Here is a 217060-nt window from a genome sequence, read left to right as displayed (position 1 = left end):
ACGGCTAAAACACATCACTTAAATTATACATATATATTATTGTTTATTTATTTATATATATATATAACGGCACGGAGTGTGTCGAACAACCCGAAAAATTATTGTCTCGATTATTATATATATATATATTAATTTATATTTTTCACATTTTTATATATATATATATACGTTGACCCTTTTTTAAAATACATATTGCGTTTAAAATTTTTTTTTACAATGTTTTTTTTTTTTTTTTATTATTATTATTGTTTTCAAAACGAATAAAAAAGGGATGGGTGTTACAAAAAAAAAAAAAAACCTAAGGACATTGGAAAAAAAAACGAAAAATAAAAACCGTCAAAATCGAGACGAAAGGTAGAAATAGTAGTAATAATAAAATAGTAGTAGTATTATGTAATAGTAATAGTATAGTAATATATAGTAGTTATTATTATTATATTATAATTATATTAGATAATAATAAAGCGGTATAGAAACGGTGACAATATATACACCATACACATATTTTATATTATTAATCATATATACTGTCGGTTTTGAGTAGATCTGTCGAATTTACTCTCTGTATGGTTTGCAGTACGAGAATCGATGATTCATGTGTTGGCTGTACGAACCCGAATGCGAGAACCGTTTCATACATTTGGAACACTGGAACGGTTTCTCACCGCTGTGCAGCCTCTTGTGCTCGGTCAGATGGTGTTTATGTTTAAACGCTTTTGGGCAAACGTCGCACTTGTGCGGTCTTTGATCTGCAACAATAAAATTATTGATCATTATGTATATTGCCTAAATAATATGTTTATTGCGATTTATGACTGTGGCAGCAGGTGCCTAAACATGCGATGTAGTAATATTGTACTCCTTATTACATGCAGCTTAGTAAAATTTATATAGTTCAAGGGGATGTATTTGTGGTCATAGGAGTTTCAGGCAATATGGAGGTTAATCCAAGTCTTGTAGAAAAGGGGTGGGTGTAATATGAATAGTTTAAAATCCACGCGTGTATTTACGTAGGGGAGAAATCATTAGTTCAACACCCTTACCACAACGCCGTTATTAGCATTGAAGTTAATTATTCTGATTTGAAGTTATAGACTAAAATTCTGCACATTTTTTATGGTTTTAATAAAAACAGTGTTGATTTTAATATTTCAAATTTCAAAATTAACAATAATAGACAATATTAGGTATATAACCTCACATTATCTTGAACATGACTTGATACATGTTGTATATAAAACAATTAGGTATGCATGAAATTTGAATGGCGCTACTATAGTGACGTCACTTAACGTTGGACTGCGATTATAATCACTTTGCTGTTATGATGGTATTGATTACAGCAAATAATTTAATAATAATATATCCCCTACAGACATTGATCTTACGGATAAAAATAAATTATTGAAAAATTAAAATCTAATTTAAATACAAACTGCACAAGGTTAGGGGCGTATTGCGGTATATTATTTATATTAAAGTAAAGGGTAAAAGAAAAATTGATAAATACAATTAATTAATCACACTATATAAACTTTGTAGCGTCTATGAAAAAAGAATTAATATAATATACCATATAGTTATAAAATCATAAATTATTAGACTTTAAAAATAACGATTACAATAATAGTTGTTTCATTGTTAGTTGATTACATCTGTCAGTTTTTTTCGTTAAACTTTGTATATAATGTATATTATATAATTGTTATAAATTCACTACAGCATACCTGGTACATCGGCAGATTCCACAGATGACGGCTTGGACTTTTTGCTGGGCGAACCAACCGCGGCCGCCATTGCGCCATTACTAGCAGTATTGTGGTTGTTGTTTTTGTTGTTGTTATTGTTGTTATTGTGCAGGACACCTGCCCCGCCACCGGTTGACACCGCGTCGTCAGGATCTTGGGATGTGCATCCCGAGTCTTCGGCTTCGTCCGTCATATCGCTCCAGTCTCCGTATTCCTATAAATTTCCAGGGAAAATAGAAATTGTTAGTAAATATAATTCAGTCACACATATAACGATGTCTAAATTTAGCGTAGACGATATGCGAGTACACCGCAAAACGAGTATTATTGCTACCGTAGCAGGCAATTTAATATTATATAGGATAACGTGTACCGTCTGAACGTTAATTAAGTTAACGAGGTAAAATTGAGTGCAATTACGAGAGGTGACATACTCGTACATGTGAATATATAGGTATATAATATATATAATATTAAAAAACGCGTCACGTCGTTAAATGATATACGTAGGTAGAAATATATAGTATACTACGCGTACAATCGTGTAGCAAACCGATCTAAACAACTTATGTACTCCGATCAATCACAAAAGTTTTTGTGGAAAATATTTAAAAAAAAACTGTAAATGAAAAATGTTCAGCAGTGTACCTATACGTATCGAACTGCAGATATAGCTATATAAATAGTATTTTAACTAAAAAGCGATCGTGTAACAATATCATACCGATATACATAGTTTTCGTGTGATTATATTATATAGGTGTATAGAATGGGAGTATAATATAGTTACAATAGGTGCTGAGAAGATTTGACGAAAAAATTTTTTCGCCTACATGGAATATGATTAGACGTAGTCTGTAGGCCTGGTAAGATACCGATTACCAATAAAGGTATTATAAAGCTATATTATTGAAGCCTATCACATAAAAACATGCGTTTAATGTGTATATCTATATATACTATTTATCGAGTATCGGTTTTTTCGAATATAAAGTAAAATCGATCGAATTCTGGTATAGTATTGTTCTAAAATATCCAAAAGAAATAAACCGTTTTCAAATTTCATATACTCTAGAAATTTATTATAATCAAATCACATTTACACAAATGTAAGATATATTTTATAGACACACCACATGATTTTTATTATTGATTTTATCATATCGGATATCGGTTCGCGGACGAAATAAAATATCGAATCGGATATCGATAATACCGGAAGTGATATCGCGGTACACCATTAAAACACTGTACCTATATATAATTGCATTATACATAATTGTAAATAGTACTCACTCTCTTCCACGAACGTTTCTCGGACGCAGGGCTCAAGCTGCCGTTGTGCCGGAGCGCGACGGCCGGTATTGGCGAATGGGACGCGGGATGGTGCAGGTGGGACGAAGGCGGCGGCGGGGGCGGTGCCGCGCAGGCAGGCGACGGCGGCGGGTACGCGCCTCCCAAAAACGTCTTGCGGCAATTCTGCTGCATCGGCTGCAACATGGACGCGGGCGGCGACGAACTGCAATCGTCCCGGTTGTTGGCGGTCCAACACTTGAACTGTATGGTACACTTGTTGGTCAGCGTAACGTTGCAGGAAATTACGGCCGTTGCCCTCGTCGCGGCGCGCGCCGTGACAGGTCGAGCGGCTGTTCGGCGCTCGGGACGGCTGCGGCGTGGGCGGCGGACGCGGGCGAGTTACGGCATGTGCACAGGCGGCCTCGCGCCGGTCACGGGCCCGTTGTTCTGGAACCACACCTGGACGGCGCGCGTTGAAGCCGATCCGGTCGCGATCCGGCTCAGTCCTCGCGCTTTGGCCGCGGGTTGGCCGCATAGCACTCCTTGAGCACGGCCAGCTGGTCGTCGGCTATCTGCGACCGGACGCGGATCTTGCGGCCGTCCTGGTCTACAGAGTCTTCCTCTTCGGTGGTACACGGCCTGTGCTCGTCGTCGGTGTAACAGTCGCTGCCCGCGTCGTAACCGTTGTTTATGTTGTTGTTGTTGATGGTCGTCTTGCAGGCCCCGGAACTGGCGGCCGCCGAGTATTCCGCTTTGACGCCCAGCCCTTCGGATCTGTGATGGTTCTGGTTGAGCATGTGGTGATGGTTGTTGTGATTGGGATACAAGTTGTAGCCGTGGTGATACGGCGGCGAATCGCTGGTCACGCTGGGGCAACCGCCCGACGAACCGCAAGACGGCGGTGGCTGGTTCTGTTGGTGGTGCAGGGCAGCCGCTGCGGCGGCCGCTGCGTTGGCCATCATCAGCTGTTTGGTTACCGCCGACACGTTGACCGTCTCCAAGAGTTTCTTGACTGCAGCGTCTGTTTCGCCAGCTGTATCTTCTTCGTCCGCACCACCGCCGTCTTCACATTCCTTCTTCACCACGCTCACCACGTCGATCACGTTGTCGTACTTGTCGTCGTCGTCATCGTCGGCCTCGTCCTCTTCGTTGAAGTCATCACCGCCACTCTCTTGTTCCTTGTGATCGTCGTCTGTCGTTTTATTCTTGTCGTCGCCGCTACAGCAATCGTCTTGCTGTTGTTTGTCGTGTTCGTGTTCTTGTTCTTGTTCCTGTTCCTGTTCCTGTTCTTGTTCTTGTTCTTGTGCTTGCTTGACCATTGCCGACTGCATCAACGATGGCTGCAGAAGATCGTGTATGTTGAACTTGCTCTGAGTGTTGAACAGTCCTGGGAAGTAGATGGCGGCCGCGGAGGCTTTCGGTTGTGTGTGATAGAATGACTGTTGTGTAAGCGATTGCACTTGTGTTGGGCTCGGTTGTACCACTTGCATGTCGTACTTGGGCGCTGAAGACGGCAACAGTGGCGAGAATGAATTGCCACCGGCACCAATACTGTTGTTGTTATGGTTGCTGCTGTTGTTGTTGTTGTTGTTAGGAGCTGGACGCTTACTTGGATAACCATTGTTCGGTTGATGGTGAGCGGCGTTCCGGTTGTTGGCTTGCGATCCACGGCCTCCCATTTTTAGATTTATGATCAGACACTTCTTGGAGGTCATGTGACTAGAATACGAACCGGAATGCGAGAATCGTTTTCCGCAGTTGGAGCACTCGAATGGTTTTTCTCCACTGTGGATGCGAATGTGTTCCTACGAAAACAAAATCCCAACAGTTTTTTAAACTCAAAAATCAAATAATACGACACACGGACATGTCTATAGATGAATTCAATCGTTTATATTGGAATTGTTATTATATGCAACCCAAATAAACGAGTTTTCGCGGCTCTTATACGCCAAGAAAATTAAAAATCAAATAAGATACGTATAAAAAAAAATACATAGATACTGGTACATTAGTATGTTCGTTATAAATAATAATATACAAAATATAAATGAGAGTATATAGTTACCTTGAGATGATGTTTAAACTTGAACGCTTTTTCGCATTCGGGACATTTGAATTTGCGCAGCACTGCGCTCTCATCGTGACTTATCATGTGCCTTTGGAGGCGGTAAACGTTGGCGAACGTTTTGTTGCACACCTTACAAGACTGCAGACGAGACAAAACAAAAAAAAACACGTGTGAGTTATTAAGAAGAGTAGCTATTATTTTATGAAGGTTCGCGGGACACACATCGTACGAGCTGCTTGGATATAAGTATATAACATACAAGGACAGGGTCGGGCTGCGTATAGGTAGACGAAAGAAAGAAAGACCATATAAATATGGAAAGAAAAAAGAGTGGCGCGTAAAATCTCACGACCAAAAAAATCTTCGTAGGAGTCCTAAAAATCCCATGCCCGGCGACGACGACGACGCCTTATTAAAAATAATAATCAAACGAAAAAAGCGCCGTTTAGAGAGAGACCGTCAACGTGCGGTTATAGTATAGACAAAAAAAAAACTAGGAGTATATTATTATTATATAGAATGAAATACGACGAACGTCGTAAAGGTATGACGTCAACAACGTGTCACCATGTGTTAGAACGTGTGGTGTGTATGTGTGTGTGTATATATAATATATATATATATATATTATAATGTAGTGTGTATACACATATATATTTGTGTATGTGTGTACACCGTGTTGTATAATACACAGGCACAGAGTGCATTGCAGTAATCGTGAGAAACCCTAATGGCGACAGGTTATACGAAAATCGTTATATAATTCCATGTGCCACCGCCACACCATGATAACATGACGATCGGTTAATTTAACTGCGCCTCGCACACATGTACACATAATATTAAATATACATGTATATAATAACAGTCGGCATCGTCTTTACCTCATCTCTCGTCCTCTCTCCCTTGCAGCCATTATCCCGTTGGTATACCTATATGTGAGACTGTACATATTTGGGATACTTATGGTCTGTATAATATAAACTTTTTTTTTATTAGGTGTAATATTATTATATTTCGGGTCACACACACACACACACACACAAGCGCGCGCCCGCATTTTCTGGCAACACCTCTTTTTTTATGTCTTTTATCAAACAGGCGGGAAAAAATATCCGACAAAATATAAAATAATAATTATTATCAGCTGAGGCAGACGTGACAACGCGACTATCAGTGAATGGACTGTATTATAAATATATTATAATATATTATATAGGTACCTAATGGTTCAAGCACGCACTGCGGGACACAACTTTATTTTATGCGTTGATAGTATTATACATTATAATATATACAACATACTTATTAATATTATCTCTCTATCGATAAGTTATACAGATAATAATAATGCACGACTGTATGTTATTATATCTATTTTTTTTTTTTTTTTTGTAAAGGCCATGTGGTCCTGCATGTGTTTTGCACTGCCGTGTGTAAAATATAATAATAATGAAATAATAATGTATATGGATATTATATATAGTATACGTTCGACTGGTACATTATAGCTGATATCCGGTGAAGCTGTGTCTCCGCCCCCAAACGAGCGATAATCCATTATACAAACGTGTCAAGCATATATGTACCTGCTATAGTATACGATTGCAACAACATTTATTGTTCACGGAAAATAAGGAGAGATCTATTGACTTTATAAGGGGTATAAGGGTAGGTATATATACCATATACATATACGTGATCATGTGGGTGATTCGTTTCGGATGGAAGGGAACGAAGAAGAAAAAAACGACCGTCATGGCGAGATTTTAATGGCCATCGTCGGTCTTCGTCGGGTAGGTACATGTATAAAATAAGTACCTACACATATTACATAATATGGTGATGGTGATGCCGACGAGAAGAAGGACATTTTTTCGTGGCCCGGCGCGCACGTCGATTCCCTTTGTGAACTATTTGGGTTTTAAGTATATATGCACGTTTCCACGAACGGCGGGAGGTAACAATAATATATATATTATACACGACAAGGGATCGGAGACCTACACATCTGGACGGACCCCGAAGAGTTGCATCCCGCAAGTATAGACTCGGCTTGGGGGTCGAGGGATGGGGTTTTTTTTGTTGAGATTATGTTGAGAATAACACCTTGCGGTGGATCCTCCCGTGCCAAGGTCGGATTTACTGCTGCATCAGCACCATCACATAATTATATTATTATTATTATTATTATTATTATTACTATGCTGCAAGACGCGCTGGTATTTTTCTTTTGACCCCCCAAAAATATTTTCTGTTCTTTTGTCCGAAAATATATTTTATACGAACTTACTCCAAAACCCGTCACCGGACCACACACACGCGCGATGGCCCCGAAAAACACGGAGAATGTGTTCAATTGTATGCGAGTCGGTCACACATATAATACTCGCACGCACGCGCACCGGATTTTAGGTGTGTTTATTTTATTTTTTGTATATATGTGCGTGTGTGAAGATATGTACGTTCTCAGAGACGGGTCGTTTAAAGTATATTATATTAAACATACACATACATTATATATATATATAAAGGTTATTCAGGCCCACAGTGCTACTTTCATGGCGTCCTATAGTCATCGCGCATGTATAGAGGTGTGCCAGGGCGAGGTCACTACGAGCGTATATGTATATATAAGATAAATAAATCATTCGGAATATAATGAAAATAAATAAATAAATAGTATACCTCCGCGGAGACCGACCAAACCATGCTGTAACTGCAGCATGTCGACTATAATATTCATTACACGCTTTTAAAAATGCTATTAAATCGTGGAAAAACGTTGTAGGTATATCTATATGTATACTATTATAGTACGTGCTATAACACGTGATATTTATCTGCAGCTTAATGCGACGCAGGGTGATTTAGAATTTTTTAAATTTTTTAATTCATTCAAGAGGATCGTGTTAATAATAATAATTATTAAATATAATTATATTATGCGTGTGTCTCATGTATAGTATAATTGTCGAGAACTGTATAATGTTATAAGCGCTTACCACTTGGGCATTGGGCGAGTGAAGTAGTTCATGTTTTTCAAGAAGGTCACGATTGCCAAAAGCAGCGTTGCACTGCAAGCACCCGTATTGACCAGTGATTGCAACTGTTGTTGAGGGTGGCGAAGGCGGCCGGGCTCGACATCCGCCGTCCAAGTGTTCCTTTAGCGATCCCAAGTCAAACGATTCCCGACAAAACGGGCAGTACTGTAAATGTTGCTGCTGCTGTTGTTGCTGGTGGTGTAAGTCTTGGTAGTCCTTGAGAAGACCCTCCAGACTCATCCCGGGTAATGGAACTGCGAGCAAAAAAAAAAAAAGTCAAAAATTAAAATAAATAAAAACCGACCGGAATACACAAACAAATAAATACGTTAAATCTATAGATACCGAACACCTATAATATAATAAAATACGCCTACACACGCTATTTATAACAATACGATGTAATATTATAATGTGCAATTGTATATTGCGGCCATTTGTGTGCGGTAAATTCGGTCAACGGGTGGTTGCAGGTATACGATATATAAAGTACCTGTTGTTCGTGAATACGCATTGTTCGCCGCGCCAATGACACGAGACGGCGCGAGTAAAGGGCGTGATGATCGCACCTGCCCAGTTGTTCGTGGGGGGTCTTGCGCGCAGGTAATGTTAACCTTCTAAACCAATCAGGTGTGTTCGTCCACCTATCTATTGTTATACACGTCGTCGTCCATCTTACAATTTATGTCATTATTTTCAAAGACGCATACATGTCTGTTTGGGGGAGAACGACGATAATAATAATTGTCGAATCACACTCTTATAAATCTATGAATCAGGTCTAATGATACAGCTACGTTCCGATTTGAAAACATTGGAAATTTATTTCTGTGAGGAGTCCGGACGACTATAATATTATTATCTATGTTTCTCGAAGTTTACAGTATAATATTACGCTGTGCAGTAGAGTATAATTATCTTTTATACACTGACTTTACAACAATTACATATTAATATGTATTATATTATATACATAGATATGAATGTATATAATTATTATAGGTACATTTAAACATATACATATATTAAATCATATTATTTGTACATAATACCCGAGACAACGAACTACATTATATATATATATAATATATATATATATATTATACCCATATAATATTTATAAAATATGATAGGTATATAAAAGCGTGTACTGCGGGTGGTTAATGTGTTTTAGGTTCGACCGGATGGAATCCGGTCACGGCGTTTTAACGATCTTTCGGAGATATATATATGTATATATACAAAAGTGTATATATTTATGATCATCGGGCTAAATCGTTCGCGGGTTTGTTGTATATTTTTCTGTTATACACGTGTAAAAATATACACACCATACGGCTGTATGAGTTAAATTCACGGTTTTAATATTAAATAGTTTTAATGTAAAGAAATGAAGTATATAGGTATAAGTACATATATACAGTACAGCTGATCAAATCAATCGGTGCATATGCAGTGTAATATTATACATATATATAATATATAGTCAGAAGTACGTTAAATATATTACTAACTATTAAATATATGTACGTATTTAATTTAATATGCCACAGCAGTGTATGAACGTTGTTTTCTCAACGCACACACACGCATATATATTTATATTATATAGTTCCTCGTACACGTTTATCGCGCGGCATCTGGCAAATCGTGTGATCCACAAATACACGTAATATAACACAACATACATATACCTATACCATTAGGTAATATTATTTTTATACCATTTTTATACCTACCCAATATGTGTATTTCATTAATTATTATGTTTGTATAACATATGTAGCTAAATTATTTACGCGTGTTCAATATAATGTCAATAACTATTCGTCAATTTAATATAAATGCATTTAATCGTATAGATGATATCTATATTTATAGGTCATATTACATATAGGTACGCACACAGTCATATGTTGCAGTCATGTACGTCAATCATTCGTACATATTACAATATACCTATTAGGTAATATGTGAATAATTTATATTACATTTAGGCACAATAAAGCAGTACAACTTATATATATAGACAGTCGTATATTTTGTGTGCAAAATAAGTTGAAATAAATAATTACAGGGAAATTCGTTAGAAAGCGTTACAGATAAAGGTCTATTCCATTTATATACCTAATATATTAAGTTTCTACACACATAATCTATATATTTCTCCTTACAATTTTTTATCATTAACGTTATTATTTTTTAAGTTTTACTTTTTTAATGTCCATACATATACATTCTTTTAATTTTATAATAAGTTTTTTAAAAATATTTCAATGATTAAAAATCGAATTTCGAACAAGTATAGTGACTTAATCAATACTCACTATTCATAATACTAAAATTAAAATTTGATGAGCGGAGTATATTAATTCAAATGTAGCATACTTTGCTACTCTACTTCGCTCATCTAAACTTTAAATACTTATAACTTATTGACTATATAGATTATGAGTTGTTCAAAATTTGATTTTCATATATTAAAATATACTCCCAAATATATTTTAAAGTAGAATATAAAATTAAAAATGTAGGTAGGTATATATTATTCTTCACAAAAATAAAGACATAAAATAGTAATTACTATAAGTTAAAAATGATGATAACAAATAAATTGTGAAAATTATTGTTATTTTTCATAAATTTTGTTTTACAATGGCATCATGTACAAATTATGTAAACTTTTTTTTTTTTTAAGTTAGAAATTTTATAAAATTATTGAATATTGTATTGGAATTAGTCAATATTAATGTTAAATTTTTATGTATAAACGCCGGTGAGGACAATATCTACATATTAAACAAATCATGAATTTTATCAGTTCAAAGAATTCGTAATTTTATATAACGATGATATTCCAAGGAACCACGTAAAAGTTTCTAGTTAAATCGCGCACAGAAAAATAAATTACGAAGGTCTTGCATGTACGCGGTTCATTATCGGTATTAGAATAAATTAACAATGTATAATTTATTTATTGTTTGTATACAGTATCATTATAATATATTATAGGTAAGTATCTAAGTATAAAATATGTTTATATAACAGCTAGTTATAACTATACATAATATGTTTTATATAAATATATATAGTTTAGTTATGGTTAGGTATATACTTAGAATAAATATACTATTTACTTTTGAGGGTTCAAATTTTTTAAGACATTATTTGTATTTATTATTATATTATGTAAGCACGCTACACCCAATTATATATAATCGCAGGGACTCGATTTCCAACAATATATAGTGCAGACGACAAAAATCATGTAATATATCGTTTTTCTACATTTATAATAGTATATATACTTATAGTGTTCATCAGAAAAATATTATTTTTAGTTTACTGCACATTACAATAAATAGTATTACACGCGCGAAGAATATATGTGTATATATAATATTGCGTGGAACTCGAGTGTTTTGCCAATATGTGTTTAAACCATTACTAAACAGTATCATTACTCGAGTAATTTTATTCTAAAAATGAAAACGTACAAATAGCTAAATTTATTTAAAAGTTTAATTTACTATTCGTTTTAAATATTTTCCACATTTAAATATCTACAGACTTTTGACGTTAATGATTCCAATAATACACACTACACCTAACTCAAAATATACCTATACTGTATATGTATGAATATTTGTATATATATTATACACGTGAACACTATAGCACTATATGAATATATGTATACTATGATGATGTAAATTAAATATATTTCCACCGGCAGTTTGCTGTTACAGCAGTCGGACGCACACGTTATATATATATATATATATATATATATAGCTATATAAGTACATATCTGTATATACGTTTACGTTTTTACGAGGTACAAGTTATAAGTATATAGTTTTAATTAAAAATATGTGCGTTCAAAGCGTATAAATTTAGATTACATGATTTACGAGGACGCGTCGGTGATTACAATTTTAGCGTCGTCGGATAAACGTCAACAAAACAATATTGAAAAATAAATGTATACATTAAAATAAATATAACATCAATATCGACAGTATATATATTGTATAAATACACCGATAAAAAAAAAAAAAAGAAATAATAAAAACTTGAATTTAATGACGATAGTACGTATATATAATATACAAACGACGCATCGCGCGCCATATATAGAGATACGCGTATTCTACGTAGAAAATGTAATAACAATTATAACATGTGATAATCTTTCATATAGTAATAACATAGGTATGTGAAATTTTCGGTACAATATTATTTATTATAAAACGATGTATAGTTGTATGATAACTTACGTGCATAGTTGCCGTAGGGAAAGGCGTTTTGGAATAGACCGATGACTTGCGCAGCTGTGTACATGACGACGAATTTTACGAGTACCAGGCTGAATAGCGCAATATAGGTAGTTGAAAGCGGACGAAAAAAAATTCCAAACAGACACGATGTTAAATTATATTTTTATACAAAAAATAATAAAATAAAATTAAAATAATAAACTCGACTGTGCACGGGCGCAGCTGCAGGAGTGTATACGGAATTATAAAGACGGTCAGGCTCGACGTCTACCCGACTACTGACTGCAATATTATATGTACGAAATACGTTCCGGTCCTGAGCGCGGTGCATAGGTATACAAAACGAAAAAAAGGAACGTGCGTACCGGACGGTCGGCAGGTACGAAATGATGATCCTAGGAGCGCAGTGCCGGCACACCGTGCGCACGCACACACACGCACACGCACCCGCACACGTACACAATACACGCACGATAGCGACCGGGTGGTTGTGTTATATATGTATATATAATATATAATATGTATTTTTCCCGTATCCTTCCCACCACCTCCTTTTATATTATAATATATATATAGTATCTCCGCCGCCCGACACTTGGTGATTGTGTGTGTGGGGGGTCGACTATCGACGGGGGGAACAGAGAGCCGAAAATCGATCGGTGGCCGTCGCCGCCGCCGTCGGTGCCTCGACAGAGATAATATATCTATCGTTATATATATATATATATATGGGTTAATGTGGGTGGTAGCGGGTGCACAGACGAGCTTTGGGAGCGATCTCGCGTCGTAGTCGTCGTCGTCAACGCCCGACTGAATTTTCTACAATTTAGGTGTATATATATTATAAGTGTGTACAACATATTATATCTGTATATATTACCACCGATGACGAGGAGTCGATGTACAGATATCGTGGAATAATATAATAATAATATATAGGTACTCGTGATTACATATCACTATACGTAGAGAAGAACTTTTCTACAGCACGCCTACTGCAGTATTCAGCAAGTGCGCTTATATTCGCCTAAATATAATTATAAATTGTGATATAGGTACGTGAGAAGTTCATGTTCGAGTTTTTCGATCGGCATTAAATAATAATAATAATAATAAAACAATTTCAACACCCGTTTAGTCGAGTATGGTTTCAGTATACACACGCGTTTATTATTGATATGACGTATGGTAAGTTTAAATAATAATAGTGCCAATTTTCTAGGGGCGGGGCTGCGATAAATAAACAAGGACGTGCGAGTTTTTTCGACGGCGTATGTAATACTATATATAAGCGGATTTTCGATTACGCTTGTGGAAGGGGTGTTGGAAAGGGGAAGCGAACACGACAGGAATGTATTCGCGCCGAGCGGTGCGCAGGTGTGCGCGTTGCGGCACCGCCGACACAGGTGGGCGTGTACAATGGAGCGCCCGCGTTCAGTGTCTACCTGCCCGCGGCGCCCAGGTGGGACGTTCCCGGGCCGCCTATTGGACGGCTCACCTGTGCCGAATACATTTTCGCCAGCGCGCGCGCAAAATACGCCACCGACGCGGTCGATGTGACGCCGCTGTTGCTGCACACGCACGCGAAATACATTTCATCATACCACACACACGCATTATAAATAAAAATATAATGTATAGTACACGATATATTATCGTATCGGATGTATCATACGTGCATGATACGCCCCGATTGCCATACCGCTGGTGATCGAACAATACCGCTCATCTCGAAGTCACGAGAGCGAATTTTTCGAATGATAGATGTGTAGGTACGTGAATGTATAAATACAGGGTATAAGCCAAAACTATAATTGTGGAAAAACTACGCGATAGTTCTTTCAAAACACAGTCTATATAATATCATTATCAATCGACGGTCGACGCCGTATATTCGATATGAATCATTATTTATAATTTTACAAGTTTATATTTATATACTTTGGAAACAATAAGCTAAATCGTAATAATTGCTTACAATGTAATATATTATCACAACACTATTCCCAAAAATTATGGTGCACGTCTATATGAATATAATCTAAAAATAACTGATAAAATCGATTTTAAATTCTGCAGAGCCGAGTGATATATAATTAATGTGAAAATTAAACAACGACGTGGGTATTTATTTTTATTATCTTGTATCGGAAGACACGTTTTATAATGGAAAAATGATTAGATTTCGTTGGTAAAACGTATCAGTAATTTTATAAATAATGAAAAAAAAAAAAAAATTACGAACACTTATTAAAAATATTATTTTATTATTGAAATAATCGTTTGATAACTATGGTTACCCGTTTCAGTTCAGAATTATTTTTTATAGGTAAGTATACACGATGATTCATTAAATTCATGCATTTTAAGTTTTAACACATCATTCCATACATTTCAGTAACTCAATCAATGACAAGGTACACTGGACACTTATTTATAGGTATATGTCTGTACCTATTTATATATTACAGTAGAGCAATTTAACTACACTTTCCCACTTTATGTATATCTATATATAGGTACAATACACCTACTTGTGAGATATTTAAGTTTCTTCACAAAGTGAATAATATATTATATTATAATATTATATTATAAACGGCGTTTTATTATATAATTTATGTGTATTGTTGACTGTCGTAGTCGACGTGGAGCGCGTGTGCGTATGTGAACAACGATAAATAATCGTTTCGCGCCAGCGGGTCAATTGAACGTCTCGGCCGCCGTTCCCGCATCAATTAACCTTTGCGGGCCGCACGGTTAATTGGCCAAGTCGTGCCATACGCATACACAAAGTACGCGCGTACACGTTATACATAGTTATACTCTATCATTATTAATATCAAACATTAGTTACTCCGCGCGAACGCATGTGTGTTTATGATAATCAGCGTTTTAAATTTCGTCGTAGCGACCGTACGTATACAACAATATTTATAGTCGGACCGAAGAAAGTCAAATATCAATTGACCTCCCCCGGTGGCAATGCAGCCGTATATATATATATATATGGAGAAAAAAAATGTACTATCTTCATGAAATACGCGCGCCGCCCGTATTATACGATATTTACATATTATTATTTTAAAGTACATTCGGGTACGTACGTGTATGTGTATCAGGGACCCTTTTTAATAAAAAGAAATAAAAATATTGAAAAACATTAGGGTCGACGCAGACCAATTGCGCGACAATTATTATTATTACACACGCGACAATCGCGAGTACGCATCGTAATATATTATTATATTACACTTAAAATATGAATCATAATATTAAATTATTTATACATAGGCATATCCACGGATAATACCATAATGGTATAATGATGATTCCACGGGGACTACCTGCAGTGTATATTTTTAGCAAGGATTTATTTTGATTCTTCAATTCGTAATTTTATTATACTTACGAGTATAATAGTTACTACTGTGCGTATTGTGTTTTAATAATAGATATTCTATATTTTGTAAGTTATGATATTTTTCAGTATACAATATCTTGTCTATAAATAGTATGAAAATATCTATATGACGACTTTATTGTTTATATTTTTCCTTTAGTTATTTTTAATTTTTTTAAATATAGGTACCATAATTTTTAATTTTTATGCCTACAATATTATATATTATATTTTTTAAATTATTAATGTGATTCTAATTAAATTCTTTAACTAATTCTAACTTCGAATTCTTGCTTTAAAAAATAAAATACATCTTTATATTCACTATACCTACCTACAAATGTTTTCTAGAATTCTAGATATGCCATGTGTATGATGTTACCAAAATTATAGATATACCTTTAACTGCAGTACCTACCTACTTATATGTTATACGAATGTGTTACGTATATCTATATATCTATATATACATGGTGTATAGCTTCTATTATAGAATACTAAATCCCTCATTAATCGTATTGTGTATCTATCTATTTATATATTTTATATTGTTTTAAGATTCGAATGTTAATTTTATGTTTTTGCTTGGTTAGAAAAATGTGGAAATCTTTGAAAATTGTTCTAAAAGATAAAACATAACGTTATAGTTACTTTCACATACTATATTATTTATAATGATAATTTGCATATAAAATAGTTCTATGTAAAAACGATAATGTTCAAAATAGTTAAAAACATTGAAAACAATAAACCACAACGTGCGCTAACTCATAATAATAATTATAAAATATCAATAAGTATATTACCTATCTACAGAAAAAAATAATTTGAGGTCAGTATAAGTATACAATTAAAAATTAAAATATGTATTTTTGTGGTTTTGGAGGACTAAAATACTGTAATATATAACACGGTCATATGATTTGATGGCCATAAACTATATATTGTATACAGTGGTATACTAAGATTAATATTAGTTGTTATACTATAGTTATTACTAAATAATACGCCATATGTCATACTGTATATAGTATAGAGATTACCTGAATAATATATTATCTAAATAAACACGCAATGATGGGAGTATGATGGGAGTATGATACATACATGTGTTTCCAAATTAAACCGACGACAAATGGTAAATTAGTACGATATAAAGTTAATATCGGTCATCAAATATAGTTGTTATAAAATTTATATATATATATATAATGGAATCATCTATGAGGCATAATGGGCATTATTATCATGGGTTTTGAACACATTTTTATTGTCCTAAAGGTTAATGCATCAATTATCAAGATAAAAAATCATCCTGCAGTAAATCGTATATATTTTATTGATCTATCAATCTATAATTTTCGAAACGTTACTACATATAGTAATACCATTATAATACCAGCCTACTATACTGAGTGATCAATACAAAATAAGACCCGAAAAATGGGAATTCACTCTCGAATAATAACGAGTCTCTGGTTAAATCCATCACTAAATCGTTCCGCATATTAGCATGCACTAATATTATGGTTGGTACTATACTATACCTATATAGTTATTACTATTATTACAGTAATAACTATACGTCTGTATACAGCAGGAGTCACTAATTAATATTTTTGAAGGGCCACGTTAGAAATCAGAAAATTTTTTGCGGGCCATCAAAATTTTAAGTACATATTTTTAATATATATAATGGGTATTATTTTAAAATTGGATGTAACGAGAACATAATATGTTATTATTCTTTGTCTATACGGGCCGGATAAAATTTGTTCGGGGGCCGCCATTTGGTGACCACTGCAGGTATACAGTATACATCATCGAAATATTTTGCGCGTGCGAATTATATACCATATATATATATATTATAATGTGTGTAGGTAAAAAATTTGTGAAGATCCGACGATGTCCGTGTAAACACACAACATTTAACGAAGCGTCCACAGTTTTCTGTTCGTGGTCTATATCGAACGCAATTTGTTTATAACTCGTACACTATAATATAAAATGTTAATAAAAGCATGTATTAGCGGCCGCGGCGTTTTTCAGAGGAAATAACACACAACAGCGTGTTTTATTTTTTTGTTTTAGGAGAAAAAAAAACAACCGTACCACACAATAATTGACCATTGTGCAAGAGAAATAATAATATTGTAATAATATAGAATAACAACAACGGAGCTCAATGGAATAATCCGATAGCCGCTAATATATACACGGTGGCGGTGGTCCGACCAAAAGGAAATCATCACGGGACGCGGGGTGCTACATGTACGGGCGGATGATATAGAGACACACAGTGACTATATATACAATATATACGTATAATAATATAATGTGTTATGTGTAACATAATTATAGTATAATATATACTGTTTACTCACAGAATTTGTATACACATAATAATATTGTAGATGTTAAAATGGAACATGCATTGAAAAAATAGGGTTTTTATGTGTGGTGTGTATGCGCACCTAAATAAGATCTATACGGCATAATATACTATATTATTATGTATACATAATCTTAGAAATCAGCTGATATATTATAATGTTATTTAGTCATATTTACGTTATCTAATTATAAGACGCAGTCATTGTTCTCCGTCACGTCGATTTATAATATATATATATTATATTATGTACGTATACTCCGACGGTGATTTTTTTTTTTTATCACAATATTTTATTTAAATGTACACATTTTCTATAATGTCGACAATAATTTTTAACGTGAGTATAATGTAAAATTTATCATAATATTTGGACCGCGTGTGTGGCGAAAAAGGGATGACGGCGTCCGATGCAGTTTGTTTATTGTATATAGATAAATGAGAACTCATGTTATAAGGATAATACCTCGCAGAAGAACTATATCGATAAGATTAAAACGTTGTGTTACATTTTAATAAGTACTACTATATGTATTCGAGATTTAATTAGGCCTATATCGCGTTTTAATAAGGTAAACGGGACACGATACAGTACCAGGCATTGTTATTTTTTTTTTCTTTCAGAGAAGACGAGAATATGCTATAAACTCATCATATGAACAGTTTATATATATATATATACATACGTATACATATAATTTTTAATATTCTGATTAAATTGATTAGGTCGTTTTTGCGATAAAGACATTGTCGTATTTAAAGAAAGGTCTCATAACCTTTTGATTGCGCGGGTGCTCTTTTACTATGTATAATGCATATATTTATATAAATATACGTGTACACTCAGAACTAAAGTATAAAATCGTTTATCTGTCATTATAATTTACCGACAATAAATATTATTTTTTAATTATTTAGTTGACGAATTTTTTCCTATACATAATCTATTAGTGATGGAATATGTAACATGTTATCGAAAAAAAGAAGATATTAATAACTAATACTATAAAACGATAAAATTTTATTTTTATTACTTCAGTATTTAAGTAAGAATTTAGGTAAATAATTTAACATAAATACACCAATTATAAAATACGAAAAATACACAAGTTACCTACGACAAATTAGCTTATTTTTATTATAATTTTTGTTATGTAAAATTTGTTTGGATATCATTTCATGTTGGACCTACTTATATATACATATAAATACTATTATACACTATTACACTTATTTTACATTTTTATATACACATACTTTTACGTTTCGGTACCTTATACCTACCACATTATAATAATATTATTATTTTAGAAAACGTCATTAATATACTAGAATAAACAAAAATATTATTGTTTTAACTATAGTTTTTGGAAGTAAGTATTACCTCAAACACCTAAACCGAAAAAAAATAATTATTGAAAAAAGTGTTTTTATAAAATACTACATAATATACTATATATATAGTATAAAATATGGTGCAGCCGCTTTAAAATACGTGTTTATATTAAAAATAGGATATCAATTGACACACACCAACACGTTTGATTTGTGCGATGTCCCGATGTCCGTGACAAATACATATTTTATTGCATGTTACGTAAAAAATATCAAAGGGGAGCAAACATCAAACGTGAAAAACGATAATTGTTTTATGTCCTTATTTGTTGATAAAAAGAATTATCTTTAGAATAAAACTTTTTATTAATACAATATAAATGTATTATATTATACATCATTGTTTTTTATAAACATTTTATTTTGTAAATGTTTATTATAGAATTTACCTATAAAGTAATGAGTAGATAGCAAATTAGAATAATATTAGATTCATATTTAATTATTACGATATGAAAATATGTTATACTGATTTTGAAAAGTGCAACATATTTTATTAAAATTAATTTAACAAAAAATATTTTTTTTTTTTTTAACATTCATTTAATTTGGTGGCTATAGATAGTCGTTAAATGTGTATTAGAAACAACTCTGCAAAATAATTCTATAATATAAAATCTTCAAAAACTTTGGATTTCCCATTCTGATTTCTTATTTATTAGATAACAGTATGCTCTATCGCGCTATAGATGGGGAATAAGCTTTTTTTATATTAAATAGGTATTATTTTATCAAACTCGTGATAAAAATAAACATCGAGTGTAAAATATATATATATATTCATGCGGTTGTACACAACTCGTAATATATTTAGAAGTTGAAATTTCATAATCTTTACACGGCGATTATGATTTATGATTTCATAATTCATAATAACAATAATAGTACATGCAATAATATACTTCTATTTTTGTATCCAAGTAACCAAGACATGTAGGTACAGGAAGATATAAACGATTATGGAATCGTTGTAAGAAATGAAATATAATTTTAAGAAAATTGAAATGCGATATAATTTCGATTATATAAAAAAAAAACTGCAGTGTCCGCGTGTACAAGGCCGTGCATGTATTTTAAGATGGTGAGACTAATCCCGAGTGTTAACGATGGCACAAGTGTATACAATAAGACGCACGATATACGTATCGCGAATACGAGGTAAAACAGTCGCTAGATTTTTTTTTTTTTTTTTTTTGTCCGCAAATAGATTAGGCATTAATCGGGCGAATACATATCAGGATAATATAGGCAGGCAAAGACTTGTAAGATTTCAAAAAAAATTATTTCAAAAAAATTTCAAAGAAATAAAGGTGGACAAGTACAATATTTAGCCATAAAAAAGGCAGGTAACCTATATAACCTCTACCTGTGTATCGCGAATAATATAATATGAAATCTCATAGCAGACTGCACATAATATAGTAATGACGCGTTATAATATTATATATTATTATATTATATTGTGCAGACTTACGATTGCAGCTCCACACGTTGGCCAAACACCACAGACGGTACGAGTAACTGCTGTCGAAAAGTGATCCGTTGGCCCCGCCGGTGGCCGCTGCAGCTGCGGCCGCGGCGGCGGCGGCTCCAGCGGAATACATGATCGGGTGCAGCGTGCGCGCGCGAGAGCGACAGATATAATAATGTTATGTGGACGCGATGGACGGACGCGAATTATTTATTTATTCTGGACAATAATATTGTGCGTTACGGGGCCGAGAGTCGACGTGCCGAACACGGTATAACGCGCGGGCGGCTCGGTCGGCGATGTGCAGATATAGTGGCGGACAGACGGACGCGAGTGCGACTGTTGCAGGAGCGGAGTCGTCGTCGGCTTGGCGTGACGGTTGCGTCCGGACTACTGCTGGTCGCGAGCGTCAAGCGCAAAGCATGGCGGCATACTGGCGGGCAAAATTCGACGAGCCCGCGACTACGCCCGCCGCCGCCGCCGCCGACGACGACGACGATCCGTGCCGCCGCACGCACGCGTCACCGGCGGCCGCCTGGCCCCGAGCCCCGCCGACCGACGCCGATCACTCTCTTTAAGCGCGCGGGCAGGCGGCGGTAGCGGTAAGTACGGCGCGCGGCGCTTTTGGGGCGGCCGCCTCCCATGTAACATCCCGGCCGCCGCCTCCGGTCCGCCGACGACGGATCTTCTACTTCTTCTTCTATTATTATTATTATTATTATTATTCTTCGTCTTCGTCTTCTCCGCTGCCGGCGGTGGCCGCCCGCAGACGCCAATAATAATAATTATAATTATTATTATCATCGTCGTCGTCGTCGTCGTTATCATCATTGTCGTCGTCTGCCGCGATCGTCATATTATTATCATTATTATTATTCGCGGGCGCGCGAGTTCTATAACAAGTGGCCCCGCGCGCGGACGGATTAAGACCGCTGACGTACGCGCGAAGGTCTCACGCGCAACGCGATTTTGGTTTTTGCTTCAGGTGTTTTTTTTTACCTGTACGCTTATATTTGGGTTTGTGTGACGTGTGCCGAACCCGAGCTCCGGTAAACGGTGCCAACTTTTATCTAAACGATCCGACGAATTGTACAAGTTGCAATGATGCATGTTAGTGGGCCAATTAGTCCGCGACAAGATTGCAGACCTTTTAACAGCTATATAAATGTATAAATTGTACGCACTATACAAATGTGTACATATAAATATGATACCAAATGAGCGACGTTGTTAATAATTACATTCGCTGAGTGTTAAAAAAACGGTAAAAACGTCGTAATGTTTATTTCGCGCCACGCATAGAAACAGGAGTTTTCGAGAAAACGAATCAAACGGTTTTTATTCTAAATACACGTATGCGTTAGAATTGTGAATACAAGAATATTATTCGGTAAACAAGCGAATTGACGTCATATTTACTATTTATGATGCCATCTTAAATTTAGGTACTCGTTAACGTTGCGTTTTAGATGATTTTTAATACAAAATGCACGCAAATAAAAACAACGCTGTTTTATATACTTCTATACGCTTATACATTTTATGCGAATAAAAAACATTATGACTAGACATTTTAATGCGTGAAAAAAGTTTAAATCAATCAACAGTCAACACACGTTCGTTATTTTAGTGAATAGGTAAAATAAACAGATATATGAATCAGAATAATCAATATTCTAAATATAAATATATTTATATAAGAGAATACCTAATGGATAATATAATGTTAATGAAAGATGACTCATAAAAACTACAGTTCTGATTTTTGATTATCTAGGTATTCGTAGAAAAACAGTATTGTAAAAAACATTCCAACGTCGACATATAGGTTGTATTTTTTTTAATGGGTACATTTTGTCATCATCACCGTAGTGATTAAATTTGATAAGATTATTACAATCAGAGGAACGATTGTTTTATTGTCATATACCCGATTCCCGTTCATATCGAATACCTATTATGTAGAATACAGTACAAATCACATACGAAAAATTAATTTTACTAAACGCTGTGAGTAATCTACGTCCAATTTATCGATAAGAATATTATATATATATGATCGTCTCAATTGCATCTCGTTTAGCAGGCGAACTATAGAGGTGCGTTTAAAAAATAAAAAATGCTTCATACTTTACATAATATCGCATGGATAATATTTTATACACATACATATATATACATTAAATGTCTATACGGTTTTTGTCCCTTAAGCGAGCAACCGCACAATTTAATGACGACAATCATAATAATAATAAATAAGTGTATATACCGTCGGCTTAGGTCAGGTTGCGGTGCAGACATTATAATATACGTATTATATTATAATAATATATATAAATATAAATATCATAATACTTTTACTGACACGCGTGCTGCAGGAGAGGAAACGCGGTGACTTTTTTCCTCCTAATATAATGTCGGCTAATGCAATTATATTAAAAACCTTCAACCGATATATATATATATATATATATATTATTTAATGTGTTATTGTACGAAAAGAAGACTCGCGTGCTAGTGTTTGTGTGTGTGTGGGTGTACAAGCGGGTGTGTGTATACGGGAAAAATCCCTTTTTACATATTATTATTTTGCGAGATCGTTGTCGTGAACCGCGGTATCTGTCGCGGTGATCTCTAGGACGATTTCACTCCGCGTATATGTATACGACACCGCCACAGTAATATACACGAAAGAGCGCGATCGAAGATAAAAACCGGATGTAAAAACTGTACGGCGTATATATGTATACATATATATATATATATACGCGCACAAATGCACGTACAATATACTGCACAATGGGCGCACACGACAATCATTCGGAAAATTGGACCTCTTTTATATGTGCAGTGTATGTACGTCGTATAAACATATATCTGTATATCTGTAAGTTAGGAGCACGGCGGCGATAGATATCTTTTTTGGTTTTCTTTTTTTCTTGTTCAAAGTCTATACATATATATATATATATTTGAAGAATGTAAAAAAATAAAGCCACCCCGTAGAATCTATTAAATTAATTATATTATTATCGTCCGGGATACTATGTATACTGGAATATATATATTTGATATACATCATACACTGGAGGACGATGCGATGACTTAGAATTTGAGCAAAAATAATTCCACTGTTACAAAATAATTTATATTATAGTTAAAATTATTTAAAACACAATATTATTGGTTTATACGCGAACATGCAGGTATGTTAAAAAAGGTTTAGTCGAAATTAATAGTAGTTACCACGTCATATCAGTAATATAATTGATTCATAATTAATTTTTTTTTAATTGGAAATTCAAAAATATTTCAATTAATAGTGTTACGTAGTGTAGTAGTTGTATAAAGTAAGTACATAAAATAATTTATAAAGATAGCGTGATGACGTGGTAATAGTGAATTTAAGTGTCCCACATATAAATGTAATAAACGAATATTTAAATTAGTACCTAAATAATTAATATGAATTATTAAAACGTTTTCGGTTATTTTTTTGAACTAATTTTCGATATCGTCTTTTGGATTTATTATAAAAAATGAATAATATCACTATATAAGAGACATTATCTCCTCCGCCATATCTAATAACAAAATATATTAGATAATATACATTTTTCCTAGTAGTTACACTGATAAATCTTTAATCGATGTCGGTATAGTGCGTCTATCGACAGTATCCGCTACGTATATTTTCGATTCGCGATAGCTACGGTATCAATTATAATGTCATCGACTTATAATGTCGCATAATAACGACGACCGCAGTGAAAAAAATCGTATCCCTTTGGCCATTTACTTCTCGTTAACGTACCCTAGCTATATACATAATGTGTGCGCATCTACCTATATAATATATTACATTTGTTATAATGTCCGTGGCGGCAGTGAACTTAAAAAAATACGACCGCGGCCAATAACCCTTCCTCTTTTCGGAGGGTCTCCTCGTCGTCTGCTCGTACGTACGATAATAATAATAATAATAATAATAATATATTATTATTTATACGTTTATATATATATACGGTTGTCCCCTCCTACCGTTTTGCATGCGTGCGTGAGTGCACGCGTGTGTGTCTATATAAACGATTAATCGTTTTGTCAACCGTAAAACAAAATTATGCCGGTGTCGCGCGAAGGGTCGGCGGCGTGGCGGGCGGAAAGTACGGACGGGGCGATGATTCATGCGCGCGTATAATAATACCGTTGCCGTCGCCGCTGCACCCTTCTTTCGGCGGGACAGGACGTACAGGAAACGTCGCCGTCGTCTCGTCATCGTCACTGACCCGGCCGCCACGAGGCGTAGTTTTTCTAACGGCGCGGCCGCGGCCGAGGTGAAAAGAACGAGCGAAGTGATTCGATGACGACGGATCTCTGGTCGAACAACCGTCGGAGACTCTCGAAAAGAGAGAGAGTGAGAGAGTGAGTGAGCAGCATTGAATGGCGACGGTAGTTAAAAGGGGTTGGCGGGGGCGGCGGCGCGATTAATTGTCGGAAAAGGTGCGCGTTATTAATCACGACGACGACGATGATGGAGGTGGCCGAGGCGGTGACAGTGCGGTGACGAGGAGCCGACGAACGAGCGCTCGTGAAAAAAGGATAATACTAAGGATAATAATTCCTTGTCGTCATACGGCAAACGGTACAACTGTCGTATATTATATGATATGTATAAAAGAAAACCGTGCGACGAAAAATCGACTGCGAAACGCGATGATGATTTCGTTGGTGATATTAATTCGACGCGGAGCGCGACGCAGGCGAACAACAAAAACCGTCTCTCTCACCTCGAGTCGACATTATATTATAATACGCGTAATAAATATTATTACTCGTCACCATTCATCATCCTCGGTCGCGACCGCAACAACAACAACAACAACAACAACAACAATAATAATGACGATATTATAATAATAATATTTCGAACCGTCGCACCGACGCCGCGACGTGTCGTGTAATAATATATACACAATTTTATTATTATTATTATTATTATTATTGTAAATTATAATATTCAAAACGACTCGAAGGAAAAACGGCAGTGGCTGCGCAGGCCGAGAGAGATGGTGCAGAATAGGTTTATATTCGCGTGAAAGGAAAACACCGCGAAATAAATGCAGATTAAAACGTATAGTGTACATAAAACACACGGTGTTATTATGAGGTGGAATCTGATGAACGGTGAGGTGGGAGGTATCGCCACCGGAAGTGGTTTTTGTTAATAAAAGATGGATATTTATGCGCCGAAACGCCGCTATATATGTATATAATATGTACGTATATACACGCGTGCCGTTTCGCGTCAGCCCGTTGCGAAGAAGGTTAGGTATATATACGATATAGTAATAATATTATACCACACAGATAAATGGTACGCGCGGAAACAATAATGTAAATAAAGGTCGAACCGAGTAGCGTGTATATATGTATATACTATATGTACCGTCATACCGCGTGCTTTTTGTTATGTATATAATATATATATATATATATATATATTACATGGGCAAAATAAACATTCGGCGGCAAAAACTTTGTTGTTTTATTACAGCCAGATTTATTACAATATATAATATATATATATATATTACATGCCAGATATCCAATTGTGCTGATATTATAATAATAATTATTATTATGTCTGCGCGAGACCTGATCTGCGAGAGCGTCTCTCTCCCTCGGGGATTTCAAGCCCTCGCGGATGAAGGTATACGTGTCCGCGATTTCCACTGGACTTTCTTTTAGTATGCCAAGCGCGCTGCAGCCTACCGATCGAGTCACTGCCGTGTATAAATGTATATTATTATATGATACAGTACAGCAGTAACAGCTCAGCCCTTTTTGAGACGCTTATACTCATATTCTAGAAAAAACTTATTTTTAGGTACAAAAGTCGACGACTATAAATTATTACTATATAGCAGCAAAAATTCTTAAATTTTTTTTCTAATGAAAAAGTAAATATATCGCGTAATTTTAAGATGAATCGTATAGGTTTATGTCATGCCAACTCGAAATAGCTACAAAACCGCGTACGTTTTTCTGTAGTTCATCGTCGAAAATGTAAATTGCCCGAGGTGGTATTCGTTTGAATTTAAAACAAACGATAACGAACTGCGTATAACATGGTAAAAATACATAATATACATTATACTTGCATATCTCGACCGCGGTTGAAATTAAATAAATCGCGTGAACAAAATTACAAAAACAAAAGCCTTCCAAAGCACTAATAACATGCACTTAAACATAAATACGTTTTTTTTTATACAATTTTTGATTGAAATTATATATTTCTCGTCACATTTTGATTTGTGAAACCCTTTGATCATATAGTTTTCTAGTGCAGCCATACAATTCTCAGTAAGATTTTATGTGCGGAAAATATATTTAAAAGAAATAAGAGAGCTGCAAGACATGCAATACGCAAAAAGTAGGGAAAAAATGAAAAGGAAACGAGCGTTTCATTTGGTTGTATTTTTTATTATTATTATTATTATTTTTTTGAATAGGTAAAACAAAGGCGTCAAAGCCATGGTTGAGATTTGGCGGACATCTCACAAAAGACACCTTGATTGCACAGCCCTCGGGTGATCGCGTCTCGGTATATACATATACATTTTTTTTAATCCCGTACTCCGCCTTTTGCCGCGTAAACGTTGCCATCGTCGGCGTATCCACGTTTATTAATTTTGCGAACATATAATAAAAGAAAAATATACGCGAGAAAAACAAGAATATCGGAGTGGAAAGGAGACGAAAACTAAACCACCTCGATCGATAAAATTAATAATTATAATAATATATACACTCTTTCGTTCGGTGTTCGCGCGGCGGCAGATGAACTGTTTTAATTTTTCGACTGGCGTGGTATGCAAATGTTGTATCAACGTGCCGTTGAGAAAATCCTTTGAATAAACCGAAGACCCCTTTTTACTTCTTACAATTATTCATTTACCTTTATTTATGTATATATATTTTACAAATATACAAAACGAACAAGATGGACGGTGTGTGCGATCGTTAAATTATAATATTGTGTAATAATAATAATATAATATGTATATATAGGGAGACGTGCCATCCTGGCAAGGAGATAAGGTGTGTTGGCCCATAGTCATTTCCGCGGCAAAAGACCATATTATGTATGATATATATGTATATAAATCTGATACAAGGCGGGCATCTCTTCTTAGGTTTTTTATTATTATTATTTTGCCCCGCACACAACGCGCGCTATGTTGTTTTTTCGATGACTCTCCTCTGCTGCAGCTCCCGCGTCTCATCGCTCCGTCGCGCGTGTACCTCCCCCGCCGTTACGACGTGTGTTGTATATCTGACCTAAAACAACGGTTTTTTTCCTGTTCCTGCTTTCTTCACCCGCGCCCGCTACCGCCGCCGCCAGGGGACGTTTGCCGATATACGCACAGATTCACGTCCCACGAGACTTTATAGCCCGTGGCCGTCACGTCTAACACGGTTATTTTTATCGTCCGATTTCACCAGCGGACCATTTTTCTTCATTTTATCTCAACGGACGTTCAATTTTGAACTTTGCTATTTTTTTTTTTTTTTTTTTTGTTTTCATCCGTTCCATTTTTATTTATGTGAACGGTCGCTGCTGTACACACGCACGCACTCACACAAAGACGCCACTGCAGTACGCTATCGGCTTTGCCGCTGCCATAACGGTTATACGACAATATACACGCGGCAGCGACGCTTTATAGCGTACCGCACAGTAAACCGTTTTCCCGGAGGCGTTAAAATCGTCGACATTCACCCTCCCCTCTTCCACCACTAACTGTACCACACGAATTACGCCAATGTCTTTTCCTGCGCCGAAGACACCCGGCAATTTCGTAACAATATGATATAGTGTTATATTTAATAGAAATTTTCACAGGATTTTGTTTTAGAATTCGACAAAACAGACATGCACAGTATGGAAACGAGGTGTTCGAGATCAATACATATTATAGAATAAAAGCGGTATAAGTTGAACCGAAAGAACAAGTAACGCATGATTGCATATAGCAAATTCATAGTAGTAATTATATACATAATACATAATATATAAAAAAAAGAGAAAAAATTTTGAACTTTTTTATAGTCACAATAGAGGAAAAAATATTTAAAAAAATATTAATAACTGCACGGTATATAAACATAGGTATTATATTTTTATATGTTATATATATTAATAGTCGACCAGGCTAAAAGAAGAAATCAGTGTGAGGAAATAAAGAGGAACCTTGATTATAAGTATAAAAGGTATTTATATATATATATTAAATACATAGCTCCTACACTCCACATACGTGATGTAACCATCAACCGTCATACATGTATATAATAGATATACTATACCCGAGAGCCGTATTGCGGGACACTAACAATGCCAGAGTAAAATAAATATACACACCACGTGATAGCAGCAGTAGCGAAGAGAGTTTTTAAAAGTGTCGTCTTTTCTGGGGTAAACAGCAGGTCCGAAAGAAAACTAAAGTGTTTTTACTTTTATACACTACCCGCCACCACCGCATCGCGCCCGCCGAAAAAGCCTCGACCGGACTCAGCGGCGACGGCGATGGCAGCAGCTTCTGTCCTGAAGCATACTGCGCCGCTATTGTTCCCCTCCGGAAAACACGGAATGTCAATATACCTTTTATTCTGTGTATACACCCCCACAGTCGCCGGCAAAACCACCGGGCCCGGAGACTTTATCAAAACAATATTTTCTTAATAAACAATATTTTTTTCTTTACTCTCATTGTATACATTATTATATACCCTTATTCTTTGGCTACCACCACCAAAAACGAAAACAAAAATGCAACCATCAGCGATGTCAAAAATTACATTGACATTTTTGTTTCTATACATGCGATAGTAACTGCCGTCAACGAAGGTTTGTTTTGTCAAAAACGTAATCTTTAAAATTTTAATTGCTATTGACTCACTGCGGTGTTTGATATTTTTCTTTTTTATTTTATTAACATATTAGTATATTTTAATTGAGTTTTCTTAAAAGAGATTACAACCAATGACTCAATAGCCAAAGCTGAAAATAGACTGTTAATCTAAAAGGTTGTGTGATCTACTTTCTTTGTTTAAAAAGAACCTTCCGTTAAAAAGTGCTGTAAATTTAAGTTCGTTATCGCGTATATATTACAAATTAATTAATCACAATATAAATGTAATGATAAATAAGAAAATAACTGTATAATGTATATGTATGCATAACAATAGGAACACGAAATACGACACGTAAAATAATGATAACGAGCATATAAAATAATGTTTATTAGAACAGCTACAAAGCTACAAAGACTGCGGATAACTAATTAATGACCGACTGTCATAATAATTATAGTTTATAATACAATATTATTTAACGATAACAAAAATATAACTGTTGGAGATAAACAATACATTTTTAAACGATATACCTATTTATTTTATTTGAAATATATAAATTATTAAGCTAAAGTTAAAAGCTGGTATCTAATAATTTTAAAATAAATATTCAAAAAGCTTTAAAATATCTTTCATAAATTGGATAATATCTATATCCATGTATAATTTAATTAAAAAAATAGCGCAACATGATAAATATTTGTATATTCAACGTGTTATTTAAAAATTAACTTGTTAATTAGACAAAGAACCTAATAAAAACTATTTAAATAAACAGAAAACATTCCTTCATGAATTAATTAAAATATTAAGAGTACCTATTCGATATTGTCTATAATATAATATACTAAAATCAAGCATATTACTTTATTTTCAAAAATAATTTATTTAACACTAAAATTCAAAAATATAATTCCAAAAAATCAATCTTGTAATACCATTCCTTGACTCCTGAAAAGTTCCTATGTCTTTCTTACCAATTAGTTTAAGGTCTTTAAACGTGATTCCAAAAGAATAACTAATTTGTTCAATTTATTTACACTTTAAATATACTCGTAAATTAAAAATTGACTTTACAAAAATCTTTACTTATATAGTTATAACTTATAGTTATTTCTAAATTTATATCACAACATTTATAAATTTAATATTATATTCAATTATTTTTAATCTGAAAAGTATTTTTTCGTGCTATTTTTATTATTATTATATTTTTATTTTTCTCTTTTCTTTATTTTTACTAAATATAAAATAAAATAAGTATTCTTATTTACAATACGAGATTCCACCTCAGTGTTAAGTAACTTCTAGTAATAATCTATTTGTAAAATATGTATATTGTATACCTATTTCTTCAACTAGAAGTATAAAATAAATATATATATTTATATAATTAATATAGTTTAAATATGGAAATATTAATTATTATTATTATTATATAACCCCGCACAATATATATATATATTGTATACTTAAATTTGTAACTTTTCACGAAAAAACAATAAACACTGTTTTTAGCAGCGTTGACTACGGAAACGCCCTTTTCACAATATTGTACCTATTATACATACTTTTATACGACGCTTTTACGAGAGCTTTCAAAATAAATCGTGCCTATAATAATATATATATATAACAATATATTTAACATAGAGATAACGATTGCAGTGGTGGCATTTATTTCACACGTATAACTGTCGCCCTTTAGTTTTTCATCAGGTGAACAGTTGGCGTTTCCTACAGCGGTGTACCGCTCCACACCAAGAACCACATCAGAAAGGTATATACCCAGTGGTGGTGTTGTTTTTAAGGTCCCCTTAAAAGAACAAGAAAATAGTGGAGGCGGTTGTATTATATGTGCGTGCAGCGGTGTGTAAACAGCTGTGTCAACAGTAGAATTTTCCGGAAACGGCAAATTAAGATAAAAATAAATTTTCCTCATTTCAGCGTCACTTATTAGATAAAACGACCACGGACCAAAAATAAAATTTGGAATTTCATAGTTTTCAATGCTTATCCGTCGATTCTATTATACATATTCAAATTAATTAGATATGAACATATTATTACGATATATTATACGAGTGTGTAGTAATTATTCTATCGGACGGTCCGGCAGTGCTTATGGTAGCAGAAAAACAAGCGAGGGTAGTAAATGAGGTTAAAAATGTGCTGCGATGGATTTACGGCAAATGTTGGAATAATATTTTTATATAATAGAATATGTGTATTGTGTATATGTATATATATATAAAGAGAAAGTGAATGAGAGACAAGCGAACTGTCCTGTGACAAACACATTGCCACTGTATTGCGGCGGCGGCGGCGGCAAAATGGGTGTAGTTTTTGGTGTGCGGCCTAGGCGGGGGCAGACACCGGTGTGTGTGTGGTGTAGTAATCATAACTCAGACCGCTACTGTAGGATAGCGAGCCGGTCTGCTTTTTGCCCGATGCCGTTATGTGATATGAAATATATCAGTAACAGATTTTTACACCCACTGGGACTCCATAAATTATGTGATGTATACACGTACAAAAAGCGGGCGGTCGCGTTGTTTTTTTCAGCAGCGGCGGAATGTGTGAAAAAAACACGAAAAAAGATTACCGGTGATGTTGGTATAGGAAAAAAATCCTTTTTTAATTTATATATAATTTTTTACACAACAGCAGCCGTGTGCTGCGTGAATACAAAATACAAATAATGATAATAAAAAAAAGTGTTTTGCCAGCGGTTTTTTTTTCGCATTTTTAACACCGGCAATAGTAGTCCCGGAGGACTGTTTGCAAAACAATTTAATAACATTTGTATTTTCCCCATCCGCTCACTCGCCACCACAAAACAATAGGAAGACGCGCGACGAGCGGCGTCGTCGTTTCCCACCGTTCGTAACTATAGGTAGGTCTACACAATATGAAACGTGGTACATAGAACTCGCGAAATATGCTTTTTTATATTTCGTAATAAATGAAATAAATCTCAACTTAATATAATATATTATGTATATATATTCCCTAGTTATTTGGTGTATGTTTATTTTTTTAATTTACGGAGTTCTTTTGTCGTAATTTATTTTTATTACATTTCAATCGCTGCAATATATATAAACATATATTATGTTTACCCTTCTCAGTAAAGAATTTTTCCCTATCGCACAACTCAATTATAATCTTAATAATAATAATTATTATTATTATTATATGACCCGCCGATATTAGGTACTGAACACACGCGCAAGACAGTCGATCGTTTCGGAAACGATTTTCCGGGAGCGGACTGATACCATCACCGAGGATATTTGATTAATTTTACCCTATTATTATTATTTTTTTAAAACTTTCAAGTAATACCTTGGAGCCAATGAAAATCACGTCTCATAGCTACTGAGGAATGTTGTACAATATTAATATTGCGCCCGCCCTCATCCACGCACCATCATATTCTCTTGCTGAAGGATTTTCTTTCAAATTAAAAAAAAAAAAGAGTATATACACTATCAGAAAATCTCGGGGCGCTGGCATGCCAAAGATACTTACGTGCGTATTTATTGTCAAACTTATTACAAAAACTACAGAATACAATATGATGTATTTTATATACATTATAAAATGGCGGTATACAGATGCATTGTAAATTATATAAAAAGAATATTTTCTTACAGTGTGATAAAACTGCATCAGAATGGTGTGTTTTTTTCAATTAAAATGTCCCGATTTTTATTTACCGAAATTAATTATTAATTTATTTTTCGTTCATTTTTAGTCCCATTGTTATTTACGATTATTTATCAACGGACATTTTTTTCAAAATAATATAATATACATTGTCGCTGCACATTTGGCTCTTCTGTCGAGACCACCATCATCACCGGCGCCACCACCGCGCCTCTGGATTCTCACGCGCGCGTTTGTGGATCTCAATTAGCGCGGAAAATTCAAATTTTTTTTCCTCGGTTCGTATAATAATTAACAGCCCCCCTCGCCGTCATTATGTTATTATTATAATGCCTACATGGGCAGCGCGATGACGGTACGATGGTCGTATATAGTTATTGTTGTGTCGTCGTCGTGTATATTATAACACTGTCGCCACGCCAATTATACACGGATCGGTGTGCATTCTGCGGGATTTTATTTCCGATCGTTAATACAATGTGTACGACGACAACGACGATGACGGTGAGCATATACACACGACTAAAAATATAATGATAATCATAATAATAATATACACTGTAGTAACAATAATAACAATAATAATAATAATAATAATAATCGGTGCGGGGGATGACGAAAAGTTCCTTCGGGGAATATTATTCACTGTACATTATACGCGGCGCATTTTCTCAAGCAGTTTTTAACTACACTCCGCGCTAGCTATACGTTATGTATATACTTATTATTAAAATGTATACATAACCATTACGCGTCATTTAATCGAATGGGCTAAATCCCGCGCGCGCCCCTCCGTCGACCGACAACGTAATTAATACGCGCGCGACATCAGCCGCCGCCGCCGTCGCGGGCCCACTTTTATTATTCGAATCCTCGAGTGCTGTATGGGGGTCGATTTTTACCGATTTTCACTGCGTATACAGTAAATATATACAAATACACATAATGTATAAATATATTATAGTAGTAATATAATATAGTGTACAGCAGTCGTTAAAAGTTATCACACTTATTTTCTCGTTGAAATTTTAGAATCGATAGACTTTCAATGCGCAGTAATATATACATATATATGTAGTTAATAAATCATATAATTTGTTGAATCTAACGCTTGTTAAGAGATTTTCAGTTTTTCATTCGATTGAACTATATTGCACCGTCGAATATTGATTACGAAAATTGTCGGTAACGGCCCAATACGTGACCTATAAATATACGTTTTTGGCCTACAACATAACAATATGTCAAAAACGTGAGACCTAAAGTTATACTTTAAATTAAACCTCATTGATATAAATTACTAACCAGTAATTTAATGATTTAATTCTATAAAGTTTAGAAGTGGTCAAAAAAGATAAACATCTCGTCCTTTTTTAATGACAGAAAGTTCTCTTGTATAGTTGAAAACAGTTACGTTTAATGGTAGGATATCCTCAACTATTACTTTAATTTTCGATAAAGTAGAGGAAAGGTGGAATATTTTTAAATAAATACTAATATTTTATATAATTTTTATATTTAAAAAATGTTTGTAAATAGTTTTTCTGTGTTGTGCATGTGATCTCTTGTTTTCACATACACTTATAAATATAAGAGCGGTTGACAGTTTTTTAAATGTATTCATTTTTATTTAGTAATGATAGTATTTGTCATTGTACAAAGTTGGAATTATTAATTCATTTCGCATTATTATAAAAACTGTATTTTTAGATTACGCTTTTTGATAATGAAAATGTTTATAACTTACTAAACTATTTCTAATTTATGTACTATATATGTATATTTTTTACGACTAATCTACATTTTAATAATTTTTACTAATAATTCCAATGTAGTAATTTAGTTTAATATACTTTACACAGTTGCAAATTGTATTGGTATTCAGGTAGATAGTGCAATAAAATAAAAATTGATTTGAATGTCGTATATAGGACCGTTACTAAATTACCAATATGTAATTTTTTTGTTTTGATTTAACACTACAGACTGAAGGACAACGAATTAAATCAACAATAAAATGTCACTTAACACGTCATTACTAGTATATAATATACATATCTAAATCAAAAATACTATACTACAGCTGCAGCAGTGCTGTGATATTCACGCAAATACTCTTAAACATAAGTATATTATTATACACATTAAAGCAATCGAATTTCAAACACCAACCGGCGAGACTTGCAAATCCAATATCTATACATAATACTACGGATATAGTACTAACTGCCGGTGGTTTCGAAACCGAGTTTTCATCGTTCTCATCTATTTATATATATATACGTGCTCAGCATCATTCCCTATCCGTATCGCCACGCATAACGCCAGCGACGTAAGCCTTTTAATAATCTCTTTTTTCCGAACCGATTTTCTTATTTTCTTTTATTGTTACGATTATGTCCGAACTTCTGGCCACAGTTTGAAGCGTACATATTATATTATTATATACCCTCCCGCGGCGGCAACCGTACCTATATATAATATACACAGCCGCGAATCCTGCGTAACCTTCGGCATACAAACGACGGTAAATTCGGACAATATATATATATGTGCACACATACACACGTTTTGGCGATAAAAACCGTCGTCGCGGTGGAACATGGGTATCTCTTCTATATGTATCAGAGCATGAGGAGGAGTAGGTGAAATTTTTTGCGAGACGAAAAACGCCGAATTTCTTAGACAAAAATACATACATATGTATACAACGCGTTTAGATATAGTACAATATCGTTTCGCGTATTTCATTGCCAATAAATAATTAAATCCGCTACAAGCTAAACCGTGTATAATAATATATTATACAGAATAATATCATACGTCATGCACGTACAAAAACTCATACCCTTGTGTATATGTTGTTTCCCTTTTATACACATCATATGTGTAAATAAATATTTCCTTCGGTTTATATGTGTACACGTATTTTACTATCTTTCGCAATATTATATCGTTTTTCTCTTATAACTGCCGCGACCGAGCTCGTGAGTGCTGTGTGTTCGCATTGGGTTGGGGTTCAGGTGTGCTGACCATTGCTGACCAAGCGTCCCTTCACGTACGTTCGACACATGTGTTACGCTCTTACCCGGGGCTCTTTTATTACATTTTTTTTTTACCGCCTGTCATCCCCTATATTTCCGCAACCACACGCCGTCGACGCCACCGCCGCTTTTCTCCTCCAGGCCAAGTCAATTAAGTCCCCGGGACGTGGTTGTCTTTTTTTTTTCCCCCGTTCCTTTTGTGCCGGGGCGTGGCCTTAGGTAAACCACACGACTGTGAAAAGCCCGAAGTAAATATAATATATATATATGTATAAATACACAGGAAAAAAAAAGAAATGTTTAAAAAAAATACCCACTTTATTACACGACAAACGAATTAAAAAGGCGGCGAACCATGACAGATGGCAAGGGAAAAGTTCATTTTTTCGCCCTTGCGGAATCAGGAATTGTTCTTTATTTTTTAATTTTTTCGGACTTAAAATATCGTGTCCGCCGGCCGCCATTCCACCGCAACGGTTTGTTTTTAAAAGCATTTTTGCAGTTATACTACACTACTTAAAACAAATAACAATTTCTTAGGGTACGTATATTTTTTATTTATTATTATTATTATTATTATTATTACTATTATTATCATATCTCTTTTATTACGCTGCATTTTTTTGGGCCGTCCCGACAACCACCGTTGCCGCCGTAGGAAAGGGGTGAATTTCATATGCATACGTGCTGGTCTGGTTGTAATTGTGGTTGGGGAATTTCCCAGGACCCATAAACGAGCGTTTTCGGTTTCAATTATCTCCTTATTTATTTTATTACCGTTCACGTATATATAAAGAGGTCGTTTTCAGACACTATAGTACCTTTATAATTTGCATACGCACCCTCTTAAAATGCCGTCGTCTCTGTTGTCACTAACGACAGTATTTTCCTTTTTTTTTCTACATACATCCGATTACGACCTAGTACACACGTACGCTATTATTTTATATTACAACAATAATTGCAATAACAGAATTATTGATAAAGATGAAATATTTAAACGTATTAAATAGTGCTGTCAAAAAATAATCATATCTATTTACATTTCAAGTATTTTAAATAAGTATTTAAAATGGTATATGAAGTATATTTTATTATAAATTATAATTAAATATACATTACACAATTATATGTATTACATTTATAATCGAACGTTGAATGCCTTGATACATGCGGTGTATAATTTAATTAAAATATGAAATGACTATATGTTTGGATTATTTATTTAAAAATAAATGATTATTGATAACAACATTATATTAGTATAATTAATGACAAAGATAGATTGTACAAAAATACACATATAGATAAATTATTGAGTGACAATTACCTATATTTTATAGATATTGTTATATATTAATTTATTCAAGGACTTTATTGAATAGAATTCATGTCAAACGTATATTAATTTCAATAAACATTAAATTGTAAATCATTTGTTGGTATATCGAAATTCATAAATGTCAACAAATAATATACAGATTTGTTAATTTGTGTACATATATTAGACATTAATATGATAAATTAAAAATAAAATATATTTTGTAAATATAAAAATTGAAAATTCTTATAGTAATTAGAATTATACTTCATTTTAATCGTGTATGTTATAATACATATTTGTAGTTATATATATTATATACTATCATCAATATTTAATTATATTGGAAACTATTAATATCGATTGAGTATTTAGAAGTAGGCATGAATACAAAATAATTATTTCTTTCTAATTATGAATATAAAGATAAGTGAATATATTTTATTTTGAGAATATTTTATTACAATTATTCACTACTTATCGTAAGATTTAAATTTTACAATAACCTTATAAAGTACCGCCTTATCAGTTTTCACGTTTATGTTGTTTAAATAGCCCAACATTATATACGGTTATTTGTATGACCTATATCTAATAAAATGTCGAATTATAATGATATTTCAGGAAAATCTACTACAATATTAGTTTGATTTTGATTAGGTTCGTTTTTAATTAAACAAACAATAATTGTATTTGATTTTACTCATAGTGTAAACACCGTAGAAAATAATTTAGTAAACGATCACTAGTATGAAAATATAAAGTGAAACATTGTGTTAAGCGTAATAAATAACAGTGTGTACTGTACACTGTATACACTGCATATTATTATAATGCCATGTCCGTTGTTTACGGTGGAATTATAATGAAATGTTCGCATTCGGTATTACGCACTATTACCTGCGAATATTTTGAAATGCGATCCGATGAATGAATAATAATAATTGCTCGTTCGCACAATATAGTACGCATATTTATATCAGTGCTGCAGTGTTTGGCGTTGAACAATAATGTGCGCGACTGTTCAATATAAAATCTGCGCTTACGATGAGTATATTATAATATCGTAACGAATAGGTTTCGAAAGACGAGTTTTATCTCGACAGCACAACCGGCAACGACGGAGAGTGCGCGTATCATATTATCAGCCGTACACGTCGTATAATAATATACGGCGTAACGGTGTGACGGGACGACGAAGTCGTACGAAAATGAATTCAATTATTAAAAAAAAAAAAAAAAAAAAAAAAAAAAAAGGACGAACGAAGACGAAGAAAAAGAGGAAGAAGACCGCGCGCGTATTTACATGTCATATATGCAGTTCTGTATACGCGCGTGTGCACGATAGTAATATTATATACACACCAAAAAGTCAAATAATATAATATATTTGCGAGGAGAAGGAAAAAAAAGTACGCGTACGGCATATACAGAGCGCATATGCGTATGTATAATAATGAATGCACACACACACACACACATTATATATATCTATGTTGTATATTCTTCTTTTGGTCGGCGTCCACCAATGAATCGTGTCGCGACGGCGCGATGGGTGTGTGTAGGTACCCGGGGGGCCACACACGCGCGGCGCGCACACACCCATACATCCGTACACACACACACACACACACACACACACACGCAAACGCAGAGTTAGAGTTAAGGGTAAAACGTCATTTGCATATCTTACATTTCTATTGTATCTCATCCGCTCGGAACACTATACACACGCGCGCGCACACGTATATTTATATTTATATATATATATACGAGTACGTGTGTGTATTATTGTATAGCGCGGTACGTGTGTACTGTGTATATTTTATACACACACACGTACGCACACGTGAATATATGAGTACGCGGGGGCAGTGGTGTGTGTGTGTGTGTGTGTGTGTGTGTGGTGTCGAGGTCATCGTCTATTTTCTTGCGGCTCGCCACCGCCCCAGCCGTACGCGCGCGTCGCACGGTGTTTTCGGCAGTTTTCCCGATTCGGGAAGAAGACTACGCGCGGCCCGGGCCGCAAAACTACAATGAAAAGGCGTGCACCGTCGAGAGACCGTCTCTCTGTTTTATAGCGTTTTGCCGGCTATACAGATATAGTGCGTATACGTACTATTATTGCACACGTATATAGTTATACGCGAGCGCGAGCGCGCGCGCGCCATTATATTATTATGCATAACTGTTTTCTGCCGCAGCCGATTGTCCGTTCACACACACAAACACATATATATATATATATACGCGCACACCCGCTCACACGTACAAACATATTATACGCAGAATATATACGTACCTAAGGAACATAAAAACCCCTTTTGGAATTCCTTTATTTTTCTCATCCCCTGCGGGCCCCTCCGCCGACTGCGCGCGCGAGGATATACGTATCTGTGTGTGTGTGTATAATAATATACCAAACGCTATATCGAAAAAATAAAAAACACCACGGAATTCGTCTCCACACTATGTGCAAGCGGCATATTATTTTCTCTCGGCGCACTATATTTAATATACATTATATTATATGCGTATTATTATATTATTATTACGTTCGTATATATACGCGCGTATATGGTGGCCGTACAAATTGTTTCGCTTAATTTAACATTTTCGATGTCGTTAATATTCTCCACTATACCAAGACACATCGCGTATATATACATGGCATTATATAGGTACCTTTATCTGTCTGAAAATCTCTCGTGTGTTCGGGTCATTAAGTGTGCCGGCGGTGATATAGGGATACAATGGTGTGCGTAGGACCCCCGAAATTGCAGAAGAAATCCTTGGACTTAATTTATTATGCAAATTTTCAACTGAGACCCCGAGAGGTATATATAGCATATAGTTCGTGTAACCCCCACGGGTAATCAATGACCCAGGGCTCAGACCTAACCTCTAATCCCTAATTGCTTCCTGGCCGGAACGACCTTTAGCGTGTCCTTTTTTTGCTAACCCACCCATTCGTTTTTTCTTTTTTTTTTTGTCCTCGATCTCACCGTGATCTAATTGGTTTCTCCCCATAGTCAAAGGCCATCGTATATTAATTACCAGACCGACGAATTCGATGGATGCTGGACAGTGGGGCAAGGGACTATATTTATATTGTGCTAGAGGAAGAACGGAAAAAAAAACGATTTTCCATCAGTATAGTTCAACCAATGTTAACGGTTAACGGTTAAGACCGATGGCTGTAGTAGACCAAAAAGTAGCGGTGTTTATAAAAAAGCTCCTCGAAGACATGAACCGATTTTTCTTCCTGCCTTTCTTTCGTTGTTGTTGGTTTCTTTTTCTTTATATATATATTATACTGGTGTCCTTATTTAAATCAGTGGTTAGGTTTCCGGAATTAATGGTCAGGAACGGAGGGCCGGAAGAGATAAAAAAAATATATATAAAGACAAAAGACAAAGTATAAAAAACAAAGTTTGCAAAATTTCCGCCCACTGGTAAAAAGTAATTAATTCGTACTTAGGGTGCTCGAGAAATTTTCTTTAATTAACTACAATTATAGATGGCAAGAAGCTTTTCCTTGATATTTAACAAAACCGAAAAACTTTTTCTTCTCTTTTTGCTATTCCTCTTCTTCGGGAAACTTTAATTCGCCGGTGTTATCGCGTATATACCTCCCCGAAATTAAGCTGGTCGCCGTTTGACAAATTACTTTTCATTCACCATCTGTACACCCTTTTTATAATTTTAATACGCATATTAATATATATATATATATATATATATTTATAATCAAGAGCATTTAAAAACGAAAATCAATTTTCTGAGCAAAAAGTTTTCACAACCCTTTCGCCGACCATTAATCCCGATTAACACTGATTAACTTTTAGACAACAAACGTCATTATATAATTATATAAACGTCTCACAGCCCGACGGATTCGTATTTTTGCCTTTTTTCCTTCCTTTCCATCGTATATTATATTATAGTTTCTTTATTTTTTTGATCTTCCTTTTTCATCCCCTCTATTACTTCCCTCCCAAAACTTCCTCCATGCATGGTATTCCCGTCACCACCGGTCGTGTCGTCTTTTTCAAAAGTTTATTATAAGCCGGCAATTAAAACGTCTCCGGGGGACCCAGCGAAAACGTGCGTGTAATGTGATAATGGTCTCATAAAAACCACTTTTTCTGTCCCAAGGTGTGCTCGCGCGCATGCGCTCGCGTATAAACCGACAATTTATTCGACCCACATAGAACTTAAAACAAGCGATAAGAAAACCGCAATACACTTAAATCACGAAAGAGGGTGGCGGTAGCGTAGACGAGTGGAGACGAGGAAACAGCGGCGGCAAAGACACCCGACGAATTTTAATTAAAATTGTCACGCCTGTGCTAGCCATATTTATTGGAGAAAATATCTCTCTTTCTCTTTGTATAATATATACTCGTATGTATCGTATACGCACAAAGTAAAACACACAAGTACACACAACCTCTGTAAGCAATAGTTTTGTTCCGATCCGATTTATCGGCTTATATAATATTTATGTGTATGCCTGTATATATATATTTATATTATATTGAGTGTAACACAGGAAACATGGTATCGCCACACTATCTAACCGCGTTAGAAACCGATGTCCTGTTTACGTGTTCACACGTTCCACACGTCCGTTATCATCATGAATTACATATATTATTATATACCCTCTGTCCAAAATTATGTGTGTGTTCTGTTTTTTTAACGTCTTATCAACGATTTTTGATGTCTAGCGTGGGACGTTCCTACACGGGTTTTGTTTTTATTTTATTTATTTTTTTTTTTGTCGTCAAAAGGGAAGTATTTTTCAAAACTCATCTGTGCAGAGAACTCGTGACTGCGTATTGTCCGGACTGCAGCAGTGTGGCAGAAGACAAAGACGACGGCAGAAAAAAAAACACGTGTCTAGATTTTTCATACAGCTATATAGTATAATACGTTTTGTATATAACATATTATACACTATCCAAGTCGTCTCCATTTGTAATTTTATGTCGTAACGTACAATCCGAATATTATTATTCTGTAAATTATTCATTATTTGGTCTTCGACACGCTCACACGGTGGTCATTTGACAAATTCACGACGTATTATTGCCATTCTACGAATATATTATATACGAAATGTTTTTCAAATTCTGATGAATAAAGAAAATATACATTCATGAATTAATATTATATTATGAATAAAATTTAAAATATTTTATAAGTAATAGGTCAATGTACCCAGGTACCCAAAACAAATAATGAGTAAGCATGATACACATTGTACATCAAGGTAATATATTACAGTTAACCATACACGAGACATTCTTTATTTGTTTAGTATGTGAATATTATGTGAAATAAATCTCCAATTTACTATAGTAGAAAAAGAATATCTAAAAACCAACTAGAACTGTAATGTATTAACAAAGTGCTGTGTAAAAAATCAGAATTATTTCTATAGTGAATAAGATATATAAGTAGGTATGTAACAGGTACGCGTGTGATCTAGTCATTCGTATAAAATTGTATATTATTTAATTTTACAACGAGTTTAATTCAATCGTTCTTTTTTATGTATACCAATATAAAAATAGATTAAATTATCGAAACAATTTTTGCAATGTATTCGAATTTGGTGTCGTCCGTTTCGAAGGCGACGGGTTAACTGAGATATTATTATATCATATAAAATTACCTACGACCTAATCGTTTTTTTTCTTTATAGTTTATACGAATCCAAGAATGTAATCGTCTGTTTTCGTGAAAAAAAAAATATCAAGGGCAGTGAATTTCTGATGAAAAAATATATGTATAACATAATGAACTTCACATTGTACGCGCGCGTGGTATGTAATATACAGTGCAGCGTTATTCTGTTAGTCGATCATAAATAAACATTTCACTCGGATAAATCAATTATGTTTTGGACATTTTTAATCGGTGTGTTGTTATTCTTATTACACATATTATACTGATTCATCGTTATTTCGGTGACGATAATATTATTAATGCGTGATATATATTGCGACCGTATATATATATATATATATATATAGATGTGTTGTAATAATCGAGCGCGCGCTCACACACTTGCATTAACCGGCACCTTTGTGCTAGTCCTGGAAACATTATACATTATACATATACTATAATACAATATTTAGGGTGTTACTGTGCGATGCCTATATAGAAAACAGAACGTCGTCGTACACTGCTACACTACAGTAATCTAATCGTGGAGAGCATATAATAAGCCTCAGCGTCCGGTCCGGGGAAAGATTGGACGATAAGGGATTTTGACGATGACACATGTATACAGGACGAATCACTGAAAACAATCATTCTATTTTCACCTTATTTAAAAATTTATTAAGGAATTCATTTAAATTTATATTTTTGAAATTTATTAGATCTATATTTTTGAAAAATTTGAAGTTTTTTTTTTTTTTTTTTGAAAAATTAGACGTTCTTTAATAAAAAAAGCCATATCTATTTATTGCTACGTCTATGTTTATTATAACATAATAGAATTATTATTCTTGGTACAAAAAGATAAATAAATTAAAAACTACTTAATTTAATTTTAATAGATACATCATTTAAAAAATTAAACTTTTCAATAATTTATTGGAAAAGATTAAATTATTATTATTTGAAAAAAATAAGTTGATATCACCAAAAGATACTCCTTATAAAAAGTATGAAAAATATGATTCTTAAGTATACTTAAAGGTTCTAAAAATCAGTAATTGAATTAATTATTAAAGAAAAAATTAGAGTAAATATGCTTTGTAAATCACTCTGTATATTATATAGTTATGTATTACCTACTTATTGCTTATACATATTCACTATACAGTATACGTAATATATTGTTATTATTATACATACAAATGTTCCTCCCACTGTGTTATTGTTATAAGTGCCGAATTTTTGTACAACTAAAAAGCAATATCAATGTACAATAGTTTAATATAAAAAGAATACAGTGTACATATATTATACGTACTGCCTTTGAATTTAAAACGATTCTACCTCGTCGAAAGATTATCCAGAAAAATCTCAATTAACTGCTATGCCACGGCGGAAATAAAATGAAAGTTTTATATACATTTCTCTCCCTTACGTCTTGTTGTGTTTCTGTTTTTTCTCTACCATTTATTTTTAATTTTCATCATCATTGTTATTATTCACTTTCTCTTTGCCGCTGTCAGGATTTTACCCCTTTTTGGCTACAGAGGTCAACAAAACATTGGCGAAACACTAAGTAGTAGAATTAATTCGGAATCTTGGACGGTCACCGCGTGTTTACGTTTGTCATTAATGTTTAAAAGTCGCGTGAGTCCTAGGATGTTGACGCAAGAGGGGGGGGGGAGTAGCGATGGTAGAGTGCAAAGAGCCCTTTCCCAAGTTTTAATCTATAAAGTGACCAAGTTAAGCAGCTTCTGTGGTCTCTTTCGATGGCGGCTCATGAAATCCTTTGGACGTCCGTGTTTGTGTTTCCGAATCGTACTTTAGCGTAGCAGCCTGACCGCTAGGGATAGGTGTGTATGCGTGTGAGTGTGTTTGTGCGTAAGTGTGTATAAAATCGTGTGCTGGACAAGAGCCTCGAAGATTAAACCCAAAAATAGGGCCAGCGGTAGTGGATATAGAAAAAAAAATAATACTGTCGCACGTGCATCTGTGGTGGTATACGGTAAGGATGAACACCGGTGGAAAGGGTAGTGGTGGTGGATACGCAGGCGACCAGCAGTCTGGGGAAACGAAATACGTGATAAGACAATATGCTAGACATAGTGACGACACCAAGTGCGTTTAGGGATAAAAAGGTGAGATGAAGCTATTGAAAACGTCTTCGGATTTTTGAAATCCCGTGATTTATGTCATGCATGAAACTATACACATTGTGTACGGGTCAAAGATGAAAAAACCGGTGTAATACTTACATATTATATTATTATTATTATTATTATTGTACACGCGCGTTATTTTCATAGACTAACCTATTATTAAGAAGGGTCCGGACTATACAACCTTTAGGTAATACTTTTCCTTTCTCTATTATATGTTTATTGTGCGTATTATATTATATTACATTATGTCTTTTCCTTTTTAGAAATCTTCGCAATACTATAGTCCATCGCCGCGCCGCCTTCGTGTCATATACCTACCTACAGACAATAATTCTAGATAATCCGGTACTCGCACTTCCTGTAATAATACATATTTATATACATATAGACGGTCTGTATGCGGTATATAACATGTACTTGGTTTTGTCAATGGACAATGATTGTTACGTAGGGTAGGTACCTACATATATATTCACACAATGATAGCACTCAAAACCAAAGTGAAACAATCATACTGAGGTGTTAAAATGTTAACTCAAATTATTTCAGTACGTTTAACAATTATTATTACTCCATAACATCGAAAAATAACTATTAAACTGGCAACTGGCATGCAGCGTAACGATTAATAGAAACAAAAAATTGTGGTAATATATTATATGATTACGTAAAAGCTACTAGATTGTTTTAGACTTTTAGAAGCATCATATTGTTGTATCTTATTATATTGTGTAGTAAGCGAATAGTGCGTAACCATAACCAATATCGGCAACGCTGCGCCGATTCCGTATGTTAGGAGCGACGACGAGGTTAATGAGTTTTATCGCAGGGACGGCGTAAAAACTTGGCGCGGAGAGTTCGAAGTGTAGTAAGCAAAAAAAACGGGTGGTGGTGAAGGAGTAGCGGAAGTGGTAGAGAGGTTAAGTGATAACGTGTTCCGGCGGATATTAGGGGATTGGATAGTTTGTTGACACATGGCGAGGGAGAGCTCAGAAACAACTTGAAGAAGCAATCAAGATTAATCGAACAAGCAATCCATCACGGAGGCGTCTGGACCAGGTTAAAACAAGATACGTTTTGAGAAGGGCTATATAGTGATGAGTCGAGAGTGCGGTGGCGGAGAGAAACGTTGTATATAGAGATGCGGCGGTCACCACCGCCCTTTATACGCACGCGTAGTTTATTTACGCTACCGACTTGCGTACACTTTAATATATATATATATGTACTGTTCGACGTCAAACGTCACAACACATAATCATGTAAAATGTACATAGTGCAATGACGGTCAGAAGAATTTGTAATAGTTGATGAATATGGTTTTATTTACATAATTTTTGTTTATAAATATATAGGTAATATTATAACTATACATAATAAATTGTAAAATATATTATTATAAATATTGAAAAATTAAGTCATTAAATAATACATTTTCCTCATATTCCTTACTATTTAACTGCTACTGACATAACTATTTAAAGGTGTATTTTGGCCAACATAGAATTACAACAGTACAATATTATAATATTATTATGGTTTTTAATATGTATATTATACGCGAATATATTTTATATATACACATATTATATATATGTGTGTGTGTGTGTTATTATACAATTTATAAAAATGATAACAATAATACATGATGTAAAAAGATACACCTAACTTTAAAATCGGTCATCAACGCACAAATACTGCGAAAACAAACTTAACGAGCATATAAACATGTAAATAGAACACATTTCTAATTAGTCATTTTGTTTTTGTTTTAATATACTATATGAGATTTTAAAAAATAAAACTCGTAAAAAATGGCAATAATATATAAAATATACGACTTCCTGTCAGTGACAAAGAAACACGTGTCCCCCACAGGCCACAATTACTATATATATAAATATAAATATTATTAATATTATAGTATGAACTTTTAATGGACTTATAGTCGAGGTATATTTAAATTTAATTTAACAGTTTCTGTTAAAAAATTTCCGTTTTGCCTGCAGCGATGTTATTATGTCTTAGTACAGCGTTACATTATTCATTTTGAAAATCGAAAATACGACGAACAATAATATTGATTAATCACATAATTATATAACTATTTAAAAAAAAATAAAAAAAAATACTGATAATATTGCAACAATATTTACTAATATTGCTTTAATAGATTGATGTAGGTACACAAAAAAAGGTATCGGTGTGGTGTTGTAATTGTATACGTTAGGCACGAAAACATTATGTACAATAATATTATGATGCTTGCGATGGCCGGAAACGGCTGTTTCGATAATCTCGGTTGGGTTTCGTTATTTGTATATATTGTACAATACGTTATGTATCATTCTAGCCTACAGTTAATGTTGAAAATGTATGCACTATTATTGTATGCACTATCGCAGGTTTATGCCAATTGTTATAGGGTTGGAGAAGAGGTTATTAGTTAATCGTTAACTCCTAGTATTTTAGTGTTAATTCATGATATCAATAAAAATAAATAAAAAAAATAAACTGTGAACATACGAGTAATTATAAAAATATTTTTTAATAATTTTATATTATTGCTTAATCATAAATTGAAAAAATAATTGTCCAGTAGGTGTAATCGCTTTACTACTTCACTGTTGAATATAAAAGTCAAGTGTTCCTCGTTAATAAGTAGGCCACTGTATAATGGATGCATTAAATTTGAATTAAATTACATCATAACAAGTATACAGTGAAAAACGATTTTGAGTAAAGACAAGAGAGTCAAAACTTTTAATAACCAAGGTTATCATACTTGAACAATTTTTTTTTAAATTTTTATATTTCTTTTCCACAATTATTTTGAAATACTTCAAATTTTATATATTGACCAATTAGATCTATTTACTACCAGAAACAATCTATTTACTACCAAAAGTAAATCTATTTTAATCTATTTTACTACCAAAAGTTGACGATCGGAGCATTTTTTCTACTTTTCCCAAATACAAAAAAATATTAAAAAAACACGCAACATTGTACTGACATTCTTTGCTCGGTTCAGGATTTAAAATTATATTTGATACGAAGAAATAAAATTCTACAACAGACATTTTCTAATGCTCCCTCCTAGAACTCTGTTTGCCCCCTCCGCCCGAACAATAGATCTGGCTACGGGCCTGTAATATCGTTACGTCCGATTTACTCGCATTTATAACGCGATGTTATTGCGATAAACATGTTTGGCGTCGGCCGCGTGATTTGTGCGGTTTTCGTGTCGTATGTTATATAAATACACAGTAGATATTTGTAAAAATCGCGCCCGACTGGCGATTTTGCGGGGAATTCGGCGCGCGCGCACTCTCGTTTAAAACTCGTTTTGTTATACGAACCGCTGCAACGGACAACCGGAGGTGGCGGTGGCAACAGACACGCGCGGACAAAACGCCGCGAAATTTATATTAAATTTATTCATCACATGCGTTATTATATATATTATTTGTTATTATCTCGGCGCGTTAGCCGTCATCGCACAATCACATATATACACTCGGCACCGTATTATATAATGTATATAATATGATAATAACACATTATAATATATGTATATATAATTATATATGATATCGTGTACACTAAATCAATCGGATCGGAACAATGTTCGGTGGTGTTTGTTTTACCATGTAGCGCGCGGGATTCGATTATTCCACAAAGGTTCTTGTTTGCGCCCGCCGCCTGAGCACCACCAATTTTGTGTCTGGTCCAATTGTTGTTTTCGCCCGGTTAATGTTTATTTACATTCTTGCACCAGTGTATAGCCCGCCCGAGCTCACAAAATATACGCGTCAATACCCCTCTTTCATTCCTAACTACTTCCTACCACCCAAAAAACCACCCCCGCTTCCATCGTCGAGACGGAGCATACGTATTATCGTGTCGCGTATATATTATATAATAATAATGCTCGCACATACAAATAATAATATTATATCGACGTTCATCGGGAAATCGATGTTTTTATCGCAATCAGGTACACAATAATAATATAATAGTACTATTGTACACACAACTTAACACTCGCAGAACAATACGCGTCGTATACGTATCGCATAATATTATGAACGAGAACGACGGCCGCACACATACACGCGCATACCTATTATATATAAAATATATATAATACTGCACACACCGCGCGTGATGGAAACTCAAACACTCGCCGCAGTTTGATTTCCAACCCTCTACTGCTGGGTCCTCGTAAACGTGTCCGGCGCGCGTGGTATATAATATACGGTATTAACGACCGGTCCACCGTCCCGTAATTTCGTATTTATAAATTTATACTCGTTCATATATTATACAGGACCTATGTCATATTATATTATATAATAATCTAATTATTTATTGAACAAATAAAACATGTCACGCCCGGGACCACGGCGCATCATATATAAAACACACGTTTTGAAAATCATTTTAGTCTCGGCGGCTCTATGTGGATATAATAATATGTATGTAAGAGATATACGCCAGTACTTATAAATTATTATTATATTATAACAGAACGATTAAAACGGCATAGTGTTTCCTATCGAAATCCTTTCTTGGAATTATTATCAGGGATTAGAGGAGTGAATTATTTTATTACGATACACGCATTTAATATATTTTGTATAAATAAGTAAATAAAAAAAAATTACTTACGAAATCAAAGATTCAGAGTGAAATGTTGTTCCCTTGAGAACACTAAATAGATGTGTTGTATGATATGCTTTTCACCGAATTTGATTCGTTTGCGTACACAAAAAATCATAGATTTTTAAGTGTCATTAGTAACAATCCTGACAAGACTTCAACAAAGGAAGGAGAAGGATTTAGTACTCTGGCACAAAAAACTTAACACGAAAAATGTTTTTCATCCTACTGCCAAAGATTGTCTAACCGTTATAATATATCTTATTTTTGTATATTTTATATTAATTGTCAAATTATATCTTCAAAAGAGGTCATAGCGATTTGATCCATCACCATTCTCAAAAACACAACTGCGTGTCAGTATTTTGTGAAAATATTTGATTAACTTATACTTTACTTTAAAGATAAAGTAATCGTTAAAAATGTACAGCACAAACGGTTACGATACCCTAATGTACACGAACAACATAATATAAAAAACATAAAAACTAAAATGCTTAATTAAACTTATAATTTTGATCATATAATTCTAAAATATTCTATGAATATTGTACGTATAAAATTCCATTTAAAAAATGTCTGTTCCGTTTCAAACGTGCAACGTCTGATAACTATTAGAACGTCGGCAAACTGTAGACTGTAGAGTAATAATCACAATATAATATGCACTGGATACTGCCACCCTAATGCCTTGTTATTATACAAACAAAGGTAGTTCAACCCAAGATAGGTACTATATTATATTATATTGGTACGCACAGTGCTTTTAAATGTTCTATATTATGTGTAGGTATATTAAATACAATTTATCATTTGATTTTACGTATTGTATAAACATTTACAGGTAAAAGTAGGTACGTCATTTAAGGTTGACGGTTATTTTTTTCTTCAAATCTATTGTTACACACTTTTAATTGTGTTAAAAAAAAAAAAAAATACGTATTCTTGAAAAACGTAAAAATTACGTGCCGACACTAAAGAATTCATTTCCGACATGTACATCTATCAATATACTATACACAAATATATTACGGTATATATTATAAAAAGCCCGGTTCAAAATGAAAATCATTCGTAATCCGTACTACTTTACCTGAGATCATAACAAAGTATTTTTCACGTTAATAATGACTAGTAATATTTAAAGGTATTTTAGTTGTTTATGGCTTAAATTTTTATAATTTTATATTAAATTCTGAAAAATCAATTTCGATTTGAACTCATTCGAAGCGGAAGCTATATGATGCAAATTCACATACATGAATTGTTCGAAAGCTTTTAAAGTGCATTGCAAACAATGATTGGCAAACTGTTGTTTTCTACAATTTATTGTCTTGGTGTACAGAATACAAAAATGAATAACGAATCAATATCACAACATTATAAACACATATACAGATTAAAGAACATTTAATCAAATATACTGCAACACAAAACGAATGTTTAATGATTTGTGCTATAATAATACGCACTCAGTTGTTTAAATTTTATGGTCCTCAACCACAGTATTCATTCATTCTGGTAAAATATACCTTTTATTATAATATTGTTGTTTTCTATACTGTAGAGTGTAACAGAAATAATTTGTGACACGAATTGAATTGGCGTGCAACGATGACAACTATATCGTTTGGCAGTTAAAAAGCGGAAGTGCAAAATAGCAATGGGCATATAAAACGCAAACGTGCGCTATATAGATTTATTTTATATTGACAGTTTAACGCATTACGGCTATACATATCCATTGTCTACCGTCTACGTATATATATTTATCTTCGCGGTTACCAACAAGTAAAACCCCATCGGTATTGGCACACTGTAGCGACTAATTATATAAACGGTGTAATCCCGTAAATGGACTCGACAGTAATGATATAATATAAATATTCAATTGCAGGCTGTTAATATTTTAATATAAGTTTTTCAACGAGCTTTTTTTTTTTTTTTCTAATTGACTCCGGGCCAATAAAAAAATTTAATTAGAAAAATGAGAATTTTACACGAATTTAATATAATAAAATATAATTACACTGCACTCACGCTCTTTAATCAGTATAAAATTGAATATGAAATACAAGTTAGAAACATCTTTTTGGACTGTTGATGTTCGACTAAATTACACACGATTTTCAGCGAATACTGTGAAGTAGGAATGTTGTTCAGTCTCCACACGGCGTAAATATATATATCACTCTATACATACTTACGTACATATATTATTATCTTGCAACGAGATCTATTCTATACACATATCGAACATAATAATAATAATAATAATGTAATAATATAATAAGAAAACGACTGTGACGGACAGAGAAGGAATATCTCTTTAGGTATAGATTTGTTTCCCGAGGAAATTGATACAAGTTTATTTCCATAAACTTTGAAACTAAATTACTACAATACTTGCGCGCGTGGCGTGTATAAAATATAACATGGAGGGTCGTGTACGCGTTGTGAAATATAATAATAGTGTGTATTTCGTAAGACACAAAACGATTGTGCAGTTGTTCTATATAATATACAGAAACAATATAAGCGTCGCGTATAGTAGTGTTATAATATATTATATTATATTTACAGAGTTAGTGCAATGTGTTTGACTTACGAACACTGTGTTCAGAGTGTAACTGCTTGAGTTAAATAATATATTGATTTGATGCTAATAATATTAAATGTACAATCGTATCTACATTTTTATAAGAGAAACGTACCATCGAACGGCGGTGTTTGCGGTGTTTAGAGATTGGCCATTTTTGATGTAAGAATTATATTATTGTATACGTACTCGTACCTTTACATATACACACAATAGTATATGACGATCAGACGATAACACGTATTTACGTCAATGGCTAGGTGACATATTATGTACAAGTATATATCAATGTACACGATATCGGACAATGACCATTCAAAGAATAAAGATTATCCCATCCGATATGTTATTATTATATAGCTGCGGTGTACCTGACATCATAACCTATTTTGTTAGTGGGCGCATAACGGATCGCGTCCTGCAGGATCTATAGGCACCACGCAGTCTGGCGATACTCCGTATAATATTATGTATACGCCCGTCTAGGACGTGTTCGGTACACACAGCTCAACAAATTAATGGTTTTTGGTTATGTCAGGTGCCCATTGTTGTTGCGCGCAAGCTAGGCTCCACGATGTCTGTGCAAGGTTTTGGGATAAAACGGATGTATACAAAATAAATAATCTTTCTTTATTATTTTTTCTATTGCTCTGGTTTGGGTCAAAAACGGATCGCTTCAATAATAATAATTATTATTATATTCACCGGCGGCAAGCCCGAAAAAAAGAAACACCCTGTAATTACGTGTATGAAGTCATTGAGTATATATAATAAATCCGGTTAAGTTCGTGCGGTTTTAACATGAATCGGATTTAGTGACCCAATAGATATTATCTTTCTGTTTTCAAAAAAAAAAAAAAAAAAATTGAAATCATACACAATGAATATGTATAGTAACACATGCCCACTTAATCTATACCTACGTGTTTTTAACGCTTTGACGAGATTTCCAGACTTGTTGGCGTGTTTGTTTTTTAAACTATATATTGACCTCACTCCCCTCTTTCTCTCTCTTACTCTCACCCTCTCTTATTTATACCTATATCATAATAAATTGTATGTATACACTCTAGGTATACTCGAACTCACATACACCACACGTGTATTGACAACGATATAAATAATGATGATGGAAAAATATATAGGGGTTAAAGCGGCAGCGGCGTTTAATCCGTGTATAGATTTTGAAATTCACACACGTCATTGCCATCGCTACCTCTGTCCCCACGCCCAACACTCGTCGGCGATTAATTGCTGTTAAGTTTATCCATATAATTTCGCCCTCGCAAATAGACACGTACCCCCACCCCTTACGTACTGAAACACACAAACACATACAAACCAACGAGAGTTCCTGCTGGGGCTTTATTTATTATCCCTCCAGTTTTATTAGGCCGACAAAATATCGTCCCCTGACGTTTATGAGTTTACGAGAGAAGAGTATACACGCATGTTTTTAGATAAAAAAATTTAACAGCCATAGTCGGTCGCGAGCGTAATAAACAACCTCCCCATGTATATAGTTAACGTTTAATTATTATTATATATTATACTCACGGATATGGAGACGACAACGACAACGACAACTACGACTTTCGGGGGTGTAATGACGATTTCGCTTTTATATCACATTAATAATGTATAGTCCGAAGAACATCTCTTGTGTGTGTTTGCTGAAATTATGATGTGTCTCTCGAGGCCAATTAGGCAAAGGCGTTATAATCACGCAGCAATATATACATAACATAATTATAGTTTTGACAAAAAAATAAAACAAAAAAATATATAGTTATGACATAATATTCATGCTTTATTTATTACGGTCAGTAAATAGTAATACTCTACGCACAATAACGTCACGCAATATTTTGCACATACGATTTCGAACTGCAGTAAGTCGTTATACATTATGTCAATTTTTCCGGATATTTTCTTTCTTATATATTGTGTATGTGCACTGACATACACACACACACACACACACACACACAAACATATATAAATGAGGATGTATATAGTTGAAGGTGACAAGTAATCAATGGGGACCAGTCATGATGGTACTATCTCGTTCGGATTACGCTTGGCGGCCGAAGGGAAGATGATATAATGACGAGAGGAAAGGTCAACGGGTAAAAATTATTATTAAAAGTCGGACGGAGTTAACTTCGGTTTTCATAATATGTCCGGGTTTCGGAAAAGGGTTGACAGGTCCTTCCTGTGCCCGGAGAAACCTCCCTCACACGCGTACACTTCGCAATATTGGAAATGAAAATGTTCTTCGTTTCGGTTACGTATGGGACGTGGTTAGCTGTGGCGGATGGTGGTAACAGTGGTGGTCACTTCGATTACTTAACGCGGCCGGCGTCTAACACTGAAATTGTTTGTGTATATTCTTTATATATTTGGATAAGTGTTTGTGAAAAATATCAAAATGTTTTTCTAACCTAATATACGTGCGCGTGAATATCGTTTAACTTGATTAAATATAATTCAATTTAAAACTGTCAAACATTTATAAAATATGAATTATGAATTTTAGATTTTGTAAAATAAAATATTTCATACCTGCTACTATCGTTGTTACTAATAGTATCTAAAATATAAAAAATCGATAAATTTGATCTGCTGTCTAATTATTCTAGTTGTATGTAATAAATGTGACAAATTTAAATAATTGTCCAGTGATACATCATTTTATGAAATTATTACTTATACATTACTGTATTTTGGGCTTAGCCCGTATTTAACAAAATAAAATATTGATTATATTGCTATCAAGTAATAGAATAAATGTTAAAATTTGAGCTCTAAATACTTATAAAAAATATGCATCTGTATTTTTAATATTTTTAAATCTACAAACATCGAGAATTTCAAATTAAATAAGTATATAAATAGGTTAAAATTAATCTAATTATTCAAAAAAAAAAAAACATTATTGTCTATACAATTACGTAATAATAGATCCAAGAAATTAAAAAAAACACTAATATCATTATAAAACCAATACATTTATCGTTCCGCTTAGAATCTAAGCTATATTGCTATTACAAGAAGTTTAATTACTGTTTTTGTCCCCTGAATTAGTTAGTATGATTATTAAATGAAGTAGTTGATAGTAAACATAATGAATTATAATATTTATTTTATATGGTAAGCTTATAGCAAAAGAAGCAATTAAGATTAACACATTAAGAATGTACTCATAATTTAAGGTTCTGTCAGAACCAGTTTTATTAGGTTTTTTTAAAATATTTATGGAATTTTCATTGATTTTAATAGTAAAATAATAAATATTTACATTTGATACATCTATTTGAATTTATTCTTTAGAATGACTTATTAATTTATTTAAGCAGTACAATAACTATGATATTATAAGATATGTATTATTGCTTATCATTGAAGATATTTTTGTGTACGAGTTATAGGATCTATCTGATAATAATATTATTTGACGATTTTATGATTGATTTAGGTACATAAGTTTTGCAAACTTATCTACAGATATAATATTAAATATGGCATAATTGCAACAGATTAAATAATCTGTGATAATGCACAATAAAATGGATAAGAAATGTTGAAAAATTAAATCATAAAAATAAACTTTAAATGTCTATTCAAATATTTAAAATAATATACAAATATTTATTGTACGCTGTAAGAAAAATCTCGTAAAATAAATATTTTTAATTAAATTTTAAATTCTGGTTAAATCTAGTGTATAATATAAACTATATATATAATATAAAAACATTATGTATAATAAATTTAAATATAATATTGTTTAATAATTTTATTGCGCTTGTTTTGATGATTTTTTTTTACCGATTCACAAGGTTATTCCGTCTTTTATGGTATTATCCACATGACTGGTTTTACATGACGAAAAATAAACAACTACAATCGAATAAAAAATCCACTGTAATACCGAAAATGATCTAATATTGCGATCCATTCATTTAATAATACAATATTTCCTCATTCGAGCAATATGCATGACGTACATTATACGAACTATAAAATAATACTAAAAATTCAAAACAAAACGGACTTTAATAGCTATATAAACACATTGTGTTTACATTGTGTATGTATAGGTATCATATGAAAATAAAAAGATAAATTTTTTTGATTGCGCAGCAAAAGTATCAAGCAATTGATATTAATACTATTAATAATTTCAGCTATCTCACTGATGAATATTCATTGCGTTGCTATTTACTTCTAATCAAATTTTTTTAATGATTTAACTATAAAAACAAAAAAAATTTTCTTAATATTTTCTTTTTTATGTGTGCTTTCATGAAGAGGTTAAAAGTCATAAGAGTCTTCAAATAAACTATTTAAACACTGCTAGGTAATCCTTGATTAGAATTTTAAAAAAAAGTGATTTTGTGGTCTTTTGATAAACTACTAATATTTAGTATTTATATATTGTGATAAATTTTAACAGAAATACACTTATAAATGTATGTCTAAAATATTATGTTCTCCGACAATTTTTTCCGACGAGCTGATTTTTGGAAATTATTATATTATTGTGTTGAAAGCTTGAACACGATGTAATCTATTAACAATTCGTGATATTTTAAAAATTAAAAAATTTTATTTTATAAATTAGTCCAGTTAACTGAGGAGTACCTGCATCTGGAAAAAAGTCTTTGTATATAGCAGCTATACGAGGATTGACGAACTTAAGATTTGCACGTGTTACGGCAAACGCAATTGTGTATCATATATACAAAGAATAAACTGGAACAAATCCCATGACAATTCCACACGCGTCTTCGATAAACTATTTATTGTACTTAATGAAAACGAATGGATATATAAATATGATTTAGATTTTTGTTAAAGACAGATTCGAACGATAGACTTAGTACGCACGTCGTAAAAATACGGAGAGGTTATAGAATAACGAATGACTCAATATGTTCAAAAGTTATATTTGTAGTATATCACAATTATTATTGTAGGCTTGTTGAGTTTTTGGTAAATACGAATTGAATGGACTGAAATAAATATATGTATCTACGATGATAAGAAAAAAAAAAATGCCCTCCGATGAGCTATCCATTTCACTTAACATACAACTACACAAATATATTATCAGTATACTTATAATACACGGCCATTAATTCTCATAACAAATTATAGATATTGTGCCACTCCAGTAACATATAGGTAGTTATAATAGAGATAAATATTTTAAAAATATTCATTGTTGTAAATAAATATCTGTATAAGAAAGTAATTATTTTACAACGCACCTAAATTTACCGCAGAGGCGACTGCAGATGTGTGACTGCGCTCGTGTAAAAATAACGTAGTCTCCAGTATTAATTCGAGCCAGACGGACGAGTAATATCATTAATTATCGTTTATATAGATCTATAATATCTATCTCGTGTATATACGTATACCTATATTTATACGTTTTTTTTTACACGCCAAGTGACGTGCGATTTTCGGCTGTTTAGAAACGCACGCGCTTATTTGTCTCGACGACGTCGTCCTCGTCGTTGACGCACATTATTACTGTTATACCGAATCTCTAGTGCTTAGTTGACGGACGGTTAGAACAAAATTGTCATTGTCTCTATGTGTACGCGATCGTTCTCTAGGTTTGGCACGTCGGCCGGAGAAGACCAGTGAGTGAGAGGGGGGGAGGGGAGAGACAGACAGACATATTCGAACAGAAAGTGTATAATACAACATTATGACGTATAATAATGGATATATGATATTGGATTGGTGTTTAAAAATGGCCTACGCTGTTGTGATGCGCTATAGATATAATAATTACAAAATGTGTGCTGGCGCGCTGTGGTGTGTATATTATATGTATATACAGTTTGCCGCAGTGGCAAAAGTGTCATCAGTTAATAACCTGTCACGACGACGATGACGACGATGAGATTTTTTTTTCGGGGCCGATTTGTCATCGGACGTGTTAATCCGCGTGGCTAGCGGGAACAGGAAAACTAAAAATACATACAACAGCGGCAGAAGATAAATACCTACTATACGTAAAGGAAAATGAAAAAAAATCGCTTTTCACTGGTGGAAGATAAGTGCGGTACGACGGACGGAATCTAACGGTGTGGAGAGACGCTATACATATTATATGATATACGCGCCGCTGTCTTGGGGGCAGACAAGAGGGCGAGGTGAAAAACGATTATTGTATCGCGTTAAGGTTTCACATATACCTATGTACATGTCCGTCGTGCTCACCGAATGCTTGCGCCTTGCACCAACTGCTGCGGTAGCCACGCGTTACCGTGCGTAAACGATCGACTTAGTCGGCGGTGGCGGCAGCGGCGGCGGCGTCCCGGCAAGCTCTATGTCGGCGTCTCGGTGACGCCAACGTCTGTTAACGTAGACCACCACCACCCTCCCGGCCGCGGACGCCCATTCCTCCACTCTTGAACGCCGCCGCCGCCCTCGACGTACACATAGTTCGAACCCCATATAGAGCGGCACTCTCGCTCTCCCCGTGCGCGCACACGCAACGCAGCAGTGAGCGCGAGCGCCCGCGGGGAGGCTGCACACAACGACTCACGCATTCACCTTGTGACAATACCCGACGAACGGAACGAACACACGCACCACATGTATACACACGGCGTATACACATATACTCGGTGTTCGGCGGGGGAGAGGTACGACGCCAAAACGATCCCACCGCCGCTGTCCCTGCGTATACATTTTACAAGTTTTCACATGATTTTTCCGGTTTTCCCGGGCCGTGAGCGCACTTCCCGGCGCCAAACACACGGCCGCCACTGCACCTCCCTCCCACCTGTCTGCACCGTCGACGCCAGGAACAGAAGAAAAACCAAAAGTCTATACGTTTACACACTGTACATAAACGTACTCTCTCTTTCTCTCACTCTATTATTCCGTCTCACTATCAAAGTGCGTGTATATGTATCTATATATATATATATATATATATATATATGTTTATGGATATGAATTATTCATGGAGGTAGCGATGAGACGAGATTTTTTTAGATTTTTTTTTTATACATAGAAATTCTAATGATTTTGCAATATGCATGCGATGTGTTTTTAAGAAGAAAACTGCTTCACTAACCACGGTTAAACACAACACTCGCATGTAACAGTTTAAAGAAACAACAATATAATATTATTACATACGTGCAATCTCAATTTTATTTCTAAAAATACGCCAGTCTTAGGTTTTGTTAAAATTAATATTTTAGACATTTTAAAGAATTGGAAGTTATGATAATGAAAATATATATCATAACTTTACATTTTCAAAAGTGCATTGTTAATATATTTATATAGTATACACATACATTTTTAACGTGATATATATTATAATATAGTATGAGCTTATATTATGATTATGCTATGTATAATAATGTGTTTTGTACATTTATTGATTTATTATTTTTTTTTGAAGTATATGTGCATTTTTTATTTATTATAAAATAATAATTATTTAAACATTAAAAACAAACACAGTGCAGGTTTTATTTATGTCATAATAAGCTCAACCGTTATCGTTGGAATGGATATCGTATAATAAAAACGTATTCTTTCAAATTTTTTTTTAATATTTTGACGTTTGATACAATTACGTATAAAATATTTATCGAAAATTTAAACAATATCAATATTACTTATTTGAATATTTCGCAATACGTAGATTATTAATTCATCCCTATAATGCTCCTTCACCCTCTTTATAAAAGACAAGATGGTCACAGATGTGAACATCACGGCCGGATGACTACCTGGCACCAATCAGTTTGGAAACCCCCTAACAAAGTAAGAAGGAATTTTCTTGGATGATTACCCATCCATTAACTATACCCATTTCAATAGGATGACAACTTTGATACTCCATAATATTATAATTATATCTATTCATTGCAGCGTTGACAGTGTAAAATAATATATTATTTAAATCTTTTAGAAATACGTATGAAATTATTATTATTATTAATAAATTTTTAATACTACAAAATTTGACAACTAATTAAAATTCTCCTGTATTTTTTAAATTATTTAAAGTTTTGAACAAGTTAGTAACAATCATTATAAAAAAACTGAGATATTAAGAACGAATAAAACATATTACAGTGACAGACGACAATAAATAGACGATGTCAAAAAAAAAAAAAGAGGGCAAGGCAAAGGAAACTGGCACTTTTGTTGTTACCGTCGCAATGTCGTTTCTCCAAGTAATTTGCTCGTAAGAGTTAAGTGGATTTTTGGATATCATGATTATTTTGGCAGAAATCCATCATCTTAAAACGATAAATTCACAAGAAAATCAAGTAAAAAATATACTTCACTACCACTATTACCTACAGCAACGACGAAATTCGTTATGAATATTTTTTCTCGGAATAGTTTTTTTTACACTGAAATACATATTACAAGTTACATCATAGCGTAAATCGTATTTTCATCGTTGGTGTTTCTCAAAATAATGTTACTTTACGACTTTTTTCGTTTTTAAAGAAAAAATTTAATCATTTTTATTAAAATATTTTTAATTTTTTAGTTTTTGAGAACACAAAGAAAATATGAGATAATAATAAAACAAACATAATTTATACAGCAGATAGCTATAGTTACTATCAAACAGTTAATACTTAAAATTAAGATTATTAGTTAGGAGTTTTAATTTATGGTTAACTAACCAACATAAACTCAAAGGTTAAAAATTTTAAATACATTTATATACAATTTAAGTATATTAATATAAATTGTATAGGTTATATTAAATTTATCAATATAAATCGTTACAAACTTAAAGACATAATGCATAAATATATGTAATAAAGGTTGTTAAAGTAAATTTAAAGTAATTTACCATATAAGGAATACGTGTATAAATAAGTAGATCATATAAATTTATATATATATAATATTTTATATAGGTATATGTTTATGTTGTATATGTGTGTGCGTGAATGTGTATAATAATGTAATGCACATAACAATTTACTTAAATTGACTTTTTAAATATAATTTATTGTTAAGAGTGTAGGTAAAAAAAATTATATATAAATGAAAAGTCGTCTAAAAGCTTTGGCGTAGCTAAATCGCAAAGCATTTGTCTCAATACACCACAAAGACGTGTGGGGGTGTGTCTCAAGTTAACTCGACTTTAATCACGACTTATGACCCGTTTACAATCAACGCGGATTTTCCGGGTACACTATCTAGTATATGTACACCTCTGTGTTTTTACCGAAAATCGAGTTTTCCATTCAGCTAGACAATTTGTCCCCTTAACAAAATAGAAGAAAAGAAAAAGGGAAAAAACAACTAGGGAGAAAAAGGAAAGGTTTTCCCGCAATTTATCACACAATTTACTTCTTTTTTCCACCTCTGCAGGGACATTTAAGTCGTATATCAAACCCGAGGTGCCCGCCTTCGGTACGATTAATACTTTTAGACCTCTTGAAATAAGGTTTGGACTTCGTCTCTTAGACGCCATGTACTTAACTGAGGTTTTTCACCATCTATGTTTTTTTTCGACTTTCCGCGCCCTTACCACTTTTACTACCACCACCACCACCACCAGCATCAACGCGATCTTTACCACTCATGTTCATCACCCATCCTGTCTGAAGAACCTACCCGTTCTTGTTTTAAATGCATTATCTACACAGTTGCGTCCTATCACCACTGATGAGCAACCCCATCAATCAATCCCATGATTCTCCTGATGCCCGCGTTAATTACTCATTCTGCACCTTTGAAAAACAAAAATTTTCCAGCCCTCAGTCTTAGATCCTTAGGGACAGTGTACTAATTAATGTGAACTTTCCCCATTTGGTAATATTCTTTGGGGTCACACAAAGAACTCAGAAATTATCCTCCAAATTCAAAAACAAACAAAGAAAATCATTTTTAACAATTACACGAAAATTAGTAATTGAATATTTAACTTAATAAAAACATACAAGATATTCAATTTTTTTTACGTATGAAGTAAACAGCATTATATTAAAATTTCATTAATGTGTGTACAAGATCATAGAAAAATGAATAATTATATTTTTTAAATAATAAAAATATATATTTTCTGTATGCAATTTAGTTTATATATACTACTTTAATTAAAAATAAATTGTTTAAACAAAAAAAGTAAATTTCTTTGTTAATAAATTTATGAATTATTTAAATGTTATCAATATAATATTATTTTAAAACAGTTAAATCATTTTAAAAACTTAATTAATTAATTTTAATTCTATAAAAATTTTGTTTAGAATGTGCTTTGCTAAGCAACTAAAATAATTATTGTCTTAACAATAATTATTTTTTAATAATAAATAAATAAATAAATATTCGATTTTAAATGATTTAATCATTACACATATATTAGTAATATATATTAGTATTATATATTAGTATTTAAGTGTGCCGGATAGAACTTTATATTATAATATAGCTTATTGATTATAATTTATAGAAGTTACTACTAAATATTGTACAAGTTATGTATGTAAGTCCCCAGGGGATTCCATACGCGTTCATAAAGGTGAAACAGGTTTTCAATATTTCCTTCTATCTGCATTCCTTGACCGAACTAACAGTATTTTAGGTGGAAACTCCACCTAAGGGCGGAGAAACATTCAAAGAAACTTAGGCGTCGAACAGCACAATCTCCTACAAGTTTAATTTCGTGTATCTAATAACCGAAATACCTTAATGCAGGAATCCCAGTTCGCTCTCTTACTCTGCATTACACACTTAATAGCCGTTGTACTTCAGAACTCTTGACCGTCTTTCACAATAAAGAAGGGGGAGAGATGTGCCCGAGGATCGTTTAATTTAATTAAACTGGACCCTTGAAAGGACTTGTTCTTGTGAGCCCTGAATTCCTGAAGAGGTTTCCGGGATAAAGGGGATTCATATTTTTTGTTAGTTTCCCCATCCCGCTACACCTAAACGCAATTTTGTATAATAATACTTTTTTTTTTAAATCCCGCAACGATAATTTCAATAATGAATGTACTTTAAAAAGATGCTTCATTGAAGTTTTAAAACGACTTAGTCAATCAGTCAAATTAGTCACATTTTCGTTTAATCAACACTACTGATTTGCTAAGTTATTATTATAATTTTTTTTTATTTCTATAAAAATAACATTAAATCTCTTCGAACTGTGTTTTCCCACGTAGAGATCTCCTATTTTACGCTTCTCTCGTAAGAATAATAATTATATTTCTTTTGTTTTGAAATTAGATTTGCCGGAGTGGAATTAATTAGACGGCCGCCGCTACCACCACTGCTGCACCCTTCCAATGTATTTTTCAAAACAACCCTTTCCTTGACCTTACCGCCCATGCCCGAAATCCGGCTCAACTTTCTGGGAAGCTCAATTAAGTCTTTCCGTAAATAAAACACGCCGTATTTCCATTTCTATTAAGTTTTCTCTTATTAAATATTCGAGATAATTTATCAACGCAACCCTCCTCCCCCTACTCATTTTACAGGAGCCCGCGAAATTAATTAACGATTGCTATATTTTGACTTTTAAATATAAAACTCGAACTACTGCTATGCACATCGCGAAATACTCAAACGTTCTAAAAAAATTGTTGGTCTCCTTATTTGTGTATACATATATTTCATTATTATTATTATTATTCACAACAATTCTAGTGTGGTGTGCAAAAGTAAATGACTCGTACATTTTCGGCGATGAATTATTCATAAATTGCTCAGTGCTCACCCTAGACAAAGGTAAAACGCAGACGAACCACAAGAATCTGGGTGAAATATTTCGTCACGAGAGATTCGATGGAAGAAAAGAGCAATGGTAGTGGTGGTAGTGGTGGTGATGATGACGATGATGATAGTGAAAAATAATAACGACCCCAGAAGAAAATCCGGACGACCAAAAGAAGAAATGGCCCATGACTTTCACCGAGGCTTAAAGACCCGGAATATTATTATTTACCCTGTGGAGCTTAATGTTTTTCCACTTCGTCCCTCGTAACGGAGATCCATTGTTAAGTACTCGAGGCGTGTCTCATAAAAAAAAAAATCACCCCGACAAGTGTAAAGATTTGTTTGACATGAGGAAGATCGCTATTTGTAACCGGTAAAAAAGCCACGCCAACCACGTTCACCGTGATCTTCTGTGTAGTCATTTAAAATTATTTTTTTTATCATCACACAAAAAAAAAATAATCTAAAAACGAATATAAAAATAATTTAATATTAACTTTCATAAAAAGAAAAAATATGTACATTAATATTTAAATGCAAATAAAAATATGTGTGTACAAATTGTAGAACAAAATGTAAATATTCTTGCTTATTATATACCAAGTTGAACCAATAAATACTATAGAAACACGTAGATTCATGAAGTGATTATCTTTAAATCTAATAATAATTTAATTATTACATGATTAACTTGTTTAATATGATACAGTTACGTATACCAATAACTAACCAAGAACGTAAATAATGTAAATAGAAATAGAAATATGCAAAATATTTGTAATTTTGGAAAATCACATGACGCTGTGAGAATATGAGGAACGTAAAGCAATCTGTTGTGGATTTCTGGAACCGTGAAGTGCTGTGCACATGCACAAGTATCATCCTGATTTTGGCTCGGTGGTGGTGGCCACGGTGGTAGCGGAAAATGTCTTTTGAAAAGCTCTCTTTGCCGGAAATGTAAACGCGACGCAAAGGACCACGTACACAAAAAGGTCGTCCGCCAACCAACCAACCCTTCGTCTTCTTATTCGTCTCCACACCACAGCGTGGTGGCCCGGAGGTATAAAGTTGTACGTACAGAGCCGAAAAGGCCACCGGGCATCCGTTACGCGTTCGTAAGACGGGCACTGCGGCGGTGGCGGAGGCAGAACGCGTATAAGGTTAACCGCAAACGGAAGTTTACGTCTTGGCGGCGGACGACAAGTTCTGTGCGTGTATGGATATAATGTATACGTGTATACGTGCGTAAATGTGTATGTGTTTGGGTGTGTGTGTACGAGTGGGTGTACGCGCGCGCCTTTTCCCGTTTGATTTACGGATTCAAGTTTAAATTGCGATTGTATTCCATTCCACCAAGACCGTATAGCCGCCGCCGGACCTTATACCCCCGTTCTCTCTCTATTGAGATGGACCGAGAGAATGAGAGGGGACACGTGCTTTGTTTTGGGAGACTGAGACTGAGACTAAGACTGAGACGACGACGACGACAACGTTAATGGTTTCGCCCGCTTCTCTCTGACCGACCTAAACTCTTGCAGTAGCTGCTCTACGTATACATACACACACACTCACTACTTCTGCCCACTCCGTCGCCACCACTCGTGGATCTTTATTTGAAACTTCGGTCCACCGCACGGTCCACCGGGTAGTAAACTGCAGAGATGGGGGCGCGCATGAGGTGGATGTCGACAACGACGACTTTTGGGTTAATTTGATAACGGCACATTAAAACTACATTTCCTGACCGACGGCTGGAAGAGACTGTGCGCATACTTCCTCTCCTGGCTGATGGTGGGATGCGGTTAAAGAGGGATACGAGGTGGGGAGTGCAAGGGTTTCCTTTGGTATAATATGCGACGACGACGATGTCGTGCACGCCCGAAGAGATTACAATAATTGAAAACGTGTATATAATACAGTTTACCGTATACATATATACATATGCAGAGAAGTTCTTACTACTTTACGGCCGGTCTTACCATTACAATATAATACCGTCGCGGTAGAGTATAAATTATACATAAATATATTATATATATTACATGCAACGGTGTAATAATCGTTAACCGATGTTCGCGTTCGCAGACTGTAATATTATAATAATATTACTATGACGTCATTTCTAGGCCGACTTCACAACCATGGCATTCCCCTCGTGATCTTTATTTATTTTATTTATAACGAATATAATATTAAGTTTTCTTTCACACCTCCCCAAAGATATTTATCTTATAACTTTAATTTATAATTAATTATAAGTTAGGTATATATAACATTTATTTTGTTCACATTACAAAAAGGACTCTTTTTATCACTCTTTAAATAACAATAAACGTTTCAATAATATTTAAATAAATATAATGAATTATCTTTAAACGATAATGTTTCAATATTAATTTAAATCATTAAACAAAATGTCTACCTATTTTACTTCTATTGACAATAACATTAGTTAGATAATAATATCATACAGCGATATCAATCATAACTTATTAAAAAACTACATACATTTTATATTATCATATGAATACATTACTAATAAATTATAACACCCATGTAATGACCAATTGAAAAAAAACTCACGTTTATCTATCTCCGAAGATTTGAATCAGAATTTGAAAAAATTCATTATTAAAGGAAATATGGAATACGGGAAATAACGAATTTATATACTTTGTGAATTGTCTGATTTACGAAAAATTCGATGCAACTATTTTAATTGAAGTTCACAAAATGTTTATAGATATTGAAATTATACAACATAATATTACGATAAAAAAAAAAAATGTACACAATTACATCCAATTATATTGAGTATATTTTATACGTTCTATCAATAATCGTCATACGCAACTATTTTAATTAAGTACTAGTTTACATGAACTGTCAATTCAATAAATAAAGAATATTAGTAAACACATAAACAATGAACAAAAATAATTCCATTTAATGGACATGAATTTATTGGAACGTATACTCTTTTATACCTGTTTATATTTGCATTAAATAATAGCAATATTCGAACTAGTATAATTTTAATAAATTGTAAATATGATGCATAATAATATGATGACTGATAATAGAGATATTAATAGTTATGGGTATGTACAATGATAAAAGTTTTTTGCATGTTATATTTGTAAAATATTGACACCAGTTTGACGTCGATTGAACGAGATAGTTTGTAAAACGTATGATATTACAGGAATTATTGAGTGCTTTTGAAATATACATGGTTTCTAACGCTAAGACGTCATAACTAAATATATTTTTGTTTCATTAAAAATGTGCGTGTAATAAAATCCAACGACTGCGTATAATATACATTAGGGAATTGAGGCCCCTAACAGGCACTGCTCCTATACGTATACGGAAGTTCCAGCACTGATTCGGATGTATAGCAGGAGCGTTGTATACTTAAGGTATGGACCCTCGTCGCCAGCGACCTTGTAATGGCGGTGTGTAAGAGGAGGCACGTAAAAATCGAAGAAATCATTAATAATAATAGGTAGGTTTTTGTCGTACACGCACGCGGCGGCCGTCGAGATTACATCTGTGTCCGATTTACGGAATTATTATTATATTTTCGCGTTCAGGATTCGCGGGCGGAGATTGAAAATAACCCGCTCCGGACATTTACGACGACGACTTCGCACACGCGACCGCGGCCGTATAATATATAATATTATTATCCTCCATTACCACCCCCACCGCACAGATTGGCATGTACGATGCACGCGGGGCGTTTGACCGCGTAACGCGCATAAAACACAAAGTACACGGTATTACGTTTCTGAGAAGTATTGCGCGTTGGAAGGTTACCAAACTGAAAAATAAAAACCACATGTACATCGTGGCACACAATATTATAATAATATAATAATAAAATATAAATGTACATGTACATGTATATCGTATGAGAATATTGGATCAGCTGCTTCCGTGCACGTTCGTGACCACGCGCTCGCGGTTATTAATAATAATAACTATTATTATTATTATTATTATTATTAAGCAATCGTGATGATAATTATGTTATTTCACAATATCATTATTTAGTGTTATGTTCAATCGTCCGTCGGTCTGCAATCTACGGATCGGCAACGACTGCAGGAGTGTAAGAAATAATAACGAAATAATAATATTATAAGACACAACGATTAACGATAATCAATGCGACGAGGACAACGACCACGATGACGCGGCGGGGAAGAAATTCGTAATTTTTCTGGAACAAAAGTCAATTAAAAACGTCCTCGGCGTAACGGCCGCCCGCGCGTCATCTCGATCTTACAACAACGGCATCAGCGGTGCGTGTATTATATTGTAGCCCGCGACTGTGTGCAGTGTGGTCGTGTGGTACATGAATATAATATATATATACATGTACACGGGGACGACGCCCGCCGCCGCGCGTGGAATAGCGTCAGAATTACTGAAGGCGCCGGACCGGCGGCGCACTTTGGCCTCAGCCGGATTACTTTTCTTTTCTTATTTATACATGTATATATATATATATATACACATCGCAGTTTTTTGTTACCCTTACATTTTCTTCTCTATACTCTTCACTTATTATTTTCTCTCCTTTCAAACGGAAAAAGGTTCTCTCGCTTTCCTCTTTATTTTCTTTTTCTTTTTCTTTTTTCTATCTTTTTTTTACTGTGTAAGAAACGCAAAAAGTATTATTCGGCGCATAAACTTGTTGGATTCGCACCCACATCCATACACACATACATACATACATCTAACAACAACAACATCACCAATGTATCCACAGCTATATATATATTTATATATATTACATTATATTTCGTGCTGGCCAACTTTTGATTAAAAACTTTCGGGATCTTTTTTTTTTATCGCCGTAAAATACGGACAGAAAAAAGAGCTGTCGTATATGCGGTCAACGAAAACGCCTTGAAAAAGTATTATTCCAGTGGGACGACCAGCGTTGTATAATATGGCATGGTAAGGTGTGTTACAACTTACGGAGTGAAGGGACTACGAATGTATAATGCAAATCGTACACTCAATTACAACCTATATGTAATAAAAACATACATATTTTCAGTCTGAAAAATAATATAGAGAGGTAAATGCATTGCATTTTTCAAACTATATGAACACCGATTATTTTTCTTCGAACGAATAATATATTTTATAATAATTGTATGCATATAAAATAAAAACTACCAATTTCATTAATATATATAATAGATTCCAACTTATGTATTATAGGTGAATACCTAGTAAATAAGTTAATTAGAATAATATTTTATTGAGAAATCACATTTTTGAGAAAACTGATTAATTTTAGTTTATTAAGTTCCAATAACAGAATTTTAGAATCATAATGTGCATAAATACAATAACAGCCAATATTTCAGTAATAATAAGCTCTATTCTAAATTAAAAAAATTAATAAAATAGAATAAACCGTACAACGAAAATTGTTTTAAAATAATGTATTTGAATAAGTGCTTGTTTCTTATAACATGTTTTTTAATACCACCTACTTAAATAAATTATTTCGTAACGACTATAACGACTAAAGCAGATTTTTTACGGCCAAATTTATTGCCCCTAATAGACGCGCACGACGGGATCATTAAAAAAATTATTTAATTACTAAAGTCATCATTGTCGGCATAACAACCAGTCAAGCTCAATTTGCTTGTTAAAATTTAAATGAATTACGGCCGACGAAGATGACGAAGAAAACGATTGCCGCTGAAGCGTATACGGCAGTGCACGGCGTCATGTCAAAACACGTTGAATGTAATATCAATCAAATGTAAGCATCATAACAATACTGATTCTGTAGGTCCATCGATATACAAATACCTACATAATCCGATTAATTAAAGGCTAGGAAAGACGTTTATTTTTCTTGAGATTCTTAGCTGTAGGTACAACAAATATTCGTAACGGATTTTGCGTCATCATATCAGCCACGCCTTTCCCCAAAACACATCATCGGTGATAGATAAACCCTATAGGCTTTAGTGCATGCATAACTATCTTTCGACCACCATGGTGAAATTTATATAATATAGCTGACTAATAATAGTGGATTTTCACGCAGAAGAAGAGCATTTGGCACGATCACAAAAACCGTAAAAAAAAATCAGCGAACGTTTTGCTGTACCTTATTAGAGCAGTGGGAGAAAAATCATAGTGGATATGGAGAGCAAAAAGATAGAGACGGAAAGACTTGCCAGAATGTCCTCCTATTAAGGATCGCTCATAAATCTCTGACGGGCTAGCCGCGCACTATTCTACATAATACCGTCACCGTACTGGACGTGAAATATTCAAATATATAACCAGTTACGATATATCACACATATACTGCACGATATCCGTATAATGTATACTATTATATGTACTGCCATATAATATGTGGTACTTGCAGGATAGAGTACATGATAAATATATATATATATATATATATATATATATGTATGTATCATATGTGAACATCCCGCGCTGATACTGCAGCACATATATAATCACTCAATCTTAACTGCAAATGGAATATAGGCACGCCATTCTATTACAACCATTTGTTTAACGTTTTTATCGTCGTCTACTACTGCGTGCAGCTGTATAATAATAATGTACGTTGTGTCTTCGGCGCGCTCAAAATTATTGGCCCGGTCATGCCAAAAACCGGAACGACATTATTGTTCCGATGAGGAGGGATAGGCGAAGGCGATAAAGGCGCGACGCGAGTTAAGAAAAAAAAGATACGCCTACCCATCGAGTGTTTGGCGTTTGGCAAAGGCTGACGCGACGACGACCGTTGTGTTATCACAGCTATATGCAGCAGTAGCAGTGGCGGCCGGACTCGTTCGGACCAATAAAAATGATTTACTAAATCGCGGGACGAACGACCAGAATAATATGCATTCTCTTGGCAGCACTCTCTTGATGCGGAAACTCGACTAAAAGCCCCGCCGTGACGAGAGATCTTAAAAATTAATTTTTTCCCGTTCAAAATATATTATATATAAAGCGATCATCGTAAATTTGACTTTCCACAACATGCGCATACATACATATATTATAGGTGTACATATATGATCGTAATGTACATTACATAACCTAACCTCGCGACAATGACGATTATAACGGAAGAAAGGTCTTATCTGCCGATTCACCTCCGGTTACCGTTCCTTGTCTATTTTATATATATATATACCATAGAATAGTGTGATGTTCGCGAGGAATGATCGTTAAGCGAACACGGAAGCCGACAGACCCTTACGCGGGGTATATATACTCACAAATATATACACAAGTGTTCCGCCTTGATTGTTTCGGTTGAGATTGACCAGCCCCCCCCCCTATCGTATCACGAAAATCGACAACGCTGATAGAGGTGTACGGCGGTGGTGTTAATGATCCTATTTTACACGCTCTCACCTAACCCACGAGAAACGTTTACGCGACTACCGTTTCGATGTCCTTATCCGATAACGGCGTAGAGGGATGGTGAAGTGATGACCGCAACAACAGGACCCGAAAATGGTTTCGATCGCGCACCGTGTGTAACGAATGTGTCCCCGGAGACATGGCGTACGCGAAGGTTCGAGTCCGCACCGCGGAGAGATTTTGATTAAAAGTATGTGCGACGGAGGAGTATACAGTATACTCGTATAAACGGAGTATGATGTATAAAAATCTCCCAGCCCGCCGCCGCTGCCGTTTATATATATATATACATTCGCTCAAAGAGAAAATTAAATAATAAAAAGAAAGCGATACTGCGAAAATGTTTAGCGGCAGGCGATTCTCGGAGTTTGCGTCCGTAAAAGAAAAAAGAGCGTATTTTTACTTATTTCTCTAGCGCTTATACATTTTTTTTTTTTTTTTTATTATCGGCAATAAAAGTGTGTCGGACGCGATAATCCTGCAGGAGAAGTCGAATCGCCGTGCGGTCGCGCGTTTATTTTTATTACGTCATCTTTGTCATTGGGGCCTAATGGAAAATTGGGCGTGGTTGGTTTTTTTCCCGATGGTATATCATATAATACATAATATAATAATATCTTGTATAATATACAACGACGATGACAATAATCATAATAATAACAACAACAACAACAACAACGGGCGCGCAGTATACGACGCCAAAGGCGATACTACGGTTAGGGGTGGATCCACCGCTGCCGAGTATACTCGCGCGAGCGGAGTTATATATATTTTATAGTTGTTCACCTCAGTTTGAGAGGAGATAATAATATATAACATAATATTTTAATCTCATGACAATTATTATATTTTTCGAAACGAATGATTATTAGATTGTTTTTATTAAGTCACGTAAATAAAATTAATTATGTGCGCAGCTATTAATATATCAACTATATGTTCCCATAAATATGTACGTGCGTTTTATTAGTTATATACAATAGTAGTTATGACTCTTACGATAGGTTAAACCTTCACGATATGTACACATACTATCGATTAAAATTTGACGATATAGTCTTTTACGATCAAAAGAGAATGTATTATTTTTACTAATTTCTACACCAATTTTGTCGACACATAAACTTTAAATATACATTCAAGAAACTCTAGGAAGATTTCGTCAAGAGACCAGAGAGAGTTTTTGAGTGGTTTTGATAAAACAAAATAAAAAACGTTAATCACTCCGGAACTGTGTTGCCCTTTGTCCTTCGAAACGTCTAAGTACTTCAGTCATTTTATTAATCGCTGCTCATTTAAACGTCGACTTTTAATTAGCCGTAAACTTCGGATAAAATGATCCACCTATACAGAGTATATAAGAAACAGAGAACACCCGCCCGGGTCTTAAACTTTCTGAAGTATACACTTTGAATTCTGGAGATAATAATTCACTTGGAGAGCACTGACTTTTCCAGGGGGATAAAGAGGTTAAAAAACCTTTCACCCGCCACTTAATTGCCATGCATTAATATCGAAAGGAGTTTTTTGGAACTATAATTTATAAATTATACGGAATTATTAAACGGTAAAAGCGCAGTTCCTTACCTTTGTCACAGTCCTTGATCACCGTCTCCCCTTCGTCATCGTCTTTAACAGCAGCTGTGCCGTCGTCTTCGTCATTTACCGTCATGTCCTCTTCATCATCTCTACTCGTACAGTCTTCGTTTGCTGACTATAAAAATCAAAAACAACGTTTAGTTTTGAACAATACGATTCAACATTTTAACAGGTGAATAATAATGGTGTTTTCTTTATAACAACTTGTATGCACATAATTCTAACTGGCAATGATGAAACAAAATACGTATATTTTAGCTAACAGATAGGTAATATTAAGAGGACGCCATACCCGCATGTATTTCTCCGTTTAATAAGTACGTAACATAGCAAATTTACGCTCAATAAATCACGTTTAGTTCCGTTAGTTTAAAAATTAGAATGAATCGACCTATTATGAAACTATTATCTGAAATTATTATCTGTGTTCGTGGGTTGGTTTTTTACAATTATTATTCAGTTTTTAAGTGAGTTATGAGCATTTTTAATTTGCGTTATATTATATACATGTAACTTGTTAAAAAATAAAACAATTGTAAAAAATCTACATACGATCACAGGTAATTTTCTTACCTTTAAGTTTCGTAATAAATTGATTCACTCTAATTTTTAAACTAACGGAATTACCTAAACATGACCTGCTCAGCGTAAATTTACTATGTTACGTATATTTGTAAAACAAAGACAACACATGTAGGTATGGCTTCTTCTTAATAATTTTAAATTAATATTTAATTCATGATACGGATATTAACAAATATATCTTGTTTAATTTGTGGAAATTCGCATATAAACCTAATATGCACCTATATGATAAAACTACTTAAACGAAAACTGTTGAGAATAAATGTATCGTTAATTTACACTAAACATTCTATTTCAATTTATTTGAGTATAATAAATATATATTTTATTACTGTTTACTTATTTAAGAACATTATATTACTTAGGGTCTTTAAGAGGGTTAGGGTGTAATTTCCTGGTTCTTAATAGAAATATTAACTTTACGAGTAGAGTGTAAATATTTAAATGTTTACAGTTGTGTTTTTAAAAACTATAGTATTTCACAAAACTAGATTAATTCACGCCAATAATTATATTTGAGTGTTAACGTTAGATTAGGTTCATTTTCACGACTTGAGGAAAATATGTACTTATTTAATAAATAAATAAAAAGCTAATAAATACTGAATTCTTAAAATGTATGATATCATCTATAAATGCTAAATTATAACTAAATTATTCGTGTATATTGTAAATCATATTATTATATACATAATTTATATAACTATACACACAACTAACTATAATTACTTATATATTACACAAGTATATATTTTTGTAACGAAAATATAATTTATTATGTGCTAAAAACTCTTATATACACCAATTATCAAACATTTATTAGAAGTTATTCAAAATATTTTTTAAATTTTACCGTAGAAGAATCTTTAGTATCCTCAGCCGTTTGACGATTATCGATGAGCTGTCGTTTGGTATTAGTACCCGCCGATAGCAGTGGCTGATGGTTGTGATTAGTGTCCGGATTGATAATGATTTCGTCATCTTGTTCCACACACAAAGTCATATCCTGTTGGCGGTCTACAATGTCACAGTCTGCGCTTTCCACTAAAGAAAAATAATGAGAAAAATTGCGTAAGTATATATATATATATATAATATATCATGTGTATATCGTGTATATATATTATATGGAGAAGAGCATAGAAAAACGAAAAGAAAAACTAATCTTTAATCATCTCGAAACACTTTTATAGGTTATTACTCGAAAACGGTTCAGATAAATAGCTCCGATACCCAGTTAGAGGGGTGGCGGTACATTGGCGGCGGACGCAATAAAAAGGAAAAGCGAAATCGTCGTTCAGTATAGTCGTCGTCGTTGTCGTCGTGCTTTAACTATACACTACGGACATAAATCATATTTTAAATTAGTAACGGAGACGAATGGAGAGGGACGGGAATTTATGAGCCTTTTCATCGCGAGGTCCACCTTGGACGTATATTCATTCCTCCTCACCCCCCAGATAGCTGCCGACTGGAGCGGCCCGAAAAACTCTTTTGGTACATTAAGTTAAGTGACCCTCACCGCGACGACTGCTATAATACTATACTGTACACAGGGCTCGTCCGTCGTTTTGGCGACGATATTTCATACACTTTAGTGTGTTTCCTCGTTATAAATATATATATTTATGTTGCGCGTCCACGAAACGACATATTATGTTACGGCGAGAAGAGGGGCACATTTATCGACGAGCTGCTGGGTAGTTGCACAGTGCGTATATAACCTTATCACCGTATATACATATAATATTGCATATATTGTGTACACTGTAGTACTGTACACATTGTATACACTGCGACTGCAGTATATACACCCTCCGGCTATATGTTTGCACCGTCAATATTACTGCGCGTCGTTGCTCGACGCTCACCATATACTAAATAATGCAGTATAATATTATTATATAATATAGGTACCACTTTGATTGTTTTCGACTCTATATGGCTTTTTTGTTCGTTTTATAATATATGTATTATTATTATTACTATTATTTCACTGCACTGTGCAGCGAAGGCAAATGTCGTCGTTTCGTGCGCGACATGTGCCGCTGATGAGCATAGTAATTAAGTCCAGTAGGTATTGAAAGGGTTCCCCTTTATTCCGCGCGCGCTCTCCCGCGAGCGTAGTTCGAAACGGCGGCCGTGGAAATCGAAGAGCGGGGTGGGGGGGACTCCCGTCGAATTAGCAATCATGTCAATCCATCCGAAACCAATCAACCCCATGCGCTGTTGTTTTTCTACTCCACCCGCGCGCGCACACACGCGCACTAATGACACTGCACGACACGCCAGATGGCTTCCCCTCTGGTTTGCACTCCACCTACACCACCCCCGCGATACAGCTACTCATCATCATCTGGCGACCGTTTTTATCTAAACGCAATCCATATCGTACGAGCCCGATACCTTACAGAAGGTCACCTTTAGGCTACGACTGCTGGCAGCTAGATTGACACGACGACCGCACGTGACCCAACATGAATACTATACGATATCGCAGTGTCACAGATATAATAAAACAACTTTTTCTGCATGTTTTGTGTGTATGTAACGTAATACTATATGGTATTATTATTGTATACACACTAGGAGGTGACAACGATGGAAATGGTAAGGGATGGGAAAGAATTGAAAAAACGAATTCAAAAATAAAAAAGTTCCCGATTTGACATAATTTGACGCGATTTCCGTACACGCTCAAAAGTTATTCTGCAGAGTATTTGACATTAGGTTGGCATTGTGTGCGAGTTAGATTTGGACACGAATTTATAATAATATATAAATAATATAATAAATATACATATGTAACAGAGTTGTATATATTATATATGTATGTGCTACAATGACGTATAAGGCAGGCGTGATTTTCGACTGGGCAATGGGGTAAGAGAGGGTCGACTGCGAAAACTTTCCTTTAGAATATAATATATAAATACAAAACAGTGGTTGAACGGGGGGAGTTGGTACATCGTTTGTTGTGTTGTATTTTTTTTTTTTTTTTTTTGGTTTTACGCCCTCTACGCCGATCGAACAGTGCGTATATTATATACGTACGTATGATATGCAGTATACGCTAAAATAAAATAGTAAAAAGAACAATGCGCTCGACGTACATGCATAACACAATATATCATCTCATTTATAAATACGTATATATATATATCTACCTCTACGTGTAAAAATCCGAATTTCGACGACGGACAATGGCCAGTCTGGTATTATAAATATTATTGTTTTGGGTATATGTACATTGTATACTTAAAATGCATATTATATAATGTATATATATGTATACGTTTGGGAAAATATATAGTTGTCGTAAAACTATACATAATACCGACTGTTCCTCGTCTGTACGATGGAAAAATAAAATAATGTGTGACGCTACTCGCTAATCGGACAGGATGAGTGTATACAAAAAAAAAAAAAAAAGAATAAAAACGGAGCACAAATTAAGTCTCTTTCTACTATCCCCTCATCCCCCATCTAAAAACCGATGAAAAATCGTTCCGCCGGGTCAAAACACGCGTGTACAATAACGTATAACGTCCGTCCGTTCATCCACCGTCGTTGGTTTCGGTTTTTTTTCAAAATTTATTCGTTCACTGCCGCGCTGCAAACATCGCATATATTATATAAATAATTACACGTGATATTTACGTGCACGAGCTTGTTGTTGTAATAATATTATTGTGTTACTGTACATAGTTGTGCGTATACGTGTACCGTATATAATGATGATAATAAATTTTAAATAAAAAAACCGCACCCTTTATGTTTAGATGAACGTTTTGTGACGATATCGCCGGCACGCCGTAAAAAGTTTGAAACGCGGACAAAAATTAAAACGAATACGTGTGGAGAATGTGTAAACTGCGGTAATATAGATTTGAATTATCGCGATTGGTTAATACGCCGCTCTACCGTCACTTGCGAATGCTACATACTGTGTTTAAAATATATATAACAAGTGAATATAAATTGTAGCTCGACGAATGGCTAAAATTGTAAAATTGCACTCCATAATTGTGTAAATTACTGTAGACAGGAAGTGAAAATTGTGCACAAGAGATCATTAACACTAATTGTATATTGTAAGATTAATATGTAAAAATTAAATATAAGTAGGTATAAGTACTGATTAACAGAATACATATAATCGCTTTAGCAAGCTATTTAGTATTTATTACTAAGAGAGTAAGTACTATGCTATGAGATGATATATTTCACTTTCCTTCAAAAAGTATTTGATTTGATAAACATATTATAATAATAAATTTAATAACTTAATACAAAATTATGTCATGGTGTATATATATATATAATTGTAATATTTTATCTGAATATTTTTTTAGTTATACATATATCTACGTAATAGTTTTGGTAGTCATTTAAAAACATTATTATTGATTATGAAAACTTATCATGATAATTAAATACGAGCTTGAAAATTGTATTAAAAGAAAAATTACATTTCAGTCCCTCCTCCTCCACAACATTATATTATTCCACTGATGTTTACACTAGTGCGTTATATTTATATAGGAGTACCTAAATAAGAAATAATATTATACACCGACTCCGGTATATTTAAACGTACAAACTGTACAAAGATAAACACTACCGAAATCGAAGTCGACTGTAGCAATGTAGAAGAAGGCAATTCAAAAAAAATTTTAGATATTTGTTTGGACTCCGTGCGTCTCGGTGTATTACACACTTACGAAACTCACACAGTATTATTATTATTATTATACCAATATAAATTATAGCGATAACAATAATAATTATTATTGTTATTATTATTATACGCATTTGTGGCGACGAAGGCGGAGTGCAATTCGCGATAAATCCTATATTTTTCTCTTTCTCATCTCGGCTCATGTGTATAAAACGGTGGGTGTACAACACTTATAATAATCGCCACAGACGGATTTAGGCTTTCAGCGGAATGAAAAGCGAATCGGCGAAAAATCGTGTGTGTAGGGGGGAAGGGGCGAGAGCGTGCATCATATCGGTAGAAAAGAAAAAATGTCACGTGGACCGATGGTGGTAATAATAACAATTTCGTGGGACGAATATAGTGTACGGAGAGAACTCGTCTTCGTGGCCTACATGTGGACGGGTGTATATAAACGAGGAGAACAAGCGTGCCGGCGCATCGGACCTAAAGATTTTCCTTGAACCAATATCGTTATTGCAGCTCACACGTTATTATCCATCGTTGCCACTCTACGCACATAATAATAATATATTATACTATATTATACACATATACACTTTAGAAATGGCTTACGAAAGAAAAACCAATTTGAGTTTGAACGCGCTAGCGTATATGGTCAGGTGCTTAGCGTCCGTGACGACATAATACGCTGTACAAGTGACATGGGATCCGGAATTTAATAATATAGTATTTTTCATACATTTTATTATCATGTGGGCGATGACTGATGATGTCAATGAAATATTGAAATCATTACCCTCACGAAAGTCGTAAACAAGCTGACAGTGCCGTTTTACGATAGAGCTGCTTTTCATTACGCTAATACCTATATTATAATACATTTATATACATATAAATAAATTATGAACGTAATATTGGCTTTCCTAGATTAAAAAGATAATATGTATACTTTTGGTTTTTTTATTATTATTATTATTATTATTATTATTGTTATGCATCCTATACGTAATGCAAATTTATCGAAATTCTGTGATATATTATCAGTGACGGATCTATAAACTGAGCAAACTTTTTTGTTTTAAATATTATCACCATCATACATTATAAAAATATAATATTTTATAGCCATTGATATAAGACGTCTACAGTATTGAATAACTTTAAAATTAGGTATATACAAGATAAGCTAATCGAATTTTCCGAAACTCTCTGATTTGTTATTCAAGGTACTTAATAATTTATCCAGCAGGAGAACACTTAAATTTAATCAAATACTTAACATTTATAGCAATTAAGAGGGCTGTTTCAGCAACAGGAGGCGCGCCTTGAGGGAGAAGAATGAGCGGGGTATGTGTTTGTACATATATATAGGTGTACACAAAACTCCCGTCGTTTTTCCGTAACGTTCACTTGGCGTTAAGTATATACATACAACAGCAGCTACACGGTATATAACCGAGTTAATATCTCTACATATTTTGACTAACTATAGCTTAAAAATATTAATGCATTTATACTGGAGTTTCTACTTGCGAGTATTTAATTAATTTGAACTACGCATTATATTTTTCGGGCACGAGTCCGCCGTTGTATGGCCTCTGTACTTCTCGGTAAAAAATAGCAAGCACGGATTCCGTCAAGTCTTGAGAAATTCATTTTTCGAAAACAAGTTTATTGTCGACATTCCCCTTAAAATACTGCCTTAGTTCATATTTTAACGTCGGAAAACGGAATTATAATCATTTGTTACACGTGCGTACATGGCGCCAAGACTACAATTCCCTAATAACAATATTATAATTATAAATCAAGTAAGTGCATCTCGCATAGTGGCAAGAAATAGACAAGATTCAAAACTCAGACAAGAATAAAAAAAAAAAAACAGTGAATTCGATTTTGAAGGGCGACGACTGATTTTTCCACGAAGACGTTTTCAGTCCCACGTACTAAAACGACATAGGAGGAATCGGTGACGAGTGAAATCACTCGACGAGTATGGTCCGGTTTTGGAGGACACACGTCGTGCAGACGAAGGGCTGTGGGTGGGGATGGGTTTCCGGACGTATGTATATAATTCGCAGCGGGACGTACGGGGAAGAAACGAATAAAAATGTATTATTTTTCAAAAGGAACGCGTGGACGGATCGGTATCGTTGGGTCGGCCCCCGGTTCAATCCTGGGTGGCATCGGGGGGGGGGGCTGAAAGAGAAGAGTAGTGGTACGCGAGACACGCGTATATACGCGCGGCCGACAGGAGGTCGTTTTTAAGTGGATTACTGTTCCCGCCGACGACTCGGCCGGGGAAAAGCGAGCGTGCGATAATTTGACGGACGGCGTCGGGGATTATCCAGCGATGCGAAATATCCGGATGAAAAAAACGGCAGCGGCGGGAAAAGTCAAAAAGAGACCGCGCGCGTGCATTAACGTGATTAACAACAACAGCAGCGGTGGCGGGAAGAGAAAAACCTGCGCCAGACCAACTCCCCGCAGCCAACACTGCCTAGTCATATTTAAACGTACGTATATTATAATAATATACAATATACGAGAAATCGTATTCAGAATGCATTATATATATATATATACGGCGTGTATAGACGTAACGTTTTTACGGGAGAATAAATTGTGTGTACCATTTTTTACTTGTCAAATTTCCGATATTCCGGAGAATATATAATGTGTGCCCACCGTATATGCGTATATAATACAGATGCGTGCAGTGTACACTGTACATGTCATAATATATATCGCGCGGATACGATCATTTTATGACCGGGCGATGGTATGAGCATAATATATAACGATGACGGAGAAAAAGAAACAGGATTGAGATGGAGTGAGATAGAAAAAAATCTATTACCGAGCCACGTGGCCGCCGGGTGACGGAAATCCGATGAAAATCGAAGGTTAATTATCATAACAATGGAATTGTACGGCGATTCAGCTCCGGCACAAGGGCGTGTCATATTGTCATTGTGTATAATAGTAAGAAACGCGCACAAATATATATATATATATATAAATATAAGTATATTTATACACCGTAAGCGACGTGTGTCATTGTATGTGTGTGCTGTTCTTTTTTCGGGTGGAAACATCATATACATGTACTGTGACGGCGGTAACCAGGGAAAGGGCGGAAAAAGGTATGGATATATATATATTTATGTGTGTGTGTGTGTGAAATTCGGACGGGATGTGTCATCCGGGTACCGGAAACGCGCTGAAAGTCCTGCGGATTTTGGCTCGGGACAATATGCGCGTAGACCGAAGAAGAAAAAGAAAGCGTAGGGCCTTTTTTTTCTCCTTTATACATATATCGCACTTTCGCGCGCCCGTACTCACAAACTAACGCTCACAACACACAACTGGCCGGATACTACAATAACACTAGAGCTCCCACGACTAGCGTATGCACGTATATATACATTCAGGCAAAGGATTTCAAACACAATATATATGTATAATATAATAATAAGACCGACGACAATTGCAATGACGGATATAATATACGATTTTTTTGACCGTCTGTATATATATATCTCTGCGGATGCTCATTGTGCAGTGCTCTCGATTATTAGAAAGAAAAACTAGCAACGATCGGCAAAAACGGCATTAAATTTATGAAGCTAATCCTTATTTTTTTTTTTCGAAATCCGTCGTCACCGTTGTTATAATATTATTATTATTATTATGGTATCATACTTTATATCAGACAGCACGCGAGTGCGTATCGAGAAACGATGCGAAAAGTGAAAATATATGTAATATGTATATATTGTGACAAACGGAAAAAGGCAAAAAATACATATTATGGTAATACGAAACGAGAGCGTCGACGGTACGCTGCATATAGTCAGGCTGGGACGAAGAAATAATAAATCGACGAGATCTTCGCCGCGCGCACACATTCAACCGTGAGATATTGAAACGAGTATAATTTCTATCGCTCCGTCTCCCCTCGACTACCTCTGCGCCTAAACTCCGTTCGCCCCACGTTCGCTGTTTTCCGTAAATTATTTTAATAATATCAAATGTAGCGTGCGCGCGTATACTCCTTTCGGAAGTCGTTGGGACGTGAATAAATTCGTAAAAGAGGAAGTTAACGCCGTTTTATAGTACCGTTATTATTATTATTATTATTATTATTAGCTGCACTTTGTGCGCCGTTGATGTTTATACGTGGGTTTGAAGATATAGGAGAAGGACGGGCGTAATTTTTTTCAAAAAAAAAATTGTCTTGCACAAGAGGTAGGCACCACCCACACACTATGTAATACATACATATATGTATATGTATATCATAGCGTGTGCAATGTACGCTACTCGAGTACGTGCGTATAATATAAGTCTATACACTATATTATATACACTATCAAAACGACGCACCGCGGGAGGAGGGCAAAAATCCGAATTTTATTACTCCGTCGACGGCGATGAAGGCGGGTTATTCTTTTCTTTTTTTTTTTTTTTAATGTTCGGCACTCGAGAAAACAAATCGTTTCGGATTCCGGAAAAGTGCCCTTTTAACCGGGGACCGGATGAGTAATGATGTCTAGGAGGGACAAAAACGCGCTATAGGTCGTGTATATGCGCGCGGACGAGTTGTGTTTTTTTCTCTTCCTTAGTTTCTTTTTTTTAAGCGAACGAAATAATAATGTGCATATACGAAGAAAGAATACAATTTTCTAGAGCATTACACCTGTCCGTCAACGGGAAGGACAGCTATATATATATATATATATATTGTATATATATCGTGAATAAATGGTGCGGTGCTCGCATTAAACTTGCTTTTTGTATATGCTAATGAACTATTCGTGCACGTATATACACAGTGGCTACAACATATACAGACTACGCGAACACGTGTAAACGAAAATCAGTCAGCGAAAAATATATACGACAAAACGACAACGACGCGTTATACATATTATATATGCTAACATTGCTAACTCATAATATATTGAATAGTTCGCATGTACTTATATATTATGTTTTTCAAGCGTATGAACGTAGAACGGCGTATAATACACACACACACACACACTTAGTATTTTGTATCTGCATACAAAAGGGGTTCTAGTCAATAACTCATAATAGGCCAACACCCTTATCTCAAACTACCATATTTATGCAAACAATATATATTATTTACTAAATGCTACAGATTTCTACAAATATTTTGTAATTTGTTTCATACTTTGTATTATTAAAAATAACTTCACTAAATAAGAGTATTTAATCCTATATATCCACCTCACGAGTTATGTTTAAATATTAAGCATAAACTCTTATACTCTGCTAAAACAAAATGTGACATACATATTTAACTTATTTAGTAGCTCTTTTAAGTAATAGTTATAAACAAATTCCTCAAACAAAAACCGATAGGTATTAATAAGTAGCTCAAAAACCCAAAATTTTTTTATTTTTTTTATTCATCTATTATGCAATGTTTATGACAAGATAAGAAATAAAAATCTATTATAACATGGAAATAACTACATCGCCAACCTGTCGCGGGACATGTGATGATATTATAGAAGTCAGTGTTTTCAGTTATTACTCTACCGGACACATCCCGAAATTATTACAAAGAAGAGTTATTTATTATAATAATAATAATATATACGATTGTATTTAATATTATTACTAGTATTACGCGTGTATGATAATTTTGCACGTTATCTGCATACGGTTCGCGGCGGCTTCCTGTCTGCCGCCCACGACGACGTCATCTCTTCTATAGTTATAGTACTATACATCTATACAACACACGCGTGCGACAACCGGTATGCGATTACCCGCCCGATGCACAGGTCCAAATCACACACGTAAGTCGCCGTGTGTCGACGGACGACTGTCACACGTGCGGACAGTATAATATTATAAATTATAATGTATGGTAGGCGTTGGTTTGATGGTATACATACATAATATATAACGAATATAATAAATAGCGGCGGTGCGATAATATGTGTACAATATCGTAACATATTGTATAATGTATCAGCATTATAATATAATATGATACAGTCATACAGACACAAAGTAGGAAATTCGTGCATTGCAGTGAAAATTATCGTTTTAAAGCACAAAGGTTTCCTGTATTTTGCTGAACATCATAATATTATTTTATTGAATCCCATCAAATTATTATAAAAATGTTCACAGTTCCGTTATAATAAAAAAATCTGACAGTGTTTTTTTTTCTTTAATATTTTTGAAACGAGTTTAATTTTAATCGTTATAAATCAAATTATAATTAATTTTCGTTAAGGAAATTTTAGTCACATTTTACATTTATTTTATTTTATAATAAATTGTTTATAGCAGACCGTATTTAACTCCGTATAATAATATTATGTTGACTGATTACAGTGATTTAAATTATTGATTTGTGATATAATAATAAATAAATTGTTAAACTATTGGTTAAAAATTCGTGTATACTTCACCCGCTTTGCTTTGATTTTCGTACATTACAATTTATAATGTATGATCGATTTTCTATATTTTTCCCGTAACGTAATATGATATAATATCAAATTGTACACCGGTGGTGATTCTACGACATCGGTGCACGGTCGGGTGCGGTCGAGCTCGAATTAGATTAAACATATACACATTATGATATTATAATTATATTAAATCCACACGTTAACCGAGTCGTATGATAATATTATATAATAGTATAACGAGGACAAGACTACAGAGGTGTATTAATTAATTATTATACACGTCGCCGCCGCTATAATAATACAACGTATAATGTATATACACGTATGGTGCGCATACGGAAACGCGTGATATACGCGATGAGCACAACATACCTAATATTCACGTGTGCATTATAATAAATATATATATATATGTGTGTACACCTATTATTCACGTGTACGTTATACATAAAGATATATATTATATTATATGCACGCCAACTGTCCCGTCCCGTTTGCGACCCTCTTGTTGCGTGCAGTTGTCGCCGCCGCAAAGGATTATAACACGTCGCCGGTCGGGTGTACCCTAAAAGTCACCATCGTCGTTGTTGTTATTATTATTATATATTATATCTCATCATAAATGTGTGCTTGATGCAATGATAGTTGTAATACTCGTACCATGATGTGACGTTGCTGCCGCCGTGTTAAACGTTTTAATGAATTTTTTTCTTAACACGCACGTGCTTGTGTTAATCAAAAAATCTTGTTTGCGCGAATGCAGGCGATAAGACGACAATCTATTATAACTACTTATAAATTATCCGGAATAATCACATTGCATGTATGCATTGATTACAGATGTTAATTGATCCATGATTTTTATTTTTATTATAGGTACCTCTACGACAAATAATATTATTACTTATCGTAGCATGAAAGCCGCTTTATAACTAATCGTGAATTCGTGACCCAATTTTATTATTTTTATAAAGATATACGATGCATCATGCACGCACGTAGCTCTAACACTCGTTCACCGCATTCATAGATATATATAATATATATATAAATAAACAATTTGATACGAATCAGTTTACCGTTAATTCTTAATGTTATACTTGCCGAAAACGTGGGTCAAAACAACCCTGATTTAAAGGGTCGTGCATCGGGAATTCAGATAATGCCTTTTGTTGAGGGGCTGATCAATTGTAATTTATCAGCGGTGGTAAATAAATTTTATACTCATGAAAAGTGTACATTTCGATATTCGATATTCTCAATCAAACATTTTAATTGGATTTAGTTTTAACTACAAACGTTATATCATATTAAATCCAAAATAAATTATATAACCTATACAGAATAGTAAATGATACCTAACAGTTAACACAACACGACACTTTAACAGTAATGATATTTATGTATATAATACAACTATTTTAAAAATATGTTTCTATTAAATACATAAGTATTATAATAATTCCATAAACAGTTATTTTTACTGTAGCGTAAATATATATATATATATATTTTAATCATAACTTGATGCCAAACCAAAGACTTAAATTTAAAAACCAATCAAATATTGTGACAACTTTAGTCATTCGATCGAAACGGTTACTATGTATATAGATTTCTTTATGTTATACAATTAAAGTCATAGAATTTTAGGGAACTAAACAAATAGGTTTCCTCCTATTTTTATCTCAAAACTTTTAAAAGTGTATAAAGTAGAAAGACTTTCGACGGCAAGGTTACTCGAGAAGAACCAGAAACAATGAAAAAGAGAATACTTCTCTATCCTAACATATTATAAACTATAGAATGAAGTTACCATCAAAAGTCATATTTGTAAAAAATAACCAACAACAGGAGTCAGTCGATTAACATAAATTTCATAAGCTAATGTATGTATATAAAATGCCAATAACGTGGTGAAATACAACGGTATTCAATTCATTTTGTATACATATTATACGAGTACACAAAGTAGGAAAACAAAAAAAAGAAGAATATATACAAGAGAGTAATTTAAAATCAACAAATAAAAAAATCAATCGAATCCCTGGAACTATATAAGCTCGCAGTAGGTAATTATTCAAAAAGAATAAACAATACGTTTTGAAGTTAAATTTTATTTTAGTATTATTAAAAACTAGAAAACGTTTTCTAACAGACGACGCGACTCCCTCTCTTTTATGTAATATTATAACGGTTTATTGTTATATTCCCTCCTCTCGATAAGCTTTCTTTTTTTTTTTTTTATTCGCCGCTCCAATAAGTTTATATCAATCTCCACGGTCGTCATCGTCATCCTATCCATTAGCAAAGCACACAATATTGAATAATAATATAATAACAACAATAATATTAAAAATATAAAATGTAAAAATGTAAAATTGCACACCGCGAACTCGTGATGGTGACGAGTCAGTAACATACCCTTTTCAATGTTTATCGTACCGTGTACAAATTATACGGCAGAGGTATTACGTAGTCATCCGTGGGGGAAACTTTAAGAGGGCGGCACGGGAACGTCGTCCTTGTTGTTTTCTTACATTAACCACCGTGTCACTGCCGATGACATCTCTACTAATGGAATATAACGATTTAGTCTTTGTCGCGAGTACTTATTTTTAGATTTTTATTTTTTTTTCGTTGTTATTTTTTACTATATACGTGTACTGCACTGACTCCATATTGAGTACGAGGGGGCAGAGATAGACGTACATGAGTATGTGCTTGGAATAAATACACGGTAAAAAATTACATCCAAAGAAACATAATAATTTGACGGTATTTATTATATAAATATGAAACAGTGTGAGTGAACGGGGTCGCGGCGCCGCGATTGTGGGTGACTGGGTAATTAAGAGCTGGTGTAATTAGACCGTTAAAAGTTACACGTTTATAGGATATTATATTGTTTTACGAAAATATTCAATTAAAATCCGGACGAGGAGATTTGGATCTCACACGCATCTGACACAGCTCCTACTGCCGCCCGACGTCCGGTACAGTAGTAGTGTATAGCGCTATCGCACTAGTACTATAGTGGTATAGTGAGAGCCAGAAATATTAAAATAATTAAGAAATACGGAGAGAGAATAGAACAGCAGAGACAGAGTAAGTAGAGGGAGATTTCAAAAACCCCTAAAGAAAAGTTTTCTCAAAAGGGAAATTATTATTAATATTTCGGAATCGAAAACCGTGTACTTTTCATCCGGAATATAATAATTATAAAGTTTTTCGACCGTGGCCGGAATGTAACCAGCTTGCGCGTCCTAAAAACGAATGATTTTGTCCATTTTGTTCTTCGAGCAATTAGTGTGTGTGTTAAAGAGAGAGAGAGAGTGAGAATGTGTGTGCGTATATGTTTGTAAACGTAAAGATGTGGAAAACTTTAGTTTTACTCGGCATGAGATTTTACGATATTCTCACATAGTTTTTTTTTTAATGCCTCTCCCCTCTTTTACACTCTTCACTATCACCTCTTTGCACTCGTAATAATTATTTATTACATTCATCACGCCCGCGTTTAACATACATATATACGCGTCACACGAACACACACTTACGCGCACGCGTATGACTATTTGGAATGTGCATATATGACATGTGTATTATATATATATCTATATATATATATGGCCTACATAATGAAACTGTGGTAAAAAAAAAAATGACATACGATATAAATGACAAAGACGAGTGTAGGTATAAATGATATTTATGTGCACACAATTATTGCTCAATTAGATAAAAATACATTTTAAAGATTACCTATGGTGATGCATATAATAAAACAAATTAAGTAACTATACATCTACGTCATCACATAAATCAAATTGAATTAAATTCTATAAAGAAATTTTTCTCGTTCTTTCCGGTCGATTTCAAACCAATAAAAAGGGGATAGAAAAAGTTCAAATTTTAAATCCAAGTTTCTTCGGTGAAAAAAACGTTATATTAAATTTTCCAGTCTCGTACAATTATTTCAGTATATATATGCTCTTTGTTCAGATGATTATATATTAAATATCAAAAATAAAGTTTTATGTAAATGGAGAAACTTTGGGTCTATTTATTAAATACAACGCCATCAAAATGTCAATGTGATTCAAACCATTGTCAATTCACAAAGTCGTGAAAATGTTTTATTTTAATATATATCTTAAGAAATAAATTATTTTTTAGTAAGCATTTATAAACTACAAAAAATATTAATTATAAATATATGGATTTATATACATAATAATATATTGTTTACTTCATTTCTTTTGTAGATAAATACACAATATTTCTTTGAGAAAAAATCTACTTAAAGTTATTTGTTTTTATTTTGTTTACTATTTAACTTTATTATTTTCATTCATAGCAGTATGCAGTATCGTAAATAATGTATAATAGACAGTAGAGATACCTAGTATCTACTATTCTAGATTTTAAAGATACATACAAAAATATTTCCCATTATAATTTGATTTAAGCTACGGTAACAAATACTAATTGAAAGTCAAAGATCAATTTTAATTTGAAAGCAATGCCATAACTAAAATATTCTCACATTTTAATATTTCATAAATTAATTTAGCTTTAGTAAAAAAATTATAATTTAGAATATATATATTCAATTTTAATATAATATTAAGTATAAGTATCGTTTCAAATCAATAAATTACAAACTTCAATTTAATAATTAAATTATTGTTTATGTATCATTTTGTCTTTTTACAGGTAATACCTATACATCGTATTATATTAATAACACTAAAATTAAAAAAGAACTATTGAGAGAAATGACATTTCGTAGAAATAAAAAACCAGGTAATTATAGAACATTGAGAAAATTACTCTGTTTATTTTTACATGTAATACCAAAACAGTTGATGAGTACATGGTATTTTGGTAAAGATCCAACCAAACGTTAAAATAATTTAAGAAAATACAATATTATCTATGTCGATTGGAGACCAACAAAAATACAGAATCAACATTACGATAACGTCACACACATTAAACCATATAAAACATGAGTTTTTACATTTATTAAAAATGAACCTTTTCTAGCACTATAGGATACATAAATTTCTGTTTAACAAAAAGTCTTTTTATATATATTTTAAGTGAAGTTTGAAATATGAAAAAAACAATATAATTTAACAGAACATATAATGTAGTTGAAATTATTATATTTAAGCAAGGCAAATATAATACTTTTCAATAAATTATTTGAACATTTCTTTAAAATCTAAATAATTGGTTTTTTACCATTCAAGATAAACAAAATATAAAATAAATGTTGATGATCAAAATTATAATAATATTAATGTATGAACAACGACCGTGGTGTATATTGTATATTATGTAGGTACATCACATGTTGCAATACATATTTTTACTATTTTTAAACTTCGTTATTTCTCGTACTTATAAGTTATAAAGATATATTATTACACTTTTTCAATGTCAATTAATAACATTCCGTCCCCGTAAAACGCGAATAGAACTTGCAGATATATTTAATATGTTGATACACTAAACGACGCGCCTCATTATAATAAGCATTAAACAATTCATAATTAATTCATGCTGTGACCTACATTGTGATACTCTTTTATTTTGCATTTCACCTTTATAACTCTAGTGGATGAATGCGCACGTGTAATAAAAAAAACTCATCCAGTGGTAGATTGGGGTGTGGTTTACCGCGTTCGCGTCACCTGACTCAGGTGAAAACACCTGCGCGAAGACGCCTCTCGTCGCCCACGCCCGGCCAATAGTGACGTGAAGGGGTTGAGTCTATTCACACCCACACACTATATAATATTTGCTACTGCATATATATTGATACCATAAATATTTAAAGATAAAATAATAAATATTAAGGTTCCTCACCCTGTGTCATAATATTATACGACGCGGCTCATCACGTGTGTATGTAAAACGCCATGGAATTTGAGTCCATTTTATATGTACATGCATAGAAGAGCAATATCGTTGTATATATGTGACGATACTATGATATACATATACATTATACTACAACCCGCGGAGAAATTTGAATATTATGTGAGAGAGACCGTGCAGTGCAAACGACTTCGTTGTATAACGACAATATTGTTTGACCCTTTGGGCCGTGTACAATTATTCAATTATTTAGTCTACTCGAACGGGAGCGAGCTGCAGAGGACGAGCTTGCACGCGATAGTTTTTCTTCCTTATATACGCCACCACCGTCATCGTACACATATTATTGTTATTATTATTATATAATACGTTATCCCATTATGTAAATGTGGTTGTATATAATATAATATACGGCGGGATCACATGGCGTAATAATAACCAGCCAGTCTACGATGGTTGAGTGGGGGTGGATGTATGTTGAGAAAGAATTGACTTATTTTTCTACTCTTCCACGCGCGCACGTCTTTCCAATAATAAAAGGGTCGTTTTGGCGTGTGGCCTTTCGCGGTCGCTCTTATAATATACGCGAACAACGCACGCATGCATCGCGGAGAGGACAATGAATTGCCGTTTAAACCTCAAAATGATCAGGGTTTCGGAGCTTATACACACACATACGAAAATACATATATGTAACACACAGGCAATTAATTCGCGTATAGAGATAAAAACACAATTTACCCAACCAGGATTCCCGAGGGTATTTAAAAACGTTTGGTCTGTATATATGTTAACGCCGACAATAGTGCTAGCGTACGGCGGCGACGGCGGTGACGACTACGGCGACGGCGGAATGAGGCCTCACTCCTATGTAGTGTATAATATGTATACTGTATATTGTATACATACTATATAGTATAATGTATATCTGTTATATACGTATATTATACGTATATCGGAGAGTAGTTCGGTAGCAGTGATATATGTATACGTTCGTCTTGTAAATTGGACGATCAGGCAACGGTTCCGTCGTTTGGATCGTAAAAACCCGGACGTATCAATAGGTCGATCTTGTTTTATAGGCATTCGAACAGAAACCAGAAATTGGCCGACTCTATTGAATTACTTTTGCTTTTCCTTCTCCGCCTTCGACGATTTTTTTTTTTTTTTTTTTTTTTAGATTAACCAGATCAGATAGTGATGGTGAACTATTCTATGCAAGAGAACTTTTCATGATAATTATGGTTTTGCTTGGTTTAAGAATAAAACCCCTGTGCTATTGCTATCATATAAACCAAATGTCTGAAAAGTTTCGGACTCTTTGTTTTTTTCCCTTCTCTTTTAATTTAGTTATTTTACGAATTTCCAAAGGAAAACTAACGACTACTCTCAGAGGCAAATGTTGACAATTTGTCTCTTATATATATTATTTTCACAGGTCATTCATTCAAAATTGAAAAACTTAATTTTTATGAGTCCACACTAATAATTCATGTTTTATATGTTGATAAATAGGATGTGCGTTGGTAAAAGAAAATAAATCAATTTTGTCATTTCTCGATAATAATACGCTAAATCTTGAAGAAAAAATGTTTTACCTACATTGTTTTATAATTCAAATATTTAATTCTTATACTTTTTTACTTTAAACATTATTTGTAAAAATTTAAAAATCCATTATAATAAATCTAAAAACGTCTAAACGTTTTTTTAGTCATAATTTTGACTTGTTCTCTATTTTACGTGCACGTTAACTGACCAATTACTACATTTAAGTTGTACGTACATTTATAAACATAAATATATTGAGTTGCATTTAGTAATTATCAAACAAATAATATGCAATATAAGATTAGCTATATTTATGTATCATAAATTTTTACAGTATAAATATTGTCAATAAACTATAAAATACATTAAGCATAATATATATATAGATATTAACCAATAATACTCAGTTGTGATACCATAAAGAAAAGAAGATACCAATAAATAGTAATTTTAAATAGTAAATATCAATACGGTATATAATATATAATTATTATTAATGCATATATTGTATATTATACATAGTATATTTAACCATGTACAAATAAAAGTTGTATTATTAATTATAGTTACACATATTGTAGTAACACAGTCTTTAATTTAATAATTGCAAAGTTAGAATACATAGAAAAGTTTTTTTGTATAATATTAATATTATAAACAACTATTTCAAAATTACACGAGGTGACATTTTTGATTTAATTCTAAATATTTATATGAGGACTCATACGTGGAAAATCAAAAGAATTGCAGAAATACGTCATATGCAATTTTTGATTATATACCTGTATAATATATAAATGCGTTATATACTTATATATTATTAACAATTATTAAGTTTGACCTAAAAACGAACACTTGTAAAAATAAATTAAAAACCTGTCTTACAGAAATACTTATTGATCCAACCACATAATGGTCTTTTATAAAAATTGCTACTTGTTATAGATTATTTACGATAATAATGAGCAAGGTATTTTAGAAACTTGAAACAAAATACAAAATATCTTATTGACCTAGTTAAATTTTTATTTAAAATTGGTGTTCAATTTTAGAAAAAAAATCAACTATATTTAACTATATTGTAGTATAATATTTTAATATTTAACTGTAAATTTACTGTCTTAAAAATCTATAACAGACATTTTATTTTACTTTTGAGGTTTATAGATTTAAATATAAATAATTTTAAATTGTAATAAAAATTTACTTTTTTGATTTTTTTTAAGTTGATACTTTATTAACTCAATGATTATTTTAAAGATCTAAGTACAGTATATTTCACGATGAACTGACAATTGCAATAATTTTTGTTTTATTGAAATTTTCAACGTTTTTTTTTTAATTTAAATTGTCGTCTGCGCAACATTTAAAATATTTTTCGATTTTTTTTTTAACATTTTGGATGCAAGATTAAAAAATTAAAAATTTTCTGTTTGATATTTAAAAAAATCAAGATAGACATTTTGTAGATCCGATTTTTAGAAAAGTTTTGGTGACAAAACTTTTACTAAGGTTGAGTCAATCAATTATAAACAATTTTTAAAGTTTGCTTAAATTCAAATTTATTTTTTATTTATTACTGTTACAGCGATTATCAATTATCCAGAAAATCTATTTGAAATAATATAAAACTATATAAACTTTAAAAAATCGTGGAAAATAAACGGCTAACATGTTTTAAAAACCATATCAACAAAATAACTACTTTGATTTTTTTTAAATATCAAATAAAAAAATGTTTAATTTCTTATTCTTGTATACAAAATTTTAAAAATAAATTGAAAAATTAATTTAAATGTAAAGCATATACTAATGATAATTAAAAAAAAAAAAAAAAATGAAAATGTTCAATAGAACAAAAGTTATTGCAATTGTCAGTTCACCGTGAAACACCTCGTAGGTAGGTACCTATATATTACAAATTAATTTTTTTTATAAATTTGAATGAAATTGATATTTAATAAAAAATTTAATGTAATCATTAAAAATTATTTATTTTGAAACTACAATTTATCTTACGATACTTTATAAAATGCAAATTAAACATTTAATCTGGAATATGTAGTTATAGTTTTTATTAATTAAGCTATTCAATATTAAATAATTAAACCTTTTTAATTTTTTTAAATAAATATTGTGAAATAATTTTCAAATTTAATATATTTTATTTGTAAATGAATCATTAGATTGTAATAAACTAATGCATTTTTAACAAATATATTAATCTTTTAAAATATAATCAATTAGTATAGAAACCCTACTGTTATAGATATAAATATACAGATTTCCGACCGAGTAACATATATACAATAACTATTGCGGCTTGAATGTGTGGATTAAATGACGCCACTCTCCGCCAAATCGTTTTAGTGTAACCAAACAGTAGTAACCTCATCTGCGTTTTATTGAGTACCCAAAATACATATACACATATACTTTATAATTTTTACTTTTTTTTTAAATAATAAAATATAATGCCAAAGTTTATCGCAGGCATGGACGATCCTTATAACGATCTCCTGGATTAATATTAATCATCAATTAAAAAAATATATACAATCGACGTCAGAAATAATAAAAAAGGCTAAATACAGGCTATTAATTGGATGGAGATTAAATAAGCCCTCTGGTTTTGACTGTTGAAAATATTATTCCCGACAGATATCTCTCCGCGTTTGATTTGTTTAGGTAATTTTTTCAAATGAAGACATATATCTTTCACCTCTTCAAAACATTAAAAACAAAAACCCTATTCCAAACGATTTTTTGCATCTGTCTCAATCTTTCCCCTTTTTATTAGATTTCTAAATGAAATTGTAAGTGGCTCTGAGCATTTAATGAAAAAAAAAAGAGAGAAAGAACGACAGAAAACAGGTGGTGAAATGTTCACAGACAGAAACAAAATACACACACAGACACTTCCTCTATGGTAAAAACTACCCTTAGAGATTGGGTGCCAAGTGTTGCCTGTTTCAAGAATGAAACCGAGGATGCTACTAATTACTCTCTTGACCTAAAAGGGAGGTTTAGGGGGAAGGGTTATTTCTGGAGCCCAGAGTTTTACTTTGATAGGAAATTAATGACCGCAGAAACCGAGAAAAAAATATTTCGCTCAATAGGTTATAACAAAAACCTTTCATAGTTTCATAGCTATGAAAGCTAAACTGCCAAGCGTCAGTTTTTGAAAATGAAAGTAAAGATATTAACTGTGGCTAAAATCATATCATGTTTAACAGTGACTTATATATATATATATATATATTGATCAATAATATTTAACTACTTTTTTAATAACCATTAAATACAGAATAAAATCTACCGAAATATTTATATATTTGTTTCATAATAAATTTAAATTTGTACTTTACCGTTAAATATCGTAACACCAGATTCTGTTGTTTTTGAGTATGACTTGAACTCGTATATAAAAGGTCATAATTCTAATATGAATCAACATATTATACGTACCTGCAACAATAGACACATTCATGAGTAATTAATTTAAAGTCAAGTAGCGAGCGGGCTACACACAATGTGATTTTGATTAATGTAGAATTTCTTAAGCAGACGATACAACGTGTCACGGACTGTTCACCTAGACGCGATTAATAACGTGGTGACAAAAGAGAAGACGGACTAAAACACATGTACACACATCGTTGTTGGTGCGGACGACATAGAAAAACAATACAATAACATATCATACAGAAATACGTAGATATAATGTGTGCGTTATATATATACACGCACACGTGTATATTTATACATTTTATTAACGTATTTTTTATACCCACCACAATATACAATACGACGCAATAATTTTCTTTTTTTTTAACAATTGGAGTGAAAAAACAAACAAGAAGTATCGGTGGTTTATTTTTGACTACCCAAATCCCCCGGGGTAGACATTAGACGCCACTTAATACCTATCTAGTCACCCCTTGTAGTACGTATAAACGCCAGCGGAATCATCAATTTATCATGTCTTAGTAAATTAATGAATAATAATAAAACACGACAAAAACAATAGGCCGCACGAAGGGTGGAAAAACAAGACAAGAGGAGGTTTTCTTAGTTTTCCAAAAGCGTCGAAGGGGTGGGATTTTCTGACGCGAAAACGAATTCTCCGTCTTTCTAGTCCGCTGCCGCACAACTACGTAGTCATACAACAATGGAAAAGACACGGTTAAGTAACACACGGTACGTTGAGCTTTAATCCTGAACCCGGTATTGTAAAAATAAAATTAAGAGCTGCATTCCTGACGCCTTCTTAAGTTTTTCATTAAAGATGGCCGTTTTCCTTTTGTGTGTGTGACCGGGGGGATTATACCTCCCCCCTCTATTCTCCATCCAACCAATACTATATATACATTGCTGTATACCGGTTAAAGACATCTCACTCACTCTATCTCCACCTTCCTTTCTGTGTACCGCAAAAGCCTCTCTCTGGCCCGGAGAACCGTAACATTTATTCCGGCAGGCCTAAATAATCCCCAGAGGCAAAAATGTTCTTTTAATTCTCCCTCCCTACTCCGCTACCCAAACACTATATACTCTGGTTCACGTTATGTCACACGCTACGGTGTGTGTACCACCGCACGTTGAAGATCACTTAAACCTTCCCGCTACGGATAAGCCCCCAATAATTAATACTAACCCTTAAAATAAGAAGAGCAAATAAGGTTAATAATTGAACTTAAGAATACAACTGGAAAGCATTCGTCTTATAATACATTGTATACTTTTGTGTTTCACTATTAAATTCTCAAGATGACCATTTCGGAACATTCGAGCAGATGGATTTTAAACAAAGTAAGCAAACCCTAATTACTGCTATACAACACAGAAACGACACATTAACTGCTAACAAATAAATCAAATATTTTCTCTTATGGTTTTCTTTTTCTTATATTATAACAATACGATGTGGAAACATAATTGGCCATTTGGACATACGATACAAAACCATTACTGTTCTAATTTATATAATAATGATTATTATTTGTAATACTATCTTTATTACCATAGTGTAAACTTTGAAAAATATATATAGTTATATACTTACTATATATAGGTACACTGTTACAATAAGCCATTTAATTACTATACTTATTTAAAATATTCAATACATGTAATGTCTCTTTTCAGGTATATAATCAACTATCTAAATATACGCAATTAAACATGTAGTTATATATAAATTGGAGTGTTGAATATTTTTATTAGCTCATTTGATTAAATTAATCTGCTTAAAATGTTTTAATTAATTTTAAGTCGAAATTCGTTATTAAAATATTGATTAAATTGTATATAAACCTAATTATATTTCTGATATCATGATAGTTAGTTTTCTATTGTCTATATCTGATGTATTGATGCAATAAATATTACAGAAAAGATTTGTATAATGATTATTGACTGTATCATTTTAAGCTATTAATCTAAGGATTTAATTGATTTTAAACAGTTATTAATAATTAATATGAATATAGACTTAATTGTTGTTATTATTGCTTTGATTTTTACAATAATTAATACTATTATTTGACTAATATTTTGATATAGCTTTGCTAGCTCATTTAATAAATCCAACCACCACCAACTCATTGACAGATTAGGTTGTATTGAAGATTCTCTACTTTGCACTATTGTATAATCAAATTATATACCTAAATATTGTTGGATATTTAAAAAATAATTATATTTCATTATAGACAATAAAACAAATACTCAAATACTTAAGCAATGAGGTGAAACTTAAATTCATTTAAATAATAGAAATGACAGATATATTGATATATAATACAATAAGTAATAACTCACTACAATAATAAATTATATTTTTATGTAATTAAATCTAAAACATATTATTACTGTAATAAAACATGACCAATTAAATAAAAAAGAATACAAAATAGTTAAGTTATAAACTTTAAAAACTAAATTTGCATTTTACCTTTTAAAACAACTATCCGGTTTATAATGATTGATTATATATTGTACATAAAATACGGAGCTCAGGCGATTGATTTTCAAACCCATTACTTAACACTATATAATTATAATTAGAATAAAATAATTACATTTTTTGGTTAATATAACATTTTAAACATCATTATTTTAGGTTGGCATATGTCCAACAGGCCCATTAGAATAACGTCGCAAAGAAAATAAGTAATAACACTTATTTTGTTACGTTAACTCGTTACAATACTAACTTTAAATTACAAACGATATTTGGAAAACAGTTTAACAAGTTAACAAATCTTTCAAAGATTTTAATAGTGTGTAAAAAAACAATTCACTAGCTATACAATAGCCAATAGGTATATAAATGGTATAATAATTACTTTTGGCATACAATTATTTTATAACTACTTAGATAAATAGTACTTTATAAATCATAAATATATAATAATATTAACTATAACGTATACTTAATACTCATAAAAAAATGACGTTAATATACATTATATAGTATTTATATAACTTTTATGGGTAAGTTTTTAAAAATATTTTAATTTACTTTGTTTTAACTATAATAACTAATTTATAACAAATAAAACTGGTTAAAATTATATATATAAAAAAAACATCGTTTTAATAATATAATACCTATTGAAAACCATGTAAGATAATTCATTGTAAAAAGCACATAATAATAAATACTTATGAATAGTAATCACTGTAATTATACACTGTATTTTAGTATTTTATTGATATAATATAATAAATCATTCAACACCATATTATCATATTGAATCATTAAATTTATTTTTATATAATTTTATGAAGTAAAATTATAGTTTTAAATAAACTAACAATACGTATTAGACAAAATTATATACACTAAAAATTGAAATACCTTAAGTTAGGAATAATAAATAATATAACAAATATATTATAATATTTAGTCTCAAATGCGGTTTTAGTTATCACATCAAATAACATATTTCCAAAAATTTTATACATTTTTAAATCATATTGAAATTATATTGACATATGTAGGTATATATATTATATCATCGATTTCATACGTCTCGTAAAATGTACAAAGGATTGTTACTTTGGTTTCGTGTTTTTTAATAAAGATAATTGAATCCTCTTCCGCCCCACCCGATAACAGAAATACTTTATTACAAGAACAATGTAAAAGAAAGACCAACCAAACCGACGCCGTAGTACTCACGAAAAGCAATGGTAATATTGGCAAACGCGGTAGTATTTGGTTGTATCTTTAGGGATGGGGGATTCATCGGATTAAGGAAATCTGCCAATTGTAATTTAATGAAATTGAAACGACTTGAAAACAAGTACATGTACGTTATGTATATTATATATACTTCTACAATATAAATTCAACGATAAAGTCCGTTAAATATCAACTGCCACGTGTCCCCCATGTATTTATCAGTAACAATGCGGTATCGTTTTTATTTGATTAAACTCAACATCAAAATTTGAGTGCACAAAAACCATGGTTTCAACGAATACAAAATGTTAAAAGTTTTACGATAATAATACACTTCTCCCATGGAGACGCCAATAACAGCGCGCATTGCGAGTTCGCGTAGGATTAAAAGCGAAGTGAAAATAAATATTTTCCTTTTGCCTCCAGATTTAATAATAATCCAAAGGAAAAACTTCTTTTTTTCCCATCCCGTCCCAGTTTTTGTTTCATATACGAGTAGTCTTTTATAAAGAGCAGGTCTTATTATTGTTATTATTTCTGGTACTTATATAAACTCCCGATGGAATTCATTAGCCGCAACAATAATAAACGGAAATCTGAACCTGAAGAAATTGACGATAAAACTGCTGTGCGCGGCGATACGTACTTTGAGTTCGAGTACATGAAGGGGAAAGAAAATAAGGTCAATACACAGATTTTAATTAATCGAGCTTGTAAGAATACCTACAAACAATAGAAAAAAAATCATTTAATTTACAGCTTGTATATAAATGTATAATATATTATATATATTTATGTACGAGTACTAGAGTTATTACTGTAAATTTGTAATTTTAACATTTGATATTAATTATTTTATTAAACAATAAACTAGTATATTCTTTCTTAAATACCTTAGAATATTTAATTTTCTTCATATTTAGTTTGTCTACACGTGAGTGTGCAGTACATATTAAAATTTTTAAATTTCAAGAACACTTTATTGATGTCGAGTTAAATTGTTTAAATATAATATGATATGAATTTAATACAATAATATTATTATATATAATGATACTTAAAATAATAAAACTAAAAAAATGTTAACTATAATTTATAAACACTACCCCAATGTATAATAACTAATAATATATAATCACTAATTAGTAATTAGTATAACTATTCACTATTGTTAATCTTGATCAATACCACTACGGTCTACAACCAATGTGACCTACAAGTATAGTTTTGAACTACTGTTATATAATATGTTATACATTACACACAATACTTTTGGTAGTTCGATTAGGGTTCCACCGTCACTATTGTAACAATAGGTCGCACAATCACATATTGTTAAGTGAATCTCGAGACTTTTACTGAACGAAGTATAGTCTTAGAGAAGGGTGGGCACACTTGGTTATATTATGGGCTCGAACTGAACAAATCGCCCTCTCACGTGTGCAGAATGTGGAGAGGTATGGAGTAATTTTAGAAGGTAAAACAAACATTGAACACTTGAACAAACGACGAAATGAGACGTTACAAAAATTATACAAAAATAGCTGGTGTATAATGTGAAAATTAATGTATTTTTTAAAAGATCAGAATCGTAACCAATCCAACCATAACGGATTGACATGGTCGCATAAATTCAGTAAGCTTAAAGCGCATCAACCCAAAAGGAAGTTCAATGACAAGTACTCAATGTAATCCGGGCCACTTTATAAAAGACCGTATATACGATAATTTATATATATAAACCTCCGTGCACGCAACGAAGTCCCTATAAAGGTTGAAGAAATCTGCCAGCCACTGTACCACCATATAGGAGCCCTATTTTAACGCGGAACAGTATTTACGATTTTAACAGGTCGAGAAACGATAGATAGGGAGAGAGTAAAACGATTTCGCGGTTTCCACATTTCGAGCCCTCGCCATACTCTCTCACTCTCATCTCAGCTACCGCCACCACTGTAGCCACCACCGTCACCAACCAGAACCGTATAAAGTAAGTGTCCGATTTAAATTGAAACTTTTACCCGAATTAATGGGACCAAATTTAACAATCCTAATTCACCTAGACGCCTTATAACCCTTATAAATCCCTTATACCCTTTGATAATTCGTTTTGTATTTAATTGTCGGGCCCAATGCGGAGAGAATGATATATATATATATATATATATATAGAGAGAGAGAGAGAGAGAGAAAATAAAAAAGCGTTTTAAAGAATGATTATTTAGTTGCTTCGACCCACCAACTATACATAGCGTATATTATTTAATTGAATGCGGTTATTCGTATCGTTTGATTAATTTATTTTAACCCGTGTTAATTGTTAATTGTCTAATAACAAATTTTGCTTCATTATATAAAATCGTTAAATTTTCAGTTCGATAAAGGTATATTGTTTATAAATAAAGGGAGACGAACACTCTTGTTAAGATATCCGAGTCCTATATATGAAACAAAGACTTTTTGTTGAATACAATCGAAGATTTTATAATAGTTGGCAGTTTAGTCGCAAAGAAAGGATCAAAAAAGGAAAACTTTTCCACTTTATCGACATGTCTAAAGTAGGGAGCTATAGTCAATGGTCCATACAAAAAGGAGTACCTTCTCATGCTCTACATTTTTCTCCAATAATCAATGGTCAATAAAAAAGGATAAACAACAAATTTTCAGAACGTTTATACATACGAATACAACAATAATTATTATTTCTATTAAACACACAAAAATTAGTTGAAATAAGTGATTATTTTATTAATATATTTACATATAATATTTATTGTTTATCGATTTTTAATATTAAAAAGATATTAAAAATAATTTAAATAAAATAATAAAATAAAATATAAAATACGTTAGTTCAAAATTATAAACTTGCATAGATTTATCCATAACCAGATTCGCAGTATTGTGATATGATTAGATAACATACGAAAATACAATATAATAAATATACCTATAACTACTCGTATATATACTATACAGTAATTAATAAGTAATAATATAAATAGTTACACGTTATTAATATTTATCAACAAGTTTACGTTAAAATAATTTTTAAATAATAAATAAAATCACTAAAATGAATGTGTTAAATTTAAATTTGATGATAATTCATTGCATGTGGAAAACGATTCTTAGCAGAGGGTATATTATTAGCCTATATTCCTAAAATTATTTTGTAATTAATTTATAATACTAGTAATTTATTTCCGTGTTAATAATGTAATAGGTTGAATATATTTTTTTCAAAAAATCATGGTATATTGCTTTATAAATATATTATCATATTTTTTGATTAATTTTCTTCAATACTATATAGCTGGTTTCGAAAATACCATTTTATGTATTGTATAAATAATAATAATATACGTAATGGTAAAAAATTTAAAATCTTTATTTCAAAATAGGTACCTACCTAGGACAAAATAACTAAAACCATGAAGAAAAAAATCGTTATTACTTGTTTAAAATATGAATATATCCAATTTTATGAAAATTGTATTATGTATTTTTAAATATATATATATATTTTAATTTCAAAATAATGTGCATAATTTTGTGTTTTCTATAAATAGCTCACAATATTGTAGAAATTATACCTCATATCAAGAAAAATCAACTATAAATATTAATTAATGAAAATTTCAAGTATTCATCATTTCATATATTCCAAGGATATTTGTTTAATTCAACAAAAAAAACGTAAATATTCTGAATTTTCCCAATAATTTAAAATAAATTTTCAATTTTTGAATCACCAAAGTATCAAAATGTTAATTTGCATTTCACAATCTGGAACCATAAATTAATGATTGAAGCATTTTTTTTCTAATGAAATACATGATGATAAGTTATCAATAAAAACAAAAAAAAAATACACGAAACATTTTTAAGCTAATAAATTAAACAAAATTATTATTCTCAGATGGTGAATGAAGAATTTTATTCTTCAAAATTATATTAGGGATATCAAAAACACTATATCCTGATTCGAGCTAAATTCATTTAATACTTGAAAGTCAAAACGCGTATATACTGCATACATCAATCGTTTAAATGTATTGGCCAGCAAAGCAGACTATGGTGTCGTAATTGAACATAAATAAAATTTCTCTTTGGCATCTATGTATATGAACGACAATAATAAAGGAAAAACACATTGAACTACAAAATGGTTCTGATTTTTTAGACTCGTCGTTTGAATTTACATTGATGGCAGTAAAAGTCGACAGTAAAAATAAAAAAAAAACCAAATAACGAAAATAATATGTGTTAACTGTCTCCAAATAAAGGTGAGAGAAAAAGAGCGTATATTGTCGTTATTACTATTATTATACAAGACCCTCTAAACAGTGTAAACCCTCTGCGCCTGACAATCATCAATACACTGTATACAATATATATTAGGTATATAAATACCAGTAAAAACGGTACACGTCTAGCTGGTTTTATGAGACACAGTGTGTCGGCACTGTCTGCACTATTTTTCCAATTCGATTCGCCCGAAGACCCCGCCATAATAATATGCGCGTCTACGGCGCCCGCGCTTGTCTGTGTGTGTGTGTTATATATGTGCGCTCGAGGTGTGTATAAGATCCAATAACGTCAAACGGCAAAGATTTAAACCCCTGTGTGTTTGAGTATGCGCGTGTATGTGGGTGTAGTTCGCCATCGACATGTATAAGCAAAACACCTCGGGCCTGAAAATCGAATGGAATTCGAATAAAAACGTTAAATGTCTCCTGCGAACAAGTGACACACATGCACACGTGGCCGTCGCCAACGCCTCGTGCAAAGGAAAAAAACAATAAAAATTCTGATCCCGATTTATTCCATGTCGTACACATACATACGCACCCGTATATATAAGAACACCGTTTTCGTTGAAATTGAACTATTTTTGTTTTTCACGCTCCCTTCTCTCCAATAGCAGCCTTTCTCCTTCACCGCCTACGCGCCTTTTTCCAAGGTACCGTTATTGTTGTGTGCGTGTACGCGTGATTTTTACGACGACAGCGACAAATTAACGACCCCCGACAAACAAACATAAACCTTATATAACCACCTCTACCTCCGCTTCCTGTAATCAGGTATTTTGTATTCACTTCTGAAAACTTCATATTTCTAAAAGCCCTCTCGTAACTCAATTCTATCCGGCGACACGAGATTTTTATTTTTTATAAGTTTGTATTCATTTTTTTTTTTTTTTTTATAAAAGGAAAAAAATATACATAATCTCGCGGATTATCTTAATGTCGGCGGCTACGTCGACTGTAAACTTTACGACGTATATTAAGACCACCGCCGACGCCACTCTCCTCGGTTTTCACCCTCACCTAATAATATGTACGTGTAGACACATAAAAAAGAGTCCGACAAAGGCACGTGTTCGACTCTAACACCCTTTAAAACAAAATAAAAACCACCTGAAAACGTTGAAATATAATTGCGTATATAGCAGGATAAACACTTACAGTTATAAGTATGAGTAGACGAATTAAAGAGTAAAAATATGAACAGCGAAAAGAATTAAGGTAAGTACTTCTTTTTGTTTAAAAATGTTACAGCTTATTCCTTATAATTTTTCTAAATTACCAACAAGTCAATAAGTTTGAGAATGCATATAATTTATATATATATAATAATTATATATATACTAAGTAAATTATTTTAATCGTTATTTTATGTTTCTAGTTCAATATCCAACAAATATACACGTTTATAAAAAAAAAATGAAAACAGCTTATAACAGTTAAAAGATGTTTCAATAAATGACATTTTATCTATATATATATCTTTTTTAAATTAATAATAAACTCGTTGTCAACAGTTAAATTAATACCACTATTGCCGTGCATTACGTTGTTATTATTTTCACTGCAATGAAAATTAACGTTTAATCGATTAATATAAAGTAGGGAAAAGCCGGGAGTTTATTTTATTATGCAAGCAAAACGAGTTCTCCTGAGCAATATTGTAGTTTTTTTTAAACATCATTAATTTATTTTACTAGGAAATACGGACACGTTATACATCGAATTTATAATCACAATTAAAATGGTTGTGCAAAAAAGGAATTTTATTACTTATATAATGAAAATCGTTGTATTTATTTCTGTTTTACCGCCACCAACATCCGTGGTTTTAATATACGTCCTGGACCATTATTATGACGGTATCCCAATAACAATAATTTTCGGTACGCTTTTCCTAAGTCATTTTTTTTATTATTATTATTAGGAACAAAAATAATCTACCTTACGCAAACATATGCTGCAGCTATTATATATACTCCATATATGGACATTACAGAAATATTTTTCATTTTTTATAACGATCCCCATATATATAATCCTTTAAATACCTAACATTATTGACTTCGATAATGACCAAAGTTCACTTTTTCAATGCAATACGATATTTTGAGAGATTAAGGATAATCTGGAAATTTTATTTGAAGTACATAACGAGCATTACTTATTAAGCTAATGCATAAAAATTATATATTATATAAATTAAAAATATAAAGATAATAAATTACAGTTGTTATTTGTTTAATGAAAATATAATTTATATTTATAATATATTTAACTAATTGTTTTACTGTAAATGTTGAAATATATAAGCAAGGTTTTACGTGAATACAACATATTTAATTGGAGTTATTGAAATTATCAGTAGAAAACTTATATGCAAAACTTTTCGATATGCTTACTAACTTGTTATAGACAACAAAACATACAATTACAAACGTAAAACAAAATTATTGTAGGTTCACATTTTTTTTAAATTATGTTTTTACTTTTAAACCTGTTCGAAGCAAAAACAATAGAAATTCTATATCATTTTTACAAGTGATATTTTTTTATATTTTTTACTGATATAGAGTAAATACGAACTGTTGGGGGTCCCATTAAAACTGAGTAGAGTAATAAATTGAAAGTTTGTCGTTATAATTTCCTATTCTCCATTACTTTCGTTGGTCTTATGATGTCTAGAGTCTGGACGCACAGGCCGATAAAACGTGGTGAAATAAAAAAAACCCTAAAAAAGTTAAAATAAAAAATAAACAACAAATAAGTAAATAAAAAACATGAAAAAAATAGTAAATTAAATTTTACTCGTGATAAAAAGGGTAAAAATGAAATTTTGTATGTTGATGCGAAGTTCACAAAATTGTCTAGATCGAATTCAACTAGTATAAAAAACGAAACGAAAATATTTTCTCAAAAATATAATATTATATTGTATATTATACCTATGTCTTAAATATTTTTACATGACAAACATTACCAAATTTAGAGAAAGCTCCACTTGGAAACTGAAAAATATTTAAGTATAATTTGTTTTAAAAAATGAATAAGGGATAAGAGTACCTACATAATATACAAAATGTTAATTTTTTTATAATTTGATAAAAATAAAATGTATTAACACCAATAGTTATATGAAAGCTAAAAACAAATACCCAGATGGTTTTATTGTTAGTTCATAATTTATTATACAAATGTGTATACTGTTATTTTTTTAAACTCTTTTAACCGTTAAATAATTAAACGATTTTATACAAATATTTTGTTACTTATTATTGTTGGCTTAAAATATTACAATAATCTAATCTATATAAACACATCTAAGCAATTTCGAAATCGGGCTAAAAGATAATATAAATATGCGTAATATTGATGTTTAAGAACAGCATAAATCTTATGCTTGCGGGGGGACACATAATATGTAGTAGCTATGTGTAATACATATCTGTTATAAAGTAGTGGAGACCATATCCATGGGCCACACAATTTTTGTTGAACATAAATGTATAGAAAAGGAAAATTGATCACTTTTATAAAAAAATCTCCTTAAAAACGAAAGTTTTATGTCGGATTTAGACACAATAATAATATAGCAATATTATTATTTGTAAGTACCTCATTAAGATGTAAGTTGCTTGGAATGGATTAACACGAATAAAAAGTTATTTAAAAATAGCATTCTTCTCTCGGTAGCATATATATTTAATATTATGTATCTGATCGTATAATAATATAAGTATAAAAGTTTTTTCTAGTGCAAACAATACAAATTTAATTTTTATAGCGTTTTATTACTCTCCCCCTCTAACCTCCCCCTCTACCACCTTCAAACATTTAAAAATACTGGCTACGCCACCGCGTACCTATATATATAACACTTCAAGATGAAAGTGTTATGACTGTAGTTTGGGGCTTACATATAATAAGTGCGCTCAAACCGGTAGACTGCGACCGACTCGGGTGCTGCAGTCCACCGATTGAATTGCGGCTGGCAATCCTGGCATAATATTATTATAACACGTATTATACACGTTTCAATCGTAGTACACCGGAAAAACGAACCGCGTAGACGTCTGCGCGCTATACGGATTCGGGGCGGCGGCGTAGTCGGACATTCGGCGGGTCACGCGTTATAGCACCTCAACGCCGTATAATATAATATTATGTAATATTATATTATATTATATTATATTATATTATATTATATTACGTTATGTGCGCCTGACGGACGCGTTAGCGGGCGCCGCGCTGCCGGTGCGAGGGCGTCATGCGGTTCACATAATGAAACGCTATGTGCGGCGATAACACCCAACAGCCAGTGGTCTCCGAGCGGGCATAGGTGATCGGAGGGCAGGTGCGACGGGGTAAACGGTGTGCGCGACACGCGGCACGCTGCGCGCCCGTGGCGGCGGGCGGCCCCGCCGCGAACAGTGGTCGTTTTATTAAAGTAAATTGACAGAAATTGTGTATACGTTTGTGTAAAGCGTACACGCGTAGAGTGTGCAGCGCGCGTACTTGTACACGCAACTCGGCCGTTATACCGCTATAATATTATGATATGTGGCGCGGCGGGAAGAGGTGCTGCGCTGCAGCGGAAGAGACCCGGAACAGGAGACGCTGCAGTGATGACGGCGAGATCAATTATTATCGCTATTGCGCCCCAACCTGAACGCCGCGTGTTCACTATAGACGACGTATAGTTCTCTCCACGGTTTTATTGTAATATACCAAGCACGCGGTCATCGGCCCAACTATACGATTCTGCCGAGGGTTGAGGGGTCAGCCACCGCGTAGGAACGCGTCTTTGTGGTTTTACGAATTTTTGTTCGATTGCACCGCGCCCGCCTGTAACTGTTCTAAATTATAATTACCTGCAGTGTGTATGTTATGAACGTCGCGGTCGGTGACAAGAACCGCGCAGACAATCGAAGAAAACCGATGTTTTTTATATGAAAAGAGTTCGAAAAATATCCACGAAAGAAAGAAAAAACATTGCTGTGACGTCGAATACACCCAGCATTTGGGGGGCGCCAAAACGTAAGAACACTGTGCGAACTACATTCTTAGCGAACGGCTGTACGAAATTTATCGCTGAAACGGCGTAAAAATTTATTGTATAACACAAAAAATAAATAAAAATTATGTACCAGGATGGCTAACCCACAAATACTCATAACGGCAGAAGTGACAATATCGAATCTAATATACCTATAGTAAAAATATCGACCAATATAACAATAACGACACTATAACATAAACCGATCGGTTAGTTTCGATATATTATTATCTTTTGCAGAATGGACGTTATTTACTGCGAATAAGCTCGCTGGCAAGAAATTATTAATATTATGTAGTAAAATGTGTACGTAAAAAGTGTACATATATGGGGAAATATAAAATACATACGTACCTTTATCATACCATCGGTAAAGCTAAAAACATAATAATATGAAATTTTACGTTACATAGATCATAACTTTCAATTTTCTGTTAATATTAAAATATTATTAATTAAAAATTTGCATCAAAAACTATACCACCAAAACTCGCTATGCGATTATACATTATGTTATATGAATTCAGATAGTTCGCGTGCGTATTTAATAAAATGTTACGTTTTATCACATACCTACCAAAACAAAATTACTGTTAATATTATTCCTAAAATTATTATTATTAAAGTTGGAAAAAGGTCATTAAGCGAGCGTACTAATCTCCTGGTTTCTATGTTTATATTTTATTTTATTAATTTTCATGTCTTTTAATCAGTGGATTATAACGATATAAATATTAATTTACAATTTATGAAAATTAATGTCACATATTTACATAATATCATATGTTTATACAACAGAGTAAAAACATACATATGAGACATAATAAAGGTATAGGTATATATTTCATAATTTAATTAATTCTATTATATTTATAATAATAACATAAAATCATAAATGCGTTAATTACCAAATAATATATTCGTAATATTTTTGTATTGAGTATTGATGCATGAAAAAATCAAGGTTTATAATATGTAATAATATATATTTAAAATTTGTCTCGAAACTGTCAAAGTGAAGTTTTATTGAAATTTCTTAAAATATTTAATAATTTTAAATTGTGTTTGTTAAATTGTTTATTATATGACTATCAATTTCGATTTTCTATATTTCTATGTTATAATAATATACCTAAGTAGTTTACGGTTTATTTTTAGTTATTATTATTTTAATTATAAATGGGGATTAATAATTTGGTTATGACTTACTTACAATTTGATCATGAAAAAAAATTTAAATATTAATAATAAATGTTACTAGTTTACTTCAAAACGAATTAATAATTACTATTGGACAGAGGAACAATCCCGACGAATACAATAGAAACATAAATAGGTATTCTGTACATACATAAATAGTATGTACAAAATGTAAAACAGTTTTATTATTATTAATTTATTACGTTTAATGGCAGATTATAAACAATTGAACATTTGGACCACACATACATCTATTCTTAAACGTTTCTATTAGTAAATACTTAAACCAATTAAATCTATTTGTTAAACATTAGGCATATTTCTCCGTTAGCTATTTTAGTAACTATATTATTAAAATCTATAATATTATTGGTTCAAAATAAATGCCTAATTAAATCATGAATAATATCTGTTTAGGTTAAATAACTTAAATTATGAATACAAAAATATTTTTTTTAAAGCAAGACAAATTAACAGATAATATATTATATAATATTAAAATTTAATTAAATATCAGATTTTAGCATTTTAATTTTGTATATTATCCAAATTCTGTCTAAAACATATTCTTAACATATTCAAAATAAATGACGCACTGAATTATGAATGTATACAATTCGAGATTTCTAAGAATAAGGCCAATAGTTCAGAATTTATTTTACGGATTACAACTACTGCATTCGTCATTTTTTGGCACTGGTGTGTATTAGTGCTAAAATCAATAAAAATAGTTTTAATAATTGAACATACATATTTTTCACACTATACTCTAAAATTTACGACCTAGGGATAATGTTGATTTTTAACGAAGCCACACATTCCAAAAGCTGACTAGGCTCAATATATAAATGACCCCACGTGTGGGATATCGTCTCTCGTTTTACCTGCTACACATATCCGGTGTATTAAAATGATTACGGTCTTCGTTGGAACGGATTAAGGGGTATAACATAATATTCATCACGGCTGTCGGATAATATTTCGACAAGTCCCACAAATCCCTTTCAGGTAGACAAACACCGACCCACTATACATAGTGTCCAGTCACCCAAAACCCAGCTAATGACTCGTGACAGTATACAACGATAATCACTACAAACATTATTTAATAACACTCGGGATTAATAATACTACATCTACATGAAGTTTTTAAAAAACACGTACAAGCAATATATAGATACACAAACTATATTATATATATATATATCCATGATCGACCATAATTTATAAATGTATTACAATGTAATAATACATGTATAATACAAAATAAGGAAGTAAAAAGTCATTTAAAAAAAAAAAATAGTTGCATCGTCAACCCTCTTTGTTTTTTGGTTCAGTTGACTTAAGTTTGATCTTTTTCTTGTTATTTAGTAAGTGAAACAAGTTGTATATAACAACATTTAAATTTTTGTTTTTTTGTCCCTCTTCTAAGTAACCAACCGTAAAAAACATTGCTTTAACATATTTAAAGTACTTAACTCGTAATAAAATCATACTTATTTTTGATGAAATAAAGGTACACGTTCTGAGGTTTTACAACGACTATTATACATATTTTTAAAAATTCAACAACATACCGTATAAATAAATTATCGATTATCTGCAGATGAAACAATTATTCTAACATAAATTATTTTTATATTTTATATAAATTATAATCATACAGATACAGTAAATATATTTCTGATATTATCTTTAACTGTAGCTATTTATTATACCACGCTGCATAAGAAATGTATTAATTTCATAGTTTACTAAAATTTAATGAACCAATCATAGGTCATTAAACAATAGTTAAAAAAATCTTTAACTCATTATATTGATCCATTAAATAATTAGCTATTGTTCATGCACCCGGCATAAGTGTTTTTTTTGTTTTAGATATAGTCAAATGAACATATTTAGTGTTTTGTCATTGTTAAGAAATTAGTTATTATTACTGAAAATAACATGTTCTATATTTTATCAATACTGTATAATATAAATGATCTTTTATTTTAGTCTTTTTTCAAAACTTCAAGGGCCTTACCGACAATCCTATATACTTAGCGCTATCTAGTGTTGGTAACAATAGTAAAAATATCCCGTTGATGGGACAGACCAGAGGGCGATTTTAGTTACGCGCACACTCAATAAACTAGATGGCGTTGTAAATTCCATCAAGAATACTGTTTGGCATTTAAAAAAAGTAACACGACCCTCTATCTCTTCGCTACACAACACCGTACTTATGGTGCATTAAAAACTGTAAACGTTTTTAGTATTGCAGGGAATACAAAAATCCGTTTTTGTTTACACACGTATTTTGGGAACGATGGAAGTACATTGCTGCTGCTGCAGCAGCCACACCGTCAAAAAAGATCCATTTGCATTATATATGTAGTCCGGCAATCAGTGTGTAAAAACTACCCCTTTGTAATCGACTACGCACACACATCCGTTATTAGTTTCACGATTCGGATAGGTTACAAAACAAAGAACGGATCGAGCAAACATGTGCCTATAACGCCTGGGGCTAAATTATACAGCCCCCAGTTATGGATTTTAAAGGGCTGCACGAGTTCTCAAGCTACATTATTGTGTGTAGGTAGTTCTGCAAGGTACACACACACACACGTGGAGAGAATTAGCTTGATGACCACGTCACCTTTGTTGACATTGGGTGATATCGTTTCTAAATAGGGTCCACAAATTGACAATTCTCCCTCTTGCCGAGTCACAACGATATTTTGGGTCTAAATCAATTTTCAAACGTACATTATACAATAACGTTCACACATTCATATTGTAACATCGTGTAATATAAAACTAACCATGACTGCATAATATATCATATATATAATATCATATTATCAATTGTATATACATTGTTTTAGTACATATGTCATATAAATATTATAATATGCAAATATTTATGGCAAAATTATAAAGCTTTTGGAATTTTAATATTTTAAATAGTTATTTAAACTACTGACTCAATGGCTCATGTTAAAAAAAATCATAAGTATAAGTTATTAAACTTAACTCGTAAATAACTAATAATTCAATACGTTTTAATATCTATACATTATAATTTAATAAAGAAATTCATAAAAACAATTTCCTGTTTAGCAATAACAATTATTCAGAATATTATACAACAACTATAAGACCACAAAGAAAAATTGTAGGTGACTATTATACTAAAATAACTGTGTAACGGAAATAACATGTTAAAAAGTGATATAATTAATACCTATGTACTCAGACAAACATACCGACATCGGTGACATCGTTATTTCAATTAGCTCAATATAAACCTGCAGCTAAATTAAAGCGAAAGTGAAATATACACTTAATTGTCATTGCGAGTTAAAACATATATATATATATATATATATATATATATAGTATATAGTTTATACCATGATTTAGACGACTTATTTCTTTCATAAAATATACAAATCAAAAATTACAAGTTTCATTCTAATATTTAGAATTTAAATATTAGAACGAAACTAAATTTTAGATGCATATGCATGGTACTATAATATATATATATATATATATATATATATATATATATATATATATATATTATATATACATAATTATCAACTATCGAGAAAATATCAACTGACTAATAAATTGAATTTGTTTCGTCATCAACCAATTAGGCGTTTATACTGTACTACTGTATTGGTTAATTAATACCTATGTATTATATCGGATCAAATTTATATCTTAAAAATTTAAATAAGTTCAAATTATATTATTTATATAGTAACTTAACTCTATGATATTATTACATTACCTATTTAATTATGATAACTGCTGTTTAAAAGTATTTTTTATTTCAAAGATCTATATTACGAGTATATTATATACAAGCGTGTACCGCATGAATGTACCAGGTACCTAGAATATACATATTAACATATTATACATTTATACTACTTTACAAATTTACTTAGAATTAAATTTAAACATGCGCCATGCGTATTGCACTTCGAGTCTTTTCGCAAAATAAAGGTCAATACGAATAAATTAAAATTATAAAACTAACGTTGTTATTTTTATTCGAACTCCCCTCGGAACTGTTTACCATCTACCCTTTATAACTGTATCTATATTCATTCTCCAATAAAATTATCTGCCCGAACCGAAACATAATCTACTTTATATTCCCTTACGCAAACGCAAACTCTTCTCGCACAAAATTAACATAAGAGCTCATTAGATATCTGAAATCGTCCCTCGTCGCGTATGAATCGTTCCATAGTGATTAAAAACTATATATTACTCGTGATATACTGCACCACCCACTAACATCCCTAATCCATAGACGGATACATCGTAACGCAATAATAAAGATGCAGATAACAAAGGAGTCTTTAAACTATTATCCGTCCCAAAAATTAAATCAACAGCGTTTTATCAATTTAATTAGAATCTTAATAGCAAATTGTCACGATCACAGGATCTTATCATCATCTTAGAATTACCTAATATAGTTATTTAGGTACAATATATCATAAATACGTACTTATCTATTCGATAAGCTTAAAATTAAGGCACTATGTAGGTATACATACATTATACATACACTACTAAAATGCTCTCCCTTCTCTTAAACATTAGTCAAGAGTGGCATTTAAATAATCGTAATTATTATTATATTATAATTAATTAGAACTGATTAAAATTTAAAATACTAAATCACAATGTTTTTGTTAGATTATAATATTATATTGTTAATTTATATTCAACACCTTTCTTAATTTTTCAAATTACTACAGATATTTAATTATTTGAAAAAAATATTATAATAAATTTAAAAATATAAGTAATTACAATTTGTATTGAAGTTTATAAAAATTGTCTCTAAATAAAATACTATAGATAAAAGTATCTATAATGTACATATTAAATTCAAATAAAAAGTTTAACTACTCAATCTTATATTAATATAAAATAAGATTATTTTATCTTTTCACAGCCAAATTAATCTAATAAGTAAATAATAATACAAGTTAAATTCCGGTAAGTATGCCTGCATTTGATATTGCAATTTTCAAATAGCAATTTATGTGATAACTCATTAAATTTAGACTACCTAAAATATTAATTCTATAATTCATCAACTATTTCAATAAATACGTTCCGATAATCCTATGATTTCAAAGCATGACTTTTAAAAGAATAGGTACAACATAAATACAGATAACCGATCGACTGCATAAACTATAGTACTTTTATGTATGTATCATTCGATTATAGTGTATTGCAGAACATGGATTTATATGATTTCATACATGGTATCTATATCACAGAAACCGTGGTAACGTCGTGTTTTTATTTTTTACCCTTTTGTATCCGTACTTTTACCCACACCCGCAAGATAATTGAATCTACACTGTTGGCTACTAATAGTACTAATGTTTATTGTAATGTCGCAGCAGATCAAATGCATGAGTATACGTCTGTGTACCTAAACCGTCTTTAGTTATTGAATCAATATTAACAATACAATCATTTAACCTTGAATTTTACAAGCTATATTTTTTATATAATTGCATATTGGTATATTGTCACGATAGTAAATACCATCATATTTAGTAAATAACGGTCGCAAAGTCGTAACTGCAGACTGTATAATTATACAAATAAGTTATAAATAATACGTACATAGGTAGGTCATAAGTATATGTATATTAATACATAATTATATAAATAATCGTATAAGTAACTGATGTCAAGTGCATCTTACCTCAATACACGACACCATAATCACCAAGGAACACAATCGAAACGTTTGGCCAAGCCGCAAGTCCGGTCAGTATAACATAAAAATTAACAAAATGTCATTGCACTCACAGCACTCCATTATTTTTATAATATTATCCATGTACACACTTGCCACTCGTGGACGACGACATGGAAACGATCCGATCAAGAAAAGACCGTGCAAGAAACCGAGACGAAGAAAACAAAGAGCGTTTTCCTAAGACTGACTAACACAAAATACCGCGGTTACCGTATGAATACAAATATATTATCGTCAATAAAACAGACGGCGGATCGCCAGGAGTTTATATATACAGAACTTCTTTGTTGTATTTCGGCGACCGGCGCGCGCATCTGCGTAAACTGAAAAGTTGCGGCTGAAACTGGTATCCGAATATTTTCTATCGAGGACTACTATACATGCTGTGCTCAGATTGTATGTCATATGTTATTATTTTATTATCTTATTCTGTTTACTTTAATATTATAGACGTTTTTGCAAATCCCCCGGAGGAATGACACGATATAACATGGTAATATATGTATTATTTATTTGAATACCGCGGTCACCGAAAATAACTCAGGGCCCAGCGACCGTTCGTGGTTGTAATGGCGTCTAAATTTAAAAGCGATTGGACCTTTCATCCGGACCGTTATAATAAGGCTGAACGGTGTTTGTTACACGCGCGCGCTGCAATAACGGTTATCGCCACGTGTTGACGCGTCGAATCGCCCAATAAAAACCAGTGACTGACGGCGACGAAGGTTTTAAATTAAAATTTTACGCTCGTCACGCAGTACAGAAAAATTTTATACGTCGAGTTCTGTATTATATTACGCTCTGAGACAGTTCGAACCTTCACAAAAACACGCGTGTTGTACACACAACTGCACTGTGTATAATATTATAATAGCCGCCTCCGCAGAAGAACAGGTCGATTCGCGCGTCCCGCACACAAATAATAATAAAAATTTAATAATAATAAATCCCTTGCCCGCCCCGCTTCGGCGTAAGAATAATAATAATAATAATCATAATAATATATAATGTACTCGACGACGACAGAATGGTCGGAGGCGGCGGCCGTTGTTGGCAGTAGGTGAACGTGAAATGAGCAAACGAAACTACACCGTACTATATAGTAAATCATGTTATTATTATTTTTATTATTATTCATAATATATACCGCTAATAATGTCCGCGGCGAAGTCACGTATAACCACTACCGAACGCACTCACTTCGCGCGTCGCTCTTTTCCACTCGCGTCAAACCGCGCGCGATTTTTTTTTTTTTTTTTAAACACAATTCCCCCCTCCCCTCATACTCCTCTTCGTCCGTTCGTTTTTTCTTAATACCGTCGTCGCAGCAGAGCAGTAGGTATGCGTCAACGTGTGCGGCGGGCGACCGGGTGAACCCGCCAAGGCCAATACAAATATTACTGATTGACCGACCGTGGCGACGAGAGATGATTATTATCATTACGGTTACGATTTAATATCGCTCGCAGAAAAACTCGAAATAAAAACATTCGAGAGCCGTAACTGAGGTGTCGGGCTTCGACTTTCGAGGTGTTCCGGTGTATGACACGGCGGTGCACGCGCGCGTGGGACGATAATATTATGTGGAACGACGCGGCCGAGTAGAATTCGTGTAGTGTTATAGTAGGTACCTAAATATCATGCACGTATGATATTATTAAGGTTTTTATTACGATCGTTATAACACACAACTGCGACGACGGCGGTGATGATGATGATGATGATGATGATGATGGTTATGATGATGACGGTGACGATGATGCGGGAGTTCCAATTAGTTCGATTAAAAAATAACAATAATAACACCGTCACGCACACCCGACGTATATATATATATATATAAATGTCATAATTATTATACGTTCCACGAAAACGTTATTGACAGTAATAAATCGTATTGGGCTACGCGTGGTAAACGATAACTCGACAAATAGTTCATACACAGTTTCCAACACGCGTTATCGAATTTGTTGGAAATCTGCGTTCGTCATGATATGTTATAATAAATTTATATTATATAAAACGAACGTGTGTGTGTATGCTTGTACAGTGTACCTACCGTGTATGCTGTAGTAGATTTACGTATTTCAATATATGTTTAATATACGATATGATATGCACGAGAGGCGAACGAAAAAAAGGGACAGTAAGCAACGATATTAGGTTATTCGTTGAACGTAAATAAAACCATAAAACATCTGTAAAAACACCAGATACTGACACGAAACGGCCGAGATGTGCCGTACAATAATAATAAAATGGATGTAAAAAAATTAGATGCCTACACATAAAAAAACAACGAGCATACGTTGAGTGTAACGAACACGGGATTTTAACACGCAATTTTTATATACAAATAAACGATGAAACCTTGAAACATAACTCTCTGTGTTGTTTGATTAGTAATTACCGTCAAAAATTGTCTATAGTAATTATAAAATAAAACATCAAAACGTAATCGTTTTAGGCATCCTACTATAGAATGTGAATATAATCCACTTAGTTCAATTTTAATTGGATACGACTATTGATAATTTTAATCTCATATTTCTTGACATTTTAAAATTTAAGGTAGTATAAAAAAAGCCATATCCGACGAAAAATATCATATACAATATACATACCTACCTATAGAAGGTACAGATATAAGGTATATAATATTAGGTATACATAAGTACATAATATTTATAAATTGGTTAAATTTGTATGAAATAGAACAAGTCAATTAAAACTTTCAAATGATTTAAAGATCAAGGGAAGTTTCTCAATTTTTCATACAATTATATAGTATATAATAACATATGTTAAATTTTATTTAACGATGAAATATGTAAGTACCTATAGGTAGTATATATAAATAATATATACAACCTGAAGTAACAATATATTTTAAAAAGAATATATTTTTACTTTTTACCCATTTTTGATTCCAGTGAATAATTTAACTAGATTTTATAAATTCATGAAAGGAATAAGGTTAAAACGACAACGTTTTTATTCACGTGTAAATAGTATGGAAATAATACTTATATATGCTGTAGTACTATAGGAAGTGAACAATCGAAAATTTAAAACATTTAATGTATAACTGTAATTTTTTTACTTAAAACCATACAGAAAAGTACGTTTAAAGCAATAGCTGAATTATATAACAAAGAGTTTTTGATTACAATAAAAAAATTGACGCGGGGAATATGAGAAACGACCAATAAAGTGTAATATGACATATTTCCTTTAATCTTCAGCCCTACAATTTTGTATATACGCGTCATGGAATAAAAATATATAATGTATATTGTATGTAACTGTATATAGCTTGTAGAGAGTCGATGAGCAGAAATGTTTTACCTTAATAACTTGAGTGTGACTTGCTAATTTAATATAAATATAGAGGTACTCTGCTAGCTAGCATATGCTATTAGGTATACTTACTGCTGCATCAAGGTACACATATTATTATCATTACCGCGCAAATTGTCGTATCGCGTATGTTCCTACGTCCTACGAAATAACTACCTATATCCTATTATGATACCATAAGTATATGGCAAGACAAGTATAAAGATGACCGCGTAAAAGTTTTCGACGATACGTCGCCGTACCGCTTAATCCATCCGCACACTACGACGCCGACGCGCGTACATTTACGTCGCTATCGTTTACGCAGTTGACAGCCACTGAAGTAGTTGTAAATAGAGAAAAAGGGAGATGGAAAATTTGAAAGAGAGAGAAAAAAAGATAAAGAGTGTGTGTGGGAAAGACGACAAGTAAGATATACACACTTATTATATATATATATATATATGTAGTAAATACGCGAGAGGAGCGTAGCAAAAGCCGAATATATGTATAATTTAATTGGGAAGTCGGCTACACGTCAAGTCGGTTTTATAATTATCGAGGTCGTTTATTATAAAAACTCGGATGAAAAAAAAACACGTTAAGAAATCGTGGTAATGGCCGAACTGACGGCGGCGACGAAGAGATTCAAGTGGTGCGTGTCACTCAACAGCGACCGTGGAAGGGGCGGGGAGGGGTCACGTCGTCCTATATTGCCAGGTTTCCGCCAATTATCCCTCGAGGGGCCAATGGTCGTCAAAATGCGACCGTTCGCAGGTAAAAGCGGTAAAGGCGGTGGCCGAGTGCCGTTTTGGGCTCCCTGCAGCGGCAGACCGACCGCCGTTAATTACCACGCCGCCGCTACCGCCGCCGGTAAAACATTGATGTAGCTATGTATGAACTATATTATTATTATTATTATTATTATTATATATACGGAGGAGATGCGCACCTACGTGTATTTTTTCCCCGACAGTTTTTGTGGGGCCCACCGCCATGGTTATATATATACATACATAACACGTATAAACGTATAATACGTACGTGTGGCCTGCACGTTTGAGCTGACGTTCCTCTCTTCACCGAAATCTATTTAAAAACGACGACGCGCCGCGCACACGGTTTTTAGGTAAACAGGAGATGATGATACTACAGGCGTACACTGCGAGATAGTGTGTATAATATTTAGAGGACCGGACCTGCGATGCATGTGTGTTTATGTATGTGTGTGTGTGCGTGCGTGTGATGGAATCCAATATACTATTTTTATATGAAGTTTATTGTTTTTCCCCTCTGCCGCTCGGTTGGACCATGGCATAGACGAGAGTAATTGTGTGTGTGTGTGTGTGTGTGTGCGCGCGTGTGTATATGTGTAAAATAGAGAGAGAGAGAGAGTGAAAGAGGGAGAGAAAGAGAATGTGTGAGCGAGAGAGCAAGCCGAACAACGGAGACTCGAGTAGGTAGAGTAAAAAATACATATATATATATATATATACATAATAGGTACAATATACGTTTGGATAGGCGATAATACTAAAATATATACCTACGACTATATTATGTACTTGTATAATTAGTTCAGCATTTATTGATAATAAGCGAATTGTAAGCCAGGCCCTGCGTATTTGACATTGAACCCGAATGATGATATTTAATACAATATAGGTACCTCCTATATAGACTGTAATATTAACGGCAACGAGAGCGCGCGCGATGAGCATCGAAATATCACGATGAACGTCGAAGTATTACGACGAACATCGTAATGTATTACGACGACAAACATCGAAAAGCAAACGCTTATCCTAATGGCTAATAGGATAATTTAGATTCCATGTACTTATATTGTTAGGTAATAATGCGCTGAAGAACGCCAACGACGATGGGTCGGTACAGGTGTCGGCCATTATCATTCGTTTTGTAACCAATCGTCGGGACACCCACCTCTATCTCACCTGGCAGGACGCCCACCGTGTCCGCCACCGCTGCCACCACCGCCGCCGCACAGTCGAGTCGTAACCTCATTTCCGTTAAAATGCACTTACGACGATGGCAGACACTCATACAGAAGAAAAGGAACTAACTTCTTGCCCCCCCCCCCCCGAAACAGCGTCATATAATAAAGCGTCGCCGTTTATCATAGTGCGGTCGTCGACGCGGTAGCTTTACAGGCGGTGGTGTCGTTCGACTACCGGACGGGCGTACGAGGGGGACACATACATCGTTAAGTAGCCATGTAGATAAGAGAGACTGCGGAGGTGGCATAATAATAATAATATATAATACAATAATAATAATAATCGTAAAAATAAATACCTAACCTTACCAACCCCCTTCGTTTAAACCAACCGACATATATAAGTGCATTCACCTATTTTGTATCTTTATAGATGCATTATGACGCTTGCTGCGTACTGTGAAAACTAATCGAATTTATCAAATAAAAGGATTAATGACTCCTCGTCTATATTTAAAAAAATATTTTTATGAAAAATATTATTAACATTTTAATTATAAGGTATACTCTCTTTTTGGGAATCAAAAATTTAAAAAAAATGTAAAGTAATATTCGACACGGCGATAAATCAATCTCGGATTATAATATACATTATATGAACATTAAAATACTATCACCATAATATTATATACATAAAAGTTGTTTATTAATCTCCTATATAATGAAAAAAATCAATCTTAAAATAGGTACCTACCTATAATGTTAGTGCGATAACGTATATTATTACCTTTATGATTTTGCAGTCCTATTATAGAAGAACAAAAATTAAAATTATTTTTACTTAAACTAAAATTACAAATACCTGAAAATACTAAAATTTACTTCAGCAGTAAAAGTTGAACCAGACAAGAAATATTTTTTTTATTATACAAGCATGTGTTTAAGTGTTGTGTCAACTATATAAATATACATGTGCCATTGTACCGCGTAACAACTAGAAAAAAGAACTCTTAAACGGGTATGATGGGGAGCAAGGGCGAGGAATGCTAAAGCAGTGGAGAGAAAAACAATTAAAAAAATAAATGTCCAGGGGGTGAGCACCCCTCAAACAACGCCTCGGTTAGGCATAGCTGGTATGGTCGGTTGAACTGATAGTATTGATCAAATACCAACTATTTAAACGATGGAAATTTAATATAATTTTTTAAGCTTTGATATGAAAGAGAAGTGCACTGAAGTTGATTTAAAAAGTTAAATACGACAATCCATCCTTTAAAATATCAAAACAAATATTTTTTAAATTATGATTATTAAAAACATAAATGATAGTAAGTTGTGAAATTATTCATGGATTTTTTTCTCAATATCTAACATATTATATTTATTTGCTCAGTTATCATAAAATAACATTTCTATATTTATAATATTTCAATATATAAAGTCAAAAATAATTTAATAATTGATACATTGTTAATAATTCCTTATGCTTATAAAATAATATAAATGCTATAATACTATATATTATAAAAGCTATAGATTTTCTATAACATTAAAATGACAAGCGCGGCGACCATTATCGGTGCATAATTGAAATTGAGTATAGTTATATGAATGTTTCTTTCTTATTAAAAAGTTGTATGTAGAGGTGTAGCCATACATATAAGACATAAATAATAAATAATATATGACCTTATAAAATTAAGTTTATATTAATCTCAAAAAAAACCTATTCTTTGTTAAATATTATTTGAACCGTTCATATGTTTGTATATGTGTATGCGTGGGCATATTTGAAAAATTCATATATTTTTGCATTCTGAGCTAAGCAGAAAAAAATTGTATATAAAAAACTAAATTATGTCTATATATCAATGGGATATATACATTTTATACGCATACTCTATGGCGCCAGAACACCAAAAAAAAAAAGGTGTGATACGCTATTTAATAATTATAATACCCTGCACCTATCAAAAGTGTACGTGAAACTAAATATCAATAGTAGTGTTAAATTAAATATAGATACGTCTATTATACTTTTTTAGCGTATTTGGCATCATTGGAAACTGGACTATATATACCTATAATACTAATTATATTAGTACTAACTATATATTAGTAACAGTAATTATCATCCTATAAGATATTATAGCTGTTATATTCATTAAATGTAGCAATACAGGTAAAACAAAACATCAACTATACAGCTCACGTGCAATTAATCAGTTATATTACTATTTATAATCTATATATTATACATTTATTTGTGGACAGTCGAATATTGAACTTAATAGAAATGTTAAATAGGTAGGTACTTACGCAAAAAATCATTTTCCAGTAAGAGAAACTAACAGGTGTATTTTTATCAAACATGTATGAGTTAATTTGTTCTTACAAAGAAAAACACCCGAGAAACTCGATGCGGAACGAACATTGTTTTACATGAAATCGTATTACACACTTGCTTTGTTTTAACAAAACATATCCCAACTATTTCGTGTAAATACATCCAAGCAAAACGATTTAATGACATATATAAATAAAATTTTGTAGTTTGTGAGGAAAAATCGAGTTAATCGTTATAATTTAAACCCAAAATTTGTGCATTAATGAAATAATATTAACTATAGGTTAGGATAATTTAATTTAAAACAAATAATAATTATATTATCCATGTACATATTGTATTTGTACTACTACACAATTCATTTTGTATGGCCAATAACAGTATAGTTAATAAAATACGAGTATAACGTGTTACTATGTGTATGCGGTAGTACATTTTATATAACTTATATTTATACACCTTTTTGTCTATATAAACAATGAAACGTAAATCACACATAAGGCTGGGTTATATAATAACTGTTTAGTAGTTTTTAAAAGTGTGATATTATTAAAAAATATTTAACTATTTTTTTTTTATCAAGCGGATAACTGCAATGGTTACAATTTCACTGGAGCCAACATGTGTATATAGAGGTACATTATGTTTCATTAGTTAAAATTTTCAAACGTCAATAACTTTTATTTTTTTTTGTTATTCTACGGTGCTGGTAGAAAATAATAACTAATATGTCACAATAATGTTATGATTTATCTAATTTTTTTATTTTAAAATTAAGTGTTTGGTCATTAAGCGTATCTTTTATTAAGCTCGTCTTAATAATTTAAAACGTCATTAAACAAGATGTATTATTATAGTTGAAAAATAATATTATTTATCTGAATTAGAATGTTGCTAAAAAAATGGCAAACGATTCAAAAACATATGAGTCAAAATTCAGAGACTGTGAAAATTTAGTTTTAAATTATCAATTATAGTATAGCGTAATTGAAAAAAAAAATTGGCATTAGCGTGCATGTTTCACTTTGTCAGCCGTCAAGTTTCAAAATAATTCAGAAAATGTTTCCAACGAGCATAATAATTATTGCATTTACGGTTAAAAGTTTACAAGACGCGCCTGGCCGGTAAACGGATCTTTTTATAAACTTCTCGTATAATGGCCATCTATTTCCGTTGGCACTGAGACGTAGAATAATCTCCGGGGTATATGATTAATTAGCGTATAAAGACCTGTCGCGTGCGCAATTTCGATTATTGTACTCCGCCGCGCTGCAGCAGTCCCTTACATCCTATATGTGCCCGTATTTTAATGACCACTATACGAATGTATATATATATTATTTTTTTTGCGTTTCGTTTTACGCCCGGATCGCGAAATGTTTTATTTTCTTCGTGCCGCCAGTAGTATAGTTTTTACGATGCCTTTCGGACGCACCATACACCTATATTCACCGGGTTGGCGTAAATTCTATTTTCGTAACGGATCGTTAAAAAAACGCATACACAGAGCACTTTAAAAAAAAAAAATGTTTTCGTGTCTATAGTTTAGTACAGCTTATATTATAATATGCTAATACTACTAATATTACTTTTGCTCTTTTTCGCCGGTATTTAAAATCAAAGGAGTGCTTAGCATGTTACATATGCGCTAGATGATGAGAGCGCTGACCGGAGGTCGGGCAGAACACGCGTGTATAATAAAGTGAATAAGAGAAACGCGTAATAGAGAATTGCAAGAGAGGGAGAATTCAAGTGTGTATAGGAACAGAACAGACATGTATACGCACGTATATATACACACACACATACATTATATACAATCTACGTATACGATAGAGCACAAGTCGACAGATGGTTTATCCGAAAGGTAAATTACCGACTGGCTTTGTATGGGGTGAGGATTCGGGAAACGGGGTTAACGATCAGCCCGACATCAACAATACAAAACCTCTATCGGTTATACAACTACAACGATTAGCATATTATACCGTATAAAAGATAATATATGCAAACACTACCTTGTTTAAAAAACACCGTAAAACGTTTGACGAATTAAAAAAATTTTGAATAAAAAATAAATAAATAAACAGCCGGCGATTAGTATTCGTGTAAAAGAAAACTTTATATAATATAATATATTTTATTAGATATATTATAATGTTTCTCGTTCAATGAACGATAAAATACTTATACTTAATATACATATCAACTACAATGAAATGTTTGGATACAATAATATATATATTATCGGAATAACCTATAACCTTTATAAGAACAATATTAATAATTATGAGTTCATGCATATAATATGTTAATACGATAAAATATTCTTATATACCTGGGTATTGTTTGTATTATGACGAAATTGCTTATGCTTGATTTTTTGTTAACTTACCTGAAAAAAATAAATAATTTTATAAGTATTAACAAAATAATATCTTATGTTTTTATGGTAAAAATTAAAAAAAATAATAATATAAAATATTTCATTAGTATTGAAAGGTATTATACAAAACAATACATATATTTCAGATTGACTTGGTATTAGATTACACGTTTAATACTCGTATAGTTCAGAATGTTCAGATTAAGAGCTTAAAAAAGAATGTAAGTAGTTTAATAGTAGGTAATTTAGATTTTTACTTAGAATATTTCAGCGTAGGTACTGTTATTTGTTTTCTCTCTCTGACTTACATACATTATTGCGAACTTGCGTTTAGAAAAAACTAATATTGTGTTCTCAGCTTTAATGCTAAAACGAATATCTAATTTACATTGAAGAACATTATTTGTGTTTTTTAAGTTCAATTTTAGCTTTTTTACTATATTTAAATTACCTACCTCATAACATGCACTTCATAGATTTAAATACCGTAAAACATCAAACATACAAACACAGTTAATGTTCTTTGAACTTTAAGTTTTCAAATAATTTGTCAATTCATTCTAATACAAAATACAACAACATCATATTGGCTCTACTAAACGTATATATTTGACATATTGCGTATAGGGCCAGAGAGAAGAAAAAAGAAAATAACAAATAGACAATAGCGCACTGACAATATATCTCTTAATTTCCACCTTTTACTCGAAATAACTAAAACATTAAACATGTTGCAATTTTTAAAAAAAATTTAAATTATTATACAATTCTAAAACTTAAATAAATTTGCATTTGGCTTAATTCATGCACAGGTCTGGTCTATACTCTATTCACTATCATGCGGTAACATGCCGGACGACAGTTAATTTGCAATATGTCAAATACAATTTCCCTTTGCATGTCTTCATTAAATAATATGATTCTAATTAATTTGCATAATATCTCAGTAGAAATAAAAATTATGAGAAGAGATGTATTACAATGAACCTAATGTCGGGTGAGATTTTTAACTACGCCCATTTTCAAGTTTACTTTTCTCGTTATTCGTAACATGGCATTTTCTACGTGTTTTACGATCCGGAAAATTTAGTTAATTAATTCATGGAAAAAATCGTCTGTACTCTAAGACGATGTGGTCGGGCAACTGGCCAATGTTATATCTTTTACGTATGATAAACAAAATATAAAAAAAAAAAATTTAATGTCCTGCAGTTCAAAATTATATTTGTCCGGATAAATGCCGTTAATTTTATTATATACATAGGTTTAACGTGTATTATAAACAATAACGCGTCGAAAATATCGTCCGCAACAGCAATTTAAATACAAATCGTCGCGCATTTCGATGAAACAATTATGAAATATTGTGGAACACGCCAATTTGCCATTATAAATTCATAACTACGTGAAATATACGATGTATAATATATTATTATTATAATGATATGCGTATAATGTTTATATATATATACGTTCCTAGTGCGTACACCTCCAATACATACATTATTACATTTACTTTCGGTCGAACAAATAACCGTTTTTTATACGGTGGATATATTACACGTGTGAATTTTATACTGCGAGTGCATATAATATAAATTGTACATATAGGTACATGGTATAACACACACGCCGCGTTTAGTTAGAATGTAATTAATGGACGATAAATTATTGCGCGCGAGGGTTTATTAGCGCTGATATCTACGGTGCAACGTGATTGTACGGGAGACTATAGGTACCTCTTATTACGTGCTGCAAATACGCGGTACAAACGACATTCGCACATCATATAATCTCATTCATTTGCGATACAAACATTTTTAAGCTATTAAATGTTTTGTAAAATATGTGATTATATGTTTATATACATAAACATTCATACAAAGTATACGTTTCAAGTATATACATTGTCGTGAATTAGTATGTAAATAAACTCGATTGTTTTTTTTTTCAAATGACGTTTATTATTTATGTGGTTCTTCCGCAAGGTCTGAAAGTATTAATCACTACAGCGTACGTTAAAGTTTTGAATTTCAATTAAATTTAATCGTAATCGTAACTATGTTGGTAAGTTCTTTATGTGCGAGACAAATATTATACATAACATATAAATAAGATCCTATATATAGCTGTTATTCTTGATGCATCCTTATTTATTTTTAATTAAAAAATTATTAATATTTTTATTTTTAATATTGTGTAAAATGTATTCGTAGTTATGTATATCATTACAAGTGTAAGGGTCAGACAAAATGAGTATGCATTTAAAATACATATATTTTTTATGTTTTAAGTACCTATTACTGAAATTATATTTTAATTAATATTGACAATATCTTGTATTTTTAATTTTAAACATGCCGATATTTTTTTAACGAAATATTAAACACATTTGTTCAACTATTTAAATGTGTACAACTATACATATACTCATCTCTAATATTAATCCCGGGTCAGGAAACATTGTTCATTCAGCGTAGTTGGTACTTTTTACGATTTTATATTTTATATTGAAATATTTAATTCCGTACACTAATAATGATATATTTACTCTCTCATTGCAATTCCACGTCGGCTTTATAGATCCTACGTATACTCGATGGATGAAAGTTACTTTGATGACTCGAAAATCAAATATTTTGCTTATTATATTGCTTAGTGTTTACCTACCTACGAGTACACTTAAATTCGTATTATTATTTGATGTTTCGCGAATAGATCGTGAATAGTTTACAATGTTTACATCATCATTAGCTGTATTGTATTATAGTATTGTTTATAATAGATTTTATATCGTCGCCGCGGGACAGTTTTGTTACACATAAATACGTCTGTCGGACGTTTCAAATACACCTATACTTCCGAAATAAATGTCTTAATTTTTTTTGTTTCGTACAGCGAACAGTTGACGCGACTACTTTTGCCCGACCCTGCGCACATTCCGCACACACACGATATGCAAACACGGTGGCGCGTGCGGTAGGTCGCCGTCGCATCGACTCCGCTGCAGTAGCAACATCCGTCAGCGGCATCAGCAGTTAGACTTTGTATGTTCGGTACCCGGACGCGGCCGGTATAATGTACCAGGCCGGTCGGCTCGGCGGCGCGCACAGATTTCTCACGGCGCGGTAACTCCGGTAGCGCGGGGAGTGCACAACTCGCGCGCGCGTGTATATATATATATATATATATATACGAACGCGTATATTTATATTTAGGTACGCGGCGCGGCGACGGCGGGCCTATATCGCCTCGGGGGTAAGTTTTCGATGGGGTGCAGCACGTATATACGCGTCACGTATACGTGTATATAATATATATATATATATGTGTGTATATGTGCGTATATAACGCTCGTGCTATAATATACAGCGGCGGCGGCGGCGGCGGCGGTAGCGGTAAAGCATTGAAGGAGTTACCCCGCGCGCGCGGCGAGTGGTGAGCCGCCCGCGAGTATATAGTGTGACAGCCGCACAATGGGTACTTGTTATTGCAACGGTTCCCGCGCGAGCGGGCGGCGAACAAAACGCACGTAGGCGAAAAAAATAAAAATCGTAGTGTGGAAAAAAAAAAGGGGGCGGCACGCGCGCGCGTCTAATCCACCGCGTCCGATGCGATACACACGCGGCCGTGGCGCGTATAATATATTATAATATAATGTATGTTGTACGTAAAGCGCGCGCGGTCGAAGAGAAGTCCGCCGATATGTTTATATATATATATATACACATCCGTGTGTTCACGGTATATACGTACATCGTGTATGTGTGTATATATATATATATATATATATATGATTTTATAATAATTTATTTCGTCCCCTAACGGCCGCGGAGCTGTTTTGTTGTCCAACCCCTATATATGCTCGTATTGTTATGTGGACGCCCTATATATGTATTATATATGATAATTATTAAAAGCTCTCCCCGGCCCCGTGCGGGCCGCCACCGCCGACACCCAGTCACCTGAGACGCGCCGAATGTTACTTTTATCGAAACCTTAATCCGGATTATTATTATGCAATTTAACAGCGATTCATGTATTATTATTACTATTATTATTATGCGTGTGCGGTGCACATGGTGGCGGTGGCGAGCGAGTGTGCGATGCGTATGTGTTGTATATGTATACCGTCGCTCCAGATGACGGACGCGCGGCAGAGGCGCCCGCGAGGATGAAGAATGTTATGAGGGGAAACGAGCGCGCGGGGAAATCGATCGGGAAAACGACGAAAAATTTTTATTTTCCGTTTACGTCTCTTTTTTTCCATTCTTTCTTTCTTTCGTTCTTTCTTTCTATCTTTTTTGCTCCGTTCTCCACTAGATCCACGATCTCTCCCCTCCCCTCCCCCCCGCAACACCGCCACCCTAACAAACACTGTATATAACGTCATAAATCTCGCGTTTTGGCGCCACCGTATACTTTCCTCTCGTCCCAGCCGCGCGGATCGTCGTCGCCACCGCTGCCACCGTCGCCGACGAGAATACTTCCTATCCCGTCTGCAGTAATTTTTTTTCTCGGATTTTCCGTTGTTACCGGCTCGTAAAACAATAAAAAAACCACGCGGCGTACCGCCATTTAAGTCGACTTCTGTCTGTATATACACGTTCAGTATATGTTTATATACATATATATATATATATATATATAGGTATACATCCACGTATATCTCGGGTGCGCACTTTGCACTGCAAATATACGCGATGGACGACATCGCCAAAAGCATAAAGTCAAAACTCCTCCACTCTCGATAACGACACTTGGCTTTTCACGTGGTACAACGCAGCCACAAGTGAAAGATTGAATTTGTCGTTGAATATACAATTTAAAACAGTGACTTTTAAGTTTTAACTAAATTTATTTTTAAAACAACATTATATTTTCTATAAATCATATTTATTTTGTGCATACAATATGCTTTAGAGTACGATATATTCTTTCGAAATGAAAAGTCTTCAGAAGATTTTTCAAACTCGAAAGAACGATGACATTTTTTATTTTAACTATATTATATTTTATAATACAAGGTAACACGTAATATTTCGACACGTTATAGATTCATACATATTATATATTCTCCTTTAATTTTTATTTTTCAATAATGTATAAATATTCACATCTATCGAATTCGAATATAAAATGGAAGCAGCCAATACACGGATATACTTTAAACGATTTCTTCGATGTATTAAATCTCGTTCAAAAATGTATTCGTATTTATTAATATTTATTATTAATGTTGTGTTAAAACCATATATTATCAAAGAACAATTATGAAAACAATTTCGAATTTATTTTTCCATATTTTTGATTTTTTCTTAAAGTATTGTAACATACCTATGACAATTTCTATAATTTTTTTAATTTAACTTATTGAAGATTTGTTGTACTCTAAAAATCACACTTTATATGGGAAATTATAATGGTTGCTGACTGACACTTTTCGACATATTTTGACCAAATTAATTAAGCAACCGTAATATCTACCGAACACTGATCGTACAAATTTTAAAAACAGTCGTTTACATTAATACAAATTTAGTACTAAATTATGATGTAGTTAAATTTATGAATATATAGATTTCAATAATTGGTGGGGTTAAAATTACATTACCTCAATCCGACCCAATATTTTTTTAATAACTGGAAAACTAATAGAATACACATTTTTAAAAAATTCGCACAAATTCATAAGAATTAGGTACATAAGTACTAAATATTTGTTAAGAAAATTTTCAAAAATTCTAAATGGATGATGGGATAGTGGTTATGTACGTAACACACATTCAGAAGTCTCTAGGTACTCTCTAGACCTAACTATTATTTACAATTCAATATTATTTAATTGTACATAATAATATGAATATGCAAGGTTATTCAAAATGATTCATCTGATTTCAAATGCTTATATATTTTTGGTTTTTAGGTTTAGAGTGACACATGATACATTAAATAAAAGAATAATATTTCAAATTTATGTAATGGTATCAGTGAATATTCTATGTGGCTTCCCTTGGTCATATGAACAAAACCTAGTCGAAACTCTAATTAATTCTATACATGTCTGCAGTCGTAATTGATTGCGCTAATTTTTATCTTCTTTTTGGCTTGATGATAATAGCAATGGTATGTATGTAGTAACCTTAATACATCTTTAAAATACATAGTCGCATGGCGTAAGATCAAGTAACCCAGGAAACCAGGAGTAAAAAATCGAATGATTCCTTTTGAATAATCCTGTAATATTATGTAGCGTTCGTTCGTATTTACAGATTTTTAAAATCAAAGCCGACTATCAAAATTAATAAAAAGAAATAATCTACTTTAAATTATGAAAAGTTATACATAAGTACCACGAATACATATTTACTACTAACAAGCAAACATCATTCATAGAGTATATAAAACATAATATATTGTTTTAGTTAACTATTGACTATCTAGAAGGTGCAATATGTTACTATGTCGGCTGCTCTTGAAGACGACACAGTATCGCTTGAAGTCAACAATGAGTATCAATAATAATAATTTATTATATCATCCAGGCACATATATAGGGTTTACCGACCCCTCACGTCATCGGATATGTTTTCAAATGTTTCATTTCGACGTGGTAACGTAAAATTAATTCAAAAAAAAAAAGTATACTTATGATACATTGCTATACAAATTATTATTAGTATACTAGTATACAATAATAACTTTTGGTATTTCGAAATAATTTAGTGTATAAAATAAGAACATGTATACGCATATATAAAATATTCAAGCTTATAGTTATATTTTCATTGAATAAAACTAAAATATAATATTGAAGTACCTTAAACGTAAATATAACACAAAAATAAATACTTTTAAATTAAAAACTGTATATACTTTTTTACTTTTTTTAAACTATTATGAATTTCGGATTTGATAATTCTAAAACTAATCATATATATTATATTATAATTTATAATAAAAATTCAAAAAAAAACCAGAATTAATTCAGAATATATTTAATTTATGTTTATTATTAAACCCCATAAAATGAGAATGTTACTTCAACAAATCTATGTGAAAAAAATAGTCCTATTAAAAAATGTAATAACGATATTATTTATAATACATAAAATTAAACTGTAATTTGATTAATCAAATATAATTTATTCAATTCATTCATGTCTTATAATAGGTACCTTCATAATTTTATTCTATGCATGAAATTAAGAAAGATAAACGTTTTAAAAATTATAGAAAATAAAGGTAGGTACTCTTTCTAATGTGTTTTTGCGTAATCGATCAAGTCACTTATATCCGCATACACAAGAACTAAATTATTTTAATTAAATTCTACTAATATTTATCTTATGAAATCCAATCACAAATAATCAGTTATACAAAATAAATTCCTAATTATAACATTAGAATGTTAGATAATATGAAAAATATTTTTTACTTCTTATAAAAATATGTATATTTATAATACAAATGTGTATATGCATTTGTATTACATGTTTAAACTTAATGAAAAATAAAGTATAAAAAGCTAAGTATACAAAAAATTTCAATTTAAATTATTTAGCATCGGGCATCATAACTTATTAATTTTATATTAAAAGTTGGCTAGGTACTTATTTTATATTATTAAAATAATAATAATAACTCGTCACCAAGTTCTTCGTCTTAAAACCGAATGTAGGATATAAAAAACCAAAAAAAAAAAATAATAAAATAACCCATGTAGGTGACGAAATGCGAGGTGACGAGATAAATTATTATATTATGAAACGCGCTTGTAAAAAAATATAGTCATTCGATGCCAAAAATTCAGGTGAAAAATTACACTCAGTCGAAATATTCCTGTCCACGAGTCATTTAAAAATAAACGTAAATAATCTCTATTTCAGATCCAGCATTATTTTATTTTTTATATAAAACTAATAAACGATACGAGCACAAAACAAAAACAGCATAATGTGTCATCGTGAATGAGATTATTATATGTGAAGCTCCCCTATGAAGATTAATATTTTGTAAGCCCGCATGGGTGTGTAATGAGATCGGGCCCGCATTGCGTCTCTTTATAATATTGTATTAAGTAACTTCAGGTGAAAAAAATTTAATCTCAGTGTTAAAATTAAGTATAATAAAACCCTAGTGGTACGTTAATAGCGTTTTCATTAAACTCGCTTAATTGGGACCACAAGGTAAATTATATGAGCCATAAGGGAAATTAATAACATTAATTTTTATTGTAGCTAATGAATTTATGACAAAGTTAAAAAATATTCTGTATATAGTATAAAATATAAATCTAATTATAATTATAAAAACAATGTAAAATAATACCCGTAATATTTTGTTAGGTATTAATAAAATTTACTTTCAACAAAATATATTTTAACACATTTTCACAGTTCATAAACTTCTTCTTAAAAATTATACATTTTCAAATGTATAATTTAATTATGTACACAATATAAAAAATAATTACAGTACCAAAGAATAATTGTAGTAAAAGACAATATTTGACTAGGTAACTAAAATGTTTTTGTCAAAATGTAGGCAGATAATGGGAAAATGCTACGTGTACAAAGGAAAAAATACATTAAGGTAAAATTCCTTAAGTGATATTTAAAAATGTTAACAGTGAATAACAGTAGTCTTTAATCAATAATAGAGGCTCAATTGGATTACCTGGTGTGCATTATTTTTTCTGCTCTAAAAAACTGGAAAAGATTTTCAAAAACCTGGTGAATTTCCCAACAGTAGTTGTTCCGTGATTTATTTACGGGTATATTTCCAGCTAGCCATTTCCCTCGGCTTTCCGCAAAAGGCGACTATTAATCTCTAGACGGTTTTTTCCCTCTTTCCTCGACCTCCTACACCATTGCCATCGTCGTCATCGCGATGTTAAAAAAAAACTTTTGTGTCCCAGTACAAGTATTGTTACTTAGAGTCTCTTTTGTGGTAAACACAAAACTGATGAGTTCTTATTATTCGAAAATGTTCGATACTCGAAACAGCTCTCTAAATTATCACGGTCTTACAGAACAGTGAGCAAGGCCCATCAAAGGTGCGAGTCGTTCACTTTAAATCACTCTGACCCAGCTATCACGAATAAAGATGGGGAGGTGAAAAAATTGAAAAAAAACTAATGACTATTATTATGCATAAAATTAACACTCTTATGACGTTTATACGTATTGTATGGTTATTTATACGTAATATTAATGTGTGGGCATCGGCGGGGTCGAGACGCTTTCCTCGCGATTAATACGCCTTGTCAGTCGTCCGGTGCAACCTCAATTTGTCAAAAGTTGAAATATTCTCGACGGATCTCTGATACGTGCTCTCAAAGTAGTAAACCAAAATGCGAGTAGTTCATTAAAACGTCAAAGAAAAATATAAGCATATTATTTTCTAATTCTTCTAGAGTAAATTATCGTTATAATATGTTTTATACTACTTTAATAAAAAATCATATTTGTCACGAGAAATGTTATAAAGTATACTGGTAATGAGATTAAAAGTTTTAATAATAATTAATAACGAAGGCGTAATAATTAAAATTCATTTGATTGATTTCAATGTTATAAAATATAATTTATTAACAGACTTGTGACTTGGAAGAATAAAGCAATATTTAAATTGAATAAAATTTGATGTTTTATATAGAGTAATTTAACAAGCATGCTCACCATAATTTTTTTCATTTTATAATGAATTTAATAAAATTCTGATTTTTGACATTTTTAAGTTTACCTGAAGACCATATTTTCAAATTCTCAATGATTTTTATTCTTCGTAGGGAATGTCTTATGGCGATACAAACATTTGTTTTTTAAATGAGAACCTTTTTACTATAAATTATTAAGTGGATAATGTTTTTTGAAAATATCGATATACCTTTTTTAAACTTTAATCGAACAGTTTTTTAGTAATTAAAATGTTTATAATCACGGATAATATAGTCTTTAAGAATACTTTTACAAAAATATAAAATATATGTCATATTAAATCTAATATTTATTATACTTAGACTATCAATTAATATTTATTTTGTTGTAATAGAACATATTATTATTATACAGGTATTAGCTAATAATTTACAATAAAAATCTAAAGTCATCGTTTGAAAAACAAAATATTTTAGTTCTATAGTTAATATTAGTTTTTAAGTTGAACAAAAGTCTCAAGAATTTTAAAATATGGTCATTATAAGAATACTTAAAAATTTAAAAATTCATATTTTGAATAACTGCAATATTGAATACTAAAAGGTAGTGAGCATGCTTTGTAAATCACTCGTTAATACACTTATATAATTATTGTTATAAATGTTTTATAAATTATTAAGTAGGTATTTTATAAAATATTTTAGACTACCAAGTTACTATTGATATGCTAAACGGTATTATTAATATCTTATATAATTGACACAATTTTTTAAAAATAATTTATTTTGTACACTACAGATATTTACTATCAATAATCATGAACTTACAGCAGATCGAAATAAATAAGGTCGTGTATTGAATTATACTTGAACCATAATGCACACTGCACTAGCTATTATACATTTCTTTTTGTACGGTTCATAATTATTATCATCGAACAATGCCACACTAATATAAAGTTCTAGTATGTACTTTTATAACTGTGGCACTTCAAAATTGTCTCGAAGGTACATTTATACATATATAGTTCAATAAAATATGAGAATTTTCCGCCGTTAAATATGTAATTTTGAAAATAACAGTGTAGATATCTACATCATTTATAGAGAAATTAACATTTCGAAAAACTTTAGAATTTCTTTAAAAATAATTAATATATATATATTTAAAATAAATTGATTCAAGAAACAAAATAATATTATGTCAATAATAATGAGTATAAATGAAAGATACAATAAAATGTTTTATAAAACATGATTTCTATTTAAAAATATGTACTAACGTACCATGGCGAATAAAAAGTATAAAAACTCAATCGAATTATGTTTTAAAAGAAAAAACAGTAAAAGATATAAAATTATATCTAATAATTAAATATCTGTCGTCGCCAACAGCGGTTTTCATTTAATTTCATATTAATTTCTAGTAGTATACCTACAATTGAATAAGTAAAATAATTTTAATTTTAATAGGTGTGGTGTATGTATAATATATATATATATTAATACATTATTATAATATTTACGACAATTCGTAACCATATGTGTTCTAAACGTGCAGTCAATTTTGTGTAAAAGCAGCATTAGACCACCTCCTATCGATGTATTTATAGGTTACAAATAGAGGCTGAAGTTAAGCAGTTTACGATCCAGGTGTGTCCGAATATCGGTATATTTTCGCCTCAACTCGGGATTACTCAACACGTATACGAATAACTTGTTTGGTAATTTTTATACCTATATATATATATATTTATATACGTATAAGCTAGTACAATAATTGGCCCTGTGGTGTGCGCTGTATATGCAACACGTACCGCATGCGTCGGGTCCATTGGGTATCCGGGATTTATTTTTAGACCGCCTTAAAAACCACCACATGGGAACACCTGAAAATCTGTTATACGAGATACCGCCAGATCCACATCCTGTACGCTGCAGTTTCACCTTCCCCACCAATACACGATGCAACCCCGTGATGAAATATAATTTTACTGTTAGTCATTATTATTATTAAATATTATATTCACCTACAGAATCAAACGTACCAACTACCAACACGCGTACCCGATATACACATTGTATTATTTCAATATTAACTAAAAAATATATGTACCTTAGTAGTATTAAGAATACATAAAGAATAATAACTTAAATCCTAACCTAACTTAATAAATAATAATTAATGATAGTAATTTTAAAAATAAAATAAAACAGTTACTAGTTTTAATAACCCTTACTAATAAAATCTTCCAGTTATTAACTTTTTTTTAAAAAAAGTTTTGGATTACATTTTAATTTTCAATAAAAAAACATTATAAATATATAATTTTATACTTAAAGTTTTGATTTTATGAATAAATAAATGTTTTTATTTTCTTGAATATTTTATTTAATCACGATTATTTTTCAAGTTACACTACAAAATTTACTTCGTACACTTCACCACTATATATTAGATTAACATTCAGTGATGTTGGCATTTGGTGTTTAAACGTTCCGTGATGATCCAAAACAATTTTGTTTACGTTTCATCGCAACTGATTGTATATATACATATATATAGACATACCTAATAAACGTACACTTGAAACCCCTCGAGATGACAAAAACGATTATAATACGTTTCTTTGTATATATTTAAACCAGCTGGAATACTTTTGTTGTTTCATTTGAAATTTTATGTTTGTGTAAAGGTAATATTTTATTAAGAATATTCATTTTCTTTGATACATTATAAACTTATACAAATGTTTATATCCGGCTTGTATATTCACATTTTATTTTGTATTCTTACTAACAATTACACACATTTACTTCAAACGACAAACTATACATACGCTATAAACAATAGGTAGGTACGTTTCAAACTACATAAACATATAAATTAAAACTATAGTTATTGTAAAGTAGATAAAAATTAAACTTTGTAAGTATTCAATTAATAACCCTTCATAATTTATTTCGGATAAAAAAAAGTGTAATTCTAGTTACTGTAATAAATAAGATAATAAGTACAACTTAATTATGATAAAAACACAACGATATTAATTTTACGATTCTTTCTTTAAGTCGGGTATTTTAAATAAAATTTTAATTAATTTAACAACTTTTCAAAACTATGACAGAATTTATTCCAAAACTCAAAGATGCGTTTAACATTAAAACTAATTAGTATAAGCGTCAAGCGTAATAATAATAATAATTATTATTATTATTAATGGATATATTTTTATGTCATAACCAGCAACGCCAAAACGGTTAACATTTCGATTTGATTAAACATAGAAAAGATATCAAAAATTAAATACTGCTGGTTGGGAATAATATTTTTATTTTTTTTTTTTTGTCACCTTATAATATAATAGATACACCTAAACACAGCCATGTATGGATATATTTAACACCCAGCTAAACGATTCAAAACGTTCAATAATACTGTGCGATGACTGCAGCAGACTCGCTCATACTCTGTCCCTCTCAATTCTCTCACTCACTCTCTCTCTCACTCTTACACTCGTTCTCTCTCACCCTCTCTCTTACTCTTCCTCATTCTCGCCGTTACCATACTACCGGTCGCCTGCCGTCGTACCGGTCACGTACACATGTTGTCGATGTGTGTGCAACTGTTTTATAATACATATATTATATATATATAGATATAAACGCATTACCCCGCAGTAAAGCCGAGTGAATAGCAGACGGCGCCTCAGGATCGGCTGTGAAGGGGAAAACAGAAGTAGGGGTGGGGACGTTAGTGAAAAGGAGTGGGCGACACAGGCAGCAGTGGCGGTGTTTACCTGGCGGCTGTAATACCTTTCCCGACGCCGGAGCGTCGGAAGCCGATAGCGTGGGCGGCGGCGGGTAGCCTTCAAGGGGGCGCCGTACAGGTCGAATCGATACTGAGGCCGGACCTTACCGGTGTGCGTGTATATATGGAGGGAGGACACACGGCCGCCCGCCTCAGGTGTGCCCGTGAATTCATCATCGCCGCCACCACCGCCACCACCACACAGCCAATGCGCCGCCATTACGACGTCGACGACCCTCGAAATCATTACGGATGCTGCGAACCGAATTTGGTCGAGGATTTAGGTATCTGTAGTGGTATAATATGTATAATATTTTCAGCAGAAAATAATTTAGTACCTACGTTTGACATTTTCTTTAGAGATTATTTTTTTCGAAATATAATATGTAATATACCTTTCATCGATAGCGTCAATAATAAGTGCATTATAATAATTAATATTTTATGTACAGTTTCATAACACGATATATATATAATTATAATTACAAAAGCTACGTATATCATAAATTATCGATATGAATAACTCACCGCTGCTGATTGTTTCGTGTAAACTAAGTATCCAAATAGAAAAATTAAAACATTTTTTTTTTTTTAATTATCACCTGAAATTATGTATCTTTTGACTAGCTGTATAAGAAACTTTAGAAGTGTAATTTAGTCTAACAAATTACTATCATAATATATAGGCATTGCGTGTTAGCTTATAAACTATATGGTCTTCAAAATTCAAATGCAAGTATATATGAGTAAATAGTCTGATTAATACCGTTTTTACCCTATTATAACCCAGTAATTTAGTTCTATTATTGAATACAGTACCTATTCATACAAACTAAAAAATAAATAATAATTTAAGCCATTAAGGCACTGAAAGGTTAATTATAAACGCACACATAAATCATTTAAAATCCTACAAATTTAAACAAAATATAAATCAGCGAATATTATTCAAATATATGAAGGATAAAATTGTGTTATCTTCTCGAACAAACAAACGTTAAAGAAACGACATTTTCTTTATAAAGAGTAAATAAGACCTAAATGTGTTATGAACAATTTATTCACAAAATAGTAAATACACAAAAGAAACTTAAAGAGTTTTTAATATAAAAAGTTTGACTGTTTATGTTCATAATACATTACATAGTTTATATATACGCATAAAACTGTTAATTGACGATTCTTTAAATTGAGAACATAAAATTTGAGTAACTTTTAGTACAGTTATTTTTGAATTTTCATAAAAAACTTTATTAAATACAAATAATAAGTTGTTATTTATTTATGGATTTATTATTTTATTTTGGCATAGAACTATGATAATGTTCTATGATATAATGGGCAAACGGTCCAAATTTATGAATACTTAACTATTTTATTTTATTGTACGAATAAACAAAAATAACTTAACCGGCAAGTGACAATATATTTTTATTTAATAGCGACATAACATATTTATTTATTATTTATAACTTCTGTAGTATAGTGATTACAATAAATTAAAAATGTTCAGTAATTTAAAGTTATAGGTAGGTATGAATCAACATCAAGGATAACTACATTTTATTAAGTATATAATAGTATGATTAAATATTTAGCTACCTATATTTACGTATACTAAATGATGAAAAAATATAATATCAAAAACAATTAATAGAAGCAAATAGACACACTTAAAATATGTTATGTTTCATTTCATTTTTATAATTTTACTGACGATTTTCAATGAAAAATTTATGTAAAATTTGTAATTGTTTTATACGATAGTTTTTCAATTTTGAAGCTCTTGAATTTCAAAAAACTAAATATTTTCTGAGAAAATTTGAATCATTACAATATTTTAATACCAACATTTTATTTACTGTAACTCAAAATCTAAAAAAGAATAAAAATATTTCTTGAAGATTGTCAGATATAAAACAGATGTTCAAATAAAATCGAATACAAGCGGCATGTTAAAAAAAATACAAATAAAACTATGATTAAACATGCTGCCTATAAGTATTCACGTGTTTTTCATTCGTAGTAACATAATGATATATTATATTAGGTCACTTATATTTAAATCTCTCCTATAATAATGTTATTATTATTCATTTTTTTGTTTCTGTGCCCACGATGTCCACGTGAATGTTGCTGGACTATGGGCCAACATTCAAAATGAATGAAATAAAATAAACAACAATTCTCGCGAGTATAATATAGTTAGTAAAATTATGTATACAATTCATCATTAAAACAAACTTTAGTCTTTACACATAGTATATTATGTATAATTGAGAAAGTATAAAGTATTTTTTTAATCTTTTATTAATGTATAATGTATATGTTATGTTAATAACTCAAAATCAAATATCTTTTTTCTCATACTATATAAATATACATAACTACTTAAAATTAATACAATTTTATGTAAAACATATTTTCGAACATTATTAAAGAAAACGTTTTTCTCAAAATTTCATTCTAAACATAATTTACGCCAATGAAATTAAATTTAAATTGACTAATATAACGTATAAAAAATAAATAAATTTTTTGAGTAGGTAGTTAATTAATTTAAATTTTTATACTTTGATCAAATTAACCGGAAGTCTAAATCACTTCGTATACCTTTTTGATAAAACTTGAAACATCCGTGTGTAAAGTTGTTCATCACCGATGCATCAAAAAAACGTTAGAACCTGACTTTTCATAATTTGACTAATAAGCGTAATAAAGGATATATTTCAATGTTCGTGGAACTCTGCCAAAAGTGTTTAAAAAAAATCTTAAAAATCATTTTAAAGTATACAAAGACGTTCGTTGAAAATCCTTCACCACGAACAACGGTTGGAAAATTAATCCTACGGACATTAAGGCAACGGCGATCCAATGTGTAATTTAACATAATATAATATTTTAATAAATACTAAATTATTATCATAGTTCCACTGCGTTACACTTTCGAGTTTCAAAAACCGGTGCAGTATTAAACCGTAAGATTAGTTAATCGTAGAAAGAATTTCCGCAATTACGCGTTTAAAACAGAGACAGCTCAGGCGATGGCCCCTTCCGCTGACTATCGCTCGCGCCCCCCCACCACAACCGGCCAAATCGAATATTATTTTTAGCGTATACATAATATACGTCCTCTCACCATACACACACACACACACACATGGTCGACACCGTCTAATAAAATATATCGCGTGGTAATTAATAGAAGGCGTCACACGTGAAGGATTTAACCTGTCCGCTACACGGGACGTCACTTATAAAACAGGCACTCAGACACCGGCCACCGCGCCGGGCGAGGGGGTCTATTAAAACCACGCAATCGGCAGTGGGCAAGAGCAGGGGGATTAAAACCGCGCTATTTTCCACATGCATCAGAGTACGAGAGAGAATATTATTAAGAGAAAAAAACCGCACGTGCGTCTATTTATAATTACATATACACATATAACGAGATTTACCGTCGGGTCTGTCTTTTTAGGTGAAAAAATAAAAATATTCATGATCAGCAGGACGCGCCAGAGGAAAAAGAAATCCAACCTCGGTGAACACGTTTTTTTTTAATTGACATTTTAGTAGGTAGGTGATGTTAAAAAGGTTTAAAACAATTAAGTATACAATATTTTCATCCTCGAATACCATCTACATCTATAGAGTGACTTTTAATAAAAGCATTTATCTTATTTCATAATAAATTTAACAAACAAAAAAAATAAATAAACATAAGAAAAGTGTAAATTTAAACTCAATCAATCATATAAGTAATAAAAAAAAAAAAAAAAATAGTAATAAAATTTAATTTCAACATTTTGAATTGTAATTTTTTAACAAATCGGTTAGTCGTTATAGTTAATATACGAACCAAAACATCAATATAATATAAATAATTTAAAAATAATACTTTTTAATCAACAAATGTTACCTTTTAAGTCGGAAAAGTAATTTGTCAAAATTGAAAAGTTAATACTAACAAAAAATACTATTTATCTTATAAGCCCCTGGTTGTTTTTATGCTGTAGACAAAATTTACGTAAAATATATTTATTTACGCAATATTTGTGAAACGGTTATCTGTCTAATTTTTAGTTGCTTACTTATTTATTTCTTCAACATTTATTTTATATAACTTATTGATCGTGTATTTTCTCACATAAAGCTCACAATGAATATGTTACAATTTGTTACATAGAAATTAGTTCAATAGATATAATATTTTATGTTATCGTTAGTATGTTAGTATCTAAATAACATTTTGACTGAAATCAGTCCATAGCTTTTAAGTAAAATAAATAAACATCGTTCTAAACATTAACAATATATCCCGTTGAAAATCGTTTATAGCATTAATACGGTTACGTGGTTTCGCGCATAATACCTACATAGATACATTACTCCTGCAGACATCCACATAAAGTATAACACATTAACACCTACTATTTAAATACCAAAGCCTATAAAATAGGGTGCAGACTGCAGAGCTCCAGCTTTATAGAGTTCTAAAAGCTGAATTCGGAATTTTAAACATTTTATCGTCACCGCGGCGTGTTGTGTCCGTCTGTGTAAAAATGACCATTATACACACCTATACTAGAGAAACGTCGTGAAAAATTTCCCAACGCAAGCTTTTCCCGGTGCAGCGTATATTATATGCAGTGGAAACGGAGTCGGGGTGTCTTAACAAGTAACAAGGTGATTTACCCGGTGAAGGGGATGGGGGGGGGGGGGGGTGGAATAGATTTGCCGAAATCGAGGCGATCTTATGTTTAATCGATTCGATACATCGTGCGAATGTTTGTCGCGCTGTACGCTCGTACACGACTCAATAAGGGTTCGGCGGCGTGGGCGTCGGTAGTAGGTACATAAAGAAATGCAAAAAAATACAATAATATATATACGCAATACGCATAATACATATTGTCTGAAGGTGCACGGGAAGCCACCACCACCACCGCCACCACCGGCTCCTAACGTGTCGTATCGATTTTTGACAAATCCAAATCTCATTATCATATTATACGCGCGTACGTGTGCCACACGCCGTGCACAAAATATATACACCGTACAAGTCGACGAGGCGGCGACACGAGGAGGGGGTGCAGGACGGACGACGGTTTTTGGCCGACACAACCCTTCGGCATTATACATAGATATTATAATATTGTATTATTGTTATGCGTGTGCGGGGACGGGGTGTCGGTACAACGACAACAGTTATTGCTGTACATTATACACGCCGGCTGGACCCATTGTGCGCGCGTGCGGCGGGGGAGCCGCGCGCCGCTTTCGGCCGGTCGGACGACGGCACACCTGGACAATTGTCACCCGACGACGACGACTACACCGCGGCGGCTACGGCCGCTGCGACGACTACGACTACGACGACGTCACCGCCACACGTGTGACACACTGCTGCCACCGCCCGCCGGACTCCCCCGAAAACGCGACCGGGGGCCCTGGTGACAATGGCACACCACGCTGGGGTGGACTTTACAATAAATTACGCGTCACCCTTCTCGTCCCACACACACACACACACACACACACACACACACACTGTGTACGTGCGTGTTTATGTGTGTACAGTCCTGCTCACTTACTCACTCTCTCTCCGTCGCTCTCGCGCGAACGATATTATATTATTATTATTATTATTATTATTATCATACACACTCGCACGCTCGCTGCTGTTACTGCAGAGCCTGCAACTGAACCGCTTTGTGTATGTAAATCTGTCCGTCGGGTCCGCGCGAGCGTTATTTTTATTTATAATTTTTTTTTTTTCCCCCCCCCCCTTATACGACAGTGCACGCACCTAATCGCAAAGCGAAACCGTCGAGACGTAAAATGAATGAACGAGCAGGAGGAGAAGAAAAAAGTCACTAATTATCAACGGAGTCGAATCATCGACGTATATGCGCGTGTATTATAATACAATGTATTAATAATAATAATAATAATAGTAACAATGTGCTATACGCGCGGCTTGTCTTTGCATAATAATAATAATAGTACGATACCGTTGCAGCAGAAAACATGCAGCAGACATCGTCAAACATTCGAGCACCTTTTTATAAATTTAACAAAATATCTCGAGTGAGATATTGTTATAAACTTATAACAATAATATTATAATATGGTCGTTCGCACCACCATAAATCAAATGCGACGCGTGGTGATTGATATACGAGTGAAAATCTTGTACCTATTTATTTTTTTCTCTTTCATACTCGTAACTGAACAGATTAAAACTGAATAGATGCTTATGTAGTATATTATGTTCCTAAACAGATAAAAGTAAAAAAATACGTGTCGCTTAAAATAAATTTCAATATGTCTATTTTATTGTATTATACAATAGAATCGAGATCTCAAGAACACAAATATAAATTTAGTTCATAAACTTTTATAACATCTCGAATAATTTATTTTAAAGTACCGGTTGCTAAAAAATTTGTTGGAATACACTTTAAACTTTTACATAAATATGACTACGTAAATAATAATAATACTCCACTTTATTTATGAGTTTAAGGGTTTTTATTTAAGTTTTATGAAGAAAAAAATGTATACTTAAAAATAATAGTTTTACTATTTATTTTTAATACTATGTATAGTAGAAAAATAACTGAATAAAAACTAATAATTATTTAAGGTAATGTATATATGTTAGTATATTCCTCATTACTTATCACTTATTATTTATTATAATAATTGAAATTTATTATATTTCTCGACATTTTTCAATATTATATACTTGATACTAGAACATAATTTGTTAAATTATACTATGTATAGCTTTCTCCGAACGAAATAAAACATTTGTTTAAGTTTACAAGTAAAATGTTTTTCGACATTATGGATTTCATTACACGCGTGACTCTACATCCGTTAGGTGTGTTAAGAATAAATGTTTATGTTTAAGAATTTTTTTTAATTTGTTTGATGTCTTAACTCTCCGCTTTTAAGTTCTAAGGCGTATGTATAACAAGAAAAATAATATGTACGGGTATTAAGTCGTATAATCATCATAAAAAATGTTTTTCATATTATCTTCGAGATGGCAGACGTCTAGATTTCGCGTATTTCAAGATACTCTCTGAGGCTTAGAGTACAGGTAAAAAAAAAAATAAGAAAAGAAGGGGTCGTCGTACCGGCGCCCGACAAATGTCGAGATCAATAAAACCCACATTAAAAACTATATCTATATACCTATATATACTTATACACGTGTACCGCACGGAATGGTTCCTTCAACTGAACACCAATGACACCGACCCGTTTCTTCTTCTTTTTTATTCACTCACCTGCTCACATATGCGGAACCATGACGACGGTGTAATGTACGTATGTTTTTTGAATTAGTAACATCATTAAAATAAATAAACAATGTTATAACCCATTTCAATTTAATGAAAATTTGATAGCACCAAAAAATATTTATTATGAAATTTGGGCATTTTATTTAAAAATACCCAAATCTAAGTTACACACTTCAATCATAACAAATTATAACTGTATACTAATAGTATAAAATATATAATCATATTATTATGGGCCGTCGTTTACTAGGCTTTAATATTAAAATGACTCGACAAAATATATCCACATTAATAGCAATTTTAGTAAAAATTAATTGTTTGTATCAATTCGAAATGTACCTATACAAAAAAAAAAAAAAAAAAACGAGTTAAAATCCTAAAAACATTTTCGATCAGTTTCAATCATTATGTCAATACATCGTTTAGCAACCTTAACCGTGTAAATTTACAAACTGTGTGTGGTCAATTACAAGCTGAAGTCAGCGTTTACCAAAAAGAGTTTCATTACAGAATCAAAAAAAAAAAAAACTTATTTATTAAACAGTTAATTTACAATAAATTCATTAAAAAAAAAATGATTTTTATTTAGTATAAGTACCGTTACTAAAAAAATATGATAAATGGTTAATTTTAATCATAATTAATACGTAAAATAATGAAGTAAAAAAGTATAATAAGGTAGTTAAATTGCATACAAAACATGACTTTAATTTTGTAAGACTTTTATACAAATTTAAACTAAATTATCAGCACTCAATGAGCAATAAATAAAAGATATATTAAACAATTATAAAACGATAACAATTATAAAAATTAAAAATATATTAAAGCTTTTTAAAATACATTATACTACGTACGATCATCAAAATGTTCATTATTTTCATGATTTTGTAAGCGAAAACATTCATATACACACACACATAATTAAATATAAAAGACGCATTTAGCTTTGTTAATGATCCATAATGGCCAAAAAAAAAAAAAAACAAAGGGATATACGTCGTCTTCGTTCTTAATACCCAGTTCGAAGATCATGAGGAAAAGAGTAATCCGAACGAAAAATGTGTTTCTTCAGAAAACAAGGGAAAACGTGCATATTAATAATAGCAATGGCAGGTGGCCTGTATACCCATTAAGTGGCCGTATGTCAGTCTGTCACTCAACGGCTCTTTTGAGAAGGCGCCGGTCGCGGTGCGTATGTGCGAGTGTGTTTTTTCTTCTGTAGTGAAATTGTTCACGGAGCGCCAGGTTGGGCGGCAACAAAAATAACTCGACCGACTATCGATCATTGCTCGGAGGTGTCGAGAGAAATTAACAAAAATCTTCGACCCCATCCAAATTCTCATCGCACATTTTGATATATACATTATACATTCATGTGGTGAGAGGGGGGGGGGAGGAGTCATTTATCACGATTTCGGTGACAATAATAATTATCTGACTCGTCATCGTTATTATCACATACCACGAAGATAGAACGAAGGTTAAGAAATTCATTTTGTTCCTCTGAACATGAAGATGTACATCTGCAGAGTAAAATTATACAAATGCGTTGAAAAAAGTGAAAACAATTCCAACTCAAAATAATATCACAAATTAACTTTTTATTAATTCATTCAATTAGTAAATTATTTTATTTTCACAAACATACATCTCGGATAAGAAATTAGAAATAAATATGTATTTATTAATTACGCATTTTTTTTAAAGAAAAAAAATATCAGTTTTTTGAATGATCAATAACTTATCTAGTTTTATTTTTTAAAGATAAATTTTTTCCTAAAATCGCGTTTTACTATTTTAATTTCTCGGAAGATTATTTAGATTATATATTATCTATGTCTTTATTAATAATAAAGAACGTGGAAAATAAGTAGCTAAAAGAACAATGACAATTAAAGCAATAATTTCAGGTTGTTAATACAAGTTTAAATTATTTCCAACGATTACATATAAACAAATAATTTAAAAAGAAAAAAGTAAACCAAACAGGTATATTATTAATACGTGGGAAAATACTTACGAAAGTATAAAAACCATCAGAGATCAACAAGTTTATTACATACGCTTGAAAACGTTTTCACAACTTACAGTCACAAAAAAAAAAAAAGAAAGAAAATACGAATACATTGACAATTTGTATACGGTCGTTTAATATCATTGTACCTACTTATTGTTTTTTATACAATACCTACGTCCTACATCATATATATTACGTACACGTTACGCGTATTAAACCGTTTATGTTGAATTAATTCTTTAATAACATAATACAATGTATTTCTATGCACTGCATATATTTCACCTGATTTATAATTTTATAATTATATAATTTTACATTCTGAGTAATATTTTACGACAGCATATACATAATATAATATTTAATCATTGTATAATTAATATTCGTAATTTTATCTTTTTACTCATTAACCTGCAACTAAAACTATTCATAATTTTCGTTTGTTAATTTATTTTAAATATTTTAATATAAGATTGCGTTTAATGTTTGTAAAATTAATATGTTACATAACTCAACGTTAAACGTAATTAGGTGTATTGTTTAATATTATATCAAATTGCATATAACTCTTTTAGTTAAATTTATTTTAGGGCATCTGTACTGACTACAGCTAAAAATATTAAACAAAAAACAAAGTGTCTATGTTAAGCAAATTCAACTACAGACAAGTCTTTACAGTCAATAGTATATTTTGTTCAAAGTTATAGATAAAAATACAAACGTATTTTAAATAGATATGTATTGATATATAGAAACTGACAATACTATATTATACTATTTATAGCTAAACAGAAGTAGTTCTGTAAAGTTATTACTTATAAGACCGGATTCTCGTGCAATTTCAACTTTGTACTATATAAAATCGCTTTAGAAATGAGTAGATTAAATTAAACAAAGTTTTATTTTGCACGAAATTGCACATTTAGAAGATTTTGAATTAAAATGCACATTTAAAACTATATTTTACCAAAATGCACGTTTTTGCACAATTGCCTAGTTATTACAGGTATCATAGAGATTATTCATATTTTTGTAATTTTATCAAAATTTTGATTTTAAATATGATTTAATACCTATATTTAACAAAGATATATCAACCATAAAATCAATAGGGTGATTAGGTATTAAATTATAGTAGGTATACAATCTACCAGTCACGGAAAAAACTTGAGATTTTTTCACTCGCAGAAAAAACTTAGAAAAGTACACGATAATATATTTTAATAAATGTTTATAAATAAGATTAAATTGTAAATGCTATATACAATTATTGGTATACATACATTATACACAAATTTTATAATTTAAAATAAATAGTAATGAAAATATAATTGTAAGTACCTATACTTTTACTCTTCAATTCCTAATAAACCAAAAATTTAGTTTTGCACGGTTTTCGGGTGTTTTCTGCATAAAAATATTGTCTCAAAAAATTAGTGTTATTATTTACTACCTATATTACAATATGCTTATTTTTCAATTGAATTATTAACAAGCCACGATAAACACACATAATGTTTACGAGGATGACAGTACGTATATTAAATTATAGTGTTATTTGTTTTCATTCACGTTAAATTTATTACGAAAAATGACGTAATTATCTGAAATGACACTTGGGAGTTCGATAGTTGTTTTTTCGTTCTCTTTAATTATTTTTATTATTATTATTATTATTATTTTTTTTTTTGTCGAAAAGCTAGTCGGGCATTCCGAGAAAGGTATACGGCTTCGCGGCCCCGCAGAAGGATCGTAGGAGTGCGTCGCAGCACAAGGCTGATCAGGCAGTAATTCGATTCCCGAGCGATTTCAAAAGCCACGTAGACAATCAAGGTGAGGGCTATGTACGTTTTTTTCAACAAACCGTCATGTATCAGGTGTGTTTTGTCTAAAAGATTCTCACATACCCACGTAAACGGTTCCTTAAACAAAAAGAAAAAAAATCGTATTGTTTTGTTTTTTTCCTCGGTGTTTATTTTATCAGGCAGGTTGATAATAAGAAACAAACACAGGTACAATAATTATTTAATACACTAAAAGACAAAGATTTAAAGAAATAAAATAAACCAACGCCTGTATTCTTCTAGTATGATATATACATACATATATATTTAATATTATAACTACTACTAAGTCGAGTTTGATCGATCCAAATGACCGGTCGGCGGTCTTGGTTCATTGTTTATGCGACAGTTATATACAAACTTGGAATATTGTATATTTATATAGATTTTTAAATTAACAATGTAAACACGAAAAAAATGTCTATAGTTTTGTGCAATTCGCGTTAAATTTACTCATCAAACATTTACATAAATTATTTTCGATTTATTTTGCGTAGACGAGTAATAAATTGAATTAAATATATTGCGAGAGTAGACAGAATGGTTGAAGATTAACAAATGACTAAGATAAGTTATATCATTGTGGCCCAAATGCCAAAACCATATAACGCTCTTAAGATAATATTTTCGAAATGGTCGATTATTATATACGGTAGCTTAAGTCGACTTTTTCTCACTAAATAAAATACAAAAATCAATAATAGACTTAATTGAGATGAGCTAACAGTTTATTTATTCAAAAACTTATCGATTACCTAGCTATTAATCTATATGGTTTGATGAAAAATACCTAATGAAAAATGAAATAATTTCAAAATCGTTTTCTTTAAAATATCATCTAATATTCAATTTTCAATTTTTTTTAGTGCTACTTTTGCTACTTTTTTGCTTAATTTTTACATCTGAAATAAAAAAAAAATAAAATATAATTACATACAAAATAAATATCTACTCGTTTAACGCCTTCCCTGAAAACAACATTTTTGTTTTTAAAATGTATAATTTTTTTTCTAATTGAACTATTTTTATAATCCTTACATAATATATATTATAGCTATCTCACGCTAACAACAACAATATAATTAAAAAACATAATTGTATCATAAACATTAAGAGAAAAATATGAGCAATATAGAAACAACTATTGAACTATGTAAATAGTTCTTTAAAATTCAAAAATTTTAACTGTATAATATACTTAAGTGAAAATCCAATTCAATAGAAAATTTAGATTCATATCCAAATAATATATCGCCAAAAAATATTAAAAATAATTAACAAAAATGTATAAAAGTCAAGTTCAATTGTTTATATTTAATTATTAAAATTACTTTTTAATTTCATATCAAAGAGTTGAATTGATTTTACATTTACACTTAGACACTATAACAATGCTTATCGTATAACATTAGAAATGATAACATTTACTTCAACAATTACAATAATTTCAACCTTTATTCTGACTACAGGCACTATTGAACATTAATATTATTATTGTTTTATCATAATGTATACCTTGAACAAACGAATAGCATATTGAACGAAAAACAAAATTAAAATTAAATATGCAAATTCAATATGTACAGAGTACATTATTCCTAACACTTATTACTCATAGATAATAATTATAAATAAATATAATTTCATAAATCCTAATTTATTTTTATACATATTTATTAGCAATGTAATCCAGTATGCATAGTAAATTGTATTAGGCACTTTTTCATTTCTTACAATAATAGATCGAATAGTGCAGTAGATATGTATCTATTGCACATAATTAAAAAATCAATTGCACACAAACATTTTAGAGATTTGTCTATATTGATGAATTTTCGTTCAATCTATTTGTTAAAATTAAGAAATAGGTCAACCATCAGATAAAATATTTTACGCTTTGTTTCTATTCTTATAGTCCGCGTACAGCATAGGTATGTATGAAAGTGTACAAACGGAGTTTCATAATAAATGTGCGCATTTTTTTTCTTGTGATCATTACAATATATTTTTTTTAAATGTATGCAGTTGCACATATTAAAATAATAACAATTTATAAATAACAACACCTGGTCGGACGGACAATGGCAAATGGGTCGACCAGAATCGCCAACTAATCACGAACTCTTGTTGAATCGAGACAGAGCAATAATTTTGTGCGTACAAATAATGTAGATAAGTCACATAGTATTAAATTATTAATTGTTATTATTGTAATAATAATAATAATTTTTATAAAACATTTTCTCCAGATTGTGATGGTCTAAAACCTCTTAGGTGTTATGTATAATTAGGTGTACGCTACAAAAAAAAAAAAAAACCGCGTCACCTGCTGCCACCACAAAAGCCGTGTCATCGGATCTGACCAATTCCCCGTGCGGTGTAACTGATAAGCGGTTTTCTATCGTTTCTACTTTCTTGTTTTCGACTGCGGTGAACGGCGGCGTCCATCCATCTTATACAATGTCGAAACGTGTTGTTAAATATTTTACGCGCCGTTTCGTAAAATTATTACATTGGATTATAAAAGCCGGCGGCGGTGTACTCTTCTCGGTGCAGCCGGAAAGTTTGGCCCAAAAGTTTTGACGTAAAATAATAATGTTAAAAACAACTTTCGCAAATTATTGCAGAAACTTTCCGTATTTCCATTAAGATACGATAAAGACTACCTACCTCTAGCTGGCGTGATAGCGACGGCGCTGGTGGTCGGCTGGTTATTCGTATCGTTGATAATCAAGTTTTCCTTCCGTATATTAATATATATATATATACGTCAACCCATGTGCATTGCCCACCAGACAAGCGATGGCTTACCACAATTGAATGGCAAGTGGCAACTACTGTTCTACGTTACGTAGGTCAGAAATCTAACGAAACCTGATAATGATAGTACTAATAACTGTATCATAGTACTTTACTGATAACTATCGGAAGATAGTAGGAAAATAGACATTCGTAAGATTGTAAAATATCCATAATGCGTAAAAGTCTGTGCTTGCATAATCGACTTTTTACAACAAAAGATTTAATCAGTAAAAAAATTAATTATTAAGTAATTTTTAATTAAGATTTTTGATTTTATTAAAGAGCAAAAAAATTTTAAAGAAATTATTAAATTAAGTAGTTTTATGATAATCTCGACAGCATATCTATGTACACACTTTATGTTATATTGGGAATTGACTTTCTTTTATTTTCCACTTGAAAATTGTGAAGTTTCTTACTTTGAATTTTTTTTTTTATTTATTTTACTTCATGATAAAATATATACTTATTACATGTTTTTTATGACAACAAATTTGACTACTTCTTAAGCCTTAAATATACTTAAACATTTTGAAAACTAGGTATAGGCACTTTTAAATACACATAATACTAATATATATATACATAACGTTCGATAAAAAATCAAAATTAAATCCGAATAAAATCCTAGTTTTTAATTGTTGAATAACAATTTATATTAAATTAGTAACTAGTATATTATAGGTTTTTTTAAGCTAAACAATTTTTTTTTTTTTTTATCACTTCTAATTAATGCGTGTTATTGCTTATTAGTTATTACCTATTGCTATTCTTCTTTAAGTTGTTTTAGCAATATTTATAATATTTTTTTTTGTATCATGAATTATAATAATACTACAGTTTGAAATGTTTTATAAATTCCAACTAATTTTAACTTAAAGTTAAACAGGTATATATGTATACATGAATATTATTGAGCTACTGTAAATTTGCCACCAATAAATGATTATAATTTTATAATTACTGATTTTCATCGATTTCACTGATAAAATCAAATAAATGAATTACAAATTACATAAATTTATGAACATTTTTGATAGTACCTACCTCTTAATCGTGTTATAGTCATTCGAATATAAACAAAACGTAAAATCATATCTCAACACATATTGTACCTATAATATGTATAAAGGTATTTCTAATCAGCTAATTTATATTTACTTTCAGCTTTAATCAACTATACATATAACCTTTAGACAGTTAATTCTAATTGTACATTACCTATTAATCTGTGCAGGTATTACTACGCATATAAGTAAATTCCAGTCCTTGCACACGAACATAACTCATAATCTTCTCTTATATTCTCATTAAAATATAAATTAGTGTAATCATTGTAATCCATTCATAATAATATTAATACGTAACTGATATTTTTGTTAGTCAGTAATTTTACATTTGTCACGTGTAACATACCTCATCTGAATGTCCTATCAGAATTCTTATATGATAATTATTCATTTAAAAAATTGTATAATAACTTTTATAGGTAATAATTATAATATTATATAGAATAATTTATTATATTCGATTTATTATAATATATAACTCGCTTTAATAAGGAAACCAAATTATCAAAATTGTAGTTTTATTTTTCTTGTCTTTTTTTTTTAATAGGTACCAATTTTTGGGGCCAAGATAACATATTAACATCGAATGAATTTATATTAAGTCATTAATTCATTATCAATCGGATTACAGCTATAGATTTTCAAACGACGTACTATATATTGTAATAATACGTAAGATTAAACTACGCATGTCGCATCAATTATTATTATTTTTTTTTATTACAATTACTGCAATCATACAAAAAAACAAATCGATTTATTGATTTAAAAATATAATTTAGATTATATGAATACAAAATAACTACCCATCGGTCATCATAATCTTGTCATATTTGATTCCGCGTATATCGTAAAACCATAATAAATACCACTTTATCGTGGAGAAGATATAGATTTTTTTTACATGAAGTTTTATAGATATAAATATATATACTATATATTATACCTTTAACAACAAAAATAAATTAAACCAATTGTAACAATTACGTTATTTCAAAGACATAGAATAAAACAACCTGTTTGAAAATAACTACAATATAGAACATATTTTTTTATATACATTTGTGTTAAAAGGTGAAAGATTTTTCGATCTAAAAGGGAACCGGAGTTGATTTTATACATTTAACATGAAATTTTAACGCTATTTTGAATTAAATAATTTTTCAACGCCAACTCTTTAATTTTTACGGTGTTCTCTTGACTCGAAACACTCGGCCGGAAAAATCTCAAATTATCGTGTTTTATCGCAAAATCCTTTATATAAATATAAGATTATGTATAGTAAAAGTACCGAGCAGTAGCAACAGCCACCGTAGTCATCCGGAACCGTCATTGTCATTTTCTCCGGAGGATCTAGATTTGGATAGGGTGTTTAGGGTCAGGGGAGCGAAGAACAAGGGGAAGTATACAAGACGTACCGTCGTTCGGAAATCGTATTGTTCCAAGCCAAATTCGACACGGACCGCCTGGAATGTCCGCTATTTTTAAATAAGCAAAATGCATATATATGCATATATATACACGCGTGCAAGCCACACGCTGTTTTCTTCGCCTCCCTTCGTCTCCTACCCACAAGTTAATAAGGACCACGAACGTCGTCGAATTGATTTTGGTCTAATTTAACGGCGGAGTAAAATATAAAAATAAAACCTAGTGATTTAAAGGTGTCATTGGCCCGCGCCCAAAATCGTGTATGTTACACACACAAAATGGGAAATTCTCAGTCCGGAAACGATATATCCAATAAAACACAGGCTAGACATTTTACACACGGCTATATGTCGACTATTATTTCAAGATTCTAATTAGAAGAAATAATGATAATCATAGTTCTGTATTTTTTGACATACACATAAACATAATTTATCGTAGATACATATAAGTTACACATTTCTATAGATGAATATAACTAATATGAGCATCGTGACAATAATACACTCAAACTCACAATACTATCTAAATAAAAATGTTTATAATGTTATAATATTTATTTGTTTATTATCTAAAATATAATTCGCAGTTAGAAATAAAACCAATACTCAAAAAAAAAACATTAAATTTTGTCAAATTATCTTGCGCCTTGAATATGCTTAATTTTTCCAAACGATTTTTTCAATTAATTTTAAACGATAAAATTATTAAATAAAGTACGAATTATACAGTTTATATAAGAGCATGTTTAGTTCTTAAAATTGTTTATAGTTTGACTACTTAAACTTATATAGTGGACTTAAAGTTTTATTTTTATAGTCGTTAAAATATTATCTCTGAGTAATGATTAGTAATGATTAATAATACACGCCTACTTATAATACACACACAATTAATATTTTCATTAATTGTTTCGTAATAATTTGTATTTAGTAATTACATCATAAGCAATAAAAAAACTTGAAAGTATTTACATTTTAAAAACCCTTTAACATACTTATAAATAATAAAGAAAAAATATTTATTTTTAATAAAGCAAACTAATAACTTACAAGTTAAATTTTCTCAAATATTTTATTTAGTAAAAATATATATCAATATTCTTGTTAAAAACTAGTTAAAATATCACGTAATTATACCATCAATACAAAACTCTAGTTAATCAAGTTAATCAGTAATTGTAATTATAGCAATAATCAATTCAATATAAATTGTACGAACATTTGTCTCCGAAGACATATATTTCAATGTTTACAGGTAGGGTATGTGTGCGGTAAGACATGATAATTATATAGATGACCAATTATAATAAGTTTTTTCAAAACCAATTACGTCTTTATATTCATAATAATAATTCGTTCATAGACTCGAATTGTTTGTTAATATTATATAGATCTCATAGACGCCTAAGTCCTAAGATATCACTTTATCAAATCCTTGTGATTTACGAGACATTTACGACCACATAATATAACTTGTTACTTGTATATTAAATATTATATTACATACGTGATTATTGTGATGTGATTCACTGATGCGACTATCATCGTAATCATCGTCGTGCCTCAATCGAGGTTATCGGTGACCTGACGGCGAGATGTTTATGTGTGTGCGTTTGTAGTATATAATATATCTGTATTATAATAAGGTACGCGATTGGTAATTAATAATTATCAAAAATAAAAGTTGTCAACCATATACACACCACATCAATTAACACGGATGAACTTATTATTTATTAGTACGCACAGATAAACTTGCTCTACGACCCGAACAACGATAAGATACGATTCAGTGTCCACGTGCAAACACGAATTAAATATTATAACGTTTATTATTTTTATTATTATTATTATATTGTTCATAAAAATACCGACCGTAGGACGATGAGCGAGAGGTGTATAGCAGTTATTGTGAACGACGGGGAAAAAGAAAAGAACGCACATAATAAATAATATAATAATATAAAAGAATCAGGTGAGGCTATCTCGGGGGACCGTGAACTCTCTCACCGTATCCCAATATACGACACGCCGCACTCCTCCATAACCACCGACGGTCCCCTCTACACGTATATCTCACAAGTCGGGTCTCTGGTTTTTACCTCTTGCCGACCGTCGTCAACACGAGCTCTCGTAAAAATCGACACGTACAAAACAAAACCATTTATTATTTTTATATAATATACACTAGCGCGCGCACGCTCACACACTCACATACACGCACATTGGTGTCACACATTATATGCGCACTATATAGCTGCGTTTGACAGCGGTGTGTGAGTACTATATATAATATATATATATATATATGTAACACGCGTATGTGTCGCGAGCATACAGAGTGTATTTGGAAGTATTTCAGGTGAAATATTACATTAGTGTTTGCTCTCTCTCGTTTGCCTCTCCCAGGGACCACAGCATATATACCCGCCTCAGCATCGACATCGACTTATTATTATTTGCGTCTATTGACAGTTTAACCCCACTCGCCGCCAGCGTCACGGCTGCAGTCTGGTGCGTATAATATAGGTACACATTACATATTATACGGTGTAGGTCGTTGTCATCATTCATGCCTTAAGTATAACTAATAACATACATGATATACATATATATATATATATGTTGTCGTAAAATTAAAAATAAATCTATTATATACTTAACGACAAAACGGGCAACGGGCTCTCGATTTTTTTTTTTTTTTTTTTTAAAGACGATCACGTGAGTATCTATGAGCAGTAAAATCAATTATATTTAATCTACAAATAATGCAATACGTTTCGCAAATGTGAAGTATAAATACGGTTAAAAAAAAAACGTATTGTTTCAATTGATCCTGTAAATTGGTGCGACCGAGATGTATACAAATATAATACACTGCGACAGTAGAGTAGGGGCAGTAATAATGAAAAATAATACAATATTTTAGACCCACCTGGCATAAAAACATGTACACGAAAAGAAACTGGCCGGATGCACTAAATCAATCAAGGCACTCAAGTGTATGACGTCACGCACGTCTCCATCCTCCACCGCGTGCGAAGCACCAATGAGTATACAGCGATCGCAGTGACTGAAGTGTATTTTATTTTAGTAAAGGATTTTGAAGAACATAATAATATATGTAAGTATATGATATGTAGAATGTATACAATATACATACTTACTATATTCCCACAAACATATTATACACACACGTTATATACATATACATATTAATTAACAATATTTCTTACAAAAAGTGTATGGTGCGTAACGGATTTTCTAAATACCTATTCGAAGTACTCTTGACAAGTAACTAAATACTTCTACAATTAATTAATCCGATAGAGATTAAAGTTTATAATCACTAAAAACGATAAGTTGAAAGAACCAAAAGTTTAAACATAGAAGTTCGGTTCTGAATTTAAAATTGTTTTAACATAAATAGTATCGACGAACATGATATTATATTAACTATTATAATAAATTATCCAACAAAACTAACAATCCTAGCAAGAGACAACTAAAACTTTATTTTATTTCAATGGTATACTTTAATAAATTTTTATCAAAGCTACAAGCCTTAAATATTGCTTTTATAAAATGTTACTATTTAACTAAAAATGTATAAAATTCAATATAAACAAATATCAAATTTATTATTTCTAAAAGCACTTAAAACAATTAAATATAAATTAAAACATTTTCAAGTGAAATTAATTATTTATGTTTTAATTTTAATTATTAATTATTAAATGTTAGAATCATACAAAAAACCTTACACCAACATAACCGTGAAAATAATAAACTTTCATTCTACAAACTTCGAAACTTACAAGTAAATACGTCAAAAGCAATAATTTTTCATTTCACAAAATTAAACTTAATTTATAATATACATTTTTAAAATGTCTATAATTCATTATTGTTTATATTTATTCATATAATATTATATTCTAGCAAAATTAAATATAAATTTTCTAAAGTATTTATATTTTGAAATTTTACATATACGTACCAAAAATTAAGACATTTGTTTTCTTTACTTTACACACATCACACATATAATATAATACATTAAATATACCAATAAAATATTTTTTTTTATTAATAATAAAATTGAATTAAAAATATATTTTACAAAATGAAGTAATAAAAAATAAAAAATTAGAACTCATAATTATTTAAGTATTTTTTCTATAGTGATTCTATTGGCATATTGCTTATACTCAAAAAACGTATTTGCCATACAAATTTATTGTTAAGAATGCATTTTTGGCTTCTATATCATTCTCCTATATATATTTGTAAATGTTTTGGAAACACAAATACGTGTATTTACTGTTTATTAATCCAAGGGATGGAATCAAAAGGGTAATATGAACCCCTTTTTACAAGCAATACAATAAATAAGTTTTTATAAAAATTTACTTAATTTAAAACTTGAACTAAATATTTATACTCAAATTTATCAAAATAATGCAAAATTAATTTAAGTAACACACTTTTGTACAATTTAAATGTTAAAATTTAAATTGTAAAATAAATAAACTAAGAACTATTTAATATTTATTCAATTAAATGTAACTTTGGTACTGATACTTATCTGATACCTAATTTCTATAAATATTTAATATTTTTACATGAATAAGGATCAATTTATACCTACACATTATGTATACTTTTCCACTTTTCCTTCTTTTTAATAACTACATATAATTATTTATTTTACTTTTACTTAACATATTATTATGTAACTATACTACATTACTTTTATCTGCCTGAAAGTATTTTCATCAATATATATCTCTATTCTACAAATACTACAATATTCTTGTTTTTGAATTTTCCTAGTCTATACTAAAAAGGTATAATAGCAAATCGTTTTCAAATATTCAACCATGGATACACTTAAGTCACAAACAATTTTATTGAAATGATAAAATATTTTAAATTTTTAAATCGCTAACAAGAAGTATATAAAACGATTATCCGCCGGAAACACAACCCACAAGTAACAAGACTATAGGTGTAATGCAAGTTGTTTGCTATTAAGATTATTTATATAACCACACATCACGTATTTGCATAATACATACGAACACATAACTTAAGATGCGATAATGTACCAATTTAATTGACTGTACGGTCTCGTACTATTTTGTTTATGTTATAAGCCGACGGCAACGACCGTTGGAACCCGAATCTCACCTGGCCTAAAAGCCGTTCAGGTTTATCGCTACCGGTTAGGTTCATAATATAAAAAGCGCGCGTGCGCCAGCTATTATAGCCTACCAACGCCGGTTGCACGCGTTGACGACCCTTTTCTTTCTTTTTGTTATTTCCCCCGGACGATATTTAAAAACGGATTCGCCCCGAAGCTGTCGATAATCCACCGCTTTAAAAATGACCCTTGATACAAATTCTATTCCTCCCCAACCCCCTCTGCCATGTCGAAAACAGGGGGAGGAAATAGTCGGGGCTTGTGTTATTGTAAGGTTTACAATAGTATAACGAAAAAAAAACAAGTATTTTCATTTCACCTGGTGCGGAGGGCGCGTGGCAAAAATCTGTGGACCCACAGACGAAGGTATAGGGAGGGTTGACGTCCCCCGGATGATTAATTTCGCACGGTTGATCATCGTGGATGCACAAGCTAAATTAAACGTCACCCCCTTGGCCCTAGTGATATTGGACAAATTTACATCGAAACATAATTTGTATTATGACGTGTTGCTTTTACGAAACCCGATAAGAAATTAAAAAATTAAATAACTTTTGTCTCAAATAATTTGAGATTTTCTGATGGTGAGAAAATATAATTGTTTAAATTATTTTAATTATATTATGTATACGCAATATTTTACTATAATATTTATAAATTTTAACATTTAAACATACTTATTCATAACAATTAAATAGTAAATTAAAACAATTTTTGTATGATTGTAGAATTTTTAATCAACTTTTTAAAAATATTTTAAAACTGAAACGGGTAAAGATGAATAAATATAAATGATTTTAATAGAATACAATAAATAATTTAAAAAAATTTACTAATAATATTAAGAATACATATATTCAATATCATGCTTCATAACTATTAATTAAGAATGGTCAACAATACGTATAAGAAGAAGAATTAAATCGATTAGGTTAATATTATTATTATTATTATATTATTCTAAAGTAAATATTATGAACTTTGTGTCTATATTGTATGTTTATTATATGTACCTACCTAATATTGAACAAAAAAATATATTTTATTACATTTGAATTTTTGAATTTTTTTTAATTATCTAACACAATAAACGATTTTTAGCATATATTTAAATATTTACTGTATAATTCTTCAATACAAATTTAACATAAGTAATTAAATATTATTAATTATTGAATATAAAAAATGATAACTTTAATAATTAGTGCCTACAAATCACAAATATATGGAACAACATTTTGTTATTCTAAAATTATAAGTTCACAGATGTAATCAGATCAGTTTATGATTAAACAATCAATAATGATGCAGTGACGTGTGTATTTACGGGGATAGATAAAACAGATAAATCTGTCCTCGTGCATAATCTCTGTACGGCATGTTAAATGTATATAAAAACAATGTATTTAAAAATTTACTGGTAAAAAATGTGATCAGATATTTTATAGTTGCATTAAAAATTCTTAACTCATATAACTTATAGTAAATTGTAGTTATATTATAATTATATATACCTATCTATTTAATACGCGACGCTACTATCATATAACATATATCTTATGACCTTAAAATATTGTTTTCGTAGTATTTCAAATGTTAATACCAATAATTAAAATTTACAATTATGTCGTTAATATGTATATCCGTATACCATATAACATACATAAAAACTCAAACCAGATAAATTGATTAGTATTGTGATTTTATAGAACTAAACATCATAAAAAACATCTAAAAAGTTGTAGAAAAATATAATAAGACGTAAATACTTACAATTATATACTTATAAATAATAAATAAAAATGAATAAGAAAAGCTATAGGTATGCTATTGTGTTACATATTTTAACTTTGAGATTAGTATAAATCGTATAGTATAAAATATAGATAAATAGATGAAAAATTAAACTCTCGATGAACTACACTTACAGATAATTAAAGGAAATACACCATTATATACAAATAACTATAAAAACATACAACGAAGATCCAATATATATGTATATATTCGTTTAACACGGAATATTATATATTATGTATTACTTATCATATTATATCATACTATCTTATTAGAGTAAAAAATAAAACAAAAAATTATGTTGATATATTCTGTTTAATGTTTATGTATGACTACTGTATAATGTCACATATGTATATAATTTTAATAATGCCGAAACGATTAAATTTAATTATATATAATATTATATCACGTTGACTGCCATGCGGCAGCCGGCGGTCGCATCGCTATCTTTCTTACAAAGCCACGTTCTATTTTCGATGTTATTCCATAATTATACATTGGGATATTTATAGAACAAATAATCGAAAAAAAATAATTCCGATATTATTATCTTTGTTATGTCTATCTGCATAAGAATATGATATTTAAAGTGTATGGTAGCCGGCGATCGCATGGCGTTGTCATTATAATATAATTATTAGTCAGTTGCCATATGACCGCCGGCGGTCCTATATAATAAAATTTTGTGTGATTTTTTATTGTAATTTTATTTTTAATTATGGCGTCACGTCCAAAGAGACTTAAAGTTAATGACGATACAGTACGTCAATTATTAGATACTGATGATAGTGGAAGTTCATTAAGTGATTTTGATGACACAGATGAAGACCAAACCTACAACCCAATTATAACTTCTGATTCAGATGAACAAAGTGAAACCAGCGATACCGAACATTCACAAGACACAATATTACCGGTTTTAAATCCTAGTGTTCAAATTTGGTCCAATGTAACAGGTAATAATCAAAAACAGCTAGTTTTTAATGGTTTTCCGGGATTAAAAGTTAATATATCAGCTAGTGCTACTGTTTGGGACTGTTTTAATTTATTTTTTACTGATGACATAATTGAACTTATTGTTATTGAAACGAACAGAAATGCGGAACAGTTTTTATCAAATAATAGAATTTCCAAGTCTAGTAGGTTTACAAAATGGGTTCCTACAGATTCAATAGAAATTAAATTATTTTCTGGTTTATTAATATGGATGGGACTCGTTCAAATGCCAAATTTAGGTAGTTACTGGAGCACCAAACTTAGATATAAAAACAATGTGGCACAAAAAACGATGTCTAGAAATCGCTTCGAATTACTTCTAAGATTTTGGCATTTTTCAGACAATAAAAAAGCCCCTGAAGGTGATCGTATTTATAAAATACGTAATATAATCGATAAAATTGTAAATCGTTTTCAAGATGTAATGGAACCAGACGAGTTATTGGCCGTCGATGAGACTATGGTACCTTTTCGTGGCAGATTATTATTTAGACAATATATACCGGGAAAAGCCCATAAGTACGGTGTAAAATTGTTTAAACTTTGCGGAACAAATGGTTATACTTATAAGGTTCAAGTTTATGCTGGAAAGAGTCAAGTGGATGGAAAGGGATTGGGTTGTAGAGTTGTTCTAGATCTAAGTAGAAGATATTTAAACATGGGACGTACAATGGTAACGGATAATTTTTATACTTCAATTACACTTGCAAACGAACTTTTAACTAATGATACACACCTAGTTGGAACTCTGCGATCAAATAGAGTAAAATTACCTGAAATAACAAAAAAAAAAGTTAAATCCCGGGGAAATAATCGGAAAGGAAAATTCAGATGGTATTATTGTTGCGAAATGGCGTGATAAAAGGGATGTAACAATGTTGTCGACCAAACATAATATTGATATGATTGACACAGGAAAAAAGAACAAAAAAAAAAGAATCGATAGTTAAGCCTAAAATAATTGTCGACTACAACTCCGGAAAAGCGGGAATTGATCTATCCGATCAACTGTCTAGCTATAGTACAGCTGTTCGTAAGTCTATACGTTGGTACCATAAGGTGGCAACAGAAATATTGTTTGGAACTGCTATGGTAAATGCTTTAATTGTTTACAATACAATTAATTCTGATAAAAAAATGAAGATAACACAATTTCGTGAAACATTAGTTGATACAATACTTGGATTAGACAATCAAGGACCACAAGAAGTTCAACAAGCAAGAGTTAACAGCAAACACATATTCCAAGAAACAACAGAAAAATGTAGTAGAAATAGAAAAATCAGAAAGAGATGTTTCCACTGTTATCAAAGTAGAACGGTAATAGTTGGATCGAAACAGGCATCGAAGGAAGTAAAAAAGATCACTACATTCTGCGCACCATGTAAATCTTACACATGTATAAGTTGTTTCAATCTACATCACACAGGCTAAGGATTTTCATTATTTTTTACATATATTATTTATAAATACGTCTCGATATTTATGTTTTGTATTAAATTTATAATTTGTATTATGTTTATATTTAAGAATTGAAGTTGGAAACATATTATTTGAATAAAAAAAGTGATTGAATTTTTTTTTTATGCTTATTGTAGTGATATTTTACGTATATTAATAAGTGTATATAAAATAATCGGTTTGCGACGAATAATATATCACTATACGTGAAATTTTCTCCTCTACGCCATCATTTAAACATTATCTTCATAACTTTGACGCCACGAAAAATATTCCCCTTTACAAATAAGTGTGTTTATGGCAGCCCGCGGTCATATGGCGTATAAATAATACAAAGGTGCGACCACCGGCGTCCGTAAAAATACTGTTGTATGCTAGTAGTTTGCGGACGCCGGCGGCCGCATGGCAGTCAACGTGATATTTATGTATACAGATAGAAATCTGTACTGGTCGAGTTAATATATAGCTATTTTTATTTTAACTCATTTTAATTTAATAAAATTATTTAAAAAATTTAAAAAATGTATAAAATACGTTTTTTGAATTTATTTATTATTCTTACTGTTTTAATTTGATAAATTATCTAATTAATCGAGTATGAGAGAGTAAAAAATATTAAATTTAAAAAAAAGTTATCAACTTTATTCACATATAAGCACATACACACACAGTAAATATTGTTTACAAAGCATAAGTGTATATTTTAATATATAGACTATAATATTAATATATACCAACTGTAATCTTACTACGTATAATAAAATACTATATTCAGTAATCATGATATATGTGTGGTTATAACTTATAAGGTGGCTAAATTAAAAAACCGGTTTAGTTTTTATTTTAGTGTCGCTTCAAATAATAATGAAAAAATTAAAAAGCACCATAGCCAGGGGGATACCATAGGGGATGCTGATCTAATTTCAAGCTTTAAAAAAATAAACCGTTATGAATCAGCAACACTCATTGTCGTTACAATCCTAAATGTATATAACACCCTTAAAATCGCAAATGTCATTTGTTATATTATATGATATAGTAGGGTGAACAGAAAAAAAACAGGTGAACCCTTGGGGGTAAGAGGGTGACGTCACACGTGGGTGGTGGCGGTGGCAGCCATGTTGCCCGGTAGTACAGTAGCACGTGCCAGCGGCGACCGTGTGACCGCCCTCGCGGCGTCAAAGAGGGTTAAAAAACACAATGGCTCCAAAAATCTTCGACAGATCTACCGTGATCTACATAAAATTATTTGGAACACATTGCCTGATCAACTATTGAAGGATCGACGAAATGCGAAAAATCCTATGACTAAAGAATTATACAAGTCAAAAAACTTACCATTTTTCCGCTGAGGTTTCGCCTGTTTCCTCCTTCCTCTGGACGGAGACAAAAGTTCTGCGGGCCTGTTCTGATCCTCTGTTAATGATTCCATTTCTCATTGAAACGGTCGTACCATCCACGACAGCGGGTCCCATCAATTTCCTATGGCCGCCGGTTGAATATACGCGCCGCACTAAGGGTGGTGTGTATGTGTATATAGGTATAATATAATATGTATGGTATAATATATAATATATTGAAAACGATTTATATAAATTAAGTTGATCAGATTTTTTCGTACAAAAGGTTGAATAATAATTGTATAAACGGCGGTTTAATATATAATATGTGTGTGTTTGTTATTTAAGATAATGTAGAAAAATAATACGATAAAAACGAGAAGCGCACTTTTGATGAGGTATTTTGTGTCGAAGGATCAAAAGTGGTACGGGTTCGGGTGTCCGAGGGGAATTTAGAGGGGAGGGAAAGGGTTATGTCCGACTGGGAAAAAAATGTCGCACGGTTGAGGTGTCGTCGGACCGCGAACGGGCCGCCGGGATGAAAGACGGGCGAAAAGACGTGAAGGAGGAAGAATAGAAGAAGAGCATAGTACGCGCGGAGAGCGGGTGAAAAGTGCGCGGCGCGGACGTCAAACCACCGGCATTGCTAGTCCGGACTGCTGATATTGCCGCTCTGCCGCCGTGGACGCGCGCGCCGTTTCCAGGGGGACCGTCTGAGTGCAGCACACGGCGTACACACGTTGCGTTGTGCAGTGGTGCTGTTCCCGCGTGCCTGCCGTCGACCGGCGGGGGCGAGGGGAGACGACGACGACGATGCGTCGAGACGGCTGGTCGTCGGCGGCGGCAGAACGGCAATTTATTGTGAACGGTGAATCAGTGATCGCACCGCGGCGTGGGGGTAAGTGGGCGTGTTGTAATCCTTTCACACGATAAAATTGATCTCCGCCGTAACTGATGTCACATTACCCTAGATTCGCACTGCGAACAGTGACGGGTTCCGATGGTTTTTCTGTTTTTTTTTTTTTTTTTTATTTCATATATTTTTATATTTTGATTATATTTATGTTTATTGTTGTACATATTTAGTTGTCGTTTAATTTGCCCGAGGTGACGAAATATCTATTATTCAGCCATTACATACCTATTGCCGCGAAAGCTAAAATTAATACGGACACTGCATCGCATCACATATCTCATTAATCGTAACGCGTACGGTTCTCAAAATAAAACTTATAATACAACGCATCCCATCCCAACAATCGTCAAACATTATCAGCATAAAAATTTTAAAACAGTCGATGATGATGGGAAACATCTAAAATTGCCTCAAGAATCGTAACGTTCCATAAAAAGTCCCAATCAAACAGATGAATTAAAATTTCATGATTTTTTTGTCGTTTTAATTATTATTAGGTACTTATGAGTATTAGTATTTTTAAGCGAACATCAGTAAGTAGGTCCATCATTATATTCAATATTTATAATTTCAAACCAATTATAAAAATAATTGAATTCAATCTTAATAAGAAGTAGATAATAATGTAGTCTATTAGACAGCAGTGTTGTGATATATTTACCAGTAAAAATATTCAATTACTTTTTTTTAAGTATCGGATTCTTTTAAAATACTTTAACATGAAGTATTTTTATGATATTTTAAATACTTTATTTTGTTTAAATACTTTTGAATTTTTTTTTTTTTAATTTAGTAAGATAATATTATTTCCCACTCCAATAAAGATTTTATTTAGTGTGGTTACATCGACTATGGCAAAAAGAACCAACATGACTTCGACATCACGTCGAGTGTTATTGCTGGATAGCTATACTCTCCTCGTGATTTCACAGTCAACTTGTACTTTTCCGCTCATATGCTTATTGTAACTACTATTACAGATTGTATATATTCAAATAAATGTAAAAAAAAACATGACTTTGAAAATATCATGTTTCTGAATTGTAACACACAATTCAATACCTAAATAAGTATAAGCTATCATATTATACGACATATACTATAATATACTATAGTACCTATACTGTGTTGTGTTGATAAACTATAAAATAATAACCGAATTTATTCTTTACAACAGCACTAAATAATAAGCTTAATTAACAAACTAAGATTTTTTTTACATTTTTTTCAATCAACTTTATAGGATTATCTTCTTAAAATATCAGATATGCTGTACGTTTTAACATTTATGCAAATTATTTCAGATACATTATGAATATAATAGTGCATAAAATAGATGGCCTACATACTTACCCTCCTAAATACGTACTTATATACAGTATATATAAATATATCTAATTAATATTATTATCATTTAAATTTATAAAACATAATTGAAAATAATTATAAGTAAGATAACAGTAAAACAATAAATATTAAATAAGTAAATAGTTGTAATAATAAACTTTTATATTTTAACTCAAAACTAGTAACATAAAACAATACAACCTATATTATTTATACGCTTAATGTATTATACTATGTGTATATGTACTTATAAATAAAATTATAATCACGATACGCGAATAAAGTATTACAATAATATGTATATCATAAACATAGTATTGAAGTTGTATAAACTTTAATGATTTGTAATAGGTACCTGAGAATTTTATTCTATAGTTATTCAGAGAGAAGTTAGTTATACTTATTAATTATTAAAACACACACACTAATGCTATAATTATAAATATATATATTTAGTTAATATATTGGGTAGGTAATGTACACTATAATTAATAAAAAAGTTGCAGTGCTAAAGGATTGCTTAAAGAAAATAAGAAAACACATATTTGTGACATCTAAGTTCCAGCGAAGAAAGAAATTTAATCCAATATCCATTAAGTATTTTCATAATTTTTTTCCTCGTCAATGTTACACATCTAAAGTGGATTTTTAATTATATAACAGGTTAACACCGGTAACAGATATTTTAAATTTGAACTGTCAGAGTAAGTGAATGATTCTGTATATAACGAAAATCATCCTCAATATAAATACCTTTTTTATACCTCTTATCAATATGTTCCTAATTATATTTATGCGTATTATATAATAGAATAATAAATTTTAAAAAATCAACTTTAAATTCAGTTTTAGAATTAGTAGAAAACCAACCAATGTGTTTGTATTAAAACAGTTAAAAAAGTGTAAAAAACATAAATTTTAAAATATAGCTAATTTTTTTTTTTATTTGGGTATGAGGAGAAAAAACATACTGATGTTTAATCTCTAGTTATTCTACATATTGAATACCAAAAAAAAATGTAATATAATAATGAATTATTCATATAAAAATTTTGTATATATAGACTATTTATTTTAACATTCAAATAATTATCCAACAGTGTTTTTTTTTTTTTTTTGTTAATAAAAAGAAATAATATAGATTATATAGGTATCTAACCTACTATTAACCTACTATTAACCTACCTACCTATTATTCTAGCACCTATTCTTATATCATTATACATTGCATTATATAATGTCTTTAAATTTACTTTACAATAAATATAAAAATATTTTTAAATGCACTACAAGATATTTACGCCGAATTTTAATTAATCATTATAAATCATTATAACGCTTTGTAGGTCTATCTCGTGAGGAGATGAAACATTGGGACGATACGAATAGCGTACCAACTAAGGTAAATGAATCTTTTTGATTGCAATACTTTAATACCTACAATTAATATTCATTATTCAATATTCATATGTGGTTCTTAAGTAATATTGTCAAATAAAATTTACATAGGTGCATAATTTACAATTAAATGTACAAAAAATCAAAATTAAATAATTATACACATAAACATATAGCAACATAGATGCAATAATAATAGTACATAATATCTAATAAGTCATATTATATTAATGACTATTACTAATCAAAAATAATATCGGTTTTAAACCATTGCTAGACTTTTAGTGATTCAATTTTTTTCTTCGAGTTTTTCGTTATGTACCTATATATTTTAATATTGTAACCACTAAGCATATTCACAAAAATTAAAATGTATCTATAAAATAAGAAATTAATTTGGAAAATATATTTGATAATTCAACTAAATACACAATTCGTATGTATACAAAAGGTGATGAAGGGATGGTTACTAGTCACCCCATATTTTTATACCAACATTAATTTGCCATAAACTGCGGTACATTCAATACGAAATACACAAAACGCCATATTTTATACTTGTTTATTTTTTTCGGAATGAATTCGCGGGTACATATCGTATAATATTATATGTATACCTAGAGACTAAAATCTATAGGTAGCAACAATATATATTTCTAAAATCAGTAAAATCACTCGAGTATATACTTAAGTCAATAAAAGACCTGAAAACATTGTTATTAGAAAATCACAATATTCTCGCGTAACCCGATAAAAAAATAAAAATTGAGACAAGTTATATGATATTGTAGATGTACATACTGTGGATTATACAAACGGGCTCAATATTTTAAAATATTGTATTATATATTATCTCGTATTTTGTTCGCTTAACTTTCATCAACCTCCGTGACCTTGAAGAGACTCTGGATGTCTACTGCCAAGTTACTCAACAGCGAGTTATGTCAAACAGTCATTCTACCAAACTGTTGAGATTTTATTTATCACAATATATAGAACAGATCGAACGAATAGAAGACTCAATCTCTAGAAAATCGGATATGGGGAAAATTATCTATTCTTGATACAATGATATCTATAAAAAATGATTGAACAGGAAATCAGCCAGTCATTAAATTAAAAAAGACTAAAAGATTCTTAAATATGTTTTATTTTGTACCTACTTATATTTTTTAAAGGATTTTTTGTGTATTATACACAATAAATATAAAGACAAAAATGATAAAAATAAAGGTTTCAGTATCAAGATTCATATACAAAATAAATTTTTTAATTTGCATTTTAAAAATTATTTTATCAGAGTAATAATTGCATATTCGTGGTAACAGATGCATATGACTATTAACTAACGTGAAACTGCATTTTGACTAATCCCAGATGTCAAATGTACTCGAACCGACATTGATATAATAGGAAATGTTACGACGAGATTCTAGGAAACACATTTTAAAAATCTGCAAGCTATGAATATTGATCAATTTTAATAATTTAAGCTTTATGGGTATATGGTATTTGTAAATAATCGAGGACCTCTTTTTTGCAGCGTACAGGAAGGCAACTATTAACCAATGCTTAAATTGAAAATGAACTCTACGGACGAAGTCTCTCTTTTTTTTTTAAAAATATTTTCATAAGTGTATCTTTTTTAGTTATATCTTAATAAATAAGACATTTAAATATTCTGATATGCACTTGACGCACTTTATTTTACAGTTTTGCATCTCCCTTTTAGTATTTTCCCAATTTAAGCACTGCTATTAGTTGTCTTTATTTTGTATTTAAAATAAATGGTAGCGACAAGCTGAGATATTGAGTATAGTATGGGTGAACAGACTTAATTTTTGTCGGCTTAAAATAAAAACATTAAAACGCTGGTAAAATGCTATTTAAAATAGTAGTTGAATATTCAAGCAAAAATAATTACAACTTAAATATTAACAGAGAAATTATTATTATTATGGATTTTTTCTGATAATAATAATTATTTCCATATAAATTATTTATAAAATTATACAACAGTTAAATACTTTTTTTCTCATGTTTGAATCGACGACGTCGTGGGAACCCTTCTCGTATTACTTCCACGATGCCGTCAAAATATATTATTTACTACGTACCAATATGAATACATAAGTATATGACTACACTGACTTACACCTGGATAAACTGCCTACCACTAATATTGTAAGTTATAAATTATTATTTAATTATATGTATAATAATTATTATAATATATTTCTATTGTCAATATTTAAAACAATAATAATTCGAAAAAAAATCTCAACAGCTTTTCTTGTGGAGTCAGGTTAAACATAATGTTATCTATACCATTTATTTTAGAATAAATACTTATATACATACAATATATTATTTTAAAACCAATGTCTAAAGGTACATTAATAGATAGTTGTAAACCAATTAGTTAAAATATCAACTTTACCGTCATTTTAACTGACATCATAATCGAAACTCCACTAATTGTATTATTAAAATGTAGGTACATTATTTACATTATTATTTTGATAATTACTTGAACTCCTTGATCTACCTCCTTTTTCTAGACCTCCTCGATTAATGATCATCTGTTCAAGTTTTGATTATTTAAACAATAGTTTTCATCTGTTCTATTTTACTTACAATAAAATTATGATTAACATTTTAATTTTTATTGAACTTAAATCATGGTCTTTTATACTGAAACGTTGTTACTAGTATAGTTTTTATTTCTATACTAACTAGTTATATACACATATAGATATATCTCATTTTGTCAATAATTTCGTTTATTTTGTTAGTTAATAGGTACCTTCTTAATTATATTATTTATTATTATAATTTTATTACATTAGGTATAGAAATACTGTTTTTCATGAACAGTGTAGCCACGTCTTATTGTTCAATTGTATTATATTTTCGATTCATTAGGCACCATGGTTAATTTTTCCAAGCTTAATAAATACACGCAAACGGCTAATACTGGTGCTAGAAAATATATAATATATATATATATATTATTTTTCCATCTTTAATTTTAATTTGTCAATGGAAAAATAATTATAATCATTAAATAGTTTTAATTAAATAATTCAAAATACATTATTAAAGTAATTGGTACGACAATGATATGTACAGTCGACTGCAGTTATAATGTTGATTTTGAATCCACGCTTTATACTTTGACTATAGCATTCTTCTTGTTTTGGTATTTTCTTTTACCATTCATTAACAACTATTTAGGGTCGATCACCTTTGTCTTACACCTCCATAAAGCTCTGTCCCACTACAGGGGCGTGTTTACAAAGGAAGGAGGATATATTGGGAATAAATCCCCCCTTGAATTTTTTCTTATTGATATAGATATAATATTGTTTTGTATATTTGTGAATTTATGATGATACAAGATAATATTACAGAAATACAAAATAAAATTATAGAAATTACTACACTTTATAATGATATAGTATAGAATATTGATAAATAAAACATTTGAAAATGTTATGGACAATGCTTATAAGTCATAACCATAGTCCATACATTGCTAAGTGTTAAATAAAATTGAAAACGTTTCATATCATAATATATCGTCAAATATCATTATTTTCAATAGGTAACCATTAACCATCTGGCTGTAACCGCAATAACCATGCTCAGTGATGCTCCTAATAATAAGCGTTACGGATTGCTATTTGAAAGCAAAAACTTATGGATCTGTAGTAATGGATAAACATTATACAATACATATTTGAATATTCAACGACTCGTTTTGTACTTTCATGTTATGATGCATCAAAGATTCAAAACGTATTGTCATTTGTAACGGGCGATGGCATGTACTATAATAATTAATAGGTATGTAAATTATAAATTTTAACAAATAGATATTGTAATACCTATACCTAATTATAATATACAAAATATAATATCTAGTAGATATAAATATGTATTTTTGTTTAACGTTTTAAATAATACTAATAATATAACAGAGTAGGTATACAAGATACATCACAATTAAACTAAAACACTAAAATACTATAGTTATATAAGTTATTTTTATTGTTTATTATTGCATTACCTACTTTATTTTTATCTCAGCTTAACTCACTAATCACTTTAGTCATAAAATGCACTTGCGACTAATGCACTAGGTACTCGGACGGTTGTCATTAAATTATGGTTTCCTATCTATGTTTAAGGTTCGACTGTTCGAAGCTAACCATTCAAGACAAACTTTTATTGTGATTTTTGTCTAAATTTAAAAAGTAACTGGTTTCGTGATTTTATTATTATTATTTATGTGTACATTGTATAAAGTAGTTCATAAATAAACTAGCTAGTAAAGTAGTAACATTCTACTTAACAGTTAATATATTTACTCTACATAGATACTTTCATTTATCAATATTTTTTGTTAAAAGAAAACAGTTTTATAAATACATGCGAGTATTCGCTGATTATAATATAACCCTCGTCATTTAAAAAAAAAACAGTGGTGATTATGATGAATTTATAAATCCCTCGAGGAAATTATATATTTGCCAAAGTTGGTATATCGTATATCCCCCTTTGACAAAATCCTTAGCCATCACTATTTCCACACTAGATACTTAATTACTAACACCACATACCTACTTAGTAGGTACTTTCGTATTATTCTCTATTTCAGGGGTCCGGAACCTTTTTGTGTAAATGAACCATTTTTTCAAATAATTGCAAAATCATGATTTTAAAAGAGTCGATATGGCTTTTTTTTTAAAAAAAAAAACATATCATAGAACAAAAAATGACTAATTTATTTCACTAACTTCATCAAGAATTACCTATTGATAAACATTAATACCATTATAATATAAATTTTAAATTAAAAAAAAAAAAACTTTGTTTCATCAATACATTATAATTTATAACAATGTTATTATAATTTTTGATACAAATATGACATATTATTCAACTAGACACAATAACAAAAGAAAACAAAAACTTATCTATTTAATTAGCGTTCATTAATTTTTATTTTACATGTCTCGGTATTAATGCCCATACTTCAAAGAGCCGCTGGTTCCAGACCCCTGCTCTATTCTATTTTTCCGTCTATCTTTGATCTTCCTCTCCTTTTATACTTATACGTACCAACAATATACTTTTTTCTTCTTGTTTTTCTTTATCTCTCACTTTACAACTTATCAAAAAGCCTTACCACTATTTCAAAACCCCTCCACTATTTTCTATCTAGAGATACTTATATTCATCCTAATTTATTATATCCACCACATATGTAATTATTCCATATACGCCATTACTTATAATTTATTTATGCCTCTGTAACTATTACAGTTTAACAGTAACTTTGACACGGTACGCAACGGTCGTCAGTACAAAGTACAGACACCGCAGCGACCGGTCTTCACTATCACCACCACCAACACGGGTAAAAATCACGATATTGTCAACTCTCCCACTAACGCCGTAAAGGCCTAGGCGGGACGGGAAGACAAGTTGTGCGAGACGAGTACCGGTCCCCGCAACGATGATCACTTTTTCTTCCACACCCGAAGTTGTTACTATAACCATCGCCGATTTGCTTTTTGAACTAACACCACCGCCAGAACACTAGATAACTTCCGCACTATTATACGGCCAATACAGCGCAATATTATTATTATCATCATCATTATTATTGTAATCAGGGGCGTGCCCAGGATTTCTTTTTGAAGATGGTTTAATTTAACCTTAAAGTTTTAAAGTTAAACCTCAAACTTAGAACAATATATCATTCAAATAAATGTAAGTATATACTGTATTAATAAAAAAAAATTTAATTAAAATTAATAAATTAGTTACCTATAAAATAAAGTCTACGAATATAAAGTACGCAGAAATGTACTAAAGAGAATAAAACCCAAAGGTCGTCAAATATTGTATTATTTTTTATTAATTATTATATTATCTGATTTTCCCATAATATTATGTTAATGTATATTTTTTATTTTGTAAATATCATTAAGTTGAAAAAAATAAGCCAGTCAATTTTGGGGTGGTTTGAACCCCCAAAACCACCTCTTCGGCACGCCCCTGATTGTAATTGTGTAATTATTGTTATTGATTGTAATATAAATTAATCGTTAAAGTGACGCATTCGGTGGTTCTTCTATTTTATTTGTGTTGGTTTTAATTTGTTGGTACAAACAAATCCTCAACGACCGCCGAAGCCGCGTCAACTTTTCACCTTATATTATGCATAATGTTAATAATGCTTTAATAATTGCATTACTCCAGCTATTAGCTATTTTATATTTTACATATCAAATAGGTACCTAACAAGTTATAATCCTGCACCGGCTGCACCGCTATTATATTTTATCAATTCTGCATTTATTTCGCCACCAGGATATTTTTACTCTACGCTTTAAATTTCTTACTTATAACTCGAAAGTTTCCATACATATACATAGCAGGCTCTCGAAATACTCTTTCTATTCGTCTGTTATGTTTCTTGGTTTCATTTAAACAATATGTCAGTGTGACAGTGTCATTTCTATCTCTGATAATTTATAATTTTGGACAAAACTATTTATCCTACTAGTAAAGTTTTAAGTAGCTAGCACAGAGATACCTACCTTTTTTCTACATGGCCATATGTAAAGTAAGGTTAGACTAAGTTAAAATTCTTTGTTTTCTTCGTCTTCTCAACGTTTATCATTCAATACCTCATAAGTAATTAGGTTTATTGGATTTCAGTTTGCTAAATAATTTTTTTGTGTTTTCCATTTATGTTCATTAGTGTTGTATTTGTCTTATAACCATTACTCTTATCATCAAACAATTTTTGTTTCCTGCATTTGACTATAATATAATATTTTTCACTGCTTGGTTAAGGCATAACAACTTTTTTCTAAAGATTAAGAAATTTATTTTAATTTTCTGATCTTGATACATTATTGAAAAAGATGCTGTCATTAATGTCATTGTGATAACAGGCTAATACAAGATGTTTAATTATTACAAAAGTGAAAACTGTACTTTCATAAAAACAAAAATATGCTTGACAGTGTGATTGTAGCTGCCTATCACAAAAGTTATAGTGCAGCTAAATGGACTCTACACAAAAAATAACTAAAGCTTTTACAATCAGAATATTATTGTTTTATACCCTAATGGATATATCCAAATATAATATCATAAATCAAATTAGTTTAAAATAGCAAATTTTAAATAATTATTTTATTTATTAGTATAACAAATTTTATATGAATGGAATAAAAATAAATTTAATAATTGTAAAAATATAGTGTTAGTTGCCAATTTGCTATAATTTAAATTTCTGTCTATTCGAATATAAATGTTATTAAAGTAATTCAAAATAATTTTAAAACAAAACACATAGCATAATTCGTGTAAGGTTTAAGCAATTAAACTTTATAAAAAAAATGTTTATTTAAAAATATATTTATCCAATGAATATATAAATATAAAATATATAGAAAATATTAAAGAATCAATTAAGTATAAAATAATAACAGCAAACAACTTTGATTACAATGAGTTTAAACTATTGCAATTAATTAAGAATTTTTACTTATACTAAAAAAATATTAGATACCAACCTATTTTTTATATTTTGATACATTAAAAGTTGTATTTTTTTTTTTATATTAAAATTTAAAAATTAGTTATAGAGAAAACTTTAAAATTAAATTTTAATTTAGAATTTAAAACAAATCACTTTAAAAATAAAATCTAAATTAATTAACATACAAAATAATGTTTTTAGACAATATTAATAAAAGTTTAGGTAATTTAGTACTTAAAAATAGTAAATTAAGTAATGTAATTGTATAATATTTTTTATATAAAATAAAGTATATGAAAATAAAACAATTTCTTAAGATGCTCTCTTTAATTATTTCTTCAACAATAATAAGTATTTATTGAAGTAAAAATAATTAACATGAGATTTTAATAAGCTATACATGGAATGTAACATAACTTGTTGCAAAATAAGTTATGTTAATAAACTTTAAGGTTTATAAACTAAAATCTTAAAAAATAACAACGTGTTATAAAGAGTACTTCATGAAGAAAATTTCTCACATTACTAATATTAAAACTGCTTATTTATTTTACTAAATCAAAGAAAATATCAAATCAGTAACTTATTTATTTTTAGGATTCCATTTCATTCGTTGGGTATTTTTTTTTGGAGTTTGTTGATTTATCTGAGGTCTTATATCAAGTAATGAAGGTGTTTGTTGATTTTGAAATTGAGAATATTGTGACATAGAATTAAAATTTGGAAATGCAGGATTACCTATATTATGTCTACCATAATATCCTGTTGAAGAATCAGGTATATTTATCTGGTGTTGATGTGTATTATTATTAGTCAAGATATGTTGATATAACTGGTGGGTATATTGATTTATTTGAGATTGTGTTTGAACATTTCTAAGGTTTTCAAATGTCAAAGTATTAGAGTTATTAAAATATGTTGGTTCTTCAGCAGAAGAAATATTTAAAAACTTTGTCATTTTAAAATTCATTTCATTGATTGCTGCAGTTGTGTTTTGAAGGGTTTTATTTTGATGATTTCTTGAGGATTTATCATATGTTCTATTTGGTCCTTTATTTGCTTCAGGCATTTTGGGAAATACTTTACGACTATTTTGCAAATGTTTTAACTTACGGCTTCTAGTATTATGTTTAACAAAAACTTTTTCAACATCACTCTCATCATCTGATGAACCAGTTCCACTTTGATATGATGTATAATTTGATAACGAAGATTTAGCAGAAGAATCAATGATTAGCTTGGCTTTCAAAGATGAATCAACATCTTTTATTTGTAAGTTACAAGTTTCCATGATTTTAGTTAACATTTTTAAAAAGTACAACATATCATCAGGAGCAATGCTACTTGAATTTGTAGCCAATCTAATTTCATTACAAATAAGTTCTGCTAAGTGAAACTTCTTTGAACCAAATGATGAAAAAATGTTGCTATAACAAATAAAAATTAAATAATAAGAAAATCAGCAAACATTTACAAATTAATATTAAATGGAATCCAAAATTAAAATATTATAAAAGATATTTTTTATTTGCATTATAGATAATATATTTTTAACATAAAATACAGACATTTTATTAAGAAAATTTTTTTTAGTGAATAATTTATTAATTGTTAAAAATAAAATATATATAATACAATTAAAAATACTTAAAATTTTAAATATTATATTTACTTAAAATCAATAAATTAAAATAATTAAAAAAATTACCGTAATTATATAATTATTAGCAATTCCTGGTGTTTCTATCAACTTAATAAATTCTTCAACACCAGATCTTAAGTTGTTTGTGAATAATATCAAATACGAACACAATTGAGCTACAATTTTTGATTTATCAAGTCCATCATATTTAGGAATTAAATTAGTGAGAAAAGGAATGGGATCTTCTCCATTTTTTTGTTTTTTTACTATGAATCCTAAATCATTTCCTAATCTTGGTGTTCTATTTTTCCGTGATGGATATTCATGTTTAGTTTTAGTTGTTTTTGGTTTCTGTTTTTTAGACTAAATAAAAAAAATATATATATTTACCTAAAGTATTATATGAATATTATTTCTAAATATATCTTACAATATCTTCATAAGCTTCAACTGTTTTTTTGATAGCTTTTAAAACAGTAACATCATTTGGTGCCATTTCATAGGCTTTAGTCAAATATTGTTTTCCCAAATTAAAATCACGGACCATAATTGGAAGAGTCATTATTACTTTAGCACATTTAACTACCAAATGAGGATCTTTTGGTTCCATGCTTATTATAGCTCTAAAATAACAAAATAAATAATCATATTAAAAAATTAAAAGAAAACCAACAACCTCTTAAGTACTTTTATACTAGATATAAATGCAATTTTTAACTATCATGGAAATAAATAGTCTTCACTTATCAAATAGATATATTATATCAACATTAGTGTATAGGTGAATAATTATACATTCTATGATACTAAGTATAATTTATTATTTTACATACTTAATCATTTGAACAATTGTTTTATTTGCCTGCAGATTTTTTTCAATCCAAGATTTATCACGATTATTTTTATTATCATGATAATATCGAATTGCAGTATCTCTATCTAATATCATTCTATGGTAGTTGAAAACAGTATTATTTCCATCAGACAACATAATTGCATGCTGAATAGCATTTCTTTCATTTTCTGTTGGATTTGATTTATGAGAATATAAAAATTTCCTTTGCGCTGCCAAAGCAAGTGAATAAATATAAAACCACTGTGAAGTATTAGGATCTAAATCACATGCTTTTCTTGCACTGTCACAAGCTCTTTTAAAAATGTGAGAACTTCCACCATATTCAGTAAATACAGCTGCACGTATTGCATGTACAGTAGCTTTTGATTTAGAATCCATATTATCCAATAGTATAATGTCATCTAACAACTGAAAAATTAAGAATTTTAAAAATGATAGATGTACTGTGATAAAGATTGGTATGTTCATTTTGCATTAATACATATTTATTATATAACAGACTGATAGAAATATTAGTTAAAATTAAAATATATTCAATAAAATTTGCTTACAAATAGTTAAACCAGGAGTTTAAACCATATCATAAAGTACGGTTCTTAAATCAAACTCCATGAAAACTATTAAAACATAAATCTCAGCAAATTCTTTTGAAAATATTTTAAAAACTGAGACATAAACAGTAGAGCGTCAATTATCCGCATTAATCGGGACTGAGGGGGAATAATTGATTTATGTGAATAATTAAATAACATTAAAAATTTTAAAATATTGTTCATTATTCATATTTTTATTATTGATGTATCATTTAAAGTATAAATGAACGTAGTATTGATTGAAATTTTAAGATAATGCACAAACGTCAAACATATTATCTACATTAGAGTAAGCCAAAGTATATTATAAAATAATATTGTATGTTTTATTATATACATAATAACAAATGATAAAAATTAATTAAATTAAACTAAAAATAAATTTGTACAAAAATGTTGTAACTGATAATTGATGTTCTACTTTATTTTAATAATACTACATGCTTTAATATTTTAGACAAAATATAAAATATAACTACGACTTAAGAAATGATTATAATATATTACAAACATATAATAAAAAATAATAACAATGGCACACTAATATTACCATATGACACAGCTACACATAATTATAACTCATGCATGGAAAGATAAAACATCCAATTCTATATAGCAGGGATGGGCAACTCAAAGTTACTAAAGGGCCAATTTTTAGAAATTTAAAATATAGCGGGCCAGAACATAGAAAGCAAAAAAAAAAGTCATTCAAATTATATATTTTGAATAGCATTTATTTTGTATATAATGAAATAGGACATAGGTTAAAATTGTATACCTATACCTAATGCAATTTGAAAATGTAGCGCGGGCCAGATAAATAAGGTTAGCGAGTCACCAGTTGCCCACCACTGCTATATAGTATAGCGAGGAAATGCACTAATCAATTTACATATTACCAAGAAAATTTCTAGAGGTAAAAGAAAGAGAGTATAGAAATCTCTGAGTAACTTATTCAAATATGATTTACCAGAAGTTCAGAACTATAAAAAACACCTTTAAGACATTTAGCCTTTTAAATTATGTATTTAAGTCAGAAAATATTTAACGATTTATTAAATAATGAAATATTTCTGACTTGAATTATTTTTAAACTATGAACTACATCCTTTTCGATCAATAATTGTTTATAAGTATGTAGGGCATATTAAAATAGTACTAAGTGCATTTGTTCATATTAACAGCTTTAATCGTAAAGTTTTGTCAAATATTTTTTTTTTAATAGTGTATAAATTAACAGGGGTTTGTTGAAATTGGTGTTATAGAAAAGATTTTTAATTTTGAAGAACAAGAATTAATATTTTTATAATTCTAAAAAACAAAACTGAAAACAATCATAAAGGTTCAAACCCCTAGTTTCAACACTTGTTGCATAGTGCATAATATATTATAGTAAAACCTCAATTATCCAAACTAATTAGGACTACACTGAGTTCAGACAAGCAAAATTTTGAATAATATAAATTAAAAAAGTCAGTTTTTAAGAAACTGACTAATTATATACATAATATAAAAATAATATAGATGTCCAGTATACAATATTTATTGATAAACTAGTCACACATGAATGTCATTAAGATAAACATTATTATAATATGTATATGTACATATTATTGTGTACTAGGTTTCTATTATTATGTATTGAGTTACATGTTTGGATACGTGAATTGAAATAAAATAATGTTAGGATAACAGAGGGTTCATATAATGGAGGTTTGGATAATCAAGGTTCTACTGTATGTAGTTTTTCTATCAATATTGTTAAATAAAAATGGCTGTAAAGTAATATAAGAACAAAGTCTTGTATACAATTAAATTGTATGAAGTTGAACATATTTTAGAATTAATTATATTTTTTTTAAAGAATAATGTAATTTAACTTTACTGCCTATTTATTATTACAACATAATAAGAAATATATATATATATATTTAATAACAAATGAAAATTAATTATCAAAATTAAATATACATTCTTAATATAAAAAATGAAAAATAACATACCCATTTACACTCTCCAGTAAGATTTGTAGCAAATAACATATGAATAAAAGTTGCCTTTAAAACATATTGAAGACCAACATTAATAGATAAATAAAATTCATCAGTACCTTTATCTAGTTCTTCAAGCCATTTCCCAATTTCTAATATTTTCAATTGTCCTAATTCGGACTCATCTTTGTGAAAAAATTCATAACCAATAATTAAATTACCTACATACCTAAACACAAAGATCAAAATTAAATTTTTAAGTATAAACTAGTATTTTATTTATCATATTATATATATATATTTTTTTTCAATTGGGAATATTATTTATAGTTAATTGTATATTTATCATACCAACATACAAACCAAGCCTTAAACTAATTTATGTACATAATGCAAATAAAGAGTATAATTAGTAGAAGGTAAAATTTTGTTTCTAATATTATCTATTTACCTTTCAAATGTAAACTCGAATGAGGATATATCCAAGTTGTAATCTCCGTATTTATTTTGTATCAATAAAATTATATTTTTTTTGTTATTAGATTTTATATTCCACGTAAATAAACACTGAAGATTGTTGATTTTATTAGCAGTGTTGTTTTTATCAACATTTTTAACTGTTTCAAATTCTAGCTGGTTTTCTTCAGTATAACTAACTTCACTTTTAGAATCGTCAAAATCGTCAACTGAAGCACTATCATTAGAATATTCTTGATGAGTATCAGTAATAGGCACTGACTCGATATTATCAATATTATCTAATGACACAGAACAACTAATACCATTATCTAAAATTTCTTTTAAGTCAGTGTCAATTTCATTCAACGAAATAAGCATGTCTTTAACTTCTTCTTTAGTGATTAAAACTGGTTGACAATCTATAGGTTTCTTTTGAAGTTTTTTATCAGATTTATTAAAAAGCGATTTAAACATTGAAGAAAACATAATAAAACCTATACAAAACAAAAAGCATGTTTAGTTAAATATTATTCTTATACAAAATAATTGAATAATTTTGGTTGTTACTTACGATTGTAAAGGTATAACTATCAGCAGATTTAAATCGAATTTTCTCTTAAGCTATTATTTATAGAAGACAAGTTAAAATTCTCAATACTTGAACATTGGTAAATTTTCAAACATTTCTAAATTTAAATGAATAAAATACATGTAAGTATAACATATTATGAATTTACAGTATTTAAGAAATTTGGATGAGTTTTGATTAGTGATTACCTACCTACGTATTATAACAATAATTATAACTATAACTAATGATTAAATAATTATGAATATCGAATACAATATATTTTCGTGCCTTGCCATTCGTCAATCAAGAACCAATCAAGACCTATTTAAGAAGTAGTAAATACCTATTAATTATTTAATGGTGATAAAGTTCTCAATGTTCTCATTGATAATTGTAAATTCATTAAAAATGTAAATAAATAATTACTAATAAGTATCAAGTAATGGATTTATTCTATTAAGGTAATAAATTAAGCATCTACGGACGTCTAGTATAATGGCAAGGGCCAAAGGGCTTAATACAATCACAATGTACTTATAAATAATTTACACAATTTGTCTAAATACAACCGTTCTAATCACTCAGGATCTAAAATGATGATTTTTATTGTTTTTAAACGATTTTATATTTTATAATTAAACATATTTTATGTGTTTTATTTAATATATATATATATATTTAAAATTGAATAACCGTAGATACCTACTTTACGAAGAGTTCACTAAATATTTATGCTAATCTCTTAGATAAGATAGAATTCGTAGATTATACTGCAGAGGACGCGCACTGATGACTAAAATTGCAAATATGTTGTCATTATACATAAAAAAAATATAGTGAACTAGATATAGAATAGCTGTGCGAGTATAATTTGAATTTGGCTGATCACAAATCAGTAATCACTGATCAGAGATGAATGGAAAACACCAAGTGATCAAGTGAACGATTGGCAGTTTGCTGTGTTAGCAGTTAATAGTTATGCGCCATAGAATAATATTATCACAGAATAAATGAAATTTGAAATTTCATTTCATGATCAGCTATAGTGATATTATTCTGTGGTTTGCGCTATCTATTATTTGATAAGCGTACGGCGGACCGTGGCTTAAGTCATGCAGTGGACATTTTGTACTGTGATTTTAACTGATAATTGATAAAAAAAAAGAAGATATTAGATTATTCAAAACTTTAGTTTAACCACTTTAACCGACAAAATATTCTGTGCTTTAACCGTGCGCTGTCACCACTCACCAATATCACGATCTATTGTTAATCGCAATTCGCAATAGCCATAGCTTGTTGATATTTGAGAGTATGTACTATGTAAGTATTCAGTATTGTAAGTAATTATATAGTACCACAATAGTACACCACTACACTATTAATCGTTTTAAATCCACGAAGTTGAATTCGAAAATGTTTAAAAATGTGTATGTACCTAACCTGTAAACATTAGAAAAATAAAACAATTATTAGGTAATTACCTAATAATAATTATTAAATATTAATAACTAATGAAGCGGCACGCGGCACGCCAGCATTTATTCCTACTGCAGCAGATATCGTTAAGAAAAAGTGGTCTTCTAGTTAAAGGATTTTAGAATTAAATGCTAATCATGAGTAGGAAGAGTTTAAGGCGTTTGTCTTTAAAATAATACACTTTGGGGCAGACCTTTGGTTCTCCCAAAGCAAACGATATTTGACCGACCAAATCATGTGCCTATCAACTGACTCTGATTTTAGAAGGGCAGTATGAGATTAATCCAACCCATTCCTCTACAGATGTTCCTTAAAATATAGTCATTGACCTCATTTATTTGATTTTAGGTATTAACGCTGAAGTAATACTGGCTAGAACCACTTCAAGATGCAAGTCATTCAAAATCAAAATATTCTAAAAAATTAAAAATTAGTAATATTACCTATTGGTTATGATTTTAAGAATACTATAGATACATAAATAGATATAATTTTTTATTTTTTTTTAAGTACCTATTTGTAGTTTAAATGCGAGTGTAACTCAAATTTTGTATTTTTTTATTTCGCATAACTATTTAACAGTAATTTTGAAAACTTGATTTGTAAAAAAAAACATACATTATTTCATCAAAACTTTTATGTGATAAATCGATAAAAATATTAAATCATTATTACAATAATATAAGTACAAAATAAAATAAATTGAAAATAGATTTTCTGTTTACAAAACATTTAGATGATGTTATCCCAAAAAGCAAGATAGTAATAGTGTACAGCAAGTTAAAATATAGTCCATTATAATATTATGATTTAAAATATTTTCAGTTTACAAAGTATATCATAAAATAATAATTCAAAGTTAAAATACAATTGATATGCAACATAAAATAAACAAAATCCTTAAATAATTTATATATCTCAAAAAAACACTTATGAAAATAGATAAATCGATATTAATTATCTTAGTACATATATATAAATATAAGAACTAAAAATACATTTTATCACCAATTTTTTTTATTAGTTGGTCCAAATAAATCATTCAGTTTAATCCAAGCTTTAAACTCGTGTAGTCATGTGATAGTAATATCTACTTTTCCAAAGCCTCATCTTGCTGCTATAAATATTTGCAAGATGGGGATATCAAAGTTTGACAGATCTAGCAACATTGGCCAAAATCTAAGAAATTTCAGGCGGCATTGTGGTCTAATTTTCTAATTAACCTACCAGGGGTATACCAGATCAGTGTCATAACTCTACTGGGCATTCACTCAATACTAGATCTAGAAGACTTGATATGTAGAAATACACAAATAAGATGTATGATATCAAAGTAAAGATACAAACACTGGACTTCACTTGCTTATTTTCTTTAGTGTGCTTATTAATACCTGAAGATGTTTTATAATTATTTTTAATTTTTAATTTAACCAATTAATTTAACAATTTGTAAATTATTTTCTTACAGTGAAAAATATTGAACAATACTACAAAAGTAAACTTTTTTCGTAATTATTGTCATAACTGAATATACTTAAAATTATAGTAATAAAATGAAAAATAAAATAAAATAACTTAAAACTTAGTATTGAAACTGTTACAAACATAATTTTTTGATGAAAAACCATTGAATATTTTAATAAAAAAAAAAAATAATAACAAAAAACAGAAATAAGCTGAAACTATTATTTTTTAAAATTTGATTTAATAGAACTTGTTTTTGGCTTAGAATTTGAATCTTGTGGACCTTTTTGAGGTCTTAAACTGAGTAATTGTGGTATATTTGGAGAATTTTGAAGTAAATTTGATGATGATGGCAAGCTAAAATTTGCATGATTTTGATTAAAATAGCTATTAAGCTCACCAGATGATACATTAGGTGAATTAAAACGTGACTGTGTGGTAGCTAAAATGTTTTGATAAAACTGTTGGGTATAACGATGTATTTCTGAATTCTTTTCTAAACTTTTTCCCAAATTCTCCATAGTCAAAACTTTAGATTTACTGTCAAATCCATTACCATTTCCACCTTTGGAAGAATTTAAAACTTTCTCCATTTTAACTTTCATTTGATTCACATCATATGCTTTTGGACGTGGTTTATTATTTTCTGCTTTTTTTGATGTATTTTTATTTTTTTTAGGGTCGTCATCTGTAATTTTTGCCAATTTATTCGATTTAACACTGTTTGTAAATACTTTAGGACCTTTCTTTTGCAAGTGTTTTGCTTTATGTTTTTGTTTTGTAATATTTTTATCAATATTTTCACCATCTGAAAATTCAGTTTCACTTGGCACTGATGTACTTGAAAATTTAGATTTAACATTTAAATTAACAATGAGTTTGCTCTTCATGGACGAGTCAACATCTTTTATTTTTAGATTACATGTTTCCATGATTTTAGCTAACATTTTATAATAATACAGCATATCGTCAGGAGAAGTTCCATTTAAATTTGTAGCTAATCTAATTTCATTAGAAATAAGCTCTGATAAATTAAATCGCTTTGAACCAAATAATGAAGTATGTTTCTGAAACAAATAAAATACTAATAAGAAGTTATATAACCAAATAGGACCTTGCACCATACAAGTATTAGTCATACTGTAGGTTGAAGTAATTTTTCCAAAAATAAGTTGTGTATATTATAAAATAATAATTATAGTATAACATTATAACCGACTGTTATGTAGGGTAAGGTTGGCAATATCACCAACCTATACCTCCGACGCCGCACTGTTTGTGTGTGTGAGTAGTTTTGTTTTTTACTTATGTATTATGTTTTTAATATTCTTATGCAAAATAAAGTTTTCTTTTATATTTTTATGAGTTTGATTTATATTAACTAATAATGGGTCGGCGTAAAAGTAACGCCGCCTACAGTTAGAAAATTAAATTTGAAGTCAATACTTTTATACCATAGAATAGTATAAAAAGAATCTTGATATTAATAGCTTAAAATTAAACAAAATATTTTAATAATTAATGTAATAGAGAAATTTACTACAATAAATATTTTATAAATCATAAAAAAAAAAATAATATTTTATTTATTAAAATATATTCATAATAATATATCCAATTTTATTGAAATTTGAACTTCTTATGCTCACAAAAAATTTATGTGGTGTTACACTAACCTTTTTTTAAATTCTGGTAAAAAAAAAATATAAAGAATTGTATATTCAATTTTTAAGTCTTAAGTATTAAAATTATGAATTTCATAAATTTCTAACAAAAAATTAAATTACAAATATTTTTGAATTTTTGTACAAATTTGATATAATTTACTACTAGAAACCATCTCTAATGCTTCATGCTCAAAAAAGCATTTTTCATTACTACAATCAGAAGTTAAAATAAGTTAAATTAAAATAATTAATATTTTATTATTACATGATCAATTGATTTTTAATTAGTTATTAATAATAATAAAATATTTTAGATGAATAATTTCCTAATTATGTAGATAGAAAACCATATTTTACACAATGTCAAAATTACTTTATTTTTAAAAATATTTAAGAAAAATACTTACTGTAATTATATCATTATTAGTAGTTCCTGGTAATTCAATCAACTTATTAAACTCTTCGACACCAGATCTTAAGTTGTTTGTGAATAATATTGTATAAGAACATAGCTGAGCTATAATTTTTGACTTATCTAGTCCATCATATTTAGGAATTAAATTAGTGAGGTAAGGAATAGGATCTTCTCCATTTTTTTGTTTTTTTACTATAAATTCAAAATCAATTTCTAATTTTGATTTTTTTTTCTTCAACGGTGGTAGTTGATTTTGTTTTGTTTCGTTATTTCTAAGTTTCTGTGTTTTAGACTAAAAAACAAAATTATGACAAATAAAAAAATGTTATGAATATTATTTCTGAATATATCTTACAATATCTTTATAAGCTTGAACTGTGTTTTCAATTGCTCGTAAAACAGCTGCATCACTTGGTGCCATTTCAAAGGCTTTTGTTAAGTATTGTTTTGCTAAATTAAAATCACGAACCATAGTTGGAAGAGTCATTATTACTTTAGCACATTTAACTACCAAGAGAGGGTCTTTTGGATCCATATGTATTAAGGTTCTATAAAAAATTATAAAATTTTACTTATTAGTTATAATTATGATATTTAAAAATAAAGTTTAATGCTAGATTTAAAATTGTATTTTTCAAAGATGGACTTAAATATTTTTATGAATAATTATTTCATATTTTATTTTTATTATGAAGTAAATAATAGTTTCTATTTATAATTATACTATAAACAATAATGTTTAATGACAATACGCAAAAATCATTCAAATTAATAGAAAATACTTAAACTTAATTTTATAAATAATAAATCTTTATGAATTTACATACTCAATCATATTAATAATTTTTTTGTTGTCTTGAAAATTGTTTTTGTTCAAAAACTTATCATTTTTATTTTTATTGTTATGATAATTTCCAACTGTAGTTTCTCTAAATAGTACCATTTCATGGTATTTGAAAAGTGTATTTATTCCATTAAATAAAGTATTTGCTTGATTAATTGCATTAATTTCTTTTTCAGTTGGAATTGATCTATATGGTTGTAAGAATTGTCTTTGAGCTGCCAATGCAAGTGAATGAATATAAAACCAATAAGAAGTTTTGGGATCTAAATCACATGCTTTCTTTGCCATCTCACAAGCTTTTTTTAAATAGTTTAGATTTCCACCATATTCAATTAATACAGCTGCACGTATTGCATGTACAGATGCCCTTGATTTGGAATCCATTATGGAAAATAATACAATATCATCCAATAACTGAAAAAATATTAAAACAGATACTTTGGCTATTATGCGATCATATGTTAATTAAGTACATTTTTTCAAATTAAAATGTATAATATAGCAATTTTCAACCTCGTGGTTACCTAATTATTATATAGGGTCATAACCACATATTTCCTATTTATGATCATAAGAAAAATATTTTTAGATGTTACAAAAATATTGAATATTTTATTTGAGGGTTGTAATTGGAAAGGTTTAAGACCAATTTTATAGAGAATGAATATTTTTTTTTATAATTTAAACTTTATCAAATATTTAAATATTGTAATATTTTTAGTGTATTTTTTATTACATTATATAACTAGGAATCTACCAATAACATATTTTACCAATATCAAATACTTCAATATATGCTAATATAAATCGTAAGCCAATATTAAAACAAAACAATTACCAAAAATCAATATCAACTAATTATTAATTGCTGATAAACCTAAAAAACACATTTTTAATTATGCAGGTTTTTGTAAATATTTTAAAAAAAAGATTGTTTGTAAGAATCAGTTTTTTATTTGTATTTAAAAGCAATCTAAAGTAGATAAACTAATTAAATTATCAGCAACAATGAGTTTAATCTGAATAGTACAAGTCAGGAAAATTGAGTATTCCTTTTATATAATTAGGATGTAGAGGTTTATTTAAGATGTGCTAGAGCTGCGTTTCTCAAACTGTGGGTTGCAACCCATCGATAGGTCGTCAGTCAATTTTTTTGAATTATGCAGATTCCAAGAAATATATGATAAATTAATATTAAATATATTATTATGTTACATTGTTATTATTAAAAGTACATTTGTAAAAATATGTTGATTATAAACCTATACAATGATAAATATAATGATTTAAACTTAATAAAGTACCTAATTAAAAAATTTTGTTAAAAAAATTTAAATTATATTATATAATTATAACTATTATATTTTTAAATTATTAAATTTTTTTTTTTATATAAATTTAAAAATTTACACATTTTTTTTTTTTTTTTATCTAACTACTTTTTGAAAAATGAAAAAAAGTGAAACCATGTGGGCCGCGAAAGATTTTTCGGGGGAAATTTGAGTTGTGGTACTAAAAAGATTGAGAACTACTGTGCTAGAGAATATTTATTAACACTGAAGTAGCTTTTTCTAGATTGACTATATTTAAATAATTTTGATTAATTAATCCCTAATGGTTAATAGTTCTATATCATTTATTTTATACTATTGAATTATTATGAGTGGACAGGAGAGAGTAGAGATGAGTTTGAAAAATTTGAATGAAGTATTTTGCATGATTGAACAACAGTCCGTCTATCATTAGATTTTGAGATCACACAATTATAACAATTAAACTGTTTAACAAACACAGACAATATTGTTAATTTTAAGTTCAAATAGTTTGATAATAGGTTAATTCACAATTGTTAAAACTAACATAAAATCGTTTTGTTAAATGCAAAATTAATAGTTTTTAAATATGCAAGACAGACAACAGATGCAAATGTGGCATTAGGCCAAGTTAAACTATTTTTGTGTAGAAAGCATTATATTATACTAATTACAATTTATATAAAAAAAATTTTCATTCATAAACAAGAAGTGCTTCGTTTTATGTTCCTATTATAATATTTAATATAATATACATACTATAAAGTTTTAATTATTATAATGAAAATAAACAAATAATATCTAATTAAAATTAACAACTTACCCATTTACATTCTCCAGTGAGATTTGTAGCAAATAACATATGAATGAAGGTAGCCTTCATAACACGTTGAAGACCAATTTTAATAGATAAATAAAATTCATCAGTACCTTTATCTAATTCTTCGAGCCATTTCCCAATTTCCAATATTTTCATTTGAGCTAATTCAGGTTCACCATTATGAAATAATTCATAAGAAATAATTAAATTACCTATAAACCTAAAAATAACAATCATTATTACAAACATTTACATTATTTAACAATAGAACCAAATAAATTGTAATTCATAGTTTATACCAGGTATGTCCAACCCGTGGCCCGCATAGGTGTTCCAACCGGCCCGTGTAAAAAAAAAATTATTATTTACAAAAAATGTATTTTATTAAGTTTTTAAGAATATAAAATATTTTACAATTTTGAATTTTTATATAAAAAAAAATGTATTGGATTTTGGAATATTAATAAAAAAAAATTAGTGAGAAATTTGGGCTTGTTTTTCTTTAACCAATCTTTCAATGTTCGGAGTGAAATGTGTAACGCCAATTCTTAATAAGAAGTGTAAGTACAATAGATATACCTATGACTAGTTATATTTTATCGAAATGAACAAAAAAAAAAAACCCATGAAGCATATACGGCCCGCAGTACAAATATACATTTTGAATGTGGCCCGCCAGTTGAAAAAGGTTGGGCATGCCTGGTTTATACTGTTTATAGGCTACAATTATATAGAGAAACAGGTTTAACTCATCAATTTTATACTATAGACAATTTCCTGAATTTTATTGAATGATAGTTTAGTGAGTAATTTTGTATATTTTGAAATTAGTAATGGATGAATACAAAAATTATAATTAAAAAGTATACTGATTTTAAAGTGTCTAGCTGTTACATGTAAAATTACATTGTCATAAATTAAAAATGATTAATTAGTTAAAATAAAATTTGACTCGTAATAACTTATAATGCATACCTAGTATTTTATTTAAATTATTTATCAAAACTTACCTTACCTACCTTTCTAATGTAAATTCAGTTGAAGATATATTCAAGTTATATTCTCCATATTTATTCCGTATGTGTAAAATTAAATTTTTCTTGTTTTTTGACTTTACATTCCACGTAAATAAACATTGGAGACTATTTATTTGATTCATAGTTTTTTTTTTAGTGGGATCCTCAACTGTAACAATATCTATTTGGTTCTCTCCAATAGAGCTTACTTCACTTTTAGTATCATCAAAATTGTCAACTGAAGCATCGTCATTAAAATTTTCTGGATGATTATCAACAATAGACAATGACTCAATAGCATCAGTAACATCATCTTTTGTCACAGAACAATTATCATCATTATCATCATTATCTTTGATCTCATCTAATTCAGTTAGCATGTGTTCAACATCTTTTGAAATAATCTTAACTATTTCAGATTCCGCAGCAATAGATTTCTTCTTGATGCCAGATTTATTTAGAAGTGTTTTAAACATTGAAGCAAACATATTTATTGTTGAAAGAGAAAAACTTTTTAAAAACAAAGAAACTAGTTAGTAAAATAGTAGGTAATAATTAATAAATATCTTGTTAAAAATATTAGACTTTTGTTTTGATACTTACAACAATAAAATAACTAAAAGCAGTGCAAATAAAAATGTTTTCTAAACAAATGTAGCAAAGTAGTAATAGTTAAAACTTGTAACAGTTGTAAAACTTGTAACTAATAACTGTTATATTTGTCGCATTCGCGTATCAATGTTTAAACATTAACTAATAGTGATGGGCACAACCGAGTGAAAACTATCGAAGTATAGTTTAAACTATCTAATTACTCGGTTGTTTTATAAAACTATCGAGCTATCGAACTATCGAAAAACTATCGAACTATTGAAAAACTATCGAACTATTGAAAACTAATAAGTGAAAATTATCAAGTAAATTCGGTCGATAATACCGAAAAATCACTCGATTGTTTTTTTTTAACTCGATAGTCAAAACTAGTCGGTGTAAGACGTATGCAACTACCGAAAGAAACAATCGAGGTTTAAAAATATCTATTCAATCGAAAAATCACTCGGTTGTTTTACAAACTATCGATAGACTATCGATAGTCAAAACTAGTCGGTAGCGCCCATCACTATTAACTAAGTATCCTTAAAATAGTTCATGAAAGTAAACGATAAATTATTAAATTAATATTGTATTATTATCAGCTTAATTTAACGATAAGCCTAATAAAACTATAAAACCTATTGTAAAAATACTCGAGTCTCGAGTTGTAGAAATCGGAGTCCGATCGTCCAACGAGTTCACAGATAACAGTACCACCACCAAGGTATAGAAACAATATTATTGTTAATTGTTATGTTATTACGTAATTACTAATTAAGCAGTTTTTTGGTAATACAAGTAATACCACTACTGAAATTAAATGACAAATTTTTAATTAGTATGACCGGAAAAAAAAATAAAATATTATAATTATCTAAGTAAAATATCTACTCAATTTATTAAGTATTGACTATTAAGTAATTTATCATATTTTGAAAGTGTTTGAATTACAACGAAGATTATTCCAGTTTGTACATATATTTTATTATAATGTACCTAATCGTCCTAGTCATATTTTAATAATAACATCAATAAAATACCTATAGCTAGCTAATGACCAACCCATGGTGTATTTGACAATATTTTATAAACCTCATTATACTTTGAACAGTTTGAACCAACCATTAGTAGGTACCTATACTACTATAACTACTAACTGTTAGATACTCTATAAAACGTACAACACAAATTAACACGTAGATAATGCAATTCGTTTTCGAAATTCATAATGAGACCCAACGGCAATCTAGGTACCAATTTTCCTCTACTAATAATTCTCATGGCATATTGACATAATGAATAAAATTAAAACTGAAAAGAGTCAAAACTATTGAATTTGCATTTTGAGCATACAAAAAATATTTGAAATTGTATAAATGTTTTTATAAACATTTACACTGTATGCTAAAAAACTGAAATAATTAAAATTAAAGCAAAGTTTCAATAAATTCAAATATTAAATTTTGATTTCATATAATATCTTGTATTTCCTATTTAATTAAGTAATTTTATTTATGTATGAAATATTATTAACATGATTTTTTTAATTACTTCATACGAGTTAAATTTTTACATACATTTATTTAATATGTATATTCGAAAATAAATCGTCTGTTTTTTGAAATATAGTTTTATTCAAAATTCATCATTATGCTTTGCTGGGTAATCATTTTTATGCAACACAATTTGTTTCTTGTATCTTTGTTTTAATATTTGTATGTTTTATTTCTATTAGGTACCTAATTGTCTTAATTATAATAGTAGTTAGCAACTATATAGTATGTTATAGATTGCATTCTTTAAATTTAAAAAATATTATTCTCCTAAGCTAAAACTAAATTCACACGTAAACGCCGTAAACTATCCTATATTAAGATACAGGTAGGGGTTGAAAAAGAAGCTACAAATCTTATCAGAGTCTCAGGGAATCTATATTCTATATTGATATAAATTTTACTGAAAACTATCCAATAGTTTCTAAGTTTATAGAGTAGAAAAAAAACAACAATAATAGGTATACCTATATAATATATTATATTATATGTATATACTAAAAATGTTATGATAGATATATCTACCTATATAAAAAACTATACCATCTATAACTAGGTATTTAAGATATTTTATTATTTATTTATTTTTATTAAATCTATTTGCTAAGCCAAAAAGATAATATGGGAGGTCTCACTGAAGATTCTTGTAACTAAGGTTCATAAAATCGTATCTATTATACTAAAAAGTAGGTAATTTTTTAAGTTATAACTTATAATATTACAAAAATAATAGTAATTAATAAACTAAGAACTCAATTAGGTAATTAAACTAATTCTACTAATTTATAATTTAAGAATTTTTAATTAATGAAGTAGTTAATATATAAATACAGTAATAATTAAATTTATAAGATAAGAAATAACTTTACTGTGAAGTGTGAACTATCAACTATCGGTTTACACTTTACAATTTATTATCATATAAACATTAAATTATTATATTATAATGCAATATATTTATATGAATCTAAAATCTACTGTAGGTATATTTTTACAAGAAATTATTTTCATAGAAAATTTAATATTTTAATTCATTTGAAATATAAATTTAAGTATCTATAGTATAACCAACATATATTTTTTTTTTTTGTGTTTAATTTGTTTTATTATATAATCTGTAAATATATTATTTTTACAATAAGCACAAGTGTTGTTAGAAAAGAATAATAAAATAAAATAAAAATAAAAACCAATATATAAAGCATAGAAAAGAAATTAAAAAATAAGCCACTTTGCTATAGATATACTTGTAAATTGTTATTAGGTGTTAACTGATTTTTGTATTGTTGTGGGTATATAATTTTATTACATAAGTAAAAAATTTAAAAAAAAAATCTGATGTGAAGAAAACAGGTTGCCTATTACAAGTTATTTTCTTATTGAATATAATATATTACCTATTGTTGATACCGGCATGTCTTTATTATCAGTAGAAATATATTATTATTTACATTATCTGTGAGGTTGTGTACAATATAAATACGTTCGTTATAAAATAAAAACAACAAAATTCTTTAGAAAATATTAAATATGTATAAAAAAATGCAATTAAAGAAATATGCATTTTTTTTCTAAAACTGATAAAATATACAAAATATTCATTTAACATTTTTAATTTTTAAACTTATCATTGTTAGAATGGATTTCTAGCTTGGTCTAATACAAATCGAGATCATATAAAAAAAAAAATATACGACTCCTATAACTTTCGACTCTTTCAAGTCCTATTTATACCAGCTATACCTAGTTATGACTGTTTAATGTTTATACAAGTTTATGAGTATAGACTATAATATTATAAATTATGATAGATAACTAGTAACTACTAACTTCTATTGTCTATTATCATATCTATGATATAAAGTTGGTTGTATCGAATGGAGTAAGTTCAAGGTTATAGGTACATAATAGATATATTAGTAAATATCTATTGCAATTAACGAAGTGTACGGACGTATGTCGTATATGATACGTTGCTAGTCATCACGTCAGTACTCCATACTACGACAAATAAACATATAAACATATTTAGTAGGATATTTATTTTTTTGCCGTGGGCACTACTGTGTATTCTGTTTTTTAGTAACCAAGTAACAATTTACTAAAAAAAAAAATACTAAACACTCTATATTTCTATCTAATTTTCTATGTAGCTGTTGCAAATTTATGGAACTTCACATCACACAATAACTATACGTCTTATTTGTTATGAAATTTTATTGTGCATTGTGCATATGCTCATCTAACCGTTACAACGTTCATAATATCTCATGAAATATAATATAATATTTTATAAAATAATAGGTACTCATTCAAATCGCGTTAAATGTAAATATGGTTAATCCTGTTTTTACCGCATATACCACGGAAATCCTAGATTTCTAGAACGTCTAGACTGATTGTACAATTTTGGTGAGCCATGTAAATCGTAAGGTATGATTATTGTAATTTGTAAGGTACCTATGTCTTTCTAATGACCTTAATCAATTTAAATTTTAATGCATTAAATAATTTACACAGTTATGTAAATTATATTTGAATAGTAGGCAGATAATAATTGTAACGAATTAATTTTAATTTTATTTAAAAAAAATAGACTATTTGAATTAGCCTAATTCAATTAGGATGGTTTCCAAAATAAGTTGTGCATCCAAATCACTCGTGCCCAGATATCTTTTTAGATATCTAATATCACTTAACTATTTACATTTGTTAAAACTAAATTGTATGTGCCTTTTATGACTTTATATCTTAGTTACTAGGTATTTTATAATGTTTATCCCCTGAGTAAAAAAGTGATATTAAAATATAAAACATTCTTATAATAATTGTATTTATCTAATCGTTAAGTAATACATATTTATTGGTGTCAGAGTTATATCAAAGAGTATTTAATTAAAAATTTTAATAAACGTTATTTATTTCTTATATTTAAAGTTTCAAGTACCTAGGTACCTATTAAGATTTAAGTAGTTTAACTCGCGCATGATAAGCTTGTATTAAGATGTAAGCTCGGTAAATTTACCAATTATTTTTTACAGATAAATATTTTTTTACTGAAAACAATAAATATTTGACATTTAAATTAAACGTCTTAACGAGGTGAATATTTATAATTTATCAATATAATGGAATAGTTGATATATAAAACTTAAAACATTAATCGTTCAACATACGCCCACATAATTTTGTTTTGTTGTTTTTAATATTATAGATAATAGATACCTATAGCTAATAAATTTAATTTGATTAATTTACAATTTATTTTATAGGTACCTACATTTTTAATATTTAATTATATATAAAATAATTTAAAATATATACAAAAGTCAATAATACACTACTAGGTAAGTACCTTTACAAAGTCATTCATTAAATTTATAATATCATTTAACACCCTACTATCCAGTACCAATAAAAATAAGCGTTACAGAAATTATGTAAATTTATGAAAAAGAGGAAGGAGAAGTCCCTAGGGACATCCCCTATGGTGGCACAAAAATTATCAGAATTTACAGAATTTACGATAAATGTACATATATTTTTCTCGGTAAATACCAAATAAAAAATTACGTACATTTTACATCTCTACTCGTATACAGTATACCTAGGTACTTGTATGACGTGGCATGTAATATGTACGATGTACCTACCTATATACATACTTATTTTATAAAAATAAATGTAAAATGTTTATCGAGTAGGTAGGTATAGGTATTGATATACACCGTAATCAGCATATTATTTTACAATAAGAAAATATTATGTAATAAACTAATAAGTAATAATAATATATATTATGGTTTATTGCTTGAGGATATTTTGTAGTTAATACTTTTCCTTTGGACTTCAGTGTTCATTATATAAATGGATCACATATTTTAGTAAATATGTTGCGACATCATTAGTAAAATGCATTAAAATTTAAAAATTAAAAAACATTATTTTATAATTTATATTGTTATAACTATTATTTTAAATTACCTGTTTGTTTTATAACATAATGTACAATTGTCTGAAGAAAAAAAAAACACGTGAACGATACCATAAGCTCATAACTATAGACTATAGTAAATTAATATATATAAATTTATACACTACGTCTACTACTACTTATATATTATCTATACAAAAGGCTTTTTATCAAGATTCTAGGCACTCTAATTGGTACTTAGTGTACTTACTATACTTAATACGCTGAACACACCCATATACTTCCAAGTTTTAATAGTACCAATACTACCCAATATATTTACCAAATAATTTGTCTTTTTTCGATAAAAGTATGAAACATAGGTACATATAGATTACAACATAAATCTGATATGATACGTGATTTCCGCTGGAATAACTATACACAGTAGCAGCTCGTAAGTAAATGTTTAGAGGAGATTAAATTTGAATTCTATAACACAACTCTATACAACAACGAACAAGAAAAATCCTTTTATTGAAAAAATAGTTGTACTTAATACATTTTTAATGTTTAATGACATAATGATTTAAATTTAAAGAGTCTATTATTTGGTCTTTTTTCATTTTGAAAGTAACTATTAATATTTAAATGTCGAAAATAATAAATATCAGATAGTATAACAATTATTAAACAATGAATGTAAATTGTAATTAATTATGACTACGTACAACGACTAACAACGGGGCGGCGGCACGACAATTGTCATGAACCCAGTTTTAATAGCGTCTACAATATTAATATGCGGCTTATTCTCTCAGGCTCTTTTAGTCCAATTGGTCCAACCAGCCTTACACGCCATTGCCCATTACACGTTAAGATTGAAATCTAAAATTTTCGGGCGGCATTTTCACTATTAAAAAAATAATAATTTTTAATATTTTCAATATTAAAAAAACAAAGAAAACGATTTAATATATTTTCAATTCAAATAAAAATGTATCTATACATTTTTATTTTTAATTAATTGTTTACAAATAGCTGTTTTTTTTTTTGTTTTTAGAGGAGAAACAGTCTTAAAGTCTCCCCTAACGATATGTTAAAGTCCAACAATGTTACTTTTTTATGAACTTACTACGAATAATATCAATTTTAGTGAAAATAATATGATCGATAAATTTCTTACAGATAAAAAATATCATTTCGACAGAATCGATATCTAAGCCTTTTGGATAATTGAGTAACCTACAATGGGCGCATAACCAGGTGCATACTCAAACAAGTATATTTTACAAGTGCTAGTACCAGTTTACGCCAAAAGAGTACCTTTTCCGATTTTATCAATACTTACCTATTAGAATAGATGTCACGAACAAAACTATTTCTATGCTATTAAAAGCTGGAAATGCAGTAAGTTATTTGAAACACTTAGTATATTATAATATTAAAAAATAATGTATTATAAGGATAATCAAGCAATAATAATAACACATTGTGAGTTTGTCGAGTACCTACAACATTTAGAAAATACAATTTTTTTTTAACCTCTGTAATTATTGTACAACGTCAAACTATTAAAAAATAAATAAATAGAACATGTAACATGTATGGTATATTTTGGTATATTATATACATAATTAGTTGATATATTTTTTTAAATAATAGGATATACTTTTCACAAAATATACTTATATTTGTAGGCATATATTGATGTATTTGACAAACTTAAACTTTGATATTGGTGCACTCCAACAACTTTGATATTTTTTGCTTTAGAGCAAAAGATATACATTAACATAAAGAAACCTCTGAATAGTAGTTCACATTTTTTGTAATTACAAAGGTGACATTTAGTTTAGTATTATTTGCTGTAGATAATTTTAACTAATAATTATAAGTTTAAGTGCATTATATTATGTACACAAACAGTCAAATATTAGTTGAAGGAATATGGAATGAAACAAGTCTTCACAAGTAGTTAAAATTTAATAAACTGAATATACCAGAATTTTTTTTTTCTGAGATAGGTATTCATTCCTTACATATAATTAGATATTGAGATATTTACAGGGAGAGATATAACTTTGTTCCTCTATTGACCTCTTCTTTCTTTAGGTATATTTATATAATTATAGTTGTGGTTTTTTTTTTTTATTACCAATGGGTAATAAAATGCTGAGATATTTGAAAATTAATATTTTGAATTTTATCTTCTCCCTTAAAGAAGCCATTGATTGAAGTGTTTCCATTAATCGAAAATCGTATAGCCATGTTTATAAAATAAAAATTTTAGTAGAACAAAAGATTTTTTATGACTTATTAGTTTTAAAGAATTATTAGATTAGGCTGACTATGGAGAAATGTTTTTGACATATTAGCAATAAAGCTTAGTTTATTAATAAGATCTATTTTTATAAAGATGTTGACAAAACCAATTATGTAGTTTTTGCACTTTACGCAAAAAAAAAATGTTCAAAAAAAATTAATGCTATCACTGTAGAACTATATTTGAGGATGCATGATGTATATTAAGAAAAAATCCTTAAGACTAGCTACCAAAGAGTATAAGTGAAATGTACAACTTGATGTAGTTTCTAATCACATTTCACAATTTAGATTTTTTATTCTTGTTCATTGAATAAGTAAATCTGTATGCAATTTTGAAATAATATGTTATGATCCATCCAGATGATTTGTTCAAATAATTAAACATTTTCTAAAGATGTTAAAATTAAATATAATTTTAATTTAAAACTAATTGCATGTGTAATTATAAATTATGATGCCAAATTAATCATAGTCTCATTCTTGATAGTTGATACTCCATACATCAAATATTTTGATTACCTACTAGCATAACATTATGAATAATAATAGTCTTAAAAAAACTTAATTACAGAAAATAATTAAAATATTAAGTACCTATTAATTAATTTAAAACTCTAGACTTGACATAACTTCAGATAATAAATAAATTAATACATCATAACAATAAATCAAGTATTTTTATTTTTAAATAAGACAAAATATTAAATTATTTAGTAAATTGAGACTTACTTGTTTCTAATTTTTTAATCTCTTATGATTGGTACTCCATCCAGTATAACTAGTTTAGGAAGCTTTCTAATACAATCACTACGCCATATAGATTCGTCTAAACAATCATAGAGTGGATTTCCTAAGGAAATTGTAATTATTTATCATTATGTTTTTAAACAAAGATAATGTGTACAAATAAACTGATGTCATATTATTTAAGGATATAGCAAACATTATTTTTTCTATAGCTACCAACCTTAACATTAAATTAATAAAAACATGTATGCAATTAATATATAATACATGCTATTGTAACATATCACATATTAATTATTGATTGATAAGTGATGATATTCAAAACTAAATAAAAAAATATATATTTCCAATATTATATTAATTAAGTAATTTTAACAATACCATTATTTTTAATAAATGGTCTAAAATTCTTGATGAATAGTTGATAAATTATCCAATGTATAAGTTATTAAATTATAATAATACCCTTATAGTGTGTATTATATGCCTAATTCGAATAATATAGGTACATAACAATAAATTACCGACAAATAAAAAGTCTTTTAGACTTTCCATTTCTGCAAGCTTATTTACTTCCGCCCATTCTTTGACATTATTATTAGACATGTGTAAAACTTTAAGTTTACGCATTCCTAGAACACCTTTCATTTTTTCAATAAAGTTATAAGATATCCATAATTCTTCTAAAGTATCAGCCAATGGTTCTAGCCCAGTAAAAGCCTTAATGTAGTTTCTTCCCAGTGATAAAATTTTTAAATTTCTTAAAGCAGCAAGACCATTTATTTTTTCAATCATATTTGTACTTAATGATAATTTTCTATAAAAAAATATTAACATTTGCACCTTCAAATATATAATACTTAACAAACATTGTATTAATAATAAACACATACTCGCATTTAGTTAAAACTGATAAATTATTATCCATTTTTTCAATCGGTGGCCATTGAAATTGTAAACATATATTTGTAGCTTCACTTGCAGATTCTTTATTTTCATCTTCCCAATTTTTTATAGCATCCTTTATTGTAGTAGCTTTTAAATCCTATTAAATTAAATAATATTTAATTATAAATTTTAAGTGAATAATTGCTACTTTAATTATTATATACTTACTCCCATTTTTATTCAAAAAATAATCTTTCATTTTTAATCATATGTTAAAATAAATGAAATATATTAAGTTGCTATGGTTATGTACTTAGTTGTATTGTTGTATATATCACTAAATTATTGATCTAATAAACTTTTATAATTTTTAACTTACTGAAAACCAAAATATTGATAACTGTTTTATCGTTTTAGCATAATAATTTTAATGTCTATATGACATTATAATACTAAATTATACTTCAACACAATCAATTGGAAAATATATTTAAATTAAAATTTCAAATTGTTATTGATAATAGTTATTTTTAAATCTCTAATTGGAAATACTTAATATTAGTTTCATTACATTTAATCCTATTATGTTTAACAAAATTAATTAGTTGAAAAATATTTATACGACTGAATATTTAATAAAACCTGTTAAATACACAGATACAGAATGATTCTTTTATTGTGAATCATTCATTATTATAAAAACTATTAACATTTTCTTATGTTAATGTAGTTAAAATAAAACAACACTTTTAAAGAAAAAGAATTATATTTTTTAAAGTTTTTTATTTTTTTGAATAACATACACTTTTAAATTTCATAATTAGAAGTAAAATATCTCAATACCTAAAAATCAAAATTTGGACAAGTAGTTTGAGTTATAAGTATTTAAAGTTTAGGTAAGCAAAGTAAATGGTACAGGTATGACCCATAAAATATTGGCCTATTACTCCATTTGCCTAAACTTTAAATACTTTCAATTCTCATAAAATATTCATCCAAATTTTGAATGTTTTGTATTGAAATATTCTATGTCTGATAATGAAATTAAAAATGTAAATTGTTATTGAAAAAATTAAAAATTATAATAATAAAAAATATTAAAAATACACATATTTTTTTAAAAATGTTGTTTTATTTCAATTGTAAGTTATATAAAAGAACTACCCCGTGGTGTGTATATATATATACATAGAGGAAAAAAAATAAAAAAATAATGATGAAATAATAGTTTTATTTATTGAAACATATACATATTATAATTTAAAACAATAATGTGTAATGTATTTAAATCGATCGAATTAAAAAATTGGTAAAAGAAAGCTTAGCAAATATTATGGATAATTTTTTCTTAAAAATATAATAATATAGTAAAAAATTAGACACAAGAAACATAAACTCTATAACAATATTTTAAATATTGTATATGTATTCAGAAACAATTGTTGTATAACTAAAACTAATGGAAATATTTATAATTAATAGAAAAATAAAATAAAAATTAAAGAATATAAAATAAATGTAAAAACATTTCTTAGTTGTTATTTTAAACAATATTTCTGAATATATCATTTGAATTAGATGACCATTTTACTTTACCAGTATCTTTATCCAAATAAACTTGATTAGTAGCAAACAGTTTTAAAGCTTTTGGAAAAGCAATATGTTCAACCTTCTTAATTTTTTCAATGAGACTTTCTTCTGATTCATCTACACTTATATTCACACTTTCTTGTACTATAATTGCTCCAGTATCAATTTCTTCCTAAACATTATATTCAAAAATAAATTTAGATTACAAAAAAAAAAAAAAATAAACAAAAATATTTACTTCTACAAAATGGACTGTACAGCCAGTAACTCGTACACCGGATTCAATGGCTTGTTGTTGAGGACGAAGACCTTTAAATAAAGGTAAAAGTGATGGATGTATGTTTAAAAGACGACCTCTCCACTTGCTTACAAAGTTTTTTGTTAATACTCGCATAAAACCAGCTAAGCAAACAACATCTACTTGTGTTCGATCTAATGCCTTCAATATTTCATTTTCAAATTCTTCTCGTGATTTAAACTTAGTATGATCTATTTCCTAAATAAATCAAAATAAATATATGGCACTTGCAAAATATAATTTATTAATATATTACCAAAGCCAATATACCAGCACGTCTAGCTCGCTTAAGACCTTCAACCTCAGGTCTATTGGAGATTACTAAAACGATTTCAGACATCATAGATGGATCATCAGTAGTAGTATCAATCAATGACTAAATTTAAAAAAAAAAACAAATTACTGAGAATTGATTCTTGAATTTATTCAAGCATTATAAATAATTAATACTATTATATTTTACTTGTAAATTGGTTCCAGATCCTGATATAAGAACAGCTACACGCATTTTAGGATGCATCCTAGATGCCACATATGTCTGAATATGGGGACGCATTAGAGGCTCCATACGATTTGCAAATTTTTTCACTTCAACTGGTTGTTCGTCTACAAGTATTAATGAAAGTTCACACTTTGAGCTCTCTTTTTTCTAAATTATATATATGTATTGTTACACAGTCTACAAAAAGTTAATTATACTTTTTGATATATTATGTAAGCTGCTGGTGGGACTTACCAGACATTTTTTCATCAACTATGCCAACAACTTTACCATTAGTAGCAGATAGAACATCTTCAACGTGTTTCCTATCAATAATTAATATCATACCCAAGCCACAATTAAGTGTTCGCAACATTTCCGTTTCATTGATGCTACCTGTGCAATCAAATACATTTATTAAAATAAATTACTTAAAAATAGACAAAAATTAATATATAATAAGTATTAATTAAACCTGTTGCAGCTATCCAACCATAAACAGGCTGTATATTCCATTTTGTAGCATCTAAAACAACTTTTTTATTTTTTGGTAAGATACGCGGAATATTTTCTATTAAACCACCGCCAGTAATATGAGCCAATGCTTTAATATGGTTATTTCTTATTGAAGGTAATACACGTTCAACATAAATTACTGTAGGAGTTAAAAGTTCTTCACCTAAAAACATATTTCAATTTTTCAGATATTTAAAGCAAAAATACAATTATTGAAATATTGTAATAATTTTAATTTTTAAGTTAAAAAATAGTAATATATGTTTATGATATAATTAAAAATATTTAATAATTAAAAATTAACCATAAGTTTTCTTGTCCAAGCTAAAAGGGGCTTCATCTGTAAACTTATGACAACCCATGTCCATTATTTTACGAATTAAACTAAATCCATTAGCATGAACACCACTTGATTCTAAACCAATAACAACATCTCCAGAAACAATATCTTCAATACGAGGCAAGATCTTATTTCGCTCTACTGCTCCTACTGCAAAACCTGCCACATCATAGTCATTATTATGATAAAGGCCAGGCATTTCTGCTGTTTCTCCACCTAAAATTAAATGTTAATTAAATAATTTATTTACATGAATAAACTATAATAAATAAATACCTATAAGAGCACATCCAGATTGATGACAACCATCTACAATGCCTTTAACCACTTGAACAACAGCTCCTCCTTCCAGTCGACCAGTTGCATAATAATCAAGGAAAAATAGAGGTTCAGCACCATGAACTAATATATCATTAACGCACATTGCAACAAGATCTTGTCCAATTGATTCATGACTATTACATGTTAGAGCAACCTTTTAAAAAATAGTAAATATCAATGATAAATAAGGGGTTTTATCCAAGAAATAAAAATTTATTTTATAAATTGAGACAACTGAGTTATGTCTGTAATTTTTCAATGTATAGAGTATGTACATAATCTGTGACCGTAATTTGTCAGCCATAAGTTCTAATCTAACCAAGTTGTGTCCACAATAATTGTTTATCAACACAAATAACTAAAAACAATTCAGGTTAAATTCTAGACTTTTCTATATATTAACTATAAATATTACAGAATAATTTATCCATAAATTAATATAAAACAATTGCTTGAGTTTAAATAACCTAAATCATTGATTATCAGTCAGTGTACTACAACCATGGGGACCACTTTGATCTCATATCCAAAAACATTACATTAAGCAATGATTGAAAAGCACAAGACTTCTCAGATTAAAAAAAAAAATGAAAGTAGCACTGTTATCTATCTACACTTGTATTAGTGAAATCACAAACAAAAGACTAGGTAAATTATTCTTAATAGTATTAAAAATAATCAAGCAAACGATTATACCAAAAAGAGTAGTTCAATTTACAAAAAATTATGAAAAAAAAAAAAATGTTATGGCTAAAATAAAAAAATAGTACATTATGAACATATTCAGACAAAAACAAAAACCAAGTTTAGACAACCATTTAAAAATTTAAATTTATTCATCAACATATCTGTGTATACAAAAATGTATGATTTCAAATTAAAATTAATGATAATCATACAATTTATAAAAATTACACCCTTCGGTCTGTAGAAGTTAGAAGGAAAATTTAATTTTTTTATTGTTATTGAGAATGATTTCAAATATTTCTTTGAAAACCCCTAGAGGCCACTTAGACCTGTTGTTGAAAATATTAAGATACAATTTGAATATATCAAATAAGGTTATCTTAATTTTCTTTACCTTCAATTTAGTGCCAACTCCATCTGAACTTGACACAAGTATTGGGTCCTGGAATGCAGCTGCTTTAAGATCAAACATGGCACCAAATGATCCCAAATCTCCAAGTACTCCTTGACGTTTTGTAACGGATACCATTTGTTTATAAATTGGTATTAGATTATTACCAGCAGTTATATCAACACCACTAGACTTGTAGGTTGTAGCACCTTTAGCAAGAATTGCTCTAAAAATAATAAAACAACTATAGGTAATTACCAAAATAAAATAAAATAATGATTCAAACCTAGCAATTCCTCTATGAGCAATATCAGTTCTGAATTGAGCACCATTAAACGTTATTCTGCCACAAGCCATAGTGGCTCTAGCAGCAGCTAAAACTAAGTCTTGATGAGTAGTTACCACAATCAATACACGGCCTCCATTTGTAACTAATTCCCCATAATTGTTCAATTTAGTACCCATATGAAATACCATACCTTTTGTTACACTAGATAATCCTGAAAAATTCCCAATTATGTTTTTAAAAAAAACAAAAAATTAATTATAATATTTTAATAAAATATTAATTAATAACTCAGTTGTATAATTTACCAGATATTACATCCCCTTTACTAGATGTTAACGGATATCCTCTACTAGCCATCACAACACCGACACAAAATTGATCAGTTTTCCATTTAACTTCAGCTTTATCCAAAGTACCATCACAACATGCCTATTTAAGTATTAATATTTATAAATTTAATATAATAATTGTTAGGTAACATCTTAAAATGAATATCAACAATAATAACTTATTACATACTTTCATAATATCATAAAAGTCTGATTCTAATAGTGGCAATATTGTCTGGGTTTCAGGATCACCAAAACGGCAATTGAATTCTAAAACTCTAATACCATCATTAGTTACCATCAATCCAGCATAAAGAACACCTAAAAAATATAAAATAAATAATAATTTTTAAAAATAATAATGGGCAATAAACAAAATACTTACCAACAAAAGGAGACCCACGATTACGAAGGCCATCAACAGCTCTTTGTAAAATATCTTTTGCCTCATCCAACTCATTTTGAGGCATGTTATAACAAGGACAAAATGCTCCCATACCTCCAGTATTTGGACCCTTGTCTTGATTATATGCTCTCTTATAATCTTGACTTGGTAACATGACATTTATATTAACACCATCAGTAAAACATAAAACCTATATAAAAAAAAATACCAAATATAAATATAAACACTTTTCTAGATTAAAATGAATGTATCATACAGAAACTTCTTCTCCTTGCAATAATTCTTCAACTACAACGGTCTGACCAGCTTTACCAAAACGATTTTCTGTTAAGATAGCATCTAATGCCAAGCATGCTTCTTGTTTATTAGAAGCAACTACCACTCCTTTGCCCGCAGCAAGACCACTTGCTTTAACTACTAATGCAGGATAATCAGCCCTAGCACAAATATTCAACATAGATTAAATAAGTGTCAAATACAAATATAATTTGTAAATATTAATTAGAATAATTACGAATAAACAAAATCTGTTGCTTGTTTAACATCATTAAATGATTTCCATTTGGCTGTTGGAATATTAAACTCATCCATAAATTGTTTTGACCATTCTTTGTCACTTTCAATACGGGCTGCTTTAGCAGATGGTCCAAAACAGTTCAAGTTATAAGCAGCTAATACATCAGCAATTCCAGATGCAAGAGGATCTTCAGGACCCACAATTATTAAGTCTATAGATTTATCCACACACCATTTTGCTAATAACTATAGTTTAAAAAAAAAAAATATAATGTAAAATCATTTCCAAAAATAACATTTAAATTAATATAAAATTAATTTTATTTCCAATGTTGGTTACCCTATATTAGTGTGTACTCAAATTTTTAACACGTGAAAATTCTAACTAAAGTAAAGATGTACAAACACTAGAATAAGTTTCAAATAACATTTTCTATACAGGTTTATGTACACTTGAAAATTGTTTACTTTGAATTATAATATACAAAATAAGACTAGTGATGTTATAAATTGTACAGAAAATAAATTACAAATATTCAAAACAATGAAATCAAAAAGTTATACTAAATTTCATGAAAAATAATAGTAAAAAAAAAAAAAAATTAATTAAAATTATTCATAGGGCGAATATCCATTATATTATTATTTTTAACTATATTAACATAATGTTAAGTTTTAAACATTTTATGATTTTTTTAAAGTTTTATTTGATTCAAGTTCAAATAATATTTTAAGTTTGATTCTAAATATGTTTATGAAATGTAAAAAAAACTTTTATATCCTCAAAAATAATTGTATTGTAAGTTTTTATTCAACAACGAAGAGATGTCCAGAAAAGTATATCACTAAAAATAAACAGAATTAAAAATGGGAACTTCCTAATGTACATTAAAATAAACTATAAGTTGACATGATTTTCAATAAAAATATTTTTATCTTCATACTTCAAAATTGTTAATATCCAAATCTACAAATTCAACTTGAGGCAATAATACAGCTCCAATGTTGTTTGGTGTAATATAAATTTTTTTCACCTGCAAAAAGGAAAAATGTGTTAAAAAGTATAATAAATGTATAAATAATAAACATGTAATATCTTTAAATAGATAGACTTATAAACTTATACAATTTGTTTTACTTCATTGTCTAGTATCTTCACTACATGTGTAAATATTATAAAAACTTAAATAATACATAATTAATGTACTATATGTACTATTAATGTTTATAAATGGATAGATTCTTTTACTCTCACACATTTAATGCTATTATAAGATAATTATTTTTTTTTACAATATTAAAAAAAAAATAAACAAAGAAGTATGTTTTAGTGTATAAATAGGTACAGTTTAAAATTAAATAAATAATAAAATAAAGATACATCTGATTAATTGTTTTTATTTAATTTATATTATTTAAACAATTAAAAATTGTCTATCTAATATAAATTTTTAAAATGTTAAAAATTATAATTATTTTCAAATAATATGACAGTGACGTTGAGGAGTTGCATAAGAAATTGATCATTTTATGTAGGATTGGATTGACAATTACTAACAATTAATAAATCAGCTATGATACTATAAACATGATTTAGTAGCTCATGATTAGTCCATTACATTTCAGTCAAATATAATTTCTATACAACTTGATATTATTATTGTTTTAACACTCTTAACTATTATAAATATTTATACCTACTCAATAAAAATTATTGAGTAAACATACTCAATAATTATGAATTAATACAGATAAATTCAAGTATTAAAGCGAATTATTGGTAATGACTATTAAAAATAAGTAAATATTTACTTAATTTAATATTATTATTTTAAATTTAAATTATTCTCACTTTTGAAGAAAGTGATAATTTCCAAGCAATTGCATTTTCTCGACCTCCGCCACCAACCACAAGTACACTAGCCATTACAGGATCTATAAAAATAATGGTTTTTATAAAATAAATAAAAATCAGTTGACCCTTTAAAAAAAATATAAATACAGTAATCAGATAAATTATTATTACACGAATCAGTCGTTGGTTAAAACTACCTGAGTGATTAAGCTGAAACCGCAAAAAACCACGTGGAAAAAACGAATAAAATGAATATTGCACACAACACGAGAAGTACGTCTGTAGTCTGTACTACTGTAGGACATAGATGTATATAATAACAATAAATTATAAAATATATAGTTATTACTTATTAAGCATTAGTTATCAGTCATTTAGAATCGCATAATCAAATACTCGCATGTAGAATAAATAATGATTATGAATTACGATTAAGATTGAGGATCACAACATTTAATACTTAATGGGCATTGGGCACTGGTCAGTGGATAATCAGTGGACAATAATCATAAAATATTAAATACATTTATTGCTTAATAATGGAAGAGGAAATATCAAATAAGATATAATATTTGTTTAATGATAAATGTATCACGAAACGTGATTTTATAATCACTTACCAATATCAGAATAATTATTATATAATAACCTTAAAGAGTAATTTTAACCGCCAAAATTGAGTAAAAGATTGTTATTTGTTGTGTTATTTTCTTGGGTAAAAAAGCGGAAATGACGTTTTAAATATTCAGGTGCCTTGAGAATTGTGATTTAAGTATTTAAAAACATTTCATTTATAAAAAAGTAATAATTATTTATTAATATTTGCCTTCCGAAGATAATTAGATACATCAAGTATTTGTATCAGTGTAATGTATAGTATGTATTAAATTGTATAGTATACTCTTTTATAATATTATATACCTACCTTTTTTGTTTAAAATTTTAGTTCATATTACAACAGACTATATAATGACTAACCATAAGACCATAATTATTTTTATTCTGATCAAATTATGAATAAAAATAATTATTATCGATTATTAAAATTTAATAGGACTCTAGAATTTTAAAATTATAAATTGTTCATGCGTTTTAAATATTCATAACTTAATTTAAAATATATTTAAAAAAAAAACCCATGAGGTTCATTAGGTAATATTTTAACTTTTAAATTTGATTATAAATAAATTCACTATAATATTATCCATTAAGGACTAACAAAGTTAAATGTTAAATTAATTCTTCAGAACGTACGATTTGCTATATTATGTGTTGGTAAGATGGAAACAATGCACGCTATGTATAAAAAGACAAAAGTTATAAACTATAAAATATAATACATAATATACCTCTCTTTTCTTGTATTATTGGATAAATATATTTCATATACAACCTGTACCTATCCAATATCGGCACATAATATTTTACGTATAATTAATAAGAATACAATTATAGACAATGAAGATTATTCAGATTTTAAAATTTCTAAGAACATTTTAGTCCTGGTAGTACTATAGTCTATTTAAGTCTCTAAATACTTAAATAGTGATATAGGTATAGTTAAACAATTATTGAATTAAAATTAATATCTTTATTGACAGACGACAGTTAATAGATAATAAATGAGTTATTATGTGTTTTAGTTATCAATATAGACTATTGGTATACTTAATACTTATATAATATGAAAATCTATAAATCTATATAATGTATAAAAATATTGAAAACAGGGTTAATGGTTATTTTATTATACTAAAAAATTAACAATAACTTATGTAATATATATATATATATATATTAATACATTGGTTGGTAGGTATTGCTAAGGCCTCCCGCAGAAATTTTTCTCAGGGGGGCCAGCGAAAAATAATACACTTACCATAAATTCTGTTTTTTATATCACATCATAAAAAAAATTATTTATTTATTTTAATATTGCAAGTGTCGCCTTATCAGTTATCAGTCTTCCTTATCGCCCTCCAAGACGCTATATAAAATCCAAATAAATGCAATAAAAATTAGGTAATATCTTAATTAGCGGGGGGGCGTGGCCCTCCCCCCCTGCGGACGGCCTTGGGTATTACCTACTATTACTATATAAGCATTTTGCAAATTAAAGTGTGTGACTTAAGAACCTATATATTTTGAAAGACTGTTGATCTGTGCGTATGGATACCTATAATATATGTTGTTAAATTTATTTTTCATAAGAACTACACTATAAATAAATTTTTTTTTATTTTACAATAATAATAGCTGATAGCACATTAATTAGTCGATTAAAAAAGCAATCTAGCGGTGACAATTTTTTTAAACTTAAAATCGTTAATCAATGTTTTTAGATAAATAATAAATATCCAGTAGGTGCACTCAAAATGTGTTAGGTTAGGATTTTAAAAAGTAATAACACTAATAAGTAGTAAGTAATAATCATTAAGAATTAGAATTTAGAACTATAATATTATGTAATACAGTGGGGATCTTATTGAATATTAGAATATAAAATATAAATTTAAATCCAATAATCATCAGCCACCATAAAAAAGGTCTAAAGGTCAAATAATACAAGTATACAAATATAATAACTAAATTTCTGCTTATTGATAAAGCTAGTCCACATTATTTCAATTGAACAATCTCATTATTCTGTGGTAGAGTTATATCATAATAGAATTAGAATATAATGATTGTTCTATAATGCTATAATAATAATTGCATTTTTCTCTATCTAATTAAAAAATAATTTCGAAGTCTTATTCATTAATAGTTGATACTGTTGATAGGTAGTGAATAATGACTTGTGAGTAAAACTAGACCTATGACGAAAACAAGTAGTTAAACCAGTGACGTATTTAAGTCAGAGTCCCAATATATTTTCAAGTTAGGGGGTCATAAGGCCCTTATTATATTATATTAAGATAAACACTAAACATGCATTTTTTGTTAATTGTATATATGTTAAAAATAATTACATTTAAAATACGAAAAATATTGTACATATAGTATCAGACTGTTTCTAGCATTACTATTAATAATTTAATTTCTAAGTTTAAATCCCCACCTCCTGATCCTTGGACAACTAAGTTGCATGTTACACCACTGAGTTAAACCTATAGGTACTAGACGGGTTAATTGAACGATTTAATACATATTGGTCACTAAAATAATATGAACGATAAACATATACTTATATTATGCATATTTATCTAAGTAGATACTTATATAGTTAAACTTGACTTTTTTCATAATGTTTATTTTTATATAATATGTATAAATAAGTACTTATAGTATGTATGATCATATTTGACCATTACTTTATTTAATGTACTGAATGCGTAAGTAAGAAAAATAAAAAATGTACCTACTTATGTACCTAACTAATAATAGGAATTTATCTATAAATTTGTAATTTCAACTAAAACATTAAATGATAGCTATGTATAGAACATGACATCGACATGCTTATCTTAAATAATATTTTAGTTTAATCTGTGTTCTTGAGCTTTGCCCGTCTTATTTAGGTATTGGTACTTAACTTGAATTAAATGCTATAAAAACGACAATAAACATACATAACTAATCTATACGAGTTTTTATCAGGTTGTATTATATAGCTTATAAAATTCTATTGATATAGTTAATTATAATTTATAATACTTACACGAATATACCTACTTATATCAATACATTTTTCACGATTTTTTAAACAATTTATTTTACGGAAGTTAGATTAAATGATTATCTACCTACAATCAGTGGTGTTCAAAATGTTTAAAAATATGGCATACCTACTTCATCTCCTATAAAATTTTTTAGCATATCAATCTATATAATATACGAAATATATATATCATAAAAATCATTGTTGGGGCCAGAGGGAATGTAGGATATGCGGTGACACCCTCTAAATAGTCTAAATTACTAAACGATTTTTTTGTACAGCTGAATCCAGTGGCACAATCGAGGGGGTCCCGAGTCCAGACTCCTCCCCCTTGAGTATTTTTAAAGTCGAAAATTACATTGAAAAAGATTTTGGTAATATAATTATATAATAATTACCACTAGTTGACAACCTAACCTTGTCACTGACTACATGCGACATGCCTACATGTTGTACTGGACCGATATTCATAATTTTTCTTTTTAAACTCATGTACTCGGTGTGTAGAAAATCAAATGAGAAAATTCCAAAAATGTATCAATGAAATAGTATTTGGAAATATTTAGTTTTACTGCGTATAGCGACACACTTGTTTGCCGTGCGTGCATATATCTTTACAATCTCCACTACTTCTACGAGTTATACATGTTGTATTGCTATGTCGTTTTCGTCTTTAACGACATTTTTTAATACATAAACATATAACAAAAACTTTATTTTCGATTTCGTCGTTTCATGTACAGCACTTCCAACAGAGAACACTGAACAGTATTTTTTACATGTAAAACTCTTACATAATATAATTATTTTGCTTAATTTTTATTTAACATAGCGTTTCAATTAATTTCTATATTAGGTGATGGAAATTGTTTATTTCGTTTCATGGCATATTATGCAATTTTCGGTACGCAAGAAAACCATCAAAATATTCGATTAAGAGTTGTTAATTTAGTGATAAACTAATGGATAATTGGATAATTGTGATAAGAATAGCTTTTACTATGACAGTAAAAAAAGAACAGGGTCAAACATTGGATATAAAGTAGGGTTGTATTTACCCCAACCTCTAATTAGTCATGATCAACTTTATACTTTATACTTTATACTTATATGTTCAGAGTAAGATATTTTGAAAAATTAAAAATACAAATAATACCAAACAACAAAAAAGCTACAATAAATAAAGTTAATAAAGAAATTCTATAATAATTAATAACAATAATAACAATACACAAATTCATTAGAATTTTTCATTTGTTAATACTGGGTGAAATATTTACAGTTTTTCCGTATGAAAAAGCCTCATGTATATATATAAATATTATTAAAGCTAAAAATTAAATTACCTTCCATTTTATGTTTTTCCTAAACATTATTAGTACATTATTATAACGACATACACATTTTTTATATTTATTTATTTATAAATAATTATTCAACAATCTTATTTTTTTTACTGTAATTTGATAACGACGGTTATTTCTATTTTTAAATCAATACCAGCACCTTAAACAGTTTTTTT

At 30.5% G+C, this 217060-nt stretch overlaps 5 protein-coding genes and 1 long non-coding RNA gene across 10 annotated transcripts; 1 reads left to right on the top strand and 5 right to left on the bottom strand.

The window, feature by feature from the left end:
* Positions 1-384: 384 nt before the first annotated feature.
* Positions 385-168147, bottom strand: LOC112595818 (zinc finger protein 1). The gene is given in 12 exon segments (XM_025341182.1): positions 385-749; positions 1728-1962; positions 3045-3355; positions 3358-3447; positions 3450-3485; positions 3488-3550; positions 3553-4849; positions 5113-5253; positions 8121-8413; positions 73937-74063; positions 75387-75577; positions 167476-168147. Coding segments are annotated over 12 exon segments (3072 nt in total). The 5' UTR covers positions 167570-168147; the 3' UTR covers positions 385-555.
* Positions 168148-179070: 10923 nt separating this feature from the next.
* On the bottom strand, positions 179071-185715 carry LOC112596064. The gene is made up of 8 exons (XM_025341543.1): positions 185524-185715; positions 184818-184932; positions 184239-184740; positions 183800-184016; positions 181181-181611; positions 180778-180970; positions 180411-180710; positions 179071-180128 (listed from the first exon to the last, which is right to left on the bottom strand). The coding sequence occupies exons 3-8, from the start codon at positions 184730-184732 to the stop codon at positions 179289-179291; spliced, it is 2475 nt and encodes an 824-aa protein (XP_025197328.1). The 5' UTR covers positions 184733-184740; positions 184818-184932; positions 185524-185715; the 3' UTR covers positions 179071-179288.
* A 169-nt stretch (positions 185716-185884) lies between these two features.
* LOC112596065 lies at positions 185885-190938 on the top strand. The gene is made up of 3 exons (XR_003114743.1): positions 185885-186140; positions 186645-186729; positions 190863-190938. It is a non-coding gene; the product is annotated as an uncharacterized LOC112596065 (long non-coding RNA).
* Positions 187946-194647, bottom strand: LOC112596062. The gene is made up of 7 exons (XM_025341540.1): positions 194439-194647; positions 193839-194345; positions 192823-193039; positions 190670-191100; positions 190198-190390; positions 189835-190134; positions 187946-188827 (listed from the first exon to the last, which is right to left on the bottom strand). The coding sequence occupies exons 2-7, from the start codon at positions 194321-194323 to the stop codon at positions 187982-187984; spliced, it is 2472 nt and encodes an 823-aa protein (XP_025197325.1). The 5' UTR covers positions 194324-194345; positions 194439-194647; the 3' UTR covers positions 187946-187981.
* A 5916-nt stretch (positions 194648-200563) lies between these two features.
* On the bottom strand, positions 200564-204116 carry LOC112596063 (dynein light chain 1, axonemal). 2 transcript variants are annotated; one of them, XM_025341541.1, is made up of 5 exons: positions 204087-204116; positions 203864-204015; positions 203495-203787; positions 202953-203073; positions 200564-200808 (listed from the first exon to the last, which is right to left on the bottom strand). In XM_025341541.1, the coding sequence occupies exons 1-4, from the start codon at positions 204090-204092 to the stop codon at positions 202967-202969; spliced, it is 558 nt and encodes a 185-aa protein (XP_025197326.1). In that variant the 5' UTR covers positions 204093-204116; the 3' UTR covers positions 200564-200808; positions 202953-202966. The 2 variants fall into 2 exon arrangements, with proteins under 2 accessions (XP_025197326.1, XP_025197327.1); XM_025341542.1 differs by lacking the exon at positions 200564-200808 and adding an exon at positions 202668-202745.
* Positions 204117-205373: 1257 nt separating this feature from the next.
* LOC112595962 (trifunctional purine biosynthetic protein adenosine-3) lies at positions 205374-212426 on the bottom strand. 4 transcript variants are annotated; one of them, XM_025341379.1, is made up of 19 exons: positions 212227-212419; positions 212075-212171; positions 211875-211957; positions 210967-211056; positions 210021-210268; positions 209763-209943; positions 209486-209696; positions 209291-209421; positions 209077-209200; positions 208769-208982; positions 208486-208708; positions 207360-207558; positions 207048-207299; positions 206703-206906; positions 206483-206623; positions 206210-206352; positions 206003-206122; positions 205687-205944; positions 205374-205620 (listed from the first exon to the last, which is right to left on the bottom strand). In XM_025341379.1, exons 3-19 carry the CDS (start codon positions 211947-211949, stop codon positions 205402-205404), a joined length of 3033 nt encoding a protein of 1010 aa, XP_025197164.1. In that variant the 5' UTR covers positions 211950-211957; positions 212075-212171; positions 212227-212419; the 3' UTR covers positions 205374-205401. The 4 variants fall into 4 exon arrangements, with proteins under 4 accessions (XP_025197164.1, XP_025197165.1, XP_025197163.1 ...); XM_025341380.1 differs by having other exon boundaries at positions 212049-212419; XM_025341378.1 differs by having other exon boundaries at positions 212075-212419.
* Between the last annotated feature and the right edge of the window lie 4634 nt (positions 212427-217060).

This window comes from Melanaphis sacchari, unplaced genomic scaffold (assembly GCF_002803265.2).
Source record: "Melanaphis sacchari strain LSU unplaced genomic scaffold, SCAv2.0 Contig2_pilon_pilon, whole genome shotgun sequence".
Lineage (NCBI taxonomy): Eukaryota > Metazoa > Arthropoda > Insecta > Hemiptera > Aphididae > Melanaphis > Melanaphis sacchari.
This window is presented reverse-complemented; position numbering and strand designations above follow the sequence as displayed.

Coding starts and splice junctions, on each gene's coding strand:
- LOC112595962 (XM_025341380.1), bottom strand. CDS start 211,949: ATGGCTAGTGTACTTGTGGTTGGTGGCGGAGGTCGAGAAAATGCAATT. Junction 210,269..210,966: donor TGGATATTAACAATTTTGAA/GTATGAAGATAA, acceptor TTTAAACTATAG/TTATTAGCAAAATGGTGTGT. Junction 209,944..210,020: donor GCAACAGATTTTGTTTATTC/GTAATTATTCTA, acceptor TATTTGTGCTAG/GGCTGATTATCCTGCATTAG.
- LOC112596063 (XM_025341541.1), bottom strand. Junction 203,788..203,863: donor TCAGTTTTAACTAAATGCGA/GTATGTGTTTAT, acceptor ATTTTTTTATAG/AAAATTATCATTAAGTACAA. Junction 203,074..203,494: donor AAAAGACTTTTTATTTGTCG/GTAATTTATTGT, acceptor CAATTTCCTTAG/GAAATCCACTCTATGATTGT.
- LOC112596064 (XM_025341543.1), bottom strand. CDS start 184,732: ATGTTTTCTTCAATGTTTAAATCGCTTTTTAATAAATCTGATAAAAAA. Junction 180,971..181,180: donor ACAATTGTTCAAATGATTAA/GTATGTAAAATA, acceptor TTGTTATTTTAG/AGCTATAATAAGCATGGAAC. Junction 180,711..180,777: donor TTGAAGCTTATGAAGATATT/GTAAGATATATT, acceptor TTTTTTATTTAG/TCTAAAAAACAGAAACCAAA.
- LOC112596062 (XM_025341540.1), bottom strand. CDS start 194,323: ATGTTTGCTTCAATGTTTAAAACACTTCTAAATAAATCTGGCATCAAG. Junction 193,040..193,838: donor ACTGAATTTACATTAGAAAG/GTAGGTAAGGTA, acceptor TGTTATTTTTAG/GTTTATAGGTAATTTAATTA. Junction 191,101..192,822: donor TCACTGGAGAATGTAAATGG/GTAAGTTGTTAA, acceptor ATATTTTTTCAG/TTATTGGATGATATTGTATT.